General features: G+C 37.6%; 1 protein-coding gene, 1 long non-coding RNA gene and 1 pseudogene across 5 annotated transcripts; 1 reads left to right on the top strand and 2 right to left on the bottom strand.

The window, feature by feature from the left end:
- The first annotated feature begins 5,923 nt into the window (after nucleotides 1-5,923).
- Nucleotides 5,924-15,304, top strand: LOC308643693. Of its 2 annotated transcripts, XR_014020777.1 has the most exons (5): nucleotides 5,934-6,058; nucleotides 6,500-6,558; nucleotides 9,237-9,373; nucleotides 10,207-10,437; nucleotides 13,761-15,304. It is a non-coding gene; the product is annotated as an uncharacterized lncRNA (long non-coding RNA). The 2 variants fall into 2 exon arrangements; XR_014020776.1 differs by lacking the exon at nucleotides 6,500-6,558 and having other exon boundaries at nucleotides 5,924-6,058.
- A 42,524-nt stretch (nucleotides 15,305-57,828) lies between these two features.
- AMPH (amphiphysin) lies at nucleotides 57,829-275,704 on the bottom strand. 2 transcript variants are annotated; one of them, XM_081287269.1, is made up of 22 exons: nucleotides 275,596-275,704; nucleotides 180,245-180,325; nucleotides 156,326-156,380; nucleotides 150,837-150,931; nucleotides 148,041-148,136; nucleotides 137,852-137,959; nucleotides 136,308-136,393; nucleotides 127,265-127,340; nucleotides 126,609-126,691; nucleotides 123,505-123,643; nucleotides 122,172-122,300; nucleotides 103,859-103,975; nucleotides 99,447-99,470; nucleotides 97,096-97,119; nucleotides 96,343-96,840; nucleotides 94,311-94,343; nucleotides 89,949-90,005; nucleotides 85,454-85,579; nucleotides 69,089-69,292; nucleotides 66,634-66,900; nucleotides 64,013-64,114; nucleotides 57,829-59,011 (listed from the first exon to the last, which is right to left on the bottom strand). In XM_081287269.1, the coding sequence occupies exons 1-22, from the start codon at nucleotides 275,662-275,664 to the stop codon at nucleotides 58,904-58,906; spliced, it is 2,577 nt and encodes an 858-aa protein (XP_081143395.1). In that variant the 5' UTR covers nucleotides 275,665-275,704; the 3' UTR covers nucleotides 57,829-58,903. The 2 variants fall into 2 exon arrangements, with proteins under 2 accessions (XP_081143395.1, XP_081143394.1); XM_081287268.1 differs by lacking the exon at nucleotides 96,343-96,840.
- Nucleotides 182,895-185,590, bottom strand: LOC308645251 (dehydrogenase/reductase SDR family member 7B-like; annotated as a pseudogene). Its single transcript has 2 exons — nucleotides 185,498-185,590; nucleotides 182,895-183,675 (listed from the first exon to the last, which is right to left on the bottom strand). The product of its transcript is annotated as a dehydrogenase/reductase SDR family member 7B-like (transcript).
- Nucleotides 275,705-288,358: the final 12,654 nt, after the last annotated feature.

The raw sequence follows: 288,358 nt of genomic DNA, 5'->3' as shown, positions 1-288,358 counted from the left end.
AAACCTCATCCCTTTCTTAACAGTGTGGTGGTCACATACTTAGTCTATATCAGAGCTGGTTGAGGTCTGGGTCTTCACCTGGGAAGATAAGGCATAGTTGCTACACCTCCATTTTGAAGAATGATATGCAATGTTGCTAAAAGAAGCTTAGCACTGACCACAGGATAGGCTGGAAGAAGGACCGAACTGAGACTCTGAAGATAGGAGTGTAGCCCATCCTCTGTGAATCACTAGCTTGGGGCAAGCCAGTGGCCTTCTCTGGGTCTCAGCCTCCTTATTTAAACAGTGAGAAAAAGGCTTGCTATGGTTTAGATATTAGGTGCCCCCTAAAATCTCATGTGTGAGACAATGCAAGAAGGCTTAGAGGTAAGAATCTTAAGCCAATCAGTGAATTAGTCCCCTAGTGGGATTAACTGAGTGGTAACTGAAGACAGGTAGCATGTGGCTAGAGGAGATGGGTCATTGGGGGCATGGCTTTGGGGTATATATTTTTTATCTAGCAAGTGGAGTTTCTCTCTCTCTCTCTTCCTTCTGATCATCACGTGAGCCACTTCCCTCCACCACACTCTTCTACCATGATGTTCTGCCTCACCTTGAGCCCCAAGGAATGAAACCAGCTGTCTACCAACAGAGACCTCTGACCATGAGCCCCAAACAAACTTTTCTCCTCTAAAATTGTTCTGGTCAGTCTGTTAGTCACAGCAGTGAAAAAGCTAACTGAAACAGAGCTAAATGTGTCCCAAGGACCCTCCCTTTTCCAACACTTGTGAACCTGTGAATGACAGCATTGGGGAGACTGTGTGGTTGCTCAAGTATGAATGCCGCTGAGGGGTCATAATAAGAAGGTTCTCATTCAGGCCCCTTGTGAATATGACATTGTGAGGTCCCAGCAGGCTTGCTGGCAGCATTATTGATTATCAATTAAAAGAGATCATTTTCTCTTTTAACTGTCCCCATGCAGGGGTTGGGCTTATCTTAATTATGTTTTAGCTGAGCCATAAAAGATCTGCTTCAGGGGCTACCCTTCTGTCAGTTAATGCCAGTGCACAATGGCATTCTTGAATGGATGCCAGACAGCTTGCCCCCAGCCCTCATACTGAAGAGAAGGGAAAGGCTTGTTTCTGAGCCAATGAAAGTCCTGCACAGTGAGATGTGCCACAGCATTATTTTATTATGTTCCTGATGGGACGGTACTATCAAATCTGGGAGGAGCTCACAGGAAACAGCTGTGTTACCATGTGTGTTACCTTCCCTTGAAAGGAATTCCTTCCCTGTTGTCCTATTAGTACCGCTTCAAAACCACTTATCCATGACCTCTTTTCCACTCCCTGAGTTTTATATAATTTCCCATATCATACAAGTTGTAGATAGCTGTGCCTATGTCTGTCATGAGCAAGGAAATAAAGTGTCATTATTATAGAGAAACAAGTGAAATAACCTTCCACAATTCCAATCGTATGCACATTTTATAGACCAGAAGTTTGCCCAAAGTTTGCAGCCTGAATAATAGTTAATAACTATTAACCATTAGTGTAGTTATAGACACTTTAATGTGACTATATTCAGTTATGAATGAATATAGTAAAAGTCAAAATGATGAAATAAAAAGAATCTTGTTTCATGACCCTCCATTCTTGTCCTAATCATAATTTTCAGTTTTTCAGAGTTGAAGCTGCATATTAGCATTGTTGGGAGGACTTCACAGATATGATTTTCTCAGAGTTTCCAAGTGTTCCCTTTGAGCAGAGATAGCTCAGTGAAGCGATTGACGAATCATGGGAGAGACACTGAGATTTATTAATGATGATGCTTAGAACTTTCAGAGACACCACGGTGCAGTCCTCAGCAACCCCATGTGGTAGTTAACACTGTGACCATTTAAATTGGGAAAACAGAATGAAAGGCTTTAATGACTTTCCTGGGCCACACTGCCAGTGAGTGACCCATCAGGAATGCAAAACTCAGGCCTACTCATTCAAAAGGCCTTGTGTTTTCCACTATTCATTCGTTCTTTCATTAATTCACTCTGTCAAAGTCAATAAACCATCATGATCCAGGGATAATGTTCTCCTTCTCAGGCAACTTCCAATAAATGGAGAAGCAGAGATCATTTAGGACACTTACAGAGCTAGCCCAGGGCCAGAGGGTGAGGAAGACCATGCAGCTCCTAATGAGGAATCGTCACAGCCTGGCCTCTTGGGCTTCTGCTGAGACCTTGCCCAGGACATATGAGCAGGAGGAAGATATTCTGTGGACAGTGGTCAGGCCTCTCTGGAAGCTGGAAAGAATGAGGTGTGTACATGTGGGACCACCTGGGAGGGATTTTGCTAAGTGATGGGGCAGCATTTTGACAGAGTGCATCCCAACAGGCACAGTAGTATATTCCCTCATCCTCCTGAGCTACTCGGTGTATTCTGAGGCTGAAGATCAAGTCATTCTGCCGTTTCTTTGCTTCATATCTGTCCCCGTTAAAACCTTGCTCATGAATAACATTTTCATTTGATGAAATATACAGAATTCGTTTCAGAGGCTGGTCTGGCTTCTGTCGGTACCAGTGCATGTATGCATTATTATTTCTGGTGTTTGTTTTCATTTGGCATTCAAGAAATGCTGTATTTCCTCTTTTCTTGATGATGTTTGCTGCAAATTGTGAGATGAGAATGTCTCCACTTGTATCTAAAGAAAATCAGAAAGAAAGAACGTTGAAAGTTTTCAAAATTGTGAAATATTTAAGCTTATTGAATATTATGTGTTTTTTCTCAATTTATGCATAGTCTAGGATTGATGTTTTCTTTCTGAAGAATTAACTCATGGTCATGGTGAGTGTCATTTGAATGACCATGTAGCTGCCCTCCCCCTGAATGTGCTGTCACCTGACAGTCCATGCTTTCTGTTTCACTGCTTCCAATGTGGGAGAGGATATCCCATCACCAATGAGACTCACAAATCTGGAGGAAGGCTGCTATGATAATCTGCAGCAGGAGCAGCATTCTGTCAGCACCAGTCCCAAAAGGTGTCTGAATAATGTGGCAATTGTTGAACAAATCTGAGGTCTGATGCAGGAAGAGGAAGTGGTACTCTGAACACACTACTAAGCCATGCAGTCTGCAGGAAAGGGGCCCAGGGCATTTCACCAACACATCCTGTGGAAAATTGGATATCTAGCTGAGTGTATGAAGAGATTTCTATAATTATTTTCACCATCTGAAAAAATTAGTGTAAAGAACTTTATGTGTATAATTTGAGTTATTCCTATCAAATTTCATTTAACTAAAAATTATTGTTTCCCATTTCAAATGAGAAAAAAATGAATCAAAATGAGTGAAGTAATTTCCCAAAAGTTACAGTTAATAAGGGATTGTATGTATAACATAGTGTCCTGAAGGAAACACTTAGAAATCAGGAAGCATAAACTTATATGTCACTCATAGGAAAGTCACTGACAAACATTTCCTGCAAAGAACCAAATAGCAAATATTCTGGGCTTTTGTGGGTCTCTCTTGCAAGTAGCCAACTATGCTACTCTTGTTCACAGCTGTAGGAAACATATCAACAAAGTGGCAAGGTTATGTTTCAATATAATCTTTATTTAAAAAACTGGGGCTTTGGATATGTACATAATTTGCTGACCATGTGCTTCACATTAACCACTGTTACCTTCAAGTATAATGTAGTTTTTTTTGTTTGTTTGTTTGTTTGTTTTGTTTTGTTTTGTTTTTTATGGAGAACTACAGAATAGTAACATGATAAGGGGCGAAAATACAGATATACAGCAATTTTCAGTGTATCATATATACACATTTAAATAGATAATTTTGTTATTAAATGATTAATTAATCAAATGTTCTATTATGCATACATATCTTTATATTCAGTAGAAGATTTTTGTTAAAATGCACAAATTCTACTAAATTTTCAAGAAGTTAAAATGACCCATCCTTTCACAGATGATCACTCCTTAAATTTTTTAAAACTCATTTCTAAATTTTCTTTCATCAATGTCTGTTGAGATTTAGGTGCTCTGGTCCATCCCACTGGGACCCCAGGGTCAGGAATTGCCAGAAACAGGGTGTGGGACCTGAGGTCCTAAGTCTACCCCTCAAAACATGCCCTGGAGCCCCCTGGTGTTCCCTCATTGGGCTTCAACAGCATCTCTGCTCTTAATAGCACAACCTGATCTTTAGAAGAGAGAAATGGAGCAAGACCACATTGCAGTAATTTCAGATAAACTATATGCATGGATACTATGTGGTAAGAAATCTATAAAAGGTATCAATATGAGAAAAGTATCCAATGTAAGAATTTTTCACATTAATTTCCGCCTTGTTTGAAAGTAGATTATAACAAAGGTAGGAGTGGAGTTTTCATATTTTGCACTTAACATTTTGTCCCACTACTTCTTGAATGTTCTCAAACATCCAGCTTGTATTAACAGAATAGTTGTAAAATAATTGTCAATAATTACTTTTTCCTTTACTGATTGTGGGAAATACTAGCTTTTCATTCTCTGTAGATGCAGGAAGCAGGTATTATCTCGTTTTGACTGTCCATTCCTCTTATTTGGGATTTTTTGCTTTCTTTGCAGAATGCTGACATATAAAGTTTTCAGGGCATATGCTGAGCTTGTTTTGTCCCAGCCAGGAGTCCTGAGTGTAGAGAGAGCTGCCTCCTCTTCCCTCATATATAAGATTTGTACAATGATCTCTCATTGACCCCTAATAGCTGATTGTTTCCTTATTTATTTAAATATCACTAGATTTCGTCAGATCGTATCAGGATACCAATAGAAGGCATACAATTATCATGTCTGACAGATCATCCTATCTCTGAAAACTTCCAGTTCTCAGGTATAAAATGGGAAAATAACAGTAACAGAAAATATCCATAAAATAGTTGCACATCTCTTCAGGCATCAAACTCTCTCCTGCCTTCATTTTGAGCCATTCAATTGCTGGAAATCTGTACAGTCAAGTAAAAAATTACTATACTATTGTTCAGCCATCCACCCTGTATTTTCAGAGTAAAATTGTTAATAACATGCAGGGATTAATGGGAGAGTAGAATCCAGGAGAACCCTGGGAAAATCTAGAAGTGCAATAGAGACTTAGGCTGAGTGCCCAGCTTAGCAGTCACTGTGGCTGCCCATATGTGAAGGAGGTGTGGGCACAGGCCTAGTGGTGTTCCTTATAAGGATTATTCTGGCAACTATAATATTGTGCCCTCTCCACAGGCATAGTAATATGTTGCCACATCTTCTGTCTCTAAGAAAAATATTGTCAAGATTGTAATGGAAGTGTTTTGTATTTTTACTGACCTCAAATTTGTTCTCCCCACCTAAATCCCTTTGAGCAGTTATCCAGACATATAACAGATGCTCTAAACCTTGATTTGGTTTCTGTCGGTACAATTATAAGCTTAATTTGAGACTATCTTGGAGCCACACTTTACAAGGTATGTCAGCATTCTCATCTTTTGAAATTGATATTTCAGGTTGCTCCAATTGCCCAAGTCCAACTGCAAACAAAAAAGAAAAATTCCCATAAACAAATGATACATGAAGAAGCTATAAATAAGAATGACTTCATTTTCTCCTGGAGACTAAAGTGGTGAGGGGCAACTCACAATCCCAGAGGGAAGATAGGGTGACTGTTTTCAGGAGTGGCATCCTCTCTGCTAGGATGGCTTTCTGGGGAGAAGGTGAGAAAGTGAGGGTCCTGAGAGCTTAGGCCTCAGGTCAGTGCAGGAGGGTATGGCTGTTCTAGTGTCTTAAAAAAGTGGAGGGTCAGGTGATTTCCTGGGTTCTTCAAGATCTGCTGCTATTATGAGCAGTTCTGGGGTTTCCTGCACCACATGAGCTGAGCAGATTGGATATGTGTGTTGACTCTGTGGAAAGACTCCCTGACATACACTGTTCTTATTTTGGGGGAGGGATGGTTCTGTTCTCTTTTGCTCTGCAATTTCACACTGTGAAATATTGCTTTGGAGCTATGAAGATATGGCTTCTTCATCCTGTCATCATGTCTGTCTGTCTGTGATTTGCTCTTGAGTCAGAATTCAGGTAAGAATCCTGACCTTAATTTTTCAATATCACAACCAAGAGAATCAGAGGCTTTTATTAACTTATTCAATATGCCATGAATACAAGCACTAGAGTATATTTCTGTTTCTTTTTAAAGCAATTGGGATATCCCCAAGCAGATTATCACTTAGAGGAGTCACATTTCATCCATAATCTGGGTACCTCTAGAAAGAACTAGACTGTAATTGCTGGCAGGTTCGATACAGAAAAATCTCTAGAAATCAGCTTCTACTCTCCCTTATCCATTGAATTCTCAAGAATGTTTGTATTGTGTAAGACTGATTTCAAATTAATGTTGTATTTAATACTCAATGATGGCTTTAAGATTAATATAGCATCTAATAGCCGCTGAGGACTTGCTACTTGTCAGACAAAGTGCAAGAGGTTTCCTTCTGTTGTTTCATTTAACTCTTTCCACAGTCCTGTGAAGTGGGTATTACAATCATCTCCATCTGGAAAAGAAAGACAGTGGAAAAAGGGTAAAATGATTCATTCAAAACTCTGAGTTTTTCTACATAGTAATGAATAAGTATATGATTGCTTGGTATTACTCACATATATAGATAGATTTAGTGGGATTTGCATAATTGCCTTTATATTCTTTTATTATGGTTAAATTACTAGGAACAATAATACAGGTCTTTAGATAATCTATAGAACATTATTTCTTAGGACAAGAGACAATTAACGCTCTGCTTTATCACTTAGCTCTTTAGAACATTAACTAAGGTATTTAAGATTTGGGGCCTCAGTTTCCCTAAGAGTATGGTGCTTACATATGTATTTTTAGAGGTCATAAAGTGTTTAAATTACCATATTACACAAGGATAATACATAAAATGCCCATATATTAGTACCCAACACATCATGATTTTTCAATGATATTATTTTTTCTTAGTATTTATCAAGATAAAATTACTTTAAAAAAATTTTAGTTTCAGATAGACACCATACCTTTTATTTATTTTTATGTGGTGTTGAGGATCGAACCCAGTGCCTCACATGTGCAAGGTGCACACTCTACCACTGAGCCACAACCCCAGTCCCAAGATAAAATTACTTTAAAAAATTTTTTTCAACAAAACCATAGTTTCTCCTTAAACAAAACATGCAAAATTAAGAACACTGTGTGGCACAATGCATAGTAACATATTTCCTTGGGAATGATCATTCTTAAAATTTTGAAAAACTATATTTCCTTTTAAAAAAAATCTTCATATTCAAACAAATATACATTTTTCAGAAGTTATTATATACTTCATAAATGTTTCTTTATACTGTACTGTGAATATTTTCTACTTTTGCTGCTAAACCCATAATACTCTCATTTCAGAGGCTGTGTGATTCCATCCCCTAGAATGTGCTGGAGCTCTGTGTCTCTTTCCCCATTATTCACCCAATATTCTGAGTCCTGCAAGTCTGCCAGGGAGTTCTCTGAAATCTAGCACAGGTGTCTCACTGCAGATACCTCTCCACTGCTCTCTGGGGCTCTCTGGTACACTAGATAAAACAACTTTGGTTACACATCCACATTTTTACATAATACCACATTAATGACTGTTGTATTCTGCTACCTTTCCTATCCCCTACTATCCCCCCTCCCCTTCCCTCTCATTTTCCCTCTCTACCCCATCTGCTGTTGTTTAATTCTCTCCCTTGTTTTTTTCCCCCTTTCCCCTCACAAACTCTTATATGTAATTTTGTGTAACAATGAGGGTCTCCTTCCATTTCCATACATTTTCCCTTCTCTCTCCCTTTCTCCCACCCCACTCGTCTCTGTTAAATGTTAATCTTTTCCTCATGATCTTCTTCCCTGTTCTGATCTTAGTTGCTCTCTTTATATCAAAGAAGACATTTGGCATTTGTTTTTTTAAGGATTGGCTAGCTTTAACCGATGTGATTCTGCAACTTGTATTTGGGGTAAAAAATGGGAGTTCATAACCCACTTGAATCAAATGTATGGAAGATGATATGTCATGAGCTTTGTAATGTTTTGAACAACCAATAAAAAAAATTATAACCCTATATTACCCCACAGTTTTGAATACTAATAAGTCATTACTACCTGCTTCACTAGCTCAAGTGCTTATCTATGCACATCAAGTTTTTAATAAACTCACAGTAAATTTAATACTGTCTTTTAATTTCAACTGTAAAGAGGTCAATAAACTTTGCATTCTAAAATAAAAAAAAAACAACTTTGGAGCTTTCTCACATATACTGTCAAAGAGAGGGTTATTTTTAAGTATTGTTCACTATTACTTGTAGTAATAAGGTTTTACAATTAATAACACAGCCAACATGTACTGAGGACTGGCTAATAGTGTGTCATTTTCAGTGTCATCAATCCTGAGAAGTGGTGTTATAGTGACCTCCCTGTGATAGGTGAGAAGAACAGGACAAAGATGACTTAACTCCAGTTATAACTCTGGTAACCATGTGAGCTTGCATAAGTAACACATGTTCACTGAAGAAATATGAGTAAATGTGCTATGAAATGATGATAATAAAAGCACTCATCATTTACTTTTAAGCATTTTCACAATACTTGTATTATAATATGTCTGGATCATTGCACATATTTTACTTTAGATGGCCTTTACAGGTAGTTTCATGGTCTCTTCTCTGAGTAAGCCTTATGTTTAAAAACATATCAGGTCCTTAAAAGAATTAGGTAAGTATCATAATTAATGACCTATGATAATAAGCACCCCTGTTAACTACTAACCCTCTCTGATGTAAGCTAAATTATACAAAATTTTTGTTTCTCAGTTTCTACATCTGTAATTGCCTAAATATCTTTCAGATGTATATAATAGGGTAAAGTATAAAGAAGAAATAACCCATTCACCCTGTTAGAAAATAAACCCTATCTTTAGACTTTAATACTTTTTTAAAAAAATTGATTTCTTCCATCAATACAGACATTTCCATATTTGAGAGTTAATATACACATATTCATACTTTGTGTCTTATCTTATGTTGGATTATAAACATTTTCACTTTTATTAGAAATACTCAAAATCTCATTTTTAAGTTCCCATGTTTCTATCATTTGAATGCAACACAAATTACTTGCCTCTTTCATTCATCACTGAACTGTGTCACTATTTTTTATAGGGATCATATTAAAATGTGCTATAAATTTTTTTCATAGGGCCAGCTCCTCTGGAGTTACTACATTAATTACCAAGGCGCACTGATCTTCTGTACCTTTTATGAGGATATCCATGCAGAAACTTTATCAAAGGTCTTTGGAAAAAATTGCTTCACAATTTTCATCCATTTCTCTTGGTAAATACCCATCTTCCTACATTTAATGTGTTTCTCCCAGATGCTTATTTTTATTTGACATGCTTAAAAATATAGGGAACTAAGAAAGTTAAAGGTCTACCCTTTAAAATTGGTCATGGTCAGAAACAGCCTAGATAAGGATGTGAGTTGAAGAAATATGAGTGGACCAATGAGGGATGCATTGCACAGGGGTTGTCTTGATTGTGTGTGTGACAACAATGGCACACCATGAATAACCTTCTACCTGCACCTTGCACTTAGCAAACATCTCTGAATGCTGGCATGATGAACATTGGCAAAGCCTATACCTCTCAGTCCACAGACAGGGATAGAATTGGTTGGGAAACAGAGTCAAGTGAAGATTTGGAAGCACAGTGCCTGGGTCCAGCTGTGAACTCAAGTGTAGGCATGGCCCATGATAGCTTCTGGACAGCCCAGGAGAGCTCAGAGAAGGAAGCCTGAGACTGGGAGCCTGGCTGTGGAGCTGGTTGTGGTTGCCTGTTTAGGGAGGGATGTGGGACTGCTCAGGCACAAGGAGGGGATCCTCCACTGCACAGTAGTACATGGCTGCATCTTCTTTTTCTATGGAATGTGTGGTAAGGACTGAAGACAGAGTTCAAAAATAGATTTGCACCTCAACAGTTCGAGAATACTTTTTCACCTTAACTTCCCATTCAAGGGATCTCGAGCTGGGGAGTTTGTTTAGGTAACTTAAATCAGATGCTCCAAGGTCTGATTTGGTTTCTGCCAGTACCAATAAATGGCTTCATTTTCAGAATATGTGTTGAATATATATTTGAAATTTATATTAACACTTTTCTTTATTTCTGCAGAAACAGATACATCAGACTGTTCCATTTCTGACCATCCAAGTCCAACTGTGAGGTAAAAAGGAGAATATGAGAAGTAAACATGAAAGGATTACTACAGTCACTCATCTAGAAAAAATGAATTGGGCAGAGTGACTCACCAGCCCAGAAGGAGAAGTGACAGCTTGCAGTAGTGACATGTTGACTGCCAGCTGTGTCCTCAAGAAGTGGAGACCTGGTGTCTGGATGTCTCAGGTCAGTGACAGGAGGGCGTGGCCTGAACTGGGGTGAGGGAAGGGATTAGTGGGTTGAGTGATTCTTGGGCCCTTCAGTACTGGCTTCAGACTGAACATTATGCCCAGCAGGCTTGCCCTGTACATATTGAAATAGGGCTGATGGTCACCATAGGACTCTGCATGAATGTGAGAACAGAAAGGTGCCCTAGCTTCAGGGGAAGTGCCCAGGAGATATTTTATGAACTCCTTTTCTCTACATCCCATTTTTACATTTTAAATATTTAATAAAGATTAATTTTAATTGTAGCAAATATTTAATAAACATTTGTTTAGCTTTAAAAAAATGTTCTCCACCTTTGTAGCCACCACAATAATCAGATAGTATAGATACTTGTAGTTGCATTATATAGATGATGATACTCAGGTAGAGACTGCTGAATGGACTCCACAAATTCACATAGTTGAAAAGTAGAGCATGCTGGCAAAGATACTCATGAAGAAATCAGAGAAACAGGATGAAGATAAAAATGACGACATCCATGATCACATCATGAAGGCCAACAGCTATAATCATTATGGTTTTTTTAATTTCCAGATTTTTTTTTGCAGATACATTGATAGGAATATGTGTCCATGAACTACAAATATATTTATATGTACAGAATTTTGATTTCTTTAGTCAGTTCATCATGTATTCTGAGAAACTTCCCACAGCACTGAGGCATTTTTTAATGTCTACAGCTATTAATGGTCCATGTTTATCATTTAGAACCTGTCTGTCCTGTGAAAATTTCCTCATCTCTTTAAGCCTCACATACCTCTTCTGAAAATGGCTACAATAATTATTCATATATCAAATTTTTATGCAAATTTAATAAAGCATATTGATGGTTTCTGAGATATAGTAAATTATAAACATGGACCATTAATAATTCTCTTTATTCTGTTCTTTCCTCAACCAAGCTTCATCACTTCCATTGCGTGATTTCCATATGGTTTCCTCCATAATCTAAGTGTATCAGGGCTCCTGTAGCCCCAGACAGTGATCATAAGTGACACTGTGTCACCCCTGTCAGGTCCCACATTCAGCAGGTATGAATACAGGCCCCAGAGTGCCTACAGAGGAGAAAGGTGAGCCCTCTGGCTCAGGTAGCTGCATCTTCCTTCTGAGGCCCTGTATTCCCTCTTTTCCAATAAATATCATTTCTGAGGTGCTCGACACTGGAAGCCCTAGGCCAGAAGTCCCATGGGCTACCAATAGAAGGGCTGGCTGTACATTCACACAGGTGTTTGTCTCCGGTAGAGAAAGTAGAAAAGAAGTGGAGGCTGTTGCCTGAGTCAGTCTGTGGGCCCTGGGTGCTGCTAACACTTGGACTGCCCTTGTTACCCTGGAACCCAGTAGGAGTCGGGTATCATCTTTTCAGTCATCTTTCTGCTACTCACTGTCCTCAGCAGCATCCAGCACTTTGCTCTGTGTCATCTGGGATTTGGACTCCCCCTCTGAATCTGCTGGTGCACTAACAGACCTGAACTCATCACTGTTGACCCCACACCAAGCCCTTGGTGTGCAAAGCTTCCCCCTGCATCCAAATCTTATGCAATATGTTCCCTGACACTCTCAGCATCTCTGTACCCTATTAGAGACCCTGAGAGGCATTTAGATCTCCTCTATAAACACTTGTGCAGAAAATAGTGCTGGGTTGGGTTCATATTTGTTTATACCTGCCTCTGTTGGTGAAGTTCTACCCTGGCAGATTTGGAGGAGCTCAACATCACCTGATGCTCTCAGATTCTCCCCAGATCTATCTTGAGTTATGTTAGTGTTGCTACCTCTTCTGGGCTAGGACACTCAGGTTATGGGGAACAGGAATGGCCTTCACTCAATTCTTTGCCTCTCTTAACTCTTCCCATAATCTCACAGAAATTCCCTGCAGGATATGCCACCCTTTCCTCTGGATGAATGCCGATTTCATACCCTGAGTTTTCCTTATATAATATCTCTTATAAAATTCTCATCTTAGTTTCCAAGCTTATAAATGCAAATTCATCATTAGAAAATAGCATTTTGCTTTGGGCTGAGGATGTGGCTCAAGCGGTAGTGCGCTTGCCTGGCATGCTTGGGGCGCTGGGTTTGATCCTCAGCACCACATAAAAATAAAATAAAGATGTTGTGTCCACCGAAAACTAAAATATAAATATTAAAAAATTCTCTCTCTCTCTCTGTCTCTCAAAAAAGAAAGAAAGAAAGAAAGAAAGAAAGAAAGAAAGAAAGAAAGAAAGAAAGATAGCATTTGCTTTAAACTTAACTGGTCTTGAAGCCCACTCTCTTACAATAAACTCAAAAGTAAGTTTGTTTTAGTCACATCTACAATCTCCTTCCATGGGTTTTAAATCTCAGGGTTTAGCTGGGGATGTGGCTCAGTGATGGAGCATATTTGCCTGGAATATGTGAGGCCCCGGGTTCATTCTCCAGCACAATCAATCAATCAATCAATATCTCATTGTTCAGTTTTAATAAAGAAAGTGCAATAGGAGACAATATGTAAAGGAGAGAATGAAAATATGGTCAGTATGTATTTCTGAGACATGATCCTCATTGCTCATTTTGATCACTTGCTTGAGTCCAGGCTTTGTGGTTTTAATATTTCTCCATGTAGCCCACCCATGACATTTTCTGCTAAACCAAGTTCATGAACTTAACTGATAAGAGGCTTTCATAGTCTTTTCCTCTCTGGCATGGAAAAGGGTCTTGGGGCAGAATATTCAGGAGTGGATCTCGTCCTGATGCGTTCCCAAAGTGAAACTTAGCCATGACTTCCAGGGCAACTACTCCATCTGTCCTAGCTGGGCTGGGCTTGGGTAGGCAGTAAATCTGGACAAGTCACATTTACTCTTAAACTCCACAGTATGTTCTTGTGATGTTAGTAACCTATGAAGATATTTGAAATGGCCCAATTGTGCAAATTGAAACATAGTGACCACTTGTAATTATTAGTTCTTTTTTCTAGGAATAGTTCTATTTTCAGGGGATTTATAATGATTCCCTGAGATTTGGAACACATTTAAAACATCTAACACACACTACAAGGCACCAGTGGGAGCGCTTTTCCTTCCCAGCACTTTTATCCTGAGTTTTTCATCATTACTAGAAATCTCAGGGAAATGGATTAGTGGAGTTTGCCTGCTCTCTGAGATGGTCAGGCAGTTCCAACATACTCATTGTCTACATATGAACCCAACTCAGCAGGAAATTATGCAAAACCAGACATTGGGAGCACAGTTACCAGCATCTGAGGGTGCAGTTGATAGCCATCAGACTCTCTTTTCCTGTTTCCTCTATAGGAAGGCCTCAACCTAAGGAGGACAGGAAGTGCTGCAGGCTGGGGCTGAGACCTAGCAGGGCACAGGGCTGAAGGAGGCAGCTCCATGTTGGTGAGTATGTAGTCACAGACATATTGAGGGGTGGGTATGCTCATTATTTTAGCTCTAATGACATAGTTTCAGAGGCTATTATATTAGGTCATAATGTCTTACTTTTCTGTGAATTTTATATTAAATACCAAAAAGGAGGCAGACAGAATTTACATACTTCATGAGTGGAATAATTTACTTATAACCGACCTTAAATAAAAATTTCTTTTCTCCCCAAGTAAATATCAAATCCTCAAAAACACTGTTTGGAGTTTGTCAGTACCAAATTGTGTATGAAAAATTGTGCCTGGATAATAGGCAGTGAAATATATGCTTCCTTTCTGTTACTAAAATAATATTTTCACTTGTTTTCATTGTATTTATTCAATTTCAATAATAGTATTTCCAACAAAACAAAAATTATCAAGAGAAAAGCATTCATTTTCTGAATATCCATTAATGGATCTGAGAAATAGGGAAAAAAATTCATATTTCTGGAGCGACAAGCAGATGAATGTTGTAGCTATAGCATCCTGCCTTTTACACTGTGTGCCAAAGGATAAGACTGAGGAGGTGGGATACTGAAGCAAAGTAGTCGACATACCAGGATGTAGGGGAAGGAGTCCTAGAGTGTAAGAAGAGAAAATAGGCATCTCAGACCCCTCCGCCCAGATCCATTCTTTCTATAAGACTTTTCTATAGGACACCAAAATAATCAGTCCATTTACATTCTAGGTTTTACAGTACTTTCTTTTTATAACTGATGTTTTATCAACATTATTTAATGGATATCAGGGAAAAGTTGGATTAAGTTAAAAAGTCTGCCATGACCTGAAGGCACCTGTGGACTTCTCCAGATGAGGCCATCACTGGTCATTGTGTACACCAAACCCTCACAACAAAGGTCAAACCCACCCATGACTCTCACATAGGGTTCTGCTCTGTACTTACATTACTCCAGCATCTGGTGAATCCTTTTTGGTGTGAATGTGGGAGGCACTTATTCCCTCCTTCCTCCCTGGGAGGGGAGGACATTGCCATGGCACTCCCAATAGGGCTTTGTAGAGAAAGTTTACACAGACATTGTCCCCCAAAATACTCTAAGCTCCTCTTACATTCAGTCTTGACATAGCTCATGAGCCAATGGTTGGGGTGAACAATTTTTTTCCATCACTTAGCATGTCCTTGGGAAATACATCTAATTCAGGTTTTCTCAACCTCTGCATTGTTGACATTTAAGGCTATATAGTCTTTGGTCATGGTAGAAGAGAAGGAGGCAGTCTTATGAACTGTAGGATATTTAGCCTCATTTGTGGCCTCTACCAGCCACATACCAGTAGTGTTCCCCCCATGCTTCTGTGACTACCAAAAATATCCTCAGACATTGCCAATGTACCCTGGAGAGGGGATTGCCCTCAGGTGAAAATTAGTAGTTTAGCTGCTGTTTTAAGAAACACATAAAACTGATTATTATTTTCTTTGATTCAGCTCTCAGCCAAGATGGGAGCAAAATGAAATTTCCACTAAATTCCAATATGAAAAAAAAAATTCTCATGTTATTAGCTCATGAGCAAAATCATTTACTCTTATTTGTACAATATCTTTTCTTGAGGAATAGGAGTGGACATAATGATAATTCTATCACTTAGCAGATAGCACTGCTGCCTTTCTTCACCAATTGTTGCCTGCTACTTTCATATACTTGATGCTAAATTCCTTTTTTTTACATCAGCCTATGAGTTTTGGTGATTATTAAATCTTTTTCATAAGTAAACCACAATACCTTCCATATAGTGAGAGCTCCATAAATATTATCTATCATTTAGAGATAATTTTTCTAGAGATCTAATTGGAATGAATGAAAAATGTAAAAATAAAACCACAATTCTTTACTTTTATGTGGTGGTTAAAATTTCCAAAAGATGTCTATGGACATTGGCTTATTCTACCCAATCAATGATATTTTAAATCCAGAGGGAGTCCCAGAGGGAATAAGCTAGTAAATGGTAGAGCTGGAAACTCTATTCCATTTCTTCACACCAAGTCAACTTGGTGGGCCACAAAAGGGAGCATGAAACTATCCACTCCAGCTTCTCTTTCCAATTCTGCCTGTTATTAGCTTAACTTGGTTCTGTCTGACACTCAGTGACCTCAACTATGAAAGTGAAATAAGCACACCTGCCCCTCAGCATCATTTTAAGAAAGGAACTGGGCACAGAACAAAGCATAACACTGAAGCTCAGTGGATTCTGTATCCTTTCCATTCTTCCTCCTCCCTCTTCTGCCTCCTTGTTGAAGCAGGATCAGCACAGAGCTACTGTTGTGACTACCATTTTGGATTGGGACCCTTCTCTTTATATGATCTTAGTTCCTTGACTTAAATCACATCAATAGCTCCTCCAGAGGGAAGAGGCACTGTGAGGTCCTCAGCTTTGCTCTCCTGGTAGATGCCCTGGGGGATGGAGCCTCATGGTCAAGATCCTGAGCAGCCACCTCCCCTTCTTCTTCCAGAGACACCCCTATAGCCCACCTCATTCCAGAGATGGTCAAGGATGAGAATGACTGTAATGTCCTATTTGTTCTGTACCCAAGGAGGTTGAGAAAAAATAATTAATACAAAGACATGATTAAAAAATAATAAAGATCTACAATATTTGAAATTTGAGGAAGTCATTTTTCCCAAGACAGGTTCTTTCATCATGTGAAAGAATTTGATGGCAAAACCACTTAATGCATCCTTCTTACTATTTCTACTGGGTTGTGTGATAAAGGTGGATGTTTACTTCTTTTATTTGGCAGTATCTTTATCGGAATCTCTGGCACCATGAAGCCTACCCTATGACCCATTCATTTCTTCCTTCTCAGGAAACTTGGATCATAATGAAATCAAGGAATCATTAATTTAATTCTTTTTCTCCTTTGAGGTACAGAGTGATAACAGAGTGCTGTTCCTGATATTACTCACTCAAACATTCAAGCCATTTGATTGCTTAATTATATGTGAGTAGTAAATCTCTCAACTTCAACACTTTTCATTAACCAGCCAAATTTCCTACTTGGGTACATTTTTGTAGGAATGCAGTCTGCAGTCTGACCTTCACAAACAGAAAAGCCTAATCTTAGTTCTCTTCTTTGCACTGGATTCCACGTCTTGCTGATTCAGTGTGGTGTGATGGGAATGGCAAGTTTTAATGATGGTTATACATGGCTTTAAATCCCTTCCCTGCTGCTGGCAATATCTGCAGGATCTTGGATGCTGCAAACTCTATGTGTTCACCACACCCCTCATTTATTAGAGGTGGACAATAATATCTAAGTCAGAAAAACTATGTAAAGCTCAGGATCTGACACCTGCTTGGTCTCAGCCCCTGCCAGTCCCTCCCTGGACAGTTGTACAGGAAGCACAGCAGAATGTGGCCTTCTCCGCGAAGACTGTGGTTTTTGTCTAGTTCGAACTTTATTTCCCATCCACGTTGGAAAATATTTCTGTGCTCCCTAGCAGGTTAACTGTGGGAATTGCAGTGTCAAAGCTTATAAAGGGTCATATCTTTGTTCCATCTTGACAACTTTCTGCTGCTCAATAAACAGGTTTTTTTGTTGTTGTTGTTGTTGTTGTGCACTTTTTCCATGTTTAAATATAGATCATTAGAACTTTAATATGAGGAAAAAATGATCACATAATAAATTTATCTGCAGATGGTTTCTAAGTAAACATTGTATTTAAACAGTTTAAATGCTTTCATGTAGCCCTGGAGAATGGAGCTTAAGCACACAGGTCAAGAAACAAATCATAATATGAGTGGAAAAATTCTTTAATTCCTCCCAAAATGTCTCCACTCAAAAGTACTTCTTTTGCAAATCACTCTGCAATCCATGCAGTAGAGTGTGAATCAGACAGAACTGGGCTTAAATACCAGCTATCAAGTCACTTACTTGATCAAAGTCCCAAATTTATAACTGTAAGATATCAATAATATTGAGATAATAACAATAGAAAGCTTTTATTTTTATAAAACATTTTTATTTGTGTTAATTAGTTATGCATGACAGTAGTGTTGTGGGGTAGGTCACTCAGAAAACACACCAAGTCCCAGTTTTGTCCAAATCAAAGAGCTGGCCGGCCAGCTGTTGCTGAGCATTTTAGGATATTTAAAGGCAGAAAACCGCACCTGGGTTGACATAACTGCAAACAAGCAGGTACAGAAGCTGAATTGGGCAGTTAGCAAGACAATGCAATGGGGACATTGGTGTTTCCCATGGGACTTTTCAGGGTAGCATAGCAGCAAGTAAGCAGAAGGGGTCAAAATGACCCCAGTTCAGTACAAGTTAGAGAATGGTTACTAATATCTAGACAATCAATCTCTGACAAGGTACATTGCCCAAGAAAAATGGAAATCAAAGGGAACAATTTTACATTGTGTAAGAATTGCTGTTTTCTGTTGCCCAGTATGTTATGCTAGGTAACTATTAATGGGTACAGAGGTGGGGCTTTCCTGTGGGAGAAGCGTTTCTTACATAATATGAAGTTTCAGGGTAAAATGGAGTCTGTTTGGTCATTGTCCATATAGCCTGGCCCATAACAGTTGAGTGTGTTTATGCACTTTGATATGTCATACATAGATGGGATATAATTTCTCATTTTTGAGTGTACATATTGTAGAATTATATTGTTCATGCAGTCTCATATATACATAAAGAAATAATGTCTGTTTCATTCTACGATCCTTCCTATCCCCATATGCCCTGCCCTCCCCTCCCTTCACCTCTCTCCATCTATCTAACGCTATTCTTCTCTACTGCCTCCCACCTTATTGTGAATTAGCATCCGCATATTAGAGAAAACATTCAGCCTTGTTTTTTTGGGATTGGCTTATTTTGTTTAGCATGATATTCTCCAACTCTATCCATTTACTGACAAATGCCATAATTTCATTCTTCTTTAGAGCTGAGTCATAGTCCATTGAAAATATATATATCACATTTTCTTTATCCATTCATCTATTGAAGGACACCTAGGTTGGTTCCATAGTTTTCCTATTGTCAATTGAGCTGCTATAAACATTAGAATTAAGTATATAAATTGCTTCCTATTGTGCCTAGCACATAAGTGCTATTATTGTTATAATTTTATCCGAACTTTTATTAAAATTTTCATTTTCCTATAGAACTGAGGTCCTTGAGAAAATACTCTGTATATTCAATCCTGTGCCCATAAACTGACTAACTTATAGGTGTTCTTTGTTATTGTTGTTTTGTTATGCCGTTGTCTTTTTAGTTTAGTTGATTTGTTTTTAGGATTTTTTTTTACTAAGCAAAGAAAATAAGAGCCCAATGTACCAACTCAGACTGCAAATTTTCTGTTCATAAGTATAAATAATGGTAATTATTCTTCAATTTTATGTGAACAAAATAAAGGCAACAGGACCACAGTAGAATACTAATGATCAGCGTTTAATTAAAATACTGAAAATGTGACTTAGAAGTGCCCAAGAAAGTGGATTAAACCCCAGAAGAGACAGATACATTTTAGCAATAGTGGGATTGGATTTTAGATGAATGCAGCAGGCACTCCTCTCCCTCAACAGGTAAGTAAGAGTTGGGATTGTTTTGCCACCCTGCTCTTATCTATGGTTTTAAAGAACATCAAGCTCAGTGATAGAGCACTCGCCCAACATTGGTGATGCCCTGAATTTAATCCCAAGCACTGCAAACAAATAAACACAATATATTAAGTGCATGGAATTGGATTTATCATAATATTGGTCCACAAAGCACAGTAAGCATCATCTAAATATAGATCTCTTGTATGTTATTGACCTTATTCTACCTTATGTGTCAGAGATTTACTTAACAAGTCCACAAATATCTGAGATAAGAATCCATCACATAACACAAGAATAATCGCATTACAAGTGTTCTATATGATCCTCTCTATTTAAAGTAATCAAAAGAAGAGAATTTAATGATACTCCCTCAAGACTTGCGGAGGTTCCTGTGTGTCACTCAAGGAATGGCCACACATCCTGTTACATTAGAGATGAGATCTTGGTGGCTTTGTGGAAAGTGAAATGAACACTACTGGATAAATCTGTCTTCTTGCTCTCAGGGTGCTGTGCTCACTAGGGGATAAGCCTCACCTACTTCTTTGGCACCTGCTTTGTGTCTTCTCTGCTCCTCCAGATCCACTCTCCACCTATCTCCGCCCTCCCCACTCCTTAAGGGTCAGACCCATGGGCTGAATTAATAGTTCCTTGTTGTCTGGGTGATCTTAGGGACCAGCCAAGGGAAGCACCAGTAGAGGGCTAGGAAGAGGGAGAGGAGTGAGTCCAGGGTTCCCTCCCTGACAAGTGGCCTTGAGTTGATCTCATCTTCCCCAGTAGCCAAGATGTAGTGGCATCCACCCCATGGCCAGAAGCTTCATGTCCAGGATCCAAGAGGTGGAGATAGGAAAGCCCACTCTCTTCCATACCAGTTAACCAACTTGAGGAATCTGTGTATTTTTCCACTAGCCCCTGAACCCACAGGCTTGAAATCCCAGATCCCAAGGAGATGCACAAGCCCACTAAGCTACTCTGAGCACCCAAAGCATCAGCATTGTCTCTAACTTGTCAGATTCTATCAGTAGGAAAGAGAAGAAAAGGCATGGTTTATTTATTAAAAGAAGTCTCTGTTTTAAAAAAAAAGAAGAAAAATTAGTGGCCAAGCAGAGCCCATCCCAGGCTTTTAGGTGTTCTCTAAGTGCTAAATAATATGCAGAGATAGTTTCATCATGACGCATATGAATTCTTTTAAAAAGTAAATTTTAAAATAATATTTTAAAAGATAAATGTGGATGTTAATTCACAATAGGGGAGAGCTAGGGAAGAATAGAGTTACTTTAGATTAGGTAGAGGGGAGTGAAGGGAGTCCAGGGGGTATGGAGGTAGGAAGGATAGTAGAATGAATTAGACATTATCACCCTATGTACATATATAACTGTATGACCAGTGTGATTCTACATAATGTGCAATCAAAAGAATGAGAAATTGTACTTCATTATATATGATGTATCAAAGTGCATTCTACTGTCATGTATAGCTAATTAAAACAAATAAAAAATTTAAAAAATAAAAAAAAATAAATGTTTGCTGTTAGACAGTTTAGAGACTACAAAAATTAAAGAAAAAATAATCATGAGTACATCAGGTTAGCATCTAGAGATGTCCACTCCCAAGTCTCTGCCAGTTTCTGTACCCCAGGTTGCCTCTAGGGAGCCCATTCACAGGACTACAAAAAGAGCACTCAAGACAAGTATCAAACATGGTTTTCTAAGGGCGTCTAGCAATTTCTATAATGATGACTTTCATAAGAAGATTCCTAAGTAATAAATATCACTTTTCCCACATGACTAGTTTATATGGGTAGTTTTCTGATGAAAAATAAAAGGTAATTACAAGACCTTTGTTTACTGATCAGTCTGAAGTGGCTCAATAGCCTATGCATCACCACACAGCCCAAAATGAGGTAGCCCAAATGAGCCCTGAGCTTCTCTGTGAGAGGCCTAAAACCTGACCACTTTGTCTTCCATATTTATGGGAAGATCAGTATAAAGGCTATTGGAGAAAATAAGACTCAGAATCATTCTTACCTCAACCCTTTTATAAGCAAAAATATAGGGGGTTTTTTTCTGTTTATATATTTAAGACCATATTTCAAGAAAGTGTTTTATAAACACATTCAAACAATCATGAACTGACCTAGATGTAACCACAATTTATGGAGATTTACAACCATGAGATGCCTTTTAATTTGAGCTCTGTCATTGCAGTGGCAAACTGCAACCTGGAAGCAGAAAGTGACTTAACAAGCACAACCTCCACCCTTGACAGAGCAAATAAGACTTGTAATTTCTGCTGTGCTTAAAGCCTGGCTCAGAGTAGTCTATTAAAAATGATTGTCAGTAATAGTCCATTGTGCATATATACCACAGTTTCTTTATCCATTCATCTATTGAAGGGCATCTAGGTTGCTTCCACAGTTTAGCTATTGTGAATTGAGGCACTATAAACTTTGATGTGGCTTTGTCCCTATAGTATGCTGATTTTAAGTCCTTTGGGTATAGGCTAAGGAGTGGGATAGCTGGGTCAAATGGTGGTTCCATTCCAAGTTTTCTAAGGAATCTCCATACTGCTTTCCAGATTGGTTGCACCAATTTGCAGTCCCACCAGTAATGTATGAATGTGCCTTTTCCCCTACATCCTCGTCAACACTTGTTGTTGTTTGTATTCTTAATAACTACCATTCTGACTGGTGTGAAAGTATTAAAAGAGAATAAACTTATGGCATTTGCAGGTAAATGAATGGAGTTGGAGAATATCATGCTAACAAAGTAAGCCAATCCCCCAAAACCAAAGGCCCAATGTTCTCTCTGATAAGTGGATGCTGATCCATAATTGTGGGGGGGGGAGGATAGGAAAAATGGAGGAATTTTGATTGGGTAAAGGGTAGGGAGGAGTGACGAGGGAGTATGGGAGCAGGAAAGATGGTGGAATGAGATGGACATCATTACCCTAGGTACATATATGACTGCACACATGGTGTGATGCTACATCGTGTACAACCAGATAAATGAAAAGTTGTGCTGCAATTCTGTACAATGAATCAAGATACATTCTGCTGTCATACATACTTAACTAAAATAAGTTAATTAATTAATAGTAAAAAATAAATAAAAACAAAAAAGTAAAGCATTTCACTAAGTATCTCTGATGTTAGCGGTTGGTTGTTTGGCTTACTTGGGAGTAGAGGTGGCAATAAAGTTTTCCTTAATATCTTTTTGCCCTGTTTGAATTTCATGCTAAGCACATATACTGTATTTTTTAATACAAACATTTAAAAGAATTATTGTCATATTAATGGAATCAGGCCAAAAATTGAACTACACCACAAACCCCAATTCAGAGTAGATCTTGGGCTTGGACTCTATTAGTAGGAGGGTTTCCAAGTTTTGTGCAGAATCAAACATCACCCATTGCAAGGCATTAATGAGATGTACATGTCATTGCAATCTTCCCTGGGTATGGTTAGATCCTGCGTGTGTCTTATACTCTACCCTCTAGGAAAAATGAAAACTAATATATTTTTTGTCCTAATTGAGGGGGATACATGGATCTGAGAAAACACTGTAATGCAAATTGACTAGGACAGAAGAAGTTTTGAAAAATTATTATAACCTCTTGGCATAAAAGAATAAGGAGTGGGGAGGTTGTCCCAGATGAATAAACATGGGAGACCTATAAAAATACTTGGAGAAAGAAAATGTCTGAAAAAGATGGGGCTGAGCATTGGTTCATTGAGCATTGGTTCATTCTCGTGTAAAGTCTCTCGGTCCAGAAAATGCAGAATTTAGCAACTACAGGTAAAATCACCACTGAACAATTAACTAGGAGACTGTGAAAAGCATGCTGGTGGTGACTATGGTTTCCCAATTTATAATAATGAATGAAGCATCAAAGATCATTTATTGATTGAGATGGCTCTGATTGTCTACTACTGTGCAATTCCCAGAAGGCACAATAGTAGGTAGCTGAGTCTTCTTTCTCTAGATTGTGAATGGTGAGGGTAGACGTAGATGTCTCAGGTATCTTGTCCACCTCAAATTTGCCCACTGTGATGCCTGGTTCCAGGTTGACAGTGTCATCATCTGAAATGAACAGTAGGTGCTTCAGGGGATGGCCAGGTCTTTCCTGATACCAGTATATGGACATGGCATTAATAGTTACTCCGGACACCACACACTCCAGGCGTGCTGTTTTAGAGAGGGTTTTAATAATGGAAGGATGAGGTTGCTCCAGGTGACGTGCACCAAACACACACACTGAAAAGAAAGAAGTTGCAGTAAATAGAACAAACTCTTGGGATTTTATAAAAATACAACATTAGAGATCATCAGTCAAAAGTAATTAAACAAAACTTACAAACTCCAAGGATGGCCAGAGCCACTGCTGGCTTCGGTGACAGCATGACTGAGGACTGTGCTCTTCTTTGGGGCACCCAGTTTTCACTGAGAAGAGGCTCAGACTCCTGTGGTTTAGTGGCGTGGCTGAGTCAAGGAGCTGAACTTCCCACTGAGCAGGTGAAATGGTCCTCCCCATGCAGCTCTCCTGCCTCTTCCTGAAGGAGGTCCCCAACACCTATTAGCACTTCCACTCTGTGAAGACAGGAATACAAGGTCCACACCTTATGTCAGATCATGGAGCACAGATGGCAATTCTGAATGGTGAGATGACCCACTTACACAGTTGGTATTCATGCAGCTCCCACTGTGGGCAAGGGATGGGGTTTAGGAAAAGAGATGCAGTGGTATGACCCCTGACCACAGAGAGCTGCCTAACAGAGAGACGGCATGAGTCACAGCCATGAGAAGTGGTGTGTTCTTTTTGTCTTTCTTTCTTTTTTTTTTTTTTTTTGGTGGTGGGAGGGGATTGAACTCAGGGGCACTCAACCACTGAGCCACATCTGCAGCCCTATTTTGCTATTTTGTATTTTATTCAGAGACAGGGTCTCACTGAGTGCTTAGCACCTCGCTTTTGCTGAGGCTGGCTTTGAACTCTCAATCCTCCTGTCTCAGCCTCCTGAGCCACTGGGATTACAGGCATGCACTATTGTGCCCAGCTTTTTCTTTCTTTTAATGGACTCAGTATCTTTCACAAAGTAGATCTTCAATAACCCCACCTGTCAGGCCATGGTGGCAGGTGGTCAGGCTGTGCTGTGTATCATTTGGCCCACAAAGAGTGTCTTCACTCAGCTGGAGACACTGGTTCATCAGTCCACTGACCCCTGTTCAGATACTCCCATATCCTTCAGTATAGGGTCACCTCACTCCACAGATCTTCATATTCCATTCCTGGTGGCTGACTTCTGTTGAAGTGTGAAGGTTATGTCCTCTCCCAGCTATTGAGCTATACATTTCTACTAAACCCTAGCTTTCCCTCTAGGAAGCCATATTCCCTCTTTATGGATTACTGAGCTTGCTTTCTCTGTGTCTCTTCCCAACCCAACATATTTTGTGAGGGCTGGAGTATTTATACAAAATGCTTAAAGGTGGTGGTTGTGTAGATTTCTGTTCTTACTTTATCTACTCTGCCTGAGTGATCACTCCCCATTGGAGAGAAGGGATGATGGGGACATTACTCCTCCATCGCCAGCCCACTCTTGTTTCCTGGGCTCCATGTGCACATCTCCAGCTCAGGCAACTACAGGTTGGTTTACACAGGACCTCAAAGTGAAAGTTAAGAAAGATAGTGTGAACTCTTCCTCTAATGAAAAACATTTCCCTAAATTAGGGAACACGGTTGCCCAAGCCAGGGACCTGAGCGCCAGCCTGAATTCTCTCCTCTAACTAATTTTTCACACTTCAATTGCTGTAGATTCTTATATTCAAACATTTCCTGGCTCACCCTGCCTCCAACCCCTCTTTGCCTTGCCACTAACATGGTCCCTTCTTCCCAATTTACCCATCACCTGGGGACTGAACTGACCTAGTCACTTCCTTGCTTAGGATTCTCCATCTTGCTCTACTCTGCTTATGAGGATCAAGTCAGAGCTGTTAGGACCTGAGGTCCCTAAGAGGTAACCACCCGTTCCCTTCCCTTCAGTCTTCAGCCACTCTCTTCCCAGAATCACATGATCTAAATCTATAGATTGATTGGCAGTTTTCTTCTCTGGACCACTGTAGATCCCACACTTCTTGCTGAACTCCTATTCATGTTTGTGCTCAGTTTAGCACTGAATCCTCCAGAAAGCTTCTCACCCAGGAGGAAGTCAGGGGTGGATGTGCCTCCAATTGCTTTCTGGTGGCGCCACCTAGTGTCTCCGTCTCTCATAGCCATTCCTGCCTAAATCTTGGCCTGCTTATTCATTGTTCTCTCTCCTAGACTCACCAGGCAACCACTAGCAGGGGAGTGAGACCATATCTTGTATTTCTTGTATTCCCAGGTGTTTGTAGAATAGGAGAAAGAATGAAATAATGAGTGGAAGAGTGAACACTGAAGTATTTCTCCTCTTGCTGATATCAGTGAAAGATCACCATTTAAAGTATAATTTGTAAAGAAGAGTTACCAAGTACTTAAAGCCTTTAAAGTACTTTGTAGTCACTATCATATTGAAATCCAAAATTTTAATGTAATTCCATGGGGCTTGATGGGAATCAAATACAGAAAAGGCTCAAGGTTTAATACCTTGTCCCTGACAGATTTGAGATTGGTTCTATCTGGCTATAAAGCCTGTGCCATTTGAATTCCTCCCTCTCCTTTTTCTCATTTATCTATTGAGAATAAAATCAGGACTCACTTTATTAGATATTTTTGAAGCATAAATAAGTTAGCCCAGGTGGAGTGTTTGCAACAGTGCCTAATACACAGTGAGCCCTCAGAAACTGTTTCCTGGCAGACTCTGCCATGCTGCCTTCAATGAACATGCCCAGGTGAGCATCAGAAGCACACCATTCCTGCTCCTGTCACACTGACTCCCTCCTGTAGAGACAGGCCAGCAGCAAGGCTCCCAGAAACAAGTGACAGTGAGAGTGAAAGAATTGGGGACCCCTTCTTAGAAATAAAATTTTGAAACGTTGCCATGATTATCCTAATGGTGAGAATCTTGTTCAGTCAGGAAGTGAGTGAGGAGTTTGTCCCTCCTAATGTCCAGGTCCCCCATCACTGACAGTTCTCAGGATTCATTCCTGTCTGGATCCAGGTTCTGGGAGAGGTGCAGGGCCCCTCCTCCTGTGCCCATTCACTTTCATCAGCACAGAGGAGAACAAGAAATGAAGAGAAAAAGCTGAGAACACAAGGAAAGTAGGACTCGACCCCTCTTTACCCATCCCCTCTCCCACCTGGACTTGGGGGTTCACTAAAGGGGACTAATATGTGGCCTTTGCAGAAGCCAGGCATATTTTTAACTATAAATCTCCAGCAGCAAAAATCTGAAGTTGAGAGAGAAACTATGAATCAAGGAATCTGAGGAATCAGTTTCTTTCAGAATCATTTGTACTCTCCAACCATTAACGTTTTTTATGTTATTGATTTAATGAGGAAGTCATATATACATGTTGACTCTTCCATTGAAAAGGCATTTATATTCAGCTTAGAATTTAAAGAGCCTTTTGCTATTTTTTTTCCACACATAGAGCAGCACAGGGATTTTCTATTTGGTGCTGGATCATTGGAACACAGGTTTTCTTCCTTTTATTCATTTATTTTTCTTTTATGGAAGTTGGCTGTTTTATAGGAAGATAGTGGGCATAGGAATATCTTATTGAAATGACTTGAATTTAAGGCAGAAGTAATATTTACATTTAGTCAAACTCCTGTATATTTCAAATGAGTAAATAAAATTCAGAGAAGCTGGGGTGCTTCCACATCCCACATATGAGTGATGTTCAAGGACAGGGAGCAATGAAAGGGTCCAAGGTGTCTTCCCGGGTTTACCTCATCCCCCACATGATGATCATCTTCTAACATCAGTTCTGGTGCAAGCCCTGGGTGAGGGTGCTGAGCATGGGCAATGTTGTTTTCCAAACTTCCATTTATTGACTCTACTGCCACATAAGATCAGTCAGTGGGGACAAAATGTGGAAGCTAGAAATCAAAGTAGGTGTCTACTCTCAGCTTTGGATCATTGAGTGGCAAATCTACCTAGAGTCCCTCACCCTTGAAATATTTTGCAAATATTTTATTTGTGCCTTCTTCAGGGGAGATGGGCCGATTCTGAAATTATTAGTTTCTAATAATTGATCTCTATCTGATAGAAATTGATGGGAATTAGTAAGGTCTGCCACAAAAGTAAAATTGTTATGGGGTTTATTGAAAAAGTAAAAGTAAACAGGTAAAGTTAGGTATAGGGCAATTGTCATTGAATCCAAGATATCCTAAATATAATCATTTTAACATTCAAGAAGCTAACAAGTTATTGATGTGTAATTTCACTTTCCTCCAGTACCTCATCAATGTACAGTGTGTATTTTAGAACTAGTGTCCAACCCAACTTGAATTATTGCAGTACCTACTTTCAAATACTCAATAACTGCATCAAGCCAGGGACACCTGGATTGATCAGCACTTTAGCCCATGACCAGCACCTGCTTCATGAATGAAGGTTCGAAATGTGAGAAATCTCTAGGGAGTTTTGAATTAAAGAGACAAGACCCTAATTACCTTTAAACCAGCTCCAGGATGGCTCCTCCTAGCTCCAGCCTCCAGCCACCTATTATTGTAGCATGGTTTACTGAAGAGGAGAGAGAGAGAGAGAGAGAGAGAGAGAGAGAGAGAGAGAGAGAGAACACGTCAGGGAGTAGATTTTTATTGGGGAACAAAAAATTCTGGGGAAAATCCCATCCAATGAAGATTAAGGAGGGGCAGCATCCCAAGGTCAGGAGCAAAAATTGGGTCTTTGGGGTAGTGGCCAGACACGCCTCCACACGGACAAGCCATTGGACCTAAGAAGGGTGGGGAAAGCTCTGGACACATAATGTTCCTAAGTGCCTCTCACCCAGCCAGGGAGGAAACTCGAATCACATGTGAGGATGCCTCCCACACAGCACAGCTTCTCTTTCCAGTACAGTAGAAATGCTGAACGAAGAACCTTTGAAAGGCCCCTTTTGACTGGATTGTTTCCCAAGTCTGCATCAGGCTAAGAGCTCACTTCTCTTTAGTCATATCACTTTACCTGAATTGAAAGAACAAAGAGGACATCTCAGAAAACCCAGGAGGTAGAGGAACAGAGGACAAATTTTGTTTTTACTTGCATGAGACAGGGAAACCCAAGGGACCAAGAGTCAGTGAACATGGCCAGGCAGGATCAGGGAGTAAGAGACCTTTTTGTGCAGGGCTATGCTGGTCCCAGGCTGCACAATAGTACATGCCCTCGTCACTCTTCCCCAGGTTCAGCACCAAAAGGGAACAGCTATTGCCATTGTTGTTGTTCAAGCCTGTGATTTTATCTGCTTTCAGAACTGAATCCCAATGCACATCCTTCCTGGACACGCCCATCCTGAGAAGGCTCTGGGGGGCCTGGTCCTCCTGCTGACCCTCACTGCAGAAAGACCCAGCTTCCCTTGTGTCCCAGGACCTGGGCTGGCTGCTCCAGTTGGATGAGTGAATGACCAGCTGCAAGGGAGAGAGCAGTGAGGGATGGGCAGCCCGAGTCAGGCAGTCTCTGAAGACTTCACCCCGAAAAAGGTGGGAGACTTACCTGGAAACAGAAGAGCCCACAGGAGGGTGAGGTAGCCCAGCATGACTCTATGTTGTGACTAGGGTGACAGTGACTAGGGAGAATGCTTGTGTCAAACTGTTGCCAAGAGCCACAGCTTGGTGGTGGTGGTGGTGGTGGTGGTGGGGAGCGGGGTAGAGCAGGAAACAATAGCTCAGGCCCTAATTGGTAATTGGTGAAAGAAATGGGGAAGAGGGGAAGGGCCCAGAGGACAGACAGAAAACTAATCACAAGGTGAAGGGAGGGAGGCTGAGTGGTTGGATTTCTGAGAAACACTTAGAGAACATTGGCAGAATAATAAAAGCAACAACACAACGGTGATTGCTGGGGACACCTGCATTCTAGCACCTTATGCATTGATTTATGGCCATTGTTTATTAAATCCTGAAAATAACCCAGTGTTACCCAAATTATTAGCTTCAAATTAGAAGTGTGGAAAGTGAGGCTGTTATTTTTAGGAACTTGTCAAAAGCTGGACACCTTCAGGGAATGAGGATGGAACATGAAGACAGGTCAGGCTGCAGACCAAGTAGGCACTTTACCCTCATAGAACCATGAGTGTGCTGCTTACTTTGGAGGAAGAGACAAACACTGAAAGGCAAACTCTGCCGAATACACATGCTTCCCTTCAGTGTTGTCACTGGAGCTTGTCACCCAGAGGTCCTGTGGAAGAATTTCAGTCCCTTAAAGAGCACAACAGCTCTGTTATCTGAAGCAAGTTGTTTCTCTTCCTTTTCTTCCTCCATGGGGAGGGACATCATGGGTTGCCAGAGGACTGACTAAAAGGGATCATGAGAGCAATGCATTTGCCACAGTCTCAGATGCATAGAAAATACTCAAGAATATGAGGATGGAGTTCAGTAGATGTTCTCCGTTCTCTGGAGACTTGGTGTGAAATAGAAATGATGGTTTTAGAGGGGTGTGTGTGTGTGTGTGTGTGTGTGTGTGTGTGTGTGTGTGTGAGAGAGAGAGAGAGAGAGAGAGAGAGAGAGAGAGAGAGAAAGGAAAAAGCCTACATTGGATCAAGGACCAGAACCTAGAAGCAGGACCAGGTCAGTCCAGGACCATGAGATTCCTAGATGTTGGGAAGAACATTGAAGGGGTCACACATCTGCAGTGAAGCTTGGAGAAATAGACCTGGCTTTGACTCCAAGGGAAATGGAAGTCTATTTTCAGTTATGCTAATTGCAGCTAAGGACCTTCTAAGTAATCAGGCAGATGGCCAGGAGGGAAGGCGGTGGGCATGGCAGGAAAGGGGGCTTGGCCCTAAGGGAAGTTATGGGTCTTTGGGGTTCCACCACCAGATCCAGCTCCTGAACTTCTCTTCTGTGGTAGAGCCAGGCTTGCTCGGTGCAACCAAAGTTTCCAGTGTCCCCAGAACCAGGATTCAGGTTGTACGGAGTTGGTGACCTGCTGGTCAAACATAAAGGTAATAGAAAATTTTGAAGAATGATATTTTGGCACCCTCATGTACACTCTCTCTGGACATCTAGTACTACTATGGTTAAGAGTTAGGACTTGACAGCTATGCCATCTCCACATGAAAAACAGTTAGAAAGAGTCACAGTGGAGACCATGAGCAAAGTGGTGGTAGGAAAATGGCCAAATCACTTGCTTTCTATTTTTATTTTTTTCCAGCTTTTCAACAATAAGATGACATTATTGGGGGATTGTGTTTGTAACCACTATTTTATGAAAATAAATTTTATTTTGTGTTGTCAGCACTCAAAATTTTGTCTCTCCATTGTTATTGTGACCGTTTTAACCAGCTACTGCTAATTAAACTTTGAAAATCATTTGTAATTGACAAAAATAAATTTTAATAAAATCACTCATAAATCTGCAGCCACTTACTCTTCTGGGTTAAAAGGCCACTTACATTTTGGGTGACATTTGTTTTCTTTTGGTGCACTTTTCTTCCTAGTACAGTGCATCTATGATCCTCTTCCAATGGACCAACAGATTATAGTCATTTAAATTACAAGTTGAAACAAATAGTATGGAGAAATTCTTTGGGCAGGACACAGTCAAAAGGAGACAGAGGTGGCACTAGAAATTTGGCTCAGTTGGCAGAGTGCTTGCCTGGTACACACAAAGCCATGAGTTTAATTGTCATTCTGGGGGGGGGGGGCAGGAAATAGGAGAGAAATAAGTCAAAAGTGTGCTCTTTCAGCCCTCAGTAAGGATTTGGAATTTCAAATCTAAACTGTCCTGGTCTTCGGGAAAAGAGGAATAAGAGGTTGTGTGAGAGAACAGTATACCCTGCCATCTAGTGTCCTCCGACAGCTTCCTCCAGAGGAAAACACTCTGATGGACCAGACTCAGCCAGCCTGGGGTGGCCAATTAGAGGGTGGTGAGAGTGAGTCCAGACTTATCAGATTCTGAATGAAGATCCACCTGCTGCTGCTGTGGGTGGGGCCTTGTGACCTGAGTCCTGAATCTCCTGCCTGCTGTATCTGACCCAGGATGTCAGGCTTCTGGCCATTCTAGGATCTGAGAATGAACCTAATTTGACTTCATCTTTCAGCCCGATAGAATAAATTGGATGTGCATGTGATGACAATTACTAATGAAATGGCCAAGTCTGGGAAACCCCAGAGGAAAGCCACTGATATATGCAGATGAGTAGAACATAAAGATAAAATTTTACTTTAATTTCAGTTGATATTTTTATAGCACTTTGTTGAATAAAAATGTTTCTAAAAGAACAATTTGTGTCATATTGAAATTATAGAGTTCCGTCTCAGCTTTATTGAGGTATAAAACAAATAAAAACTGTGCACATTCAATGTATGAAATGAGACATTTTGATGTATGTATGCATGGTGAAATGAGAGCCTTCCTGGGTGGTGCTGGAGGATTGATAGCACAATGTTATTTGAATGGCATTGATTTATTGCAGGAATAATAATCAGAACTTATCAATCATTTGGTTTAATCCTTTCATTTGTCAGATGAGAGAATAAAAATCCAGAGAAGTTGAGTGCATCCACATCTCATGCTGGGTGATGCTCAAGGAGAAGTAGAAGGTGAAGTGCCCATTGGCTCTAGGGTTCATCCCTGCCACAATATAACACTTAACATCGTTCCTGTGCCAGCCCTCCAATAGATTTAGGTGCTAAGTATTGACAATGCTGTTTCCCATCAATTGCTCACTCTACTGCCACATGAGATTAATCCCTGGGGCAAGAACTGAAAAGCTGGACACCAGAGTAATCTTCTCAATTTAGCTTTTCGATCATTGTGTGGAAAAATCTCCAGAATCTTTCACCTTTGAAATCTTTTGCCAAATAATTTGTGCATTCTTCAGTGGAGATAGTCAGATTCCTAAACTTCCCATCTCTAATGATATTGTCTTTTTAGAAACAATTGTAAATAACTCATGTGAGCCACAAATTCAATGTTTTCTAGTTGCTACATTAAAAACTAAAAAGAAATGGGAAAATTAATATTATTGCTGTTTAGTCCAAGATAGCCACAATATAATTCTTTAAGAAGTCAACCCATACAAATTTATCAATGAATTATTTCACTTTTTTTCCCATGAGATCTTCAAAGATTTTAGACCTACAGCCCATCTCAAATGGACTCTTGCAGCACTTAACTTTCAAGTGCTCAATAACCACATGGGCCCAGTGGCATCTGTACAGATCAACACTGCTCATCCTCCAAATATTTCAGAAATGCTGGACAGGAGGCCCTCCATGGATTGCTCACGGAGTCTGTGCCAGCCTGAACACTCACCTCTCTTTAGCTTTATACTCTTATCTGTAGTGGGAATACTGAGGGACATCTGGGAAAGAACAGGAGATGGAAACACAGGGAATGGAGTTTTTCTCTCATGCAACAGCAAATCCAAAGGACCAACAGTCAATGAACATGTCCAAGGCCTGGAAGGACTGGGGAGCGAGAGATATTTTTAGCTGGTCATGGTAGTGCACACCTGTAATCCCAGTGGCTTGGGAGGTTGAGCAGGAGGATCGTGAGTTCAAAACTAGCCTCAGCAACTCAGTAAGGCCCTAGGTGTTTTGGCAAAACCCTGTCTCAAAGTAAACAATAAAAATGCTGAAGGTGTAGCTCAGTAGCTAAGTGCCGCTGAGTTTAATCCCTGCCACCAAACAGTTCAAACAGAGAGACATTCTTGTACAGGGTCTGAGTTGGCACACAGGGCTGCACTTGTCCCCAGAGCCCACAATAGTACATGTCCTCATCATCCTTCTCCACCTCCAATGCTGACAGGTAACAACTACTGCCATCCTTGGTATTCAGGGCTATGATTTTATCTTTTTTGGGGTGTGCACATTCTTCCTGAACACGGTCAGCCAGAGGAGCCTCTGGAGAACCTTCTTCTCCTGCTACAGGTACCAGTAGATGTAGCTGATCCTGGTGTGGACCGCTGAAGAAAGACCGAGTTTCCACTGTGTCCCAGGACCATGTTGGCTGCTCCAGGATGATGAGGGACTGGCCAGCTGCAAGGGAAAGAGTGATGCAGCAGGGACAGACCCAAGCCTGGCAGTCTTTGTAGACTCTACCCTTGCAAGAGGTGGGGGACTTACCTGGAATGGGCAGTTCCAGAAGGCAACACAATCTGTCATGGCTCTGCATCCTGAACAGGAGAAGAGGACCCCATGGTGAACACTGATCTCAAACTATTGGCATGAGACACATCCTGGTGGTTGGTACAGGCCACATTAGGGTGTGAGCTGCTGCTTTCCTGGAAGAAGGAGGTAATTGGAGAGAGAAACAGGGAAGGCAAGAAGAGGCACAGACAGTGGAAAGACAGATCTGACCACAAGGTGAAGGAAGGGAGGCTGAATAGTTACAGGGTCTCAGAAATGCTTAGAAACTGCTGCTGGAATGATAATATCAATAATGGAAAGCACTGGTGGGCTGCCTCCTCCACAGTAACACCCAACAAGTTGTGCAGGGGCTCAGGCAGCACTATGATTGGCTCATGGGTTTTGTTTTATTAGATCTTGAAAATAACCCAGTGGCATAAATAGTATTATCCTCAATTTAGAAAAGTGGAAAGTGATGCTGTCATTTTAAGTAATGTATCAAAATCTGAACACATAAATAGCATGAGGGTTGGGATTTGAAGTCAGGTTGACTGTACCCAAATCCCCTTCTTCTTTTGGACAGTCTGTACTAATAAGGCCACCAGCATGCTGGTTACAAAGGAGGAAGGGATTAGCATAGGAAAGCAATCCCTGCCAAGAAAAGCACACTCCTTATCTAAACATGTCACCCAGAGTTCCTGATCAAGATTTTCACTCCTCTGACCTATAAAAATTATTTTGCCCCCTTTTCTTCTCCTAAAAGGGACCTCAAGGTGTTGCATGAAATAATTAGGATCCTGTGACCAAACCACATAGAACAGTAGCAGCAGATGGCATGGAAAATGCTCAAGAAATGTGAGGTTTTATTGTCTCATCTCAAAACAGGACAGGTTGAAATAGATAATCTCTTAAAACCAGATGAAGTAAAAATTATAGAGATGACAGTTTGAAAGAACTGTGTGTGTGTGTGTGTGTGTGTGTGTGTGTGTGTGTGTGTGAAGGAAGAAACCTCCGTTAGACCAAGGGACAGCAAGGATATGGAAATAGGATCAGGTCACACTGTGCCAGTTCTGGGGAATTCAGAAATGGAGAAGACAGCTAAGGGACACATTTCAATAGAGTCCTGTAGATCTCACTGGTCTCTACCCTTTGTCATTTGGAAGTGTCAGGGTACTGAGTTCTTGTCAATCCTTGCGAACTGATGGAAAGATTTTATGAGAGTGAAGCCTGAGTTGACTCTGCATCAATCTGAATGTTACAAACAACCCTTCCCAAGCTCTTCCCCAGGGGAAGCCAGGGGAAACAGGTGGCCTACCTTTATTTTACCTCTCTTACTTTATTCTATGTGCCTGAGGAGATTGGATTCTCCTACTTATTCTTCCCACCTTAAGGGATTTTTCTGAGGTTAATTTTCATTATTTGTCCATCTACATGGATCACTATACTCCCAATAATCCTCTCCTCCCCCACAGATTCAATGGTTTTCAAGAGGCTCATGGATATTTGTTTTAAACAAAACTTATTTTTTAGGAAATTTGTAGGAAATGTGTTTAAAAGGTAAAGTTCAAAACATTGGTATATTATTTTCTAAATGTCATATATGAAGTTTATGTGTGATGCTTTGTGTTTCAGATGCCATCATCTTAGGGATATAGTTGTATTCCTTTTAAAGTGAAAAATAAAATGCCAATTGGCATCATTATCAATTAATAGTTTGCAAGTAGTTTAAAGTAATACAACTGGAGAAGATAATACAATAGATAAAAGTATTGGAAAGAAAAAATATATCATCTTAAAATGATAATTAGAAAATCTGAGACTCTATCAAAAACATTAGAGATATAAAGATAATGGTAACTTACATAAGCACTAATAACTTTCTTATATATTAAAAATAGACATTTAGAAAATGCAAAGACCAAATACTTCATTTACTACAACAAAAGCAATAATAAACCAGAAGCAATATTAGAAGAATATATATAGCATCTACTGAAGGGTAAAAAAGAATATCTATGTTTGTGTGTTTGTGTGCGTTGCATGTGTAAAAATAAAATACACATGCTGCATACACACAAATTGTTCATGAATTATATAGAGGACATCAATGACTTTTGTTTTGATTTTTTAAACAATTTTTAAACCACAATTTTTAAATCAGTATCTTTCTTCTCTGGGAAACTCTTCGGTCCTCACCCTCTATGGTTCTGATGAAGATCCCTATCCACCAGAGGGGCACTCCACCAGTTGGAGCCCATAATAGTCCCTTGACCTCCTGGTCACCCTAATGATCCCAGGGCCCATCAAACATCCAAGTCTGATGATTACAGTACATTTTTTTTCCACATGGGAGACTAAGGGAAGTCGTCTCAATTGGCCTGGGTGAGCCATCATCTGTATGTTGGGTCTCTAAACATGACTGTAGGCACATTTCTTGACACATGGAGCAGCCTTACAGAATGACGGTGTCACACAGGCAAAAGCTGAGATAGGACAGAAAAAATGGGGAAGGAAGTGATATGACACTTTCAAGTGCCAGGATTTTTTCAAGCACCAGGCTTTTTTTTAAATAAAATTTTGAGTAAAAATTTTATGATATTTTTACACTGGGTATACCATGTACTCATTAATATAAGTAAACTAAAGTCTTATACATTTACACGAGTAAATAAAGCATTTGACAGAGAAAAATTTTAAAGGCTATACATATGTAAATCCTATTTTATAAAATTTTAAAGTATGATGCATAATATATAATTATTTTTGGATACATATATTTGCAGCATATATGAGATACATGACACCAAATTCAGGTGTAATTGTTACCCCTGGGGAAAGATGGGAAAAGAACAGTGTTTTAGTCAACTTTTTCACTGCCGTGATAAAAGGATCTGACCAGACAATTTAGGGGAAGAAAAGTTTATTTCAGGGCTCATGGTTTCAGAGATCTCAATCCATAGACAGTAGGCTGCATTCCACGGGGCTCTCTGGGAGGCAGGACTTCATGGTGGAAGAGTATAGCAGAGGGAAGCAGCTCACATCATGATCAGAAAGCAGAGAAAGAAAAATTCCACTCTCCTGATACAAATATATACCCAAAGCCACACCCCAATTCCCACCTCCTCCAACCACACCCTACCACTTCAATTACCATTCAATTAATCCCTGTCAGGTGATTACTTCACTGATTTGGTTAAAACGCTTACAACTCAATCATTTCTTCTCTGAACCTTCTTGCATTGTCTCACACATGAGCTTTTGGAGGACATTTCATATCCAAACCATAACAAATGGACTGAGAGCATATACCCCAGGCATTCAATTACTTGTATAATACTTTATTCCCTAAAATGAAAACATCTGAGGCAAATGTGACAAAATGTTAAGAGTAAGCAAAACTGAATGATGATTACCTTGATGTTATTATTTTATTTTCTTTCTATATGCTTGAGATCTTTCATTATTTTAAAAGATAAATGTGCAAATAAAATAATTATTCTGAAAAGTAAAGCATAAGAAGGAACGCACAAAATATAAATTATGTGTTCACTGTATTGTGATAAAAAATAAGGTTCAAGCAAGGGAATAGGGATAGCTGTTTTAAAAATTATATAAAATAGGACCAAATGGAAATTAAGAATCTAACAACATAAAATAAAGTTATATGATGCAATAATTCTCAAACTTTATAGAGAAATTCATAAATATGCCATTTGAGTGAGAAAGTTATAGAAGATCTAACATCATACAGAAGATTTAACATCAGTTAATATAGTTAGTAATTTGATAGAATGAATAGAAATAGAAACCTACTCCCCCAAAATAGAGATTTTTATACTTATTAATAGCAGTTACTATATTGAAAATATTCTTACCAGAAAAATAGGAAGGAAGAAAGAAAGGAAAAGCAAATATAAAAGAAAATCTCCAAAGTGAAAAATATACTCTGATTCAACAGAGTATATAACCAAGCTTGTACCATAATACCTGTATTTGGAAACCAAGACCACAGTTAAGTGAATTTTTTGCAATAAAGCAGGATCTATAATAACAATTATATAAGGAAAAAAATTTATTTTAAAACAAGTTCTTTGGAGTTGAAAAGATTCTTAGAATGATATGCATATTATATATAAACATATGTATCTTAAACAGAAGAAAAAATGTCTAAAAATTATTTTTCCAAATCTAACCCAAAAAATTTAAAAAGAAAATAGCATAACCAAGGAAAATAAAAGGAATAAAACAATAAGAAAAAAATGAAATAGAAATTAAATATATAAATAAAATAAAATGCTGGTTCTTTGGAAAAATAACAAAATGGTCTCATTGCTGGCAAAGTAGTGAAAGAAAAATTAAGCAATATACAAATGGAACTAATAGCAGAAAAAAAGAACTGGCAATATAAATTCAGAAATTTAAATTCAAGATAACTTGAATTAATAACTTTATGCCAATTGTAAGGGAAGAAAAAAATTCACCTTCACCTTCTTAGGTTCATGACTGAATCCAAAAATTAAATCTAAGACAATTTAGCCGGATAAAAGCATGAGAATTAATTACTAGAAGTTTCACAGGATACAGAAGCCCTCATAAGGAAATGAAGACAGAGAGGCAGTTAGAGCCTGTCACCTCTGTGCTGTGTTTGATGAAGATTAGAGTCTTGACATGTGATGAGGAGAAAGGAGGGGTCTGGGAGGGTTAACTGGGTGGAGAAGTAAGGAGGAGGATCCAGGTGAGTTTAACAAGGTTTGTACAGATTCCATAAGCTTTAAACTTCAACTTACCATCTCCGATAGCAAGAATGTTGCCTGTTCTCCAGGGCACCCTTCACTTAGGAATTTCATCTTCAGCTCCTGAGAAGCAGCACACAGATCAGAGTGGACTTCTTGCACTTGCTTTATTGAATGTCTTTAACCTGGCACAATCTATAACAAAACCTCTGTGACTAGCTGTTATTCTAAAAGCAGGCAAAGACAATAAGGAAAAAGAAAAAGCATGGCCTATCTCACTTAATCATAGATGCAACACTTAATTAGCAGCATCGTTCAGGATAGCATGAACAGGTTTGGGCCATCTTACAAATGTAAGTGTTGCCCAGCACTAGAAAATCTACATTTTCAAAAGGAAAAGACAAACTAAAAGCAGAATGTATGACACGATTCAACACTGATTCATGATTAGAAAACATTCTAGCAAGTCCAAAATAGAACTAAATATGCAAATTTAAGAAAGGGCATCTTACAAAAGCTTCCAGTAAACATGATGAAATATTATAAGCATTTTCATTAAATTTAGGAATAAAAATGAGATGAGCATCATCATGACTGACATTAACATAGTCTGGGGAATCTGAATAGCCCAGACAATGTACAATTTGAGAGGAAATCAGTACTCAAAAAGTGAATTTTAGGGAAAACTTTAAACTTTGCTAAGAACCATAAATTGAAATCTGAATAAGTAGCAAGGGACATATACACATGGAGGTTCCAGCTGAGATCAGGACTAAGAGAAGGATGCTAGTCAACTTCACTTTTACTAAATATTGTACCAGAAGTCTCAACCAGGGCATTAAAGTCACAGATTGGATACTATTTAAAGGAATTGTAAGGAAGAAATGAAATTGCCTTCATTTTCAAATGAAGTAAATTTATAACAAAGACCCCCCCCCAAAAAAAAGGATAAATTAAATTAGGATCCATGAGATCCTATACACACACACACACACACACACACACACACACACACGTATATATCCTACATATGTGCCCTCACATAATTGACTGCAGTTCTTTATACCAGTAACAAGTGGGGAGGGGGAAGGCATGGGATAAGTGTAGGAACTTTGATTGGGGAAAAGGGATGGAGGGTTGTGAGGGTGCACCAGGGCAAGAAAGATAGTGAAATGAGATGGACATCATCACCCTAGGTACATATATGACTGCACATATGGTGTGATGCTACATTGTGTGCAACCAGAGAAATGAAAAGTTGTGCTGCAATTGTGTACAATGACTCAAAATGCATTCTGCTGTCATATACGCCTAATTAAAATAAATTAATAAATAGAAAAGTGAAATTTTAGAACATGAATTTTAAAATTGCTACAAACCAATATCTTCTGATAATCATAGTGAGGCCTTCAAACAACAGTATCTTTCTATTCTTTCTCCTCTTATCTCAATTAGTTGTACATCCTTAAAAGAGATCTAGCAGAGTAGCTATCATCATTTCCCTGAATAAAATTTTTAAGTTAAATATATGCTATTCATAATGTGATTATTATCTCAAAGAGTTCTTTAGCTTCAATCATTGAGCAAAAATAATAGTTGTAGAAGTAAATAATTGTACTCCCAGTTAATGAGTTCATGTGTTTATGCAGGAGGATAATAGTGGAAAGGAGTTTTAGCTTGATTCACTTAAAAGAGAGCAGATCTGGCTTTGGGATGCACTTCAACAGACAGTGTATCAAGTAAGACTTATGAAAGGGAATTGATTGATACAGAGCTCTTGTTTTAGGAGCCCAATCAAATAACCCAAAATGGAGTCACTCGGGCTAATATTTAGATGCCACCAAACTAAACCAAGACTCTTTACTCGTTTGATAGGATCATCTAATAAATCAGGAGAGAGGTAATAGCCAGAGACCTAAACAAGCCAGTTTGCAAACATAACAAAAGAAACAAGCAGGAAATCATAGCCACCAATCACCCAGGGCCCAGTCAACCCTAGGTAGCATGGTAAGGAAGTCCCTCCATTTTAATCCATACCAGGAATATGTGAGTGAGAAAGATGTCACTAATATCCTCTTTGCACTATTGCTCTCTCATTGTTATTGCTCAGGCTTTCCTGAAATCACCAACAGTGGTCACAATTCAGTGGAGCTCCCACCTGTTTTGCAGACTAGATGCTATCTGGTTCATGAATCATTAACAAATGACACATTTTTGGATTTCTTGAAGTTATGTTTTTTCATTGGGTAAGTAGATAAAATGTTTTCACTTGTTTCCTACATTATCATTCATACCAATAATACCATAGTTGATTATGGGGAGGGAAATGTCAGTTTTTTCAAAGGATAATAAATATGACCATCAGCATGAAGTATTCATGAAACCCAAATTTATCATCACCTTATTACTCATAAACTTAAGTAAGGTTATGAGCAACATTCCCAGCCATTATCCAGTGTTCATGATTGGATAAATGATTAAATACAAATATAATGGTCCCCTAAACCTAAACTATGATAGTCTCCTAAATGTCTCCCATAATCTATCAACCCTCGGTGACCTTGTCTATCCTAGACAGCAAATTGAATGGGACGTCATCAGTCCCTGGAAGAGCTGAAAGAAATGATGCTGTCAACCAGACTACTTGGCAAACTTTTGGTGATAGTAGAATGTCCGGTGGATGTGATTTCTATCAGGATAAAGCTAATGAGAGGGGAGTAGCACATACATTTTGGGGTTAGATTTTGGTCTCAGAGTTTCACTTTGTTCAGCAAACAGTGAGGCCGGCAGCAGGAAGTGAGATGGGGGCTGGTCTTTTTTGTGTCTCACGTGCAGCCACAAGTAACATTTTGTGTACTGTACAGAGCAGATTTGAATCACTGTGACAGGCACTCCAGTAGGCACAGTAATACTCGGCAGCATCACTCTCTTCCAGATTTCGCACTATGAATTTATATCTCTGGCCTGTGCCTTCATACACATGGTATTTCACTGGATCCAGTCCTGAGTCCATCACAATCTTGGAATTGTAAAAGTCATGGTAGAGAAGTTGTTGTGGGGCCTTCCCCTCCTTGAGTTGGTACCAGTGGATGAAATTTCTTTCTTCAGCAAAATCACAAGTAATTACTGCAGTGGACCCAATTGTTCTCTTGAGTGACATCATTCTCCCTTCCAAACTGGAAGATGTTTGACTGTCTGAAATGGTAACAATAAAAATTAATGGTTTGTTGTGGTTTCTTTGGGGGAAAACTACACCCCATGATCATCTGTGCCACATACTTACCAGGAGGCAGGGTGGCTAGAAGTAGGGCTAGAGCCCACAGCATGCCTTCTTCCCTGGGGCTTGCAAGGAAAAGGACCAGGTGATAAGAGGAGAAGAAATACCTTTCAAAACTCAAATCCTACTCACAATGGAAGTGACCCTTCCAACAGGGACCTGGAGCTGATCCTCCTGACTGAGTCACAGGCAGGGAGAAGTAATGGAGGAGCTGCCTGAGAAGACAACCCAGCTGTTTACCCAGAAGGGGTGGTTCTGGGAGGAGCCCTTGCCTCTCTGCTTCTGCCCACTTCTCTAGCACCACTCTGTGTTCACTAAAGGCAGGCCCTCTGCAGAGATTTGGGGGCAACCACCAAATGCAAATCTAGGAGCCTGGATTGCTTAGAGATAAACAGATTGGGTGCAAATGTGGTGGGAGGCAGAGCCCTGGATGAAACTTCTCTGTTCGCCTATGGAAACAAGAACATGTCCCTGAAATTCAGTTTCAATGTTAATGCTGCTGCCTTCATCTTGTCCTGAGATGAAACTTTTTTCATCATGGCCCTGACTACTTCCACTTAATATTTGTAAAGTAGATTTGGGGGCAACCACCAAATGCAAATCTGATGAGCCTTGAATCTACCTTATTAAAAGAGACTGGGATCAACAATGTCAGCTGCAAATGACACTCCTCAAAAAATGATGATGATTGTGTCTTTGTATACAATAATCTATTTATTTCAATTTGCTGGTAATCCTCAAGTATTATCAAAAGTCTCCTCAGAGATCAGGTGGGTAATTCAGTTTAAATTAAATCAGTGTGTGTGTGTGTGTGTGTGTGTGTGTGTGTGTAAATATATATTTCACAAAATATTTGGAGTTAAACTAAAAATCATTTTTATTCGAAATTCAAACATATCTGGGTATCCTATATTTTATTTGGAAAATCTACTCTCAGAAAGTGTAGTGATATCTGCAATTGATTTCGATTGATTGATGGATAGATGATCAAACATAAGAAAATAAGGATAGAATTTAAGTTGTGCATACACAGATGTTGACCCACCAATATATCTGTATATGTGTTTAAATTGTAGGACAATGTCACTATCAGTCATTGTTCTAGCCTCTCTCAGGTAATTTGTTTTCCATGACTGTGACATCTGAGAATCTAAAAAGATAGGAGACTCTGGTTGGTCTCCCTTTGACCTGAAGGACCAAAAATACAGAGAAATGAGCCTGCAGACGAGCAGCCCAGAAATCAGAGGGTCCAGGTCACATGAAGGACAACCTTGCAGGCCCTGGTAAGCTCTAGAGCCTCAGAGCCTAGAAAGTCCTTGCTGGGATAGAAGACTCATGGTTTGTAGATGAGAAAGGAGAATACTATCAACACACCAGAGTGGAAAGAAGAGTCTTAAAACAAAAAAAGTCATAAATGAAATTAACTCAGTCTGGTATGGTGTTACACATCTGTAATACCAGTTACTCAGAAGGTGGAGGCAGAGAAGAGCAAGTTCAAGACTGGCTTGGGCAACTTGGTAAGTCCTTGCCTCAAAATAAATAAAAAATAGCCAAGAACTGGGGATATAGCTCAGAGGTACAGCACCCTGAGTTCAATCCTCAATACTATAAATAAACAAGAAGGAGGAGAAGGAGGGGAAGGAGAGAAGGAGAAGGAGAAGGAGGAGAAAAAAAATTATAAGAGAACTATATAAGTTAAAATGTAGAAAGAGGTCCACATATGTAACATTTTAACCTATGATAAAGTTGTACATTCAGTTCATCAGGGAAGAATAAATTCTTTTTCTAAATTGGCTCACTATATGGAAACGAGTACTATTGAATTGCTACCTTACAAATAGAGATTTAGGTATAATAAAACTGAAAGCACATAATGCATTAAAATTTAATATTGGTAAATTTACATATAAATCACATGTGAGACAAGGCTTCCCTAAACCTTACACCAAAAGCAAAATCTGTAAGGAAAAAATTGTAGATTTTTTTTACAAGTATCATTTAAATTTATAGTCACCAAAAGTTACCAAAAATACATTATCAAGTTTTTTCAACACATTTGTTAGGAAAAATCTTAATATATCTAAAATGTTTACGAAACCTCTTACAAACAGTAAGAATAATACTTCAGTAGAAAAATATGGACAAGGGGTATAAAATGGCAATTCATTAAAGAATAAATGGAAATGGCCATTAAACTTGTGAAGTAATGCTAGCTCCCATTGTAGATGAAAAGCAAAAAGAATTTTCCAATCTCTCTTTTTTTGAAACAATGTGATGGATTTCAAACACTGATTCCAATCCCCTACCACTTCAGATTTTATAACTAGAAAAGCCAATAAACCCCTCAAATTCTCAGCTGTTAAGTCCAGCAACACTTGAACCCTCAACAGGCTTTTGGTAAAGATTAAATGAGATTATATATGCAGAGTGCTTAGCACAGGGACTTCCAGAGGAAAAGGGTCCATAATTAGCATTTACTAAAACTAATACTACTAACACCATTACTAGTACTGCTACTACTACTACTTCTGTATAATTGTTATTTAAAAATTGCAGGAGGATCAATGATACAAATACTAAATAATGAGTGAATAAAAACATTAGAAGAATAGTACGGGTTTCGTTCTGCATAACCTTAAAGTGGGGGCTGCTTTTCAAGTGAAAGCGTGAAACCCAAATGCTATCAAATAAAAGAATGATTAAAATGTTTAAAAACTGAATACACCAGAACCAAAATATAAATACCAAATTCAAATAGAAGTAATATACCCTACACATATGGTGAATAAAAGATTTGCTTCTTGTAAGGAGACAGGTATTGTTTGACTACATTAGAAAAAGTTAAAATATTCAATAAAACTAATAAGAATATTCTTACTATAATGTGAGGAAAGAGAACAGAAATCAAGGAGGGACATAAAAACTCAAAATGGATCTTGTCTTCTAAGTTGACTTTAGATTCATGTAACTGTCTTACCTATATAAAACAAATATATTAAAAAGAAAAACAAATTGAATTTTAAGACTTTAAAAATATAAACAGAAAGAAATGGAATTACCTTTACAGTAAAGATGCAATAAACATAGACAGTAGAATTATTTAAAATTGAATTTTACTTGAATATCCTAAACAAAAGAAGGAATGCAAGTAAGCAAGAAGTTTAAACGATGTCTTCTAGACTGAGCATTGTCAGTAATCATAGTATTGTTTATATTTATATTTTTATTTGTATTTTTATGTGCTTTGGTTGGCACTGTTATAAATCAACATTTCATTGCAAGAGAAAAGTACAAATGTGAAAAATAAAAATCTAAGTAAAAACCTTACTATCTATAATTTAAATCAATCTTCTCTAAGAAATAACTTCTTTTTAATGATCCACTATAAAATATTTGAAAGCAAAGCAATCCCAGAAGCAATGAGCACTTCTAGCATTTTTATTGATGTATCTAGAAATTAACTCTCACTCAAAGCATTAGGGCTAAGTTGAGAAATGGTGAGACTAAGACTGGGGCTTGATTATACAAAATAAAGCCAGGAGGTCTTGTCTATCTGAAAGCACAGATGCAATTAAAGACAACTGAGGTCAAGACCAAGGATAATGAAGCCAACTGCAGTGCTCCTGATTGGACATAAATAAGATACTGTAAGGACTAAAGATGCCTACACAAAAATTTTAAAGAATACAAATATTTAAAAACACAAGAATTCACCAATAAAACTATCAGAATTGAAAAATGATAGGCATCTCCAGAGGCATCATTATTCTGAACATAGAAATGCAAAGAAAAAGTAATCACTGTACTTCTTGGGGACTGAACTCAGGGGTACTCGAAGACTGAGCCACATCCCCAGCCCTCTTTTGTATTTTATTTAGAGACAGGGTCTCACTGAGTTGCTTAGCACCTCACCGTTGCTGAGGCTGGCTTTGAACTCTCAATCCTCCTGACTCAGCCTCCAAAGCCACTGGGATTACAGGCATGCGCTACCATGCCCGGCTTCAACATACTTCTTTATGGAAGTATTAGGACCAATAAGTGTAGAGAAAGATACTAAAATTAGAAAACTACCATGACACAACCCCAAAGGATGGAGTCATGAATTGTTCTCCAGCTTGACCACACATACTGATCCTATTTCTCTCTCTACACTTCTGGTTCTCTGTCTTCCCATTGATCTCTCTTACCCTTTATATCAGTCTTCCATCTCTAGGTTCACATACTTTTTCTTTTTTTATATTTCCCATTACTGACCATCCTTTTATATTTTTCTATCTCCCTTCCAGGTCTTATTCTCTATCTCTTCAGTTTCTTACTGTCATTTTTATCTGTTCTACATTTCCATTTCTACACATCTGTTTCTTATTTTTGTCTCTTCCTACCTGTTTCTATGATCTTTCTCTATTTCTCCCTTTATCTCTTGCATTTATTTTACTTCCTATTTTATCTCACTTCCTGGTTTTCCATTTCTTTCATGGTCATGGGTCATGATGGCTGTCTTAAACTACTTATTCTTCCAACCCATGTGTCCTCTCAGAATTGGCATCTGTGTGTTGACTTTTCCAGGGTGAGACACAGAGAGATTTCTGGTTCACTGTGTGCTGAGTAATTGTGCTTTATATCTTGCATATTTTGAATACTATGTTGCAAGGCACTACACCTTATTTACATATATGCAGAATATTAAGGTTTTTGGCTAGCAGGCAACTGATCCAACATGGTATTGCAAGTTCCTACAAGCTTCAGATGGGTGGTTCCATTCGGTTCCCTTTACAAGCCTTTACAGTGCTACTCAGATGTGTCCTGTGTGTGTGCTACCCAGAGACCACTCTGGAAACCGAGCAGGGCTCTAATCCTGCAAAGTCTTTGGTAGGCTATTGAGGGTCAGACTTAGGCATGCACAGCTTGGGGGAAACTCAGGACCCTGAATACCATTGCATGGGATTTCTTTCTTAATCTCCCTCTTCTCTGCCATCTCTACAGCACTTGCTGATCTGTGGGGGTCTTCGATCCATGGCCACATAGGTGGGGTTCTATAAACTGCTGCACTGTGCCTCTCCTACAGAGGGTTGGCATCCCGGGCCAAGCAGTGAGAGGATGAAGAAAGAGCAAAAGCCACCAGGATTCTCTCTCAGGATCACAAGATCCCTGGTCAGAGAAGGTCACTGACCTAGATCTTAAGGTCCATTGTAGCCCCCATTTAGTCACTGGCATTCCCCAGAAACTGGGAGAGAATGAGTACAAACTCAAAGCAGAAAGCAGGATGCTTCTGCCCACCAAGAACCTCTTGCTCTTTCCTCACTCTCTCCTGTGTTTCTCGTTGTCTCTTAAAAAAAATAAAATAAATGAGAAACTCTGGTTGAGTGGTGCATTCCTCTCCACTTTCCTCTCCAACTGACCTCCTACCATTTATTGTCCAGAATTCTAAGATTCAAGATTTAGAGTTGTGTCCAGTGAAGAACAGATTGGGCTCTCTGCAAATTTTCCAGAACTGGAACTCTTGACAATTTGAGTTTACAGCTCCTTTTATCAAGAGATACAGTTTTATTTCCCCATTAAAAAAAATCACTCACCAGTTCTATTTACAAAGGATGTGGTCTTCAAATTGGTTATATCATGTATGCATCAGATTCTGCTTCATCTAAGGCATATTAGAGTGCTCTTTGACCAAATGCTTGAATGACAGTTTTGGGGAATCAATATATACCTGGTTTCTTTTTTAATATTTATTTTGTAGTTGTAGTTGTACACAATATCTTTATTTTATTTTTATGTGGTGCTGAGGATTGAACCCAGGGCCTTGCATGTGCTAGGCGAACACTCTACTGCTGAGCCACAATCCCAGCCCCACCTGGTCTCTTTTTTATCTTTAATGCTTGTTCAACTCGTGTGATGACCATCTTAAAATGTTTTTTCTCTAATAAACTCCTTTATCATCAGGCTAATTCTATGTGTAAATTTAAGGGTTATTTACTTATTTCCATATTTAAAAAATATGTTTACTAGTTATTGATGAAACTTTACTTATTTATTTGTTTATATATTGTGTTGAGAATTGAACCCAGTGCCTCACATGTGCTAGGCAAGCGCTCTACCACTGAGCCACAACCCCAGTCCCTATTTTCCCATTTTTTAATGTGTGCAGAAGTTGTGGGTTCTAGTTCTAAAGCTAGCATTCAAGAGACCTAATGTGCTCCTGCTAGTTCTTGTATTCCCATCATTGTCATGAGAACAAGCCTGGGCTAGTCTGCTGGAAATGAAACATCCCGTGTAGCAAAGCTGCCTCATTCCAGCCCAGCATCCTTGATCAGCCAGCCCCCCAGCAGCAGACCCAGCAGCTGACCAAAACTTGCCCAAGTCCACCCAAGATTAGCTGAGCCTGGCCCAGATAGAAACACAGCCTAGCATACCCATGGGCTTGTGAGAACTAATAAATGAATGATGTTTGGGGGCACTGTTTTGGGGCATTACACTACATTATTGTGGTAAAAGAGTCAATGATAGATAGATAGATAGATAGATAGATAGATAGATAGATAGATGATAGAATCTCTATAAAGAGGGAAAAAAACTAGAAATAAGTATTATATAATTATAATTCATATGTATAAATAAATATCTGTATGATTTGCAACAATACATACAGTTGCAATATGATGATTCAGCTTATGATTTTTCAACTTCACAGTGGTGTGAAGGGGAGAAACATTCAGTAGAAACCATACATTGAATTCATTTAATCACTATTAAGCCATGCATGGTGGTACATGCCTGTAATCCCAGTAGCTCAGGAAGCTGAGGAAGGAGGATCACATATAAAGAGATCAGAATTACTATTATGATAGAATTGTACAAAAATTTACTGCTTTGGAGAGAATAACCTACAGACTATTGGTTATCTTTATTATTCAGCCTGCTATGAGATGTTACCTAGCAATAATGTGGGAGTCAATTTACCTTGAATTATTATAATTATTAAGTTCCCTAAGAGCTTATTACGTCTAAGAGGATGTGTATTCCTTCTATATTATTTTGAGACCACAGTGAACCAGGTCACTAGTATTTATAATGAGCTTCTTCACAGGGACACACCTCAGTATCAAGAGCTCTCATCTAATCCCTATGGATCATAGGGATTACATATATATTCATGGATAAATTATTATGCATATAGTTTGTAAGTTTATCATAAATGTGTCCATAAAGCTAAATTATATAAAATGCGTTATATCCATAAGAGATTTTTTAAAAGTTTTCAAAACTAGAATCTTCATCCTGTCAGCCTGGTCTGAGACATAATGAGAACCAGTGACTCAAGAAAATTATTACTGATTATAGTGGACTGAAATAGGAGTTGACACTGGAGGGAGAGGAAGCCAGAGGAGGTGGGCAGATGCGACACACTTCATGTCCCTATGCCATGAGACTCACAATGCCCTTCAGGTCCTCGGAAAGCAGTGAAGTTTCTTGTCAGCATATGGATGGGCTGGGCTGGCACCATGTTCAGGGAAACTGAGTGGGTCCCACCAAAGCTTTCCTTCCCACCTGCATTTCCCACAGGATCTGTGGGCTGCTAGGTGCATGAGGACATCAAGACACTGCCAGGTTTGACCAGCCTCTGCCCACTCCACGTGGCTGCCATGCTACAGACTTCCCTTCCCTGCAGATAGTCAGCTGGTGAACCCACCCTTCACCTCCCTGGAATGAGCAGCCAACAGTGAGAGCTCATAAGCAGTGCACTCATGGGATGGAGGTGCCAGAAAGGGCCTCTTTTCAGAGCTTGACTTGAGAACTTGCAATTCTGTGAGAATATATTGTTTTGGAAATGGCAGAAATGATAGCTCAAGTTGCAGGTTGTGTGTCCTTTGTGAAAGTCACTGTAAATGAGGATCAGAGCACATGCCCGGGGACATCATCTATGATGTACCAGGATTAAGTCAATTTATGCTTTAAAATAAACAATAAGTTATCTTTTAGTACCATTTAATCCTTACAACAATTAAATTTTTTTAGTACTTCAAAGGAGATATAATCAATCACATTTAACAGATGAAAGAATTAGAATCTTAAAAATGTTAACTTGCTCAAGGTCAGTTAAGAAGCAGGTAATAGGGTATGGATTTAAACTCAAGTTTAATAAACTCCACAGCAAAAGCCATGATTCATTTTATATATAGATAATATAGATAGATAGATAGATTTTTTCTGAACATACAGAGAATTTTTTTCCTTAATCTAAAAGTGTAAGGACCATAAAAAAAATTTTAGGAAGATTTCAGAAACTCTTCTTACTTCTTTATACTTCAGTTTCAGCAACTTAGCAAGATCCTTGACAACTTATAGAGGCCCTGTCTCAAAATTAATTTTTAAAAAAAAGTAACAAGGACTGGGTAATGTAGCTCAGTGGTAAAGGCCTCTGGGTTCAAATCTCAGTACCAAAAACAAAAACAAAAAAAAAAAATTCCAAAACTAAAAACAACTCTCAGAAGCCAGTAAGCAAACAGCACAAGATATTCTTGAATAGTATTAGTATTCATTCAGTTAATAATGATGGGCCTCAAAAAGTAGTAGAAATTTCTTCTAGCACTATTTGTTGTTGTTGTTGTTTCGTGTTTGGTTCCCAGGAGCATCAGCCCCTGAGCCACATCCCCAGCCCTTTTTTAAAAAATATTTTATTTTGAGACAGGGTCTAACTAAGTTGCTTAGAGACATGCTAAGTTGCTGAGGCTGGCCCTGAACTTATGATATTCTTGCCTCAACCTCCTGAATCACTGGCATTACAGGTGTGTGCCACCAAACCAAGCTCTCCTCGAATTTTTAGGTTAATCATTAGTGCCCTTTTGTATAAGACTAGTCCTTGATTTATTAAATGATAGCAAATATCCTTTACTGAGTGACAGACATTGATACTTTAAAGTGGTTTAAATGCTAGTATATAACAGGTGATACATGTCTCCATTTTGCAGATGAAACTGAAGCTTTCAAAGATTAAATAACTTTGAAAACTAAATAAAGTCACCAAACTAATAAAGAGCACACCAAGAATTTGAACAAGGCAGCCAATCTCCAGAGCCTGTCCCCTGACTAATTACTGGGCTGTTTATGACTTAGGGACTAATTTTTTGTCTTCACTGAGATATGTGATGTTGCACCTGCTACTTGTTTTCAACTCTGTGCTTCTGGCTTAAAAACTGACCGCTTAGTTACTTATGCTGACTTTTAGCACCCCCTTCTGGCCACTGGAGGAATATTATCCAAGCTATGTTTTTCTGTTTTGGAACCCCAGTAAGTGACGTCTACTAAAAGCAAAGAGGGTAGAAAAATGACTGGAAAGGGCTCTGAAATGCAAGGCAGGTTTCAATTACATACCCCGTGTACTTGACAGTTTTAGGCAAAAGAATCCTTCTTGCACAGTTTCTATTTTCCCAGCCTCAAAATGAGAGAAGTGATTTTTGGTTTCTTCCAGGTTTAATAATTTGTGATTCTAGCTTTGATGGATGCTCCAGATATTAAAATAACAGGTGTAGTAGAACAAAAAAATGGATTTTTTTTTCATTTTAATCCAACAATAATGTATATTGTTTGCTTCCTCTTGATGCTGCTCTAGGAAAATTCTATTCTGAGTAGGTCCTTTAAGAAAAACATTGATTCCTCCTCATCTTCTGAGTGTTTGGAAAGGCAATGGTCGCCTGCACTACCACAGAGTGGGTGACTTCAGCCCACCTAGTTCAGACCAATGAGAAAAAAAATGCTCAAAAATTCCACCTAAGAAGAATGGGGACACTGAGGCTTGAGGAGGCAAAGTTCACATGTGTACACACACAGGCACACACGTGTATGTAGACACAACAGTGATATCTATGAAAAGCTTCCTTATATTGACTCCTATGGGCACTTGTTTTTGGCATTATCTAGAAACTAAAAGAGAAGACTCTCAGTAAATACAAACATGCACACAAAAGTAGAATTATCTTGTGATATTTAGAATTTGATATCTGTACCATCTTTCTATGCTTCAAATTTATTTTTAAATGTTTCAATGTTTCGTTAGCTTAAAAAGTCACAAGGGTTATGAACAACATACTCAACATGCCTTGTCTCTCTGAAGGTAATTGTCTTCGGTTTGGAAAATGTCTTGGCTGAAATACCAGTTCTCATGCTCTGTCATATGACTGGGCCTGGGAAAATGGGAGAATCCAGTGCTCCTAAATAGAGCTTCATCAGTATTAAGAATCTGAAGATCCTTGTTCCAGATCGCTTCATTCATCTTGGACAATAAGGTTTCCTGGAGGCGGACAAATCCCCAAGACTAGTGCATAGTGGCCAGGTCCAGCCAGTTTGCGGTTAACAGCCAACAGACACAGATTTTCTCTAAGAAAGGAAAAGGTCATGTTTCCCACATGAAACATGATATTTGAAGAAAATGAACAAATTCCCTTTGGGTTACCCTGAATTCAATTTACTAGTTGAAACCATTCTGAGCAATTGATAGAATATGGGTTGTGTAAAATTAGGTCTCATAGATTAAATATGAGGTTGTGATGGTTTATCCTAAAATTGGTGCCTGATTTATTTTAGGTAGTTTTTTTTTTTGTTTTAACTTCAGATTTCATATTTTTCTGTCAGAGTTATAAGTACGTGACATACTATCATCATTAATCAGTGCCAGCCATGTTGTATAGTTTTATATAATGATTATTTTATGCTATTTTGCTACTTTGTTCGCCTTGCCCCATGGGTGTCCTATCTAATTGATATATACCTTTAGTGTCTCTGTATCTGTGAAAATGATACAGTGCTGTTTGTGAATGATGTATTTACAAGTAGTGTACCATTCCTCCCTTTTCATGTCTGGAGGACATCTAGTCCTCCTTATTGCTCTCCTCTGCTGCTGCTTGCTCCACAGCCAGCAACCATTGCATCCTACCCAACCATTTTCCCAGGCTTGGGCACTTGGCTTTCACCAGAAATACTGTCATTGAATCCTTGCAGAGAACCCTTACACCCTGAGGAAGCATTGCCCTGAGAATGTAATCCCAGGATTGCTGGTCAGGGAGAACACGCGCACACACACACACATGCACATACTGCCACTGTTATGGTGTTATCTGAAATTTTAATTTTTGCCAACCTGATATCCTCAAGCAGGATCTTGTTGCTTTAATAGGTACTGATCTGAGTATTAAGAATCTGAAGATCCTTTTTAATACCTGGTCTACATTGCAGCATCTCCTTCCGGCTCCTGTCTATGCATGGCTTTTATGTACAGCAGAAAGGAGCCATATAGCAAAGGGTAGAGTTACATCCAGTCTTCCCGGGTAATATGGAGCCTGGCACTGCCATTTGTTGACTATGTGACCTTAAACAAGTTTCCTCCTTTCACTGTCCCTGAACTCCCTCATCTGTAATAAATAAGAGCAACTACCTTATAGGGTTATGAATATTAAATGAATTAAATCACAGAATCCTGATCTAGCATTCCGGGAAAATAATAAACATGCAGCAAATATTATTATTATATTTACTATCCATAACAATTTATTAATATTAAAATATAAGTTAATATAAATAAAATACTATACATATAAATCATTATAATAGTAATTATTGAAATCATTTCTTCTTAACCTGAAGGAGTGTCTTGTATATTCTAGGTATTTTTCCTTTATGTATTAAGTTTTACAAAAATATTAAGCAATGGGGGCTGGGGTTGTGGCTCAGTGGTAGAGCACTCACCTAGCATGTGCGAGACCCTGGGTTCGATCCTCAGCACCACATACAAATAAATAAATTAATTAAATATAGGTATTGTATCCAACTACAACTAAAACATAAATATTAAAAAATATATTAAGCTAGTCTCTGTCATCTACTAACTATCTGAAGTTTTATTTTCCTTAAATATAAATGCTTAATTTTGTAGTCAAACTTTTATTTTTTAAAATTTTATTTTGGCCATATGCTTTGTGTACTTTGGAGATTTATTTAAGAAAATTTTTCTTCAGTTTTCAGTATCACAAAGGTATTTTATATTTCTTTTTATATTTAATTTCATATTTCCTTTTAATCCTGGGATTCACTTCTGGACTTTCCTGAGTTAATTGGTCCACCTGTCTCCTATTTACTTATTCAGCACACTTGTATGTAAGAACCTAGAGGGATACAAAATATAAATATTCATATACAGTTATCCATGTAGTGGGGAAAATAGAGAGCTGTATAAAAGATTTCACATTCACTCTACACGCGTTTAGAAGGTCTAGCAGATGAGGGCACAGGAGTGAGCCTGGGGTTGAGGAGATGCCCTTGTGCTGTGCCCTGGAGTGATGGGGATTGGAGGCAAATATGAGAAGGGGTCACATTCCAGGAGAGGGTGTTCTCCACAGGGTGAGCATCTGTATAGCCTTCTGGAAGCAGAAGATAAATACTGGCAAAGATATGGAGGGTTTCAAGGCCAAGTAGTGGTGCTGGGATTCAATATGACATATTGCATCCACCATGTGTATGAGAGGGAAAGACCAGGAGGGTAGTAGTGACATCCCCACTTCAGTGTTAGGTACTAAAAATGGGTGGAGTGGGACAAACCAGGAAGACAGAAAGTAGGGAGATGAAGGTGACAAGAAGTACTCAAATCATCTTCTCTAGCAGTGGGAAGGAAATTTATCAGATCAGATCATAGAAGTTAAAGTGCACGGTGGCATGATGTGTTGAGGGAAGAAACAATGGCAGGGGTTTGACCTTTGGCAAATGAGGCACAAGAGAGCTCCCCAGTCTGCAGGCCTAGGTTTCTGGAGAATGGGGAGCCCCTCAGTGGTGCATTGGGCACAAGGTTTTTGTCTTATAAATTGTGTCCCAGGTACAGTGAACTGACACTTAGCAAAACTTGACAAACATTTAATGAGCAAATTAAGATGTGGAGTTGGAGGCAATCACTGATCCCTCTAAAGGAACATGCCTTACACAACTGGAATACAAACAGAAGGGTAGAGGTTGATATTGTCCCATCCCATACCCCACTCCCAGCACCCACAGAAAACAGGAAGAAAAACAAGCAAACATGACAGAGAGGAACAATGAAAAAAGTAAGAAAACAAGTAAAATTAGTATCTTGGAATCTTGGGAAGAGTTTGGAGAAGTTTGATATCATTGCCTAATGCTGCAGAAATCACTTGCTGGTCACTGGTAGGTTTGTGCAGAGCAGAGGAAAACAACACATGGTTAATATTTATTGATGGGGAGAGGGTATAAGAATATCATCAATGTGGCAATATCCTCCCACATTGGGCTGGATTCACAGAGCACAGATTCTCTAGGACTAATTGCAGACATCACCCTGAGTTAACAGCTATAGGGAAGGAGAGATAAGCATGCAACCCCAGCCCGAGCTTCAAGAACCAGACAACCCAAGTGTTTGACCTGAGATCCTAAGGGACTGGAAATTAATTAAATCTTAGACAATGAAGAAAAAGTTTAGATTTCCTTGGAAAAAGCTTCAAGGGACCCACCTGGCCTTTCTCTTAATTTGCATAGATTTAAAAGCTGTGTCACAATTAACTTTTACACCAAAAAAGCAGTATGGGTTACCATTAAGCAATCTTTCAAAAGTATAGCTAGTGAGTCATGAAATATTGGGGTGGACTATTCAGCTTATTCAAGCGTAGTTTATTTGGCTTTTGTGAACAATTGATCAAACCTTTGCCATGCACCTTGAAGAATAGTGCTAGGGAACAGTCAGGTTGGCTCCATCCTGGTGCTCCAGAACAGGAGTCTTAAGTCAGGTCTAAGACAGGGTCAAGTGCTATGTTAAGGGTGAACAGAAATATGTGGCCCTTGATTTTCAAATTTTTACCAAGAGAATATTAGTTGTTGTCTTCTCCATGCAGCTACCAAATGTCTGATTCCATTTCTTTGAGTCCTGGGAAGAGGCCACAATGGTGGGAAGACGGTAGCTACAGCATCACATGGAGGAAGGCTGCCAGCAGATTGCCAGTGGCTCTTCTCCCAAGTCCCCCACAGAATGTCTGCAAGGTTTCTCACTGGGTTCCAAGTCAAGAACGGAAGGCAAGCTTTTAGTTAGGCTCCTTTGAAAAACTAGTGGAGTTCTAGCAAGGCCAATCTGTTGACCAGTCTATTTCTAAGGCTTCAAGGTGTTCAGCCATGCAATTTGTGTATTATAAAGCACTGAGCCTCAATCACTTTTAAATTCATGGTTTCTCATAATTTATGTTTGTAGTTTCCCAAAAGTGCTTCTAGTAATGTGCCACCTGACTGGGACATGGGTCGTGCTGGGATTTTTCTAATGGCCTGAGTAAAGGCTTCTTAGTGAGCATTCAGAATTCTGAACCTGCACACTCTGTCTTGCAGCTCCAGATATGATGGGTGTGGTCTCCTGGCTGATTCCAAAGCTGTCCCAGCTTTGTCAGGAAGAGCAGGCTCTGATAGAAGACACAACAATACGGCACATGACCTCTTCCTGTTGCAGGGGCTGTGGTTACCCTGAGATATCAATAAAAGTTCAAACTGCCAGAGGACTTTGTTTTGCAGTTATTCACATCACACAGGTTTAAAAGCAATAGGTGGTGTTGGTAGGAATGCCTGGTAGGTACATTTTTCTTAAGAAGTACAGGCTTTCTTTATCTGACTAAGAACTATTCGGATGTTTGCATGCCATTAGGCTTGTAAGAGGAATCTTAAAATATAGAGAACAGGCTCAGATCGGGCTTCCTGCGTCCAGCCCATTTGGTATAAAACATAGCTACAGGGCTGGGGATATAGTTCAGTTGGTAGAGTACTTGTGTCACATGCACAAGGCCCTAAGTTCAATCCCCAGCACCACCAAAGAAAAGAAAATATAGGTACAAACTTGCCAATATATGGACAATGTGTCTAGAATGTGTTGGTGGCTTGTGGACTCACACATCCCTTTGAAAATCCACTTCTATGGAAAAGAGCATTCACTCTACATCAGAAGCCATTTCTGCAGAATAACACTAAACCACCTGCTTCTCCTGCATTTTCAGTATAGTGGGAATTCTTGGATGTTGGCAATTCCTGAGACAAAGAATCTGATTATTTAGTGTTTAAAAACTCCGAAGGTATTTAAAAAGAATCAGGAACATGTCATCTTGGACAAACATGTTAGATTCACCTAGGTAGGTTAGGAAGTTCAGGACAAAACTTATCTGGGTCATGTTCTATCAAACTGTGCATTGGCAGGGACACTGTGGGCAGAAGTACAACAGGAATTTCAGCATAACTGCTCCAGGAGATGTGGCAATTATCTTCGTAGAACATGAGGTGCATATTATTATTAGAACACATTTTTCAGTCTTGACTTTTAGCATCCCTTGTGCAGTATCCATATTACAGGCGTTCTATTATGAACCTCATACTGCTGCATTTCTCTTGCTAAATCATCAGCCGTGCTTCTGGACCGTGGCATGCTATTTTCTTGCAACTAAACCAGCATTCATGATGACCCATCTCCCCTGAAAATTAGCCCTTTGAAAAACCATGGGTCAATAATAACAATTTCCCTATTAATACTTAAAGCATCAAATTCAGTAATCTACCAGGAGAATTTGAACCATGAATCAGAAATAATTACCACACTTAAAAGTCTAAGAATGCACATTCTTGATTAGCCTGGACTATGTACAGAATTATGGTAGAGGAGAAGTGTCTAAATAAAAATGAAATGTTTTTGTAAGAATCCTCTTCTGGTAACAATGGCCCCGTGAATTGACTTTTCTATTCCACTGGATTAAATATTTTATGTACCTACAAACATAAACATGCCAGAAAGAAAAGTGACCAAAAAAATGAGGCTGGCATGGAAAGAAATTGCTGATTATGAAAGTTGTAAGATTGTCAGTGATTCACAGACTGGGGGTCCACAGCCAGCACCTTTAAGGTGTCTCCCTCCTTAGCTGTTATTTGTGCTCTAGTAATTGCTGGTTATCAGGGAACACTGAATGACCAGCAATGACTGGAATGAAGGGGGAGGGGAAGAGACAAGGGGCTATGGAGCACAACCCAAGAGGAACAAGCATATTTCTGCACAAATAACAACTCCAATATAAATTGTTTCAAGTAGCTTGTCCAACTGGAAAAAGGGTTTTGGGGTTTTTGTTTGTTTGTTTTAAAAAAAGACTCATAAAAATGAATTCGGGTAATTGTTAGAGATTACCAAAGGTTTATTTGGAATGACAGAGCACGGAAAACATAATTATTACAGATGATTTGTGGATACAGCATACATCACCTATTTTAGGACAATCTGTGAAGATGAATTGCATAAATATAAAGACGTGGGAATATATAGGAGCTATTTTAAATAGGTTCTTTGGGGAGGGATGGATTAATATGCCCCATCGTCTAGCCATTCTGGTAAAGGCAGAAGTGAAGACCACTTAGCTGCTCGTCCTGGACTAACCTTGCTCTAGCCACAGCAGCTGGACAGCTGTGTAATCGGGCCCTGCTTTCTCCAGAGGGGCAGCAGCTTGGACGTGCTATTTGTCATTTCATCTTGAAAACTGCACATGACAAACACAGATACTGTTGACTGTTTTGGCAATGGGATGGCTGGTTTTGCCCTGAGGCAAAACTGCAACTGTAATGCCAGACAGAATAAGAGCAATGCATGTATCAATGACACTCGAAAGGCAAAGAGCTACAATGGAAAGGAAAGAAAGCAACTATGCATATGTAGCCTTCTGCATACACATAGATCCAGCAGTCATGGGAACTAGCTCGTGTGACTGTGTGTCTGTATATATATGTATATGTAGGTGTGCTGAAAAAGACCATTGAGAACATTTGCAGCAGTTTAGTTTTAAACACAGTAAACTTGAAAGGGAGAGAATAAGATAATCTTGTACTACAGGACAATTCATCACATCTTCTGCAGGGCAGCCACTGGATACCGAACACTTGGTGCAGAGAAATTAAGGTCTGGTCTGGAGAAAGCTACTTTAGAATTGGTGGGAGGGGAATCAAGTACAACAGTGTCCACAGTTGGGACAAAGCACAAACAAACCTGTAATCGACCACATGGGAACTGAGTGAGGGTTTTTTCCTTAATTCGCATTTGTTTTCCTCTTACACCTTTTGCACACATGCTCTACCAAAGGTCTTGCCCAGCTTTGTCTGGCGTCAGTCTGGAAATTGTTAAGAGTGTAATAGCAAAAGTGAACTCCTTGGGATTTTGCGAAGGTTTAAAAACCCAGTCATTGAGCTCTTTCAGCAATACTCGCAGCCTTACTCCAGGCGTCGAGTGAAGTTCTCTGGAAAGAGGCCTTTGTAGGTGGCCAGGTCTCTGTACTGCAGCCAGTCTGACTCCTTCACTCCCACCAGCCAGCCTGCATCCTGCAAGACAAGGACAGCCTTTCAGTGTTTCATTAACTACCAGAAGCATGTGTACTTCCAAGAACTAATATGTGATTTGTTGAATTAGTGTTGTGGTTCTGCCCTGATGTCATAGTACATGTGAAGTGGTGGGAAATGACCAGTGGGAAAGCAAATAATTTAGGAATAAAAGAAAAAGTAAAGAATGAACATTTGAAATTATTTATTTACTCTATAGGGTTAATTGAATTAACATGCTAGTTTTGTATGATGGCATAGTGAATTGACCTCATCTAGATCATAGCATGAGAACAAAGAATACATGGTGTTCAAAGAATATTTGGGTCCCAGTGTACTGAGACTTAAAAGGACTCCTGGGGAAGACTACAAAAAGTTTGTATTTCACCCTGAGCCACTTGTTTTCAGGAAGAGTCTCTGCTCCATATAAGCCCATATAAACATCATATAAGCCCAATAAACACCCTATCCAGGTCATAACAAAGACCAAAAGTTACATATGTACTGACTGATTTTGTTGTTGCTGCTGCTGCTGCTGCCGCTGCTATTAATGCCTGATATTTCAAGTTTATATAAACTACAAAGCACTTTAATATTGGGACATTCATATTGGAGATATTCATGTATTCTTTATAAATTAACATTTTTCTGTCATATGGGAGGAAAACCATTATCAAAATAAAGACTTTAAACCATAGAAAGGTTCAAGAACCCATCCATGATTGGCTTACAAAATGGGAGAGGATACTTAAAACCCAGAAGCAAAGGCCACTGTCTGCCTTTGGCCTTCAGCAGGTAAGCAGAGCCCCGCTGGACACAGTGGAGTTGGAAGCATGCAGACTGAGACTAAATGAAGTGAGACTAGTGGGAAATGACTGTCTTTATTATGTTAACCAGCACAGGAAAAGATCCCACTTAGGATGAAAGATGGCCAGATTTAATCTGAACCAATCCCCAGCACAGTTCAAGTACATCAGATAAAATGAGGTCTCAAAAATTAAATAAAGAAGCTGAATACATTCCCTTTTGATATCATCTGAGACTATAAATTGATGCTGCCATATAGACAAGAAATATAAACACTTAGACAGGCCAATTTTTGAAGGCAGAAAAAAAGAAAAAATACTGAGAAAAAATGACCCAATAAAATAACTGATAATATTCTCGCTGATGAGGAAAAGTGCCTCTTTAAAATTATGATGGCGTATATGTGAAGGACAAAGTCCTCCTTAAAGTAAAAGATGGTAACTAAATATTTTCTAAACCTCTAGTATGCAGTATAAAAGGTCATTTTCCCCCACACAATTGTCTATATTTGCCTTTATTTATAGTGAGTAAAAAATCTAATGGGGGCCAAATAGAGTCAAGCATTTTAAAATTGGTTCAATAAAGAAAAAAAAAAGCCAAACACTTCCAAAAACCCATAATGAAGATATATTCCAACATATATATTCTGAAATAAGACTTAAATCTCAAACTGAAGAATATTAGCTAATCCCAAATCTTAGTTAAGAAAAATTAGATTTTTCCTTATTAATTAGATTTTCCTTATTAATTTCCTTAATTGCTTAAAATATGTGGTAGACAGGGATTTCCCATTCTGACAATGGCAGAATAATTTCTATTAGATAAATGATTCTGCAAAGAATAATTAGAAATATTAGAATAATTCTCTCTACATGCACATGTAATATGTGTGTATCTATATATAAATCTATCTATATATTTGTTATAAAATATGTAACATAAAATACAAGTCTACATAGGTGGGCATAGTGCTGCACATCTGTAATCCCAGTGGCTCAGGAGGCTGGGGTGGTATGATCGAAAGTTCAAAGCCAACCTCAGCAAAAGTGAGGCACTAAGCAACTCAGTGAGACCCTGTTTCTAAATACAATACAAAATAGGTCTGGGGATGTGGTTCAGTGGTTTAATGTCCATAGTTCAATCCCTGGTACCCCCCCCCCCAAAAAAAAAAAAACAGTACAAGTGTACATATAATGAGGTAGGCATTAATCATGAACACAAGTCTTTAAGGAGTGTAGCAGGTGAGACCTAAGCTGATCCTGTCCTCAGTCCATGTGACATAGAGCATTCGGAAGAAAGAGTTTAGGGCTGCTGGAGAAACTGTACATTTATAGGCGGATAGATTGAAAAGGAGGGAGCCATGGTGGGGTCCCCAATTATGCAGAGGCACTTCTTGAAATCCTTGGCTGACCCCTAAGCTTGCATGCATAAGGCGTACTCCAAGAACCACGGTGGAAAACAATAGCAGAACTCGGTTGAAAAATCGAGTAGAGATTTAGGCATTGCAAATGGGGAGTGAGTACATGGGGTTTGGAGTTTGCATTCTAGCAAATTAAAAGTATTAATAAGGTCTGTGGATATTCTATTGAAATCCCAGGAATCCATGACTTAGACGTAAAAAGTCCCAGGACTAAGAATCAATGGTAACTAAAGGCACCCAACCTTAAGAGTATAAAACCAACTCCCACAAATTAAAGGTAATAATGCTAGAACAAAAATAAACAGAATATAGTCATTGGAGATTATCTACCTCTATGTTCAGTATTAATATAAATATTATTACACAGAAGGAAAAAAAAAACAAAAAAGATGACTCTAAAGATAAAAGGCAATCAATGTAAAATATGCCCTGACGTGGTAGGTATTAATCATTTGAAATTATCAGTAAGCAATTTAAAGCAGTTATTATAAATATTGTCAAGAACCTAAATTGAAAGACAGTGATAACAAGAAAACAGATGGGAAATCTTGGCAAAGAAATGGAAATTATAGAAAAGAACAACAAAGAAATGTTAGAACTGTATAACGCATAATATCTGAAACAGAAAAGTCACTGGGTTAGCTTAACAACAAATTCAAAGCAGCAAAGAAAGAGTCATGGTACTAGAAGACAGATAACAGAAATCATGTAACGTGACTACCATAGAAAATATATATCAATCCCTCCCCACTGCAAAAAACCAACAACAAAACCAGAATCTTAGACATGAAGAACATGGACATAGAATAATTGGAAATCCAGAAATAAAAAAAGAATGAGACTGAAAAAAAATTAAAAGAAATAATAGCTGAAAGTTTTCCAAATATAATGGAAAATATCAGATTGCAAGTCTAAAGAGCTCAGTGAGCCCCACGTATGAAATCATACACAAAAACACCACCTAACCACAGCATAGTCAAACCAGTGTAAATCAACACACAGAGAAATGTGTCATGGAAGTTACATTGTACATTGAAAAATAATATTAAACAAATCACAACTGATTTCTAATTATAATTAGGAAAGACTGTAAAACAATGAAACAACAATTAGAAGACTTAAAAGAAAAAAAGTCAATTCAGACTTCTTCCCCTTATGAAACTATCTTTAAAAATGAACATTTTTAATTGTCTTAATGAAGACAATTCCAGATAAACAGAAGCTGACAAGATTTGTTGCCAGCAGATCAGTACTTTGAGAATTGGGAAAGGAAATTTTTCAACCAGAAAGGAAATGAAAATAAGTAAAAACTCAATTTATCAGAAGGAATGAAGAACACTAGAACTAGAAAACATGTTGGTAAATATAAAAGATGGTTTTTTAAAAATTTTATTTCTTTAAAAATTAATTTATAGGGCTGGAATGTAGTTCAATGGTAGAGTGCTTGCCTAGCATGCATGAGGCTCTGGGTTCAATTCCTAGTGTGGAAATAAATAAATAAATACATAAAATTTAAAAAGATTAATTTATGGTGAATGTAAAACAAATATAAATCTATATTATGGAATCTTTAATGTTTTTGCAATGTTGATGTTTTTGCCTATATTAATAATTATGCTTTGTCACATTTTATGGAAAAGTCTTTTTAAGATTTTAATAATACTAGTGTTAATCCTTTCAAGGAGCCAACTTTTGGCTAAATGAACTGTTTTATGTTTTGTTTTATTGCATTCATTTATGAATTCATTTTTATTTTTTTCCTTTCTTCTATATGCTTTCTGTTCAACTTGACCCTCTTTCATATTTTTAGGATTAAAACTAAAAATCAATGATAATAATTATTTTTTTTAATTTACACTATTATTTCTTTGACCAATGAAATATTTAGAAGTGCATTTAAAATTTTTTAAGCACTGGGGCTTTCATCATTTTTGTTAATTTCTAATCTTATTGTGGCAGAGACTCTGGGTGCTTGACCAGCCCCTGATTTATGTTGGAGGCAGGTACCATCACCAAAAAAAAGAACAAAAGGTTGGAGCTGTATAAATCTTAATCTCAAAACCTGTGGTGGTCAACTTTACTTTTTTTGTGGCAAGGACTCTCATATCTCTTTAGAAGTAGAATGGAAGTCATAGATCTTTGCTCCAGAAAAACATGTTCAGAGACCCATGGATATTCCTCTTTCAAGAGTCCACAAATCATGAACAGGAATAAAATGGGAATTCCCAGCAACTTAGAATCAGACCACTCTCCTAGGAAGGTTTTGGAGGTTGCTGTTTGTTCTGTAATGGGATTTCTTTTAAGGTGGGGTATAATTTAAATATTACAATAATGAAGAGTTGTGAGGTTACCGTTCAACTAATTTTGACAAACATACCCACACCCCATCACAATACCTAGCATTTCCATCTCCCCAGAGAGTTCTCCCCTGTTCTTTCCCAGTTAACCTTCAGCCCTCGGGGTTAAAGGGGATTTTGAAGAGGATTTACAAGCAAATTCTGTATTTCTTGAAGAATGGTATCATGACATCCCTAGGAATGGTCATAGAATAAGAAAAGGTCATTTAATTGCATACAAATGAAATCATGCAAAACAGCCTGGAAGGGCAGGGTGTCTTTAAAAAGAAGCTAATGGTGTGCTGGGGTCCAAAGCCCTTAAGCCCTTTTCAGAATTGGACTGCAGCATCTTAGAGAACAGAAGTGGTTTTAGGAAGTCATTGTGTCCTACTATCCCTCGAGAAAAACCAAGGTGGCCGGAAGCATCTTCCAACCTTTTACCTGGTCAGCTTCTGAATCCGAGGGGACCACCAGCACCACGTCACCCCTTTGTAGGGTAAGTTCATCTGAATTTGCTGCCTCAAAATCATGTAGTGTTTCCACCTGCAAAAGATTTAAAGAACTTATTAATTTTAGAAAGAAGAGATGTAAAAGCATGGTTTCTTACATGATAAGCAGGCATGCTTAGAAGCATTCTTCAAGTGGGATAAAAAGATGAGGATACAGACAGGGTTTGATGTGAGGTGTCCCCCAAAGGTTCAAGTGCTGGAGGGTTGGTCCCCATTGTGGTGGTATGGGAGGGAAGGGAACTTTTAAGAGGTAGAGTCTAGCAGGAGGTCATTAGGGCAACTCCTTCAAAAGGGATTAATGTAATTCTCATAGGACTCTTGTTAGTTTTGTAAGAGGGTTATTATAAAAGAATAAGACTAGCCCTTTCCCATGCTCTGGTTTCCTGTCTCATCATGTGATTTCCTCCTACTTCCCACAATACCATCTGCCATGTGATACAGCTGAGGGCACCCTTCCCAGAGCAAGAGTCATGCTCTTGAACCTCCAGAACTGTGAGCTACATAAACCTCTTTTCTTCATAAAGTATTCAGTCCTGGGTATTTCATGATAGTAATAGAAAAGAGACTAACACACACTCCAAGGAAAAAGAAGACCTCTAAAGACAAAAAGGAAATACTATTGTTGTTTACTTAATACCCTTGATTCTTACTGACTTATATGAACTTCTATGAGGCCATTTGCAATGTATATTTAGTAATGTAATGCCCCCTGCAATAGCTGAGAATATTCTATTATTTACTTTTTAACTCATCATCTCTTTTTTAAAGACTTTCATATTATAATGACTGATGCTTTATTATTATTTGTTGTTTAACTTGAACTAAAAATGCCCTGCTGAAAGTTCCTCTAACTCTGGCTTCTGTCAAATAACTAAAAACTATCACTTGCATATTATATAGGAATTTTTATTTAATTAAACACTGTGATCAATTTCTTTTTAAATAATATTGATCCTTTTCCTGCCCTACCATGACAACCTGTTTTCCTTTATCCCTTCAAAAAATATCTCTTTAAAATCATATTATTGTAATGCAAAATAAATAAATGAAATAATTAAAAAATAAAAATAAAATAAAATGAAAGCCAAAAAATAAATAAGATAAAATCATATTATAGGAAAAAAAAAGCAAAAAAGCTGGGCATTGTGGTGCATGCCTATAATCCCAGCAGTTTGGGAGACAGAAGCAGGAGGATCACAAGTTCAAAGCCAGCCTCAGCAACTTACTAAAACCCCAGAATAAAAAAATTTAAAAAGTGGGACTGGGAATGTGGCTCAGTGGTTAAGTGTCCTTGAGTTCAATCCTCAGTACCAAAAAAAAAAAAAAAAAAAAAAGAAAAAGAAAAAGAAAGAAAGAAAGCAGAAAGAACAACGTAATGAACATTCATTACCCCATCTCCCAGCTTGAATGACCAGACAGTCCTGGCAATTTAATTTCTCTCATGTCCCTCTCCTAAAACTTATCCATGAGATTAAACAACATGCTTTTAAGACATATATTTTAAAGAATAATAAAATAAAAGAGCTAGAAATACTATACTACAAAATTAACTCCTCTGATCACAAAACTGATGCCTAGAGAGGGGTTAAATAAAGTGTCTATGTTATACCAGTCAGCAAGGAAGCCAAGAATGGCTCTGCCTGCCTTGGCCTTGCCTGGCACATGGTTTTCTTGCCTTCTTGTGCTCTAGTTAAAACACAACACAGCTGGACACAGCCCCCTAACCTGCAGAATTCTCCATATTCATATATTTATAAATATAGAATACCCATACCACACCCCCTTGAGGTAGCAAGGCAGCCATCACTTTCTAAAACAAAACATTCCACTATTTAATGCTACCCCATGAATACATGCAAATTTAACACTCTTTAAAGGCAAAAAAAAGCTGTATTTTGAAATATAAAACCAACTTACAGAATTAAAAATTCCTAACCAGGTTCTATTAGAGAGCCTTATCTGCTTTAACACTTGGCTTATGCCAGGGTTTTTAAGCAACTGCTCATTTTGCAGGCTGAGGACCATTGAGTTTATGAAGACTATAAGTAGCCTCTCTGGGAAGAACCTTCTTCCCATTAATGAAGGGTCCCATTTCTTCCTTTTCACAGAAACCTATTATATCTTTATTCATTTGAGAATATTTATTGGCTTCCTACTGTTATGCACTATGCTTCTTGCTTCCTGCCCTGATGATCCCTTTGGGAAGCACCTTGGTAAACAGGTGAATTGGAGGAATTGGTCTGAGCCACACTGGACAGTCAGGCTGGGGAAATTAACCCTTTATCATCCAGGGGGAGTGCCCTGTAGTGAACTTCTCATTTATTATTCTTTGCTAAAACATGGAAAGCATTACTGTAGTTTTTGCTTGTCCTACAGCATAGAACTCCTGCCATTTTCCAAGATAAGTTGAGGTGAAGGAAAGCAGTTCTGAGAAAAAAACAATATTATTGAAAAAAGTACAGGTAACATATCAAAAAACCAAAAGTTTTTTGGGACTGAAGAAGGGTTGAGGCAAAGAAAGGACAAATGACCATGAGGTTACAACAGGAAGACCTTATAGAGGAAGCCAGGAGGCACTTCCGGACAGGCCTCCCCTGCAGATGCAAATTGATCAGCAGCACCAGCTGGTGCAGGAGGCACAGCTTGAGAGTCCTCCGGGGGCTTCTGTTCTGTGGCCAGCTCTGGCGTTTCACTGGTAGGGCCCAGAGGAGCCACATCCTCAGTAGCCTCCTTAGTCTCTGCACCCAGGGTCATTTCATGTTCTCCTTCCCCTTCGTTGTTGGAGGCGGGCTCAATGACAACAGAAGGGATGACCTTCTCCTGGGGGAAGAAGAAGGCAGTGATGTCAAGAAGAGCCTGAATAACAATAAATATCTTCCTCAGCCACTTATACTTCCCTGCCCCACTATCCACCTACTGTTCCCTCAGCTGGGAAGGCATTTGAACTTTGGGTCTCTGTCTTGTACCTTGGCTTCCTTTCTGTCTCTTCTAAGTACTAAACCCTTAGTGGGATTCATGCTTGGATCCTTGAGCAGTCACACAGCTTGTTAAGTCTGTGGAAATTGGGAGGAGGGATGGAGACTGAAGGGGAAGAAGGTGTATCATGTGGGGTCAGGGAGTAATCCTGAGCAGGATATGCCAGGAAGGATTCCATGCAGGCTGATTTCACTTTTGCAGCAGTCCATTGCTGTCCCAATCGCAAGAGCTGTGCTGTGTTGACTTTGTGTGCTGCTCTGTAGCACTGATGGATTGGGGCTAGCTCCAAATCCATGTGTGTATTTAACAGCCCACATTTGATCATGGAACCTATTGATAGGCCCTTGGTAAAAGAAGCCTGCTGGTGATTCTGAGGCACTCTTCATAAGCACAAAAGAGTAACAATACTAATATAATTTTGTAACAGTTGGCTTCCCAGTGTAACAGCTGCTCCCTTAAAGCTGAAAAAGAAGGAGTCTAGCCATTATCCTGCTAACCTGTTAATTGTTTCACCATTACTTAGCTTCTTACAGGTAATCATCAAATGAAAAAGGAAGTGGAACAGAAACTGTCCCCTAAAGCCTTGGTCCCTAGCACCAGGAGGTTGTCAATAGGACCCAAAGAACCAGAACGATAACACGCCTCTGGTCCAGGAGCCTGACTAAATATACAAATGCCTGTCTTTGCCCTTCCTGCTTTGTTCTTCCCTATTTAATCCCAATGCTTCTGGGAAGCAGCAGGCAAGACAGAATAGCTATCTTCCCAGCTTGACCAAATTGCAATGAATTAATTTTTATTTTTATATTATTCCTGATGAGAGTGAGGAACCAAGTCCAGCCTGTTGGGACCCCCAGAGGCAAACCCCTGACCTGGGACTCCAATGACAATTTCACTAGTAATATTGATTTTTCACTATGTGCGTGACACTGGACTAAGCCATTTATGGGCAACAGACTGTTGTTCTATTCTATTCTCTGGTCTTCCCACCATTTTCATTTTCTTTCCTTCCTTCCTTTCTCTCTCTCTCTCTCTCTCTCTCTCTCTCTCTCTCTCTCTCTCTCTCTCTTTCTCTTTCCAGGGATTGAACTCAGGAGCACTCAACCACTGAGCCACATCCCAAGCCCTATTTTGTATTTTATTTAGAGATAGGGTCTCACTGAGTTGCTTAGCACCACACTTTTGCTGATCCTCCTGCCTCAGGCTCCTGAGCTGCTGGGATTACAGGCATGCGCCACAATACCAGGCCGCCATTTTCATTTTCTTCATTATCTATGCTTCATTCCTTTGCTCCATCACTTTTTTACAGTTTTTTTCTCCTTTCTTTTTTTCTCATATTTTCCCCATATAGTGCATTTTAGGTGTGCATACTGATGGGATTTGTTGTTACATGTTCATATATGCACACAACATAACAATATAATTTGGCCAATATCATTCCCCAGCACTAACCTCCTTCTTCCCTGCCTCTCACCCCATGGTTCCTTTGATTTTCCTGAGATCACTGCCCTCCCCTACCTTTCTTTTCCTTTTTCCTCTCTAGCTTCCCATACGGGAGAAAACATAAGACCCTTGACCTTCTGAGTTTGGCTTATTTCATTTAACATGATAGTCTCTAGTTCCATCCATTTTCCTGTAAGTGCATAATTTTATTTCTTTTGGGGCTGAATAAAACTCCATTGTGTATAAATACCACATTTTCTTTATCCATTCATCCACTGATGGATATCTAGCCTGGCTTCATAGTTTGGCTATTGTGAATTGTGCTACTGTACACGTATGGGTATGCATGTATCATTTCTTTTTCATCATCCTATGGTTAGGCTCCATCAGCGATAGGCACTGGGGACCTGTGTGGAACCGGCAGATATCAAGTGGATGCTAGAACCATTCTTTCTGAGAATTAAAGGATATGTAATTTTTTGATGGAATGGGAACTTACAAGATGGCTACAAACCCATTCCATGTGCAAAACATTATCACCATTAACCCCCAGATGGAGCTCTCCAGCCAGCACTGTCTCGAGGATACTGACCTGAGGCACTGCTGCTTCTGTCTCTGTTGGTTGAGGTCTGTCCTTGTCTGTAACCTCTGTGGTTTCAGTATCAGTTTGGGCCTCCTCTAGACTTCCTCCCTCTTCAGCAGGGAGAGCTACCTTCTCTGCCTCTGCTTCCTCTACCAGGGTCCCCTCTGCTGGTAAGATGGTTCCTGCAGCCACATCCACGTCAGTTCCAGGGATCTGTAAGGCAGAAACAAAATAGGGCACGTCTGAGTCTTCTTGGGCTTCCCACTAGGCCTCAAACTTTCCCTACCTCTTTTCTCCCCACTGTTGAAGCTCATGAGATTTCAAAGCTTGCTGTGTGTAATGTACAAATCCCAGGACTTGGGTGCAGCAGAGTCTGATATCTGATCATCAAAGCTCTCTTCTTCCTGAGCCCCCATCAATTTGACATTGTTCAGCTTTCCCTGCAGTAAGGTATAGCAAATGGAGTTTAAATGGAAGTGACATGTCATTCCTGAGACACTGCTTTTAAGGTGTGCGTGTGCGTGGCCTCCCCTTCACAAGCTATTTCCATTTTTCTGAAAGCAGAGGTTACTGAATGAAGGGGGTCATCCAAGTCACAAGTCCCAATATCTGGCTCATAGAAGAAAGTCACATAGCAAAGCAGCCTCATCATGCAACATTAGAATTTTTTTTTAATTGTGTTTCAGTACAGATTTTCAAATTTTTGTGGGGAAAGTTTCCAAATAAATCATTCTCGGGAAAAAAAAAGGAGGGTTTCTCAAATAGATCTCCTGACTATGATGGAAAAATAATTTTTGTAATCAAATATGTGTTAAAATAATCCAAACCTCTGTAGAGTTGTATGTGGGTCAGAAAAACATCAAAATCATATTTGGGGTCTTTACAGGAAGAATCAAAATAGAAAAAAGTTTTAAGAAGTATTAAAAACTTGCAATAATAAAATAAAGGAAGTGTAATCAAAAGTTTTAATTTTGAACAAATTTGTTTGGAGTATAACTCTTTAGTAAGATTCTGATAACATCCACTTGGCAGACCTGATTTGAGGGGTTCAAATCAGAAATACTGTGGAAGGATATTAGATTGATCTCATATAATATACCCAGGATACAGATTTCAAAAATTGATCTTTTTCGGAGATGTGATTAGCACCAGCTATTCCTTGCCTTTACTGAATAAGTTCTACCCAGTTCATTTGATCAAGTCAGAAAGCCCTAATCTTGGAAACCTCTGAACACTGGAATGGCAAGAAGCATACTCTGTGTGGGTATCAGATGGAAAATGAGGGACATGAGCCACACAGCCAACCTTGGTATAATGCACTTTCCAAAAGCATCCTCATCAGGCAATATCAGAGTTTTAGAAAAACTTCATTTCAGTACAAATTTTCAAATCTTTGTAGGGAAGCTTCCAGAAGTTAAATTACTTCCAGGGGGGAAAATAAAAACCTTTCTTCTGCCTCAAACTTACAATAAATTTAATAATAAAAATAACTTGTTACCGAGTACCTTTACTACAACATAGTTCTACCTTTATGAAAAAAATGTAAATAGCTGTGCTATTTGTTACACTCATATTCTCAGAAATTTACTTTTCTCTCTCATATAAAATTCTCCTATTATGAGAATTTGGCTTTCCTACAAAGTGAGCAATGACCCAAAATGTAGTTACTTGCCAGAGCATAGCCTTCATTTCTTTATTTTCTACCCTGTTATTAAAATGCATGAGTTCCTAAAAGTAATTATTTTATGTGAATTGTAAGAGATAATTATTTAAATTGAATCATTAATGCTGATAATTACTAGAGTACGTTAATAACTACTTGAGGATTCATATTTTGGTGAATGACTGAAAATTCACATTTAAAAATTTAAGAGAATTATATCTCTTGTTTTACAGAACCATCCATCTTTTTATGGATGTTATTGTTGTTGTCAAAAGAGTAATAATCAGATCATAAATTAGGAGTGCATCCTAATTTCCCCAAAAACAATGAACAATTGCTTGTGTATGTGTGGTACTGGGGTTGGAACCTAGGTGCACTCTACCACTGAGTTACACCCCAAAATCCTTTAATTTTTTTTTCTTAAGACAGGGTCTCACTAAATTGAGCGGGCTGGCCTCAAACCTTCCTCCTGAGTTGTTGGGATTATAGGCATGTGCCATTGTGCCCAATTTCTCATAGCTTTATTTTGAGAGAAATCAGCAGACTTTCACCAGAACATTAAAGACCTAGCAAAGTTTCTTCCACATTGGAAACCGTTCAAAAAGGCAATGTGTAGACAATAAACTTAAAGTCTCAAATGTAGAAGGTTAAGTAGTATGTTCACACTTCTGAGTTATTTATGTTTTCCATCTGTCACCTATGAGAATCCCAGTGGTTTCAATAGCTTTGAACTAGATGGACTCTAAATATATACAAACTGTATGGATAAGCAGAGTGTATGTACCACTACACACATGTACACACATCAACACATAAAGACACATTACTGTAGATCAAAAAGCAGACATTATGTTATTTCATAGGACACCCCCAACTATACATAAATGCCAAGCACATATTATTAGTAATTAGATTTCTCTGTCCCCTGAATTGACCATACCTCTTTTTAAGTGGATATTTTTCTGTGACTTGATGTGCTGCCAAGAAGGTAAATTTTTTTAACTCATTTCATATAATGCTAATCCCTAGTTCATAATTGATCTCTATTCTTTATATATCTAGCAATTTGTATCAGATTTTATGTTGCAAGATATACATGTTATCATCCTTCTTTTGCTGAATAATTTAAACAGGGCTTGTTGGCTAGACATACTTTAGTCCTAATGGCATAGTTGCTTTGACACCAACCACCAGCAGATGGAGGTCAAGGGCTCTGTCTGACTGCTCAGTGTTCTCAAAGCTAGAAGAAGCAAGTATCCCAGACTCAGCACTTCAGCAATTGACTTTGTAATAGATAGATGATAGATAGATAGATAGATAGATAGATAGATAGATAGATAGATAGATAAAATTTATATACAGAATTGTGTATAAGAATAGTAACAAATGAAAATTACTAAAATATTGAAATAAATGCTGTCAAATACAAGGTGCTAAGGAAACCGGCACTTTGACTCTAGAGAGGAATAGCCAAATAAATTGAAAAACCTATTTGAAAAAGGAAAAGAGAAATTAACCCTCCCACATTCCCTTCTGAGTCCATTAGTAATGAATTTCCATTTGTCTAGATGCTGTTCAGTATTGCTTTGATTTTACAGGGTTTAAAAACATTACATAAACAGAAGGATTTTTCACTTTCTGTACTTCCCCATAGCTTTCTATTTCTGAGATTGGGCTGAAAATCTTCCCTTTCTGTCTGGAATCTGTTCCACAGTTTTTTCTCTCCTCTCAATATTTCCAATGTATATTTACTGACAACAACATTAAAACAAAGCAAAGTAGGACCCCTCCCCATCCTTGCTAAAATTAGGTGTTAGCTCCAGATAAATTAAGTAAAGAATGGAAGGGTTTTCGGTCCCACAGTTAACCTTCTTTTATTCTTTTTATTCATCTCACATTTTGACTATTTTTAGATCTAGAAAAGAAAAACATTTTCTACACCCTGCTTGCCACAGTAGATGTTACATCTGCTAGGAAACCTCAGAGATAAATGACTGCTATTTTCTCTTCTAAAAAAATATTACCTAGGAAAACCAGAGGACTGAAACTACTCTAAGTATCTCAAGACTCTGGCAGTCAATACTATCCAATTTTTCTCTTCACTTCAAATCTTAAAACACCATCATCCTATCTTCTGCTAACACTGTACTATCTATTGGCTAACTATATTTATGGTTGAAATATCTAATGCAAAGAGAGACTGAAAAAGTTCTCCCTGACCTTGGATACATGTGGTTTACCATATCCATGAGGTCTATGAGGCACAGGCATCAGGACTACTGCTGACTTGGATATGCATCCCACAGAAGTCACATGTACCAGCACAGAATTCTTCTTGGGGAAGGTGAGCTGTGGTTTTCCCTATACTATACCATATGGACCTCCCTGCTTTCTTATCTTCTGCCTTGGAGGAAAGCAATATGACTATGCCATTCATGCCAAGGTCCTTTCAATACCAATAACTGTGTTAGCAAAATATTCTGGAAGTGGAATGAAGGATACAGTACAACAACAGCCTAGGTGTCAAACCTGCAAAGTAGGCAATCCGAATAGGATGACAGAAACTCTCAGCCCTTCCATGAGATGGCACTTTGAAAGCTAGACCACAAGGACTGAGACCCCAAAACATGTAAGAGTAGTCACAGGCTGTAGGAGAATTTGTGATTGCCAAGGTTGATGTCATCTATTCATTCATTCATTGTTTAGTTGGCAGCATTATCTCTGAACAATGCCTAAAAAGCAGCTTGCCAATGTTACTGTTCTAGATGAGGACAACTGAAGATATTCCCTCAACTAAGTATGAAATTACACATTTATTTATAAGGTAGATTATTTTAACTGAGAATAGGCATATTTCCCATTTTTAAAAAAATGGATATCAGGGATTTAAACATAATAAAAAGAAATAACTCATGATATATTCTATGTATTTTTATTCATGTTGTAATTGTACAGGGGCTAAATTCCTTTATTAGGTAACACAGACCATTTTTTTATATATTTATTTTTTAGTTTTAGGTGGACACAATGTCTTTATTTTACATTTATGTGGTGCTGAGGATTGAACCTAGTGCCTTGTGCATGCTAGGCAAGTGCTCTACCACTGAGCCACAACCTCAGCACCCACAGATCGTGTTTCTTAGAAAAATTATACCAATGGCTATACAGTCCTTTTATTAATTTTTTATTTAACATTTGTTTAAGAGTTCTTCTACCATTAAACACCAGTTGACTGCCAGTTTTTAAGTATTATAAATGACAAACTGAGAAAGAGCTCTTCAGTTTGTAAACAAATAATTGTACAGCCTACACATTTAAGTGATTTAAATACACTGCCATCTTTATTTATTTCTGTGTCTCCATGGAAATAGTTTTTAGGTTTATCCAAATATTTCATTTTGAAAATTTCAAACATAAGAAATCAAAAGAATCGTATAGCAAACCTTCAAGTACTCACCATCAAGGATCTTCATTTGACAGGTTGCTACATTTCTTTTACCATGTCTTCAACTTATCCATAAAATTGATTGGATTCATCTTTCAGTCAATTGCAATATATCTTCATAAAATGTTTTTGAAAAATTTAAGGAGCATCCACAGACCCTTAATAGCTGTCTTTCTGATGTTTTCATACATGACCCACTACTCACTTGGAGTAGATTACTACAATGTGATTTTTTCTTAACTCAAAACCTATACGTTGCTACAACAACTTCTGATTGTGTGTTGAGAAGTGTGAATATGAGGTCTATCTCATTGTGGGGGTTTTTTTGTAGCACTTTTTTTTATTTCCAATCAAGATGTTTGTGTAACTTTGTTTTTTAGCTTTCAATTAAATAAAAAACAGTATTCTCTCCTCATTTTGCCTTTTGATGGTGATTTTGTATCATCTACATGCAATAATTCCTTCAACTAGGAAAACTTCAGCTCAAATACTGAAGATCAGGAACTGGAGAGAGATTTATTAAGTCTTTATATATAACCACCTGATTTGAATCTTCCAAATATAAGTGCCAAAGGATGCATGGGAATAAGAGCAGGCCCCAAGGCCTTGATGCTTTAGAAGGGCAGTTGCATAATCTGGGGGTAGGGGAGGTAGTTTCCAGTTACCTTGTACCTAGGGTGGGGATGGACGACACTGCCACATATTTCTCTATTTCAGGCTCATTATTATAATTAAAGGAGCCAAATGTTTTGCATTAAAGTGTGTGTGTGTGTGGAGAGAGGTCCTGATAAAAGTTAATTTAATTTTTTGTACTCTTTTTAGTGTTTTCAGTTTTCTCATAGTATCCTCAATTTACTCCCTCCTACAATGTATTTCATGTTCTTGAAAATATTCCTGAGTAAATTACATCAATGATAAGTAAGGAAAATAAGATGTGTATATTTCAATTTTTATTTCAAATAATATACTCTTTGATGGCTACAAGACAATTAAGTCAATGTATAGCATCTTCCTGACATTTCTCTTTGTGAGATCCCTGGCTGAAAAAAAAACCCACTAAATTCCAGGCTTACCAATTTGCCCCAAGTATAAAGAATAATAATTCTGATGCACAGAGAGCTTCTGCTTGTCAGTTTCTAGATGTGCATTCCCTGTGGGGAAAACTGACATTTACTGTGAATCTATAGTTTTCCAGGTGCCAACTCAGAGGGTTCACATTCATTGCATATTGTTCTCTAACACTTCATTAAAGGTAATTCCCATTTTCTAGACAAGTTAACTAACAGAGTTTAAGTAATTCACCTAGTCAGTAAGGCAGGATTAGAACAGTCTATGTTCTGTGTTTTTCCACACTAGTCTACATCAAGAAGACAACACGCTCCTAAAATTCAGAAGCTGTACCGTAATCCTGAGATCTGGAGCACCTCCTTATACCCTCTGGTTCCTACTGATATCTCCAAACAAGCTGCATTTGATGAAGAATATGAGTGCATCCTTACACACAGCTGATGCAATCACCCACATTCTTGAAATGCCACTCTTTAAAATAAGATGCATTTTTAAAAACTTCATGTACTATTGGGAAACCTAAGAAACTATGTCATCAAATCCCTTTATCAACATGGCAAATTACACAATAAAAAATACCCGGATATTAGTTGTATAGAACTTCTTTATCTTGTTTTGGCCAACTGTCCTAAAGATTTCACTATTTAGAAAGCACAAGAAATGGTGTGTGGGGGGGTGTGTATCAGCTGCTCATTGGCTGGATTCATCCATTTTTGTGCAACTGAGAAGAGGTAGAAATTGAACACTTAGATAGTTATAATATGTTCATGAGTTAGAGATTAGCAGTAACCCAAGCTAGAAGGTCCAGATGGCTGAATGTTCTCATATGCAAATAAGGAACTATGATGGAGTAGAAGTAACATCAGAGAAGAAGCTGGTGTCTTAGTTCTGTCTCTTTCGCTACGTGCAGTAGAACTGGAGAAAGTCCCTTTGGACCTGACTGTGTAAACTCAAGAAGATAGCAAAAAGAGATAAACATGGTGAGAATCCCAGCCACAGGCTACTATTGCCTTTCACTGCCTACTCCTAACTCTAGATCTAACTCAAGCTCTTGACTTGTCTAAAGATCCTGGTATTTTTATTAAAAGACAAAATTTTCTTCAGGATCCATTTTAAAGAAATGCTCAAGAGGTAGCTATAGTCCCAGAGAAAAGAATCCTATAAAAAGACACAGGCTGGTGGCTAGTACCCCTCTTCACACAAATTATGTAGAAAACACACTAAGTCAAAATTTTGCCCCAGTCAGACGATAAAGGCAAATTCTCGCTTGCAATGACAGCCCCAATGGCATTCCTTTCAAAGGCAGTATCTGGTACTGTACGTTTTACTTGACACATTTATGCACTTTTTATTAAAGGAATTTAGTAAGAGTTACCCTCCCTAACTTTCATCTCAATCATCGTTTTCATCTGCTTTCCTAGACTTGCCTGCAGCCCTATCACAAAGTCTTAGCTGTTGGGTCCTGGTGCAACCAAATGGCTGGCAGCAGGTTGCCAAGGCAACATCTGTTGGAATCAGCTATACAACTTCCTTGAAAAATTAAGGTCTTCTGCAGAGGTACCAAAGATAATTATTGCATTGTTGTTAATTTGGCCTTTGAAGACATGGCAGAATATCCAATAATTACTCATATCAGTATTTAGTATTCATGATTTATCTACAAAGCAAACAGGAGTGGTTGAGTCTTTTGAAACAAAGGTAAATATTATGCTTGCTCAGAGATGGGGAGATGTGAAAATAGTGGTTTCTGGAGCAGCCACAATGGACAGTTTCTATGGAACTTTCCAATAGTTTGCTGAGAGATTGTTTAACTTGACTTAAAAATTTTTTTTGTAGTGTTGAATATCAAAGCCAGGGTCTCATGCATACCATTAAGCAAATGGTGTACCACTGAGCTATGCCTCTATCCTTGGAGTTGTTTTTTTAAATGCCTTTGCTTCAAAATAAACATTTTACCCTGCCTAGCTATATCATCTTTGCACGATATGTAAAGCATTGGCTGTCATTGATCAAACTGCCTCTCCTAGGTTTTTACTAAAACTTAACCTCTCTTGGTAGTTTGGTCATACTATCTCTCACTTCAATAATTATAATTATAATTCAAGGAGCCATTCACAAGACTTCTCAAAGTAGCCATACACAAGACTTCTCAAAGGTAGCATTTGAGCTGCTTCACACTGAATGTTGGAACAGAAGGCAATTTGCCAGGGAAAAGCAAGAGATATCTGATTTAAAATCAAGCACTTTTTCTTGATTATGCTTATGGTTCCTGCTCATGTCCATGGAAGACTAAATAAAGAGTGGCCCAAGCAGGAAAGGGCCTTTGACTCTAGAGGTTTTGAGGGGATGAACAGAATAAGAAAGGGAAAGAAGGGTATCAGCACACATTGATCTGGGGGTTACATTCATGTTATCTATGAACTCAAGAAATCTCTGCACTGTCACCCATAGAATGAGAGCTGAACCAGTAGAACACAGCAGTGTGATTCTTCCAGGTCTAAATTCTGACCCCACATATGGGGTGGAACTGGGGTTTAGGGTTTTAGTATTTAAACAAGTTGTCTTTCTTAGCATTTGAATGGTAGTCTACACACTACCTAGTGGTACTGATAGCCAGGAATGGTTTCAGTGGGGTGTTATGAAATGAGGCCAATATGAACTAAGAAAGAGATTATGAGTTTTTTATCCTGCGGTCAATTACAACTGAAGTCATATTAAAGACATTGAGCTAAAGCACTAGATTTAGTATGTGAAAAAAAGGATATGTCAAAGAAGACATATGATCAATCATATATTATTGTATGAGTCCATTTATATGAAAAATCCAAAATAGATAAATCCATAGAGCTAGAAGGGCTACTGGCAGGTACCAAGGACTGAGGGAGGAAAGAATGGGAGTAACTGCTAAATAGGTGCTAGGCTGTGGATCTGGAATGTGCCCCAAAAGTTCATGTGTTGAAAACTTTGTCCCCAAAGCAGCAATATCCAGAGGTGGGGCTTTGGGGAAGTTATTAGATAATGAGGGCTCATTAGTGGATTGATCCATTTGACAGATGCATAATGGGAATGGACTACTGGGAGGAGGTGGAAACTGTAGGCAGGCAGGGCATGGTTAGAGGAAGTGGGTTACTAGCCCCTTTCTCTCTCTCTCTCCCTCTCTTTCTCTCTCTGATTCTCAGATGCCATGAGGAGAGCAGCCTTCCCCTGCCATGCTCTCCCACCCTGATGTCCTGCCTCACCTCAGACCCAAAGCAATGGAGCCAGCGGACCATGAACTGAAACTTCTGAAACTGTGAGGTACAATAAATCTTTCCTCATTTAAGTTGCTCATGTCAGGTAGTGTTGTCATTGCAATGAAAAGCTGATTAACACAATGGGTATGGGATTTTAATCTGGGGTCATGAAAATGTTTGGAACTAGATAGTGGTGATAGTTATAGAACATTATGAATGTACCAAATGCCACTAAACCGTTCACTTTTAAGTGATTTATTTTATGTTATATGGATTTTACATCAATAAAAAGTACATGCTAAATGTAACAATTAAAAATCACTAGGCAGCCAGGCATGGTAGTGCATACCTGTAATCTCAATGACTAGGAAATTTCAGGCAGGAAGATCACAAGTTCGAGTCTATCCTTGTCTCAAAATAAAAAATAAAAAAGCTCAGTGACTCAGTGGTAACATGCCCCTGGTTTCAATTCTCAGAAACACACACACACACACACACACACACACACACACACACACGGCTCCCCCATTGTGCAAGAACAATCTGAATCTTGATGTTCCTGTTCACAAATAATTATGATAACATTGAACAAATAACATTAGAGAATTCTCACTTGGGCCTGTTCAAGAAGACCTTTGGAATATCACATCTCAGAAGGCAGAGAAGATGGATGTCTGTGTGTGCTACTCAGCTGCTGTAGGTGGTTAAAAACAGTACCAGCCACGTATCCAATAACAATAGCTCCTTATTCTGAAGATGGAATAAATAACAAACCCAGGCCAACCTGCTCTGAGATGTGTGATGTTGGCCCCAGTCTCATTACCTTCATTTTATTCTTGGATACCTTCATCTCTTCCTAGAAAAGATCAAGGCCCAGACACTTGAAATTGGATGTACCTGGAGGTCATCTGCCTTTTGTCCTCCATCTAAAACCACCTCAAAGGAGGGCACAGCTGAGGCGGCATCCCAGTTCTCTGAATTCTGGCAAAGAAGGCTGGGAAATCCCCTACCAAAGGACTCAGAGTGAAGGACTCCAGAAGAGACAGAGTCCTCTTAAAAAGAACAATGTTGTTGGGACACAGATTCTTTAGGAACCAAAAGGAAATCAGGAGACAGAGATATAAGGTTCCTTATCATATGTGAAAAGAGGCAAGACTGGAAAAGCATTGTCATTGTCCCAAGGCTGCCATCTCCTTCCCAAGCATGTGTTTTGCCTGCTTTTGTTGATTTGCTTCTCATCAACTTTCCACGAGGATGATCATGATAATATCATCAAAATGTAATTGATGGAGGTACTTGGTGTGCCAGATGCTAAAACTAATGAGACATATTATTTCTAAGCTCTCATAGGAAAATTTTAAGTTTTGTAGCTTAATTGCAAAAAAACAATTATTACTAACTCCATTTTTACATCTGAGACAATTGGGGTTTAGATGCCACAAATATACTGTGAAGCAGAAAAAGAAAATTAGCACTGCTTTTGATGACAAGTGCCTTTCTTTTCTAAATAGAAAAACCAAAGTATCTGAATGGGGAAGGAAGAAAGGAAGGGAGGGAGGGAGGGAGGAAAGAAAGAGAGAGTGGGGAGAGGAAGAGAAAGAGAAGGAGGAAGGGAGGAAGAGAGAAGGAGGGAGGGAGGGAGAGAAAAAAGAAAGAGAGAGGAGGGAGAGAGAGGGAGGGAGAGAGGGAGGGAGAGAGGGAGGGAGGAAGAGAGAGAAAGAAGGAGGGAGGGAGGGAGGAAGGAAAGAGGGAAAGAAAGAGAAAATGAACATATATTTTCATTTAAAGAGACCAAACTATAGAACTTTTCAAGACTTCTAAACAACAGTGTTAACCAAACAGCAGATCAGCGATTGAGAATTGGCTTGGCATGTGTCACACACCCTGCTCTGTGCTGGGTACTATGGAAGAAGACAAAAATAGAGCCTCCAGTTTGGCCTGAGGAATGCTGAAAATGTAATTAGATGCTAATGAAAATATAGTCAAACTCAGAAACTAACCATTTCTATAATTCTTTTCTGAGAAAGGTAAAAAGCTATGTCTATCTCCAAGGCTCTTTTTAAAAAGTAAAAGACACACATACACATACATGTGTATATCATAAAATTTTAATTTAAAGCATGCAAACTTTAATTTGAGCAATTAGAGTTTAGAGTTGAGTGATTCTGTGTCAACAAAGGACAGACAGTAAATCAAGTTCCCTGGCTTCATCTAGTCTTTGGTATCTTCTCTGACATATTGGGAGACCACATCTTGAGGTACAGTGGAAACCCCAGCTCTCATGCTTACTCTGCACATGGAGAAAACCCAAATACTGTTCCGCATTTATATGACTGCTGCAGAAGGAGTCCCTGAGCTCTGTGTAATGTCAATTTCCACCCCAAGTTTGGAAAGCAGGATGCAGGATCCATGTCTGTTTCCTGCATCACTGTGTTCCCCAGGGCTAGAACTGAGCCTATAACTAGGAAGATTCAAATATCCCTCTCAACTGAGAGAAAGAGAAATGAACACAGGCATTCTATTCAAGCAAACAGAAATATTCCTAGCAAGGGAGTTCAGAGGACATATACTCTGGCAACTCTGGTATATTCATTATTGGAGTAATTGGTCTTGATGAGTCAACGTACATATGTTAAAATTTTTAAAAAACAAATCACAGCAAAACCAAAAGTAGGTACTCAAATAATTGGGTCAATAACGTTTCATCATCCCCATGATTCTCCAACTATTCTAAAAACATCTTTACTTCAATTTTTCTTCTTTTACATGTTAAGTTGTGCTAACCTTAAATTTAATTACAGCACATTATTTCTTTTACAATAATAGGCAAAAAAAAGAGTCTACTTCACATCAGCTGACAGGAATTTAGAGAAAAATAGAAGGGGCCTCCCTTAAAGAAAATGCAATTAAAATTTTATTCCTTGAAAAGAAATTACACACATGGTAAATGGTCAACTATGACTAAATTATATATTATGAATTGATTCTATACATTTATTTATCTGCATTTTAACTTAATTCTGTGATGTACATACTGAAATAAATACTGAAATCCATTGTTTTCTGAAGTTTGTTTTCATTACTCACATAACATAGAAACGTCTAGAAGAAGTAAAATAAGAGTGTTGATTTTAAAATGTATCCTGTAGACATACTGGTAAAATTTGATTTTCTAAGAAAAAAACAAAGACAATATGTGGGAAATAAAACAACAAAACAAAACAGAAATATAGTAATTAAACTTTTCTTAAAAACCTCAGGTTTCTTTGGGAACCACTACTAAAATTTCCTGTTCTATAAATTACACTTGATATTAGATTTGATTCTTTTTTCTTTTCCTCCCCCTCCCTCCCTCCCTCCCTCCCTCCCTCCCTCCCTCCCTCTCTCTCTCTCTCTCTCTCTCTCTCTCTCTCTCTCTCTCTCTGTCTCTCTCTCTCTTTTAACAAAGCCACCACAAACTTCACCTCAGATGAAATGCATTCTGTCAAAAGCTGAACTAATAACTGTGTTGTGACATTTCAGCAGCAAAAAGGATTACCTCCAAAGGTCACATCAACCCAGTCCTGACGGATGACAACCACAGCCGCCTATTAATTAATGCTAGGGACGAGGTGTGGGTTTTTGTTTTTACAACTAAATACCACACATCTAACAAAAGAAGAAGTCTTTCTTTATATATATATAAAAGAACCCAAATAAAATGACCAGAAGAAAGAAGATATAAATCTACTCTAAAAATCAAAACTATATTCTATGTGGTACAATTCTCCTATGTAGAAGGGAAGAAGCGCTTCATCCAAGTCTATTTAGGAAACATGCAAAGCGGGAACTTTAGGTGAGTATATTATTTAATACTATTACTACTATTTCTCAGCCCATATAGAGAAATGAACTTGATGTTTATTTTTCTTTTTGGAAAGAATGGTTCACACTATGAACTCTGCATTTATTGTTCTTATATCACCTCTGGGTCTCAGGACATGCCTGAATCCTTCCAAAGACACTCTAATTGCCTTATATTTCACAAGGAATTGACATTTTTGATCGCCTAAAGTTTACCTATAAGGCGGAAAAGTATTTTTAGAATAAAAATTCACCCAAATAGCTTCTTACACAGCATTAGGATTTTAGTAATGGTTGATGCTTGTACCATATTGGCTAAATATTTTTTTAAATCACCCTCAGTTAAAAAGATTATAAGTCATGTGCAGGTTCAGCATCCCCAGTTAGAAAATCCAAAATCTGGGCTGGGGATGTGGCTCAAGTGGTAGCGCGCTAGCCTGGCATGCATGCGGCCCGGGTTTGATCCTCAGCACCACATACAAAGATGTTGTGTCCGCCGATAACTAAAAAATAAATATTAAAAAAATTTCTCTCTCTCTCTCTCTCTCTTAAAAAAAAAGAAAATCCAAAATCTGAAATGCTCCAAAATTCAAAACATTTTGGGATCTGACAAAATAGTGCTGGAATTAAAAAATTCCACACTTGGCCTCATGTGAGGAACACTAAAATATATTACATAAAATTACATTCAGATTATATGTATAAAAAATTTATGAAACATAAATGAATTTCTTGTTTAGACTAGGGTACCATCTATAATATATTTCAATAAGTATATATAAGTATTCTAAAATTAAAAAAAATCTGAAATTCAAAATATTTCAGGTCTCAGCATTTCAGATAAGGGATACTTAATCTGTAATATATTAGGTACTACTTAGTAGGTATTTGATAATGGGTAGCTGTGAATATTAGTAATTAGAAAACCAATGAACTTGGATTTCATTAAAAAGTTACTTATAGAACTTTAGAATGGGGATAAGTGTGAGGTGGTAGGTGATCATGGCAGTCTGAGAAGGTATCAGAGAGAATCCATGTAGGTGCCTGTAGGTTAGCTGTCTACTCACATCTCCCACCTACTGCACATCAGATGCTGTCCCAGCTCAAAGCCATGGGCATTATGCATTAGGCCTAACACTGAATAGCCTGGGGCACAAGCATCAGTGTAGTTCAAAAGCACTGGTGAAGATGAAGACTGTGCTGCCATTCAAAAGAGAAATGTGATGAGAACTTTTGGAATCAATTTCCTTCAAATCCTAACCAGTATCTGTTATTGTTTGGATATCTGGTATCTCTCAGAAGTTCATGTATAAGACAGCACAAGAGGTTTCAGAGGTAATAAATGATGAGAGTTGTAACTGAATCAGTAGATTAATCCATGACATGCATTAACTGGGTGGTGACTGTAGGCAGGTAGGATGTGGCTAGAGTAGATAGGACATGGGGACATGCCTTTGGGGTTAATATTTTGTCCCTGGTGATAAGAGCTCTCATTCTCCTTCTTTGTTGCCATTTCCTGATCTGCTTCTCTCTACCCTACCTTTCAGCCATGATGTTCTGCCTCATCTTGGCTCCAGAGCTATGGAGTTGGTCATCTATTAACTGAGACCTCTGAAACAGAGCCCAAATAAGCTTTTTCTCCTCTAATTGTCCTTGTCAGGTCTTGTTGTCACTACAATCAAAAAGCTGACTAAAGCAGTGTCTTTATAACTCCCTGTCACTGGGCATATTCATTTTAAAATCAACTATCTCCTTAATTATAGCAGTGATTAAAAAGACAAATGTGGGCTGGGATTGTGGCTCAGCGATAGAGTGCTCGCCTAGCATGGGCTGGACCCAGGTTTGATTTTCAGTACCACATAAAATAATAATAATAATAAAGGTGTTGTGTTATGTCCATCTACAAAAAAGATTCTCTCTCTCTCTCTCTCTCTCTCTCTCTCTCTCTCTCTCTCTCTCTCTCTCCTTAAAAAAAAAAAAAGACAAATGTGTGGGATGACTTTCCCCAGATGAACACATTTCATATTTTCCTTACAAGACTAGATCCAACTTTATGTCTTTAAATAGAAAATACAATAATCGAGTCATTATTAATTAGTATGTCCAAGCACTATCTATCCCTATTATTTATTTCTCTACTTATAAACTGTTGATTTGATAAATGAACTACCCTTTTCCCAGTGAAGTGACCTAATGCAGTAACATGAAATATAGCTTTCCTCTTTCTAGGCATCTAACCTAGGCAATCCTACTTTCAGTAATAGGGAAATTGTTTTTCTTATTTCTGTATATTCTGTGAAGGCTTAATAAATAGCACCCTAATTGACATTATTGAGACACATTTTACTGCATTTCATAAATATATACCTTTCACTCAACACTGGCATTTTCAACTTTATATTTCATGAACTTGGTGCATATTAGATCTCATGCCAGTTTGCAATGAGAATTTTTTTTATAGTAGCATGAATCAGGGTAAAAGCAGGTTTCCAGACAGACATATGGATCGCCATACATCCTCAAGGTCCCCATTATCCTCAGAGACAGAACAAAGTTGAGTTCCACTACTCCTAGCTGTAAACATAGAAATCCTAATATATTCATGGGTTTGGAATATGAAATTTCAGACCCTCACTGTGCCTTTACCAACATACAAAACTAACATTATACACAGTTAGTGTGATCACACAATCTGTGAAGTTATTACTCTTATTTTTATCACATGTAAGTTGGTCCCTAGTTAAGGATGGGTCTCCAGCCATCATAGGTGGAGCACTGAATTGACAAGTTTGATTCCCTGAAAGTAATATCCCAAAAGGGAGAGTATCGGAAAGAATCAAGGTGCCCTTCTTAAAGAGTCATGCCTGTGGCAACACTGCAGTTTTCTGCTTCTCTCCGCCCTGCCTTTCAGCTCTCTGGGTATCTTCCTGTTTTTAATAAAATGAAAAGGCATGTAGTTTCATTGTCAAAGTAACAAAGGCTACTTGAACTGGGGGAACCATGACAGATAGGAAACTTGTTTGGACAAAGTGAGGCATGGATGGGAAGCGATACACAGGGTCAGGAGATGAGCAAGGTGATGGCAGCAAGGTGGATGCATGGGGAAGGAAGGATGCTCTCACCACTGCCTCTTCCACTGGCTCCTCAGCCCTAGTTTCCAGTCCAAGGTCCAGCCCGACAGCAGGTACAGCAGCAGCAGGAGGTTCCTCTGCTTTTGGCTCTGAGGGTGGAACCTGTTCAGATTCAGCCTTGGATTGTTTGTTTTGGGGTTAGAGGAAAAAGATTCAACATGTCAATAGGTAACATTATGGAATATTAGATAATAAAGTTTTTTTGTCATCCTATAGGTAGCTACTATATTAAATCCATGCTGGAAACAGATAAAAATCCCTCCCATTTGGCATAATGCACCATTACAGAAACGAATCTTGTTAAGCTTCTCTGTTTTCATCACCAAGAACTACATGCATTTCATTAAAGTCAGGCAAACACCACAATTTTGGCTACTCATTTCTTTTTGACAGCTATAAAAGTTCTTAAAATGGTACTTTCTGCTATTTAAAGGAGAGACAGAGAAACCCTAGGAGGACCCATATTTGCTTGTTGAGAGGAGTGAGGAAGAAATTTCAGGGAACACAATTCTGGGATCTTTTAATCCTGTTAACATGTATTGTACAAAAAAAAAAAAAAAGTGAGGGGCCATCCCCATATTTAGATTAAAATGCATTCATTCGATTCTATAGGTCACTATAAAGTTAGGATGCCATCTCCAAAGCTAGGGGACAGCAGGCCTAGCCACATGGCTGCTTGAAATACAACTATAAATATTTTGTTTGTCTGTTGTAAATTTCTAAAATAATCCCTCTTTCCCTTCTCTCTCCAACAAAATCCTTCACAATCCATTTAATTCATACAATAAACTAATTCTTCAAAAACCACAGAGCAGTACTTTCCATGGTATCAATTAGATCCTTTTAATTGTGTGGGCAAGGTGAGGTCTTTTCATTCCCCATGGGACTTCTATAAATACGTATCATCTTAATTCTAATTATATACTGAATCAGATCTCTGGCATCTCTTAGCTCAAGACTTTTTGTTTTAAAATTAACACTATAAAATAACAAGAGACCATTAAAAACACCACAGCTAATGTATACCACCACAACTATTGCCAATATTCTCTCTTTGTCATTAATGTAATAAACATATTTATCTAGCATGACCTATTCACTAAATAAATGAACATTAGAGGGGTAATTAAGATCTTTTTCCATCAGAAATTTTCCATTTAAACTGCAAAAAAATTTTTAAATTATGTTCCAACAATAGTAATAAGACTCCAATTAATACTTCGGAGAAATCAGTTAAGTTCTAAGAGATTCTCACCTTAAGTAACCAAAAGCTACATCTATTTCTCCTGTATGTTTACCTAAGTCAGTCCACATGACAAGTTTCATGGAGAAGTTACAAGAAAACTTATGCTGAGGTTATATAAAATAAATAATGAATTGCCTAGTGTTGGATAAATATATAAATTACATTTTTTATGCCCTCCACCAAACCATTTATTGTGATGCATGCCTTGACCACACCACTGATCTTTTCAAAGGACAGTAAAATTAAAAGACACATTGGTAGACAAGTATGCAGAGATTTGATATTTTATAGGCTTTTATAACCTTTAAGAGATGGTCTGACACAATTTTTAAGAAAGAGTGAGATAGAATTTACTCTAATATGATCTCAGGTGTTCTTTATGGGAAAAGACTTCACTTTTATTGTTCAAAAAGAATTATCTTCATAATGGAACAAGTTTTCATAGCAGATGCTATAAAAGCTCAGGATATGATATTTCCACCTGGGAAGTCAAGGTAATTTTCTCCAGAGGATGGTATCAAATGACCTACACAATGGAGGACATAAAGGGCTATTTGACAAAGCACATAGAATTCCCTGGGCAGGTGCTATTCCCTGGCAGGTGAGTCTATGCTGTGGAGGAAGTCTGAAGGCAGATTTGGAGCCAAGAGAAGTTTCAAAGTATGAGTCAAATACATTTATCATTCTATATTTAAAGAAATGCAAGGATAATTTAAAATGCAAAACAGTTGTTTACATCAGAGTCTGGGTTTCTAGAAGTCTGAGAAAATTCTGAAATTGTATGCTGTAGCAAGAATAACTAAGGTGACTTTATAAATAAATAAGTCTAATTGCATTTGCTTGCTGAAATTGAACAATGTAATGGCTGTACAGAGGATATAGGTCTGGCAATGTCCTCTTAAGCCACAACACATTTTACCATCTTATCATATCACACCAAACATTATGACATTGCAACTTAAATTAAAAGGAGATAAATGTGGCTCACTGAATGATAGGTAAGAATGAAGCATGATTGCACATAAAATCTGCTATTCTAATTTAGAAATAGAAGTGTCTTCTATTTCTTTTAAGGTAGCATAAAATCTGTAGATATTCTATCAGGATAGAGAGAAAAACAAATATAAATTGTAAGCAACATCTTGTGGAAAGATCTAAATACTTCTACAGGAATTGTGCCCTGCCTCAACCCCACCCTCCTCTTTTTTTTTTTTTTTTTTCCTACAGGATATCTCTCTTGACAGATGCTGCTAATAACTTAATATCATGGTAAACTATTTGGGAGTGCTGGTAATGATTTCCTATTAGCTGAAGTAGCAGTCACTATACATTCAGAGAAGAGAGAGACCATTTAAATATATTGGTGGCCGCAGAATGCTATAATGGTTTTGTTTGGGGTTCAAAAATGGAATGCTTCCCTAAGAATAAAATTGACAGTGTGGCCTTGTTGTGCATGTTCTGGAGTCCTCTGTGATAAGATGAAGCCAAGTCAATGCAGAGGGAGAGAAGATGGCATGGAAGAATGAATTAAGAGTCTATTCACAATTCAATATGGTGCCTGCCTTCTCAGATCTTGGGAGAGCTATTTTAGAGAGAATTGCAAAGGGCCTTGGAGGAAACTCTGAGCCCTGAGCAAGGTTTTCAGGTTCAAAAGGGTTTCATCTTGTACTTTAGGGATTATCTGTGGGGCCATGAGTTGCAGGCTGGGAGATGCATAGCTGAGTACTAATTTTCAAGCCTACCTTCTCAGAACAGTCAATGAAACATTATTTTTAGGGAGTTTTCCCTGCTCCTAAAAAGATCCTGTATAATCACAATACACTGAGAAACATAGGATTACTGTGATTTCATAGTGTTAGCAGCACCTCTATTGCTGGGAACGAGAAGCTAAGTTCCCAAGGGAAAGAAGAGGCATGGTGTCTGTTTCAGAGAAGATATATGGAGAAGGGCAGGCATGAAAGCTCCTACAACTAACTGAGGACAGAGGGAGATGTTCAAAGAAATTTAAAAGCCATAGGATTCTGGGCCTGGATCTTCTTCATCAAAGTCATAGTGTCACTTTAATTCTAACCAATTGTCTTTGGTTTTTATGCTAGGATTTCTCAATTTTTCTTAAACAATTCACAATTGATAATTAAAAATCTCATCCTTCATCTCCATTACCCTGGCTGAGATTCATCAATGAACATGAAGAATGAGTCTCTGACTCCAAAACTGACACCATATAATTTCTTTTGGAAGCATCCAAATATTTATTTGCAGGCCATAGAGATTTAACTTGGTCGTAGCAGGAGAAAAAAAAAAGTATAACAATCTTCTAGCAAGGTAGTAGAGACACACTTGTCTTGCAAAACTCTCAAATTAACCTTTAAGACAAATGTTCTAGAACAGAATTCCCATCTTAAAATTGAAATAGTCTAAAATGAAAAATTCATTCTACTTAAACTTAATTCCAAGTTTCCAGAGAAAAAGTTGGAAGCTGGGATAATCATACATTACGTACATGGGAAACTCATAGTGTTGCAAATAATCCTCATGAACTAACCCTCATAGAGACAAAGTCTTCTGTAATGCAGCAGTGTCAAGCTCACAAATCACATGTCTCAAAGTCTCTTCATTCAGCTTTCTGGTAAGATGCTGCTGAAAAGGCTTCCCATGGTAACTGCAACACCAATCTTAGAGAAGAATCTCCTTTAATGCCAAGTCTAACTCTTTCTGCCTCCTGCTCATTCCCTAAGATTTCTCTACTCTTATTTTTCATTGAATTAGGAACCACAACTCCACACTCTACATTCCTGCTTTCTATAACTCACAAGATGAAGGGATGAGATGAGAAGTGGGGTGCTCTTATTTCCAAAATAAAAAAAACAATAATAAGAAGAATTTTGAAGCATAAATTCTTAAAGCAAATTCATGTTCAATCCTGTAGCTGAAGTTCCAATTACATGGAAATATTCACATCCTTGATGGATCCACTGTTCTCCACTGAGGCCTATAACTAAAAGACTTCGGTTTTTGCTAGAAACACTGTGCCTTTTATAAATATGAGTAAACAAACTCAAAATCACAGTAAAATTTTATAGATGTGTTCCGTCCTGATTTCTACAAAAGAGGGAGCTGCAGAAATCACGTTTTAGATATTCAAACTCTAGACAAACCAGAATGATCAGTTTATATTAGCATTACCACATCTAGTGGTATCTGACAACTTCCCAAAGATACAGACCCACATCAACTTACCAAGCCGCCAATCACACTCTGATCTGTCTGTATTGTAAATAATGAAGTATCCTGGGGCTGAAAATGAGGAGAAAACAATACTTTAAAAGATATTTAAATTAGCTCTTGTCAATTGTGTTGATAAATACGTTTCTAAGTTTTAAAGGTCCCTTTTTAAAATCACTGAAACAAAAATGAAAATTAAACATTAACAGGAGTTATTCTAAATATAAATCTTGGTTAACAGTACATTGTGAGAGTCATAAAAGCAAAGGGCACTGGCTTTGGGGGCATCTTTCTTGCATAGATTCTCTTCTGGATGTTGACACCAAATTAGAAGTTAATAGGTTTGCACCTGAAATTAACCTTCAAACTTTTTAAAATGATAGCAATGCACTCTCACTATATCACTTAACTGGAAGGGTTATTTATGTGTTATAATTTAAAACATTTTAAAAAGATTTTCATTGATCTGAAACTTCAAGCTGGAAGAAATCCTAAGGAATAATGGTCTCTGAAACAAGGCTCATCTCCCATTGTACTGGTAGCCAAGTTCTGTACCTTCTGGATGGGAGACCAAAGAGTCTTTCCCAGACAATCTCACCATCTCAAGGGAAAAAATATGCCTGAAGAATCTGACATCAGGGGCTCCCCACAGAAAAGAGGAGTCAAAGACTTTGGTTAAAGATGGTCATTTGAACGTGTGTAATATAATTTTGTTACCTACAGAATCTAAACTAAACTACTATAAAGGGATATTTTTTAAAGGCATTACACCACAAGGATGAGAAGAATGGGAAGAAAGATAATTAACAAAATTTGATTTGGAAAGCCATTGAATAAGCACTAAGTAACTTGGTGGATCCAAAACGATTTGTGTTGAAAGATGATGGCAGAAATGTCACAAATCAACCCAATTCATTGCTCCCAAAGGATCAAGGATTCAAAGTGTAGATAACCAAGGGAAATAGGAGGCAGAGGGGCTGCTCAAGACAGGGGAACTGGTTGAATGTCTATCAAAAAGTAACCAAAGACTGGGGCTGTAGCTCAGTGGTAGAATGCTTCCTAGCATATATGAGGCATTGGGTTTGATCCACAGCACCACACAAAAATAGATAAATGAAGTAAAAGTATTGTGTTCATCTACAACTAAAAAAAAAAATTAAGTGACTAAGTCTCAAAATACTCTTATCTATTCTGAAAACACAGCATGAGCCTTCCTATCCAGAACATTGGGGTTCTGGGCTGGGAGACACAGGGGTATATTAGGAAAGCAGAAAGAATAAGTGAGCATTTATATAATAAGTATTGAGAACATGTGTCTTCTGTTACAGTACAGCCTGGCTTGTACTCCTCAAAACAGGAGACCATAGGAGTCTTGCCTAAGGAGTCTGACCAGCTTAAAAGAAAAATTCTAAAAAATCTGACATTAGGAGCTCTCAACAGAAAATGTGAGCTAGAACGTCCTACAACAATGCCCATAGTCAATGAGGCCTACCAACCTATACAATTTTCTACTCAGTTTCTTATCATCCATTAAATATGCATATTCAGTCAAGATTCCAGAGATTTGAGAAAAGCCTCAAAAATGAAAAGGAAAAACTGAATTTTAAAAAAATGCAAGTGGAAGAAACAAAGACTTCATGCAAAAAAAAATATATAGCTACAAAAATGGTTACTGATATCCTCAGAAATAAAATGGAAGATGTGACATTCATAATACAAGAAGAGGATGCTATTGAAGAACGAATATCCAAGAACAAATAGAGCCCTTGGAAAATGACAAACGTACAGGATGAAAGATCTGTTGGAAGAGGTGGAAAGCAGAGAAAGAGGAGAAAAGTAAATGAGAAGAAAAGGGTAATTGGACTGGTTCAGGAAGATATCATATGAAAAAGAGAAGCACTGTAGAATGAAAGAAAAAGAAAACCAAAAGAGAAACATCAGTGAAAAAAAATTAACTTCAGAATTCCCCTAAACCCAAAGATACAAATTTTTGGATTAAAAGGATCTAGAACAATGAATGAAAAGAGACTCAGATCATAACCCATCCTTGTAAAATTGAAGAAACACTGAGCTTAAAAGAAAATTCTACTGCTAGAGAGAGAGAGAGAGAGAGAGAGAGAGAGAGAGAGAGAGAGAGAGAGAGAGAGAGAGAGAGAGAAGAGAGAGAAAGAAGGTGTGCAGAAGGAAAGAGAGAGAAAGTTTCTTACAAAATTTCAAGAATCATAATATGCTTTTCAAAGGCAACATTTAAGAGTTAGAACTGAGTGGAGGAATAGCTTTAAAATTCTAAAGGAAAATCAATTTCCAGCGTTTCATATAATATCAAAACTAACAGTTCATTAGGTATATGAAGACATTTTCAGATGTGTAGAGTCATGATTATACCTCCTACAGACATTTCCCTCAAGAAGTTACTGGAGGATGTGCTGTATGCAATTGAGGGATTAAACCACAAATAAGGGTGATTTGCATCCAGAAAGCAGGAAATGGACAGCCCAGAGGGATGAAGGTAATCCTGGGATAAACATCATGGGAGAACAGCAGGTTATAGGCTCAGAGTACACAGCTCCAACTACAGGGAGCCCCAGAAGGAGAGTGATTTCTTCAAGAAGATGATACTGCTTCCATATCCAATATTTCAACAAAATGAGAAAAGGTTTATATAGTTCTAGAGTAGGGGGCTCCCCTGGCACCTAGAAACCTAAGCAAACCAATCAACATGCAAACTTACAAGATTCACAATTATCCTCTAAAGCAAAACAAAACAAAACAAAAATTGTCATAAAATGGAAATGTAAACTTCATGTCTTGGCTGTTAGCACTTATGTCACTAAAATATTGCCACAAAATGACTGTATGACTATGAAGGAACTCCATCAGAGGAAGATGCAGAAGAGAACTTGGAGGTAGGAGTAGAACACACTGTAATTTCTTACCTTCTAGAGATTGAGTCAATAGATACTGCTTTAGAAATAAGGATGTAGCATTAAGAACATCACATGCACTGATAACAGGGTAAAACTATAGAATGTGTTAAAAAAGAGATGAAAATATATATATACTTCTATGAAACAAGAAATGGATGCATGATAGTCGGAAGTTTTAAAATGGAAACCTGTGTAAAACTTCATTACTATTAAAATTATGTGCATTAATAACTGTTATAAATATAAACTTGAAACAATAAGGAAAGAATAATGATCCCTGAGATGAAACCTTTCAAAAGAGGTTTCTGAAGATGAAAGAGATGGATTGTGTCACCTGTCTTTGTGATTATGTGTATCTCTATTTGGATACAGGAGTGGGTCTAATCTTTTTATAAGTAACATGGGGAACAATAATGAAAAACTTAAAAGGAGAATTAAATTTATGAATATATTATGAATGTGTCAGATAATTCTAAATGCTAAAATTATTAGAAAATGTGCATGTCTTACATTTTGACATGAAGCATTCATCACAGACAAGCCTATTTGAGGTCATACTTCAATAGGTTGTCAGAGTCAAAACCAGGAGCTTGATGGCCACAAGGCCTGCCTTTTATATGGATTACACCTGGCTATCCCCTGGGACCTATAAAGAGGATGGGACAGTCCATCTTGTGGCTCCTCCTTCTCAGACTCCCAAGGAAAATGCTGCCTTGTTGGACAAAGTCAATACGTGGTTTCTGATCTTCCAATGGCGTTTTGCTGAAGAAGCATGAAGAGGGAAGGCTCTATGTATGAATTTTTTTTATTATTTTTTTAAAGAGAGAGTGAGAGAGGGAGAGAGAGAAAGAGAGAGAGAGAATTTTAATATTTATTTTTTAGTTATTGGCGGACACAACATCTTTGTTTGTATGTGGTGCTGAGAATCGAACCCGGGCCGCACGCATGCCAGGCGAGAGCGCTACCGCTTGAGCCACATCCCCAGCCCTCTATGTATGAATTTTGTGTGGCTCCTCTATGAAATCTTAGAAGAAGGCTCCTAAAATAGTCTGATATTTTCTAAAGACCCATCTCCTTAGTTCAAAACAATCCCCTTTACTCTTTTCCAGCAGCTGAATTCAGGGGATCTCTCAGATCAAGACAAATTCTAATTACTAATAGATCAATCAGCAAAAAGTAAAAGTTCACACTATAACTAAAAACACAAGGATTAGCTAGCTGAAGTCATGGAGAACTTAGCGTATGCCGGGCTAGTGCCCTGTATTCATATCTCATCATAATACTCCTACAGTGTTGCTAATTATTATGTCTCCATTACTCCATCTGTAAATAGTGGGGTCAAATTTTGTTCTGATGCTCTTCATTATATTCAACCAGTGGCATAGAGTCACACTGAAAAACCTGGCAGCATTCTCAACAGATAGATCTTGTTAGAAAACAGATTCCTTACCTGGGTAAATCCATTAAATGAACCACCGGAAGCCTAGACAGAAATGGAAATCAGAGTGTGTTATTTTTTTTTCCCATCACTTTGATAAGATTAGTAAATGACCATTTAGACAAGTCAGAGAATAATAACTACCACACATTTTAAAATAATACAAAAGGTTGCTGTGCATGAAAGTGCTGAGGAAATGTAAAAGACCATGCTGTATTATTTTAAATAGGCTGACAAAAAATGAAAGATTAATTTTACAATTATTGTTGGGATGTGGCTCAGTGCTAAGGAAAACTGACTTTCTTAATAATAATGAGAAGATGATTACAGATAAGAACCATGAGGGGTTAAATAGCTCTCTTTCTAGGACGTACCTAAAATCCAGAAGGAGCTTTTCAATTATTTCTATAATCCATCATTTTAATGAACAGCAATTATGGGACAGTTTCAATGGGCTTGGGTAGAAACATTTCCTGTGTTCTTATTAGAGTAGAACCACTTCAGAAATAGTAAGCAAATTTGTACTACTTGTGACTTAGCTCATTTTTACTACTAAGTAAAAATGAAAGTAGAAATAATGGACTCAGAGAATGGAATGGTAAGAAAAGATTCTTATCAATTTTCAATAGTAGTTATTCTGCTTTGGGAGATTTTTTTTTTTTTGGTCAACCTATTTGTGATTGGTTTGCACAGATTTGAAGAGGTACATGACAATCTGTCCAAGAGATCAATTAGACCTCCAAGCAGATAGTGATGGATAATGAAGTAGGTAAGAGACATTAGGAAAAACGGATCCTACAGAAGTCTTTGGCTAGTCTATGCTACATACTGGGGTAAGTACCTCGTCTTTATCAGCCTCTATTTCTTGGTACAACAGTCCATATCTCTGGTTAGCAATTTCATCTTCAGATAAATCTGAGTTGTTGATGTCATTGTCTTGGGAACCATCAGAACTCTCAGTGCTAGCGTTCCAGGAGGTTCCCAGAACCAAAGGTCTAGCTATCTCCTGACTCTGTTCTGGGCAGCTAGCAATGGCTTGTTCCCCACTTACATCTGTTTTATTCTCAACCACATTTAAATGTTCCCAGCAATTATCTATGGCTCTCATATCTCTTAGAGGCTGGTGGTTATTAGAATCCAGACAATTGGTAAATCCACTTGCTTGGCTATCTGGTATCCCAGGGAATTCTGGTACATCCATATTATTCACTGATGAATTTAAGGTTGGCTGACAGATTTGACCTGGATCTGTGTTTGCTATTCTTGGCAAGTTAATGGAACAACTATATCTCTCAGTTGTTGTGCTTTTCGACCCTTCTATTAATGAATCTTTTCCCTCAGATGAATACTGATCTCTTTTGTTTGCATCAGTTTTCAGGGAATAATTAAGGCTCATCCCAGACTGAACTGACACTTTTGTTGATAAAACAACATCCTGATTGCTATCTCTGTCATACCCAGGAGTATTTAACATATTCTCACACTGAATTTCTTTAACATCTGCCCTGTCCTGTGCTGGGTAATATATCATCGCATGGTTGGAAGGGTTTATTGAATTATTCTGTATGTCTTTTCTAGTTAAATCCCATCCCTCTGGACCAGCATCTTCAATATTAGATACAGAGTTGGTCCGGAGGAGAGGTAGAGTCAAGTTATCTGCATGATTGGCAGGTTTAGCTTCAGAACCTTCTGTATTTTCACAATTATTGATTATTACTTGAAACCCATCATGTGGCCCTTGGTCTCTGTTACCAAATTTGTCTTCCATATCTACTTCTTTCATGTCATTTTCTAATAGGTCAGTTTTCTCAAAATAATTTTCATAGGTCTTTACACTTTCCTTACAACTCACTCTTAGATCTTTCATAGTTTCCATTTCACTAATTTTGAAGGCCTCCTGCTCCTGCTCTGCTATTGTTTGGGGATAATCTACTGCTTTGTTTCCTGTACTTTCCTGTTCTTTCTCTTCAAATTCCTCTGTATCATTTACTGCCTTGTTATCAACAGTTCCAGTGTCTACCTGCTGACATGTCTCCACACCTGCCCAAACAGAATCTTGTATCTTCTGTTTCTCTTTTTCTTCATCTGACTTTTTAACATCTTCATAACCTTCTTTGAGCAGGCCAGCTATTTCCATGGCTGGCATCTCTGCATCAAGTAATTCACACGGCTGTTCCATCTCCATAGTAGCAGCAATGGTAATTCCAGCCCTGTTCACGGGCTTTGGGGACAGCGGTTCATTTCCACCTGGAGGGGCTGGCCCCAGGACATGCTCAGCCTGTTTGGCTACAGTGAACCAGTCAGCAGAAGAAAGTGTTATGGTGGATAATCCCATGTCTTTCTCTGCTTCAGAGAGACATGCAAAGTCTTCTTGAGTCATAGGTGGGTTAATTTCCTGGCTGACACTGTCTGTACTAGCATCAGGGCCCCAAGTAAATGCAACTATGTCATTTTGACATCTTTGAATTTCTTCAGCCAACCCACTGTCTGGAGTTTCCTCCATGATCTGGTTACACAGGGAAAGACTTTTTGAAGAGTCAGTCTTTAAAATATGCAGAAAAGCAAAGAAAAAGAAAACATAAGATGAAATAGACCATGGTAAGATTTGATGAGAAACACAAAGCTCTTCATTAGGGTAGCACCAGTTAAACAACTAGAAAGTGTTTAAATTAGTTGACTTAAGGTTAAACCTATGACTAGAAATTCCATGGGGGAAAAAAGTTCATTCTAAAATTCACCTCGTATATAAACAATGTTAAATATTTTAAATTCCAGAATTTTCTGGATATTTACTTACCGGCTGTACCAGATCAGTGCTTGTCTGTATGCATTAAAAAGAAGAAGAAGAAGAAGGGGAAAAATTCACTGGCAAATTAAAATCTCATGCTATTTAGAAACTATATTCTGCTGAAGGCTATTGCTTTTTTTGGTTTGGGATTCAATTTGACAACTGATTTCGCAGTAGAAAAGATTTGTTCTAAAGTTAAGACTGCTGTGGAAAAAGTATAATTGAAACACAAAGTCTCTGTGATTTTTTAGCATTAGCAAGGATGTTTTACAGCCGGTCCATTACTTCAGCTTTAGCAGACTCTGAAATGCAAAATTTCAAATAAACAAGCAAGTCTGAGAACACTAGAATAAAGATCAAGCACTAGAGGTCAAGAAATTACAGAGTATCATATACTCTGACACAGTTATCTGAAGAAAATCTTCCCCAAACTCATCTTTCACTTGGTTTCACCTTTTGAGGTAGGTCTATGGATGGAGAATGATCTGATATTAACCACTGTGACTCCCTGAGGGACTCTCCTGATGTTCTTCCCTGGACCCAGAAGTCATTTTCTGCACACAAGGAAAAATCCCTGGGATGTTGAAAAGATTAAGAACTATGAGCAATTATGTTCATCGTGCATTCTTACTATTCCTAAGAAGTTTGTCCTCTGAAACAGTCAGAAGCTCCTTTTATATAATACCTTCCTCCTCACCATACCCCTCCCAGCTAGGGAAGAAAACGTCTTTACAGCTTCAACTAAAGGTATGAAATATGGGAATAAAAAAAAGGACTAAAGACTCTGCATTGTTCCCTTAATCTCCAAGAAAATTAATATAGAGTTGAGGCTAGAATTCAAACACCCTGAATGTCAACCCATCCATCACTTTTTGTGAATACACAAGTAAAACCAACTCACTACAAAAAAAAAATATAACTTAGTCACAGGTGGTTTCAACCTTTCAACTGATAGCTTTAGCTCTTCTCTTGAGAGCTTTCCCTGATGCTCCAAAAATCCTAAAGAATGCAGTATAAACCTGCTGCTCCAGAAAGGAAGAGGATGGCCATCATTCTTTGAAGGGGAAAAAGTAACAATGTCATTTCAGAACACAAGACCCACTAAGGAAAAAAAAAAAAAGAAAGAAAACATGAAACTCAAGTTGGGTTCTTAAGACCACATAAGCAGAGTTTTTCGAGACAAAGGCCCTTCCCTAAGAGATTCCAGGCTTGATACAGGTGCCACTGGTCTCCTAAATTCATGGTACTAATGTAGCACCACAAAACTCTGTTCTAATCTCTTCCTCAACTCTAAATTATGGAAATACTCATCCTTGAACATCAGATTAATGGAGTAAACACCATCAGGAATAATATCTACTTTTATTGATACAAACCACCGAAAGGGCTAAACACTCTACAAATATATTATTATTTAATTCTCTCACAAACCTCTCAGGTTGGTGTCATTATCCTTATTTTACAGATGAGAAAACCAGAGGCTTGGAGAGTTTTAGAAATTGCTCAGAGTCACAAGATTGTAAGTACAGGGTTAGGAGTCAAATCCAGAGTAGTGTGGATCTAGAGCTTAAAATGTTATTAACCAAGCTTCATGAAATATAACAATGGAAAAAAATGTTTCCCGTCACCTTGCATTTTCCCATCCACACTTGACCTATATTCTATTTGAAAGCAACCACATGTGTGCATGCCTTTCATTACACTTGCTCCTCTGGCCAGCAAGGTCCACAGGAAAAGCAAATGGATACAACATCACATTCTTGACCCCTAGTGATCCAGCAGCTGGGACCACTGAAACACTTTTGGCTCCCAGGATCTCTAGGTTCCTGATATACACAGAAGTGTTGAGAGCTAAAGATTATCCTAGGGGAATATGCTATCAATATATAAGGATCTTCTTTCCATCACAAGTGAAATAAAATGTAATAAGATTTCCAAATTTTTATACATCATCATGGCATTTGCCAGTAAATGGATGGAGTTGTAGAATATCATGCTAAGTTAAATAAGCCAATCCCAAAAAATCAAAGGCTGAATGTTTTCTCTAATATGTGGATGCTAATTCACAATGAGGCAGGGGGCACTAGAGAAGAAAAGCATTATCTTAAATTAGGTAGAAGGAAGTGAAGAGAGGAGAGGGGATGGGATGTGGGGATAGGAAGGATAGTAGAATGAAACAGACATTATTACTTTATGTATATATGTGTCTGCATGACCAATAAGATTCTACAATATGTACACTCAGAAAAATGAGGCATTATATCCCATCTATGTATGATAAATCAAAGTGTATAAATGCATTCCACTGTCTAATTAAAAACTTAAATTTAAAAAAGATACAGAGTTATTAAAGGTCTTACCGTCCATAAGTCCCAGGGTAATGTCTGAAAGGAAGCATACAAAAATATTATTAGTATATAAATTATAAGCATCTGAAAAAAATACATATGTAAAGACAAATACAGAAAGGTGATCAAAGTTCTTGAAATTGCACACTTTTTTTTTAAGCATATGGTAAAGCACTGTTCACAGAACTTCTTTTATAATGGAACTGCTCCATATCTTTGCTATCCAATATGTTTTCCACTAATCACATGTGACTCTTGGGCACTTGAAATATGCTGATGTACATAAACAAGTTTGAAATTTTACATAGTTTTACTTAAGTTTAACTCATCACATGTGGCCAGTAGATACCATATTGGATAACAAAATTCTAACCAATCTGCCTTTTGCTATGTAAGTAGAAAACTATAGGTGAAATATGATGAATGGGGTTACTTTAACACACACACACACACACACACACACACGCACACGCACACTCACACCATTAAAATAAACAAGGTGTCCAGATATTAGAGACTAATTATCACATCATTAAAGAAATAGAGATCTTGGGCTGGGGATGTGGCTCAAGCGGTAGCTCGATTGCCTGCCCGGGTTCGATCCTCAGCACCACATACAAACAAAGATGTTGTGTCCGCTGAAAACTAAAAAATAAATATTAAAAAAATTCTCTCTCTCTCTCTCTCTCTCTCTCTCTCTCTCTCTCTCTCTCTCTCTTTAAAAAATGAAAAAGAAATAGAGATCTTAATCACTGCTAATGCTATTCCTCCATCACATTCAATAGGATATATTATGATCATTTTGATGGCAAATAAATCCCAGAAAAGTAGTTCTTCAATTTGCTAAATTAGATAACACACAGCTAAAATAATTGGTAATCATGTAAATTACCAGGGTGCCCACGAGGACATAGGAGCAGATTACACTTATTAGTGAAATTTCAATTATAAAGTCTATTGATCCTGAGGATTGAATCCAGATAGTTTAAGTGACTTCCACTGTGGGTGGGAAGACTAGGGAAGATCTTTCTTTCTTATTTCCTTTGTGATTGAGAATCACTGCTGAAGCCACATTCCTTCATATCTGTGTTTTTGAGGCCAGATTCATGTTCACCCTCTTGTTTGAGATCACTAAATGTGAACAGAAATCTAGAAAGCCTGGCACTCCCACTTTAACTCATGGTTTCCAGAGGAGATTACAGATGTTTCATTTGGATTCTGTACAATAGAGAGTAGATCCTGTGTTTCTAACTGATTCCCCCATACCATGCACATAACACACTCGGCCTGGGCTCAGTTTAACTGCACTGAGCTGCCTTCCCTCTATCTCTATGCAGCTTCATTTTTCTCCGGCTTAAAACTGTCTCATAGAAAAAGAGACAGCAGAGTAGAATTGCTCCATTCGAAGGCACACTCTTTTTGTACATGGAATCCTGTTTTATCTAATATGCATTTTCTGATTGTACAGATGGTTCCTGCTCCCTTGCTTCACAGGTCCTGAAGAAGTATAAACCATGTAAGACAGTACACATCTCTGCATATTGCAGACAGCACCAGTGTTTTCTGCAAAAGAAGGCAGCAATAGGAAACACCATGCTTATCACTCCTCAGGATCATGAAAGGATGTGTTAGCTCACATGGACACTGCAGAGATCACAAAATGAGGTGTTCTGCTAGCAGCAAGAACATCAGTTGAAAACAAGAGGTCAGCAATGGGTAAAGAAGATAACGTTGAGTAAGGTAGAAGGAAGGCCCGCAGAGTCTAACTGCCTTGGGCTTACTGTCACTCAGCCTAAGCATTTCTTCTTTAGAGAAAGAGAAGAGATGTGATTGGAGCTGGACAAGGAGACTACTCTGCAGTGATATGACTCAATTTCAGCCCCCAGGAGACCAGAGAAATTTATTACCAGGCCCCAAGGAAAGACTCCAGGGACACACACAGAGTTTGCCCTGCCCACAGAGTGTTTCCTTTAGAACAAAGACTTTTGAACATATAATCAAAGTGGGGATTTTTGTTTGTTTCATTCTGAGAGAACCCTTTAAGCAGAGAATGGTAGTGTACATCTGTAGTCCCAGAACTTGGGAGGCAGAGGGAGGAGAATCACTTGAGCCTAGGAGTTCTAGGCCAGCGTGGGCAAGATAGTGAGATCCTTAAAAAAAAATCTGTCTTAAATTCACACAAAGCTGCATAATTTGTGGGTTAATTTAAGTTGACATAAAAGATGTTTCTCCCTTGATTTAAATTAACAGACAGAAATACTATGGAATCTCACCCACTATTTATAGCATCCACTGCAGAAACTTTTGCTTCTTCCATAAAAATAAGGAATTTTGCAAGGTGGAGGAAGCCCCCAAGAATTCTGTTATCTGCATACAACAGCAAAACTTTGAGAAGGATGTGTACGTGATTACCTGGACATACATTTTCTACTTTTCTTGACTACCAGGTAGAACCCTCAAACTTGCTAAGGTCTACTGCTCCAACTGTTCCCAAAATATATTTTAGAGAGTATTCCAATGAATGTTAAGAAAATTTTGATTAAAGCAGTTCTACTATCAACCAAATTAGGGAAACTCTAAGTTAAACAAATAGTTCTGTAAGTGTGTGTTTATAGTTGCATGACTTCTAAGTGCCCTTCATATTCTAATGCATATTGTTATTAATTTCCTATGAGAGGTTCAGCTTCCCAAAATATTTATCCAAGAGACCCATTATTTTGCAAGACATATTTAAGGTTAGTGTCTGGCCTAGTTAATTGGCTACCTATTATAATATTAGAATTTTACTGGTATTATTTTACAATAGGGAGGCCTTTAGGTACCCAATCATATTCTAGAACAAAGAGCATGGATTAGAGAAAAGCCTTATTTATCTAGGTCCATATTGAACAATTTGTTTCCCAATGGTTTACTGTAAAGTACCAATAAAGCTTCATGACCAGTAAATTGAGCTAAGTCTTAATTTCACAATAAACTTTCATTAATTATTTTATAGTATATTCTAGCATCTTTGGAATTGTGCAAATTCAAATGTGAGGCTCCAATAATATCTGAAATATTGATATATGAGCTAGGAGCATAGATCAGGGATATAGCATGTGTTGAACACACGAGACTCTAGGTTTCATCCTCAGCATCAAAAACAAACAATAAACACAAAATTTTGAGTCCATTTCCTTCAACTAACATAGACAATTGTAAACCAACCATATTCCAGAGAAATCATATGCAAGTCATCAAAGCACCTGCTATCAATATCTCTGACAGAGAATCTTTTTACAAAAACTATTGGAATTTAGAGCAAAGAAATCATCAGCAAGAATACATTTGGATAAGGAAGGCTAGTTCAGATCAAACTGTAATCAGGATTACAAAAGGGGATTTCTGCAAGGTGGAAGATGAGCACAACACTATTAAGTCCAGACTCTCAAGACTTTAAAACTTTTCTATTGGGTCATAATCTCATGGTTATTTCAAATATGCTTTAACTTGCAAAATGCAATGAATAAAGTAGAGAAAAAAGAAAGAAGCATAATAAGCCCAAATCCAAAATGAAAATTTTATTGAGAGAACTCATACAACATTATCATGGAAGCTTGGACACTTTTGAGAGCAAATGTTCATTACTCTGTGAGAAATAATTCCTGGGAAAACAGGAATGTATGGTTATGCTAGCCCTGTGGGAAGAGAAAACTAATGGTAGGGGGAGGTAGGGAGAATAATTGATGTTGAGGGCCAAGGATATAGCTCAGTGGTACAGCACTTACCTAGCTTGTGCAAGGCCCTGGGGTCAATCAATAGTACCAAATAAATAAATAAATAGAATAATTGATATTGATAAGATCCTCTTTATACCCTCCCTTCCTATCAGGAAATATATATTAATTGCTATGGTTTAGATTGGTGTCCCCAAAAAGCTCACATGTGAGACAATGCAAGAAGGTTTGGAGGATAAATGGTTGGGTTATAGCTTTAAACTAATCAGTGAATTAATCCCTAATGGGTTAACTAAGTGGTAACTGGAGGCATGTGGAGTGTGGCTGAAGCTATGGTTCATTGGGGATGTGTTTATGAGATAAATATTTTGTATCTGGAGAGTGGAGTCTTTCTCTGCTTCCTGATCATCATCTGAGCCACTTCCCTCTGCCATACTCTTCCTCCATGATGTTCAACCTCACCTTGAGCTCTGAGGAATGGATTCTGCTGTCTATGGATTGAAATCTCTGAAATCATGAGCCCCTAAATAAATTTTCCTCTCCTAAAATTGTTCTGGTCAAATCTTTTAGTTGCAGCAGCGAAAAAGCTGACTAAAACACTGATCAAAGATAATAGTCAATTTGAAAAAGACAGCTGTCATTGTTTTTTATTGAGCTTATGAAGGTTTATGAAATATCATTCTCAAACATCTATAAATCACTTGATACCTGAGACATGGGTGAGTGGGTCACTCCAGCAGAACCTGCAGATACCACCTCAGGCTTGAAAGGGTCAAAGTCCAGATCCAGTAAAGTCTCCTCTTTCTTCACCTCAGGGACTTCATTCTGTTAAAACCAAGCCAATAATGAATCATCTTAACCTGATTCAACTTCATGATATATCCCATGGAGATATCCTCTAAGATAATTATTCATCTCCCCCAAACATACTCTGATAGTTTACCATTTTGAGGCTCATCCATACACTTCTAAATTCACTCATGTGGTGAGAGAGGAAATAACTAACTGTTCCCGACTAATCTAGATCACAACGGGGCATGTTTCAGGCTCCAGTTCCTGTTCTTTGTCTAGTATAAAGTCCAGTCAACAAATAATGTCTTTGAGAGGTGTTCTAATGCTTCTCAGACCCAGGGATCTCTTTCACTGTTAGCTCAGAGAACTCAGGTCAAACAGTTAAAGATGAAGAAAGACATAAAATAGGTCAAGACTTATACCATATTATAGTGACCCTCTGTTGTGATGTTCCTAGATGAAGCCAAGGAAAGAGACCAATGTGTACTGCTGACCCCATCTCACCTGCCTCATCCCCTCAGAGTGCCCTATCCCTTAATTTAGTTGATCCATTCTTCATGCATATTATTGTTTCCACTGTTTGTACATGAGAGGGAAAGTGAGAGAGAAAAGAAAGAGAACTCTCTGGGAGAGAGCCATGCCCCCTAACATTCTCTGCAAAATGATCCCCGCAATAAGACACAGGATGAAAGTCCTGCTATGATAGTAACAAAAACCTAAAATATTAAGCACTAACACTTGTTCATTTACTTGTGGTATCATCACATAGGCAAAAGACATGAGCTTGAAGTTTGTCTAACCCAGGCTCAAGTTACACTGTACAGGGTAGAACTGAGCCATAATACCCATGAACTATGCAACAATGAAGAGAATTGCAGTTAGTGTCACACAAATTCAAATTAAATGTTTTTCATATTGGATTAGTTTCACTTTTGAACATTTTGTCATCTTGAAATTAACAGGTCACACCAATGGGTAAATTATTACATGAACATAGAAATGTTTGGTGCAAGATATTTAAAGCATAGATTTATTTCCATTATTATTGGTCATGAGCATTAACTTTTCAAAACTTAAAAATGGATGAAAAGCTGGGGGGAAGGTGCAATAGATGATAGTTCGTTTAGCATATCCACACTCACTGTGAAAGGAAAGCTCTGCTTATATATCAGGTTATTAGCCTTTTCCATTTTACGGCATGATTGCTCATCATATACTTTTTAAAGTTTTGTAAGGACAAATAATTATAATAATTACAATAATTATAATCACAAATAATTATAATAATTATAATCACAAAGCCAATTCTATTGTCCTGTATTCAAATTATGCATTACTTTTGTTTTTCACCAATTTTTGTATTTGTATTAAAATTATATATTTTAACTTACACTTAAGAATGTTCAAGACATTGCTCTAAGAACTTGATGTATCTGAACATCACCCATGTCAATGAACTTTGGTGCAATCTAGTGATGTCAATATTATTGCCTTTAAAATGGTGATTTTACCATATACTCCAAACTGCATTTTATCTGCATTGTCCAATATAATCCCTACACAAAATCAAGTGGGAAATGATAACAGTCCCCACTTGCAGGAACCAGAAGAGGTTGAACAAGGCCATCTATTGCCCTATTCCTATGCTGCAGTGCCGGACCGCATCAAGTCGCCAATGACTCCAGTGCCTTCTGGGCCACTGCTGATCTCACATCTCTCAAACAGGGACCCCAAGGATCTGCAAGTTCACCATATAAATTATGACACACAAATATGTCCTTTATTCCTTCATGAGCCTAAATAATATACTTAAGGAAGCATGAATGAAAATTCAGAGATCATGTATGAAAAGAGGATTGCACTACAGTGGGCTATGCTCAGACTTTGGTTGAGATAATCTGTACTTACACCTCAATTTTGCAACCTGCTATGTGCATCTCCCTGAGCTTCATTGAGACTTATTTTCTCCATGCATAAAACAGTGGTAACAATACCTAGTAGAATTACCATGAGTAATAGACAATAAATGCACTCTACATAATATAGAGAGGATACTTAGATGAATGTTAATATTATTAATGACTATTAACAACATAGCTCTATAACAACATAATGACTATAAAGCCATAGCTCTGTATAATTACTGTCATCAAATATTCATAGTGTTTCTTTGACTGCCTTCAAAATGTGCATCTGTTTTCTTAAAGCTCAATTTCTACTAGGTTTACCATTTAATTATGAGAATTATCTCTTAAAACATATATATCAAAGAATATTTTCATAGAGCTCAAAAAAGGACAAAAAGGGATTGCCTGTTTACAAAATATTATGATTTAAAGGGGCAAAGAAGTACTACAACTTCATCATTGTCTCTTGAAACATAGTGAGATGTAATTTCCCTTAACACAGCAAGAGAAAACTAATCCTTTCCCAGGCATTTCACCTTCCTCATCGTTACAGTCTATCTAGTGTGGTCCTGGTCCCAACATTCTAAGTTCTTGGTGAACTTGATCTTTAGTACTCTTTTTTCCAAAAAGAGACTGGAAGAAGTGACCTGGAATGTGCTTCTATGAAGGGAATTAGATATGGAAACCACAGTGGGGGAAAGCCATCCAACGGGAATGTATTAGAAGTCACACTAATCTTCTATGCTATGTTTCATAAGGCTTCTTCTCACAGGGACATCTAAGTTTATCTGTATAGCACTGGACCTCTTCTGACATGCATATACAATGTGAGCATGAACCTTATGACTAGAAGTTGCTCATTATAGATGGATTTTATTTCCCTGTGCTTTAACATAGGGCTGACCGTGTGTCATGCTTTGGCCATTGGGTAGTACTCAATATAGAGTAAGCAAAGTAATGAAATACGCTTGCATGGTCAATTTACATTTTTGTATTGTTTTGTTGTCCTGCTATTCACTTTGAAATGTGCAGCCATGGATAACCACTGGTCCAAGGAGGATGAGATACATGGAGCACACTTGGAACCATCTAATTAAATTTCCCAAAACCAGTGAACTGGTGTAATGCTTAAAAGGAGCTAGAGAAAAATAGACACATCATATAGAGAGGAGTCACAAAAAGATCACAAAATTTCTCAACAGAATTAATGGAAGCAAAGAGACATGGGAGCACATCTTTAAAGTTCTAGAGAAAGACACTGCCAACTTAAAATTTTATGCTCCTTGAAAATGCTTTTTAAACCCCTTTCTTTGACGCTCAGGAGACTCAACTCAAAGTGGATCAAAGACCTAGTCATTAGGTCAAAGACCCTGTGTCTAATAGAAGAAAAAGCAGGCCCAAATCTTCACCGTGTCAGTTTAGAAACTGACTTCCTTAAAAAGACTCCTAAAGTGCAAAAAATAAAATCAACAATCAATAAATGGGATGGACTCAAACTAATAAAGCTTCTTCTCAGCATAGGAAACAATAACATGAACAGAGAGCCTACAGAATGGGAGAAAATCTTTATTACATGCACCTGAGATAGAGCACTCATCTCCAGGATATATAAAGAACTCAAAAGACTGAACACCAAAAAAAATAAATAACCCAATCAACAAATGAGCTAAGGAACTAAACAGATACTTCTCAGAAGGAGATATACAATTAATCAAATATATGAAAAAAATTTTGACATCTCTAGCAATTAGATAAATGCAAATCAAAATTACTCATCCCACTCCAGTCAGAATGGCTATTATAAAGAATACAAGCAACAATAAATGATGGCGAGAATCCACATTGGTGGTGGAACTGCAAATTGGTGCAACCAATCTGGAAAGCAGTATGGAGATTCCTCAGAAAACTTGTAATGGAATCACCATTTGACCCAGGTATCCCACTTCTTCTTTAATACACAAAGGACTTAAATTCAGCATACTACAGTGAAATAGCCATGTAGCAGCTCAATTCAGAATAGCTAAACTATTGAACTAACCTAGGTGCCCTTCAACAGATAAATGGATAAAGAAATTGTGCTATCTATTCACAATGGAATATTACTCAGCCTTAAATAAGAATGAAATTGTGGCATTTGCAGGTAAACAGATGGAACTGGAGAACATCATGGTAGGTGAAATAAGCCAATCCCCCAAATCCAAAGGCCAAATGTTTTCTCTGATATCAGGATGCTAATTCACAATAAGGTGTGAGGGGCTAGAGAAAAATAGAGGTACTTTGGGCTAGGCAGAGGGGAGTAAAGTGAGGGGAGGGGATATGGGAGTAGGAAAGATAGTAGAATGAATTGGACATTAATACATTATGTTCCTCAAAAAAAGAAAAAAAAAACAATAAATAAATGAGCTCATACTTCATCTCAAAGCCCTAGAAAAGGAAGAGCAAAACAACAACAAATGTAGCAGAAGGCAAGAAATAATTAAAATTAGAGTGGAAATCAGCGAAATTGAAACAAAAGAAACTACAGAAAAAATTGACAAAACTAAAAGTTGTTTCTTCGAAAAAATAAATAAGATCGAAAGACCCTTAGCCATGCTAACGAAGAGAAGAAGAGAGAGAACTCAAATTACTAACATACGGGATGAAAAAGGCAATATCACAATAGATGCTACAGAAATACAGAAGACAATTAGAAATTATTTTGAAACCCTATATTCCAATAAAATAGAAGATAGTGAAGACATCGATAAATTTCTTAAGTCATATGATTTGCTCAGACTGAGTCAGGAGGATACACACAATTTGAACAGACCATTATCAATGGATGAAATAGAAGAAGCAATCAAAAGACTACCAACCAAGAAAAGCCCAAGACCAGATGGGTATACAGCAGAGTTTTACAAAACCTTTAAAGAAGAATTAATACCAATACTTTTCAAGTTATTTCAGGAAATAGAAAAAGAGGGAGCTCTTCCAAATTCATTCTATGAGACCAACATCACCTTGATTCCAAAACCAGACAAAGACACCTCAAAGAAAGAAAACTACAGACCAATATCTCTAATGAACCTAGATGCAAAAATCCTCAATAAAATTCTGGTGAATCGGATACAAAAACACATCAAAAAAATTGTGCACCATGATCAAGTAGGATTCATCCCTGGGATGCAGGGATGGTTCAATATATGGAAATCAATAAATGTTATTCACCACATCAATAGACTTAAAGATAAGAACCATATGATCATCTAGATAGACACAGAAAAAGCATTCGACAAAGTACAATATCCCTTTATGTTCAAAACACTAGAAAAACTAGGGACAACAGGAACTTACCTCAACATTGTAAAAGCTATCTATGCTAAGCCTCAGGCTAGCATCATTCTGAATGGAGAAAAATTGAAGGCATTCCCTCTAAAATCTGGAACAAGACAGGGATGCCCTCTATCACCACTTCTATTCAATATAGTTCTTGAAACACTGGCCAGAGAAATTAGACAGAGGAAAGAAATTAAAGGCATAAAAATAGGAAAAGAAGAACTTAAACTATCACTACTTGCAGATGACATGATTCTATACCTAGAAGACCCAAAAGGGTCTACAAAGAAACTACTAGAACTAATAAATGAATTCAGCAAAGTGGCAGGAAATAAAATCAACACGCATAAATCAAAGGCATTTCTGTATATAGTGACAAAACTTCTGAAATGGAAATGAGAAATAACACCCCATTCACAATATCCTCAAAGAAATAAAATACTTGGGAATCAACCTAACAAAAAGAGGTGAAAGATTTATACAATGAAAACTACAGAACCTAAAGAGAAAAGTAGAAGAAGATCTTAGAAAATGGAAAAATATACCCTGTTCATGGATAGGCAGAACTGACATCATCAAAATGGCGATATTGCCAAAAGTTCTCTATAGGTTTAATGCAATGCCAACCAAAATACCAATGGCATTTCTTGTAAAAATAGATAAAGCAATCATGAAATTCATATGGAAAAATAAAAGACCCAGAATAGCAAAAGCAACTCTAAGCAGGAAGTGTGAATCAGGCGGTATAGAGATACCAGATTTCAAACTATACTACAGACCAATAGTAATAAAAACAGCATGGTACTGGTACCAAAACAGGCGTGTGGACCAATGGTACAGAATAGAGGACACAGTAACCAATCCACAAAACTACAACTATCTTATATTTGATAAAGGGGCTAAAAGCATGCAATGGAGGAAGGATAGCATCTTCAACAAATGGTGCTGGGAAAACTGGAAATCCATATGCAACAAAATGAAACTGAATCCCCTTCTCTCGCCATGCACAAAAGTTAACTCAAAATGGATCAAGGAGCTTGATATCAAATCAGAGACTCTGCATCTGATAGAAGAAAAAGTTGGCTCTGATCTACATATTGTGGGGTCGGGCTCCAGATTCCTTAATAGGACACCCATAGCACAAGAGTTAAAAACAAGAATCAACAAATGGGACTTACTTAAACTAAAAAGTTTTTTTCTCAGCAAGAGAAACAATAAGAGAGGTAAATAGGGAGCCTACATCCTGGGAACAAATTTTTACTCCTCACACTTCAGATAGAGCCCTAATATCCAGAGTATACAAAGAACTCAAAAAATTAAACGATAAGATAACAAATAACCCAATCAACAAATGGGCCAAGGACCTGAACAGACACTTCTCAGAGGAGGATATACAATCAATCAACAAGTATATGAAAAAATGCTCACCATCTCTAGCAGTCAGAGAAATGCAAATCAAAACCACTCTAAGATACCATCTCACTCCAGTAAGATTTGCAGCCATTATGAAGTCAAACAACAACAAGTGCTGGCGAGGATGTGGGGAAAAGGGTACACTTGTACATTGCTGGTGGGGCTGCAAATTGGTGCAGCCAATTTGGAAAGCAGTATGGAGATTCCTTGGAAAGCTGGGAATGGAACCACCATTTGACCCAGCTATTCCCCTTCTTGGACTACTTCCTAAAGACCTTAAAAGAGCATACTACAGGGATACTGCTACAAAGATGTTCATAGCAGCACAATTCACAATAGCTAGACTGTGGAACCAACCTAGATGACCTTCAATAGATTAATGGATTAAAAAAATGTGGCATTTATACACAATGGAGTATTACTATGCACTAAAAAATGACAAAATCGTGGAATTTGCAGGGAAATGGATGGCATTAGAGCAGATTATGCTAAGTGAAGCTAGCCAATCCCTAAAAAACAAATGCCAAATGTCATCTTTGATATAAGGAGAGCAACTAAGAACAGAATAGGGAGGAAGAGCATGAGAAGAAGATCACCATTAAACAGGGAAGAGATGGGGGAGGGAAAGAGAGAGAGAAGAGAAATTGCATGGTAAAGGAAGGAGACCCTCATTGTTATACAAAATTACATATAAGAGGAAGTGAGGGGGAAGGGGAAAAAAAACAAGAGAGAGAAATGAGTTACAGTAGATGGGGTAGAGAGAGAAGATGGGAGGGGAGGGGAGGGGAGGAGGGATAGTAGTGGATAGGAAGGGCAGCAGAATACAACAGACACTAGTATGGCAGTATGTAAAAAAGTGGATGTGTAACTGATATGAATCTGCAATATGTATACAGGGTAAAAATGGGAGTTCATAATCTGCTTGAATCAAATATATGAAATATGATATGTCAAGAGCTTTGTAATGTTTTGAACAACTAATAATAAAATAAATAAATAGAGTCAAAGTGAGGAAGGTGGTAAAAAAATAAATAAAAATAAAATAAAATAAAATTTCCTTTCTTGGGCTGGGGCTGTAGCTCAGTGGCAGAGCACTTGCCTAGCATATGTGAGGCACTGGGTTCAATCCTCAGCATCACATAAAAAATAAATAAAATAAAGGCATACTTTCCAGCTATAACTACAAAAAAATTAAATAAATAACTAAAATAAAAAAATACATTATGTATATGACAGTGTGATCCTATGTCATGTACAACCAGAAGAATAAGAAGTTATAGTTTATCTATGTGTGGTATGTCAGTATGCATTCAACTGTCAGGTATAACTAATTAGAAAAATAAATAAATAAATAAATAAATATGTCTTTTAAAAAACAAAAATTAAATTAATACTTTTCCAGATGCACAACAGAAAGAATAAATCACCATTAGAACCACATTAAAATTAATGTGGAAGGACATCTCTCAGGTAGAAAATGATAAAAAATGGAAATACAAACCTACAGAAGGTATGAAAAACACCAGAACTGGTAATGGAATAGGTAAATAGAGATGATATTTTGTATAGTTTTATATCTTTAAAAGATAATTGAGGGTTTAAAGAAAAATAATAACAAAGTAAAGTGAATTTTATAAAATAGGTAAAACTAAAAACCATGAAAACAGCATAAAAATAAGAAGTAGAGAATTAGAAGTATACCACTGTGAGATTCTTCTCTTTGTATTATATCTGAAATGGTGTCACATCATTTGAAGGTACACAATGATAGTTAGGATGCATACTATAAGTCTTAAAGCAACAACTAACAACACAACAAATTATGGATAATAAACAAAGAAAATAATAAAAATGTTCAAAGAACCCCCCTCAAAAAATAGAGAAAAATAGGTAGAAGGGCTAAATGAACAGAGGAGACAGCAGAGAAAAAAATATCAAGGTATTAGATTTAAAACTCACCATATAAATAATCACCTTGAATGAAAAGTGGTCTAAACAATGTGATCAATAGGGGGAGATAATCGAACTGGATAAAAAAAAAATAGATCCACTTAAATACTCTCTAGAAGGAACTAACTTCAAATGCAGAAATATAAATAGGTTCAAAGCCAAATGATGGTAAAAGATATAGGTTTGGAAGAAGTTACATGAACATCAAACAAAATAATTTAAAATCAAAGAAGATGACCATGGATAAAGACATTTCCTAAAATAAAAAGCAGTCAATTCCTATATACTTACAAATTAAAGAGCTTCAAAATATCCAAAATTTTTAAAAAAAAGTTGCAAAGACAAATATAAAATCACGTAATTTTATAAGAAAAAAATAGTACCCCTCTTTCAGTAATTTAAAGAAAAAGCACAGAGAAAATCAAGGTTAAAAAAAATTAGACAACACCATGACCTATGCATGACCTAATTATACTTTTAAAATCCTCTATCCAACAAGAGAAGAATAGACTTTATTTTCAAGTGCACATGGAAATGTAACATGATAAGCAATAGTGAGGAACACAAAAGAGGTCTTAATAAATTTTAAAATATTCAAGTTATACAAAGTATGTTCTCTAATGCCACTGTAATTAAATTAATTTAGAAAACAGAAGGACCTCTGGAAAATCCAAATATTTAGACCATCCAAGATGATTTCTAAAACATCCACAAATAATAAACTTTCAAATAACTAATGAATAAAAGACCAAAGTGGGAATTAGAAAATATTTTAAATTTGATTAAAACACAAACAATATATCAAAATTTGTGGGATTCTGCTAACACAGAACTTAGGAAAAATTTTACAGAACGAGGCCTCTCTATATGATAAAAAAATCAGCAGCCTCATCTTCTTTCTTCCTCACAAACTAAGGGGAAAAATGAAAAAAAGTAAGCCTGGGAGAGAAAACATCGATAAAACCAAATGCTAGTTCTTTGAGAAGACCAATGAAATAAATAATTCTTTGCAATAAAATTATTAGCCAGACTGATCAGGAAAAAAAAAAGAAAGAAGACACAGATTGTCAGTTTCAGGAATGAGAAAAGGGGCATCATCCCAGATACTACAGATTTTTAAAATAATATGAAAATATTATGAACTACTTTATTCCAAATACATTTGACATTGTAGATGAAAAGGGCAAATTTAGTGAAAAATACAAAGTACCAAAGTTCACTCAAAACACAGATAATCTAAATTGCTCTATATGTATTCAAGAAATTGTATTTATAATTTAAAACATTTATCAAAAACAAAATAAGTAAACAACAACAATAACAACAACAACAACAACACAAAAAACAGGCCCAGATGGGTTTCCTGGAAAATTTTACTATATGAGGAAGAAACAGTAACAGTCCTACATGAAGTCTCCAGAAAACTGAAAACCAACAAAGATTTCCAAATTTATCCTATGAGGTAAGCATTATTTGGTATTAAAATTGGGAAAAAAAGATATTATTGAAGAAAAATAATAAAATACTCTAGACTAACATTCCTCATGAACAGACATGGAAACTGTAGACAAAGAATTGACAAGCTGTTGTCTGTCTCTCTATCTCCCACCCCTTTCTACCCCCAAATATATGTATAAGATAGCACATTATGGTCATATAAGGTTTATTTGAGAAATAAATGGTTTGAAAATCAATCAGTGTAATTCACCAAACTAACAAACTAAAACAGAATACTTGTCTGATCCCCCTAATAGATTCAGAAATAACATCCACTACCCTTCAAAAGCCTCAACTAAGTAGAAATAAAAGACTACTTACTCAACCTGATAAAGTCATCTTATAAAACCTACAACTAATACTATGTTTAACAGTAAACTACTAGATGCTTTTATCCTAAGATCAAGACAAGGATGACTGCTTTACCATTTCTATTCAACATTATACTGGCTGTAGAAGACAATGAAATAAGACAAGAAAACAAATACACAGCCAGGCATGGTGGCGCACACCTGTAATCCCAGCAGCTCTGAGGCTGAAGCTAGAGGATCATGAGTTCAAAGCCAGCCTCTGCAAAACTGGGGTGCTAAGCAAGTCAGTAAGATCCTGTCTCTAAATTAAATACAAAATAGGGCTGGGAATGTGGCTTAGAGGTCAAGTGCCCTGGGTTCAAGCCCCAGTGCCCCCCACAAAAAAAAAAAAAAAAAAAAAAACAGCATCTATATTAGAAAGAAAAAGGAAAAACTGTCTTAATTGCCAAAATAATATGATGACCTATATAGAAAATCCAATGAAATGTACAAAATACAGAGTTTGGCGAAGCTGCAAATTACAGTATCAATATAGGAAAATCAGTTTTATTTGTAATAATTGTGTGAACAACCAGTGCTACAATAGCACTAAAAATATAAAATATTTAAAAATAAAGCGAATAAAGAATGTGGAACAGTTGTACACTGTAAACTACTATAAAACATAACAAACAGAAATCAGAGAAGACCTTAATAAAGGGAGAGATACACTCTGTCTATGGGTCAGGCAACTCAATATTGTTGAGGTGTCGTTGCCCTACAGATTCAGTGCAACGCCGATTAATAGTATATAGGGTTGAATAGTGTCCTTCAATATTTATGCCCAACTGGAGCCTATGAATGTGACTTTATGTGGCAATAAGGTTGTTATAGGTATATTCATTAACTTCATACTGGTGATGGTTTTATGGGTGTATACATGTGTCAAAATTTATCAAATAATACACTTTATGTGCAGTTTACAGAATGTCAATCACATCAAGCTGATTAATAAAAGACAAAAAGAAAAGAACCAAATGATGGAAGTGGTTAAGCCTAGGATAACACATTCTTTCACTGCAGTGTTCTTCTGCTACCTAAAAATGATAAGATAAAGAACAAACTGCCATAAGAATATTTTGCTACATTAGTAGTAAAAAAAATAACAAATTGCAGAACTAATTTTAAAGAATTTTTTCAAAGCTATACATGGCCTTAACTATGTAAAAGGGGAAATTGCGACATTGTACAAAAAGAAATTATCAAAAAAATGGATTTTTTCTGGAAATTTATACTTTCTAATTTTTGCTTTTTTGTCCTTTTACTATTTTTTTCACATTGACCATATATCTTTTGGGGCATCATTTTTAAAAGTTATGAAATAACAGACATTGCAACTTATAGTTACAGCTACAAGACATTCAAGAATAAAACATATAGCTCCAAATCAGCCCCACAGATGCTCACATAGTAATTTCTTAAGTCATAATAAGTAGTATTACAGTGAGCCAGATTATCAGGAGGCCATAGGTACTATGTACAGAAATTCTTGATCTCATATTATTTCATTAAACATATTTTAAGATATATGTTTCATTAAACACTATTTCTCAGGTATTGTGTTAGACATTTGAAGTCCTCAAAGAGGTCAAATAGGCAGCTTAAAGTGGAAAGGACAAAGGGCCTTTTAGGAGCAAGGCCTATTAGGAGTTATTTTTCATGTAATATAAATTATTTTCATTTAAGAGTAACAAAATAATTTATAATTTCTAACAATGAATCAAGTTTTAGCATTTTGTGAATGAGTATGATGAAGCAGCAGCCAGGGGAATTTCAACTTCATGGTTGGAAGCCTATGACAAGATTGCTGTAGATGGAGAATTACAGTTCACATGAATAATAATATTAACTATAGTATATTGACAGGGTTCAAGCATTTTATATTTGCAATCTTAGAATGGAACATCTTTCAATAATTTAAAATAATGTTGTCACGTATTAGCTCCCTGTTTGCCATACATGGAATGAAAAGAATAGTACAGTGCAGATCTTTCTATTCACGATCTAAACGTACCAGTTGCTCTCCCGTCACATTTGCTTTTAGTGCCTACGCCCATTTAAAGAATCCTGCAATGCCCTAATGATTGGACACACAATAATCTCAACTTTCTAGGCAAGTGCTTTTCTAGTTTTTTGTTATTTTGTTATTTTTATGGAACAAGTTAGTCAACTTCAAAGTCATTCTTAGTGCAGTATGTCATGGGTTTTATATACACTATGACTAAGAGTATAAAAGTTGACAATATTGAGAATAAAGGCAGTAGAAAGGTGGAGTGAGCCTATACTTACAATGAGTTTCTGAAATGACCAGTGGATTAAACTGGTTCCATGAAGATCCTCCTACCACTACCTCTTAGTATTTACCAATATCACTGATGCATAACCACCTGAAGAATTTACAAATACTGAAACCCAAACAAGTTTTGGAATGCATGCATCCCAGACACTAATGAAAGAGGCAATTAAATAAATTTGATCATTTACTGGATGCCTTATATCTGCTATTATTCAGGTGCTTAAAATGCTGGCACCCTGTGACATTTTCCTTCCCATGACTGCCCTCAGAGCACCATGGTATGGCAGAAAAATCATATGGGTTCGCTCATCTGATAAGCAGGAATAATGACATAAATCCCAGAATCAATGTCAATGTTAAATTATGTAGACCTTACATATAGTATATTCAAGGAACACAGGTATTTTATTAGAATCTCTGGAGTCTGAGAAGCTTAGAAGATTATAAAGCTAAATAATCATTTAAAAACATTTTCATAATATTATATGATAAATAAACTGCACTGCTTAGTTATGTCTGTTCAAGGAATGGAGTAATGATATTGATGATCTACCAGGGTGATAAACTGACTAAATTTGGGCTTGATGCACACTGCAATTTTTCTCCCTTACAAATTCCATCTTAATAATTCTTTGTGTCTTAAAATAATGTTAACATGTTTATTTTGAAAAACAGCAAGTAAAAGAAGAAGCAACTGGTCCAAAAGTATCCTACATTGAAAAGAGAAGCCAATGTACTACTTAAAACAAGGTTGCAGACACCCAGCAAGTGAGTGATGTGTATGTCCATAATTACAAGCAGGCTTCATCAGGATTGCAGAGAAAAAGGAGGCCATTTCATGCACTGATTTTGCAAGTTGAAAACCTATTTCAATTTAATTGGCTAGGAAAAATTGGATGATTTTATAAACTTAAAAGGAAAGATGCAGTACTGGGCTGCAAAACAGAGATACGTGTGGAAAATGAATGGTAATAAATTGGTCTCAACACTCACAGGGCTGAAAGACTATGCTCATGTCTTGTCTGACAGTATAACAGACATCTCCACAGGAGCCATGAGCAGGCTTGGAAGAATAAGCTTGAATGCTCAAAGGATAATCCATCTGGATTTGTAAAAGGGAAAACCATATCAAAGAGAAAAGATATGCAACATTATTACTGGGGAAAAAATAGGAAAAATTTCTGGGGTTTTCTGCTATGGAAAAAAATATTCTAAAACAGACATTTCTTCTTCCTCTCTGCCACTGTACAGGAAAAGGTACTCCTAGACTTGGAGAGACCCACCTGCATCTGAGAGGACCAATGCTTTTAAGCATATTTCTTAAAATTTTCTAAGTCCTTCTCTGGTATTTGAGACCAGTTGTGGCTGTCAATCCTGTCTGGTCAGGACCACACAAGTCTGCATCAAGACCTGCATTGGACAGGATCTACATATCTCCTCTTGGAGTACTGTCCAAACCTATTCCATATATAGATTTGATCATATGCCCCAGGAATTCTGGGCTCATATTTTTGGGCTTGTCCTAGAGCATGGGGGCCAGGTCTGTTTTCAGGAGGATGATTGGTGAGTAGACTGCTCCCCCAGGATGGATAGCATTTTACTTATGGAATCTCATTAGACTAGGTATGAAAATGTTAATGATATGCTCATTTCAAATGACTCAATTATTAATATGGAAAAAATACTTGCTCAGGACCACAATCCTTTAGAAAGACCTTGGAGAGAGGGGAGAACAGAAAGTCAAGTCATCAAGCTGGAATAAAATGTAGTTCAAACATTTTTTGAAGAAAAAAGAGAAAATCTTGCATTTTGTGTACATGATTGCTTTATTTTTTACAAATATCCTGTTAAAAAATCTTGTTTGTATCCATAGATTTGGTTTCCAGGGACATAAGATCTTTTAAATTTTCATTTCCTAAAATATTTCACCAAACATTTATTTCTCAGGAGCAAGGTATTTTGGATGGGGGGGCAGGGAGATTGTTTGAGAAACTCTGACTTAAATGAAGTTAAATGGAGCTTCTTTTGTTGCAGAACTTCCCAGAGTCTTGAACATGCTGACATGCACTACGAAAAAGCAAACATGGATGCAGCCCCTCCCTTTCAGCACCTCCTTTTCACAGCATCCAATGAGATCAGTGTTCCTCAAGAACACATTTTTTAAAAGTGTTATTTTAGAAGAATAATGCTGGAACCACATATAGAAGACTTTTTCTATTTATGTTCCTGGGAGGGAAAAAGAGGGCAGGATAAGTTGGTTCTCTGAAAGGTCTATTTTTGTAAACAATGAACCAGAAATGCAAGATAAGCTTTTTGGTCTGACAACTGGGCATCTCCTTATGAGTCAGTAAAGACTTTTCCTAGAGAAAAATCCCATGATATAGTTAAGTTGTGGGCCATTAGAGGGCTCTGTAGGCGTGATAGATCTCTATTTTCAATACCAGGACACACTGAGAGAATCACTATGTGATGACACTGGGTGGTGTGAAGATGACACTCTGACACTTAGAGTGAGCTATACCCAGACTGGGTGCACTTCAACCATTACATTTGGAGCAAACAGCAGGATTAACACAAATACTTTTTTTTCTCCATTAAGTTCTTGATAAAAATAGCAAACTGGAGATATAAACTCATCTTCTAAATGTAGGGCAATTCAATTAGAAAAAATTAATATTAAAACTTAAAGGGATCATTGAATATGAATGTTCTCTGGGTAAACCCTTTTCAGATACCTCTCAGCTTTCTAGTTCTTGGTACTTCTTTGTGGTTAGCAACTCATGTTCTCCACACATTGATTGCTATTTATTCCCTTTTACCCATTCATCAGTATACTGCCAGACACATTATATCAAGATAATGCAATCCATTCACTTATAACATGTAGCTTGGCATATAGTATGATCAACACATCTAATAGTGTAAGCACATTAATGTATCCAACAGTCCTAAATAAGGAACATTTTTAGTCATACTATGTTTTAATATTATAGATATAAATGGACAATCAAATGTACCCTTGGCTTAGTTGGAAGAAATCTGTTAATTCACTGTGATAGTTTGTGAATGAGGAAATTTTACCACAGATTTGTACCATGAGAAATCCTGATTACCTGAAACCACTGTGGTTCCCACAGTGGGGTCCCAAGACCAGCGGCATCAGCACCAATAGAAAGCTTGTTAAAAATGTAAGCTCCTGTCCCCACTCCAGACCTGATGAATCAGGAAGTCTGCTGGATTGGCTTAAACAAAACAAAATGGCTATTTATAGCTGTAGATGAACAAGCCAACTAAGGAGATTGTTAAAACATTTCAGGAAAAGACAGGGTCAGCATATTCTTAAATAAAGCTAGATTATCTCACTAAATAAGCCAGAAAGGAGACTGAAATACAAATCCTGCTTCGCTTCCTCTCTTTACATCTTGACATGAGATGAGTGTCATTTAGTCAATGGAAACACTTCACGTTGTAGTCTGGGGTCCAACTGCTGGAGCTAAGTTCCTTTGCAGATTCAGAAAAAACTACAGAAAACCCTTTCTGTCTCCTTATATCTCCTTCTCATATTTAAAGAAAATGTATCAACATTCAAATGTAGAATCCTCAAATGCAACCCCATAACAATGTCTCTGGATGTTGTTTTTTTTTGTTGTTGTTGTTGTTGTTTTTTTTCCAAATTTGGTCAGCAACCAGCAACCAGTGCTGGTAGAGAGGTGTCCTGGGGTGTGTCACAAAGTGCTAGCAAAGCTCAGAGGGGGCGGTTTCACCAGTGATTTGTGTCCTGATAGGAGAAGTAGCTGGAGAATGGATGTTTCCATTTGGAAAGATACTTCCTCTCCCTTCCCCAACTCTTTAACTTCTTCTGTCACTGTCATGCAGCAATAAAAGCAAAAGTTAATGTTCCCAGAAGTACTTAGGAACCTCTCTAGGCATTTGTAATTTTCAAAAGTGCTTTGTTTCTTTTTCTCCCACCATCAAGGGTCCTTATCTAGGTGCCTGTAAACCTCAAATAAAAAACATTTAAAAAGAAAGAACACTCTGAACCTCATTGTCACTTCAGAACTAGTCTATGTGTCATGTTCTTGCCACTTCAGTTGCCTCATCTTCTAAATGCAGATGTCATTACTGAGTACACAGGCTTCAAGAGGACCACCATCTCTACTAGTGATGGAATTGAGAGGATGCTCCTGGAGGGTCCAAGTAAAAGTACCTGGGTAAGAGCATAATTCCCCTAAAGCATTCTCAATGTGAAAATCATGTAGCAAAAGAGAATAGTAGCAAAGAAAAGGGGACAGTGCAACTTAGAAATCATTGCTGCTAAAGATTGATGTCAGAGCAAATGGCAAGAGCTGGGTAAGATCATGTGCCCTAGCATAGTCATCCCTGGAGACATCTGTGTATCTACAGATAGAATTTGCCCATGCATCAGTCAACATACAATTCCCCCTCTCAAAGGAGCTGCTAAACCACACTGCAAACTCTAGTTAGCTCATCAAATTCAGCATCCTGTAAAAACAACCTAAGAAGGAAACCACATCTCAGAAACCAATGCACCCATTGACAAATGCCTCAAAAGGGATAATAAATAATGATTTTTCTACTGCATCACTCCTGAGTTCAACTTTCTGACCTTCTTGTTATTGCTACTATACCTGAGAGGTGACTAAAACTGGGATATTAAACATAACGTTATTATTGATGTACTTGACAATTACAGTATTATTGTTAGCACCTCTAACAAAATGTAAATATAGTAGGGACAGGTCTTCAGATAGCTATACTTGGGACATGTGTACCCAGGCATCTTTCCAAACAGTGTGAACCCTAATATTCCCATTTGCTGAGTCATAGAAATGATAGAAGTTGAATGGCAGAAGACTTAAAATTATTCAGTCTTCTAATTTTATTTTCCTATTCTCTACTAGGAGTCATTATAAAAGAAATAATAGAAGACGCAAATATAAATTAGTTTATATACAGATATTCACTGAAATGCTGGGGAAGTAATAGAAAAATTGGAAGCCACCTGTGGCCAACAATTAGGGGTTGGTATATCCAATGATAGAATAGTAGGCTTAAATAAATTTCTGCAAAGACATTATTGTGACATAAAATCATGCTCAATATATATAAGTAGCAATCAAGATTACATAACAATACAATACTCAGGGTGGAGGAAAGACTAAAATGGTCCAAAGTACATTAGTGGGTATATCACAGTGACATGATTTTAGTGATTATGAAAATTCTTCCTGTTTTTTCAATATTTTTCTAATTTTCTATAATAAGTACAATGTTCTTAGTATAAAAAACGAGAACATTCATATACTGTACATTTCCCTTATAAGAAAGCTTTAGACATACAAAGTAATTAAAACAAACCAACATGACAAGTAAATTCATATTGCTGATTATATTGTCTGCCACTTGTTCTACAGCTGACCTCCGAGAGTCCCTCCACCATGATACTTTCATGGGCATGCCAGTTCTGTATAGGCACTCACCTGGGAAGGTGTTGTCACATTGATTTCTGGAACAAAGTTGTCCTCAAAGAAGTTGATGATGTTCTCCTGCTGCAGATCCTTTGTTGGGGTGACTTTAGGCAGAGGTGGGACAGGAGGTCCTTTTCTTGTCTAGAAACATTGAATATAAACATTAAAGCAGCTAAATAGGACAAGCAAGACGGGCAGATATGTCACACGAACAGAACTCGATGGACAAACTGATCTCAAATGGAAACTTGGACCTGGATATAGATATAAGCCTAACTAATTGAAGAAAAGAATGCAAGATGTCTCTGATGGCTCTTTGGGCACTGACACACTATGGTCCAGTAAGAAAAACCCAGGCTGTGAGAGTCTGTTCATCTCAACACAAACACTCCATGCAGAGATACAGGGCCCGCAAGGTTTAAACTAAGCCAACATCTTCTGTGATCTAAACTGAAAATTATTTCTCATTTCAGCGATAACTTAGAGTTTCAAAACTAAAACCAAGCAAGCTTTTTATTAGAATCACTGAGATCAACTATAGGCAGTTTCCATTTCACTTTCTGCTCCAGGATTTTGAAATAAGAACTGAAGATTGGTTGTATATATCTTCTTATGACTTTCCTTGGTTTTAACCATATTCATGAATACTTGAACTGGGCTGGGAATTCAAATTTTCCTACAGGCCTTTTATTTTCACCCAAAGTAGAAAAAATAAAGATGGGAATTGTCCTGTTTGGTTACTTTCACCTAGCCCTTACTGTTTCTTTCAATCATTTGATACACACAGTTTTATTGAGTGGCTACTTATGCACAATAAACTGTGAGTAATACAAAAATGTGAAATGATACATAAACTTAACTGCTTTTCTTGGCAGTACTTGCTCCAAGTACAACCTAAAGCATTAAAAAGAAGGCGGAATGTGAGATTAAATGAACCTTTGGGAAAAAATAATAATAATTCTTATTTTTTTTTCTTTTCTTTTTTGCAGTGCTTGGTCTCAACCTCAAGTCCTCATGCATGCTGGGCAAGTGTTCTACCACTAAGCCACATCCCTAGCCCATGAGTGGTAGGCTTCTGAGAGCAAGATAGGATAGAAGAAAAGCACAAGCTAGCCTGAGGAAGATGAGAATGTGGCAAGAAGTCTCAGAGGTTCAAACAAAAAGCATGGGAAGAAATATAAAAGTCAAATAAGAGAACTGGATTTCTCAGCGGTAATTACAATGCCTACTGCCTCACAGCTCAGTTTTCCTAGTTGGAAACATCTCTTAATGGCCCAGCACCAGAGAATGGGCCATGAAGTCACCTCACATGAGTTTTATTCCCCCAGTGTGTGTGATCTCCTACCTGTGAAGGCGACCTGGGCCGTGCTGGTGCAGGGGACGCAGGCGCTAGTGTATGATTGGGACTGGCTGTGGGGCTTGGCAAGGGTGAAGCCTCCTCCGGTGGTGAAGGTGTCTTTGCAATGCGGAGAGGACCTGAATCACTGGATGAACATAGGGGATTAAGCAAGGGGCCTTCTGAGAAACAGGTCTCATTTGATCAGAGATTCTCCATGCCAGGGAACTCCTGAAACTTAACAGGTACTGGTACCCTACTCCCTACTTCCAGGGTTATTCTGGTTATTAGTAACAGAATGGTGATAACTGGTACCATTAACTGTCCACTCTTAGCCAGACCCAATGCATATATTATTTATTATCTTCAAAACAGCTATGTGCTATTGTCCCCACTTTATAGATATGGAAAGTGGGGTGCAGAAGGTTCGGAAAAAATAACCTAAAAGCTCTCAGCAATATAGTGATTCTGAATTTAGGTCTTAGTAATGTAAATCTCTTGTTCTTCTCACTATACTAAACAGACTAAAGATTCTTCCAAACATCAGCTGAGTTAATTTAACCAGTTTCACTTTATACCTCCAAAAGAATTTTGGCATATCAAAATCTATAAAAATAACTACTCATAAAATGATAAATTTCATATTCAAAGGCACCTTAGGAGAATATTAATAAATCTTTTGTAGAAGTGTGCTTTCTGATAATATTTGGAAATAAATTCAGTAATTATTTTTCTCTATACCTTATAAAACAGTGACTCAACTCAGACCCCTTGAAATGTGCAAACAAACCATGTGATGGGCAAGATTCAGTGATGTTTGTTGAGAACCCACCATGTTTGTGGAACTAAGCCAGATGCTTAGAAACAGCTAAATGCAATGAAGAAGATGACATTTGGGACACATCTTACTCTAAGAATTTCTAAAGTCTACAGCTAGAAGGAACAGAATCTGTACCCTAAAATTAACAAGCACAAACACAACAGCATGGTCTACATGTTTAAGGGCCTTTAGAGAATAGACATGCCACATGATTGGGGCCACCTGCCAACAATCATGGCTTCTGATGGGAAACACAGCCCCAGTCTAGGCTCCAAAGAGATTCCACCGAGTTCACTCACCACCTCATTCTGTAGAGGAATGTTGGAAAAAAATGAAAGGAACATTTGTTAAGTGGTCATGACCCCACTTTCTCCTTACTTTATCTGATTCAGCAACACTGAAATTTTCCATGAATTGTTTTTCTCATTTCCATTTAAGGAAGCAAGCCTTAATTATTTTTTAATATACTTCATTTTAAAATATCCAAAAATCATTTTGATATTCCTGTTCTAATCCTTCCTTTGTTTCTAATCCAATATTGTAATCACCATATTGAAACATGAACTCTGCCCTTTTCAAGGCAATGTTCTTTCCCTTAGAGAACTTGGGATAGCAGCTTTAGCAGGCACCAAAATTTTGAATTCAAGAATAGAAAATGAGAAAACTAGTTATCTCCAGAGGAATCCAGACACTGGCATATGTAGATGTTTGTGTATGACTATGTGTATTTCCAAAAATGCAACTATATGATTGTTTGCATTGATTGATACTAAAATTGCAAACATAGAATGTCAGGACTGCATTTTACCTTAGAAACTATTGCAGTCAGTGGTATCATATTTTGTCTAATGATTTTAAAATAAATGAAATATTTAGGCTGAGAGTTTACTAGATTTACTCAAAGAAAGCAAAGCAAGATAACAGCAGAATCATAAAACTAAAAGCAGGATCTTCAGACTTCTAGTCTAAGACTTGCTAATCTGCATTCTCTGAGTAGCCAGTGCCTGAGAAGGATGAAAAAAAGGAACTCTCATACATTGCTGGTGGGACTGCAAATTGGTGCAGCCAATATGGAAAGCAGTATGGAGATTCCTTGGAAATCTTGGAATAGAGCCCCCATTTAACCCAGCTATCCCTCTCCTCAGACTATACCCAAAGGACTTAAAAACAGCATATTACTGGGACACAGCCACATCAATGCTTATAGCAGCACAATTCACAGTAGCTAAACTGTGGAGCCAACCTAGATGCCCTTCAGTGGATGAATGGATAAAAAAAAGTGTGGTATATATACACAATGGAATTTTACTCAGCAATAAAAGAGAATAAAATCATGGCATTTGCATGTCAATGGATGGCACTGAAGAAGATAATGCTAAGTGAAGTTAGCCAATCCCCCCAAAACAAATGTGAATGCTTTCTCTGATATAAGGAGGCTGACTCATAGTGGGGTAGGGAGGGGGAGCATGGGAGGAATAGATGAATTCTAGATAGAGCAGAGGGGTGAGAGGGAAAGGAGGAGGCAGGGGATTAGCAAGGATGGTGGAATGTGATGGACATCATTATCCACAGTACATGTTTAAAGACACAAATCGGGTGTCAACAAACTTTATATACAAACAGAGATATGAAAAATTGTGGTATATAAGTGTAATAAGAATTGTAATGCAAAAAAACAAAGTACATGTATAAATACATGAATTAGTGTGAACATACTTTATATACAAAGACATGAAAAGTTATGCTTTATATGTGTAATAAGAATTGTAGTGCATTCCGCTGTTGTGTATTTAAAAAAATAAAATCACAGGAGAGAGTTAGTGTGAGGCCAAACCTGGCATACAAACAATAACTATATGCAATGAGATAACAGAACAGTGTTTGCCAGATCAGTCACAGCAGAGTATGAAAAGGTGAGGCCTCACCTACTTCTTTCTTTGCCCAAAATGCATTCATCATAGATGTCAGCGCCAATGATAAGAATCATCAGTAGGTGTCAGGAGTTTGGACAATTCCCTTCTCTTCCAGAGAAAGTAATGAGTGGGCAAGTAGATTATTTATTTATTTCAACTGCTCTCAGGGCCTATATTAAGTAGAGAGGCAGCTAGTGATTGTCTTCTGTGACAATAAGAACCCTCATGGGGCAGCCAAAGACCAGAAGTAAGTGTAAAAGCACAGAAATGAGGTGAGTATTAGCCTCTTCATGGCAAGGCTAACATGCTGGTCTACAGACGGCAGAAATTTCAACAAGTAGCATGATGAACGTACATACAAGAACTCAGCTCTGGCCTACCTGGGAGCTCCTTGGATGGTGAAGGCCTTGTCAGCGTGCTGGTCACCCAATTTTGTCATCACTTCATACAGTTTGTGGCAGAGCTAAGGGGACAGAGGCCACTTGTCTATTAGCTGAACATTATCCTCATGCAAACCCAGGATATTTTCCCAGGGGAAAAACATTATCTATTGAGAAACTAAGAATCTTATGAGAGTTAGGGTAGTCTCAGGACCACTGAAATTCTGCCTATAGCTCCACTTTAAAATCCACATCAAAACTCAAACGAACTAAACATAAATAGATTTAAAATATCAAAACATATTTTCTCATCATTTTACAGAGCAGATAACAAAAGCTTACTATTTAAACTTATTCTACTAGAAATAATCACATCTACCCTTTGAGCTACGGAAATATCAATCAAGAACAGAACTGCTCTCTGAATATTTTGAGACCCATTTTTCATCATCTTAAAGTAGCACTTGACATTCCAACTTCATAAGCTGACCGAAAAGGAAAAAGAGATTGTGAGGCTGTAACAAATCTTTCAAAAGTGTAAAGAACTATGTGGTCACTACAAACAACTGCAAACATTACAGAGTAATAACACACTGCCACAGGAAACCCTCCCTTTACTTTGCATTCCATTTGTAAAAATAATTATCATTACTCACCACTGCAATTTCCTTGTGAAACTTGGCCTCAAGGCTGGAGACATTTTTGAAAGTATTAACATAAAATCCAACTCGTCTACCATGTGGAAATACAAAGAGAGATAAGAGAAGGAGAGAGTAGTTAGCAAAATCAGATTTACAATGGCAATGAAACATATGAAAACCAGGTGTTCTTATTTTGAGTAACATTGGATGAAATGAAAATACTTAAAGTATACCCAACTTTACCTCATCTGTTAATAAACAAAAAAAAAACCTTTTTGGTACCTAGCATGGCCTCCTCTGAAGTTCAGTTACAACCATAGGACAGTGGCTTTCAAACTTCAATGTGCATCAGAACCACTTGGAGCACTTGCTTCTGATTCAGCAGGGGGTGGAGACTGAGAATGTACACTTCCAACAAGTTTCTAGGAGATGCTCATGTCTCTGATACAGAGACAACACTTTTGGACCACCATCCTGATAATTTGTTTGTATTTTAGGTATAAATATTTAAAGGTTTCAAGATCGAGGTTATTCTTCATTTTTATAAAACAAATGGTTTTGGAATGCATTGTACTCCATGTATGTATAATATGTCAAAATATACTCTATTAGTAGGGCACAGTGGTGCACACCTTTAATCCCAGTGGCTCAGGAGGCTGAGACAGGAGGATCACACGTTCAATGGTAAGGTACTAAGCAACTGAGTGAAACCCTATCTCTAAATAAAACACAAAATAGGGCTGGAGATGTGGCTCAGTGGTCGAGTGCCCCTGAGTTCAATCCCTGGTACCAAAAACAAAACAAAACACTCTATTGTCATGTATATCTAAAAACAATAAATTAAAAAGATAGAAATGGTCTAGTATCAGTATTATATATTTGTACTCCCAACTCTGTGTAATGGGAAATAACAAAACCCATAAATTAATCCTAATTGTTCAGTAAAAGTAAGAGCATACTATTATTGAGCAAATAAAAACACAAGCTGCATATCAGCAATGTTTCAAATATGTTTGTGAAGGGAAGCCATTGGGGGAATATCTGAGTCCCCCAGTTCTCATTTTTAAGACCCTAACAGTAAGTGTATCAGCCAGATGTGGATTCAGCCCCATTCCCCCATGATACCTCTGTCTCTAAGGTATCTCTGGACCCTATATTAATAAACTCAATCCTACTGAATACATCTGACAAAATTATTACATTTTTGTTTCAATGACATTCTTAAAATGAACCCCAGTATCCTGACTATTTAATTAGATTCTAAATCTCAATTCTGAATCAAGTAAGGACTTTGGTACAGAAACTATAGATAGATCTAATAGTGGACCAAGTTATATTCAAAGATTTTATAATGTGGCTGGGTAATAAAATGTGCCTATATACAGTAGGCACCCATCTTATATAGAAAATTAGATAAAAGGACAGAAAATAATGAAACTCTTGTGATTGAGTCACACCTTGCTTGAGTAGGATATCCATAAGCTGAGGAGGATGAAGGCTCCCTCCTGATCAGAGACAACAGAAACCGTTGCCACCTAGGTAATTTTATATACTGCCTAACTTAATTTTCCTAAGCATGTCCCAAGGCAGTGATCACCATCGACCAGGAAAACTAAGCTTAGCAAAGAAAGAATAACTGGTCAAAGTTATGTCATTAGTATGTGGGGAATCAGTATTTGAAAACAAAAGGAAGAAAATGCAATAGAAAAAAAAACATGAACTGCTTGACAAGAAAAATATGATATGTCAAGAGCTTTATAATGTTTTGAACAACCAATAAAAAAAAACTGAAAAAAAGAAGTGCTGTTTAGCATGGATTTTGATATTCCATCAAACCCTGTGCTTAAATTACATGGTTTAGAATAAAAGCTTAAAGTTCAATTTAGATATTCAGAAACTAAATAATAATTGGGTAGTAAATCCATCCCACCAGAAGAATTTCTTCTTTTGTGACTAATACTGTACCTTAAATTCCTACTTAATCTTAGTTTCTTATACCCACAATCATTGTGTGACCCTCATTTCATATTTTTCTTTTAACTTATTTCAAATCACAGACGTATTCATATATGTAAGTATATACAGTTGGCTCTCTAATTCCATGGATTCTGCAACCTCTGATTGAACCACAGATAAAAAATATTACCAAAAAAAAAACCCATTTGCACTGAATATATACAGATGTTTCTTTGTTCCCTAAAAAATATAGCATATATATATATATATATATATATATATATATATATATATATATATATAATTGTAATTGTATTAGGAATCATACATAATCTAGAGATGAATTAACATATATGGGAGGAAATATGTAGGTAATATACAAACAATGCCATTTTATATAACATACTTGAGTATACATGGATTTTCATATCTGCAGAGGGTCCTGGAACCTGTTCCCCACAGATACCAAGCACAACTATAGATATTTACATATGTGCATATACAAATGCATATAGGCATACATTAATAAGGAAAATACTGGCACAGTGTGTTCAGGAAATAGTTAAGTACTCAGAAGTGTCAGACCAGAGGTGGAGAATGACAGTCTAGTAAGATAGAAGGTTCTTAGGTTGGCCCTTGCCAACCCATAAAACATGTTTATTTACAGGCATGGGCAGTGCTTAGACATGTTTCAGACATTTTTTTTTTTGTTGTTGTTGTTACTGGGAGTGAATCAAGGAGTGCTTAACCACTAAGCTACAAGACACAAGACACACCCCCAGATCCTTTTTTTTTTTTTTTTTTAAGAGACAGAGTCTTATTAAGTTACTTAGAGCCTTGCTAAGTTGCTGAGGCTAGCTTTGAATTTGCAATCTTCCTGCCTCAGCCTCTCAAGATGCTGGGATTACAGACATGTGCCACCACTTCTGGCCAACATGTTTCAGATAGAGGAAAGAAGAGGGATTGTACCTGGATTTGAGGACCAACATGGCAGTTTGGTGGGAAACTGAGCAAAGGTAACCCCTTTAATCCTTATAACTCGTTGTATTCTTGCAAAGAAATCTTCCTGGGGCACTTTGAGTTGGCAATCCATGACCCAGCCTGGAACTCTAATCAACCAAGACTGTTCTTAACACCTTTCCCGCTTCAATCCCTCATCAAAGGACTTATCCAGTTCTGGGAGCATGTACAGTGGTAGGCTCAGGAGGCTTCATGAACTTACAATACAGTTGGTGAAGCACCCAGAGGGGCTTATTAATGGACATACACTCTATTCACACAATGGAATTATATTGAAAGAGAAAGACAGAAATTACAAAACCATACATGAAAGTTAAGTACCACAAAAATCCAACTATATGTCAAAAAATAGGTAGATATGGCAAACAGCTAAAAGCACCAAGAGGAGAGGGAGTAACAGGCTCTGTGCAAGCTGAAAACATCTGCTGGAGAGGTCAAACAGGCTGCCCAAAAGGATGGGTCAGAATTAAGTAAAGGTTAAGTACAAATGGGAGAGAGAATATTGTTGAAGTTGACTAGAAAACACAGGTTTTTTTTTTCCATTGTGATAAACAAAGCCCTGATATATACCCATGATTAAAACTTTGTGCACAATTTTATAATTTTCTTGGAATATGTTTCTTGCATGTATATGCTGGTGAAAGGAATGGACAACAGAATTTTGATCTGACAAACTATTCCCGCCAGGCTGGGCCATTTACACCCTTGACTTTGAATATGACCTTATATATAAGGTATACAATGGTATGCAACATTTATAAATTTGTTACCTAAAAGTTGACATCTCACCAACTTTTGCACTTATATTCCTATAACTAAGGATAACACTTTTTTATCTATTGACCATTTGTATTTCTCCTTTTTGTGAATCCCCTATTCATATTTCTAGCTTTTTAATCATTGATTCGCAAGGACTTTTCTATTAAGTGTTGGAATGTGGATACGTTTAGCAAAATATAAATCCCTACTCCTCTATGTTTAAATTTTGTTTCCTAATATACAGTATAACTTATTATATCAATTATTATTTAGAGAAATAATTGGTACAACAACAGAAATGCTTTATTCAGAATAACTAAACAAGTATCTATGTTTTTGTAATACAATATTTCCTTGTAGAATTTAGAAATTAACTAGTATGATTTACTTATATTTATATTCAATATTTGTGAAGTAGTTTATCATATAGTGATTTTCTCTAATTTATGAAATCAGAGACTCTTTCAAAATAGGGATTGTTTTTGACTAGGTCACTAACATAGCCCCAGCACCTAATAGAGCACCTGTTATATAGCAGTGAATAATCCACAGATGAATGGGTGGATGGATGGATGAATGAATGAATGAATGAATGAATGGATAAATGAATGAAAAATCCAAGAAATAATAAACTTGGCACCTGTTTCACTGAAACTTCTGGCCTATAAAAGACTAGTGTCACCAGCAGTGAAATATACATACACAAAGTGTACCAGACTCTGGATTTTGATATTACCTGCTTGGAAGACTTATTTCATAAGTTCTTCATCAACAAGGGACTGTGAGACACTACCAGGTCACCAAAGAACTTCTCTGTAGCATCACTAGACCCCTTATGATTAGCTGTCAAAATTGACTTAATTTATTTATTAGATATTTCCTTTTCCTTGGATCCAGTGGGAAGAATTGACAGCTGAGCTTATCACAGCCTCAGTTTTCAAGCCAGAACACTCTCCCTCTACGATGCCCAAAGAGAAACCATCCTTTCCCAGAGGTGGATATCTGGGCTTCCTTGGAACCCCCTCAATGGAAGGAGCCTTCCCTGCTCTCCCATTTACCATGGAGATGGAGTGGGAGGAAGAGGCATTTTCTCCAAACTCTCCTCAAATTCCTGCTGCTGAAGTTTATGATCTATGTACTAAACCTCTTCACAGCTCACTGACTTCCTTCCAACTCGCCCTTCCAATCCACTCACTGAGCACAAGGGTGGGTGTCATGGATTCCTACTTTCTCCTTCACCCAATCCTAACACTAACACAGCAGATCTCAAAATCCAGGTGACTGCTCACCCCAAACACAAGGCCCCAGCTCATGACCTCAACACCCCAAGTACCCATCCTGCCACAACCATGGCACATCCTAGCTCTGGCCATCATTCCCAACTGCTCCACCTCTGAAATGGGGCAATCCAGTGACACACTTACTAACCTAATTTTCTAGCCCATGGGATTTCTCATGCCTTCATTTCCATCCACCTGCTGACCTTTCTGTTAACATTGGTGAAATCAATGTTCATTTCCTTCCAGCTCTAGCCCCTGCTCAGGTCCAACTCCTGCTTTATCAAGCTTTGCCCTACGGCATAGACCCCAGTGCTCTCAGGCTAGTTCTATCAACACCCTCACTTCTTATCCTTACCCCCCATGTGTCCCACATATATTCAGTACCATCCCACTTCTGCCACTTCCACTGCCATCTTCTCAAAATGATAAGAGCTATTTTTCACAGGTTTCCCTTGCCCCATCCAATTCTCGATATCTGCCATCACTAATCCTCCTGTCCATTGTAGTCAAGATTCATTGTCACTGCTTCCTCACTTCACAAAGTCTCCAATGCCTGTAATTTAGCTCCTGAAACTACACTAGAAATTCACCAGAGGTGACACTGAAACATCTCTACAAGTTCACCAGAGGTGATACATCTGCTTAATCTCTCTACATATGATATTCTTGGCACTTATTTTAAATATTCTCTCCTTTCTTACCTTTTTATGGTACCACTCTTCAGAACTCCTGGTGCTTCTCTGATTATTTCTTGTTAGGTTTTTCTGCAATCTCCTCTTCTGCACATCCCTTACACATTGGTACTCTCAAAGTTTCTGTCTTTGACACTCACCTTGACACCTTGCCGTATGATCTGTCTTACTATCTATCTGATCAACTCTCAGAGCATCATTACCATCTGGACTCCCAATCCTCTTTTTGAGCTCCAGATTTACCTTAATAAATATATCCTTTGGACTTCCTAATGATTATTCAAACTCAGCATTTTTTTAAAGCTTCCTTTTCTTTATATATTGCTTTTGTCTTGGAGAGATGCCCTCCTTACCCAATCAAACTACATACTATGTCACTCTGTATTAAATTAACTTGTTTTATTTTCTGCATTGAACTTATTGCCTGATATATATTGTTTTTTATTTCTTTTCTTGGTAATTGCCTTTCTCCATCCTTCAAATTAAGCTTTAAGAAAAAAAAACTTCCAGGGTAGAAACTGTGGTATTTAAAAGAGAACTTGGTACATATTGGATGGTCAATAAATATCTGAGGAATGAAAGACAACTGAATCTGGCCTCTGCCTCTCTCCTGCTTTCTCACCACAAGCCCCTCCTGAATAGTCTCACTCTGATTTCATGCTATATTAAACTAATTAAAGTTCCATGAACCCACAGATATGCTTAAATCCCATGCCTTTGTTAATGTTCCTCTTCAATCTAGAATACCCTTTCCACCAAACAATGGCTTTATTCATTTAAAAGAAAATGTAGCTCAATAATTACTTTTGGAGTCCTTTCTTTGTAATACTTCTCTTTCATCCCCTATGAATTATAAACTCCTTTGAAACATATGAATCTACTCTAGTATTTTTTTTCTTTTGAAACTGAACCCATATTGCCCTCCAACTCATAGTTCATTTCTCTTCTCCTTTACATGACAAAAATTTTGAAACAGTTTTTCCTGCATGGCAATAATGGAGGAGTAAAAGAACAAAAAAGACATAAGACATCCAGAAAGCAGTTATCAAAATGGAAGACATAAATGCTACTTTATCTGTATCTACATTAATGGTAAATGGACTAAGTACACCAATCAAAAGGCAGAGGTTGGGAAAATGGGACACACACACACACACACACACACACACACACACACCCCAATGATCCAACTGTTCACAAGAGGCATATTTTATATTCAAAGATGCAAATAGGCTGAAAGTAAAAGACTGGAAAAGATAGACCATGCAAAGAGCAAGCAAAGAGCTATAAAAGGATAGTAGCACTTCACTCCTACCACAACACCATAACAAAAAATGTTCTGTCCTCTCAGATACCACAAGGCTATAGTAATATCTGCCAAAATAGATTAAATGTATTACTAGAGAAAAAATAGACATATAGATAAAACAATTAAGAAAACGCACCAATTATAAATACATATACAGTTAAGAATATAGCCACAAAATACATGAAGCAAAAATAGATAGAATTAAACAGAGAAATAGGCCAAATAATAGTTGGAGAGCTTAATGCCTCAGTTTTAGTAATGAATAGAACAACTAAGCAGACTATAAATAAGGAAATGTAGGACTTGAACAATACTGTATCTCAACTGAACCTAGCAGATACATACTGAACATTCCACCCAACATTCTAAAGGGTATGAACAGCTTGATGCAAGATTTCAAACATGTTCATTACTGTGTGTCCTATGCATTTCACCATGGAGGCGCATAAGATTTGAAGTGCTAACTTCAATTTTACAGTTGAACAATATGGTTAGGAAAAAAATAAGTACAATGAAAAATGATAGATTGATTCTTTGGTTGCCATTTAATTTTCCAAAGTTAACAGCTTCAAAGATTGGAGGCTGGGGAACCCAGGAATGGCAGTTCCAAAAAGAGAAATGATGTTAAAAGAATGAGTAAATTCAGATGAGCAATGAGATAATTGCATATGCTTAACTTTGAGTAATGGCTGAATATTGAGGGAGACATTTCCTACAGGCTAGGTTTACAGTAAAGTAGATATAATTTAATTTAGCTATTTCAGTAGTTCAAAAGCTAATACTGTCTTTTATCAGCCAAAATTTGAGAACATTAAGGATGACCCTGGAAATAGACAAAGTTCAACCAAGATCATCAAAATAACTATGGTTTTGGAGGTTAGGTAGAAAGCTCTACCTAAATAGAATTTTGTCTATAGGAAGATGTTATGGTTGGATAAGAGGTATCCCAATAAAAGTCCCTGTGTTAATGAGAAATGTTTGGAGGTGAAATGATTGAATTATGAGAGCAGTAACCTAATCAATCCATTGTAGTTTGATTGAACTGATTGTGTGGTAACTGTAGGAAGGTGGGGCACCGCTGGAGGAGGGGGATATGCCCTGGAAGGGTTCATCTTCCCTGTGGCCCTTCCCCAAACTCCTCTCTGCTTCCTAGCTGCCCTGAATGGAGCAGTGTACTTCTGTCCCACATTTGTGCCATGATGTTCTGCCTCACTTGGGCCCAGAGCAAGGGACTCAGCTGAGAATGGACTAAACCTCTGGAACAATATGCCAAAATAAACTTTTCCTCCTCTAAGTCTTTCTTGTTGGATATTTTGATTACAGCGATGCAAAAAGTGACTAGCGCATTTTCTTTATGGCAACCATGTGGGGGAAAGCTAGAGGATTTGACTTAAATCAATATGTCATACAAGCACAATTCTGTTTATTAGGGATGGTATCATGAGGGTACTGATGGAAACTGAGAAACATGAGACCTCAATTCACCCAGCAAATTGTTGGTTCTACTAAAGAGTAGGAAAAATAGAACAAACTATGGAAAAGGCACTTTATGTCATGATAAATGAAGAGCACCAGTAAATAAGAAGAATATTTAGTGCCTGAAACAGAAATAGAATCCATGTTAACAGGTCAGGGCTGAAAGTACAGAGGTTAGCATCAAGCCAGAAGATTAGACAAGCTCTTAGAACAAGGAAGTTCCCTGAATAGCTAAAAGGGAAACATTTAAGCTCCCCTAATACCTCTAATGGAGAAATACATCAAGGTCTAAAACAGTGTCATGCAATATATCAGCATCTAAACACATCTGGTTATTCAAATTTTTAAGCAAATTAAAATAAATTTGAGTTGAAATTCAGTTCCTCATTCATACTAGCCATATTCCAAGGGCTCAGTAGCCACATGTCTATACTAGACTATGCACGTATAGAACACTTCACTGGATAGTACTGAAGCAGCACAGACAATAAGGGCAACATAAGGGATATTTACTGTTCTTGATTTTCTAATAGGGGCAGGTATAGCATGTTCAGAAACATTTTTACCTTGACCATAATGATGGTAACTCTTCTTGTAAGTCAACATTAAACTCCTCAAACACTTTCTGTGCTTTTTGAAATTCCTCTTCTGCCTAGAAATTATACATAACATGGTTTACATTTAAAAAGAAAAACAAGCCATTTCTATACAGAACAGAATCATTTAGTATAAACTAGGAACAGCCTTATGGCATCCTGGAAAGATCTTGGAAAAAAAGGAGACATTTGGCTAAATTCTACACCATTTTTTTAATGAAACATGGAATATCAAGACTCATTAAACAGGAAACTGGATTGATTACAATGGCTACTCCTGAAATTTCTTTGAAATTTTTCAATTTTTTTTAAAATTGTAGTTTTATTTTTCTACAAAAACTTTTTAACTAAACTACATGTCTAGTAAACAGCTTTGCTCCAGATAGTGGGCATGGATACTCCCCCAAGATAGTCCCAGTCCAGTGAGAAGCCTTAACAATGCAGTGTATTTCCAAGAGGGATTTATTATCCATTATGGGGCATTCTATAGGAAAGGTGGTACAGGGAAGAGAAAACATTACATAGAGAGAAGGTGATATTTTAACTGAATATTAAGAATCAGAATCTGGTAAAGAAGTGGGTCAGGTACACATCACAATACATAAAGGTGGTGGTCCTTTGAATAGTAATCTAGCTTAATGAACATGAGAATTTGTCAGACTCCTTTACCTTTCTGCACCTTAATGTCTGTGGTTGGTATGAAGGAAAGATGAAGCAGGTGAAGTGTTGAACAGGGCGTGTGGTATCTGTGAAGCCTCTGTAAAGGCAACTGAAATTATGGCTGCCAAAGAACTGACATGTAGGTTGCACATGCTCTGCTGAGGGTGTGTGCATGAAAGGAGAAGAGGATGGGGCAAGACTTGAAAGTCAATAAGGACAGGAAGGTAATTTATGACCAATTTGTAAAAGTCTTGCATGCCATGCTAAGGGATTTAGAATTTTTCCTACAGGTAATGAGAATCATTAAAAGATATAAGCAGTAGAGAAACATATATAATCATGTACAAAGACCATTCAGGAAGCTGTCTGTAGGCAGATGAGAAAAGGCAAGACTGGAATCAAAGGCAGTGGTCTATAATGTCACCTATAGGTGACATCAATAGCTGCCATCTGTAAATTATAGACATACATGATAAAAGCTACTGAAATTGATTTCTAAAAGAAAAGTAATGTCGTGGAAATTTAGCATATGTCTGCACTCTCAATCATGAGCTACATCTGAATATTTCATGCTTGGTTTCCCATCTGAATCTACATTTCAGCAAGGATCATAGATCATACCATAGAAAGAAGTGTAGACACACTGTCTTTGATCTTGCGATACTTGCAAGGGGACAAAGTTTATTGGGATCAGAATGTGGGAGTCTGTCTTACCCATATGAACTCTACAATAACATAAAAACTTATTAAACAATAACAAAAAGAAACCTGTAGCACCATGTTTAAGTTTAAAGCAAGACTACTACAAGTCATAAGACATGGATAGTAATATTAACCATGGAATTCATCCCTACCTTAGAGATCCGGCCCTCATCCTTCCTTTTGGAGCTCTGCAGTGCTTCCAGGTGGTGGCGGGCACTGTCATAGTCCACCAGTTTTCTGCTGCGCTTGGCAATGCGATTCTGCCAACAAGGAAATATATGCACTGAGAAAAGATACATGGTCATAGTCTCCCTTTGCCAAACACCACAATACTTTCCTTGTCCAGAGCAGCTGAGGACTCTGAATGGAAATCAAGGTGAGGGGTAATTTCAGTAGATAAAGAACCCTGGAAATCAGGCTACAGCCTCCCATCCTTTGTGTGGAGACCATTAGGTAAATTTCTCCCCTTCTGATAATAACTAGGGTAATAACTAGGGTAATATAGTATAAACATATAAGGAAAACTTGACTCCAATAGGGAACAGAACAAAAGCACTGAAAAAAAACCCTCCACACCCAAGGACCCAACATATTTGGGTCAGAGAATAAGTAAAAATCAGATTTTGACTCAAGAGTGAAAATGCCATAAATCTTGAATATAAATAAGCACACAGCATTAGCAGTCAACTTTTAGAAAAGTCTGCAAGCCATAATGTATTGAAAATAACAACAGCAACAACAAGAACCAAGTCCAATTCAGGTCCTGATTAGATCGATTCCATGCCACACACAAATAGACTGACAAAAGGACTTGCCTGTTTCTAGGCATAAATATTACTTCAGTCTTTACTATCCTAAACATAATGTCTATACAATTGAAAACTATAAAACAAAAGAAAACATATAAAACAGTAAACAATTAGACTCATAAGTTACCTAGATGTTGACAGTAACAAGCAGGAATTTTATTTTATTTTATTTATTTATTTATTTATTTTTTATTGTTGGTCGTTCAAAACATTACATAGTTCTTAATATATCATATTTCACAATTTGATTCAAGTGGGTTATGAACTCCCATTTTTACCCCATATACAAATTGCTGTATCACATCAGTTACACTTCCATTGATTTACATATTGCCATTCTAGTGTCTGATGTATTCTGCTGTCTATCCTATTTTCTACTATCCCCCTTCCCCTCCCCTCCCCTCCCCTCCCCTCCCCTTTTCTCTCTCTACCCCCTCTACTGTAAATCATTTCTTCCACTTGTATTATTCTTCTCTTACCCCTCATTTCCTCTTATATGTAATTTTGTATAACCTTGAGGATCACCTTCCATTTCCATGCAAATTCCCTTCTCTCTCCCTTTCCCTCCCACCTCCCATCCCTGTTTAATGTTAATCATCTTCTCAAGCTCTTCCTCCCTACCCTGTCCTTGGTTACTCCCCTTATATCAAAGAAGTCATTTGGCATTTGTTTTTTAAGGATTGGCTAGCTTCACTTAGCATAATCTGCTCTAATGCCATCCATTTCCCTCCAAATTCTATGGTTTTGTCATTTCTTAATGCAGAGTAATACTCCATTGTGTATAAATGCCACATTTTTTATCCATTCATCTATTGAAGGGCATCTAGGTTGGTTCCACAATCTTGCTATCGTGAATTGTGCTGCTATGAACATCGATGTAGCAGTGCCCCTGTAGCAAGCTCTTATTAGGTCTTTAGGGAATAGATCGAGAAGGGGAATAGCTGGGTCAAATGGTGGTTCCATTCCCAGCTTTCCAAGAAATCTCCATACTGCTTTCCAAATTGGCTGCACCAATTTGCAGTCCCACCAACAATGAACAAGTGTACCCTTTTCCCCGCATCCTCGCCAGCACTTGTTGTTGTTGGACTTCACAATGGCTGCCAATCTTACTGGAGTGAGATGGTATCTTAGGGTGGTTTTGATTTGCATTTCTCTGACTGCTAGCGATGGTGAGCATTTTTTCATGTACTTATTGATTGATTGTATGTCCTCCTCTGAGAAGTGTCTGTTCAGGTCCTTGGCCCATTTGTTGATTGGGTTATTCGTTATCTTATTGTCTAATTTTTTGAGTTCTTTGTATGCTCTGGATATTAGGGCTCTATCTGAAGTGTGAGGAGTAAAGATTTGTTCCCAGGATGTAGGCTCCCTGTTTACCTCTCTTATTGTTTCTTTTGCTGAGAAAAAAACTTTTTAGTTTGAGTAAGTCCCATTTGTTGATTCTAGTTGTTAATTCTTGCACTATGGGTGTCCTATTGAGGAATTTGGAGCCCAACCCCACAGTATGTAGATCATAGCCAACTTTTTCTTCTATCAGACGCCGTGTCTCTGATTTAATATCAAGCTCCTTGATCCATTTTGAGTAAACTTTTGTGCATGGCGAGAGAAAGGGATTCAGTTTCATTTTGATGCAAATGGATTTCCAATTTTCCCAGCACCATTTGTTGAAGATGCTATCCTTCCTCCATTGCATGCTTTTAGCCCCTTTATAAAATATAAGATAGTTGTAGTTTTGTGGATTGGTTACTGTGTCCTCTATTCTGTACCATTGGTCCACCCGCCTGTTTTGGTACCAGTACCATGCTGTTTTTGTTACTATTGCTCTGTAGTATAGTTTGAAGTCTGGTATCGCTATACCGCCTGATTCACACTTCCTGCTTAGCATTGTTTTTGCTATTCTGGGTCTTTTATTATTCCATATAAATTTCATGATTGTTTTATCTATTTCTACAAGAAATGCTGTTGGGATTTTGATTGGCATTGCATTGAACTTATAGAGGACTTTTGGCAATATCGTCATTTTGATGATGTTAGTTCTGCCTATCCATGAACAGGGTATATTTTTCCATCTTCTAAGGTCTTCTTCTATATCTCTCTTTAGGGTTCTGTAGTTTTCATTGTATAAGTCTTTCACCTCTTTTGTTAGGTTGATTCCCAAGTATTTTATTTTTTGGGGGGATATTGTGAATGGAGTAGTTGTTCTCATTTCCGTTTCAGAGGATTTGTTGCTGATATACAGGAATGCATTTGATTTATGCATGTTGATTTTATATCCTGCCACTTACAAGCAGGAATTTTAAAATAACTGTGACTGATATGTTAAAATATCTAATTGGAAAAAGTAGACAACATACATAAACAGATTTTCAGCCCAGACATGGAAACTTTAACAGGCAAATGTAAATGCTTGAAAAATGTTAAAATGATATCAGGAAAATTTCTTCAATGAATCCATAGCTAGACTCAAAATAGCTGAACAAAGAAATGATGCAACTATGAAGATAAATTATTCCCATTAAACACACACAAAAAATAAAGTTGAAAGGGAAAAGCCCACAGGGAACTGAGCACACAGGATCAATAATACAATATAAGTAATCCAACATAATGTGATTGAAGAGATGAGAGGAAGAGTCAGAAGAAATATTTGAAGAGATACTGGCTAAGAATTTTATAAAATAATGACATCAAAGTACTGGTCTAAGAAACTCAGATAATCCCCCAAAAGGGATCATAAACAAACAAAAAACAAAGTTCAAAGGTAAAAATTACAGCAGGCTAATCTTCGGGAACTATGAAAGGTAGAACACAATGGAACATCTTTAAAATACTGAAAAATAAAAAAAATAAAATTATATCTACCAACACAGAATTCAATACCCAATAAAAATATCAAAGATGAAAGTAAAATAAATAATATTTTCAGATGAACAAAAATGGAGAGAATCCATTGCCATGTGGTAGAGTGTTTGCCTAGCACATGTTAGGCACTGGGTTCAATCCTCAGCACCACATCTAAAAAAAAAAAAAAACAGAATAAAGGTATTTTGTTTAAAAAAAATTGTATCATCTTAAGAAAGAGAATTTTAGTTCTTTGTATACTCTGGATATTAGGGCTCTATCTGAAGTGTGAGGAGTAAAGATTTGTTCCCAGGATGTAGGCTCCCTATTTACCTCTCTTATTGTTTCTCTTGCTGAGAAAAAACTTTTAAGTTTAATTAAGTCCCATTTGTTGATTCTTGTTGTTAACTCTTGTGCTATGGGTGTCCTATTAAGGAATTTGGAGCCCGACCTCACAATCTGTAGATCGGAGCCAACTTTTTCTTCTATCAGATGCAGAGTCTCTGGTTTGATATCAAGTTCCTTGATCCATTTTGAGTTAACTTTTGTGCATGGCGAGAGAAAGGGATTCAGTTTCATTTTGTTGCATATGGATTTCCAGTTTTCCCAACACCATTTGTTGAAGATGCTATCCTTCCTCCATTGCATGCTTTTAGCCCCTTTATCAAATATAAGATAGTTGTAGTTTTGTGGGTTGGTTTCTGTGTCCTCTATTCTGTACCATTGGTCCACCCGCCTGTTTTGGTAGCAGTACCATGCTGGTTTTGTCACTATTGCTTTGTAATATAGTTTGAAATCTGGTATCGCTATACCACATGATTCACACTTCCTGTTTAGAATTGCTTTTGCTATTCTGGGTCTTTTATTTTTCCATATGAATTTCATGATTACTTTGTCAATTTCTACAAGATATGCCGTTGGGATTTTGATTGGCATTGCATTAAACCTATAGAGAACTTTTGGTAATATCGCCATTTTGATGATGTTAGTTCTGCCTATCCATGAACAGGGTATGTTTTTCCATCTTCTAAGATCTTCATCAACTTCTCTCTTTAGGGTTCTGTAGTTTTCATTATATAAATCTTTCACCTCTTTTGTTAGGTTAATTCCCAAGTATTTTATTTTGCTATTGCCCTTCTTGGACTATTCCCTGAAGACCTTAAAAGAGCATGCTACAGGGATACTGCCACATCGATGTTCATAGCAGCACAATTCACAATTGCTAGACTGTGGAACCAACCCAGATGCCCCTCAGTAGATGAATGGATAAAAAAAATGTGGCATCTATACACAATGGAGTACTATGCAGCAATAAAAAATGACAAAATCATAGAATTTGCAGGGAAATGGACGGCACTAGAGCAGATTATGCTTAGTGAAGCTAGCCAATCCCTAAAAAACAAATGTCAAATGTCTTCTTTGATATAATGAGAGCAAATATGAACAGAGCAGGGAGGAAGAGTAGGAAGAAAAGAGTAACATTAATCAGTGACATGAGATGGGAGGGAAAGGGAGAGATGAGGAAAATTGCATGGAAATGAAGGGAGACCCTCATTGCTATACAAAATTACATATAAGAGGTTGGGAGGGGAATGGGAAAATAAACAAGGTGAGAAATGAATTACAGTAGATGGGGTAGAGAGAGAAGAAGGGAGGGGAGGGGAGGGGGGATATTAGGGGATAGGAAAGGTAGCAGAATACAACAATTACTAATAGGGCATTATGTAAAATTGTGGATGTGTAACCGACATGATTCTGCAATCTGCATTTGGGGTAAAATTGGGGGTTCATAACCCACTTCAATCTAATGTATGAAGTATGATATGTCAAGAGCTATGTAAAGTTGTGAACAACCAATAAAAAAAAGAAAAATAAATAAATAAAATAAAATTAAAAAAAAAAGAAAGAGAATTTTAACCTAAGTGGAGATACACAATGAAATGGGTACCAGAAAGATTAAAAATCAAGATAAATACATGATATTATCTTCTTTTATAATTTTTTGAATAGGTCATTGGTCATTCATTGTAAAAAACAGAAAAAAATGCATTGTGGGGTTCATAACACATGTAAAACAAAATGTATTCAAATAATAGCACAAACAGGAATGTGGCCCATTCCTATAACCCCAGAGCCTTTGGAGGCTAAAGTAGGAGGATTGCAAGTTCAAGGCCAGCCTCTGCAACTTAGCAAGGCCCTAAAGCAATTTAGCAAGACCTTGTCTCAAAATAAAAAATAAAAATGACTATGGATGTAGCTCAGTAGTTAAGTGTCCCTGGGTTCAATTCCCAGGCAACAAAAAAGAAATTCAAGTAGTAGCACAAAGAGGCAGGTGAACTAGAAGTATGTATTGTAAGGTTCATAGATGTGGCATGAAGTGGTATAAAATATATAAAGTTAAACATGGCAAGGTAGAGTAACCACTAGAAAAATAAGTTACATAAACAGGTATAGTTAATGGACAATTAGTATAAAATATTCTGATTCCTGAGTCCCAGACTAAGAATCTATTTTAGTTAATCTGAGACCAGGCCTAGATAATTGTCCTTTTAAAAACTCTCCCCAGGGGTCCAGTTATGCCTGGCTAGTCTAGTAATAAGAACTATTAATGGAGAATACACATTTAAAACCATTAGAATTTTAGGAAAAATCAAAAACAATAATGCATATGTTTATGTTTCACATCCCATGGGTCCTCACAGCAGCCTATATATAGATGTGGCAGAGATTGTCCCCATTTTACTTAAAGAGAATTTGGACTTGCATCAGAGGATTCCCTAACTTGTCCAGAATTGTTCAACAAATCTGTGGAAAAGATGAATTAGATTAGAAATCAGACCTACAACTAGCACCAGAAGGTGAGTGAGACAAGTGAGACAAAACACAAATTTTAAGAAGGCCACTTACTCTCAGGGTTAAGTGTCTTCTATCTCTAGGACCATCACCCGCCTCACCTGACCCCACCCTGCTCGTGAGTGTGGTTAGTGCCCTTCTAATCACTCTTGCTATGTCTCTGACAGACTCGTTGAGTCAATGACCATCTGTCACTCTGCTATGCCTCTGCAGCCCCTTCATATCTGGTGATAGGTGGGTTGGGACATTTAATCTTGTTGAGCCACTTTCAATCACTTTTATTTTACCCACACCTACCACTTCCAACTGGTGTTGTCAGTGAAAAGCTTTGTGGCAGAGCCAGAGTTGCTTAAAGATGCATGATATAGCCCAGGCAGGGCACAGTGAAGTCCTTCATTAAGGTACAGAAGGCACTGAGTGCTGTTAAGCTGATAAAAATCATTATTTTGAACAAACATCTAATGGTCACCTTCAAAGGAGGCATGATCCTAGAGGCAATGGCCCGTGTGACTATAAGCAACTCCTACAAAGCCCTGCTTTATGGAACCTGCCTTCTGGCATGGGAACACCTTTAATGTCTTCCAAGTGGCAAATCCTGACTTTTGGAAGATGAATCTAAATTTTGAAAGGGATGGAATTCAATTACTTCTAAGTCTGGGAATCAGGAGGAAGAGTAATTTTATTTTTGTTCCAGAACAAGAAATGAAGTAAATAATGTGACTCATTTTCTCTTGTAACTGACAAGTCAATTACAGAGGATAACTTAGCAGGGTAGAAGTGACTATTTTAAAGGCCATCACTCATTGTGACACATAATGTTTTCATGGTAGAAAAATAGATCAATCCTATTTGTTTTCCTATATGATATTTGGGAAACTTGGGGGAAAAATACAAATCTCGCGAGGGTAGAATTTGTACACATTAGCTTTGAAACATGATACAATTCTTATGTACCCATCCAGTAATAAATTTAATTAAATAATAAGTAAATTTAATTAATATTAAACTTACTTTAAATAATAAATTTAAATAAAAGTTCTTGATATTTCCCATTGTGCATTGAATTTTGGCAGTGAAGAAAACAACTTATTATACATTTTTTTAAGATTCAATAATAATCCCAATTTAAAAATCATTTGGCACCCTGCATTAAATATCTGCTTAGGTGCTCATGCACAACTGCCAAGATGGAATCTAAACTACATTTTACGATAACTGCTCACAGCTGTAAGCCTGCCTGGGTTGGTGAAAAGCAGGGTCTTTTTATAACATTGACTTTAGATGTCAATGCTGCATAATGGAAACCATAACACAGGGTGCCCTGCCAATCACAGCTGGAAAAATCAAACATCATCCCCTCATGAATGGGTACTTCATAACACTCACTGATAGGTTGCAATAAATATTTGGAAATTTGCCTGAGGTTTCAACTGCACATGGACTGTTGATTTTAATGAGATCAAGGAAGTCAATTAAGTTCCATGCTTTGAAAATTCTCCACTCAGTATTTTTAACTGTTATGTTCCTGTTCATTAATAAGTCATTCATTACATAATCACTCGGGGCTCATTTTATAAAATGACGCAGTCTATACCTACTTCTTACTTCTATTCACCAACTAATGGTGTGCAGAATAATTTTGTCTATTCTCAGACAAGAAAAATCTTCCAAATATTAAATACAGCTATCTTTCCTCTCTCCAGTTCCATATTATCTCTTCCTAGATATACATTGCAATGTCTTAGATTGTTTGTTGGGTTACATGGTTTCCCAAATATCTATCTTGTTAATAGCCTCTGTGTAAATTTTACTCTTCTCAATGTAGCTTAAGAGAAAGGGAGAGATTAGAGGGAAATTGACTCCATCTCTTTCCATGATGCATGTAAAACCATGATGTATATTTACCCTCAGAGTATCTGGCAAAAGACCCAGGTGATATTATTTCTGATCCTCTAGATGAGTCAGCAACTGGAGGGTCATCTTTCTATGAATTCAACCATGGATTACAAGAAAAGAATTGCTTAAAGTAAAAGTTCTTCTGAGTTCTTTATCTTTTTTGACATGAAGTGAACTGAAAGATTGAATTGATATAATCTATTATGGCTTTTTTAAAATCTATGTTTCATCACAGATACTTCTATATGTATTTGTCTTCTGAAATTATAAGCTCCTACAGAGTAGGTCCAATTTTTAAATAACTATCTCTGGGTAGCACTGTAACAACTAAGATCTTTACAATTTGTTGATGATACCAAGTTTTTGTTCCTGAAACTCAAAAATCTTTCAAATGTCATCTTCTCCAGTCAATTACACATTCCTTTGCTAAGCTAGGTCATGCTATGAATGTATAAAATCTATTAAATAATAGCAAGCTGCTTTGGAGTTTTCTGGTAGGAGGATACAGTATTCCTTATCTTCTTATGATTTATTGGGTATTGATTTTTGTAGAGATTGTTATTTAATACAATTGCTACTAGAAGATGGAGGATATAACCTGGCTTCTCTTCCCTCATGGATACACCAATTTAACAGCATCAGATGAATCATTCCTTCTGTGAAACCCAGAAAATAGTTGAAAAGGTCCTGCGTTCTAAGATAGTGCAAATCAAAGCAGTGGTTGGAATGGTTTCAACTAGCATGCAGCCATTTGCAATAGTTGCTTCCTCTAGCTCAGCCCAGAGTAAGTGGGCAATAAACCTCAACTCCCAGCTTTTACCTGGGGATGGAAAGAGTTAACTTCTCAAATACCAATTTTTCCAGGAGCTTCTTAAAGGACCAGCTTCTGTCTTGGAATACTAACTATACTCTAGCCACCTGGGCACCAGAGAGTACTAAGATGGCAGTTTGATCTACTACACAACTAGTCACTGCAACTCATTCTTCAAGCTCAATGCAAGATCCCATTTTCTACCTGGAGAAAGAAAACATCAGCATCCAATGATCCAAATTTCAGGGGACTGTTGTGGAACTGGCTTCAGTCCCATTTGTGTCAGAACATTAATGGGGCCCAGCATTCTCTAGATGCCCAGATGTTGCTAAGAACAGAAATAGTGAGCTAGATTAGCACAAAATTCAAGAGGCCTCCCAAAATCTCTGAGTGAGCCCACTGGTGAGGGCCTTTTGTACAGGCCAGTCCGTGTTTTGTCTAATGCAGACACCAACACAGAGAGTCAAGGAAAATGAAGATTCTAGGAAAGCACTTTCTTTTTGTTGTTGTTGTTTTTGTTTAATACTGAGGTGTATTTTATTTTTTATTTTACACAAGTGTCAAATAAGATAAATGTATTAGATAAAATATTTTGAGGTACAGATGTAAATGTATTTAAAATAATTATACATTAATATTTCACTTTGAACCTGAACATTTCAAGGGGAAGAAAATTACCCAGCTGCACTATGGCCACATGCAAAATAATCAGCAAACAGGAAAGATAAGATTTTGCCATCTGGTTACAATAAAGTTTCTCCCTTCTGTGTTATTACTGTTTCATTTAATGGACATACTTATCCAATGCTACATAATAAAAAGTTTGAATATAAAGAAGATTGGAATTTTTTGTACCTCTGATTTAGGATATTTTTTTATCTACAGGCTTTAAAAGACTTCTGGAAAGAAAGAAAAGCTAAAGCAGTTCACTAAAGCAGACAATGTAATTTCTGTAACCAGATTTCATTTCAAAATCATAGGAATAGAATAAAAATCCCATACTTAAATAAATGAAAAGTTACCACCTGTCTTTGATGTCAGTTTGAGGACTTTTAATTCTCCTTATCTTGCCCATCTTTCAATAACTACATGAGACCATTCAATTCTTCCCTTTATATACACAAACTAAAATACCTTTATGTCAGGAAATTGGCCCAGGTAGGTATCCAGTGTCAGCAAGGATCCATCCACTAGTTTTTGATGGAAGTCTTCCCATAGCACATCACATTTCTAAAAGAAAAAGAAAAATAGATAACTGCTGAAATATTTTAATTGGATGCCTTTCCCTAAACTAAAATTCTAAAACATCTGAAACTGTAAAATTATATATATAATAGTCTCCCAGACATTAGATACTAAAAATAGTGTTGATAACTTAAGAATATGAAAAAATAGGGCAATTTGTTAATTATGTGATTAACAATTCAGGCTAAGATCTCAGCTCATTTTTAAAAACTGTATTTCTGATTCTGAATGACTAAAGAATATAGAATCTTCAAAGGGCTCCCAAATCCCTATAGATGGACTTTGGAGCTAAAAGATTGAAAAATTCTACTGAGACACTTAAATTCTCTGAAGGAATTCAATAAATTAAAAAATCAACCCAGACAGAAAAAATTAACCATTGCTGAAGCTTTCAAAGACCTATCATAAAATTTACAGTCTACTGGGAAGAATCTTACCATTTATGGAGTATCAACTGTGATAATCACACAATGAATATTATTATTTTTATTACTACTACTATTGCTATGATTACCCTATGATTATGTGGGGATACACACTTAATTTTCATGATAGTTTTCTGAGGAAAGATGTGGCATTGCCAGTGTATAGAAGAGAATACTGAAAACCATAGAAGCTACCTAACTTGGCCAAGGTCATACAGTGGATAAAAGAAAGACCTAAGTGTTTACCCAGTTTTATCTCCTTGAATTCAAAGCTCATGACTATCAATTAATCCAGGCTACCTTACCAGAGCAGGATTCATATCCCAGCTGAGTAACTTCAAGAAACTGAACCTTCCTGAATTTCAATTTCCCCGGTTAAATGGGTAGGCAAGATAAAATACTTATTAGAATCCCAGGCACCTAGCAGGTGCACAACAATATTATCTCCACATTTTTCCTACTGCTACATTTGGGGTCCCCTGACATGGTCTGCTGCTTATTCTTCAGTCTATCCTTTTTTTCTTCTTAATAATTGAACCTCCAATTTCAGTTGTGCACACACCTGCCTAGGATAAAGATTCTAATTCCCAGATTCCTTTAGCTAAGGGTATCCATGTGATAAAGTGGCCAATTATGTACTGTAAGGAAGTGTCCCCAAAAGAAGGGTATGGGCTAGACCCATATTCCAGAGTTCATTCTTACTAAATAGAATGCAGAAATGAGAGATAATGTCCACTGCACAAAGGGTCCTCTTGAACCTGAAGGAGCAAAGTAAAGATAGCAAAGACAAGCCTCTGATTCTTTTGGGTCCGCTATGTCATCTGACCTCCAAATTCTTGTATGTGAGAGATGATTCTATTTTGTTAAAAAAAAAAACACTTTTTACAATTTGCTCTCGTATCATTTTCACACTTCAAACCCTAATCTTAATTGTTATAATCCTCAATTCAAGAATTTTATGCAATCAAGAAAATTTAACTCCACTGTAGAAAAGGTTTATTTTCATATGAGTAGATCCTCTGAATACAAAATACCCAGTTCCTTCATCATCAAAAGAGCCTATATTTTCATCTGCAGCTAAGGATTCAAGGATTCTGTCAGCCACAAGGACTGAGGTTAAGATAGAAGCCACTTTCTTAAGGAACCAACATTTTCCATATGTAGACTATAATGATACAGTGTTCTGAAAAGATATTTATACAAGTTTCTGTTCTTCCCTTAAAATTTTCTCTTTTGTGTTGAATTTTTAATAATACAGCATTAATCAGAAACTTACAGTGAATTAAGCATTTAGCAACAGAGTGTTGAAACAGTGTCTTTATACTGGGAAAAAATGTAAGAAGATACAATAACATAATAACTTCATTTGAAAATGATGTGTGGAAAATGTTTTGGCCAAATCCACATCCTGAAAGTCTTTGAAATATGTTATAGGACCAATGATAGCTTTTCTAATAAATAAATCTCTGTTTTTATCTCAGTCCCAATGAGACTATGAAGATCCATGTTGGGATATCAGCCTGGAGCTCCTCTGTTGATTCATGTTTTCTAAGGGTGCCTAGACTTTCCTGAGCTTTGACTGTGACATCTGGTTCAGGTTTTTTGTGCCTAAAGGAGCTGCAGTCATTCACCCAATATGGAGAACATGACTGACATCTGCTCTTTGTTTTAACAAAGGACTTAGAGACAAGAGAACCTGTGGCTGGCAGCTTTATCACTTCAGTGATCCAAACAAGCACTAAGCACTAACTGGGGACATAAACACAAAGGCTCAAAAGTTATGAGTAGGTACAATGATTATTCTCATTTTGTAGATGAGGAGAGTAAAGCTCAAGAACACTAAAGAACTGATTTTAATTATTTAATTGATGCTCTTCAGAGCTGCTGCCTGTTAATTCAGGGAGAGTTTGTCAGCAGAAATTTAGGAACTAACGGGTGACATTACTATCCAGTTTTGTGAGAAATGGGTTGCTAGTACCTGCAGTGTAAAATTAAAAATGGCTACTGTTATTTTGAAGAAAAATAATCTTTAACTCACAGCTCCCTACTCAAGTGGTTTTTATAATCATCTTTGCCTCTCATTTGAGTGTGGGATAACCAGATAGCAGAACTGCCTGTCACTTTCTGGGAACCTGTTCTCCCTTTAAGATTAAGACATGAAGGAAGGAGAGGGGGGCAGGGGCAGTTGGAATGAGCAGGATTCAGTGGGAATCTCATGGACACCACCCCACCTCCTGCACACTGCCACCCCAGATCTTACCTCGCCAACCATTTTCACATCCTCCCGCCCATACCAATCTGGCTCATAGACTTCATGCAGTGACTCAGTGAGCTTCATGGAGGCTTCTTGCATGCCTGATATTGGAGAAAAACAACTCCTGTTACTTCAAAATGGATGTGAAATCTCTTCTACCTCCCTCTCTAAGTGAGAAAAAAAATCTTAAAATATTGCTAAATATTTAAGAAAAAATCTTGAAGGCAACCTGCCACATACAGCCACAGTCACATCTTTCCTTGAGGGCCTCTAAGACATATCACATTGTACATTGTCTGTTATTTACATGATGATATGTACTGTATCTTTGAAAAAAATCAACACCCAGCCCTATTCTGAAAAATAAAATAGTAATAATAATGTGCCCTATTATCACTCAAAAAATGGCATCCAATCACAAATATGTAGATCAGTGAGAATCATATTGGTCTATGAAACTGCAGAGGTCTGAAAATAAAGTTAATCCTAAAAAAACTTTAAGTATGAGAAACAAAGCATGTTTAGAAGCAGATAAAAACAAAATAAACACTAATTTAGGACATAACAACTGAAGGTAATTCTGTGGTTTAAAATAATAAAATTTCTTGAAGTGGTTAAAAATGGCTCAGAATTTAAGTTGAAGAAGCTTAAAAGTTTTAAAACAAACAAATAAAAGAGATTGCATTTCTTCACTATTATTAAAACCATGAATACAGGTTTAATTTGTTTTTTGTGATCTTGGGGATCAAGCTCTTGGCCTTGTGCATACAGGCAATCACTTTACCACTGAGCTACATTGTCAGCCATTTTTATTTTATTTTAAGAGAGGGTCTCATTAACTTGCTGGGGCTAGCCTTGAATTTGCAATCCTCCTGTCCCAGACTCCTGAATACCTGGCATTGCAAGAATATGCCACTGCATATTCAAAACTCTCAGAAATCAAAACTCTCAGAAAGCTTAGTGTTCTTAAGCCTATAGGTCTAAATTTTCCTTCAAGGCAAATCTGGTATGTTGCAAAATCATGGCTATTAATAATAGTAAAGATACAAAATTTGAGGGTAACATGGTGATATAAAGCATCACCAAGTCTTTTCCAGTAACCTTAGTCCCACTGCAGAACACAGAGGTTAGTGCTGGGTCACCATGGAGATGACTTATGGCAGAGACCAGAACAAAGTACCAAGAACGGCCAGAGCTTGCAGCCTCTCAGAATCTATCTAGTAGCTAGAAGGTGGAAACTGCCCGGGTGGGTGTCTTGGCCTTTGTCTCTCATGAGTATGAAAAGGGGCTGGATAAAAGGAGAAGAAAGAAAACCAAACCTCAGTGAATTAAAGATGGAAACCACTGATTAAACTAAAAACCGAACTACATGCTGTTGGACAGTACTAAATTTGGGGCTCAGTTCTAAGATAAAAAGATGTCTGAAATGATGGTAGTATATCCTTGAAGAACATGGATAAAGTTGCTATGCAATTTGGTACTTTATCATACTATTTCATTCTCTAGACAGAGAATGACCCCCCTTTGGCTCCCCCTGATAACTATAGATAAATGTTTGGTCTTTAAACCCAGAGGTTTGAATGTGTTTCAGAGTCACATGAGGTACAACTGCTTGCATTTTCCTCTCCATGAAGAATATAAATCATTAAGCATCATCAAGGATGCCCTTGAAAATTAGGTATACAGCCCACACAGTCGAAGTGAGCTGGCCACCCCTTCCAGAGTGAAGGCAGGGAAAACCAGTGATGACTGAAGTGTTTGGGGACTCTGATGAAACTCATGTAGGTGTAGAGACAGCCAACAATGATGCAAAACCCTGCATCCATCCCTTTACACTGTGAATGTGAATAAGTGAGAATAATTTCCCTCATGACTAGGTTACCATTGACATGACAGCTACATTATCCCAAGTACCACAATCACCCCCACCAAGGTAAATCTATATCAAGAAATGTATCCCTTGAATTTATGCCAAAAGCTAATCATTAATTGTTCCCTCTCTACAATTCAGATGCCAAACAGCTTATGCAATTTCCTTCAAATCTTTGTCTTGAGTCTGATGGAAATTATAAATAGCTATATAGACAGATTCTTAATAATGTCTTAAGGGGAAAAATAAAAATGATAACATTGGAGGACAAATTACCTTTGTAGTGAAAAATGAAACTAACGTAAGCTCAAAATAAAATTATCCAAGATTTGAATCATAAAGACTGAAAGTAAGTACAATGTTGCAGTAAATAGGTCTGTTAGAAGTCAAAAATAACTACTCATCACTGTGTAAATAAGTAGTGATGGGTAATTTGGATAGAAGTCATTGTGACTTAGAAAATGGTTTCTGGGATATCTACTCCATGGAAAGTACTCTGATGGACACACAAGGGAGCAAGCTCAAGCCTCACTTCCAGGAGGACGCAGACAGCTGATATTTCAGCAACTGAGAAATGCTATGGTATTAATGTGTCCTCCAAAGCTCATATGCTGGGAAGTTGGTGCCCAATGCAACAGTGTTGAGAGGTGGCACATTTAAGAATTGAATGGGATGTGGAAGCTTTGCCCTCATGAATAGATTACTACTGTTATCAAAGAAATGGGTTTGTTATTATGAAAGTGGGATCCTTATAAAGAATGAATTTGTCCCCCTATCTTATTCTCTTTTGCTCATGGGATGCCTTCCACCATGCTGTGATGCAACAAGAAGGCCCCCACCAGATGGTGCCCCTTGATCTGGACCTCCCAGTCTCCAATGAGCCAAATACATTTCTATCCTTTGTACTTTACCCAGAAGCATGAGACAGACTAAGACAAGAACTTACTCTGCTGATGCAAAATAATAGAGAAATAAATATCTAAAAACTAAAAGTCAAGTTCCTTCAAAGCAACTCAATAACTTAAAACAGAATACATGCTAAATACTAATACCAAATATTTTCTTAAAAGATCAGTGATTTCTTGCAAACCCCTGCCCAACATCCTAAGTAGAAGAACTAATATTTTACTATTGGATGGAACTTTTCCCTCTATTCAAACATTTGGACCTTGTCCAAAGGCATCTAATGTAACATCTTCTATTTTCATTTGCAGCCAAATTTGTGAGTTTCTATTTTCATCCTCTCAGATTGGTTGCATATATTGCAGTGCTACATGAGTATTCTTTGCTTGCACAGCCTGAGGGTATATGTTCTAGTTAAAAATAACTCAGTTTAAATATATTATGACATTAACCACAAGCAATGATGAACCATTAAAAGAATGTCTGAAAGATGGCAAATATCTAGCAGCTTTGCCTCTTGTTTAGAAGATAGCTATTTAGGAAGATAGCAGCTGCCTCAGAGGAAAGTAGGAAGGGAAGTTTTTCTCTTAAAACTGCAAAGAGAAAAGCAAGTATAAGAGAAAAAGAAGAGAAAAAAAGCAGATGGTGGGGTAGCTCAAGAACCGTCAACCCTATCCCCTGTGTCATGCCTGCAAAGTCACATGCAACCAATACATATTAATTATGACATCTGGGCCATGCTCCATTTAAAGAAAGGTTTTCTGTGTTCTTCTCCATGTGTTTGGTCTCCAATGCTGCCACATATGCTAATTCAAAATCCCTACTGGACATCACCATGTGAATGTCTCACCAGTATCCCAAACCTCACTATTCAAAAACATACTCCTAACTTTCCTATCTACATCTGTTCCTCTTCCTTTTCCCATCTTCATGAATGGCATCCAATTTTCCCAGTTAGAGTACTAGAAGTCATCCTAGGTCATCCTCACAAAATGAATGTGTCACCAAGACATACCAATCATGTCTGTGGCTAAAATCCATCCCCTTCCTTCCCTGCTCACTGTATCTGCCCTGTATTATGTACTCATTGTCTATTATTTATATTAGGTGAAATCTAACCCATGAAAAGGGTTTAGCAAAGTACTTGGCACACAGTAAATATTCAAATGTCAGTCACCATTATAAAAAATATTTTTGGAGCCAATATGGCATAAGAATCAAGACTATTATTTGCAATCAAGCAGCCTTTGTTAAAATCTTGGTTCTACCACATGCCATCTGTGTGATTTTGAGCAAACTATTAATCATCCTGAATCTCAGTTTTCCAAAGTATAAAAATGCCAATAGATAATAGTACCTTCCATAATGTTATGGTAAGAATTATATGAAATGAGGCATTTAAAAAGTACATCTTGGTGTCTGGCACAAGAGTACTAAGGAAATATTAGCTATTATCATGTTGATTAAACTATTGGACTAGACCTCTAATACATCTCCTGTAGTTTCACTCCCTCTAAACTGAATTCCATACAATCTCAAGAACTATTTTTCTGAAGTTCTAATTTGATCATGTGACTTATTCCCTTGCCTACAATTATTAATGACTTCCCTCCACACTGACAGAATAAAAGCCCAAGATGATATGATACATAAAGCACTTCTTTATATAAATACTGCCACCTTTACGCATCTCAACCAGCTCAGTCTTCTGCTTTCACTACTAATCTATTGGTTCTCAAAGAGTCCATGCTTTCTTTTGCCTTCTGATCCTTTGGCTCCTTCTGCTATTTGGAATGTTCCTCCAACATCCACCTCTTTGTCTATCATACTTCATCACTTGATGATCACCTCTTCCCTATTCCTGAGTCCACTGAAGAATATGTTCCTTGGCAGGCCACTCCTGACCCTGTCTCCTGCTTTTCAGATAGTAAAAAATAGCATTAGCTAACTAATAACTCCAGCTAAACAATTGTACTAAATCAGAGGTGAATGTTATCCGGAGACCAATAATAATAAAAGAAAGAGTAGAAGCCATTTAACTCAGTTCCATAGAATCCCAGTTTTAGAGCTTTGGAGGGCTGAGAAGAGAAATGGAGTACTACATGAATGAGAAACCCAAGGCACAGGTTAAATATATCTCCCCAGTGCTCTCTTCTTCCTCCTCCATTGGTCTCATTTCTTTGTCTTGCTTGGAAAAAGGCTAGAAACCAATGCCAGTCCCTCTCTGTTCCCCATGTTGCACACTGGCAGGGCTGCACCTGCATCTGCTTTGTGCAAGCCACAGACACACGAGGGCCATGTTTCCTGCTAACCCTCCCCCACCTCTATTGCCATTCTGTGTACTTTCCATCAAGAGGGCTTGGGAGTGAGTCTGTGAGTGTTCATTCTTGCAACCTGCCCTCCCTTAGAATGTAAGCCAGCTGCAGTCATTCTTATATAAGGGCTCAAGATCACTGTCTAACAAATCTTCCTAGAAATCTATGGCATGTGGGTGGCATTTATTCTTAGTTTTCAGCATAAGGACAGATATGTTTTGTCCTTGTATATTCTGATTATTGTTTCAATGGGAATTTGGAAGTAGGTGGAATGAAACACCTGTGCTCAAGTACTGTACTTGCCAGAAAGCCAAATGGTCTTGTAATTAACACTCCATCCGGTTTCTTACACATTCCAAGAACAACCTGTGCTTGGTAACATGCCGTAAACAACACATACACATTACCTTTGATTGCTGCTAAATATCCTCGGAGTTCTCGCTGAAGTCTGGTACCCTCTGCCTGAAAAGCACACAAGCACAGAGATGCTAAACATTTTGGCTATATTTTGCATGCAAACATGTAAGAAGCAGTAATACTCAAAGTGACTATAGCCAGAGCTCATTCTTAAAACATCATAAATATGTGGACACAGACAAAACAAGGTAATAATGCCCATCATTCTAGATATTTATAGAGATTGTATTCAGTTTGAAAGAAGAAAAGAAGGCAAAGGAGATTTTTTTTTAACAGTAGAAAATATGACTCACCATACAGCCTCCTATATATTCAAGAGCTATGGTACACAACTGATCACCTGTTTCCAACACAGTAGCCACTAGTGACACGAGCACTACAATGTGACTAGTCCAAGCTGATTTGTTCTATAAGTGTATTACCCTGTGAGGATATTGTATACAATGGAGTTCAGAGGCTGAGTAAAAAAATATTTCATTAATATATGCTATATATATTAAAATGACAATATTTTACATGAGTTGAATAAACTGTTATTACTGAATCAATTTCACTTATTTCTTTATACTTTTTTCATGTGGCCCCTAGGACACTTGAATTTATATGTATGATTTGCATTGTATTTCTATTGGACTGCACCAAAATTGACAAATCAATAAATCATAAATTTTGACATAAGAATGCTTGTTTTGGTTTGGATTCCCCTTAGAAAGTACAAGACTCTAAGACATAGACTATACTAAAAGACATTTAATTTCTTAATAATCCAGGAAATTATGATAGCAGAGAAGAAGAGTGAGGCGAGGCAAAGAATAGAACCAATGTGGGTGCATGACTGTGAGGCATTGGATCCTAGTCCCACTGGGGAACTCAGGCAAACCAAACAAACATCCTATAGATACTCTAAACAAAGAGCAAGGGAACAGAGGCATTTATCCATCAACTTTTGTCATTCATTGCCCCTGGGGGACATTAATCCCCAGTATGTCCAGTCAGGAGCAGAGAGTTCTCCAGTAGCTAGGGAAAGCTCTCAGACAAAGAGCCATCAATGCTGGAAGTTACAGGTCAGTCTGCTGGCCTTGAAAAGTGGGTGCTAGGAGCAAATGGATGGGCACCATAGCGTCCACTTAGACACTGCTACTGAAAATATAAAATCTACATGCAATTTAATTTTCCAATATCTCTCCTTTCCCTCTCTTCCTTTCCTGTACTCTACTGAACCCCCTTCTACTTTTTTTAATTGATGTATTACAATTATACATAATTGTAAGATTAATTGTGATGTATTCTCACGTGCACATAGCTTAATTCTGTCAATTTTACTCCCCAGTAACTTCCCTTTCCTTTCTCTCCTCCCTCTCATTTGCTCCCCTTCCTCTATTTTACTGATCTCCCTTCTATTCTCCTGAGATTCCTTTTTAAATTTTTTTCTCTCTGGGTTCTGAATATGAAAGAAAACATGTTGCCCTTGACTTACTGAATCTGGCTTATTTTGCTTAGTGTGATTTTCTTCAGTTCCATCCATTTACAAGCAAATGACATAATTTCATTTTTTCCTTATGGATGAGTAAAGCTTTATTGTGTATATATACCACATTTCTTTAATATATTTATCTATTTTTTTCTTTTTATAAATTGATTTTTAAAAAATAAATGACAGCGGAATGCATTACAATCCCTATTACATGTATACAGCACAATTTTTCATATCTCTGGTTGTATATAAAGTATGTTGACACCAATTCGTGTTTTCATACATGTACTTTGGATGATGATATCTATTACATTGCACCATCCTTGCTAATCCTCTGTCCCCTCTCTTTGGATTCCTTGGAAATCTGGGAATGGAACCACCATTTGACCCAGCTATCCCTCTCCTAGGTTTATACCCAAAAGACTTAAAAAATAGCATATTACAGGGACACAGCCACATCAATGTTTATAGCAGCACAATTCACAACAGCTAAACTGTGGAGCCAACCTAGATGCCCTTCAGTGGATAAATGGATAAAAAAATGTGGCATATACACACAATGCAATTTTACTCAGAAATAAAAGAGAATAAAATCATGGCATTTACAGGTAAATGGATAGTGTTGGAGATGATAATGCTAAGTGAAGTTAGCAAATCTGCCCCCCACAAAAATGCCAAATGTTTTCTATTTTTTTATTTTTATTTGTTCTTTTTGGTTATATGTGACAGTAGAATCTATTTTGGTATGTTTATACAAGCATAGAATATATCCTAGGATTCCAGTCTTGTGGATATACAGGATGCTGAGATTCACTGTGGTATATTCACACATGTACATAGGAATGTTTTAATCCATTCATCTATTGATGGATACCTAGGTTGATTCCATAATTTGGCTAATTTAAATCGTGCTGCTATAAACATGGGTATGTTTTCATTGCTATAGTATGCTGATTTTAGTACATTTTGTTAAATATCAGGATGTGAGATAGCTGAGTCATATGGTGGTTCCATTCCTAGGTTTTTGAGGAACTCCCATAATTATTTCCATACTGGTTTTACTAATTTGCAGCTCTACCAACAAGGTGAAAGTGTTCCTTTCCCCCTGTCTCCTCACCAGCATTAATTATTTGTTGTTGATGACTGCCATTCTAACTTGAGTGAAATGCAATTTCAGTGTAGAAAAACTACATACATCTGAACTGCATAATCATTTAACAAAATTACAGAGAATGACTCCATCCTGAGTTCAATAATAAGATGAACTAAAATAATTATATTCAATTTAACAAATAGTTGTTAATGTTTTCACAAAATGTGTGTTGTAGTAGTATCCTGCTTCCCCGATAAATTATAATCTAGTAGGAGAACTAAAATAGCTTAGAATAAAAAAATATTTTTTAAAAAAAGCATTGGAAAACAGATGACATTTAGCTCTGTGACAGCCAAAGTGTTTTGGGGTACAAAGCAATGGCAAAATGTCCTTCATGCTTAATAATAGATGTTGACTAATACAAAGAAACTGAAGGGAAGTATTTGCCTTAAGACTATGCTTGACTCCAAGCACATTCAATAGAGCACTTGCAGAGTTCAAGCATAGTGACATTATTTTTATGAAATCTGTGTAAAGTTCAGGTAGGGTTGTCTGTATTTGAGTAAAGCTCCTGCTATTTTTGCAGATCTGTAAACTCAGTATAGCAGAGAAAAGCTTAGGGTTAATTCATTTGGTGGCACACATGAATTTCAACCAAAATAGTTCTATTTAAAATATAAAAACAGAAATCACCAAATTTCTACACAACAAACTCACTTTCTAGTAGCCCAATGTGGTTTAATATCAAAACTCTAAGTGTCCCTCAACTTGCTAAGCATTTAGAAATCTAGTGTGAAAGCAAACTGCCATAATTTAGAGGAAAAAAGAAACAAATCATGGTGGATTTCTAAAAGAGCAAATTATGGTAGAAAACTTACTAGTCTAGGATGAGAACACACTACTGATAAACACAGATAAAACATAAAAGATGGATGAAGATAAATAAAGAGAAATTCTTATTGAAAACCATTGATAAAATGAAAAAGATGAAAAAGATACAGAGAACTAACACTTGGAATCCTCAGTACAACCAAGAAAAAATTTTAGAAAGAAAGAGGTGTCTTTCCCCTACTGAGTATCCAAGATATGACAGGTATGGTGTCAGGTTCTGATTACACCCCCTCCCCACTTATCTGAAGTTTTACTTTCTCCAGGTTCAATTACCAGTAGTACCATGGTCCAATAATTAGAAATTCAAAAAAAAATTTTCACAAATTTTAAATTATGTGCCTTTCTCAATAGTATGATAAAATCTCATGCTATCCTTTCTGTCTTGCCCAGGCACACAAATCATCCCATTGTCCAGTGTATCTGCTCTGTACATACTACCCACCCATTCGTCACTTAGTAAGTATCTCATATATTGTATCAATTGTCACTGTTTTGCAGCCCTTTCGTTCAAGTAACCCCTATTTTGTTTATAAATGGCCTCAAAGCACAAGCAAAGTAATGTAACTGGGATATGCCAAAGAGAAACCAAAAAATGCTTCAAGAGGAAAGTAAAAGTTATCTTCTTAAGGAAAGAGGGAAATCATATGCTGAGGTTGTAGGCTATTGTTGTCAATTTCCTGCTGTACCTAATTTATAAAATTAAACTTACCCTAAGTGTGTATACATTTAAGAAAAAAACAGAACTCATTGGGTTCAGTACTATCTGTGGTTTCAGGCATCCATTGGGGGTTTTGAAATGCATCCCAGATTATTGTATGTGAAATACTGAAAGCAAATCAGATTTGGAAGATTTTACTATTGTCAATCTATACTACATCTCCCTACCAGATCTGTTTTGGGAAGAAGATTATACTTCCTATCTCAGAAACATCAGACTAGGTTGTAGGGATTCCCATGACCCAAGACATAAGGGTAAAAATGACATGTTCTATTTCCAAGCTGAAGCCATAAGATTCATCACATGGTCTTGCCATTTCTTTTCCCTCTACCATGAATCCTGTAATGTTTCAGACAGGGACTGCTTCTCTGACCTCAATTCCCAAGAAAGGGATTAATGCAGCACAGCTGCTGTTCACATTTTCATATGTGAGAATAAGCACCTATGAGGAAAGCCACTGAGATGTTTTGACCACAGCATAAGTTAGCCTCAACTGCTTGATGAAATGAGTCACTACCAGTAGCAGAAATGCCAACATGTTAGGCTGAAATCTAACAACAATGAAAAGTCCCAGTAGATTTGATGAGCAGAAAAAAAAATAAAGGCACTTACAGAAAGAAACATGACAGAAAAGAAACCAAGCTAGAAAGATTCAGAACCAAGAGAATGGTTCGACAATGAAATCCCAAAAGATGCAAAGAGAAGAAATGGTACTCAGAGAGAGAAGCCAAGGTTCAGAATCACCTTTCTCATCAGATAGCACATAATTTAGACAGAATCCTATCTGAAATTACACATGTGATTTCCCCAGACAAATCCAGACCCAAACCAATCTGAAGCCTAAAATCCTAAAAGGTAAAATCAGGAAAGTGTAAATCACTCAAGGCCACATTTCTCAAACTGGGTAAGTGTACAACCTGGGGAAGCTCTATGGTTTTTCTGGAATACATAGAGCCACAAAATAAACTTACATCTCTCTGTCACATGAAGGTAGTGAGGTGGAGACAAGCAAACTGGAATAGAAACCCTGATTTTGCAGCCATTGAGACACCTGTTATGAAGAAGAATAAAAAAAAAAACTGTACACATGAGAGGCAGAACTTCCCAGACATCTCCAGCTTTCTGTCTGCTCTGCTCTTCAAGAGTCCTAGCATGGAAAAATTTAAGAGGCACTAAAGTAAAATAAAGCTCACTTCCCACCCAGAAGGATGCTTTTATCCTCAAAAAGGCACACAAGACCCGCCATGAAAACATGACTATGAGTCACCAGGCTTCTTCAGAGTATCAGGAAACAGCAAAAGAGTAGCAAGGAATGACATTCATTTCCCAAATATTCAAGGAACAAAGTATGTCAAACCAAGCCCACAATTAAATCGCTGCCTTTTCTCTCAAAACAAGAAAGAAAACAAAATAATTCAGACTCCAATACACATACTGAATTTACCTCACCAAAGAGAAACAATACTGTTTTGGAAAGTGTAAAAAAATAGATTTACATATATATTCTAAGTGGAAGAAAAAGCTCAAGTACATAATAATGACTTAAATAGATGGGTTCAATTTAAGCAGATAAACTAGAGGCTAATTTGAATGACTTGCTTCTTTTGCACTTTTTACATTAAAATCTTTAATTTTCCCCATGAGCATTAACGCCTCATAACCATGTTGAATTTCACCTAAAATTCTACCTGAATCAAAAAGGCAAAAAGCTCTGGAGAGAAAGTCTCCACCTATAATATATTACAGCCTCATTTCTTCTGCACAAAACCTGAGGCACAACAAAATTTCCCTAACTTCATGTGAACCACAGATGTCATAAATTAACCAATTTCTTATATGTGTGTCTACATCATTTGATACTCATCAATAGCATATGCCAGAATGTGTAGCATGAATTGGCTATGTGATCTAAGGAGAATTGTAGAATATCTCTAAATCTTAATTGTTTCTTTTGTAATCTGAAACAAATCAATACCTTCACAGCCCCCTCTGCCATCACCTAACAGTTCTATAAAATTCTGTCCTATGGCTTTTGTTCCCTTCCTTCTCTTTGTCCTTCAATCATGTTCTCTGCATTTCAGCTACATTTGACATATTGACATCCCATTCTTTTTGGAAATTGTTCTTCCTTGGCTTATTTCCATAACACCACCCACTCCTGATGTTTGTTTTCTCCATCCTTTTCTAATGATTCCTCTGTTTCCTTTAATGCTTCCTCTGTGTCGTCACAGATCCCAGCACTCAACACTGGTTCTCTTTGTTTTAAATTAACAAATTTTTATCATCTTGCTCATATTTCACTGAATTTGCAATTCATTCCAAATTCCTCAGAAAATTACCATTTCGATAATTCAGCCATGAATTACGTATTCTGTGTGTGTCTGTGCATGCGTGCATGGAAAACAGACTCAAAGTTCTACACCCTTGGGGCTACATGCCTGTTATTTTCTCCTTTATTGCTTGATGTCATTCCCTACAAGGTAAGATTAAAGTTGTTATGCTATTTCCTGATCACACTCTCTGAGGGCTCATGGCAACAGGAGGGGAAGAGAGTGTATTCTAATTAAGTTGTCTGAATTGCCTAGCAAATATTCCTCTTTGGACAAGATCCAAGAAGGATCTGCCGCCTACGAAATTCCTCGCCCTGCCATATACTGCAGTAGAATAACATGGCTTCAGTGTTGGTCAGAGGTTCTTTATTTTGCCAATTGAATCATTTATCAGTGTCAGGAGCTGCTGCTTCCAAAGCCCAGCTGGTCCTGCAGGCTTCACATTCTTCCCACACAGTCTGAGGGAGTTGGAGTGTTTTCCTTCCTCATTAAAGCTTCTCTTACCCACTCCCTCCCTCAGGGTCTTGTATTTCCACAGGGTGGGGAGAAGGATGCAGCCTTTTTAAGCTGCCTGCTCTTCAGCTCTCCTAGTAAACTTGAATATATCAAGGTCTCATCTTGAATATATCAAAAATAAATAGGCATGCACAAAGTAAACATGGTTTAAATCTCCACAAAGTTCTGAATGCCACTGCCTCTAGTTTTTTATTTATTTTTTTATTTAATTTAATTATTTTAATTATTTAATTAATTTAATTATTTATTCCCATGCTGAGTTGTACTTTTACACTGCTGTTTTTTCTTCCCCTATCCCTGTGTTTATTTCTTTCATCATATTTGTCTATAAGTATTAGAATAGAGGTAAAAGTCAAACTAAATAGAGAAACAGTAAGGTAGGCAAATCAGCAAAGGATGTTTCAGAGATCTTTATTACTTAATACAAAGGAATCATATCCCATGCCTAATTCAATGTGTTTCCATGTTGTTTTGCAACAGGTTGGTTCTCAGTAACAAAGCTTCCTTAATTCTTTGCATATATGCCAGGGGTTGGAACACAAAGGTGGAGGGAGCTGTTCCCAGACAGTGTGGGCTCAGGGGCAGCACCTTGGACAAGGGCTGTTCAGCACCTTGGACAGCCCCAAGACACCTATGTGGTTTTCAAACATTGAAAGGCATAATCTGTGTAGTACCAAACAAACAGCATTAATGCTATTGAGCCAAAATTTTCTAGCACACTCTGGTAAGAGCACATAAGGGTGACACACAACTTTCTCTAAAATAAGCCATGTCCCTGATAAGAAGAGCTACCAGAGACTTTGAAAGTCTCTTGAGCAGGACTGCCATAAGGTATGATAAATTGCATAAGAAAAATAATGAGTTTTGTGTTTATTGTTTAGATACACTGAATTCTGAAGCATTAAAATATATTAGTGCTACTAAATGCTTATGCTGAAGACTTCAAGCACTGCACAGTTGGGGTCAGTGGGAACACACGCCACCATGTGCATAAGGGTATGTATTACTTCCGCCCTGATGGTACTTGCAAAAAAAAAAAAAAATAAGGCAATAAATACTTGATACCTGTTCAACAGGCAATAGCTTTGTGAATTCCTTATTAAAATATGGTAAATGTAATAATTACAGACATCTTTATAAGTAACTTTTGCCATAAAAGGGGAAAGAAAGAGGAGGAACAAAATCTCATACATAGAAAACTTTTTCATTGAACTACCTCTCTAATTCAGAAACTAACTGTGAGCTAGCATTTAGAAAAATGCTCAGGTGGAAAGCCAGCAGTATGAACAGATGCATGAAACCTGGATCTGAGAAGACAGTCACAAAGGTGTGACTTCACAAAGCTGAATCCTGTCATCTCATCTGTAACTCTAAACCCATAGATGTTCCCATCATTACATTATAATTTTTGGCCTTTGCTGACATTTTTCTCTTGAAAATAGCTTAAATAACACATAAAAATTAAAATTGGCTCATTTTTTCAGTTCAGACAAGTTAACTCAGTCATGAAATTAATGTTAATCAATGTACTTATCATTTCTGTAGCTTAGAAGAAAATTAGATTATCAAGGAGATGAGATTTAATGAGGACATAATCAGCACCTTGACTAACAGATGACTAATTAGACAGAACATCCCAAAACACTTATGATCAAAGACGAAAGGTTTCTGAGCACTGCAGACACTCTTGGTGTGCTAGAAAATGGTGCCCTCCGAGTGACAAGTTCATGTGCTGCTGAATTGGAAGAAGATGCAGGAATTTCAAAGGAAAAAACACTAAAAGTGTCTGAAATTTACTTTTCCATTTCCTCACTTTAAGCTCTTTGTAGTAACAAGAGCTGTCATTAGGAACACAGCACTGATTTCATAAAACAATTTCTATGACTTTTTCAGATGCCTTTTCATAGATATTAATACAGAAGATGTGAGACAGAATAAATAGGAATGGATATTTGAAATCTTGGCATTGGACCTGGGGGATAGACACCACAGAGAACATCTCAGCATCCACAGTTGTATCCAAAATTTGTGGCCCAATTTCCAGCTGTTCTTGTCATCAATTCCATGAATACCCATAATCTGAAGACCAAAGTAAACATATGTTCTATCTTTCAACAAAACAAAATCAGAAAGCTAGCTAATAATCACTAGTACAATTTCTCCATTCGTTTCCTACAGGCAAACTAACTTGTATACCAATCTGTACTCGGATGTTTTGGAAAAGTTAATCCATAGTGTGTGCAATATGATAGAACTGTCTAGTTAGCATTATCACAGCAGGCAGGCTGAATATATCTGAAAAACATGCTCTACTGCAACTTAGTCTATGACCCTTGAGAAGCCAGCTTTTCTCCTGTGTGTGTGTACATGTGTGTGTGTGTGTACGTGTGTGTGTGTGTGTGTGTATACATGCGTGGGTGGGTGGGTGGGTAGGTGTGTATAGCAATGACTTATAAGGTGCACTGAAGCATTATTTAAATATCTTTTGACCTTTACCTTAATGCCTAAAACAAAGAATTGAATTTATCAGGGGAGAGGTGGCTGATTCAGAAATCAAAGGAAATCACCCAACCACAACTCTACAAATTGTTCAGCATGTTCTGTATGTTCCTTTCTATGGGTCTGGATGCCAGCTATATCTATAGTATTCTCTCATTAGCAAATTGGGCAGGATGTGAAAACACTAGAAAAACAATTGGTGTTTTCAATTTAGAGGGATACATGAATGAGAGAGAAGGAAGTGCTTATCAGTCATATTCTAGTCACTTAAACACCTAAAATGTTCCTGAAGCTGCCATTCACAATGCCTGCATTAGCTTGTTAGGGCTGCTATAACAAAATACCACGCACTGGGGAGTTTAAATAGCAGAAAACTACTGTCTCACAGGTCTGGATGCTGAAAGTACAAAAGCAAGGTTTGGTATGGTTGGGTTCTTGAAGCCCTCTCCCCTTTGCTTGCAGATGTCCACCTTCTTGCTATGTCCTCACAGAGCTGTGAGTGTGTGTGTGTGTGTGTGTGTGTGTGTGTGTGTGTGTGTGTTTTCCAGGTGTCTCTGCCTCTTCTTATAGGAACACCAGTCTTATCAGATTAGGGCTCACCCATATGACATCATTTAATCCTAATCATTTCTTTAAAGACCCTATCTCAAAATATAGTCCCATTTCAAGGTACTGGGGGTTGCACTTCAACATATGAATTGTGGGAAACACTAATAAGTCCATGACTGACCAATGTCCTCAATGGAACCCTTTAACATGGAAACATACTCACAAAGCATAACACTCAGTGAGTAGTCACTTTGTTCCAGGGACCATCTCAAGAGTCACAATTCAAATGTTTCATAATAACTTGATGAGGTTGGTGCCATTTTGCAAATAAGAAAACTGAAGTGCCAAGGCTGAGAACTTGCTCAAAGTTACACAACTACTAGATGGAAAATCAGCATTTGATTCCAAGTATTCTGACTTATTTAAGCCTTATTTCTGCCTCAAGAATACATAAGGTCAGCCTTGGCTCACCACTTCAGTGCTCTAGGCTGTGAAGACATGGGTGTTGATGATGATAAGGGATGAGGCTGTGCAAGAAGAGTCAACTGTTGACATGAGGACAGTTTAACTAAAGGTATCATTCTCCATGTTCTCACATACAGTCCTCATCTATAAATAAATATACCAAAATTGTTCACTTGTTTTTATCAAAAGCTCACGATTCCACAGAATTTATTGCATAGTGATAAAGTCTGTGGGTGCTAGAATCACACACTGCCTGGCTTTAAAATATGAGCTGCCTCTCTGACTGTGCAATCGTGGGGAAGTTACTTAGCCTCTGTAATTCTCATCTGTAAATAAGGGTGGCCACAGGACTCACTTCCTTGCGCCAACATGAAGATTGAGGGAGACGCTCCAGGTAAAGTGATCAACAGAACACTTGGCACCCTGCAAAACTACCCTGCAGTCCATACATGTTATATGTCGCTGTTGTTGCTCTACACAGTACTTTTTAAATGATCAGCTGTGCTATCAGTAGATGTTTCATAAATGTTTGATTGAACAAAGTTTTGCTACATTTCATAATACAAGAATATCAGGAATATCTTCATGAGAAATATAAAAAAAAACCTCCCCAAAACAAGATCCTTGGGAGTTTGTAATGATTCCTTATTTTTTCATTTGTACTTCTAGGTATCAAACACACAGTCAAGTTTCTCAGAGAGTTTTTTATAGTCTTCAATATTACAGTAATAGAGGATCCCAGAGTACATAGAAACAATTATACAGATGTATAATAACCACTTAACAAACGATATGGAGAAAAATCATGTTAATATGATAAATTGCTGCCTAAGGAAATTCAAACACATGATTCCAGTAGTCAAAAGAATAATCAAGCTTATTTCCAAAATGACAGTTTTTATGACATATACTCAGTTTTCTCATATGTAAAAAAGAATTATAATTATGGATCACTGTGAGAATCAAGCAAATAGTACCCCAAACACACTATAAATACCAAAGTACTACTTGAGGAAAGAAATTATAATAAATATGCTTTATCACTACTTTTGTCTAAGGCAGTGTGGTGGGGCTTTGATATTTGAAAAAATTTAAAGCTCCTTGGAAGATTCTTATAAATAATCAGGTGTGTGACATGCAATTAAGGAAACCATTATGTTTACTGTGTCTTTATAACCTCAGGCTCATATCTAGGTTCCTAACATCACAAGTGATTCTTTACAGACCCAAGTCAAATAAAGAACTCAAGAATATGTACTTTTAAAAGGCCTCCAGGTGATGGTTATTGGAAATCCCTAGTAAATTTTTTCACTGAGTCCAGCTCTTAATGAACACTTAGTGTATTGATGGAAACTCTAGTACATAGCTCTAGAATAAGATTGTTTAAAAAAGATACTTGTCTGGCTCCAGGTTTCATTCAGCCACCATAAGACATTACTGCCAATGAGCTTACTTCATTGAGATTTCTACTCCAGTGACAAAGTCAACCACAGGTTTTACAGCATGGCTTACAAAAGAGAATCACAGTAGATGCAAACCAATAAAACAAATGCAAATCTTAGAACCAACTGCAGCTCATTTATTCAGATGTTCACAGTCATTTCAGATAGTCTCCCCAGGCCTAAATAATAGATATGCCTAATTCTCTGTATCCCATTACCAGAATGGTACAGCCAGTCTGAGGATTGTTTAGAAGGAGCCTCAAAACTTGAAAATGAGCTTTCCTCACAAGAGTAGTGGGAGATACTTGGAATTGATCTCTAAATGAATGCTGAGGAATGGGAATCTAAGCCTTCTGAGTCTGCACCATTAATTAATATTGTAAAGTGAAAAACAACTAAAAGTAGGTTAAAAAAAATAGGATGGAAACCTTCAGAGAAATACCATGAAGAGCCTCCTTTAGAAGTGATTTTTTTTTAAATTGGGAACAGACTCTATAGGAAACAGCATAGTGATGTTTGAAACATCTGTAGTTTGGGTCAATTTTTTAGTTTGGCTTAAAGCTTTTGATTTATATAGGCCAAAACTGAAGAGAGAATCTTGCTGATGAATAGAACAAATAAAAGTAGTTAATAGATAGACATGTTCTCTAACAAATGTGTCAAGTTTTTGCTTTCTTTCTTCCATCTGGCACCATGGACAGCATCCCTAACATTTATAAGAAGTAGGCAGACTCATTTTACATGAGCAAAGACAAGAGATTTAATAAATGTGTTGGCTATTAAATAAAGAGACCATAGAGGAATGCAGAAAAGGTTCACAAGCAAGGACCAACAAACACATGTTTTTGACACCTAATCTGCTTGCTTCCAAAGAAGTCAATTGCATTAACAATCATAGTGGGTTTTAATTAGAAAAAAAAAAAACATTAAATCAAGATTATAAAGAAAAAATACATGTTTCCTATAAAACAATATTTAAAAAAGAGAGTTACCATCTTAACTCATGTTCCATGGACAGATTCATTGTAATTTTTGCCATATAGTGACTATTTATACAAATAAATTAAACTAAGACACTCATAATGACTAACTACTAAATTAACTACTTTATATGATGAGGCCTTTTGGAGTAACATCTAGTAAACACCCATTTAGCCTGGGAGTGTATCTGAAAATGGGATTATGAGACGGTATAGAAATAATATTTTTTTCTAAGAATACTAATTTGGATGAGGGTATACTCAAGCATGAAAGTTAGATGAAGAAATTAGGACATCAAATTATATCATAATGTTAATAGTACTGTGATATCATGTAAAGTCTATTTCTTTTGTCTACCATTTTAATTGCTGCAAAAGAAAATGGATTTCTGTACACTCACAACACAAAATTGCATTTGAATTGTTCATTACTTCTATCCAATGCCCTGTACAATTCCGTGCCTGATAGGCACTCAATAATTAGGTGATGGGTCAGTCAAAAAGGCTTTTGAAAGACACTTATCCATAGAGAAGTTATCCCTGCCTTTTAGCTGCTAGCTAGTAGCAGCATTGTGCTCCTCCAGCTGTGTACTATACCCAAACTCCACCTGTCTACTCAAGAATACAGATCACCTGTTCTCCCCTTTCCCTGATGAATCATCACATTTTCTTCTTGGACTAATGAGTCCCATTTGTATGTAATTGACATCTTTAAAATATGTACTCTGGACCCTACTTCCTCTGCCAGCTGAAATCTTATTTCTTTGTTCTCCTCTGAAGCAAAACTTGAAAACCAATGTCCTCTAGCCTCCTGATATCATATATCTTGCTCTATTTCCCATTTTCTTGTTTTTCCACATTCTTGCCATATTCTACAAGACAATATAATCTACTTATTTACTGTATACTTATTTTCTTAGAATACAAGATCCAAAATGACAGTGATCTTTGTCTGTCTTGAACACTGATGATTCTCAGTGGCCTATATCAGTTCCTGGCATATAGAAGACAGTCATTGTGTGGCAAGTGTATACCTTGAATAATTGTATTAGTTTGTTCTACATTGGTTCTACATTGGCCTCCATGTAATATCACCTATTAAACAACCTCAAAAATCATTTTGAAAGTTGATTTTAAAATAAAACACTTTAAGTGTTATGAAACATTTGTATGCTGTCGGTTTTTCAGTATTATAAAACTCCCACATAAATAAGAATAAAGAGCTCCCCTAGGTGAAATTTACTTCCAGATACAGCTGTTTACTGATTTTTCTCTGTGATTTTTGAGCTTAAACTTTAATAGGAACCCTTTATGAATTCAGACAAAAAATTACAAATTTCTCTCAAAAACAATTATCAGATATTAATTAAATATAGTAATGCTTTTGGTAAAAGGCTCTTTCAGAGAATATAAAACTTTCTCTAGAATATAATACATAAAGAAAAAAATTAAAGATTCTACAAAATAGAGAGCTTAACTGGGATTCAAGGATAAGAAAAAATTATTTTACATAATTAAAATTACTTACTATATTGTTTGTAAAAACATGAAAAACTGTGAAGATTAAAAATACTATATGTGCCAGCAGATCTTTATAGAGCATCATGACTATCAGGGCAGCTTCAGAACCTAGGGTAGAATAAAGCCCAGCCATGTCAGAAATACCTCCTTGGATATCCTACTGTGAAAAAAACTTATAATAAAATAAGTAAAATAAGCTACAACAAAGAGGGGCTTCAATATTGAACAAGTAAGGAGGCATATAGCATGCAAATTAGAGGGTAAATCTGGAACATATTTGTGACAAGGAGGCAACTCAAAATTAGCTATATTAAGCATCTTACGGGTGCTAACGTTCATGAAGATTTCCTAAAATGATTAAAACAGGATGTCTTTCTTTATGTTATAATCTTATGAGGACACAGTACAAATCAAATAACTGTCACATATGAAAACTGGACTACAAATAATGAACTAGTGAAATAAATAGGAGAGACTCCTGACTAAGGGGGCTAGAAAACCAAAAGGTGGATTGTATCTTGAGTCGACCTTAAAGAAGGGGCACTTGGACATGAACATGGCAGATGAGATAAGGGCAATCATAAGGGAGCAGGTGCAGAGATCCAAGTGGAAAAGAGCTTAGAAGCAAGCAGTCTAGTCTTAAATGACTCCACCAGACACTGACCACCAACTATTCACTGCATCAACTTCCTTTCTGCCTTTAATTACAACAGAGCATCTTGATTCAGATGAGTCTCCTTAATGTGATCCCTCAAGAGAAAAGACATTTGCTTGGCTGGTCGGCTGCTGAGCTCTGCCAAGTACTAAAAGAGGAATTATGATCACATCCCTGGGTATGGACAAAGAAAGGTTTAATGCCCTTAATGTGAAAGGAAGCCCAAAGCAAATTGCACCTAGAAATAATTTCATTTTTTTTAAATAGAGCAGGGGAGTAAATAAAGAAAAAGAGCAAGCAAGTAGAATTTGTCCCATGTCATATAAATAAATATTTTTTTCTTAATTGATTTTATTCCTTAAATAGATGACAGCAGAATGCATTACAATTCTTATTACACATATAGAGCACAATTTTTCATATCTCTGGTTGTATATAAAGTATGCTCACACCAATTCATGTATTCATATATGTACTTTGGATAATGATGTCCATCACATTCCACCATCATTGCTAACCTTCAGTATTTGTTATTTTGGAATTGGCTAACACCACTTATTATCCTCTCCAACTTCATCCATTTACCTGCAAATGCCAAGATTTTATTCTCTTTTATTGCTGAGTAATCTTCCATTGTATATATATGCCACATTTTTAATCCATTCATCTACTGAAGGGCATCTAGGTTGGCTCCACAGTTTAGCTATTGTGAATTGTGCTGCTATAAACATTGATGAAGTACAGATTTAGTAGAACATGTATCAGCTCTTGCTTTAATATACTTCAATAAAGGAAAAGAAATTCTATCACCCACCCTGTTTCATGCTGCTCTCTGGGTCCACAGACTACTCATTATTTGTGGTATATTTCACATGAGGCCATGGCTTTCCATAGAAAGATTTCCTTACACATTCTTTGCTAAAATGTCACCAGAATACTGTTCCCTGTATTCCATGTCCATCAACAACCTTCATGGGTCTTCCTCCTGCATCCAAACATTTTCTTTTCCCTTCCTTTAACACCTTTCCCATTACATAAATAACATAAAGGTAAACCTTATCTAATTTATACTCATAGTGTTCTCTTGAGTATGCCTACCAACAGGCAATAAACTGAACATGAGGGCCACTTCACCCATTACACACTTAACAGCATTCCGTTCATTGAATGTGATGGCTGCTGGTAAGTAGCATTGTAAATATTTTGATCACTGTGATTTTAAAGAGCCTTGTTATATCTGTATAAACATTATTTAAACTTATTATTTTTTCACCCTCCTCAGCCCTGAACAAATTATATTTCTTTTATTAAATATATGACCTGGAACAATGTCCATTTTAGTTAAAAGTACTAAAAATAAGACAATAGAAAGATGCTCTATAATAACAAACCTGTAATTTGTACCAGAGCTGCTCTGGCAGGAATGAATCCTCTTCCTAGTACTGAGAATACTACTGATTTCCCTCAGTGGCCACAGTAGAACAGGGATAATTGGAGTCCAAGCTGTGAAATTAACTGCTATACTTCTAATAAGAATTTCCCAATAAAGCAGAGGGGAAACTGGTTACAAAAGATCTGCTTGGGATCTCTAGGATAACTGCACAAGGTAGAGAAAATACAAACCTCAGATGAGATCTCATACTTCAAAAACACAAGAACAATGTTTAATCCTTCAAAGGCAAATGCAAACACACCATACATCTTTAACTGATAGCTGTCATGCCAGCAAAGTCTAAAAGGCAGATTGCCCCCTAAGTTCACCAACTATATTAACTACTACCTTTATTTTAAGACACTAATAATGCTTATCAATTGTTATAAGTATATATGTAATAATGCTTACAAGTTTCATATAGAACAGCCCATGGATCAATTTCATCCCACAGACATGGATTGTTTTTTATAATCCTCATTATAAAATTGAATTAGGTAACAATATTTAATAATGATATTTCCACTGACACAGAGCCAGATTTATTGGAAGTAGGGGGAGGAAAGCTCTCTGAGGCACAGAAGTGAGGGCAGACCAGTAGGCAAAGGGGACTGTCAGCTGGGGCACAGAGTGAATGTGGATTCTTGGCCAGCAGTCCTCAGGAGTGAAGAGAGGAGACAGCTCACTGGGTATGAGTCAGTCACAGCTAGAAGCAGGGGAAACTCTCCACTGGAGTAACACAGCAGATGGGGAGATGGCTTACATAGTCAGAAGACTGGTTACATAAACTGGTAAACACACCATTAAATACAAATATCAAAAGCAATGGAAACCAACTTTCTTACTCTGAAAGAAGGAGGTGTGAATATAGGAAGGGGGTCAATTAAAATAAAGCAGGAGATACTGAATGGCAACTAGAGGTGTCATGGTTTCAGACAGAATTAGGAAGTATTCCCTCCTCTTTCCCAAAATAGTATGTGTAAAATTGGTATTAATTTTTAAATGTGAGCATTTTCCAGTGAAACCAACTAAGTCTGGAGAACTCTTTTTCAGGTTTTAGATTACAAATCACTTATAGGACTATTATAGGACTATTCAGATTGTCTATTTCATCTTTCAAGTTTTTTTACTTGGTGGTTGTAGAGATATTGGTCTATTGTGGTTGTAAAGAGTGTAAAGTACAAGTTGATGGTATTATTTCATTATTAACCTTTAAATGGCTGAGGATCTAAAGTGATACCTTTGTATTACTTCTAATACTGGTAATTTGTATCCTTTAGTTATTGTCAGTCTTGCTTACAAGTTTCTCAATTTTTGTTGCTGTTGTTGTTGCATTTTTCTCTCTCATTTTCCTGTTTTTAGATCTATTGATTTTTGCCCTTATATTTTTATTTCATTCATTTTTCCTGTTTGGTTAAGTTTATTTTGCACTTCTTTTTATGTTTCTTGAGGCCAAGACCACATAATTGGTATAAGACCTTCCCTGTTTCTGATGCACATATTTAATGCAACAAAATTTTTCTCTGTTCTGGCTTAAACCGCTTGTAAAAAATATGTTTTCATTTTCAAGGCCATGTATTTGGTGCACTTACCTAGTTCCCCAAATAAACAGGATCCTACTTCTGGATTTCTAATATTTTCTATATTCTCTCCCTATTAAACCATAGGATGTAGAAAGAGTCTCATTAAACCCAGTGAGGTGTCATTGGGTCATTCGAATTGTAACAAGGCTTCCAGCTTCCAGCATGACAACCAGGGAAGGAAGAGAACTCTGATACTATACCCCAAATCACACCCATTAAAGATCAGATCCTCTTAGTTGATTTGATCTATACAGATTGTGAATAATCCACAGCATGACCACCAACCAAATCCTTATGCATATTTTGTCTTAAAGGTACTAAAAATAGATGTCAAGCATAGAATTTTCAAGGACCAATCAGAGAAAAAAACTTGAAAAATTTGTATGAGTTAGTGCAATGAATGCACTGGGTCCTTGATGTATTTTCCCACGACCAGTATCTTGGGCATCATGTGGGAACTTGTCAGACACACAGATTCTCAGGCCTCAGCCCAGACCTACTAAATTAGAAACTCTGGGAGAGGAGCAGGAAAGTGTGCTGTACCGGATGTGCTTTCAGGATGATTCTGAGCCAATTCCAGTCTGATAAACACTGCTCCGGTGGACACAAAATCCAATCTCTGAGCTTGAAACTTAGAACCCAAGTTTAGTAACCTGACAGGAAGATCTGCAGGCTGAGTGAGGTTCTCCATGCTGTCATTTAAAATTAGACCATTATTCAAAACAGACCTGATGGAGCCACATAAAAGGTGAATATATCAACCTATTCACATCCTGGTTATCTGTCATTTTAAAAACATGTTTGAAGGTATTTGCTAAGTATTTGCAAATTGCAAACATATGCACAGAATACATATAATTTACCATAAATTTTAAAATTATCATAAGTTAATGTACTAAGGTAGTATACTATTTATTTACATGCTCTTAAAAATCTTTTATTCTGAAGGTTTTAAAAATTTTAATCATAAATATATGGTTCTAAATAAACTCTCATAAAACTCTCTCCAAAAATAACACAGTATGCATCTCTTTGATCCCAGATATAAAAATATACTCTAGGAATGCACTCAAAATTATAATTATTGCTGTTAGTCAATTTTAGAAAGGATTTGTTAAACTTCCATGAAAAGCCCTGGGTCCTATGAAGATAAAAAAATGAAAACAACAAGACAAGCTGCCTGTCCCAGGAGGATCAACTCAGAGTAAGGAGAAGACCTGACCCAGCCTTCAATCACTGTAGCAGCCTAATAACTTTAGTCACTGGTCCTGAATTCTCACAGGTTGAGAGGATGCCAAGGTCACAATATTTCCTAGTTTGTATAGGTTAAGCATTCCTATTCCAAACATCTGAAATCTGAAATGCTCTGAAATCTGAAACTTTTTGAGTAATGATATAATACTCAAAATTTTTTAGGTGCATTTTGGATATTAAATTTTCAGATTGATGATGCTCAAATGGTAATGTCTAATTAATACCACAAAATCCAAAAATCTCTGAAAGATGGTCCCAAACATTTTGGATAAGGAACACTCAACTTGGAAGAAACCAAAGTCAGGCCATTGCTTAGGAGGGGGCACAGAGAGAAACAGCAGGACAATACTAATCTATTGTTTCAAAAATGAAATGGAAAGCTACTGATACAGGAAAAGCAGAATCAAGTCCTGATCTTAGGCCCAGTCTGAATTAGGGTGCTCACATCCACACCGACTATGATGCGATCCAATATTTGGTTATCTGAGCCCAGGCAGTCATGATGTATTTTGTTATTATAATTAGCACAACTGCCAAAACTGTGGAGTCTTCCTGGGCAAGTTCATTGACAGGAAGGAAAGAGAAGCCAACAGCCTTCCTTTCCTTGTAAAACCTTTTCCCTGTTCACTAACAGATCATTGGCAGGCAGCAAGATGCACTGATAGTAGCTGGTGTTCACACAAATCAAATTTGCTACTTATCAGCAGCTCTGATAAGAGGTAAAATGGAATAAAAATGCCTCTGGGGAGGAAGCACTAAAATCAGATTTGTTTTCTTCCTTGTGGATTTTTATAATCCCTGCTTTCCATAGCTCTCATCATGGAAAATTTTGAGTTCTTTATAGAGGAGTTCACTCTGCTTTCCTTTGTTAAACCCTCCCTTTCCCCCTGCCTCACTCTCCTAATTAATTGTTTACAATATCTGGGCCACAAAATCTATGATAATGCAAGTCCAATGGACCACCAAGGTGGTCTGTGCAGACTCTTCACCCACCTCTCACTCTCACACAAACCATCTTTTAGAAAAACAGGTCTGGGATCAGAAAGAAAGTTTGAGGTTAGAATAAAAAAAAAAAAAAGAGTAAGCTCATCACCAGAGTTGAAATATAGGACATTCTGCCACCTTCATTTCCAACATAAGCATGCAAGGAATATACCAGCAATTGCAAGGACCCTTATGATTTTATAAAAGGGAATTTAGAAGCAAGATCACCAAGTCCCAAAATGTTTGAATACTTTCTAAAACATTCTGGAATGGTTTACTTTTAATTAAACACTGGTGGACTGTGGTCAGATGACTATAATATAATGCACAAACTCAAATATGCTTCAATTCATACTGTTAATAGTATCTTTTGAGGTTTAGAAAAAATAAATATTCATCAAATGTGGAATCTAAATTTCCTGCATTAGCTAATACCTTTAAAGTATGGATCCATATTAACATTTATGAATGGCATTAACACTAAGAATAATAGATGTTGTAGAGGTAATTACAATCTTGAAAGATCTTTCTTCCTAAGTCATGTTATACATAAGCACCACACTTTTTCAGCATAGGCAACAGATGTAAATTGGTCACGAAAACATATTGCAGGTAAATTTTTTTCTCTCCATAAAAAATAAAAAAATTTCAGCCTTCAGCTATATTTCTCAACATTTGTTTCCACTGAAAATTAATAAATCCCTCTCCTCTCCTTCAACTGTCTTCCTTTACTTTCTCCTTCTCTTCTTCTAACTCCTCTACAATGACTACAAACTTACCCTCTGATTAGCAACAACAACAACAATTAAAAATCACCAAAATCATATATAGAAATGGAAGACATTTTTTATGCAAAAATATCTTCCAAGTGAACCAAAGGGGGCCATGAGTCTTCTTGATAAATAACACTTTTCACATTTCCAGTTTATTTCCTTCACTCTTATAAAATAGATTGCTTTTTTAAATTTCCCCAAATTTTGAGGTTTTACCCAGGTTTTAAAATCTGCTAAAATTCTTGAGAGAACTAAGGTATAGCTTCCTAGAGTGATTATATGCTATTTGCCCCATAACATTTGAAAAATGTATATAGTGATAGGAACAGATGGCAGAATGGCACTATAAAGCCACCCATGGTGCTCTCCTGGTGGCACAGATCATTTAACCAATATAACTGATGGTTTAATCAACCTAACTTTTCTCTAGTACTTGAGACAAAAACAATCCTTATCTGGTTCAGTCAGGAAAGTCAAAAAATAGCAATAAAAGTCCATTGAAATCAGAAAATTCAAACTGCTTCCTAGACATGAATGTATTACTGAACTGATATTTCCCAAGTTAGCCTTCTGGGATGTCAACTGCCTCAAAATGTCATTAAAGTGACAAAGAAAAAAATGCTAGGGCAAAGAACTAATTAGCTCCACAGGGATACATCAGTCATGAAGTCTAGGTTTCAAAGAGTAGATTATCAATTGTTAAGCAGGGAAAACTATAAACAGGAGTCACTTCTTCAATATAAACCCAATCTTTTAAAGCAGACATTTGGGATTGCCCTGCAAAGCAGTGGGGTATTGATTGACAGGTTTTCCTGCAGTCTAAGACAAAGATCTGTATGAGTGATACCTATGTACAGGAGAAGATGTGTGAGGGATAACCAGAAAATGGCAGAAATTGATGCACAGATGGTTCTCCTTGGAAAGACTAGGAGACAACTAATTCTATGGGCCTACATCTAACATACCTCTAAGAATTCTCTTTTCCACCTCCATCAGTCCATAGGAGTCTATAATATTCAGTAATTTGGATGTGATCAATTGTTCCCTGATCCTCTTTTTTTCCAACTTTCCCCCTTTCTTTTCTCATTTTTAGATAGAATAAGATCCATACTCTTCATGGTAAGTTGAGTACTTATCTGCTGAGACATTCAGAAATGTGTTCTAGCAGATCTACATGGTCTACATGGTCCTACTGATCTACATGGTCCTACACCTGCTGGATTTTATAACACCTCTCAGTGAGGAAAAGAAATAGCATGTGTCCAGTGAGAAAAACAACAGAAACACTGATACATATAGGGAAGAAAGGAACCTCCAAGATCAGGGATTTTTATGCAGGAACAAAGGAGGCAAAATACAAATTGATGATTTTTTCCATTACTGCTGTCATCCAGTCATCCAGTGTTCTTTGTGAACACTGGTAGCTCCAATAATAGCAGGAAATTAGTTCATGTTCTTACAGTGGCCCTCTGTCCCCATTTTCCAGAATCTATGGGCCTTGCCTTCTTCCTACCCTGCTTCTAGTATGAAACCTAAACCCCAGAAAGTTTCAAACATCAATCCAGATCATACATCCCTCTAAAGAGTGATATGTTAGCCAATTCTCAATTGACCAAGTCTTGTCAATAAAAACAGGTCATTTGAAAAGTAGTTTGTAGTTTTCCATATATGTTAAACACACACCTGTCCATAAAAGGAGCAAATATCACACACACACACACACACACACACACACACATACACACTCAGTCTGAACCTTTATTTTTTATATCACCTCATCTAAGGAATCTTCTTAGACATTTTTCTTAGTTATACACCCCATGAAATCTTAATAACATAGATGTACTATGCATTTATGTATCTAATGTATGTTTATCTATTTTAAGCATTAAAAGAGTGAGACCTTTCTTGGGCCCACCAAGAACCAAGTTCCATCCATTGTGAGAAGTGTAATCCCTCACAATAATGCATGATGTTGAAGCATGCAACAATTGAAATCATTTTGCCAGAAATATTTACTGCCTCTCTAATATTGCGTGGAATAGAAATGATCAAAACAACATCTTTCCTTTAGGTCAGTCACTTGGGACAGAAGAGGTCCAGAACAGCAAAATCTTTGTCTCCTGCTATTCCAAGTCCCAAAACTCCCTGCAGTGCTTACTCCCTTTTCTTCTACAAAAGAGTCTCCACAATGAAAAAGTCAATTCCAACCCCATTGTTCTTTCTCCATTTCAATTTTTTAAAAATTTTAAATTGTATTAGTCCATCTTCCACTATCAATAAAACAAGACAACAGACTGATGAGTTATAAAGAAGTTTATTTTGGCTCATGGTTCTGAAGGCACATGGTTGAGGGGCTACATCTAGAGATGGCCTCTTTGCTGGCAGTCCTGAGGCAGAGCAAGGCTTCGCACGGCAAAAGACATGGAGTGTGTGTGTGTGTGTGTGTGTGTGTGTGTGTGTGTGTCTTCTGGTCTCTGCCTCCTCTTCTTATAAAGGCCCTATGATGCAGACTTGGGACTCCACCCTGATGACCTTATCTAATCCTAATCACCTCCCAGAGATCCAGAGACCCCCCCCCCAACACTATAGTAAGGCTGTTTCCACCCCCTAAACACCTCACTATGGAAATTAAATCTCAACACATGAACCTTGGTGGGCCCCAAGTCTTATCCAAACCATAGTATGTACTAAAATACATACACTGTTAAAACCATCTCCCACTCCAGAAATGAGATTAACAGACTCACCTCTTGCCGTTTGAAGTTCTGGACATACTCTTCAAACTGTTCGTCTTTTGTCTCATCAGCTTTCCCCAGCTTCTGGAGGACCTATTGTGAATAAAGCAAAATGTTTTGGTACAGTGATATTTTCAGAGGAAGCTGTGTTTTCAGTGAACAGGCTGAACAAAGCTGCTGCTTTGCTGTAAGGAGTCTGAGGGGAATCCTCCCTCAGCACTGTTAGTTTTCCTGTTCTGAAAGCATCTTAGCTTGGTGACTTTGTAGTTGAACAGACATGGTTTTTAATCACAGATCCACCACCCACAAGCTGTGTGATTTTGTACAATGGTCATGCTACATTGCATTTTTTTAATTATATATCTGTTTCCTCCAGGAGGCTGTGCATGACTTAAAGAGAGAAGCAATGCCTTTCTTGTTTATTGGCCCAAAGCATCTGACACAAAGCTTAATACATAATATGTATTCAATTATTTGTTAATCAATGAAGCAAAGCTGTTTGACTGAAGTATTCTTCTATTTCCTAGGGATAGTGTGAAGTTCTCCCCAGGTATATTCTGATGCTCCCCTCAATTCAATAAATACTCAAAGAGGTCATGGAACACACAGGCCTCATGCTAAACACTGATCAGTGAGAAATACAAAGACAAATAAGAAAAGCCCCAGCACTGAACCCTAAAAAAAATGTGTATACAGACAAGGCACATCCATAAATAAGAGATGAAAGATGATGTGTTAATACCAATATAAGCAGTTGCATAAGTGTTATTAGCAATCAATAGTCCTTGGAGTTGATGTCTTTAGGGAATGCTTTCTAGAAGTTATTTACATTGTGCTGAGAAATTTGACAGAGTTCTTTCCAGCCAAGGAAGTGGCCCAAGGGAAAATCACAGCAAAAAACATTACATATCATGATACTGGTCATGAATAGTCCTGCTTGCCTAAAGCACAAGACAGGGTACCCGGAAAAGCAGAAAGTCTCCTGAGGACAGAGCAGAAGGATCCAGACGGTCATGATTGGGTTCACTGTTCAATCCTGAATATTCCCTCATCTTTTACCCAAAACATCAACTAACTCAAGAAAATAAAACTGTAAACATTGCCTTCTAGAAATATATCCCCCATGGCATTAACAAACATCCTTTTAAAAAAATAAACAAATGAGCATTAAAATATATACATGATATAAACCATATCCTTGACTAGGTTTTGCAACATTATGCTACTATTTCCCAAAATTGAACCTAGAGCCTTATGCAAACTGAGAAATATTGAAGTGGCCCTTTAAAGCAAGGACAGAGTGAGAAAGTCATCTAAAACTCGGAAAGAGGCAACAGTGAACTCAGGGCTATGCTTACACGTAGTTTGCACTTTCAATTGGCTTCCACTGGACCATGCTGTTTCACAACTCCACAAGGATGGAAGTTGACTTGAAGAATTTGATCCAGCAGAAAGGCAAATATTTTCTATCCAAGGGACAAGATTCCAAAGGTGATGGTTTATGTCATTGACTAGTTTTGTATCTAACCTGGCAATCATATTCTAAAATTCCTTTATTAAATAGCCTGTAAGTACCTAGCTCCTTGGTATGCTCTGAACAAGTTTAATTATCTTACTGGATACTGCATTAATTAATGAACTGAATAAAATTTTCAATCTAGTTTATATGTTTTTTTCATACGCTAGTAGATTTTTATTCCAACTTGGGGAAGTCTATATTGGACCTACCATTTCAACTTCACTCTCATTAATAGGAAAAAGTTCTCCCTAAATGAAGTGACTCGTTCAAGAACTTCAACTGTGTACTTTTAATAAATCAAAGGTGGATCCTGGCTTTCTTTCTGGCTATAATCCCTCCACCTGGAAACCAGCTGCTGCTTCAATTCTATGCTCACCAGGCCAGTCTCTTTTCCTAGAGGATGTCTAGGGCCATGCAAGGGGCTCCCTCTGCTTGCTGTCTCTTTAGAAAATTCATCTGCTTTGAATTGTGCCTGGCATCCTCCAAGACTGTAGTTAGAGTCAGCTGGAACACAAGGAATACCTTTTGGTGCTAAAGCCAAGATCACTTGGATGTGCCAAATAACCCATCACTCACTAGCCTACCATTTTCTATGTTGAATGGGCTATCACAGGATCCTGGAAAGGGATATGAATAATGATTTCCTAAAAATACAACCTTCTCTCCCAAGTGCTGGAGGTTTTCTCTGCCAAAGCAAATGGGTTAGGTAGTCTTGGATACATCAACCATGAGAACAACTGGGTCAAGTAATGTTACGACATCTGATTCCAAGGCAGACACTTTCTAGGAGTCATCAAGGCTGGAATTCAAAGGACTCAGTGTTCTTCTAGTCACTGAGGTTTATGACTCTTACTGTTCCTATCATTTATTTCATATTTTTAGAGTTGAAACACATCTCCATATTTATTCCTTAAGTGCTTATCCCTCACCCCTAGCTCATTGCCTGTTTGGTTCCTATTCTCCATCTGCAGGGGCTGCACCATGGGCCTGCAGGAGAAATGTTTCTTCAGTCTTTTCCACCTGGAGGGCAAATTGCCACTAAAGTCTCAAGCACAGCTGTCCCTTGTAGAACAGTCAAGCCTGGGGAGGTGTTGATTCTCAATCTAACTCAAACTGGTTGGAGCTACTAGCTCTGGGCCAGGATTAGGAATTCTTAGATTTTCTCTCCTTTCTGGCCATGATGCTGAACAAGATCTCAGGAGCCAGAGTTCGAAGATAAATGGCCAAAAGGAAGGTAGCAAAATCTTCTTCCCCACAGCAGCAAGAACATCGTGGGCCACCTCTACAGGGCTTAGGCCCTGGGCTGTGTTCTTGTCAATAGCTCCGATTCTGGACCCATCCGTGGTAATGGTATTTGCAGAGAGGTTAGTATAGATGTAGCCAGGGCTGACTGCAGTCTCCTGAATCTCATCCTGTTCCATCTCAGTACGAAGACAGTCAAAGAAGGCTTGGGTTGCATGCTTGGAAGCTGCATATGCTGATTGAAAAGAAATGCTTATTTTGCCCTAATGGTAATGATGTGGCCTTGCCTCCTCTTGATCATGGAGGGCAGGAGTGCTTTTGTTAGAGAGCAATAGGGCCAAAGTAATTTGTCTCCATGACTCTCTTCAACATCCACTGTGGTGTCTGTGATGGTCCCTCGGTAGCTGATCCCAGCATTGTTGATGAGTATGTCTACATAGCCAAAGCACTGCAGGATCTTAGCTGCCACAGCAACTATAGTCCCAGTGTCTGCAAGGTCGAAGGTCACTGTGTAAGGCTTGTACATCTGCCCCTGGGAGGTATGAGAAGCAGTGAGCTCTCTGGTGAGTTCTTTGAGGGCCTCTACATTCTGGCCACAGAGCATCAGCTTAGCTCCATGGAAGGCTCTGGCACATTCTGGTTGCTGGAGAGCCCATAGTCTTTTGATTTCATGTTCTGGCCTCTGAAGGGACATAAACTCAGAGATCTAGTTTATATTAATTTTGTCTTTAATGATACTTTAAAAACAGATTCAAGAGGCTGGGATCATGGCTCAGTGGTAGAGTGCTTGCCTCACATGTGTCCTCACACTGGGTTCAATCTCAGCATAAATAAATGAATAAAATAAAGGTCCATCAACAACCACCAAAAAAAAGATTAAAAAAACAAGTTCAACTTAGAAGTGTTACATGAAAAAAATCAAGAGGCAAAAGTTTAAAGCCTTTAATAGGTTACAATTAAATAAACAAAATGGTGATTTGTTGGGAAATAAAAATTGAAGTAGAATCTCAGGCTCTCTCCATACCAGCTTTAGCTCTCATTTTCTGCCTTTTTGGTGAGCACCTTGGACAATGAGACCTCAGCACCCTAGAGGCCTCTCTGTCTTTCAGGTCAGGCATGCAGGCCACTGCTCAGAGCACCTTACCTTAAGAGGAGTCCCCAGTTTGATTTTTGGCCCCTTCCCACACCTCCAGCTAAGGAGCTGCCCTCTTAGGAGCCTTGACATTGGCCACTATCTTCTTTTTGTTTGGTGAAGCAGCACCATTCTTGTCCTCGATGACCGTTGGTTTTGAACTCTTTTTTCTTTTATTTTTAGTAACAGGGATTGAACTCAGGGGCACTTAACCTCTGAGCCACATCCCCAGTCTCGCTGAGTTGCTTAGGGCCTCATTAAGTTGCTGAGATTGGCTTTGAACTTGTGATCCTCCTGCCTCAGCCTCCTGAGCCAATGGGATTACAGGTGCTCACCACTGCATCCAGCTCAATTTTTTAAATTTGTTTTTAGATATACATGACAGTCGAGTATACACTGACATATTCCACATACATTGAATATAACTTATTCTACTTAGGATTCCATTCTTGATGTTGTACATGCTGTGGAGTTCTACTAGTGGTGTTTTCATATATGAACATAGAAGAGCTATGACTGATTTATTGAACTTCTACTATTATTTTGTTACTATTATTGTGACAAAGATAGGCAAAAAAAATTTCATAGTCCACACTTGCAAGAGAAGTAAAAATCAATTATTAGGTATTCTTGGCCTCCAATAAACCTCCATATTTTCATTCTAAGTATTATAACTCTAAGAAAGAAGAATCTGGCTTTATTGTTCCATTGTTCTATCTTCCTTTCTTTAAAAAAAAATGCTTTATTTTAAACCTATGTCTACCAAAGGACCTTCTACCATCCCCCCACACACACCCCCACACACAAAACTAAAGGTAATAGGAGAAAGGCACCTACATTTAACACGTGGTTTTTACCCCTAGTTCTCAAAGTCCACTAATTCATACATGTTAGGATACTCAAGATGGTGCAAGTCACTGAGAAGCAGCAATTCCTCATCTGACAGCAGCAGTTCAAGGCCAAGGAAGATTGCAAACCTCTTCTGAGCAAGAAGTAGCAATCAAAATCTCAGTTCTACAAATTCATAGAGAGTGAATGGGTGCTGCAATCTCAGGGAGTGGGAGCACAAAGTTACAGATGTTTACTGAAATGCAGAAGGTGGGTGATTTACACACTCTTTGGTCCTCAAAAACTTTCTATATGGTACCTATTTTATCCGTATGACAGCAGAGGAAATAGGTTCACCCAGTTGGTTAGTGATCTCTTAGAGACCCCCAGGAAATTTCCCGTTCTGAGGCCCGATGCCTCTGTCACCACTATGAATAGACTTTACCCTCTCATGGGAAGCACAGATAGACACATCATAAACATATTCTCATCTTCTCATTAAAGGACTTGAAGCCCACTGTACCCTGAGAAAAGCATAGCTTACAGGCTGCATAACTACAATAGTGGATGGATCATTCACAGATCCCAACTTAAAGTCCTCCATTTGGATCTCAAATCGTGGTCCCTCACTTTTCATGTTTCTAAAAATTGTACAGTATAAATAAAATAGCCAAACAACCACAAACACTGATCTTAGGTGTAAAGAGAGATAAAAGAATGATAACCAGATGATGTCATTGGCCCACATTTTCTCCTCTAAGGAAAATAATAAGGTATTCAGAACTCTTGAGTTAAAGCATACTGCAAATTTTTGTTGTTGTTGTTCCTTTTAGATACACATGACAGTATGTTTTGACATATTTATACAAACATGGAGTATATCTTATACTAATTAGGATCCCAGTCTTGTGGTTGTACATGATGTGGAGATTCACTGTGGCGTATTCATATATGTACACAGGAAAGTTATGTTTGATCCATTCCACAGTCTTCCCTATTCCTATCCTCCTCTCTTCCTTTTATTCTCCTTAGTCTAAGCACACTGCATCTTGAGGCCAGTTGCCTCTGACAGCAGAAGCCACAGAGGAGACGGGAAAGTCATGGGACAGAGGGAAGAAGGGATCTGGCCTTTACTAGGAACTTTTTAAATGCCAGTAGTTACATCACCGAATTTGTGGACTTCATTTCAGCTGATTCTCACAACAGCTTGTCATCCCTAAGTTAGAGTTGAAGGAACTCAGACTCAGAGGAGGGACAACCTGCTCAGAACCGTTCACTTTGCTATTATCAAAATCCAGATTTAATCACATTCTTCCACCCATTCCCCATAGCATCCTCTCCACAGAGAGCAAATCCTCCTAACACAATCCTGAAATATCCTGGCTCATATGTTTTTCCCACCTAGATTCGAGTTATAATGTTATTAATAAGCCTAAGTATGAATTTATTTAACCAGTGTCCACATAGATCACTCTAAAAAGCACACTTTTTTAGGAAAAGAATTACACTAATATGTAGAAAATGATAGTTTTACTCCATTCTAAAAATAATTGTTCATAAAATATACTATTTCTTTTTTCCCAATCAATAATAAGTGAAGATATAGTTTAAAATAAAATTGTATAGACTCACACATACATTAAAAAGTAATCAGAATTACTCAATTTCATTGCACAAACCAATATCATATATAGATAACAGGAGAGGTATCTTATTCTTCAGTGCAAATTTATTTTACAAAAGCTAGAGGTATCTACTAATATAAATATAAAAAGGGAATATAATCATTATACCAAATAATAATCTCCTGTTACCTGTATAAGAGTCCCTTTAAAAGATGGAAAAAATACACTGCATTTTTAAAAGAATTGGGCATTGCCACTAGGAAAGAATTGAGAGGCATAAGAAAAATAAAATTATATATATATATATATATATATATATATATATATATATAGACAGATTTATAACATATACATATATGTGTTAATACAATAGGTTAAAAAGTTAATACTGATTATTTCTGCATAGTAAGATGATGATAAAGCTGATGATAATTCCTTCTTTGTAATATTATGTGCTTTACACACTTTATTCAATGGTTATACATTGCTAAGGTGCTAAGAAAAAAATCATAAAGATAAACAGGAGTTTTTAACACTCTCTTGTATATAAAATAATTATTTATTAGATTCTAGTATAATCAAAGGAATTTGTTAATAACTGATTAAACAACTCTCCTCAAAACATATTGATGAGTGAATCAATGTCAATTGAATGTAAGACTTCCAGAAGCAGCCATCAGGGGCTCACATTCAATTTAGCAGCTCATGTATGAGGAAAAGGTATCAATAGTGTCTACTTTGTAATATTGGGTATAACTACCAAGGATATGTATGGAAATGCTGAGCTTTAATGCCCAGCATATATTTAATGCTCAATGAAGTGTACCTATTATTTTTATAGATATTATTATCTAACCTTATTGAATAATTTCCTCTATGGTGTAAGCTTATGTAGACAGAAAAATGAGGAAGAATACTGAAAATGTTATATGATAAGAATCAAGATCCACAAAGGATCTTATCTAACAAGATGAAATTCAACAGGGAGAAAAAGTAAGACAAAAATAAAATTGCATAAGTACCAAATTTATATATTTGACTTTCAACTAAAATGCAATGGGATGGATATTAGAAATGCAAGATTTCTGCCCTTAAGTAGGAAGAAGGAATGACTTTAGCAGATAATCAATATGAGTCAACAAGTTGATGTTGCTGCCAAGGCATCTAATATAATCTTGGGCTGCACTATTAAAGCTTAATAGCTGCCAGGGAAACAGTCCAGAAAGCTCTCTGAGGTGGACACATTGATTGGTAAACACATAAATTCACAGACATATGGAGCCAAGTAAAAGAGAACCCCACAATGCAAAGAGAGTTGACATCATGTGATAAGAGGAATATTTAATATAATTTGGTATCTTATAGGGAGAAGAAAAGATCCAGGAGTACAGATAGATCCAGACATTTGAAGGACCATCATAAGCAAGAAGGATCAGACTTTTTCTGCCCAAAACCAAGATCAAGAACTAGCATCAGCAAGTAACAGCTACATAAATAAATAAATTAATTAATTTAGTTTATAATAAAATTGTCATCATTTTCTAGAAACTTAACAGTTGTTGACAGAGGTAATGAGTTTTTTCTAGAAGTTATTTGAGGCTAACAATAGTTAGGGTGCTAGAGAAGAAATTTATTCATCACATAGGTGATAGACTACATCATACTTCAAATGCATTCTTTTTCATGGCAGGGAGGGTTACCAGGGATTGAACTCAGGGGCGCTTAACTGTTGAGCCACATCCCTAGATCTATTTGTATTTTATTTAGGAACAGGGTCTCACTGATTTGCCTAGCACCTATTTCAAATGCACTGTAATCCCAGAACTTCATTTATCATATTAGACATTTTCCCTAGAGATGAAGACAAATCACAATGAGTAGCAGGCAGGGAAGAAAGCCTTTTCATACTTAGAAAAGACTGTGTGCCAGACATTGTGCAAAAGATTCCAGAAGAAGGTAAGATGCATTATCTAGGGCTACAATAGTGCGATGGTGTTGAGCACAGGGTGTGAGATGTGCAGCTGGAATAGAGGAGGTTGGAGCAACAGGCAGAGGGCAGACTACAGAAACCTTAGCCGAAAGACTACGGACTTTAGATGTCTTGTGTAGACCATGGAGAGTCAATGAAATATTTCCCTAGAGGAAGTCCCACCATTAGATCTGTGCTCCTTGTTAAAGATGCCAAGGACAAATTAGAAGAGAACAAGACTGAAATATTGAGACCAGTTAAAGAATTACTTAAATAACCCAGGCAATAAACAACAGAGCATGAGCTAAGAAACAAATAAGAGAAATATTTAAGAAATAAGATGTATAGTACTTCATATCTTATGATAGAAAATGATAAAGGTCAGAAAAGAGCCAAGGTGACCTCAGATTTTTGCTGAGGTCATTGGTGGTTCCTTCAAACAAAACAGACATCATTTTGTACATCAAAGTTTCATATACCACTGTGGCATCCAGGTAGAGATATGGCAAACAGCTTAAAAGACCAAGGTTCTGAGAAAATATTCTCACCTATAGATATTCTTGGAAATCCCCAGAAAAGAGCAGTGGTAAAGCTACTAGAGTATGTGAGAATATTCAGAGGAAATAGGTGTGAAAAAAAGAAGTGGACCAAAGAGTCCAAGAGAAACGTTATTTGATAATGGGCAGAACAAGAGAATCCTTGAGAGGAGATTAGAGAGCAAGAAATATGTTGGAACAGAATTAAATTCACAGAAACCAAAGAAGGACACAATTTCAATGGCTACAGAGAAGTCATGCAAGATAAAGGCCAACAGAACTAAAAGTGTCTGTGAATTTAGGAATCAGGAAGACGCTGGGGACTGTGCTAAGAGCTATTTAATAGGACGGTAAAGTAAGAAAACAGATCACTGTAGACTAACTAGGAGGTGAAAAATCAGAGCAAGTACTCTTCAGAATTTAAGGGCATGCAGAGTCCATGGAGAACTTTCTGAACTGAGTAAAGCTCAACCCCATTTCTAGGGAAGGAGGAACCAACCACAGAAAGAAGTAAGATACAGGATTGCACAATAAGAAAAACCTCAAAAGGAGATGACAGTGCTGGGTGGGTTGTATGTCAGGGATAGAAGGATTTGTCTTGCTTAGGAAGAGGTACAACTATTTCTCAGAAATGCAAGGAAGAATGAATGGGAAGGCAGAGAAGTTCACCTGTATAGAGGAAGGAATCTGAAGGAAGGAATACAAAGTAGATCCATCTTCCTTATGAGGTTAAAAAAATAATAATCCACCAAGAAACAAGGGGTATCAGGTCATACAGCAAAGATTCCAGGGAGATGGGAATGGTTCATATTTAGAACTGACAAAGGTCAGGACCAGAAACACACAACAAGGCTTCTGAACAGAACTGAAGGCCCACCAGAGGCAGAAATCAGGGACGGTACAGATGCTCACATTTGAAGAGTTTTATGATTTTTCAATATAGGTGATAAGATACATCTGCTACATACCTTAAGACATCAAAGACACTGAAACTTAGAATTAAGATGATTGAAAACCTATCTTTTGCCTTGTTTAAGGTCACTAATATTTTGACAGTGTGTCAAAGGCTCAGATGACCTCTCCCATTCCTCCACTGGCTCTGATGAAAACATCAACTCAGCCTGAATAGGAGGATGGCTATAAATTCCCATATCCAATATGCAGATTTTCACATTATAATACATCTTCCTCCTACAAGATAAAGCAAGAGAGTTCTGTGACTCCTGTCTTTTGGTTTAGGACCTGGATCTTTTATTTCAAAGATAATTTTCATCTGCATTGACACCTCCCTATTGTGGAACAATAAGATTTTTGTTGTTTCTTTTGAGGCTACTGTTTGTATATGCCAAACAATATACTAAGATGAAAATGCTTCTCAAACTGTACTCGCTTTCAATAACATTCTGAAATATTCTCCTAGGACTGTGCACTCATCCATCCTCTCATCCTCACTCCAGGCTCAGAAGTCCCAGTCCTAAAAGACATCATGACACAGGCAAATAAAACATTAAATAGGAAGGAAAAGCAAGAAGATAGCAACTTGGAATATTTTATCTTAAGCCCTGTTTTAGTGTCTCCTAAAGCAGTTAGTTTCTTGGCTTCAATTGCAAAAGACTGTCCCAATAATATGGATCTCACATTCTTTTCTATAGCAATTGCTCCTATATAAAGTGCCCCCCAAAAGTCGCTAAAACCTTGGAATTCTTTTATTTGGGCAGTTTTCCCATCCTGTATGGCTAAAATTTTGATCAAGTTTTAACTCTCCTAGATCAATGAGAATCAACTTTTGACTAAGTACTGAGAGAATAAATGCCTTCTCCTAACATTTTGTACTAGTAATGGAATAATGTTTTGGCAGCTTTTAAAAAAGTAGTTCCATTATAAGTCAGGGGGAAAATTTATCATCTTCCATTGCACATGGAAATACCTTCTGTTAAAAGAAAGGATCAAAGCAAGGTCAAGTTATGGTAAAGTGTGACCCCGAGCAAGAAAATCAGTCCTATGATCAGATATGGAGAAGTTGATATGGGCATAGGATGCAGATTACAGAGAAGTTCAAGATGAAGGCCATGAGGAGCTTCAAAGGCAAACTTTTATGCATGACTTGATACTGTGACAAGAACAATGGTTAAAAGAACTTGGCAGGAGGGGCCCCTGGGATTCCTTTAATAGACTGGTGCAATGAGACGAAGACGAAGATTAGACAAGCATCCAACTCTGGGTGACTCATGCTTCTCTAAGACTCTAAAAGTTAAGAAGGGAATCATACAATTTAACTAGTCTTCCCTGAACAGAGAGGCATTCCTTTCTCCACACTTTCTGTCTTAAAAAAAAAGGAAGAGAACATATCATTATGTTTACATTACCCACTGAATCCAGTAAACTATATAGGATGGCCCAGCTACCTTCCGGACAGGACATGGAGGCCCTCCATCCTGCCCACAGCTGAATGACTCACTCATTTCTTTGTCCACAAGTTCAACTATTCACCTGCTCGTCCAGAGAGCATTTACCTAGTGCTTGCTCTGACAGTCCCAGGTCCCATAACCTAGAACTGGAGGAAAAACCGTTAGAGGAAGTCGCTGCAGTGTAGCTACTCATCCTAACACATCCTACTGGGCAAGTACCACACTGTTTCTCAAACTTCAGATTACAGGTAGTTTGACCCCTTTCTGGGTGGATTGTATGACTTAAAGAAATGACTTTAAATTGCCCTAACTAGAGAGAAATAAGATGAATCACTAGAAAGTCATCTTTTCATGAGGTCCATGAGCTTTCAAGGTCTTCACATTATCCTCTGGCTTATCTTTTGGGGGATAGATATTTAAACCACTTTGGCATCCACTCCTTATTCTGTCAGATTTCAGTACTATATTAGCCATCCTGGCATCAAAGCTTCTCAGGTTGATATGAGTCTTACTACTAATTCTGGGGAATAATTTTGAGAAGGTGAGCATGAATAGATAAAGCAGGGAATGTCCTGTTCCTGCTGAGTAGCTTTTAGACTGTAAAAATGTTTTTTCTGTCTCCTTTCAGCAGTTTCTAGACTATAAAAATCAGAGAACAATTATACAAAAGAGAGAATCTGCATTTTTCAAAAATGAGTAGACTCAACCTAAGTAAGACGAGTGCAAGTGAGAATTAGAAAGTTATGCAGGAAAGTATGCAGGCTCTAAAGAAGACAGAGGTTAAGTGTGAAGGTCCTTTATTGTCACTGTATTGACAGTAAATACCGGACAGTGCTGCTTTCCAAGCACATATCTCCCTGATAAGGTATCATGTTCCAGAATTCTGCTCTTCTATCCTTCCTACTGCTTTAAAGTGAAGGACATCAGGTCCTCTGACTTAAAAAAAAAAGGGGGAGAGGGGGTGGACATCTTGGTACAAATGAAAAGACAGCATGATATTGATCTAGCAAAGATGAAGGGATTATGAGCCCTGGCTTCTGAGGCCCTCTTCTCTCTAGGTTGGGTCACCATATCTCATAACTACTTTTCTATGAAACCTGATACCTCCAGTATCCAAGCCAGTGTACAGCAGGTACATCAAAATTCAGTGGAAGTTGCTATAGCATGTGGGTCATTCCTTGAAGTTCTAGGAAGAACCATGTCTTCCTTTGCAAGTGGCTCCCCTTCAAGGACACAGTGCTATCTTGTGTCAAGATTACATAGGATAGGATAATACAAGGATCCTCCAGCCTTATTAGATTATTTAAATTAATCCACTTGTTTCTTAGCTAGGGCAAGAGATTCCTCCACCAATCACTGGAGCAATCTTTGAGAGAAAACTCATGACTGCTGAAACAGCATCAAACTACTTTGTACAGAAGTTTCTCTAAACATATATGGACATTGTCTTAGTCAGCCCTTTCACTGCTGTGACTGAAAGATCTGACCAGAACAATTTTAAAGGAGGAAAAGATTACTTGAGGGTTCATGTTTTGGAGGTCTTAGTCCATAGAAAGTTGGCTCCACTTCTTAGGGCTCAAGGTGAGACTGAATATCATGGCAGTAGAGTGCTGCCGAGGTAAGCAGCTCACATGATGATCAGAAAAGCAGATAGAGCTTCACTTTCCAGATACAAAATATATACCCCATAGCCACGCCCCCAATGAACCAATTTCTCCAGAAACACACCACCTGCCTCTAGTTCCCACTCAGTTAATCCCATCAAGGATCAGTTCGCTGATTAGTTTAAAAATATGACTTGCTCCTTTCTCCTCCAAACCTTCTTGCATTGTCTCAAAACGTGAGCTTTTGACTGACACCACATCTAAACTACAACAGCCATGGAAGCCAGGGAGGTTCCAGCAATTCACCATGAAGCAGCCCCATTCCTGGTAGCTTTATACAGATTCTTCAGGACAGTTTTATGATGATTGTTACTCACTGTACCAAGAGAAGATGAATCAGCAATTTGAAAACAGACCTGCAGCACAAATATCAATGTTGGTTTCAGATAGGACCTAAGTCCACAAACCCTCTCCAGTCTACCCATTGGAAGCTACAGTTTGCCTAAGGCAAAAGAGGTCTTCATGCTAGTGAGTAGGAAACTGAAGAAAAGGGGAGTCCTCCAGGGAATAAAGAATGTTCTTGGTTTTCTTATTCTTGGGAAAATGTCTTACTATAACTCCATTGATTTCTAACTTATTAACTATCACCTATGAAAATATAAAATGTTTCAAGTGCAGTTCTAAATACCTTATATTTAAAAAAAATATTTAATGCTAAATTTTGTGATTTAGGTTACTATGTTTATCCTCCTTTGATGAACAAGACCACTGAGGCAAGGTGAATGTAGTGTAGCTATGTGAAAATTAGAGGGATTAAGTAATTGACCACCACCATGCACGAGTGTATAACTGAGCCCAGATTTAAAGCAAAAACTCTGAAGCCAGAGTCAGTATCTAACCGCTAGGCTATGAAGTCCTAAAGATTGAAGCAAGGAAGGGAACACAGTCTGGCACCTAGACTGTTCACTCAACAACTGAGTGTTTCTCCTCTACTTAGTATTTCACCCTAAGTAATCATATCAGATTTTCAAGAATACTAATATAACTACAGCTTGACCCTACTCTTGTCAAATGAAATCCATATAACATTATTTCCATCCAAAATAGGTTACTACCCTCACTTATGGAAACCTTCCAAAGAGTCTTCAACTAGCAAAAGGCCAAGGACATCACCTTCTTGTAGAAATCTTATAGAACAGGTCACCATGGTTGACTCATTGGAGCAGCAGGAAATAGTGCTGGAAAGAAACTAAACATCCTCACTTGATTCCAGAGACATCAAGACAAGTTCACTCCATTAGTACAGGTGGTAAATTCCCAGGGAGTGCAACACAGAGCTCAGGCTTGCCACCACTCTCCCATCCTTGGCTGTACCTGGGAATTAATATTGTCAAATGGCCATACTACCAAAAGTGTTTTATAGATTTAACGCAATTCCTATTAAAATCCCAATGACATTATTCATAGAACTAGAAAAAGCAGTCATGAAATTCATTTGGAAAAGTAAGAGATCCAGAATAGCCAATGCAATCCTTAGCAAGAAGAGTGAAGCAGGAGGCATCACAATACCAGATGTTAAAGTATACTACAGAGCAATAGTAACAAAAACAGCATGGTATTGGCATCAATTTAGACATGTAGGGGCTGGGGTCATAGCTCAGTGGTAGAGTGTTTGCCTGGCATGTTTGAAGCACAGGGTTTGATTCTCAGAACCACATATAAATAAATAAAGATACATTTACAACTAAAAAACAATAGACATGTAGACCAATGGTATAGAATAGAAGGCAGAAACAAACCCAAGTAAATACAGTTATCTCATACTAGACAAAGGTGCCAAAAACATACATTGGAGAAAAGATAGCCCATTTAACAAATGGTGCTGGGAAAACTGGAAATCTATATGTAGGAAAATGAAATTACACCTCTCTCTCTCTCTCTCTCTCTCTCTCTCTCTCTCTCTCTCTCCCTGTACAAAAAATCAATTCAAAATGGATCAAAGACCTAGGCACTAGAACAAAGACCTTGTACCTAATAGAAGAAAAAGTAAACCCAAGTTTTGATCATGTCTGATTAGGACCTGATTTTCTTAACAAGATTCCTAAAGATCAAGAAGTAAAATCAAGAATTAATAAATGAGATGGATTCAAACTAAAAAGTTTCTTCTCAGCAAAGGATACAATCAATAATGTGAATAGAGAGCCTACAGAATGGGAGCAAATTTTTACCTTGCACAGATAGAGCACTAATCTCCAGGATATACAAAGAACTCAAAAATCTTAACGCAAAAAAAAAAAAATCAATAAATGGGCTAAGGAGCTGAACAGATGGTTCTTAGAAGAAGATATACAATTGATCAACAAATATATGAAAAAAGTACAACATCTCTAGTAATTAGAGAAATGCAAATCAAAATTAAGGTGTTTCATCTCACTCCAGTCAGAATGGCAATTATAGAGAATACAAGGAATAATAAGTGTTGGCAAGGATGTGGGGGGAAAGGCATACATTGACAGTGGGACTGCAAATTGGTGCACCCAATCTGGAAAGAAGTATAGAGATGCCTCAGAAAACTTGAAATGGAACCACATTTGACCCATCGATCCCACTCCTTGGTTTATACACAAAGGACTTAAAATCAAAATACTTAGAGTGACATAGCCACATTAATGTTTATAAACAGCTCAATTCACGATAGCTGAACTATGAAACCAACTTAGATGCCCTTCAGTAAATAAATGGATAAAGAAACTATGCTATATATACAGAATAGAATTTTTCTCAGCCTTAAAGAAGAATGAAATTATGGTATTTGCAGGTAAATGGATGGAGCTGGAGAATATCATGCTAATTGAGATAAACCAAACCCAAAAAAACCAAAGGCGGAACATATTCTCTGATAAGCAGATGCTGGTCCATAATGCAGGGGGGGGGGCAGTGAAGGCACTTTGGATTGGGCAGAGGTAAGTGAGAGGAGGGAAATGGCATGGGAATGGGAAGGACAGTGGAATGGGATAAGATTATTACCCTATATACATATATGATTGCACTACTGGTGTGACTATGTACAATGTACAGCCAGAAGAATGAGAAGTTGTGCTCCATTTGTGTATAATGTGTCAAAATGCATTCTACTCTCATGTATAAGTAATTAGAAGAAATTAAAAAATAAAAAGTCATATATTTTAAGAGAGGAATTAAGACTTCAACAGAGAAATAATTCTTGATTGATTTATCCCAAGTATAAGCTTTGATTTTGGAGAAGTTTTTAAAGAAAACTAGAAGTTTTAAAAGCTCCAAAATGACAAATATTCCCTATAGGAAGAAAAGAAGTAGTGACAAACAAGGCACTGGTTTTGAACAAATGAAGATTCACATTCCAGAACTGCCCCTCAGAGTCAGCTGGACAAGGTTTTTATATTTATCCAACAATTTCCTCATGTGTAAATAATAGCATGAATATTCACAGTGTGGATCTGAAGATCAAACGATAAAAGATATGTAAATGTTTTATCTCAATGCCTAGCAGTAAGTGATCAAAAGCATTAGTTATTAAAATTATTGATGCTCTAATATAATGGCAAGGAATCTTTAAGTACTTGAAAATAGGGGCTGCAGATGACTCCTAGAGCACCCATCTATTCTGAGATTCTGTGATCACAGAGCTACTCCCTAGAGGTAGAGGTATTCTCCCTTTAATGAAGACAGCCCTACAGGAACAATCACTATAATATGAACTTTCCTGAACTGAGAACTGCAGAGTGAGTAACTCAAAGACTGGCTACATTTTCCTTGAGAAAAAAAAAAAAAAACAGACCATGGCCTTCCTCTAGACAAGGCTCTGCATCTAGGATCCATGGTGAGATACCAAAGAATGGCCTGAAAGGAGATGGCTAATTCAATATGGATGTGCCTTTAATGAGGAAAGGGTCGCTGCTCTCAGTCTGGTGCAGAAACACTGCACTGATGACTTCATGGGTTCTGTGGAAAAAAAAAATAATTCTGAAAATCAAACTAATTAGTCCTCACTAGATCAGTTTGGAGATTTGGATAACTTTTGCAAAATTTTTAACTTCACTGAGCTTCAGGTTCCTCATTTTTAGAAAAAATCAGGAAAATACAAATTCTGAGATTACATAAGAACATAAGCAAAAGCACCCAGCCTGACTATGAACAGTGTTTAATGAGGGTGGATTCTTTTTCTTCTCATATATTTAATATATTCACTTAAATTTGTCATATAAATGGGCTACAGGGAGCTTAGATTTTATACTACACAGCTCATTGATCCAGCAGATGAAGCACTCAGGAAAGTTAGGTGTACTGCCAAGGTCACATCTTCAACTTTCTACGATATAGATGGACCTTTTAAGGCTAATGGAATACTGTAAGGACTGTGGAAGTATCTTTGTTTAGATCATACTTTTCAGGCAATTCTCTTCCTACAGCTCAATAAATATCTCTTGAGCCATTCTCTATCTAATTCCCAGACCCTTTTACATTTGAGCAATGCTGACAATGTCACCAGGAGGAACTAAGTGGCTGTTCAGGTTCCTAGAAATCATCTTTATAGGTGACTGCTTCACATCACATGAAGCATTTGAGGTGAGTTTTGTAGCTGCAGGGAATGGAATTATTCCACATGACTGACCCTCCTTCAAACCAGAGGATCCAAAGCCACCATCAGACCTGCTCCGACATCTCTTTCTGAATCAGAAAAACCTAGGCCTGGGGACTTAGGGTGGAACCTGACATTATCCTATAACAACTTTGTTTAGATTATATTTTCAAGACTAAAAGTCATTTAAAGAGGTAGCTTTGTTTTTGTTTTTTTGTTTGGTTGGTTTTTTTTTGTTTGTTTGGTTTGGTTTGTTTTTTTTTGTTTGTTTGTTTGTTTTGTGTGTGTGTGTGTGTGTAAAGAAGTGTGACCAGAATCTTTACACCAATGTATCCTTTGCATTCCTGCCTAGGGCTTCTAAGTGACAATGGGAAGCCCACCTTCTTAGAGTAAACCTTCCTCCTTTTTAATTAATTGATTCCCTGCAAACACATTGTGAATAAAAAAACTTTTTAAAAAGACAACTTACTTAGAGAACTTTTGAGAAAGGTTTTTCATAAATTAATACCAGGAGATATTCAGCATAATCTCAGGGTGGGATTACACAAAAATTCCACAGATTCTTGAGTGGTCCCACAGAATCCATGCAATACACCCCAAATGCCAGAGCTGCTGATTACCAAGTATTTTAGATGGATCCAACAGGTTGTGTGACCCCCAAAGCAACCTCATTAATGTTTTGTATCTTTAATATTTATTGAGCCAAAATAACAGTAAGTTGATTTAAAAAAAATTATACATGTTGCAGATTTGAGTAGAAAGTTTTTTAAAAAAGGATTTTGCTAATAAGACTGAAAAATGGTTCTTCTTCTGAAAATGACTTCCAGCACAGGCTAGACACAATATTTTCAGTTCAGTTGTTTGTCTTGTTGTCTAGAAAGCTGTGCTAAAGAAGGAAAGAACCCTGAGTACCTTCTCAACCTTCCGGGTACACGTAAGCAGAAAGGTGACACAAAGTGCCTGAGAGATGCTGCTCCTTGAGTCTGGCTGAGGGCCACCTGCACACAGCCCCTGGCTTCTGGGCACTCAGTACTCAAAACACTCTTCACAGAACAGGCATTTGCCACAAATGAACCAACAAAATAATGAATGGATGGATGGATAAATGAATAAGTAAATTATAAAGCACTATTTTTGCACACATTTCTGTACTTTGACCTATTCCTTGATTTTCAGTTTTCTGTAGCTATTTTTAAAATCTGAGCAGCACAAAGCAAATTACTACGGAAGAGAAGCTATCAAAAACATTCTGGAAGGAGGCCCACTCCAGATTTAATTTTGGATTCTGGTAGTGGGATTTCTATAATCCTGTGCTTAACATGGATATTTTAAAGCTGAACACAAAACCTACATGAATTTTTAAATAAAATTAGAATTTTATAGAAGTACTGTGCTAACACTATGCTGCTTTGGGACATATCACCAGACTCTTGTTTGCATTTGGGAATATTTTAGGGGGACGTTTTTAAGAAGCATGGTTCTGGTGCACAAGAAATACTGCATGATAGATGGGTAGGAAGAATATAATTGCATTCTGGAGACCCTGAGTGATACTTCCATAATTCTTGCATAAGTAAAAATGGGAGTTCATAACCCACTTAAATCAAATGTATGAAATATGATATGTCAAGAGCTTTGTAATGTTTTGAACAACCAATAAAAAAAATCAGTGAATGGAAATTTTAGAAAATCCTTCCACTCATTCTTCATGTCCTCTGTAAATACTAGCAAATGCTTCTGTGGTTCATTCTCTCTTTGCCTCTTTAAATTCATAGTGTACCCTTCTCCACCATGCTCAGCATTCCAGGAAGTTGACTATGAAGGGACTGCGTCCTGCATTGGCCCTCTGGCTACTGTCTGGAGTCAACCCATGAGAAGGGCCAGCAGGAAATAGAAGAGTGGGAGAAAGGAAAGATTGAGGCTGGGACCCCTTGCATCCAGCACCATACATGGGAGCCTCACTATATTCCCTTTAAAGTGTTCTTCCAACAAGAACATCCCTGCCCTCTATGCTTGGAGAATAGCTCCCTCCTCTTCTTCTTGATAGAGAGTCCCTGGCACCCTCCATAGCATTAGCTTCTCTATCACTTACTAGTTTCCCTTAACTCTCCCCACAGAGAATTCTGGATGAAAATATGGACCTCAAAATCCCTAACTAAAAATCTTCTAATACTTTGTATCTCCCAACTATAAGAAGTAATCAATTAAAACAAACCAACATACTTCTAAGACAAAAGAATACAATAGTGGTAACTAGAAACCAGAAAGGGCTGGAGGGGCTATAGAAAGAAGTTAATACCAAAATACCATTACACAGGAGAAATTAGTTCTGGTGTTTTACAGCACAGTAAGGTAACTTTAGGGGCATTTTTGAGAAGCACAGTTTTGGTGCATGAGATATGCTGCATGATAGATGGGCAGGAAGAGAGTCTGAGTGATACTCCAATAATCCTTGCATAGGTGCAATTCATTATATATTTCTAAATAACTACAAGAGATGACTTTTAAAAGTTCCCATCACATAGGGATGATAAATGTTTAAAGAGATGGAAAAGTTGATTACCCTGATTTGATCATTACACATTGTATACATGTTCTAAATTATTATACTGTACCCCAAAAATATATTTAAACATTATGTGTCAATTAAAAATGAAAATATATGTGTCAGCATGCAAAGATGATCTAAAGCAAACAAGAACAATTCATTCTACCAGAAACAATGTTCATGATAAGCAAATTTGATTATACTAATCCCACAACAATGGGTTTTGCAAGCTACAACACTTTTCAGGAACATAAGCCCTGCAGTTAGCAAAGGATAATTATTATTAAAAAGTGTTTAGTAGGATTTTTTCAGCCTTTGACTAAATGCATTTCAAAGGGCAGAAGCTGCTTTTCCATTTAAATGATTCCAAAACTTTTGTCATAGGAGATTACACACATAGTTTCATCAATATTGTGAAGAGATTGATTTTCTCTTGTTGCAATATCTAAACAATAACAACCAAAATCCAAGAAGACTCTTTCAAAGAAACTAATTCTAAAATTTTTAGAATTGCTTTATGTAAATTAAACTACCAACACTCAGAACCCACTTAGATTTGGGTAGAATAATGTTGTTGAATTTACTAAGTTTGCTAATGTTAACTGCCAAAATTTTTTTGAAAAACCAAAAAAGAATAAATAAAGGTTGCTACTGCCCACTCCCAGGTCCTTTAGAAGTCAACTTACACATTGGAAAACTAGAAAGTTGAAGACTTACTTCTGTCCTACTAGAAAGGTAGTTTCATCCAAAACGTGTAACTTTAACACCTTATAAATCTTAAGCCTAGTAAAAACAACCAACCACAAAACAATGGATTTCCTATCAGTTTTATTCCATATTCATGGAGAAATTGAATTCTATATGGGGTCTCGGTGCTAGGCACAGAGGACCTAAGACAGAAAACAACTGGGGCTGACCATGTTTCTAGGACAAAACCTCTCTCCACAGACTGCATCCTCCTGAGATGATTCCTTTACATTTACTGGATCCCACACCTAATGATACAAAATAATACAGAAGTACTTCTCTGCCTTCTGTTTGAAAAACACCCAGATACACCTGCTTTCTAAAATGTTAGCTCTTTTCTTCCCACTCCTATTTAACTCCTGTTAAAGCCATAATTTATAACACCTAATACTTGAGACAATATTGAAGTCTGATCAATATAATGTCCAGTTGAACTAAAAGAAGCAATTTCAAACCTTGTGATTGTATAGCTTCCATGAATGAATCAGTCAAATTGATGAGTGTGTTCAGTAGTAAGTGGAACCAATTCCTTGCTGGCTGGAGTCTTTTCATCCTGCTTACATTTCCTCCTCTAAAACCATGCTACTCAACATGAGTCTGGGCTGACCAGCAGTATCAGCCTCCCCTGGGTGCCTGCTAGACATGCAGAATCCCGGGCCACCCCAGAGTGGAATCTCCACTTTAACAACATCCACAGGCAATTCATCTTGCACTGAAGTTTGGAAAGCTAACTCTAAAATGACAAATTTCATATAGATACAGACAAAGGTCAGGATAATTAGTTTGAATCTGTAATGATCACAGAATAGCACCATGAATGCTATGAAAATGAATGCATGATCTCTGTTTAGTGTTTCTCACATTTTCTTAAAGCAGAGAATTGAACTTTTTTTTCCAAATGGTTAAGTGTTCTAGATGGTTGAGTGGGTTCTGAGTGTTGGTAGTTTAATTTACATTTTAATGAAGTCATCACGATTAGATTTTTGTAAAAGGATGATTCTGCAAACCACTCCATAGGAATGGAATTATTCTGATTAGTCACTTTCTTCCCCCAAAAAATGTGAACTTCTGGCTCAGTGATATTCAACAGCTTCATATAAATGAAACAGTAACATCCATGAAGTTTTTCCTGGCCATGACCCACAATGGTAAATAGTCGCTGGCCTTGCTCAAATCCCCTGATGAATGATCCTGCCCTTTCATGTGGAAATAACAACTGAAACCAGATGAGCTACATCTGGTTTAGGATTTCAGAACCAATGTTTCAAGCAACTCAAATTGCAGGCAGTGACTTTCAATATCAGGTAATCGTAGTTGAAACTAAAATTAAATCTATGTCAAATGTCCCATGAAGATGTTTGCATAAAATAAGGCTTTAATTCAATAGTTTGCATGCGATACCATCATTAACACTGCACCAATCTTTCCTTCTTCCTCTGAGACACAACAGCAGTCAAAAACCAAGCATCCTCTCAGCTCTTGGTTGTGAATGAATCACCACATTTGCCCCATGCTGGGCATCTACAAATTTTAAAAACAGCCTTTGCTACCTTCAAACTCATAATTGTGGAAAATGCAGGTTTCTCTCCCCATCATTGCTTTCTATCTTTCTTCCCTTATTTCCTCACCTTTTATTAGGACTCCCATAACTGACTTTGGTAGCATAAAATATTCTTAAATTATTCTGTGAAAGGGAGCCAGAATTAGCAAGAGAAAGTTTCATTTTGTAGAAGTGTCTCTCTAAAGTATGTGAAGGGCAAAAGCAACTTCCAGGAATGTGCAGAACCTCAAACCTCTCCCTGTATTACCCATGGACCTAAGACCCTGCGGGAAGAGTCAAAAAGACCATGGGAGAGGAGGAGAGGAGGAAAGGAGGAGAGGACAAGGCGAGAGGAGAGGCAGATAGATACTGGCTGCACATCCAAGGGAGGCTGCTTAGGAATGTTAAGAAACAAACTTTGAAGAAAAATGACATCTTCATCATGCTCAGGCTTCCATGTGTGTGCATGAGCAACTGTAATGTGCTTTCTTTCTGAATGTGGACTGTATCTCCACTCGGTGAGTGTTAAGGGCCAAACTAAAAGGTTACAAAACTAATTAGACAGTCCAAAGATAAACTGTATAAACATAAATAATTTGCTCTATAAAGTTATCTAGGAAATAAGATAACTTCATCTAGCCTCATTATTGCCAAGTACATTTCAAATTCCTAAGAGGAAAATGTAGAATGTTGTTTTCCAATTTCTTTTTATTAATGAGAAACTCTTTTACTTATTAATATGGGACATGCTAATTAGTTTTAATGTGATTTACTTTTTTTTCAATTTTCTTCTTAGTTGTAGATGGGCACAATGCCTTTATTTTATTTGTTTGTTTATTTATTTATTTATATGCAGTGTTGAGGATGGAACACAGTGCCTCACACATTCTAGGCAAGTGCTCTACCATTGAGCTACAAACCCAGCCCCTCCAATTTCTATTTTGACCAAAGAACTCTTTGGCAAGACAATCTCTACCAATCACACCTGGGTGAACCCCTGGATGTACCAGAGACATCCATGGGCCGCTTCAGGATCACCTGGCAGGCCTTTGATGCAGCAGGTCAGCAGCAGAGGTCATTCTGATGAGCAACAGAATTGCTCTCATTTGACTGATGTAAGCAAATCCTTAAACATATTCCAAATGAGTCATAATTTTAATATCCAACTTTTATGACTCTCAGAAGTGAGCCATGACTCAGCAACATAAGCTCATAATTGGATAACTCAATCTGACCAGGTACTAGCTCTCAGGTAAGTCACCAAAGCTCTCTGAGTTCTGTTACTCATCTGCTTACCAACCCACATCTCAAAGCCTTCTGAAAACCACTTGTTACCAGAGTCCTTATATTATAATACCTGCCAGGGACATTTAGGATACTGGGACACATGCATCAGCATCATAAATTTTCCTGTGTTAACAATTCAATATAAACTGACATCAAATAAGGGTCAGAAGAGCTTTGGGGAAGGTCCAAAGCCAGCTCTGCCCAGTATAAGCAAACATTTTGTAACCTTCTCCTCTTCTCCATCACCATTTCACCATATAGGTGACAAAATAAATGAAGTGCATAAGATCATCTGTGTAACACACATACATTGAGACCTTCTAAAGTCAAAGACCTACCTTTTATCTAACCCCAAATCCATTCTCTGCCACCCCTGTGCCCTGGGGACTGACCCAATGTACTGGTTCCCCCAACCTCCCTGGCCTCGACTGCCACAGGTAGACCAGGGGAGGTGAACAGAAAGTGAATGGCCAAGGCCCTGATCCATTTCTGCTCTGAGTTGTTGCTGGCAGCAATTAGGTTCCTTCACACCTATCTGGAGACACTTCCTTTATGACTGCAGCTGTCTCTCAATCCAGTTATACCATTTCCTTCCATATCTCTTCAGGCCTAGGAGTGGTTACAGCTTCTTGCTGCTGTTACTAGTCTCTGGAAAGCTTCACATCCACTGTTGGTACCCCTAACACTCCCACACTTCTACAAACTGTCCATTCAGCAAAGCCTCTTGAGTCATCTGAGCTGAACTCTGCTTCCTGCCTGCTAGGCCCAGCTGACAGAGTACTATTTCATTTCTGGTCCTGAGAATCACTGTGCTGGTGTGATCATCATGAACTCAAGAACAGTTCAGACCACCTAGTTGCAGTTTGAAAACAGACATGCAAATATACGTAGTCACAGAACAAAAATGGTCTCCCAGAATTGGTTGGAGGAGGTTCAAACATTGCCTTTTTAACGCACACCAAGTATGCAATTATGCATTATATTGAGTCAATTATGAATTATATTAAGTCAAATTTCTGGAGCTCCAATTACAAAAAAAGTCTGTGCTCTAGCAAGGGTAATAGACATTAACTCAGGTTAAGGCCCTTAAAAATGTCCTCCTGAGCTTTTGTTAAAGCTGATGGGGCCTTGGCTGAATTTGATTTTGGTAAAATAAGGTTCTTAAATGTTAACTGATAAATATTGGAGCCTGGTAGTTTTCATAGCAAGACCCTCTGGGAAGGGCCAGTGCTTCAGGCTTAATGTCTCATCCTTCAACTCCACAGGCTGGAAAAGAGCTTTGGCTTTTGCTACAGCAGAGGAAAGAGATTATTTATAAGTTTCTCCAGTGTTATTCAGAGTACTGAGCTTATTGGTGAAGTTACAATCAGAAAGCCTGGTTTCTTTAAACATCACTAGATTCTGCCTCAAAAAGGAGAACCTCTCTAAGAGCAGACCCAGGCTGGTTCCTTTCTGCTGCATCACATTCATTACCCACACTCTTCTACTTCACCCACCAGCTGGGACCAGCTACCTGACACAGGGAAGATGCACAGAGCCACATTCCAGGCATTTTCATCAAGCCCACAAAAGCCTTGTTCCCTTTGAGGTCCAAGAGGGAACTTGGATTTGCTTCAACAATAATTTTGATGGCCTCTCATGTTTAGTAAATAACAGAGTAAACCTGGGACTTCAGTAAATCCAAGGGCATTCTAGACCTTCCTGCCTGCCCCAAATAGAAGTCTCAGGAGAACTCACAGTCATGTTCTCTAGGAGGCCTTAAATTAATACATGAATGTTGTCAGGGCATAATCTAATTCAATCTTTCTGTAGTATGATTTGGTAGCATCTATCAAAATCCTTAAAAATATCCATACTTATTGTCACACCAATTTTACTTCTATAAATACTCTCAAGAATTAGAAGAAGGGCACAGATATCTTTACAAGAATGTTCATTATTATAACTTATTATGGGAGAAAAACTAGAGATAAATTATTTCAAAATAGATAAATCATTAAATACATTACTGGTGTTTCTATTTCTCATATTATGGTAAGCTAGAAATCTAGAACCAACCTCCCACCCAAATTTCCAGATAAAATGTAATTATCATCGTTTTCAATGTATTGCTGAGCTGGCAAGAAAGTCAAGAATTTCAGGAGGCCAATAAGAATGAATTGGGAAGCTTTACCCTTAGGGCATCTTTCACTGTTTTGACAGCTGCACTGGTTGTACTGATCAGAGATAAAACTTAGACTGGCTACCCCAGGGTGGGAAGTCTTCCAGGATACCTGCACCCTCTTCTCCCTGGTGCTGCCTAAAGCTGGACTCCAAAAAGCTACATTTTCAGAGTCAAGGTGAATTAGTACTCTACCTGTGCTAATTAGCCCTTTACCTTTGCTAATTCTTTACAGAAGGAAAGCATAAGAAAAATTGTCTGTTTTGCCCTTGCTCCTGGGAAAATGGAAAGAAATATATTCCTTGAAATAGTGAGCACAGTTTGGCTGCACATTGATAAAACGGCACAACCTGACCATCTGTAGGGTCAATGGAAGGAACCTCAAGCAGAGCAATTAATTTAAAGCAGTCCTGTGTGATGGTGCCTTCAGGGCCTGGCTTTGCCAAACACAAGTCCCCTCTGGATAAACTTAACTTGGGCCCCTTCCTCAAAGAATTTCCATGGGCAAGGTTCTAAGAAATATTATAATAAAGATTGTTAACCATAATAATAAACAAATATATGTCCAGGATCTTCTAAAATGGGGAAAGAGTCACAGTATTTTATTATGTGAAAAAGTTATAAGATAATAAGAAAATTATGAAGGTACAAACAGACAGATTTACAATGGATAAATTTGAAGGCTGTGCAGAAAATATGTGAAGGTCAACAGGGATAGAACCAAGGGTTTTCTTACTTTTTTTCTCACAATTTTTAGTGTTTCCTAAATGATCTGCTATACACATACACTTTGGAAATTAGAAAAAAAAATTCTGTGAAACAAAATTTAACCTTGGAAAAAAAAACAACCCAACCTTTAAGAAAACATTTGATCTAATTCCTGCCATCTTTTGGTTCCCTTAAAGAAAATTCTACCAGAAACATCAAGGTGAGCATTGTGTAACTTTTACTGTTATTAAACACCTTTTACATGCCAGACCCTGTAAGGCATAAGAGAAAGTTGAAAAACACCCAGTCCGCATCTTCAGGATCTCATGGCTAAGACAGGAATTCCAAAAGAAACAAGTGTGAAACCCAGTTATGCCTGATGGACTTACCAGGTATAGGGGGAAACTTGAGGGTAGAAGGGGGACTCTTCACACAGGTTAGGTCAATAGTCAAATAAGGCTTTCTGCAGGGAATGAGCCCTGACCTCCATTTGAAAGGAGGAACAGAAGTTACTTGGGCAGGAGGGAAGAGAAAACATGCCTCAAAGAAGACATATTGCCCCCACCTCCCGCCACCCCTTCATTCTGTCCCAGGCTCAGTTCTATTTTCTTCATAGCAAATTCCGGTTGCCAACCTACATTGTTTATGCAGTTGTTACCTTGTGTTCTATGTTTCCCTTTTTCCATCAGAAGTGTCATGGAGGAGAGGACTTTGTCTGGGATACTTCTTTATCCTCAGCAACTAGGACAGGGTCAAGCAGATATTGAGTGCTCACACCTTCATAGAATAAATGAAAAAGAGGCAAGAAACAGGAACACAGAAAAGTACAATTCTTCAGTTCATTCTTGTCAGAAGGTACAGCAGACTATGACACCAGTCAAGGCTGGAAGGAGTCACAGATCCATTATTCCAAGAGCAATGGGAATCCCTTGAGGAGGTATGAATCAGAGAATGATATAGTCTAGGACAGCAGCACAGAAAACAGTAAGGTACAAAAACCATGGGGCCACTGAGATGGCTATGGTCACAGTAGGCAAGAAAGAGAAAAATGGATGAATCAAGATGCAGTATTAGGCAAATCCTTTCATTCATTCCACAACAACTTAACCTACATGCTGTTGCCTGAAGGAGACACAACTGTAGGCAGTGTCATCGTAACTGTTGTTAGTGCCTAGGCTCGGCCTTAATCTCTGGTTTTACAGCTATGAACAGGACAATAGCCATTCTCTCATGAAATGAATACTGTGAGATATAAATCTTAAAAGAAAAAAAAACAAATAATTTCAAGTAGAATTTGGTGCTATGAAGAATAATAAAGGAAAGGAGAAAATAGATCCATGAGACGTTTAAGAGGTAAAAACTACATGAGATGTTGACCACAAGACTGACTAGGAGTTTTTAGAAAGCTAAATGTTGACTTCACTGCTAACATATAGAAAGTGTCTAGAAACTTTCTCAGTAGTCCCTCCAAAGCACAAACTCAAGCTGATAGGTGTGCACACTGATAGTGTGGAACTTCCATGATATCAAGGCCTTTCACAACCCAAACGTGTTAAGTCCAGGTGAGGTGCACCTGGCCAAAAACCACAGAGTGAGATTTCAAAGAGAGAGGCTGGCCTTTGATAATTTAGTTCTTCACAGTGAGGGGCCTAGTTTTAAATTGCATCTTGGCTTGTTCAGAGGACTGAAAATTTTCTACACCAAATGTCTCCAATGCCAAACTTTCCTCCGATTAAATCTGAGAACCATTTCAAACAGATTAATGCTCTTTTTAGTCAGCAGGGTAGTAGAAAGAGAGGAACACGGAGGGGAAGGAGGCAGGCAGGAGCACAAAGTTGAGGCAGTGTTTTCTTTTGAAGGAATGTTTGTAGGTTAAGGGATGCAAAATAGTATGTTATATAACAATTTTCACATCTCCAAGATAGTTTCCTTTTTTAAAAAGGTGCTGGGTGTGTTCAGTGTTAGTCCTGTGACAGACACCTGGACTCTGGTGACCCAGAGAGGTCAAGATGGGGGAAAGGGTAGCTCAAGTGGGAAAGATAACCACTGTTTCTGTACTCAGCACCTCTGCACAGAGCAGACCTGCATTTAGAACCTTGTTTACCCTTTTTCCAGTTGTAGCCACGCCCCTTGATTTATCCTTGTAATGACATACCATATGGGAAATAGTGAGATATATAGATCCTGAAACCAAGAACAGTTTTTGTTGAAAAACTCAAGTCACACAAGACATGCCCTTTTCATGTTCACTGTGTCAAAATATATAATGCATGTGTTTCCAGCCTTCTCAGAGTGCTAGCAAGCATGATATATGCAGCTTGTTGGCTGCCAGCATTTTGCAACCTGGCCTGTGGGCAAGCCCAGCAGGCACACTGTGGAAATTACCATCAGGTCCCCAAGCCACATTTCTTCAGCTCATCTCTTCATTATGGCAACAGCAAATGACAGAACAGTCAAAGGGTTGCCTAATTTACAGCTCACGAAAGGTGAATACAGATGAAGGACAAAGAGGGACAAATCTAATTTTTAGGCTGGGGAACAAGAGACTGGCTTCTACAGAATGTCCTGGAAGAAAGCCAGACTTGTGTTTCCGCCACACTGGGTTTCCAATGGAATGGGGAACCAGGTATCCCAGCAGTGTGCTCAGTCAGCCTTCCTTGACAATAGGCGCAGATGCCCAGCTGGAGCCCTGATTGTATTATGTAGAAACTAATGGAAGTCCCACCTTGTCTCACTGACAAATGGGGATGTCCAGTTTTAACAATATGAGTTATGGAATGCTTATACCAAGATCTGCTTTGTTACACTTAAACCTCAAAAATATTGTGTAAGATAGGTACCCTTATGAGTTTCATCTTCCAAATGAGAAAACTTGAGGCTCACAGGTGAGAGTAAATGATGCAATGTCACAAAACTAGTAAATGGCAGAGTTAGGATTAAAAATCTCCAGCCTGTGCTTTAAAACAACCTGTTGCTTCCTTCCTTGATGCTGAGCTTGTCAATTATTTCAAGTCAAGACACCTCATGTTCCTTGTGTTGATGGCACCTGTAGACATGAACTGTTGTTTGGGATCACTTAACCAGGTCTTGCCTGAGTTACTGTAGGTCCCCTTAAACACAAAAGTAACATAGTAAAGTGTGTGAGCCCAGACAGTTCTGTTTTGTGGGAAATTCTGCTAACTGAAATTCTGTGACTGCAAAACTTGACCTTTTCCTGTGTGCATGCTACTTTGCCCTGCAACCCTTGTGAAGTTCCTCCCATGAAGAAGTGGATGCTTTTTCTCCATCCCTGGAATTTGAACTTGGCCATGTAATTTGCTGTGGCCAATGAAAATTTGGTGAACTATAACCAGTTGAGGCTTGAATAGTTCCTACTCAAGAATGTATTTTCTTTCTTGGGAACCTGGGAACTACTTCTATGGACAAATTCAAGATAGCATGGTGGATGATGAGGCACATGCAGTGAAGTCACCCCACTGTCTCAGCCACTAACCAATCAACTATTGGTCAAGTGAGTGGGGCCATCATATACTATCAAGCCTCAGCTGAGACAGCGCAGACCATGAAAACTCCTCATCCGACCCACAGAATTAAGAAAAATGATTTGTATTGTTTTCAGTCAATATGTTTGGGGTGGCTTGTTAAATGATACAAGTTAGCTGGCACAAGTACTTAAGAAAGTTCTGACATTTTGCAGGGGAACTTAGGTAGTACAGTGTGACTCTGGCTACCTTTGCCTCAACCCAGCCACACTGATGAGTTATCCCTCTTCAAGAGACAAAAAGGTGTGTGTGTGTGTGTGTGTGTGTGTGTGTGTGTGTGTGTATATATATATATATATATATATATATATATATATATATATATATATATATGTTTTGTTTGTTAGCAGACTGCATCATTTCCCAAAGTTTTGAATTCAATGACTCCTCTTAGGGGGTTCCCAAGCCTGCAAAAGCAGAGTAAAATCACTTAGCATATTTCCCAAATATATTTATGCATTAACTTGTCCTCCAAATTCTGATTTCACTGGTCTAGGCTGCAGCAAGGCTATTTTGTTCTCTAGAATCAGACTGTGGTAGTGTAAATTCCAGCTCTCCAACTGGCTAACCAACATATTATTTTCACCACTAGTTCTCTCAAACTTTGGATGTCAGCAAACCTTATAAATTCATCCATTTATTAAAGAATGTTAACCCCTCTCCCTAGGAAAAGTTATTTTTGGTTAAGTATTTGACTTTTGGCTGTGTGTGTGTGTGTGTGTGTGTGTGTGTGTGTGTTTATGGTACTGGGGATCAAACCCATAGTCTCACTCATGTTAGAGAAATGTTCTACTGCTGAGCTACACCTCCAGCACTTCTGGCCTTTTCTGAAGCACACTCTGAATCTCAGTATTTGAAGGCTCTATACCCAATATCATTCGCGGACACATAGTTAACCTCATAGGTCAAGAGGACTGCTGTTGCTGTGTGAGGTCTACGGCATATCATCTAACTTCTCCTACATTCATCCTTCCCGTCTGGAAAGAGGTAGGTTTTGAATAATGAGCTATGAAGTCCCCTGCCAGCTCTGAAAGTATGATCCTACACTAGTTATTCAACAATCCTAGCTACATGATCAATACCTGGTTCCTCTTGTGAAGTCAGGCAGCAAACTCTTTCTTACCCTCTGAAAAGCATCATGATTACAGCCCAGAGAGGAACAAACAGGGGTCAAGAAATGCTGAGTGCCACCCATGTATCAAGCATTGTGCTAGGCACCTACCTGAGACAAAGAAAGCAAAATATGGAGATTCCTGAGCTATTCATACTTTGAAGTAGAGGAGAAAATAAATACTGGCAAGGCTATATGACTGCCACACAAGTAACCCCTGAAAAAGGGAAGAAGGCAGAACTATTTCAGACTCAGATGAAGGGAGGCACTAAGAACTAAATATTGGTATCCCTCCAGAATTTGCATGCTGGTACCCTAATCCCCAACACATATGGTGGTGGAGACTTTGAGAGGTAATTAAGTTTAGAGGAGGTCCTGAGGGTGAAGTCCCATGATGGGATTACATCTCTGTAAGAAGAGACTCAGAGCTTCCCCTAATCCCCTGTGAGGGCACAGAAAGAAGGCCGTTACCTGATGTTTTAGTCAGCTTTTTCACTGCTGTGACTAAAAGATCTGACCAGAGCAATTTTAGGCAAGAAAAGTTCATTAGAGGGCTCACAGCTTCAGAGGTCTTAGTCCACAAACATTAGATTCCATCCCTTAGGGTTGAGGTGAGACAGGAAAACATGGTAGAAGAGTATTGTGGAGGGAAGCAGCTCACAGGATAATCAGGAAGCAGAGAGACTCCACTCTCCAGATACAAAACACATACTCCCAAGTCACGCCCCCAATGAACCACTCAGCTAATCCCATTGGGGATTAATTCTCTGATTAGGTTCAGGCTCTAATACTATCATTTCTCCTCCAGACCTTCTTGTATTGTCTCACACATGAGGTTTTAGGGGACACCTCACATCCAAGCCATAACACCTGCAAACCAGGAAGACATTCTTTCAGACCCAGAATCTGCTGGTACCTTGATGTTGAACTTAAGAGAAATAAATGTCTATTGTTTAAGCCACCCAGGCTGTGGCATTCTGTTATAGCAGCCCAAGCTTTCATTCAACATACATGTTCTGAGTCCCACCTAAAAGGAAGACTGTAGAGCTTACTGCTGAAGAGATCAGGCTATGGGGGTCTTATTTGTAGATTTAAATCTCAACTATACTACTTTTCAGTTGTATGGATTTTAGAAAATCTCTTATCTCAGGACTTTCCTCTTGCAGAGCCCATAGCCTCCCAGGAGAAGGGTGGTATAGCTACTTACCAAATACCATAAAGTGAAATGATTTAATCATGATGTGTTTATTAGTGGTGCCTAACCTTGAAATAAATAAATGAAAAAGGATTGATTTAGAAAGGCTTCTCCCTTAGAGCAGAGATAGTTTGGCTTTGAACAGCATTTATGTGTGCAATTAACAAGCTGCCCAGGTTGAGAATTGCAGAATCTACAAATTTGTTCATTCACAGCTTAATGAGCATCTAATATATATAATGAGAGTTCTGAAAAGAAAATTTGTTTCTAATGTCTTTTCCTCAAAAAATACATTTTAATACAAATAGATAAACACAATATGCTTAATAATTGGTTTCCCAACTGGGTACAAATGTAGTTGACTTCTAGGTTCTGTTTATAAGAAAAGATGTTAATAGACTAAAAAAAACTCAAGGCAGACTTTATAAAATTACCTCTTTCTATTTAAAAATCTAAGACCAAAGGTCACAGGCCTCAAAAAGAAACAACAGTATCAACAGGGGCCACCTTTAGAGCAAATACATTTCTCAAAACTATCTTCCTTTATTTCTCCTTAACTCTCATTTTTCTCATTTTTTGTTTGTTTCATTTTATTCCAGGGACTTATCTGTTTTTCTAGCATTTTCTTCCTATTATCAGGTATAACTTCTTTTTATTATAACCAAAAACACACAAACAAACCCTAATGTTTGCAAAAAGCAACTTGAGGCAAAGAAAAATATTGTTCTAATGTTGCCAAGCTATGGAGGAGCTCAAACTCTCCTGAAGCTTCTTAGCTTGTTAACAACATGCAAGGGATAGAATTACTGACAATGCCCACTATCCCTAAGCTTTCAGATCAGATTCTGCAAGGGTAGCTGCCCATGCAGAAATATGCTTTCATCAAATAAATGTTAACTACCCTTGGCTTTCAACAGCAGCAAAACTGTACCATAAAGCAAAAACTTAAATTGAAAACACTGAGAATGTTTTGTATGTAAGAAAATGAAGTTTTTATTTACAGTATTCCTCTAATCCCAATAGTAATCATCATCATCATCATCATCATCATCATCATCATCAAACTATGGGATTATTATGACTCTCCTTTTGAATCTATGCCAAAAATTATATTTCTGTATAAATTTTCTATCACTATTTCAGGAACAATCAATGTTTCAACCTTAATTTTAGTTTTGATAGCATCTAAAGTTTATGTGGCAACTATAGCAATAAAATAGGCCTCAATGGGGATGTTTATACATTTTACAAGTTACATTTATAGTTTTCCATTGTATATTATTTTGATCTAGATTTCATTATCTCTAAAATTTTACATATTATACATTTTATATATTAAACATGGTTCCAAATTAGCTTTCCCTAGATTTTTAAGACTAACTTTAAAACAAACCTAGTTCTTATTAATGTTGAGGTTTTTTGTGCAAAGGCACACTAAATGAATTTAGGTAGACCATTGACATGATGTATAATTGCAGTTATGCAAATAATCCTTCCTTTGAAAGCCATGATTACTCCATAATGGATTAGAGCTAATATCTACCCACTCTCTTGTCACAGAAGGCTGCTTGAAGAATTAGAGGAGAACTACTGTTATGACTACTATAATTACTATGATTATTCTGATGCTGCACCTTGACTTAATAGGAAAACAACGCTCTTTGATTAGTGATGTCTGCTTCAGGCACAGGGACAAACACAATAACACATGCATGCCTATTTTCCATACTTGCCCCAGAACCTTGACAGATTTATTACACCTCTTGCCCAGTAGTAAGATATCTTGGTTTACATTGGGGCATGTATACAGCAGGACCCATGGAAGAGAATGGAATTAATGAAAATCAAACCCTAGCACTAACAGATCCATTAACATGTAAGAAATGCCTAAAGGAAACTGGATGATTTTGAAATAGGTAGACAAGGATTAAATGTCAAATGCACTCACGTATATATGCCTGCACACAGACACACATAGAGTAGCAACTGCTACTATACTATGCATGAGTATATTTTTGTTTCTTTGTAGTTCAGCTTCCAGTGACTCAGGAAGCAGAGAGCCTCCACAGCACAACGGGGCAGCAAGGAAAAGCCTCCTGGAGGAACCCAGGAGGATTTTAAATAGGAAACAACAAGGATGCAATTTCAGGGGTGTGGACCCTTTGTTGCAGCAAGAGATGAAAGTGGACTCATCTGTGTTCTGATCTCTCTTCCAGCTAGACTAAACCACCCTTAAAAAGTCAAAAAGATCTTTTCTCTCTTTAAAAACACTGGAGATGTTATTGTGAGCTCCCTCCTGGTTCACTGGGAAGGAAAAATTAATTTAAACTGATATTTGTTGTTTCTACATCTCAAACAAGCTCAGACAGCCATGGAATAAAGCCAGTAGTTGGCTACATTCACTGCTGTCAACTAGTATACCTCAGCATTTTAGTTGCCCCCTTTGGCCCCTGGGTTTTTCTGTCTACCCTCCTATATATCTTGGGGTGGATTTTCTCCTCTTCTCTATGTGCAAACCAGTCAGAGCGCTCAGCCATATCATCTGACTTCCAGACTGCTGAGCTTGCAACCACCAGGATCAGAGGTTGTTCACTTTCAATGCAAGAATTTATTCTACGGCATCCATAATTCCCTCCTCTGCTGGAATCCTTCTAAGCAGGGATAGCTCATTAGCTGGCTAGATAAATTGCTCCATTTCCAGTTCTAATTATTAGATTTTTTTTCCTCCTTCTACTAACAATAATGCAAACAAGAGTATTATTGAAACTTCTCCATGTGCCTGCTAGGTGCTACATTTAGTGGTTTACATGTATCATCTCATTTAATAATCTAAACTAGCACTGCTAGTGAGAACTATAAAATTTTCTAGTGGACACATGAAAAAAATTGAACTAAAATTAATCTTCATACTATATTTAATGCACTATTTCTAAAATATTATCATTTTAATGTTTGATCAATATAGAGATTATTGATGAGATATTTACATTCTTACTTGTATTCATTTTTCCAAGTCAAGTATAAATTTATACCTATAGCAAATCTTATTCCAAATAGTCATACTTTTTGTGTTCAATAGTCACACATGGCTAGCATCTACCATACAGGACAACCCAGCTCTAAACAATGGGGGTATAGATTAAGTTATGACAAAAACAATGTTTAGAAGAGCACAAGCTCACACCTCTGGGTCAGAATCAGATTTGAATTCAGGCCTAACAACAAAGTGAATGCTTTTAACTGGAAACTATACTACAATTAGGAGACATGCCTTTCACATTGCACTTTTTAAATGGTAATCCAATGTTATAATCCAACTTGCATCTACTTTGCTGATAATAGTCTGCATAATATGAACACTGAGAAACAATTTATTCTACCTAAGGCAACAGTCTAGCCCAGAAATGACACTATATAAAACTACTCTCATCATAGTATTTTATAAAAAGAAAAAGAAATGTACTATAACTGGCAAACAACTAATTATGACACAACATTATGCATTTTACAATCTCAAAAGTAGTTTTTTAAAAATTACTTTACACTTAAGCAATTTCAAGTGCTAGCTGACATTTTAATGTAAGTAGCTTAAGTTTGAATGTGTATTTATATTTATCTACTACAAAATACTGTATTCGAGTGATTACACATTTGTACCTAAAGGAAATAAGGACCTGCTCATATTATATGAAAAACAGAACTTCCTGGTAAAAGTACCTGCCATTAGCACAAATCACAGAAGTGGAAAATGGAGCTGTTGGGGAAGCAAAGGTAAGAAAATAGAATATAAAGAAAAATAAAGACCAGGATCAGACTGCTTCTCTTTTTAAATATATTGGTACAGTTTATATGTAAAAATATGGGAAAGTGTGTGTGTGTGTGTGTGTGTTTGTGTGTGTGTGTGTGTGTGTGTGTGTTTAAGAAATGTGTAAGGACATTAGAATTCTGGAAGTCTTCTTGGATAAAATGCAAATCCTGGCCCAGGGAATGGGATAGGTGGGGAGGTAATCACTGTGACAGCACCACTCTGAGCAGGCAGACCACAGCACAAAAGGCGATAGAAAAAGTGACATTAATGTGCCTTTTGAGGTATTATTTATATGTTCTTTTTTATTAATATGGAGATGGAAGCAATTTTCAGGAAACAAAAAACCAAAATGTTCCAATTATGTTACATTTGTCAGGTCATAAGTTTCTTGGAAATAAATTTCTGACACAAATGAGTTACATTCCTTCCATCTAAATGGTAATTCGCCACAACAGCACAAATTTTACATAATGCTGCTCAGTGCAAATGAGTATGTAAGACAGCCTGCCTGGAAACTGCCCTGATGAGTCCCAGAAATTAGAGGTCCAGGACTCCACATCTGTTGACAAGGCTCAGGCTCAACCCAAAAGCGGCCTTTTGAAGGAGAAAGCATGCTCAAAAAAGTAACACAAAAAGAGCAGCTTTAAAATGAGTAATGGATCCCATATTAGCAATCAAGACTCTGTGGTGATGTCGTCTTCAGGCTTCACCTTTGTTTTATTTTGTTGATTAGTGAAATAATCACCAACATTTCAGGAGTTTACAGGCAGCAGCTGGAAAAGTTGAGAAGCCAAAGGGAATTGTGAGGAATTATAAAATTAGCAAATCGAACAAAGGGTGCGGGTGCTCCCACACCTGAACTGAATAGACAAAGGAGGAGGTGATGCTATAATAAGCCCAGGGTCAAGGTCACCTGATAGAAGCAGGCACCATTGAATGTTAGCCCTGGAAACCTACTACTAGAATAAATCCACCCAAGGTGAAGTGAGTTTGGGAGAAGTCCCCTTTCTCCATATTGCCTGCTCTCCAGTCTCCCAATGCTACCTGTCAGCTAGAAGCCAACTGACATAGAGCCTGGGTTATGAAGCCATCTCCAACAAAGAGGGCAGAGGAAGGATAAGGAAGGCTTCTGAGGACAAGCAGGCCCAGCACCTGACAACATCTGAGCTGCATCACAGTACCACCATCTGACTCCAAGGACATGCTTTACTGTAATCTGCTTTGGTGTGGCGCCAACAGCCTATATCAAGAGAATGAAATGTGTCATTGTTCCCATTATTGACAAACGGTGTAAGGACCGCTACTCATTACACTGATTCATTTGAAGACTCCAAGGAGAAATTTTTCTGCTGCTCCCAGTACCAAAAATATTTGTCCTTCTCTTCAGTAATTAGGGACGTGGATTGTGGAACTGTTCTGACTTCTAGAGCCCCACTCTCAATCCCAGCTTAAGAGTGGCCAACTCAGTCCTTCCCTGCTCCATTTCCACTTTTTCTTTTCTCTTATTTTTAATACTTGTCATTTTTTACTGTTTATATTATTACAAGCTGACTTGGTTTTGAAATAAGTAGGAAAGAAATACAAGAAATCCCCAAAGGGGTGTGCATGTATCATTTTGAACATGTGCTAATGACAACCATAAAATAATATAATAAATTGAAGGCATGAGTTTTGCTATCACACTAAACTGATTTTAAAGTCTAACTTAACTCTGTACCTTGTCAGATGTCCTGCTGCAACTGTTTATTCTGTTTTTAATTTACTGTTTAATAGTATAAACACTTATGCTTTGCTTTATTGACCTATACACAATAGGCTTTTGTTTCTGTAACTTAATCTATCAATCCTTAATGGTTTTCTGCACTGGCTACAAATACAGGGAGCTCTTCCTGATCTAATAAGATCCAATAGATATTAATTTGTTTTCTCCTGATTGTTTTATGGGTTCTTTAAATTAAAAAAAATAATAATGCTTTAAAACATAATAACAGCAAACAATTGTATAAAACCTACTTTATGCCAAATCCTGTCCTAAATTATAATTTTAAATAATAACTAACACAGTGACCCATTTAATTTTCACAACCACCCTAATGTTGCAGTTACCATTGTCATCCCCATTTTACAGATGAGCAAAGTAGAGGCACGCAGAGGTGAAGTAACTTGAGCAAAGTCACACAGCCAATAAGTGGTAGAGCCAAGATCTGAATCCAGGTTCTAGAGTCTCAGTGCTCAAGCACAGTTCTATGCCACCCCCGAACTGGCTTTTTGATGGCAAGTATAAGGTGAAGAGCTAAAGTGTTCTTTCCCCACTAGTCTGCAAACAGCCCCACCAAAGTTAGTGGAACTATCCTCATTTTCCACAATTAGTGATGTTGACATTATCACATATATTCTCATTTTCTTTGGCATCACATATGTGCCAGACCACAGAGATGAAGCACAGCTTTGTTATTCTCACCATGCACTACAGACTAACTAGGACAACTGGGAAGGTAATTTATCAAAATCACACCTCAGAGACTTCTGTCCCCATGCCATCTGGCCAGCAGTCCATGAATCAGCCTTTCCTGTGTCCCCACTCAAGCAGCAGGGCCCTCAAGACACCTATGAACCCTCTATAACAACACCAAAAATTGGAATTTCAGCCAAACTATTGCCCTCTCATCAGCATTTCTTTAATTACAAGATTAGAAAGCTGAAATGAGATTCATCACTGCAGCTGATGTTCGCATAGCCATGGATTGCCACTTAGGACAGAAAAAAAAAATGACTGGTCTGACAATGGTCACAAATAAACCAAAAACCCCACTACTCAGTATTTATGGGATAAATACAAGAATTGAGAGAAGTGGTCACTAATGTTACCTTCATGTGCTAGGACTATGTGTGAGGTTTTGTATTGTATTTTTCGAGGCTTTCAAAATTTATCATTTGCTACTATTACCTGAGTAAAAGCCATTATTAAGGCATTTCACAATAACAAATAGTGCAAATAATCCCAAATTCCAGGTTTCCTGTTGTATACTTCCCCTGTAGGCAAATGTGCTTTTAGCCCCACTCTGGGTAGACCCTCCACTGGGCACTGGGGATATAGAACCAAAAACATTTAGTCTTATACATCAAATTTGGCTTCTTAACCTAAAGATATAGTCATAGATATTTGTGTAGTTAAATATTAATCTTTAAAATGGTTAAGAATGGACAAAATGAAGAGTGAATTCTACGAGTCAATGCTAGGATTCTAAGGGAGTCTTCAAGCCCAGCTTGATGCTCTTGCCATCTTGCCTGACCTACCTCCCACCCACTGCCCTGTAGACTGTGTTCTCCTGGGGGACTCACTGGGATCAGAGCCAAACAGAGGAGATGGCTGCCCTACCTGTTCTCACCTAATCTGGTAGGGACATGATGGGAGAGGCTTTCTAAATGGACAAATATTTTATAAGCCTCTGGGCTGGACTGCTGCTAAAGTTTCCAAACACCTGTTGAGATGTGATACCATGTAAGATCAAGTGTAAGAAGCCAGGCATGGGGCACACACCTGTAATCCCAGTGGCTCGGGAGGCTGAGGCAGGAAGATCTCAAGATCAAAGCCAATGTCAGCAACTTAGTGAGGCCCTAAACAACTCAGTAAGGCCCAGTCTCTAAATAATATAAAAAAGGGCTGGGGATGTAAGAGAAACAACTGAAAGCCCTTCACAGCATGCCTTTGAAGTGACCAGCTAATGCCAGAGAATAATAAATCTTTCTAAGGAACCCATTCCACTTTGGAATAGTCTAATTTAAAAAAAAAGAAAAAAAAAACAACAAAACGAAAACTTTCTAATATTGAGTTCTGCAACTCATTGTCCATAACTTATTTTTATTGGTTCCTAGTCCATTTCCCCAGAGCAAAACTAATCCCTTCTCCACATGACGGCCCTTCAAATGTTTGATTTAATATCCTCAGATATTAAATTATGGCAATTTCCCTTTTAATGTGCTGCTGTTATGTTATTGTTATTTTTTCTTGTTTTCATACTTACCCACCTGAGAATACCTAGAATGAACCATATGGGACATACAGGAAATCATTTGAAGTCTGGATTAGATGCCCAGACAATCATGTAATCTCTGCCTTATTTATCAGCTCAAAATATATAAGACAAAAGAAGGGGACATGGGTGGTTGCTTACTGCTCCTTTCCATTTTTATATCTAAAGGAAATGCTAAGGAAGTGGGACAGAGACCCGCCTGAGCCTGAGAAATTACTGCTTAACTCTCTATTGTGTCTAACACAAGGAAAAGGTGTTGGGCATATGGTTACAAATCTGGACTCTGCCACACATTGTTTTTTTGACATTGGGCTAAAACTTTCTTAGACTTTCAGGAATTAGTTTTCTCATGTATAAAATAGAATGATAATATCTACTTGACAGGGTTGCTTTCAGAAAACAAAAGAAATAATCCATCTGAGGCCCATGATATGCTCTCAGTGAGATGTAATGATTATTATTATTTCTTAAAGAAGACCCAGTTGGGGTTCTGGCCATCCACCTGATTCTCTTGTGTTCTACCTTTAAACCAACTATATAGAATGTGAGGAAATCTGAAAATGGATTATGGAGAAGAAATAAAGGATTGCTGTTTTCAACATAAAACGTTATTAGAGCTTATAAGTGCTACTAAACAAATAACATCCAAATATTAATTTTAACAGCTCAAAAGAAAGAAAAATAAGCGACAAGAAGCATACAGGTTTCAAAATGCATACAGGGGAGGTAAATCACCTCACTCCTGGGGTTTCCCTCTTTGGCCCAGCCCTAGCGCTATCAGTTCCAGGTTTTCATATCAGTCTTCTGTTCTCCGTATGCAGATGCTAAGAAATGGAATCCACTGGAAAGATTAACTTCTTCCCTGTAAAGTAACAGGTTTACACTCTGGTTTATATGTTTCACTCTCTTCTAAGTTTGATTTGCATAAGTCACCTGCAAAGAATTCTGGGATACCAACAAAGTTTCCTAAAGGCAAGAGCACCATCTTTTAAATTTTCTTCTGAAAACACAGTGCAGAATGCAAAAAGAACAGGTGTTGAACGAGTGAAAGGTGGGGGAGGGAAGAAAAGAAAGGAAGGAGGGAAAAAGCAGCGGAGAGAATTAAGAAGAACTGAAGGGGGCTGGGGATGTGGCTCAAGCGGTAGCGCGCTCGTCTGGCATGCGTGCGGCCCGGGTTCGATCCTCAGCACCACATACAAACAAAGATGTTGTGTCCGCCGATAACTAAAAAATAAATATTGAAAAATTCTCTCTGTCTCTCTCTCTCCCTCTATCACTCTCTCTTTAAAAAAAAAAAAAAAGAAGAAGAACTGAAGGAAGGTATGAAAGGAGGGAATAAGGAGAAGGAAGGAAGGAAGGAAGGAAGGGAGGGAGGGAGGGAGGGAGGGAGGGAGGGAGGGAGGGAGGGAGGAAATGCAAGAGAAGCCTCTTGGGAGCCAGCACTACAGCCATCTTCTGGCAAATACCACAGAATTAAGATTGGCATCAAACACAACTCTGCCACTTAAGTAGCCCCTGCTATGAGTGGCAAGAGACCTAGCCACACTGTATTCAGTAATAAACGACAGAGATTGGACTGAGATCACTTGCTCACTTCACCATATGGAACCATTTAGGCTCTATGTCCCTGTAGATGGTACCCTCCAAGTAACCTTCAATTCCCAGGGGAAAAAAATCACTCCCAACTGCTGCAAAGTCAGAAAGACTTCAAGAATAACCCAATATTCCCTTAGTGCCCAATGTGCCTGCTGAGCTAACTATCAATAAATAAGCAAGAAGAGCTTCAGTTTCTCCAACATCTTCCACAAAGGTAGGTGCTAAAAGATGCTCTCTCTGCAAATATAAGGAATGAGTATGTAGGATTGCCAGATTTAGCAAATAAAAATGCATGCTATATTTGGGACATATTTCTACTAAAACAAATCCCAGAACTTTAATTCATATAAGTAATATCAGTATTTATCATATTTAATTCAAAGTGAAATATATTTAAATATTTGAGACATTTAAAATACCCAAAAAATATTGCATGTCAATATAAATAACACTGCATGATATTTTTATGGCCTTATGCTTTACATTTTTTAAATATCTTTACTGCCTGGCTTAATAGAAGATTGATGGATTCTCATATCTAATTCTGATTTCAAGCTCTTGAGACACCACATATCCTATAGCCTCTGGAAAAACTACACTGTACACTTGTAAGAGAATGAGATTCACAGAAGCAAATAACATCTTACTGTTATTGATGTTGGCTTTACAAAGCCTCTATAAGGGTCTTGGGCTCCCCCATATGTTCCTGGACCATTTTCAAGAACAAAGATTCTATATCAACTAGGGATAAATGAAAAGACTAGGAAAAAAACCAACAAAGGTGTCCAATCTCACTGTGGTGGTACCCATTGCTGGCTCCAGCTGTTCTAGAGAGTACAGCATCTACATCAGTGGGAGAGACAGAAACACACTCTTGGCCCCAGCCCAGGATTGTCTCAGTGTCCCTCTCCACTAGGACACTGGTTTGACAAACATGGCCAGGCTCTCTTCACCACCCATTGGTTCCAATTTTCCTTCCAGCATTATTTTTCAGAAAATATACAATATATACCAAATACAGGCTGTCTTCTCCTGATTGGTGGCTATAATAGTTGGAGCATAGTGACTTATGAGCAATGATTAGTTATGATGGATAACTTAATGTCCTAATATGTAAAAAATGTCTGGTCCAGAACTCTTCTTACAAAAGAAGCAATAATTGTGTCAGGAACAAAATGATATTTGTACCAATGGCTGCACTCTCAGAATAATTCTTTAGGGGAGAAAGGAATAATAAAAATGGATAATGGGAATACAGCTTTTACATCTGCAGCCAAATCTGAACTAATGATGTTGTCCCTCTACCTAAATTTAATGTTGAGTTTCTCTGTAACCAAACTCTTTTTATATAAATCACATCTCAGTGAAAGACAAGCACAAAGTTCTGAGAAAATGCCCACAGTGTGGAAAAGGTACATCATACAATGTTGGTGGGACAACTGCAAATCAGCACAACCACTCTGGAAAACAGTATGGAGATTACTCAAAAGCTTAGGCTTGAAACCACAATATGATCAAGGCATCCCATTCCTCAATGTTTAGCCAAAGGATAAATTAAAATCAGCATATTACACTGATACACATATACCAATGTTCATAGCAGTGCAATCCACAATAGTCAAGTTTATGGAACCAGCCCTGGTGCCCATCAACAGATGAAGGGATAAAGAAAACATAGTATATACACACCATGGAGATTTATTCAACATAAAGAAGAATAAAATTATGTCATTTGCTGGTAAATGGATGGAACTGAAGAACATCTTGCTAAGTGAAATAAGCCAGACTCAGTAAATGAAGGATCAAATGCTTTCATCTGAGGAAGCTAAAAAGAGAGAAGGAAAAAAAAGAATTTTATCCCTCTCCACAGTCTATACCCAAAGGACTTAAAAACAGCATACTACAGGGACACAGCCACATCAATGTTTATAGCAGCACAATTCATAATAGCTAAACTGTGGAACCAACCTAGATGCCCTTCAGTAGTTGAATGGATAAAAAAATGTGGCATATATACACAATGGAATATTGCTCAGCAATAAAAGAGAATAAAATCATAGCATTTGCAGGTAAATAGATGGAGTTAGAGAAGATGATGCTAAGTAAAGTTAGCCATCCCCAAAAAAACAAATGCTGAATGTTATATATATATATATATATATATATATATATATATATATATATATATATATATATGGAGGTTGATTCCTAGTGGAATAGGGAGAGGGAGCATGGGAGGAATAGAGGAACTCTAGATAGGGCAGAGGGGTTGGAGGGGAAGGGATGGGGCATGGGGTTATTAATGATAGTGGAATGTGATGATCATTATTATACAAAGTACAGGTATGAAGACACAAATTGGTGTGAATATACTATGTATACAACCAGAAATATGAAAAATTGTGCTCCATATGTGTAATAAGAATTGTAATGCATTTTGCTGTCATAAATAAATAAATAGAAAAAAGAAAAAGGGATCACAGGAAAATAGAAGGGAGACCAATAATTGAGAGGGGAGAAGGAAGGTAGGTGTGGAGAAGTACGGGGAATGAAATATAAGATTATGTTATGTGCAAGCTGGAATATTTGGCAATGAATCCAACTTTTATATATATATATATATATATATATATATATATATATATATATATATATATAATTATAATGCACTAATTAAAATTTAATAACAATAGAAGGGAGGTCAGTAGATTAGAGCAAGAGGATGTAGGAGTGAGAAGAAAAGGGAATGGAAAGGTCTTGGGGTAGGAGAATGATCAAATTACATTATACAACTGTACAAATATGGCATAATGAATCCATCATTATGTATATTATAATGCACAAATAGGATATCAGTAGAGCAAGTGGATTCAAGAGAAGGAGAAGGGGAGGGAAAGGAAAGGTTCTGGTGAAGGAGACTGATCAAATTATGTTATATGAATTATGAATATGGCACAATGAATTATAATTATGTATAATTATAATATATCAATAAAAGTCAAAGAAAGAGTTACATAAAAAGCTCAACTCATGTGAATCTCCACAATGTTCAGCCGACTTTTGATGTTCACACACATTTATAGATTCTCATCAGAGCACTGCTCCAATTCTATGAACATAAAACACCCTCCAGAATTTGCTCCTATTCTGGAAAAAAGAATGTTTGATTACAAGACCTTTCCACTTAATTGATATGCCTTTCTTTCTCTTCCTAGTGTTGAAGACCAGAAAAAATATACACTAAAAATATTTAGCATATATAAATAGTAAAGGCTCATTACTCTGTTCCTGAATTCCCCCAGTGAGATAGTACAAGAACAAAAGCCCTGTATTTCACTAATTGTGTGAAACCCTGTATTCTATATCTCCTCCTTCCAGGATCACAATGCACAATAGTGAAATAAAAGCTCTGGGAAAGGAAGAACTTTAACTGATTATTTCCCAAATTGTTTTCTCTTGAACCTCAACCCTTTTTAGAAACACCTATTAATATTGCCATGTCTCATAGCCTGTGCTCTGGGTTATAGCCTCCAACACCAAAACTGAGGTCACCTGACCCCATAGACATGATATCCTGGGTGAATGAACCCCTTCTGTAGCTGGGGTTATTTTCCCTCAGCCTATATCCTGAGGATCCTGGGATATTCTCCCTCATATCAGGGCTGTTACCTGAGTATGAGAGGTTATAAGAGAGATGAAAGGATGATGATGATGACAATGGCAATGATGATGATGGTGGTGATGATGGTGATGATGATGATGATGAAGAAGAAGGTTCTGAGGAGGCTGAAATAATTGCACTTATTCTAAATGCAGAATCCACCCCAAAAGTTCCTCTACTACCAAATCAATTCAAGCCCAGGGCAACTAACAACATGAAATTAGACTCTTCTTATGATCAAAATCACACCTTATCCTAAAATAAATTTTAAAATTATGCATTATTTTAATTGTTGAAAATCTGGAAGTGTAGAATCAGCTGATTCCATTATATTTCTTTGATATGTTTAATAAATTTTCACCCGAAAAGACAAAATAGTTCACTTTCCACTCATTCATTCATGAATATTTCCTAAAAGTCTAGGAGTTCTGGTAACACTCTAGGCACTGAACAGCTACTGAAGGAACACGCATAAGAAACCCCTGCTTAATGGGTTCATTAAGCAACCTGTTGCTGGAGAACAGATGAAGTCAATTTTTTAATAATAAGTAATATATATATGCCTATTAAATGGTTTTAAAATAATGATGTGGAGGATTGTAAAGCAGGAAAGGAGTCAGGGAGAGTTGGGGGATGGTAATCTTCATAGGGGACAGAGGGAAGACCTCACTTGACAAGGTGATATTTGGTAATGGCCTACAGTTGAAAACAGAGTAAACCCTACAGCAGAGGAAGATGGTTCTCCAGGAAGATGAGACTCCAAGTGAAAAGCCCAGAGGCACCACAAGGAATCAGCCTGGGTGGAGGGGAAGTTGCCAGAACACAAGTTATGAAAGATAATGGAAGCAGGGGATAGTTCAGGTAGAATTTTACAGGCCTTTTGAAAGCCCTGGTTTTCTTTCTGAATGAGAGGAAAACTTGTTGGACTGTTTGAAATACAAGAGAGATTAACCCACCTTTCAACAGGAAGACATCCAGTGGGGTAGGAGAGGGACAGAGGACTATTAGTAACTCTGTAAGACATTATGGTGGTGGCAATAGCTGAGGTAGTGAAAAGTAGTAGGAGTCTAAGTCTAGATTAGAGTGTGAGCTATGGGTGATGGACTGGATGAGAAAAGTGAAATAAGAGTTTAAAATGACTCTAAGCATCTTGGAAGATGGGTATTTGATGAACTGAAGAAGACTATGGGAAGGAAAGTTTTGCAGAAGAAGAAGATGGAGAGCTTAGCTCAGCACATGTTAAATCTGAGATGCTATTAGACACCTAATGAGGGAATGTCAAGTGGACAGTTGGACACGAAAATATGGAGTTCAGGGAAAAGGTCAAAGCTGGAAATATGTGCTAAGAGTATTTGTGTACAAATGGTATTTTCAAAATTGAGACTGTGTGATGTCCACACCAAATAAATAGTGTAGATAAAATTAAGGAAAACATCAAAGACTGAGCTATGGGGACCTCCAACACTAAAAGGTCAAGGAGATAAGGGGGAACATAATGAGTCTTGTACCATGGAAGACAAATGAAGAAAATATTTTAAGAATAAATGAATTATATACTGTGTCAAAAGGTTTTGGTATATTGAATGAGGCAGGGAGTGAGAACTGACTACTGAACTAGACCATGTTGAGATCACTAATTACCATGACAAGAGCATCTTAAAAGTAGCATGGTCAAGTAGAAAGCCTAAGTGCAGTGGGTTCAGGAGAGAAGAGGACAAGTTAAATATAGATATACATATACATAGATAGATATAGATATAGATACAGAGAGAGAGAGAGAGAGAGAGAGAGAGAGAGACATGAGCAGTGTAGCCCAGGCAACCCTGGAGGGTGCCCATGACCTTTCCATTGGGTCCACAGCATCAAAACTATTTTCACTCTTATTCTCTCATGAGTATACAGTGGACTTTTCCAGAGGCTCCATGATGTGTAATGACATCTTGTGCTGACAGCTAATGAAATATATGCCTGATTTTTATTTCTGTTTTAATCTCTAATGTGGGAAATATCCAGGAATATAATTCAAAATTCTCTGGAATCATCAATTGTTTCTAAGAGTTTAAAAGGGTCCTGAAATCAGAGGTTTTGAGAACTGATTGATTGATTGATAGATAGATAGATAGACAGATAGATAGATAGATAGACTGACCCTAAAGTAGGAATGAATGCCATGCTCCTCCACGTTTTCTCCATGCTGCATTTTCTCCCAGGTTTACTGCCTAAGATTCTAAGTCATTCACAATTTCTTAAACTACTAATCAATCATGAGCTTGAGATGACATAGTGGCCTTGAGAGTTGGCATATGGCAAAACTTCAGCCCCCAAAGACACGTAGAGGACAAACAAGGCCCTTAGTCAAAAGCTGACTCTATTCAGCAATCTGTGAGTCTAAAAGGCTCTACTCCGAAACAATCTCATTAATTCAGGGCTGGATTTTAAAATGACATGACCACCCATACTCAAGCATAATCTGGTCCATAGATTCAAATTCTCTTTGTCTACATTAGATTTTTGTCTAAGGGGAAATTTAGTTTAGGATGGTTCACCATACATAATAGTAGACAATGTATTGACAATCTTATGGTTTATTAGTGATGGGAATAGGGAATTCTCTTAATAAAAATGTCAAAGTTAGAAGAATCACCACAACTCTGTTTACTTATTCTCAAGAATAATAGTCATCAAAGCTCTATTTTACCCAAAACAACTAATGAGACTAAGTCTGCATTCCTGTATTCCAATGTAGTAAAAAGAATCTAGACCTTGAAACTTGGCAGACCTGGGCATGACCATTTTCTAGCTGAGTGATGGTCAAAGTTTCTTAACATCTCTAAGACTTAATTCTCTAATCTGTAAAACATGAATTTCATAGGCTTGTGAAGATCAAATAAAGCAAGTCATACAAAGATCCTAATAAGGAACCTAGCAAATGGTAGAATTTTTAATTCATCATTTCAGTAATTGAGCATAGGCTACCCACCTTTTAATAGTTAGTGGTGAAATAATATTAAGATACACTCATGAGAAGCCACAGACATACAATAAAGGATTTATGGGGACAAAACTTGCATATAGAGATTCACAGTGAAGCTTCCCACGTTCATTTGAGGATAACACCCTCCTTTTAGAATAGACACATTCTTATTCATCCAATACATATTTATTAAGTGCTATAAAATGCCAGACACAGTGACAGACAATGGAAATGCTAAAGAGAACAAATCAGGGCCCTTGCATCCTGGGAAGCTCACAGAGTAACAAACCCTGAACAAACGTAGTACAGAGGGATAAAGCTTTGAGGACCACTCACTGGGTACGACATAGGCATTGTGAGGTGGGCCAGGAGCCAGTGCATATCTTGCTATCCACCACGTCCTGTTCTGTCCTTTCAAATGAGTAAAAACTCTTGAAAGCTTTTCCTAAAGAACCCTTTTACACCATCACCACTGACACATGCTGGTTTAACTGAGTTCTGCTCTAAAATGAAAGAGGAAGAGGGTATTGTCATTGTATTTGGGATATTTAGATTTTGATCTCCATCTGAATAAATCCATGAAAAATATTTTGTTACAGCCAGTTTATTTTTATATGTGCATTTCTCTTTTTTTAATATTTATTTTTTAGTTGTAGTTTATTTAATACCTTTACTTATTTATTTTTATGAGGATCTAACCCAGGGCACGTGCTAGGCAAGCATTCTACCTCTGAGCATAACCCCAGCCCTACGTTTCTCTTTTTTTTTTTAATGTTTAGGATCATTAAGAGTCCATTGTTTTTTATATATTTAATGTGTTCCAATCCATCTTAGTCATTGTCTTCTTGATGCTCCTATTGTGACCTCTTGGGCCACTGGGAGTGCCTTAGAGTTGACATCTGTGTCCTTTTAAAGTGACCTAGGTAGTGTTCAGTAAGCTTCCTTGCTTTAAAAGATGATAAGACATTCCAGACTCATCTTGTACATTTCCTGCCCTCACATGGAGTCAGCTATTTCTCCAAGGAGCCCTTTGGAGTGGACATTTGAGCAGGAAATGATTACTTTTCATGGGAAATGGGGCACTGTTGCATGACTGTTATTGCTTCTGGGTTTCTTTCACAGACATCTGAATCATTCCAGATGCGGCCATCCTCATAGGGTGTCTCTGTACATAGCTTAGTCTTGTACCACCACCAAGAATCTTTCTTTTCCAACAATGACATCGATGAAGAAATGTCTCCTAGAGGCAATTATACTGCAAAAATTACAGCTTCCCTCAGGGATATGTTTTTTCTTCTCTGATGGGTCATTCTTGCATTTAAACTTGAATTGCAGCATGTGGTATGTGGTAGAAAATGGAAAGGACCTTCTAGAGATTTGGAAAGCCAGTTTCTGATGAAAGAACTAGGAAATTGACATTCACAGGCAGCAGGTTTCCTGGAAATTTTCCCTCTGTACGCTTCTGGGCATATGTCCTGATTCCATCACTACTGCAACAGAGACCTGAGCAGATGGAGTCGTGTCCTCACGATTTCTACCTAAATAAAACAGCCATTATGTAAAGACTGGGGATTACATTACGCCCAATGTACAAGGATATATATATATATTTTTTTTTAACCAAATAGTCATCAGGACTACATTTTCTTCAGGTGCTTTGGGTTTCGGCTGAAATTTCTGGTTCAAGTAAGTATTGCAGAGCAGTCATCTCTGAATTCTCCATGACAACCAGGAAAAATGGCAATTTTCAAATTTGGGAAGCAACAAGCTACACATTCAAATACTTAAGTGTCTGAGTCAGTGATTTAGAATCTCAATAATTCACACAATTATTATTTTATTGGTGCCAGTTAAGTGAATAGAGTATTACATTTTCCCTTACAACAACCTTATGAGTAGATGCCACTATTATTTCCATTTTACAGAAAGGATTCTGAGAATCCTTGAGGCTAGGTGTCATGCAGCTATTAAGACACCATGTCAGGCCAGGATTGTCTGACTTCAAAGCTCTTGAACTAAACCATTACTTTCAAGAAAGAAGTGCTGTTTTCCAGATGGCATGAGAGAGGGGAGGGGGTTTAATCCGGACACTAATTTTCAACAGGATTGTTAACTATGGCAGGACACCCTTGACACTTATCACAAGCACTGAAATGATTTGTCTACCAGATCCTGAGGACATACTCCCAGCTTAAGAAAAGTACGTTCTTTTTTACACACATGGATCTTTTAGGAAACAATGCAGCAAAAGGGCTTTATACTAGTTCTGCTATTATTTTACACACCACAGATCCAAATTTAGAATAAGCTTTTGATACATGGTTCTGTTAAATAGCCTCACAGACAATTGTGCCAGTGGAATTTTCCCATCTACTCTAATAGGCTATTTAAATGCAGCAAAGTCTATTTTTGAAATATCTTTCATCATTTAAGTGCAATATATGGTAGAATTTCTAAATCTCAATAATGCTTCAATGCTGGTTGCTTCTCCTGATGGGATCATTAAATATAAATGTATGCATAGCTAGGAATACACAGAGGATTTAGCTTATATAATTCCTAAACCAGAGGACAGTGGGGTTGCAGCTATCCTGAGAGATTTCTTTTCTAAGCTGTGCTTCTTTGCACTGAGTTAACTTCTTCACACTTCTTTTGAATTTAGCTTTTACCTCTTTTGCCATTTTAAATAACCTCATCCTGTAAATAGTGACATGATACATTGAACAACAAGACAGCTAGCTGCATGAAGTACAGACAGGAAAGTAAAACAATGCTTATTACTTCCAGATTTTTCTGCAGGAAGGCAATCATTCCAAAATTTGTTTAAATGTGAAAAAAATTAATACTGAAGTTTTCTAACATACACATAAGTAGAGAAAATGCACCCAGCCTTCTGCCATTCTTGTATCATATGTTCATTCCATTATCATTAGTTGTTGTTTTTTTAAAAGGCATTCTCTGAGCAAAACAATTTTTTTTATAAAACCAGGGATTGAACTCAGAAACACTTAAACACTGAGACACATCTCCAGCCTGTTTTTTATATTTTATTTAGAGACAGGGTCTCACTGAGTTGCTTAGGGCCTTGCTGAGTTGCTGAGACTAGCTTTGAATCCCTGGTTGTCCTGCCTCAGCCTCCCGAGTTGCTAGGATTACAGGTGTGTACCACCATGCTCAGTCCAAAACAAATCTTACATTAGAATCCTAGTGATGTATGAAATCTTATCTTTTTAACTGCAGAATATGAAGCAGCAGACTCTTCTATCTTGTGGTATCTATCATAGAGCATATCAAAACAAGAGCATCTGCTCAATTTTAAAACTACTCTAGATAGTAACTCATACTTGCAACCAACCAAGATATGAAAGTGCTGATTGCTATTGAGTCTGCTCTAAACAACACAAATTAATCTTTTCTCTTACATATATTATATTCTCATGAAAACATAAGGTCAATATGGAAGTAACAATCTTGAACTAATACAGTGTACAAGATGATAGCAGATGGCTCCAGCTAGCACCACAAAGGGACACATACAATCTTCATTCTGCCACATCAAGGACTAGAGGGCACAGGTTTAAGTTTTGCTTCTTGTCATCATTATATCTGTCATTACCATTTTCTGATGACAGACACAATCCTGTACTCCATGCTAAGCACTTTACATATATCTTTAATGTGCCACAGGATTTATCTTTTTATCCTCAATTTGCATTTGAAGAAATAGAAGTTTAGAGACATTAGTGACTTGTTGAGCAGAATCTAGAAACCAGGTTCTACTGACTTCAAAGTCTGCACTCTTTTCCCTGGGACACACTTTGGTCCCAAGTAATACTGACCCAGACATAAACATACACACACACACACACACACACACACACATACACACACACACATAATTAATAAGCCCACACTTATTCTAAAATATCAGTGCTAATGAATGGAATGATCAGCACCTGTATAATGTCTGGTGAAAATCTGGTACCCTTACCAAGTGTTGTACAACTTTTTTTTAACTCAATAAAAGAATACAGGAATCTAGAAGCAGACTGTGTGCCTGCCTGCATGCTGAGCTCCACAACCTTTCTTGCAGTTAAGAAATCACGTTTGACATTAGGAAAGAGCTCTGGATGCCAATGTTTCCTAGGGCAGGTGGGACAAAAGGTTTGGCCACTGTGACTGGTACCATCAAAGACCAATCTTGACATTTAACTGAAAGTGCTTAAGGAGAAGTATTTCTAATGGAAATTGTCAGCCTACACTCCCTGAGATATCAGTGATATTTAAGTCCAGGTATTAAAAAATCTTCTAATATTTAAATAACACTTTGAAGTAGCAGGGGATTCGGGGAGATTTTGAGAATTAACTAATGAAAGTTAAGTAAAAAGAAAGCACTACCCTTATAACCTAAGCTATTCCTTAGGGGCTGGAAAATGCAAATCGAAGTCCTCTGAACTTAATTCTTTGAAGAAAATATTTAATTAGCAAATTTCTTAAATAATGAAAGGAACCTTCAAATAGTGCAAAAAACAAAAAAGTGCCTCAGAGGTGACCCTACTTTGATATACTAAAACATCATGCCATATATATACCAAGACCTTGGCCCATCCCAAAAGAAAATCTTCATAATTTTTGCGACTACCTACTGTGCTCATTCTCTAAGCTATAAATTGTAATGTTCATCCTGATATTAAGCCTGTCTATAGTCTTAGATAGTCACATAGGCTTCTCAGCTTCAAAATTCTGAACTTCAAAATAGCTTGTGAATTACTATTACCTGTCTTTTTCTATAATACTGTCCATCTTATCCCAAATAGACCTTTGTTCCTTAGCTTTAGTTCTGCATCAGACTCTCAAATACCCATACCTAATAGTGGGATTCCTTATTATCATGAATCTTCTCTACTGAATTTGGGTTTCACGTATACCAAAAAAAAAAAAAATCCAAGCATATATTCATTCATTATTTGCTTTTTTCTCTCTGGATGAACCTCTCTGGATTAGCAAAAGGCATAATGTTTCCTAAATGTCACTCTCTGTACTAGACACATTAATGGTCCATCAAAATGAACCTATCAAGCCTGTTGCAGTGGTACATGCCTGTAATCCCAGTGACTCAGGAAAACAAGTTTAAACATCATAAATGGATTAGGTTCTTTATATACTACTTGGTATTTTTTTTAATAATAGAACATTTAATGACTTTTTCTCTAGACTACGTCAACCTCCCCCTACAGTATCAAAACAGCTGCATCCAAATCACAATGGTCATGTCAAATGTCATGTCTTCTCACCATTTATTAGAGTTATTGTAAGATAACAGTCTTGTAGAATACTGTTTCTTCCCAACCTGAAGATTAGATTTGATAAACTAAATTATGGATTTAGTACTTTATATTAAATAGCTCTCAATTACCAATTGAAAATGAAAATCTTCACGTTAGGGTAGACACACCAACCTGCTACAATCAATGCTAGACAATAGTTAAGGCCCAGAGAGGGCACCCATGAACGTACAGCTCCTTTGTCACAGGCAACACTTAAAATAATTCAGTGGGTAGAAATCACAAAAGAACACAGTCAGGATGAAGAAAATAACAAACTTTCCTAAGAGATGCTTTTTCTTTGGGACAAAATTTCCAGGGACAGCATCAGACAGGACTTGAGAGAGTGCTTTACCTCAACATGCACAGAGTGACAGAGTGCCAGGAAAACTACCTGAATAAGTCAAAAATAATAATAATACCAAGAACAAAGATGCAAGTGAAAAGCCATAAAAAAGTGTTTCATAAAGTCTGAGAATAAAAAACTATATTTCGAATATATATCTTTAATCCCCCTGACACACCCTCTCGATAGTTCCTGTGAATCTGAGTTCCATCCTCCACTAGACTGCAAGTTTATATGCTATATAGTTTATATGCTAATAAACTAATATATGAATATTATAAGTAAATATTCAAATATTTAATTGAAGGCTTAAAATTCATATATGCATGGGAGCAGTTGAGAAGGAATCGCACCAGTTGCTTATATTCAGAATATGTAAATAGCATTCTTATCACTTTAGAAAATTCAAAAGATCCCACAAAGCTATTTATAGAGAGGTACTGGTACCCAGATTTATCTGTGACCAAAACCTATGGTGGTTCCTCCCCTAGTCCACAGAATCTTCCAAAACACATCCCACTATTCAGTCTAGGACTAAATGGAGGGCCTACTGAGCCTAGGCGTAAGTTAGCAGGTCTCCTCTGATTCCCACAGCAAGCTCTCCACTTCCCTAAAGATAAGGCAATTTCCAGGTAAAAATTATCCCAATTCTTATCAACCAAGAGAGAATAATTTATAAGACCACCTTTCTGTAAGTCCTACTCTCTTTCATCTAAAAGGGACCCCAAAGTGGGGAGATTCTGCAAGAGTCCCCAAAATCTCATCATCCCCTGCCACTAATACAATAAGCTCACAACCAGACTTGTGATGATCACCCAGTTGTACTCAGTGTGCTGCTTTCCCCACCCCCATTCTTCTATTCACTGCCCTGACACTTGGTCCTGGGAACCAGCTATCAATCCCTTCAGGTCTTCGAAAGTCAGTCCTTTTATTCAATTTTGTCTGGGGTCACTTACAACAAAGGTTATCTTTCCCTACTCAAGACTATCTTGACACCTCTTTAGCCAGTTGAGTGGAAAGAGAAATGACCTTGGGTCAAATAGATTTGAGGTCTAAGGACCTTTAGGTGTAATGACCTTAATGTTCTGATAATCTAATGATCTCAACTCAAAGTCATTTTTTCCTACATGCAATTATACCTATGTGACATTGAAACAGTTACTTAATGTCTCTGCATCTCAGTTCATGGATCAATAAAGGGGGCAAAAGCAATACCTACTTTACTGCTGATTAAATAAGGTCATGAACTTTGTTAAGCTGAGGATGGTGTAGCATATTCTAAATTCCTAAAGACTGCTGAAGCTGGGTCTCTTTAATCCCCCTGACACACCCTCTCCCTAGTTCCTGTGAATCTCTGAGTTCCATCCTCCACTAGACTGCAAGTTACTTGCAAGTGCAGACATTGTTTGAGTCCTTCTCTTTACATCTTATAAAGCAACTGTCACACAGTAGTGGCATAATAAATATGTTTGCTAAATGATACAAATGAAAATCTTTCTAAAGGAATGAAACCATAAAGCCTCTTAATTATAGGTCAAACATTTAATTATGTATGTAAAAGGGTCTACTTAAGCTCTGGTGAAACAGAACCTGTTATTTCAGTGAATGAAGTGCGCTTTGATATTCAAAAGGAAGAAAGGAAGAGGCAAGAAAGGGAGGGGGGAAAGAAGAGAAAGAAAAATATTGAGGAACTCATAGTGCACTTAACTGTGTTTTCTAAGGGAGCAAGTGCTAATGAATTTACAAAGGTTATATTCACAGAACCAAAGGATAACAAGCAGTGTTCCTGGGGGGCTCTTATATTTAATCAAATAAAAATATTAAAGGACTTGTAATTTTCCCTTTATTGCTCTCAGTTCTATCACAGGAGCTGGATGCCTCTTATAAAAATAGTAAGTGTTAATTTGCTGCATTATTCCATAGCTTTGATTTAAAAGGAGGAATGCCACATTAGGTCTTGCTTGGTGACATTCTTTGATTAGCTTTCATTTTTTCATCAACAAACATTTACAGAGCATCCACTGAAGTACCACATACTGTTCCAAGCTCTGGAGCTACAGTAGAGAACATAGAATCAAAAATCCTTGCCGGAGCTTGTAGTCAATAAGGGAAAGTAATACTGATGAGACAAAAAAAAGTAAATATGTAAGATGTTAGATGGTAGTAAAGCTCAAGGTTCAATACAGAAGTCAAACAGAGAGAAATGGAGCCTGGGAGAGAGATGGGTGCAGGAGATGAGGTCCAAGAGGGAAGGCTGCGCCAGATGATAAGGCTTCTGGGACATAGTGAGAAGGGTGGCTTTGCTCAGTTACATGGGGAGCCACCTGAGTGTTCTGAGAAGACACCTGACATCCTCCAGCCATATAAGCTGGTGGATGTGTGGAGGGGGTCCAGGGCAGAAGCAGGAAGCCACACTGGGAGACTGGTTCCATAACCAAGTGAGAGAGACTGATGTCCTGGATCTGCAGAGCGGTGAACAGTGATAGAATTCCAGGTATGTTCTGAAAATAGAGCCACCATGATTTATTGATGGACTGGATGTGGGGCAAGAAAGAGAAGAGTCTAGGGTGACAAGGTTTGTGCCAGGATGGCATGCCATATACATGGATGATCCTCGTGGATCCCAAGTTCCTTCCAAATATCTCTTCAATGTCCGCAAAACATACCAGTTTTTCACTTTGAACATTGGTTATTTGGGGGACAGCAGCCTACATTTACTCCCTGCCAATTTTGCATCAGACTTGTGCAAGGTAGTTCGAAGGGACACGATCTACACTAAAAACCTGTGAGAGAGTAATTATTATACTGTTTTATGGTAAAGAGGGCTGAGACTCAGCAGAGGTTGGTAATCCACCAAGAGGGAAAGCCAAGCCAGTATGGCCACATCTTCACATTTCTATAGAGAAACTGGAAATCCAGATAATTACATGCATTCTTGATATTTAAAAATATAGTTAAAAATTTTGACAGTTTAAAAAACACACACACACAATATGAGACAAACATACAAACCTGCATCCCGAACATCCCTTAAGGGAGGCCCACTGGGGCAAGATAGAGACTCCAGTGCTTGTAATTCTAAATATATTATAAAATGATATGTTTTTTCAAGTGATCATTCTAGGTGATGCAGAAGCAAGAAATCTAAAAAAAAAACCCTTTAAATAAATATAAGACAAGATTAGATGTATGTCAAAAAAGAAGTACAGATTTTAAGACTGATGTCTGTACCACTATGGTTCTACATGTCACAGAAAGAAAAACCACAAATGGCCTCTGCCCTTTAGGAGAGAAACTCCTAGCCGTCAGTGCTCTGAGCTCCAGGACTACTGAGGGGTAGAGAGATGGTTCTCCCTTTACACCTCTGACATGTGGACAATGGTCCATACCTCATGTATGAAAGCAAACTGTTCCTAGGGCTCTGACCCTATGTGTCTGCCTTCACCTCCTACACACACTACCTTGCTTTTCTGCTTTCCCCTCAATAGTAAACAGAGTGGTGGGTATAAGCATATGTTCTGAGGCTGGTGTTCAAAGCAAGACATGTTAGGATCTTGCTAAGTTGCTGAGTCTGGTCTTGAATTTGCAATTCTCCTGCTTCAAACTCCCAAGCCACTGGAATTACAGGCATGTGCCACTGCTCCCAGCTCATCCGATTTTTTTTAACTTATTCTGATTAGTTACACATGACAGTAGAATGCACTTTGATACATTATATATAGATGGAGTATAATTTCTCATTCTTCTGGTTGTGCATGATGTAGAATCCCACTGGTTGTTATAGTTATACATAGGGTAATATATATAAAATATATATATAATATTATATATGTAATATACATAGAGTAATAATGTCTGATTCATTCTACTATCCTTCCTACTCCCATACCACCTCTGCTCTCTTTACTCCCCTCTACCTAATCTATAGTGACTGTATTCTTCCATAGCCCCATCCCCTTATGGTGAATTAGCGTCTGCATATCAAAGAAAACATTTGGTCTTTGGTTTGGAGGAATTGGCTTATTTCTCTTAGCATAATATTCATTTTTATGAATAATATCCATCCATTCTTTGGAAAATGCCATAATTTCATTCTCCTTTAAGGCTGAGTAATATTACATTTCGTGTGTATAGAGATAGAGAGAGAGAGAGAGAGAGAGAGAGAGAGAGAGATACCACATTTTCTTTATCCATTCATCTGTTAAAGGGCACATAGGTTGGTTCCATAATTAAGCTATTAATAGTGAGTTAAGCTGCTATAAACATTGATGTGGCTGCATCACTATTATACCCATAGGACTTAAAATCAGCATATTATAATTGATGCAGCCACATCATCCTATGGTTTTGATACAATAAACAATAAATGTTTCATCCCTTTTGCTTGTTTGTGAAACTAAATGGTCATGACATACACAACTGCAGAAATTCATGCAGCTTTATAAATGCTATTGCATTTCCATTTAATAAGAGTTGATCATCATGAAAATTTTATGTTAACTAATTAATGTCTACTGAATATTTCCCCTGTAGAGGAATAGGAAAAGGGCTGTACTGAAGTACTAACATCAGCAGGCCATGCACTTCACCTAGATGGCTCTGAGTCAGCTATGTAACCTAAAAGTTCAATGTAAAACTCATAGATATATTTTATACAACCAATTGTGAATGTGATTTGATACAACTCTTTGTCTGGAATTTTAAATAGAATTGATTATATATTTCCAATGCTTAAGTGAATGATCTAACTTTTTTCCATGATAAAAATAGATTGTTATCATCTTTTGCAAGCAGAGAAAGAAATTACTCTTACCAAATACTAAGAATACTCAACAGAGAGCAACATTAACACCTGATAACCGATGTCATTTTTCCCAAATGATGAGTTCTTAAGATTTATTATTATATTTCTCCTAATAACTAGTTCATATGTGTCTTTGATTTTGTATTTCAGCTTTCTATGATTTTCCACTGATTCATCCATTTATGTTGGTAATATTTCCAAAGAAGAGGCTCACATTTTTTCACTGAAATTTTGATAATTTAAGTCATTCATTGTGTTTGCAGTGTTTCAACATCTGACAAGGTTGACTTCCACCCTCCAAAATTTTAATTTACAGAGCTTGTATTTTATATTTGTAGTCAGCCCCTTTCTTATTCCTTGTTTTCTTGATGGATATTCCAGGTTCATTTTTCATTTATTATCATGAAGTCAAGTTGATTTTCTGCTTTTAACTTTACTATTTCTTTCTCCTTTGTCTTTAGATTGTACTTTCCAAGCTTTTTGAAAAGCAGCTTTTTACTTCATTTTATCCTTTCTTGGGTAATCTAAAAGCACTTAAAGCAACTTCTTTTTCTCTCTGCATGGCCTGGCACTTATCCCCTGGCTTTTAGTATGTGATGTGCTCACTGCTACTCATTTCTACACAGTGTCCAAATATACTTAATATACTTTTGATTTCCCCTTCTTGATGTAGGTTATTTAACAGTACTCTGTAATTTTTCAAGGAGGTGAATTGTGATAAACCTTTTCAGTTATTTTCTAATTCTTTGAGTTGTAGAGAGATGTGGGATGTGTGATTTCCACACTTAGTAATGTAGTGGAAAGATCTTTGTAGTTTAATATGTACTATACATGTAAATATTCTTGAAACCCTGGAAAAGAGCATATATTCTCAGTTTATAAACAAAATAAAGCACATGTGTTCTCTAGTTTACATGAAAACACTTACCTCTATATTATATCCTTGGTTCAGAGGTCACGATAAATCACTTATGGGGACTGGGGTTGTGGCTCAGTGGTAGAGGGCTTACCTAACATGTGCAAGGCACTGGGTTTGATTCTCAGCACCAGATATAAATAAATGAATAAAATAAATGTCCATCAACACCTAAAAAAATAGTTTTAAAAAAAATCACTATGTCCTCCGTTTTATATATGGTCATATATTTATGTAACTATGTAAGTTGACATGTCCATACACATAAAATTATAGCAAGTACTTGTATTAATAGTTTATCATTTATATTAAATGAACTTGAAATATCCTAAATATTTATTTAAACTTTAAACTTATAAATATTATTTTATAGTAGTATAATAATCAATGGGATTAATAAAAATGAAAGCTCTTATTTTCAAAAGTATTTATTCTAGCATTCTACCATTATAAATTTCCCCCTGCAAAGCATCATGATATAAAATATTCTTATTATTATTTTATTTTCTTGCAATATATTCCTTGCAGTGAAATAATTTTACCACCATTTTTAAGGACTGCACCTTTTGATTGGCCCTCATCAAGAAGTAATAGTTGTTTTTATCTTTGATAGTTTAATGAGGCAAAAGATAAAATCACAATTTAAATATACATCTTTTATTATGAATTAATGTGAATTGTTTCATATTTTTATAAATTACTTTTACTGCTTCTTTTATGGGCTATATAGGCCAATAATTGGTCCATTTCCCTGCTAAAATAATAATATTTTAAATTAATTAATTCTAAATTAGTTGATTTTTTAAATCAATTAAAAACATTTTGATATAACACGGAAACAACTCATTTGTTACAAGAAATGCATTTTAGCTTCTTTTTAATATCAATACATTTCTAACAAACCTATGTTTCAAAATATTCTATGACAATAACTACATTATTGCTGTTATTTTTATCCTTAGAAAACTCACCCTCATCGAAAATTCAATAAGACATTCAACTTAAATTTTGGCATTTTATTTGATTTCTTTCTTTTTTTCCCCAGTACTACTGGGAACTGAACCCAGAGCCTCACTTTAAGGGTTTAGATACGAGGTGTTCTCCAAAAGCTCATGTGTGAGAAAATGCGAGTACTTTCAGAGGTGAACTGTCTGGGTTATGAGAGTCTTAATCTAATCAGTAGATTAATCCACTGACAGGGATTAACCGGGTGGCAACTGAAAGCAGGTAGGGTGGGCTGGAGGAAGGGATCACTGGGGTGTGGCTTTGGGATTTGTATTTTGTCCCTGGTGAGCTGAGCTCTCTGCTCCCTGGTGCCATGTCCTGAGCTGCCTTCCTCCTCCACACCCTTCCGCCATGATGTTCTGCCTCATCTCAGGCCCAGTGCGGAGTCAGTCATCTGTGGACTGAGCCCTCTGAAACTCAGCACCACATAATTTTTCTTCCTCTAAAATTTTCATGTTGGGTCTTTTGGTTACAGCAGCAAAAAAGCTGACTGAAACAATCACACATGCTAAGCAAGCACTGTACACTGAACTGTACCCACAGCCCACCATATTTCTTTTTTATATTTAATTCATCTGAAAAGTATTTTTGTTTATAGTGTAAGGTAAATACATAAATAATCCATGATCTCTCCAGTTAACTGCTTTTCCTATGACCAACTAATGATGATTATTCCTTCCACATATTTTGCCACTTCCCTTTGTAGTAGCAATACTTTGGGATGAGTCTGCCTTTTCCTAGAGTTTATAATCAAATATAACTGTGGATTTTTGAACAATCACCTCACTGTTACAGTTAACCTTTATAGTATATTAAATGTAAAGAGTGTCAGTTCTCTAAAACAACAAAGGAATCCAAAATATTACTATGTACTTTCATCTTCTGCTAAGATATGTTTTAATTGAGATTACACTGAGAAGTGCTTTAACATATTCAATCTTTCTGAAGGAACACAGTACATCTCTTTACACATTCATACACACACACACACACACACACACATATAATTTTTTTAAACAGGAACTGGTTATGTTGCCTGGGATGGTCTCAAATTCCTGATCTCAAGTGATCCTCGTCCCTCAGCTTCCCCAGTAATTGAATACCAGGCGCATACCACTGCACCCAGTCAGATAGTTTTGTAATATCATTTAGTTTATAGCTGTAGCTCTCAGAACATAATTTTCTTTATATAAGTCCCATGCATTGCTCAGGAGGGCTGACCAGGGTCTATATTTTGTTGTTTTTGTTGTTATTGTTACAGATGGAATAATTTTTCCTTACCATCTTGTAAATACTATTTGTATATAAAGAAGCAGGAATTTTGTTTCTTTGTCTCCTGTGCACTAATGCACTGAATTTCCAATTAAATGATTCAGATACTTGAGTTTTCACTGAACATCACTTTTTCCTTTGCATTTGTTTATCATATTGCATTCATAATATTACTGTTTCATGCCTCTTTTAAACTTCCGAAATTCCAGAACCACACTAAGTAACAGTGTTAACTAGGAGGTCTTCTTCATATTCCTGATTTTTAACTGAATGACTTAAATGGTGCCATGTTATGATGCTCACTGTAAGATTATTATTAATATTTTTTTGCCCTGTAAGGAAAGGTTTTATTTTAAATCAGGAATGGGTAGTGAATTGTATCACACACTTGCACACACTATTTGAAAAGCAACACTTTAGTTTGAACTGTAGCCTAGTGCCAATCTTCAACCATTTTTTAATCCAGAAAATATGGTAATTTTCTATTCTCCAAGCTAACATTTAAATGATATGCTAAATATTAAACCATCCTTGCATTAAAGAAACAAATCCTAAATGGCTATGGAGGATAATTTCCTCAATGACCTTCTAAATTCAGTTTGCCGATCTCTTTGATGGTGCTTTTATATCTACATATATTAGTTAGTTTGGTATGAACATTCTTTGTTCAGTTTTCATAAAACATGATGACTGTTACAAAGTGAGCAGGACTCTCATAAACATTACCCATTGCTGGCATGGAGCCAAAGGTTCAGCATGTCCTCTGCCAAACAGGAACCCTATTCACAAGATCACTACAAACGATTGCTCATTATGCCAATACTCATGTTTTCCTTGAAGCTCATTAGCACCAAGATTCCAAACTCTCTTGAGACTCCTTGTCATCCTGTGGCTGTTCTCTTTCTCTCCAAAGCAGGCTTTACCACTGTCAGTGTGCAGTGCCACCTTACCTGTCACACCCATCAACACCTGCCCTGCTGTCATGGAGATCAAGAGAGAACACCCAGTCATCCAAATTCCAGGGCTTCACTCACAGCCACCATCACGGGCCACTTCACTCATGAATGCAACAGGAGTAGCCCCAATGTACTCTGACACCAACTGGAAGCATCTGTTCCCAAAGAGCAGATGTCTAACTGCACTCCACTCACTGATCTGTTAAAATAAAACACTATTAAAAAGGAAGCTCCCTTGAGGGCTGAAGCAAAGTCTGTTTTATTCCACAACTATATTTATTTTTTCTTTCTTCAATCCAACTTAAATCCATTTTGTTTTGGGCTCTTTAAAATCAAATAGTTACCTTTTCAATGCCTAGGACACTAAAAGGTACATTCTAGTCACAACATTTATAAAATATTTAAAAATCCAAGTTACACATGATTCATCTTCTTATTCCTTCAAGCATCATTCTGAATCTGAAATGTTTGCAGGCTTAAAAATATTAACACAATCCTCTTTCTCACATAAGATAATATAATGGAAAGCCTAGGACCTAAGAACCCTATAGAACTGCTTGGAAATTCCAGCTTCCTGTGTGACTTTGTATGAGTGCCTTAAGATCCCTGAGTCTCTACTGTTTCCACTTTTGCAAGATGGGATAATCATAGCTACCTCTTCAGATGGACGGCAGGTATGAGGAAGAAAGTAAACATAAATCACTATGCCAAACAGCAAGACTTCTCACCATCTCAATTCACCATCACTTTGTAATATCCAATAAAGAACCCCCAAACCTACTGAGGATCTGTGTATTGCTCAGATTCCAAAAACAAAACTGTAATTACTTAGTATTAATGTAGTGTCAGTGTAAAACCTCTGGCATGTTTTTTATATATACCTAAAAGAAATTCCAATGGAAGGCAGCAAACAAAGATCTTGAAGCCCACAGGCCATCCCACGGCTGCCTTTGTTATTCATAATGGATGATGATAAGAATAAGCCATGCTTGGGTGGCCAGGATCACTGAACTGGCCAACAGCAAACTGTACCACAGAGGCCAACAATGAGAATGGAATGCCCCATCCTCAGAGCTGCAGAGGTCCATCCTGATGACTGAGTGGCCTTCTCTCTCGGAGCCATTCTTCCTGTCACATCAGTAGCCCAGCTTTCTAAATCCACCTCTGTTCCAGGTTCCTATTGCTGCTATTAACAAATTACCACAAACTTTTTGGCTTAAGACACAAGCTTATTATTAGTTCTGGAGGTCAGAAGTATGAACTGAGTTTACCAGGCTAATGTCAAGCTAACAGCAGGTCTTTTCTGGAAGCTCTGGAGAACTCATTTTACTGCCTTTTGGTTTATGGAGACAACACACAATCTCTGCACACATTGGCCCTGCATTGTTCCAGCCTCTGCCCCTGTGGTCACCTCTCTTTCTCTGATTCTCCCACCTCTCACTTGCCTTTATAAGAACCCTTGCAATTATGTTGAGCCCACCCAGATAATCCAGGATAATCTCCCCATCTCCAAATCCTTAACTTAATCACACCAGCAGTGTCACTTTTACCAGGTAGCATTATATACTGACAGCTTCCAGGTATCAGGATGTAGCTATCTCAAAGGGTGCACTTTTCTTCCACCCACAATCTCCAACTCCTTGACAGGATGCACTGAGAACACATATCACTTCTTTGGTATTCCCATCAAAATCACACATCCTGAATCACGGAATCATGAGGAAACTGGCATGCCAAACTGAGGGAGGCTCTACCAAATCACTAGCCTATGGCCATAAAAAAATGTCAATATCCTGAGCCAGTGAAAAGCTGAAAACTGAAATCAAAGGAAACTAGCAATGTTGTGGCTAAAAGGGGCACAACTATTGAATCCTGAATCAAGTGAAGAGATTTGATTATAGTACCTGATCAACTTTCTTGATGTGAATATTGATTTTGAATATTGAACTACTCTACAACTTTTTCTATAAATTTGAAATCACAACAATATTAAAAGTAGAATGGGAAAAAAATCACATTTAAAAAAACATAGTTGTCCATCTTGGAATTCCAAAGCAAAGAAAAAAAGGTGCTTGAAACACGTTTGAAACTTTTTTTTTGGTGGGGGTTACCAGGGATTGAACTCAGGGGCACTCAATCACTGGGCCACATTCCCAGCCCTGTTTTGTATTTTGAGACAGAGTCTCATTGAGTTGCTTAGCACCTTGCTGTTGCTGAAACTGGCTTTGAACTCGCAATCCTCCTGTTTCAGCCTCCCTATCCGCTAGGTTTAAAGATGTCCAATTTTGAAATTCTTTTCCATCCTCTCAACCTCTTTTGGACTTCCTAGGAGCCAGATTCTTCATACCACCTAAATCATTTTTGGTCGCAAGCCAGGCACAAGTTACAGCTACAAATGCATACACTTTCATGGTAACCTAAAATGAGGATGGCGGTTGGTTTCCAAACAATGCATGTGGAATGACTGAAGTCACCAGGGAGCTAGGCCTTCGTAACTATTTACCACACAGGCTCTGAAACCCAACATGCCAAAAGGCTCATCAAATACAGAGTGACAGCTCTTTGCTAGACCAAAGCACAACAGAGTGCTGACTTTCCTGGCTCATATGTCTGGGTGTGTATGTGACACATCCTTGAGGCTGAAACTATTCTGGCTGCCAGAGAGGAGAGTGCTAGCTACCAAATCCACCTGAATTGAATTCAGGACCTGCTCTCACCCTGGAAGCAAAAAATAAGAAAAGAGATAGGGGTTTTGACAAAGTGTGTGTGTGTGTGAGTGTGTGTGTGTGTGTGTGTGTGTGTGTGTGTGTGTGTGTGTGTAGTGCATGAGAGGCTATGTCTTTCTGCTCTTCCAGAACAGAGCAGAAAGGCTTTAGGTTAACTGGCAGAAATAATCAGCTCAGCAGGAGAATTATATTCCATACTGATTAAACTATTGAGCAAATTTCTAGAAAGTTTAAAAAATAGGCAGATTGTTGGGAACGACCTGATGTGGTCATATGTAAACACTACAGCATGGAAAGATGATTGAGCCTCATTCACTCATACACAAAGACCTTTCTAAATAAAAGGGAGACATTTGAACTGTCCCCAATGAAGCACACATAGAAAAGAAAATGGGTGATTAACAAATTTACAAAACAAAGAATAATCACATGAGGCAGCCAGATTTTAACTATTAAATGATGGCAAGACAGAGATTGCAAGAAATGTTAAGGACTTGATAACAAGTCCTCCAACTCCCCAGATCTGAGCCTCTGCAACTTCAGCTCACCCACTGCATCCATGGATGGGGTTACGGTTGTGAACTGGGCACGGAATTGAGAAAGGAAACACATAGGAATGAGGATGAACATGCTTTGCCCAAACCCAGCAATAATTTGCTCATAATCCAATCACTTTGCCAGTAAGCTTTCTTGCATTTTCTCACGAACATGAGCTTTTGGGAGACACCTATTATCTAAACCATAACACAGTACCAGTTACCCTGAACAGCATCCCGAAAGCTCTCAGACTTAAGTAAAGGTGATTGTAACAATTAGAGCAAAGGAGAGCATAGGTTAGATTTGGGCTGGAATCCCAGCTCTGCCACATTTGACTCTTGAGTTGAACAGATGACTTCACATCCTAGAGCCTCAGTTTCCTCAGTAATCTCCTCCTGAGGTTTGTCAGCACTGAAATTCAGTACTTATTATTATTACTGAGAATCCTGCCTGTAATAAAATATCTGACTTTGTAAACTAAAGCAAATGAGAACCATTCAAATTTCTTCCTTCTCTTTTCTTTTTATGCTGTCTGTAACAAGCATCTTTTTTCTTTTTTTTTTTTTTCAAATAGCTATCTTTATTTGGAAGTACAATGTGATTCATCAAAATAGCTTATCATTTGTATTTCCTGTCCCTCATAAAAGTGACAAAGAATTAACAGCAATTCATTTTGAAGCTAGGGAAGATTAATAAAGAATGTGTACGACATAAGCACAAATTTCTTATGACAGAGAAAACACAATTAGCTTTACTTCACTTAAGTCTAAAAGCTTTTGGGGTGCTGTTCAGAGTGACAGGTACTGTGTTATGGTTTAGATAATAGGTATCTCCCAAAAGCTCATGTGTGAGACAATGCAAGATAGTTTAGAGGTGAAATGATTGGGTTATGAGAGCCTTCATTCAATCAGTGAATTAATCCCCTGATAGGGATTAACTGAGTGGTAACTGAAGGCAGGTAGGATGTAACTGGAGAAGATGGATTATTGGGGGCTAGCGTTTGGAGTACATATTTTATCTCTGTTAAGTGGACTCTCTCCCCCACTCCTTCTGGTGCAATGTCCTCTGCCATACCCTTCTGCCCTGAAGTTCTTTCTGACCTCTGACCCAGAGCAATGGAGTTGACCATCTACAGACTGAGACCTCTGAAACTGTGAGCCCTAAATAAACGTTTCCTTTCTATGTTATTCTTGTTAGGTCTTTTGGTCACAGCAACAAAAAAGCTGACTACAACATACTGCTTTGGAAGTGGATAGGCCTAGACCTAAGTCAAATCGATGTGTGGTAAGAAGCAGGAAGCTGCTCAGTGCAGAAAAGTAGCAATAGGAGCAAGGGAGGAACGTGAAGTCTGGGTGTTGAGAAAGAGAGCCAGAGGAAGAGGAAGAGAAAGCACTTTCAGAAGGACAGACTGCCTCAATAAATGGAGAATAAACAGAGATGAGCTGAAAAGTACCTCGAGAGAATTCTGCTGTGTATTCTGCAAAGGACTTGCCCCTTTAATCCTCTTTTCAGAAGCCTTTCTGAGGCCTTTTTAAAGGATCACACTTTGCTCCCCATGAAAACCTAAAAGGAAGCGTCTACTTAGTATTTCTACTTATTTTAGAATTTTGATCCAATATTCGTTTTGAACTTATAATGTAATTTTGAATAACTGCAGCCTAAACTTGCTAAAACAGGAATCCCATCACCACTCCTTCAAAATAGGCTGTCAATTCTCACAACTGTATACTATAGGAAATGTCATTGTCCTTATATGACAAAAGAAGACACTGAAGCTCAGGGAGATCAAGAAACACAAGCGAGCTAGTGAAGTAAGTGAATGGAAAAGCAGTCCATTGGTCCACACTAGCCCCTATGCTTTTGGGTTCAGGAGGGGTTTATGCTTTTAATTTGTTCTGTTTCTCCTTTTTTTTTTTAATTACGATGAACTTCAACATAAAATTCATCATTTCTGTCATTTTTAAATGTACAGTTCAGTGAAATTTAGTTATTTACATTGTTGTGCAACTATCACCACTGTCTAAATCCAGAAATCTTCATCATTCCAAAAGGGAACCCTATAACCATTAAGCAGTTGCCCCTGTTCTTATTTTGCACCAGAGCCTGGCAATCCCTAATCTGCCTTCTGTTTCCATGGATTTGCCTATTCCATATATTTCACATACATGGAATCATTCAGTACACAGTCTTTTATGTCTAGCTCTTTAACATAATTTCCCCCAGTTTATCCATGTTGTAGTATGTGTCAAAACATTATTTCTTTTTAAGGCTGAATAATATGCTATTGTATAATCAACCACATTTTGTTATTTATTCTTCAGTGTCTGAACATTTAGCTATTTCCACCTTTGGAAATTATGAATAATACTTTATACATGGGAGATTGGTTATAGGCCCCACATACCAAATCCTGCAGATACTCAAGTGCCTTAAATAAAACTGCATAGTATTCGCATATAACTTGTGAATATCCTCCCAAGTACTTTAAATCTACTGTAGATTACTGATAATACCTAAAACAAGGTCAGTGCTGTGTGAGTAGTTATGTTGTATAATTTAGAGAATAGAGACACAAAAAAGAGTGTGTATAAGTTTTGTAAAGATGCAGCCTGAAATTGGTTGAATCTGTGTATGTTGAACCTACAAATACAGAGGGCCAACTGTACAAGTTTTTGTTTGAATACCTGTTTTCAGTTCCTTTAGGAAACCCCATACTTGTAATCACCACACTGCCCAACTTTTCAAAATGTAACCAAGTCCCATGACAACTACTAAGCTTCTAGGTATCCAGAGGCTCACAAAATGTTTGTTCATGGGGACAATAACTGAGAAATGACCGAAATTATACCAAGTGAAGTCTTTTCAATTTCATTACTAATTTCTGAAAGTCCCAAATAATTATATCATACCCAATACCAAAGCATCTATCCAGAACTTAACGTTACCTCATTTTCTTAATTAAAAACTGTCCTTTAACTAAACTTCCAAAGCAGAACATGAAAAACAATAAAATAGCTAAAGGTATATTTGGTTAAACATTAACAGTATATTCCAATTTGGGGATGTGCCAAACTACCATCAAAGAGGCCATAGTCAAAATCAGGAGTTTGAGAGGCCCTTCAGAAGACTGTAGGGCCACAAAAAGTAAAGCAAGGTAGAGCCACCGAAAGATAGAGGGAGGGAGGTGATGGAAGGAAAGTAAGAGGATTTCTTTATTGGAGAATAGTCTCATGTCTGCTAAGTCATCCATTTCCATGACCGCACAATCAAATAAGTGAAGGGGTCTCAATGCTACAAGGATGAACACCAGGAAGCTTGCCTAACTTTCCTGGCAATGGGTTTGATTTAAATTGCAGAGACCACTGGAAGTACTGGGAATAGAATCTGAGATCTCCAATACTCAGGCTTTTGTGAAACTAATGTTGACATTATAAACATTAAGCATATCAATAATTCCATTTATCAAGCTTTATGAAAATTACTTATGAGACAAAACCTTCTTTTACTTTCTCCCTTTGTGAAAAGATGAATATAAATCAATGATTTTTAATGGCTCTTCATAAAGTCATGTGTGGGTGTCCCTGGGCACAAGGCTGGAGCCTTGTACACAGGCACATAGGAGGGGTGCAGAATCGTGGGCATCAAATCACGACTACCTGGGCAGCTTTCAGGTGCTGTCTCACCATCACATCACTGCCCACAATTCTGACAGTCTGCGCTTCACCTTCCTGCACCTGGGTGTCTGTCCTCTTGTATAAAAATAAGAGCAAAGCTTTTCCCCAATACTATTATGAAGATTAATTTAGACAAAAATAATTAACTCCCTGGCAAAGGCACCTTTCCTTTCTTACCCCTTCCTTCTGCCTTCTCTTCTGAGTAAACTCCCTATCCTTCAAATTTGTCACTTTGCTATCTACGACTTCAGAGTCTATAGAGTACAGATTATCCTAACTAGCCCCTCCAAAGACCCCAGATTTGAAAGAAGAACTGATAATGTTGCCTGTTGTATATGTCCCCAACCCCCAATACACGGATACCACCAATTGTCACTACCAGCACCAATGATCATCACGACATCCAACGAGAAATAGAATCGAGGGCTCTTACAGATAAATGAGGGGGGAAGCCTGTATGTGTTGTCTGTGACATAGAGCATTCTGGAAATGTCTTCTGCTTGCCTCTCTCCCATGCACAATAAAAATGCCTCAGCAGCACATTGTTTTAACCCATGATGTGCAGCCTGCATCACCAACCAAAATCAACAATAACCATTTTCTTTCAACTTGTCCATTTCCCCTCTCAAGCCCTCATTTGGAATGTCTATACAGAAGACAGGTGATGGAGAAGAGATGTCTTCTGAACAACACAGCCAGTGGTTTAAATGAGTTCTTAATCTTTTTGTTACTTCATTAACTGTGCCTTATGTTGATGATAAATCATCAGGCAGCATAGAGCATGACTTTCAGCCAAAGCAAAGCTTAAAGAACAATGGGTTTTGGACCTGATTCCATTCTCAGGAAAGGTAGGATGACAGGTGAGAAGAGGTAGATCATCAAATTACAAGGCTGAGAGAGGGGCAGGATGCTGCAATCAGCTCTCTGCTTGCAGATTTGGCTCATATAAACAGGAATTATTTTCAGTGACAATGAATAGTATCAAAGGCAGAAAGAAGCCTGTACAGCACACACAAAGGCACAGGCACAACAATCTGGTGATGCACAAAGGCTCTCATCTTCAATGAAGGCTTTCTTTTATTTCTATTTGACTAGGTTGCCAATAAAACCCCTCAAAGTCAACTTGAGAGGCATCTGCCCCACCTCCTCTGATGCTCCATCAGACCTAGAAATCCTCCTGCCCAAACTCAGCCACAGTGGCTGCTGACTCAGAAGGCATCCAGACATTTATCAGAACAGTAGGCACACTACACAGTGCTGAGGCCACCCCCCAAATGTCCAAGAGGACAGTCAGTGAGTAATCTGTTTCAAACTACAGTCCATCCTCAGTGCAGCCACAGAAAGTCACATCCTCCAAATGACCTGAAGCAAGAATTTGATACAAAGTCAAAAGATCTGGGTCTAAAGCTATGTTCTATACTCTCGATTTTAAATACCTGTGCCTTTTTTGAAAAGTTTGTGGTTTTATTATATAAAGTGTACATACACTTATGGAGAAACTACCCCCAGAGATAGACTGCAGATGCTTTTTTATAAATGATCATGTGTTACATGCATCATCCTAAAATATCTATTTGTAAAAGTTAAAATCTAGTTTCAGAACATATTGAAAAAAACTCATTAATCACTAATACATCCACCCCATAACTATTTTCTAAAAACTATTCTGCTCAAAATTCAGTGAAAAGAGGAAATAACATAATATACAAGAAACCCAGTAACAGAAAAAAAAAAATCCATAGATGGCAACATATAAGCAAAAAGACACTTTTTGAGCCATGTATTAAGAACTTATTATAACTTAACAGCACTGTGCTAGACATTTTACTTGCTTTATCTACTAATTTTTCAGTAGTCCTTTAAGTGTTTTACAAATTTTACAAATGAACAAAGTCACTCAAGAAAGATGGATGAATTCTCCATGGCCAAAAAATAAGTAATTTAAAGACATATTTGAAACACAGGTCTTTACAACTGTTCCTGCCTTATAAATAAGTGAACAGGAATGCAAAACATTCAGTAATATAGCACATTAAAAGATCATTTAATTTTATATTATGATCTAAAATAAAAAAGAATCACAAAGTACAAGAACAGAGCAGTAATAGAGCACAGAAAGAAAGAAAAACAAAAGTGGGGTGGGGAGTACTCAGATATTAAGTCAAATATGATGTCCAATGATCCAGCAATCCTACTTCTGGGTATTTATTTAAAAATTGAAAACAGTATCTTGAAAAGATGCTAGCACTTCCAGGATTCCTGCAGCACTGTTTACAATTGCCAAAGTGAAGAAACAACCTAAAAGTCCATTAATGGGTGAATGGATAAGAAAAATGTGGTACATAACATAATGGAATGTGACTCAGCCTTCAAAAAGGAAGGAAATTTATGTTTTGCCGTTTCAGCTTGTATGGTCATTTTTATGGTCTTGCATAACTGTGCAAAGACTATTTATGTATGTGTAAGTGTACATGTATATATACATATAGAGCCAGCTTTATAAAACAAAAGATAAAATATGCAAAAGAAAGAAGAAAATTCAGCAATATGCAAGAAAAAAACATGGATAAACCTTAAAGATACCATGTGAAATGAAATAAGCTAGTCACAGAAGGACAAATATATAGCATGATTCTACTCATATGAGGTATATAAAATAGCCAAATTCAAAGAGCCAAAGAGTCAAAAGTGGTTGTTGAGAGTAAGAGAAGGCAAATGGAGAGTTGCTAAGCAATGGGTCTATGGTTTTAGTTAAACAAGATGAATTAATTCTAGAGTCGGCCATACAACTTCATACTTATAGTCAGTAATACCACATCATGCATTTAAATTTTTTAGAGGGTAAATCTCATGTTAATTGTTCTCACCACAATTAAAAAAAAAAGAGGTGGGGGAGGTAAATTTCTCTTATCTGGGAAATGGAATCCCATTTTTTTCTATAAAATTATGCTTATCTGACCAGCCCTGTATATAGTTCTGATTCCTAAACTTGAGGTTTCTACTATGGCATAGAAGAAAATATCCTTTTGAATTCTGTACTCTGGATGGAATGATAACTTCACATCTGTTATTTGCAGCAATCCAGAAGAAATTAAAACAAGAGCTAAATTCTACGCACCAGCCACAGGTTATCTCACCTAAGTTTGCCTGCCGGGATTAGTTCACCCTGTCTGCAGATATTTTTCCCATGCACTGGACTCAGATATAGAGTTCAATTAATTCTCTGGTTCATAGGTGTTAGTAATAAGAGTTAATAATGAAAACCATGATTTTACTAACAAGATAGTCAAATTACAGGGAAAAGGATGAACCCAGTTATAGTAAATGAAACATTCCAAACAGAGACTGTCCATACAACTTAATAAAGCAAGCTAAGCAAACAACCCAGGCCTAAGGAGACACCTCTGATTTATTATTTCCCTTCAGCTCCAAAATTCTGGGCCTGAATTTAATACACATTCGAATAAAATTGATTTTTTTCTTTTTCTTTTTTTTTTTTTTTACTGCTATCAGTGTGAAAATGCCACTAGAGTTTGAAGGGGTCTTTGGAGCTTGAATAGAGGGAAAAGCTGATGCCTTTTAAATCTTACAGAACCAGCTCCTTTCCTATAGTCTAAACTGTTTTCTGTAGGATTTATATGACGGATTGATATGCACAGAGCTTTGAGGAAAAGAGAATAAAGACTTGTCTTTCTATCTTGGTCTTACCTAAAGCAGGTTCTCGGCATGAAGGGGAATCAAGATTTTCCAAAGGTTCCCTGAGTCTTGCCCTATGGCTGGGGACCAGAGCCACAGGAGAAAAGGACCACAGGACCCACCTGGGAGGTACCTGAGAGTAGGCAGATGATGTCCAAAAGTGTGTCTCCACCTCTGGGTCTAGGGCTCCTCACAAATATACTTGAGTGTGACCAAAGGAAATATGTTTTTTTCAGTTTAAACAAGGTGCTTCTCTTTTGGGCCCAAATAGATATGTGGAATATATCTATTTTCACCATCTATTCTAAAGGAAGAATTAAAACATATAAATATAGCACAAATTTGCCACCTTGAGAAATACTCTGAAATCCAAAGAAAATTAAAATAGCTACCATTTAAATTCTATGGAAATAATACATAGTGTGTCAATACTTGCATATTAGCTTTGATTCAAATTGCAGGGTGAAAAAAAATAGCATCATGTTATGCATTTAATATGGAAAATGCAGACGTTCACAGAGACCATCCCTAGCTGGGAACTGAGAAGGTCCATCACCGGCAGTTCCAAACATTCTGACCATCCCGAACTGCTTCCAAACTATAGCAATATCTTCTTTTCAGTCTGGCGCCACAGCTTACAGCTTACCAAAGACACCCTTTCTAAAGTGTCATGTTCAACTCCAAATAGTCCCCTGATAGCAGTATCAGTTTCTTCCATTGGCATATGATTCATACCATAGTTCAAGGGGAATGACTGCCCAGGGGTCAAACCCCAAGGTCATCCACTGATACACCCTACTGCCCAGGTATCTGCCTTCCAATTAATTTGCATAAAAATATCTCCCCATGCTCCAAGGAGGTCTTAACTAAAGAGAGAAATCTCTTCAACCCACAATTTGGATAACTTCCAAGTAATCAAACATCTGCTCATTATCTCCTGTTTGAATATTTCTCCATGCCTGAGTCATTTTTGCATCTTCCATAAAATCCCCTCTGCTTCTACTGTATGCAAGCTCATATAGTAGACTGCAAAAGTCAATGAAAATGCAAAAAAGTAGAAAAATAAATGCACATTTTTAAGCTGAGCTGTATAAAATTGCCGATACTTTTTTTTCTTTTTTGTGGTGCTGGAGATTAGAACCTTGTGCATGCAAGGCAAGCACCCTACCAAGTGAGCTATATCTCCAGCCCTAATACTTAAATTTTTTTGATTCACTAAATAATGCCAATTTAAAATTATTCAAACTAAATCTTAAGTTAAGCTTCAGGAATAAAGGTCAAAAAAATAAATAGGAGCTTTTGCTCCTTCATGCAATTATCCTAGTTTAAGTAGCTCAGGATGCCATGGTGGCTTCTTCACAGTGCAGGGAACTCAAGTTCCTCCATCTCTTTTTCCTGTTTTACTTAATACATGGGATGGCTCCAGCTCCATCACCCTTCAGGAGACCCACATTAAAACAGTGCAGGAAGGAGAGGATCAAGACTTAAAAGTTATTGTGCCTCTGTGTTTACTTTCCACTGGTCAGAGCTTAGTCACATGGCCACAGCTAGCTGCAAATGAAGCTGGAAATGTCTTTAACAGCAAAATCCAGCATTGTGCCATTAAAGGAAAAGGGAAGAATCAATATTTTGGGGCAACCTGTAATCTCTGCCATATATCAAGGGAAAGAACTAGAACTGTCATACAACAGTACAGTTTCTATGATGGATCACGTAGAAAATCCTGAATTGAAGAGAAAATGTAAAACATCTGGCAAGATGAAAATAGAGTTATTGAAATAAGTGAAAATCAGAATGCTTAGCATATGCAAGTTGCTGAGAAGCAGCTACAGAACACGCACAAGGCTTCTGAGGGCTTAGGAAACACCTGCCCTTTGTAAAAGTCTGCCCGTTGCCAATCTGGTAGCACAAACACACCCTTGCTTTGCTCTCTTTCTTCCCAGGTTGTAAGGTCATGTTTTGGTGGCATATGTTCCTCTTATTTCTCCTAGTGCTCAATTTAGGATAAGCTGTAAAGGTTTTGTAAGATGTTTATCTTGTAAAAAGTGACATGAACTCATATACTCAAGAATTCTTCGTGACTTTTCCCAACCATCAGTGCCTCCTTCCCGGGTTCCATGAAACTTTGAACACAATATTTCTTAAAGTAGTGTAAGTTGCTGGAATAAAACTGTCATACTATCGAAAACATATGATTGTCATACTGGTTTGTCACCACTTTTTAAAAAATCATTAATAAAAAAACTGTCCTTAGATAGGAAGAGGATAACTGAGAGTTTCCAGGAATATAAAAATAAACACACATAAAACAATGAAGGAAATGTAAAGGAATGAAACCAGAGAATGATACCACCAAAATATAGCAAAATGGAAGCAACAAGCCTTAATTCTCTCCCACAGAAAACCAAATACAAATTCAGTGGTGAAATTACTACCCAAGGGATTGGACAGTATAACTCAGGTACAGTACTTGCCCAGTACCCAAGAGGCCCTGAGTTCAATCCCTAGCACTAAAAAAGAAAAAGGAAAAAAAAGAAGAACATTTTCAGGTATCAGAAGTTCTTACCTATCCTTGGCTACTACAGGAAACCCAACATTTTCTCAATATTGCAAATAAATATCACTAGAGGATAATGATATTGAATGGCAATGTCTTCAGTCTTTTCAGAAAATATGGACTCTAGAACTAGAGAGTCCCAAGGTCAAATCCCTACTGATACTTAACTAGCTAAGGAGTCTCAAACCAATCAAGTAAGTTTTTCCTTTATATGTGTTACACTCTTCATCTATGAGATAGAGATAATAATGGCACCTACTATGAGGATTAAATAAGTTAATATATGCTTGAAATAGTGCCTAAGAGATAGAAAATACCCAATTCTTAATGCAAACAAGTCTGGGTACAAGAATTAAGATGACTTAAGTGCTAATTTTTCATAATCCCTCATTTTTCTTTTTTTGTGTATCTAAAGCCACAGAGGGCTTCCTCCTATGGTGGTAGGAAGTTGCCCCTGTACCCATGATGGCCTGGAATGTTCTGTGGCAAGAGGATATAGAGAATGAAGAAGAAAGCATTTTCCTCCATGGAGAAGAGGGAAAGATAGAAGAAAAAGCATTCAAATTCCTTCCCCTTTCCCCTTCAAAGCAAGAATAACATCAAGGTCAGAGGTAAGGTATGGCCCTTATCCCCCACTGATTGCCTGGAAAGATTACTCCTTGGGCTGCCTCACTCACCAACCTAGGGCACAGCTACATCACTATGGCTGCACAGTGACAAGACAAAGGAGACCAGAAGTTTAGATTCCCCAAGTGGTTCACGATACTCATGTGGTGAAGACACAGGGATTTGGAAAACTGACTGGGAAACTTGGCAGATTTGGGGGGCTAGGGGCCAGTTGCTGTAGCAGTGGTCATGTGGCTATGCAGCATGGCCTGAGAATCAGAGCCCAACGTCACTCCAGCCAGATGAAAGGAGGATGTGCAGTTCCAGGAAGAACCAGGGTGAAGCGGAGCTGGTCAGAGCAGGCCATGTCAATGGGCCTCACCTAAGCCCAGAGGCGCCAATGATGAGTTAGTGTACCACAGACACCTGAAGGGAAAGTCATTTATGTGGGAGCAAGACACTGTTCAGGAGACAGAAGGAGGATTAGGGCACACAAGAACCCTGGTATCATTGTGACAGCAAGCACCCCATGCTCCCAATCCTTACCCACCAATCTGCATAGACACCCTCTGTACAGTTTCTCTAAACAGGTGAGCTGCAGTGTAAGTTAAAGGTAGTGACCATGCCCCGACCACCGAACTCAAACGCAAAATGTTGACAGGTTCCTCCAAGAGAAGAGTTTCTATGATTAGGCATAAATATATAAAGATAAAATCATTCCATAATTAAATGAGTTCTGTGATGATATCAACAGTGGACAGGCACAACTTGGTTTTCGATATCAAATTTATAACTAAAAGATATAAGCTTCTATGCTCTCACAACTTGAATGGAATGTAAATTTGGAGCACTACTTTGGAAAACTGGCATTATCTTCAAAAGCTAACAATTTTCACCTTCCTGGATCAGTAATTCCATTCTGCTATGATATGGAAATGATTTGAGTGTGTACCCCCCAAAAATCCATGTGGTGATGCTGAGATGGTAGAACTTTTAAGAGGTGAGCCTAGTGCAAGCTAATTAGGTCAATGAGGGCACAACCCTTACAAAGGATTCATGTAGTTTTCATGTAACCCTGATGAGTTACCAAGAGATTCAGCTGTTACAAAAGAGCAAGTATGACCTTGAATATTTCTTGCTTTCTATCTTATCATATAACTGCTCTCTCTATATATAATACTTCCACCATAATGCCATCTGCCATGTTGCATTGCAGCCAAAAGGCCCTCACAGAGCTGAACAGTTGAAACCACCTCATCTTGAACTTTCAGCTTCCAAAAAATATGAGCCAAATAAACTTCTTTTCTTTATAAAGTACCCATACTCAGGTATTCAGTTAAAGTAACAGAACACAGACTAATACATCTTTCTAGGTATTAATCTAAGAGAAATAAGTGGTCTGGGCAGCCAAAAGACATGTAGAGCAGCTTTTATTCATAATGGCCAAATACTGGAAGCAACCAAATCCTTTCAGCTGGAGAATGGATAAATAAATTGTGAGACTTTGTACAGTATAGAATTATTCATTGATTTAAAAAAAGAATGAACTACTCTTTTATGCAGCAACTTGAATGAATTCCATATACATTACAATAAGCTAAAGATCTAAAAGAGTATATGCCATACGATTCCATTTATTCTCAGTTCAAGAAGGCATGAAACTAACATATCAAGTTAGAATAGTGGGTAACTGGGATAAAAAGTGATCAGAGGAAGGTAGTATTAGCTGAAATGAGGTATAAAGGAGCCTAACTTTATTCAGGAAATGCCTTATGACCTTAGCATCTAAATTGCAGCAGGCTAATACACATATACCAAGTTGATAAGATTGTCACTAATTAGTACATCATGTCATATCTCATTCTAAAATTTCTAAGAAATATGTATGCATGTGTGGGCAGTCTTTCAATTTCAATTTGAGAAAGCAACCCTTAGCATTGAGAGGAGGTTTATCAATGCTACTACACTACCCAAAAAGAGGCTGCTCTATAACGAAATTGTACAGGGTCTCATCTAATGCCCTCTGTAAATAAATGCTTCTGATAGAGGTTTCCTCCTCGCTTACCTGGGCCACCTCTACCTGAAGACCTCTAGCTGCCATAAGATGAACAACTGTAGAAAAAGGCAGGCTAGAGTAACTTAAAGACTGAATTAACTTAAGAAGTTTTACTATCCCTTAAATAACAGATCAAAATAATTATATTAAAGTGCATGATGGCTGGGCATGGTAGCGCATGCTTGGGAGGCTGAAGCAGTAGGATTGTGAATTCAAAACCTACCTCAGCAATGGCGAGGCACTAAGCAACTCAGTAAGACCCTGTCTCTAATAGGGCTGGAGATGTGGCTCAGTGGTTGAGTGCCCCTGAGTATAATCCTCAGTACCCCCGCAAAAAAAAAAAAAAAAATGTGTGATGATAAACTGGAGTGGAGGAAAGCATCCCCCATCTATATTCAGGTTCAAAACAATCACAACCTGACTGGATCAAATCTTGAAGTACTCACATATTCTTCTTTGTCAAGGAGCAAGGAGCATGACCACAACCAGAACAAACCATCTTGGGTGCCTGAGTGCAAGGAGTTCTACCATCTACCAGTGACTTTATTCTTCCTCCTCTTCAGAATTTTGTGATCTTCAAAAAGTTCAATGGAACTGTTTAAGCCAAAAAACATTCCTTAATACTTTACGTTTCACAGAATTTTTGTTTTGTTTTGGTTTGGTTTTTTGTTATGAGAATCTGATTTTAAAAACTATGAGGATCCAGAAAAAAAATGCATAAAATGTTGCATGTATTTTGAGGTGTTATAAATAATATTGAATAGCTTGTAACAAGGAAACTGTAAGACTATTAAGAAAACTATGAAACGTTTTCTCAATAATATAAATAATTTAGTAGAATGTAACTGTAGTTTGAGTTACAAAATGGCTAAAACCACTAAGTCTTTATACTTTTTTTAGTTGGAGTTATATTTAATAAATCTGAAAATACAGGTATCTCCTACTATCATCCTACTATCAGGTTTTTGCTCTATCATTTTAAATGTGTGAATCAGCTAATTATTACTTAGTAGAGCCAATTTCATAAGAAAAATTATTTTTGAAAGATGTACTAACTTACAAAGGCTAATGTAAAAAAATGGAAATGCATTTTTTACTTTAATTCATTTTTATCTCATCTGATGCATAGGACAATTAGATGAACTAATAGTTGCAAATCTTAATGATGCACATACAATATGTAAAGACATAATTTGTCTGACAATTCCAGCACAATGGATGAGGAAAGAGATAAGTTACAGAACAGTCAAGTTTTGCACACTATTTAAATTGTTAGCATTAATCTGAACTAGATTGCTATAAATTAATCATAACCCTGAGCAATCACAATGAAAAGAACTACAAAAGATAGTAAAAGAAACAAGGGAATTAAAATGCCATGCTGAAATATCTTTTTAATGCAAACAAGAAAGGAATGAGAAATAAAGGAACAAAAAGGAAAAAGACATAAATGACAGAGACAAATTCTATCTTTTCAATAATTATATTAAATGTAATCAGATTCAATACTCCAATTAAAAGATAAAAATTGGAAAGACAGATTTTTAAAATCCAACTAAATATTGTTTACAAAAGATATAACTTAGAGTCAAAGACACATAGAGGTTAAAAGTATAAGGATAGAAAAGATGCATCACACAAACAGTAACCAAAAGAGACCTGGAGAGGCTATAATAATAATCAGGCAAAATAGACTTTAAGACAAAAATTGTTACTGGATACAAAGACATCTTACAATTACAAAAGAGCAATTTATGAAGCAGATATAATAAATCTAAACATTTATGTACCTAGTAAAAGTACCATACACAAAGCAAAAACTGACAGAAAGAACGAAACATGAAATTCAACAAGACAATTCCAATACCTTACTTCTGATAATAGAACAAGACAAAAGACTGACTAGAAAGATGTGAATACTATACACTAACTAGTCCTGGCACACATCTACAGAATGATCCAACCACTGACAGAAGAATGCAATTCTTCAAGTACACATAAAACGTTCTGCAGGATAGATTATATGTTAGACTATAAAACAAGCCTAGATAAATTTTAACAGATTGAAATCACAAGAAGTACATTCTCCAACTACAACTGCATGAAATTAGAAATTATGAAGAGAATTTGGAAAATTAACAAATTTATGGAAATGAAACATCAAATTCCTAAACAAGGGACCAAAGAGTAAATCACAAAAGAAATGAGAACATGCTTTGGCATAAATAAAAATGAATATACAACATACCAACACTTACAGGATATAGCCAAAGTTGTGCTTAACAAGAAATTTACAGCTATAAGCACCTATAATGACAGAAGAAAGCTGTCAAATAATCTAACCTTCCATGTTAAACTAAATACAAATTTATTCCAAAATGAACAGAAGTATGGAAATAATAAAGATGATACTGGAAATAAATGGAATAGATAATACAAAAGCAATACATAAAATCAATGAAACCAAAAGTTGGCTCGTTGAGGAAATTAACAAAGTAACAAATGTTTAGATACACTGACCAAGAACTGAAAAAAAGATGACTGAAATTATTAAAATTTGGAATGGTACAGCAGACCTTACAGAATAAAAAGAAATATCATGAATAATTATATGCCAAAAAATGGATAAATAGACTAGGTGAAATGGAAAACACACAAACTACCAAATCTGACTGAAAAAGAATTAGAAAATTGAAATAGACTTAAAACAAGTAACAAAACTTTTTTAACAATTAAATTTTTTACCCACAAATAAAAACCTTGACTAGATTGCTTCACTGGTAAATTCTCTCAACATTTAAAGAATTAACATCAAACTGTTCCAAAAACTAGAAGAAGAGGAATCACTTTCCCCATTCAGTCTATGAGGCCACCGTTACCTTGATTAAAAAACCAACAAAGACATCATAAAAAAACTACAAGCAAATATCTGTTGTAAATATAGACACATAAACCATTAATTAATAGAATACTAAAGAGAAAAAAAGAAAATCTGAGTTCCTAGAAAATAGTATTCCTTCACAGTGGACCCGAATTTCTCCTCTGAGTTTTGACCACTCTCCCTACCAGGAACTTTAAGCAGTCTAATTGTGCCTCGTCCCATAATAAAACATGTAAGGTCAATGTAATTATAAATAAGTCCCTCAAACTCACCCCATTTCCTCCTTTCTCTACCAAAAAACATGCAGCAGGTTTTTAAGCCTAGTTTTGTGGGGGTTTTTTTAGAATTTTTTTAAAGATGGACACAATATCTTTACTTTATTTATTTATTTTTATATGGTGCTGTGAGGCAAGCACTGTACCACTGAGCTACAACCTCAGCCCCTTAAGCCTAGTTTTCATCTTACTGCACCTTTTATAATTGTTGCATTAACCAGCATTGTTTTAAAAATATAATGGCTTTTACAGAATCCATCTTCCACAAGATTCAACTTTCCATGTTACATAGTAACATTCCTAATAAGAGAGCCATTTGGCTCTTGATGAAACATTTCCAATCCGACTTCCAGAAAATAGATTGATTTCTTTGAAATTATTGGTAGGCTCTTTTAAGCATAAAGGCATTTTTTAAACATCCTGTAGCATACTCCTTTTTATCATTCTCTCTCACTACTTCAGAGGTAAATTTACTCTTCATATCATAACACTGAAGTGGTCCTATAAGCTTATAACCACCACAAAATCTCAACTAAAGCCCCCTTCTCTAAAGCAGTGTCCCTTGCAAACTTCAGTGTATGTTAGAACCACCTAAAGAACTTAAAAATGTAGATGCTCAAATCTTTCACTAAAGAGATTATCATTTGCTAAATCAGTAACTCAACTCAGCCCAAGAATCTGCACTTTTAATTTGTCCCCTTCCCAAGTGTGTCTAACCACACTGCCCTAGAAGAACTTGCTTTCTAGATTCCTTCTCTATGCTTAACAGGAGTGATTATGAGCCAATGTAGATCCCCAGGGAAGCCCAACATTGAAGGACATATGTCCTAACCCATAATTCAAGAATGATAGTGGTCCCACAGACAGAAGCATTTTGTGAAGTGGTAGAAAGAAAAGTTCAGAAAACAATCTCCTAGAGATGTTTAGAAAAGATTCCCCTGAACAGAGAAAAAGTTGAACAGGCAAGAAGTAGACATTGTGCTATAGAAATCTGTAGGTTAAAGATGTGTACAGATGTCTCAAATACTGAGAAATCATAGATGGTGAAAGGCTCCAATCTCCTACATTGTGCTACCATGAATTGGAAGATCCTTCCAAGGCTTAGACCATCTACACTATTTAAGAGTTTGCAACCACTATTAGGTAGCAGAGAAAACTGTCTGCTACAAAGAATCTCTTCCCAAATTTAAGATTCCCTCCTAACAACCAGTAGAATAGAGAAAGGGGATCAGGAGAGGGACGGGGGGGGGGGGGGTGAAAGGGAAGGTATTGGGGAATGAAATCAATCAAATTATTTTATGTGAATATATGAATATGTCACAGTGAATCCCACATGCATAATTATAATGCACCAATAAAAACATTAAACAAATAAAAACTGAAAAAAGTGTCCTCTAAGCAAGCTGATTATTCCTAAGTCCAAGACCACTGCCTACAAAATAATCAATGAAATTCCCATAGTAAATCAGGTTGGCACCAGCCTTAATATCCCCCTTCTATTAGGTACATAACCATTAATTGTATGTGTGTGTGTACATTCTCTGCCAGCAAGGGTTCATAGAAATGTATATCTTTACATCTTTGTACCACTAGAAACTACATAGTTATTCATTAAAAATTACAATTAAATCCTATAAGAGGAAAATACAAGTTGGTATCTAACTAGGGAACAAACCTAGAGAGATGCATATTATATATTCATGTATAAATATAGACAGTTAATTAAATGTGAGGAATCCACATACAATCCAAATGCAATCAAATCTTTTGAAGGCAGAATAACCTTTCTAGAACTACGACATTAAATGACTTGATAAGTATTTCACTTTTGTTTTGGCCTTCTTTTGGTTTAAAAAAAAAGAGATCCTATTCTCAACAAATCCTTGAAAGCATGCTTGGTTGGACTTTACTGCTATTGTACAAAGTAGTCTTTGTATGACTAGCAATTCAGAGGGTGAGTCATTTTGAACTAGTGTCCTGGTTCTAAATCAAGGGGTATCTATGCCCCAGAAAGACCCTTTGGCATGTGAGGGTAAAATCGGATCACACTAAAAAAAGATTGCTACTACAGTGAGATTATACTGATTAGGGTCCCCTTTGCCTAGTTAAATGTCTGAGTGGTAGAAGATATTACTTATTAGGCAGATATTTACAGTCCATCTGTATTCTACACTACAGTTCTTGTTAATGCTCAATGAATATGAGCAAAGAGCCAAGGTATGGAGGGCTTTCTGACTCCCATATTCACCCCATCCTTACTCCACGTGTCTGATGGCTTCAGTTCATCCTTAGGATCTTAGTTTAAAAATCTACCTTATTCAAATGTAGGGTTAACAGTTCAGTATATAGACATAGGCAATGACTTTCTCAATAGGACCCCTAAAACTCAGGAAGTAATACCAAAAGTTAATAAATGGGATGGCATCAAATTTTAAAACTTCTGCACAGCAAAGGAAATAATTAAGAATGTTAATACAGAACCTACAGAATGAGAGAAAATCTTTGCTAGCTACCCTTCTGAGAGAGAATTAATACCTGGAATATATAAAGAGCTCAGAAAACTTTACACCAAAAAATCAAATAACCCAATTTTATAAATGGGCAAATGAACTAAACAGACACTTCTCAAAAGAAGAAATACAAATGGCCAACAAATAAAGAAAACTTGTTCAATATTATTAACAATTAGGGAAAGGCAAATCAAAAGTACACTGAAATATCACCTCACACCAGTCAGAATGACGGCCATTAGGGTAATAATAAATGCTGGAGTGGATGTGGAGAAAAGGGAACACTTTTATACTGTCTGTGGAATGGTAAATTAGTACAACCACTATGGAAATCAGTATGGAAACTCCTCAAAAGACTAAGCAAGGAACCATCGTATGACCTAGCTATACCACTCCTCAGTATTTTTCCTAATGAATTAAAGTCATCATACTATAGAAATACATGCATATCCATGGTTATAGCTGCACAATTCATAGTAACCCAACTATAAGAACAGGCTCAGTGTCCATCAATGGATGAATAGATTTTTTTAAATGTAGTATATATACACAAAGGAGTTTTATTCAGCTGCTAAAAACTATGAAATTAGTCATTTTCAGGAAAATGGATGAAACTTGAGACCTTTATGTTAAGCAAAATAAGCCAAACTTAGAAGGTCAAGGTCAGTGGTATGTTTTCTCTCACATGCAGAAGCAAAAGGGGGAAAATGGAAAAGAAAGGTGGAGAGGTGATCATATGAAAAGCAAAGGGAGATCAGTAGAATAAGAAAGGGAGAGGGGAGGGAGGAGAGGATGGGAGAGATATTGGTGAAATTATATTGTTATATCATGTGAATATACTAATATGCAACAACAAATCCTACCACTATGTACAAATATAATACACCAATAAAAAAAAATGTGGAGGGGGAAAAAATTCTACCTTCTTCAGGGAAGGCTATCTAATCCTCTCATTCTAGGTCAATTCCCTGGTTACATCCCAAACTGTAATCATAATTTTAGATTATGATTTTTAATGAATAACTATGTGGTTTCTAGTGTGTGCAAATATTTATCACTCTACCAACTCTTTCAGGTCTCTATGTGCATCTAGGACAGCTTTGTTGACTGCTATTTAATGATATATGCATAGTTTGGAGATAGTATAGGTTTGGCTCCAGACCTCCACAATAATATGAATATCACAATAAAGCAAGTGACATGAATTTTTTGTCTTCTGTGAATAGAATAATTGTGTTTACACTATGCTTTACTCAACTAAGTGTGTAGTAGCATTGTATATAAAAATTCAATGTACATGAGTGATTTCATTTAAAAATGCTTTGTTGATAAAAAATGCTAACAATCATCTGAGTTATTGGGGGAAAAATGGTGGTGATTGCTTAATATAGGGTTACCACAAACCTTCAATTTGTAAAAATCACAGTACCTGTGAAGTGCAATAAAATTAGGTATATCTGGATCTAGCGCGTGCATTTCACAAATTAGATTCTCAATAAATGTCTCTAAATGAATGAATTCATTCTATCACACAGACTTAACAATAGAATAGTTAAGATTAAGAGTATATAAATTTATCATCTGTTATTCAACAAGGTTTAAGTGCCATGACAAAAGTCCATTTATGCCTGGGTCCATGAATATGTTACTAAATCATTATAAGCACTTTAAGACAGGGGAAAAACACACATATGCTTATTAATATGTACAATTACTATATGTTCAAGTTCTTCCCAGTCATGAACTAAGCTTTCAACCAAATAACTGAATCAGAGTAAGATGAAAATACCAAAATAGTTGTTTACTGTGTTTTGTACATCTGCTCTAAATAGCTTCAGAATAATCAAAATCAATAATATGACCATGACATAACAACTACTTTAAAACTAAGACCCTATCCATAGCTTTATACGTCACTCCAAATAAAGGATCTGCTCAATGTGTTAAGGAAGTACAATCATAACCAAACAGAATACTTAAATTTAGAATATGAATCAATAAGAATGGCATCTCAGCATTCCCATGCTGAAAGCCACCGATGGTTGTAATCTTAGGAAATAATAACCATATATCACTTTAATAGCACATGATGCTGTATAGAGCCTTGTTATAGTCTTTAATGGGTAAGTCCTTTAAACTCTGTGATGATAGCATTTTCATTATGTATGTTAGCCATTTTGAGAACATCCAGATATTCTATCTGTAACACAAGGACTCTTTGCACCTTTCATATCTTTCACAGAAGCCCACCAGCCACATATTTCCTCAGGAGTTCTACAAGATAGCTCCTACTATAAAAGGCTAAAAAAAAAAAATTTAAAACTGTGTTTAAACAGAAAGATGCAAATTTCCAGACTTTAAAAAGTCAGAACAATATGTCATTTTTAAAAGCATTCTTTCCCTTTTCTACTCATTCCCTCCCAAGTTGTGTCACACCTTTAAAAATTTTTAAATTTTATTTAAAATTTAATATATGTGTAAAGGTAAATATATGCAGACCCCCCACACACACACACACCCTTTGATGGACTGAAGTAGCCCAAACAAAATCAAGTTATAAGAAAACATATCATAGGTCCTCTAGGGTAGTGTTTTCAAATCAAAGTCTTAAAATCAATTTTGTATATCCCAAAAGAATTTTCTTAAAAGTGGAAAAATAAAATGGAATGGAATGGAATAAATAATTCCAGGCCCAGTGAGTGTGCTGATTTTAAGTATTGTCTAATGAAGGAACCCTGGGACTATGGGCAAATCTCATAGGAGGGAGAAACTATATGTGTATATGTACAAGTGAAATGGAAAATAAGACCAGTCATTAATAGAATTCACACATTTGGAGCTCAGGCATACTGGAGTAGGGTATGACCCTGGTGAGAGAGGCTCCTGGCCCTACCAGCACCCTCAGATCCACCATTAAGGGCTCTTTGTCCCTGTTCACTGCAATGAATGAGGACAAGAATGACACCTAAGTCCTGGATTCCTTTATAGAACTGAAATTCATAAGGCTAGAGTAAAAATCACTGACTACTGCAAAGAGGAAAAATTCCCTGTATTTCTGGACTTATCACAAGAGATGGGAACCCTAGGAAGGTGTACAAGATTCATATAATAATAGGATGAGATGGAGAAATCATTTAATTTGAATATTTAAAAATGGGACCTAATTTTATACGCCAAGTGGGCCATATTGTTTATATAAGAATATCAGCTTTTGTAATTAGTTGTATTGGTCCATAGAAAAATTTATTTTTAAAATGTGACATGGAACCTACACACATATCAAATTTGTCATATAAAGGAAAATAGTGTCTTTTGCTAATATTAAAAGCTGAGTTCCTATAGTGCTGATTCCCTAGTGTACTCAGTTCAGAGAAAGAAGGATGCATTGGTATATGTCTGGTTATGTGAAGGAACAGTGGAAGAAGAAAACCTTACCCTGACATGAATGTCTTCCTAACAATTACTTTTAATTTTGGCAGTCTCTAAAAACAGAGAAAATTATTAAAAAGATGGTATCTTAGTCCAATTTGTGCAGCTACAATAACAGATTTACTTATTACAATTCTGGAGTCTGGGGAGTCTTCCATCAAGGTGCCATCATATGACCATAGCCTTTATGCGACATCATCCCATGGCAGAAGATGGAAAGGCAAGAGAAAGCAAAGAACTGGCAACCTCAAACCTTTTTATAATCAGCATTGATATATTCATGAGGGTAGAGCCCTGAGAACATAAACACCTCCTATTAGGCTCCACCTCCCAACACTGTTGCAAGGGAATTAAGTTTCCTAACTATGCTTTGGGAAACACATTCAGACCTCAGAAGAAGGTATATGTTTTATAAAATGAGAAGTAGACTACAAAAAAAAAAAAGCCTTCAGAAGATCTTAAAAGGGCTCAGTCTCCAAAGTGCCCTCAGATATAAATGAAGTCATATAAGCTACTCTTCTACAGACAGATTCACAGAGAAATCTTCTAGGCAGAAGAGGGCCATCTTCCTCCTACTGTATTTACATACAAACATACATACATACATGTGTGCACGCACACACATGCACCATCCACATGTTTCTCTTTGAGAATAAACCTAAACATGGGCATCAATAAAGCAACATCTCCCAAAAAAACTATAATGTCACATAAGTAAGCATGCAGAAGGAGACATTATTTTTCTTGCTATCTTACCAGATCAATATGGAGTTAAACAACATGATTCTGACAATATTTGATTCACTTACAAAAATGACAGTTCCACAGAGTAAAACCCTCATCATAACTTCACAAAAGTCAGAGAAAGAATAATGTGGAAGGATTCTTCAATACTGTGTTTGCAGGAGTGGGAAGTAAAGAAGCAGGAACATAGAAAATCAAATCACTAAATCATCAATGAGTACATAGGACTCACGCTGCATTTGGTTCCTGTCTTCAAGCAACTATGATTTAACTGGAAAGATGTATTGCATGGAAAAAAATGGTAACTAAGATGATTTTGTAATAATCATTTGGGACAGATAAAATGACACACAGCATATCAAACTGGACAGGTCCTTAAAATTTAAATAGTCTAACACCCTTACTGTAAAAAAAAAATAATAATGATACCAAAGAGGTTGGTATTATAACATATCTAAGTTATCCTGCTCACTCAAATCATGTTTAAAAATGTTTAAATGTAGTGCTTCACTGATTTAAATATTTCATCAAGGTCAAAGAGAGTTAAGACCAAATAAATGTCACTAGTTTTTCACAAATAGAGGAAAATGGTAGAAAAATGAATCCAGAAGGATCAAATATTTAAATAAAAAGGCTTCTGGTTAAACAGGACAACTAATTGTATGTGCTTATTTCCATCTCCTCCAAAAGCCTAACTAAAATGACAGAAAAAACAATTTAAAAATGTTTGAACATACAAGGACAAGAATAGGAGAAGCAGGGTTGGTGGATAAAAGTTCAATACATTTTACAGAAACAGAAAATAAAATAGAGAAATAGAAACAAATCAGTAGAATAGAGGAAAATACAAACAATAAAATAAAGGGGCTAGGGTTGTGGCTCAGTTGCAGAGCACTTGCCTAGCATGTGTGAGGCATTGGGTTCCATCCTCAGCACCTCATAAAAATAAATAAAGGTATAGGTATTGTGTTCATCTACAAATATGTAGGTGTTCATCTACAAATATATATATATATATATTTGTAGATGAACACAATACCAATACCTTTATTATATATATATATATATATATATATATATATATATATATAAATTTTAAAAAATAAAATTAAAATTAAAAATGAACTTGTACAGGAACAACCAATGAAAAGCATCTGAATCTCACGGCAGTCATACACACAGAGAGGCTTAAGACCAGGTTCCTTCAAGTATTATGGGTGAAATGAAGCACAATACTGACAACTGGGTATTGTTTGAATATAGATCAGTCGAGACTTCAGGTCCCTTCCTCAACCCCAACCCAGGCAAGGGAAAAACCAAGATGGCAGCTATTTAGGTTTAGTTAAAAAAAAATCATCCCAGACTACAATAAATGGGCAGAGCCTCCAAAAAGGGATGTCTCTAATGTGAGAAACGAGAAAAATTATGATATTTGGTTCCTTGAATAATAATGCTGATTGATATCTGACAGATCTGATGAAGCAAAAAGAAAAATTCTAAATAATCCATAGAAAAATAAGCAAATTTTAAAAACAAGGCAATTATTAACTTCAGGGAAAACAAAAAGCTGGGCCCCAGTCATGACGGCTCATGCCTGTTCTCCCAGCTACTCAGAAGGCTGGCAGGAAGATTACTTGAGCCCACAAGTTCAAGACCAGCCTGAACAACATAGCAAGACCCTGCCATAAAAATTTTATTTTAAAAAAGTGACATGAACTTAATTTTTAGGTAGGACTTCATAAATTTAAAACTGCCATTATTCAGTAGGTATAACTAAGAAAGTAAAAAAAAAAAAATTGATCACTGCCTGGGAGAAAATACAGAACATCTGGCGAGGACTCGCATCTCGACTATACAGAGAACCTCTACAAATCAACACAAAAGGCAAATGAAAAACATAATCAAAGATTTCAACAGACCCTTTGCTAAAAAAGATATCAAAATCACCAGTAAGTACAGGAAAATGTGCTTACTAGGGGAACATCAGCAAGGAATTAAAATGTTTAAACATAAAAAGACAAAGAATGGGACAGGCAAGAGGACTGATGGGTATCTGGAATCACAGAAATGTTCTGTAAGTCAATCTGGGCGATACCTATGCAGATATCCATATACATGGAAATTCACCAGCTGAACATAAGATTTGTACACTTTATTCAACAAAAATTATACTCCAACCTTAAAAAATGTAATCTTCAGCAATCAATGCTTGTAATTATGTATGATGGGAAGGGGAAATAGATAAAAGAGAACTCAATCTTTACTATCTTCATCAAACATTAAAGCATTGCTAGTTCAATAAAGTTATATAAGAAATCTTGTGGTTAGTAAGAGCTGTGTGTGGGAAGCAAAACTGGAGGTTGAGAGGGAAGGACAATGGGCTACTGTTTTACATAAGAAGTCTTTTACTAATATTTGATTTTTAAAACTGCATATATATCAATTTGATGAGAAATTCTTTAGCAAATAATAAATTATAAGCTATTAATATGTAATTGTTTACATAAACATGATATGGAGAAAGCCTTTTAGAGATGCCTCAGTGGCATCTTTTATTTTGCCAGCCAAGCATCCTCTCCTCCTTCTGTACTGATTTTCCTTCCTCTTCCTCTATGAGTTCAGGGGATCTGTCTATCCCATTTTAGCAGTGGCTTGTGACTCAGGCCCAATTCATTCATGGTGCTGGCCCTTGCCCTTGATCTTAGAGACTTTTTTTTTCTTCCAGGAATAGGCACAGGTTCAGTTTGGGCCAATAAGATTTATATCAAAGAGTTCTGTGGAAATGAAGAAGGAAAGAATGTTCTTGCCTGGAACAGCTAGCAGCCATCTTGCCATCAAGAGAGAACTTGACCAAAACTGGGGCTGAGTGAAGGCACAGAACAGAGAGGAGTTAGGGAGAAGACAATTGAGCCCTGATATCTGTGGTTGTGTCCCTGATTTCACACAGGCCAGAACTTTATCTATCCCTGCCCTTTTCATAATTATAAGAGGCACTATAGTGGAATGGGGAAGCACTGGACTGCTTAAGTCCAAATCCCAGCTTTGCTATCTACTAACTATGACATTGAGCATGTCACTAACCTCTCCCTTATCTATGTGAGTAGTAATAGTATACACCTCAAAGGATGAGTTAATATATATAATAAGCACATATATATGCATATATTTATTTATGTGTAAGGATAGGTACACAGTTTAATTCAGATATATATTAATACATTAAAAACATACTTAAATTTATATGTACAAGAACCTAATATAAGTTATTAGCTAACCTTATTATTCACAATTAAATTCCATTTTTCTCTAAGCCAGGTTGGGTTGACATTTCTAAGTGGCAGGATCCTGACTTATTCAACTACCAAACAAGGAACCATACAAAACCAATCAATACATTTAAGCAGATATACATAAAGCATAACCATTCTCTTTAGGAAAAAAATCATTAGAAAAATAGGAAAGGAAGAAAATGTGTTGTGTTTGCAACCTTTAGGATTCATATTTTTTTTTTTTTGCTCTTACAAATAACAAGATGGAGATGCTGATAGGGGCAAAATATGAACACACGATTCATGAATTAAAAACATAGGAATGCAAAATAAGTTTCAATTTCCAACTAGTAAATGAAATGAATGAGGAACTCATTTTTTTCCAATGACAAACCTAAACAGTTATTTTAAATTTTATTATCCAGAGTTGGCAAGTGTCTCATGGACTGCTGATGAGAATGGAAATTCGTACAACCTTTCTGGAAGGCAATCAGGCTGCAATAAAAATAAGCATAACTTTGACTCAAAAATTCTCCTTCTAGAAATTTATCTAAGGAGAAAATTACGGGTGTGTGCAGAAATTCTCCTTATGAGTTTGCTAACTGACTTACGTTTACATACAGAAACATTAGGAAATTGATATCCAAAAAATATAGGGTTTTCATTAAAATCCATACATTCCAATACTATTCAGTCATTTATAATGTTGATGTAAAAGATGTGCATTTATAGAAGACTATTCATGATTATTAAATGAAGTAAATAGGTTATCAAACCATATAGTATATGTATGTTTTAGTTGTATTAATATTTATATACACACATGGAAGATCTACTGGGATACACATTAAATGATAGTGAAGTCTCTGGGAGGTAGAATTAAGAGATTCTTTTCGGAGTGATTTCTTCTGGTTATATGCATATTCCATTCTTTCTCCAATGAGCCTTTTTGACTTCTGATAAGAAAAAAAAAATGCATTTTAAATTCACAAAAAGCTATAAGTCACCTCTACGGATAATTTCAGTAGTGCATTTGGATGTATGCAAACTGTTAGGTGGAGCAGAGGTGATAAGAAAGTCAAAGAAGTAGACATTTTAGGAAAATCTGCCTATAAAACTAAGGAGCACAAGGTCTCAAGAACATATGTGTCATATGGTTACTGAAACGAAGAGTTCATTGGAGAAGAGTCTGGAAAAGCAAAAAGAGGGGAGATGTCTCATGAAGCCCCAATAGCATCACACTGTACTGTCCATTCTCTAGCAACTTCCATCTCAGCTTTGCTGTGTTGCTCTTTTCCCTTTGTGCTAACCATGTCCCAGTGTTATACAGGACCAAAAGGGCATGAATTTACCCAGGGCAGACAGCCTCTTGGTGTCTTAACCCTCCCATCCTAGATGCAACAGGCACATTTCATCAATAACCATCCCCAGAAAAGAAAATGGATACTTCAGGCCCCACAAGAGGTTTGTTAAACCCTCACTCTCACAAGAGAATGAACACAATCCACAACTGCAATCTAATACACACAAGCTTCATCATGACAAAAAGGGAAAAAGTGAGTTTTCAACAATTCATACAGGCGTGAATGCTCTGTAAGAGAGATTACATTTCCTTTTCATTTATTTTGGGCATATTAACAGCTGGTGACCTAGATTAAGAAATAATTTAATATGTGAAAAGGCAAACCATATCACTAAATTCCTTCACAGATGAAAAGTGGATTCAGTGAAAAGCTTCAAACCAAAGATGCAAGTAATTACTTGGGGTGGGAGAGATAACTACAAGTAGATGAAATGAAGTATTGAAAATTGGTGAAGAAATCTGGCCCAAATCTCAAAACCTGCAGATAGATCTGTGGCTGTTTTCTGAACATGAAACCAGGAACTAGAAAGGGACAGGAAGTCTTGCTAATTCGGCTGCTGAGGGAGCAGCAGCAGGAGGATCCCGGAGTTCAGGATGAGCTAGGGTAGATATTAAAAGAAATACAATCCTCTTACTGCATTGAGAGTGTGCATGTGTGCAGAGAGGGAGGGACTAGCAACAGCCACCAAGCCTCTCTGCCTGTGCTGGCAAAGGGATCAGTGCCCCTTCTGCTCAGCTCCTTGGGGAAGGCTAGAACTGGGGAGCAGCCTGAGCGTGGGTCTGAAGAGAGAAATCCACTGTCCTAATGAGTAACACAGCATATCTGACTCCTAGGAAAATGCCAAACACCCTATATCCCAGGAACAGAAAACACTACCCCATGAAAGAGAATACAGTTCAACTTGATCCCAATCATGAGGTTTGTTAGCCAGTATTCATTTTCAAGTACAATGCTCAAGCTACAATTAAAAAAAAAAAAAAAATGTCCTTTGCTCAGGTCACCAATGAAGACCTTAGAGCTGTCAGATACAACAGTCAGCAGGAAAGCCAGGCAAGCTCAGTACCCGTCCAATAGCCCCCTCCCCCCAACTGCTCAGGGCTGCACTTGCTTGCTATGTACCTGAGTTTCACTTGTGTATGTATATCCTGGAGGGAGAAATAAATTACCATGGCCAATTTACTAAGGGGGTTTGCAAAAAAAAAAAAAAAAAAACACGGATCCCAACCCGTATAATCTATATACATATTTTTTAATGCAATAAAACATCCCGTTTGTGCAGAAATGCTCTGAGAAGAACTGTTTGGGTTCAGGTCGTATTTATTTTTGACCTTCCAGGGAAGGACATTGGCGTCAAAAAGAATACAAATATACATGAAAAGGGGGAAAGTAGGCTCTGTTTTGAACTCCAGGGTTCCCAGGAGAGCACTGTACAAAGGTGCTAGTTGTCTGCGATCCAGTCTTATTGGTCCAGAGATTTGGGGGGCGGGGGGGGGAGCTTCTCTGCTAGGTCGTTCGTTTCTACCGCACTCAAGTAGCCACGAAATCCCCCCAGAGGACGGAAGGCTGCCGCAATCTCCCGCCCCATCTGCGGCCCGCGTCCCAGCTAGCTGCCTGCGGGCGAGCTGGAAGCTGGCGCCAGGAGATGCTAGCTGAGGGAGATGCAAGCTCCTGGAGAGATACAAAGCTCGGGGAGATGCAAAGCTCTGGGAGATGTGCTCTTCCCGGGTGCAGAGAGCCACAGAACCTGCGACAGCTGGTCAGCGGCGCCGGGCCCAAGAAAGAAGGGAAGTGGCGACCCCGGGCGGGCTCCGGAGGCTGGGCACAACCTGGTGCCTCTGGGACCAGGGTCTGTGGGTCCCTGATGCTCCCGCTGCCGGGTCCAGTGTCCGTGTCGCCTGGCCCCAGCCCGGCTCCGAAACGCGCCGCATCCGGAGGATCTGGCCCCGCACAGCCGCAGCCAGTGACCCACAGTTCGCCCCCACCTCGCAACACCTGCCCGGGCCTCCCGCCGCCCTCTGCTGACCTTTTCCTGTGCGCGGTTGAGTCGCTTCTGGACGTTCTTGGCGAAGATGCCAGTCTTGATGTCGGCCATGGCTGCGGGTCCCGGGAGCTGAGAGCAGCTGAGCGCGCAGCACGGCTGGCGGCGGCGCGGAGGAGCGGGAGGAGGAGGAGCGGGAGGAGGAGGAGCAGAAGAGGCGGTGAGGAGCAGCCAAGGGAGAGCTGGATGAGGGAGGGGTGCAGCGGTGGGACAGGCTTAAAGCCACAGTGCGGAGGCGGGACGCACCGGGACTGGCGGTGACACCGCGCGGGGAGGGGCGGGACCCAGAGAAAGAAAGGGAAGAAGTCAAAATGTCCAGAGGATATCCACGATGATGGAAGAGGAGGTCAGGAGGTGAAAGGGATGCAAGCCACGCAGCATCTCCAGGGCCCTGAAGCAGCTCAAGGACCTGGCCAGAAGGCACCCACTTCATCCACCCTGGGAGTTTGAGAAGGACTGGATGCCTCTCTTCCCTCAGTAGGCTTACAACCCAGTGATGGGGGACTGACTGGAAAACCAACCAAGTCACTGCAGGGCGGTAATACTGCAGTTGACAGGAAAGGGGGAGTGACCATAAATGGCACTTGTTTAATTTTAAGACTTGATGGGTGAGGAGGTCAATGTTGAGAAGGGTCAGCTCCTACAGGCTGATTCTGTGCCTTGCCCATCTCTGAAATTTCTGTGCTGTGCAGAAAATCTGGCACACTCCCTCCCCAAGAAGGTGAGAGGAATAATCAAGTCCTTCATAGCCTCAGGCCAACCCAGGCTTCCTAACCTGTTGCTTCCTTACAAACCCTCTGGCAACTTTAACTTTGCAGTGCTCTGTATGTCTGTATGCCTGGCTGAAAGCAAAAAAAAAAAAAAAAAAAAAAAAAGATAGAGATAAACTTGTCCTAATGTACTTAGAGCTCTTGAAAGCTTTGACCAATATACCTCAGACTATAGGTTTATTTAGTTCTTGCTTTGAGTGTGAGGAGAGGAACACAGGTGGGCCCAGTAGAGACCAGAGGTGGTCAAGGGAAAGTGAATTCCAGTGAGGGTCCTGCTGCTTCTCTGAAGAACACTGTTATTTTGGTAGCTCCCAGTGAACTGCCCCCTAGTATTCACTATTGGGCAGTCTGTAGTCGCCTTCATTCTAGAAAGATGTTGTAGCCAGTTTTAACCAATAAGATGTGGTACAAGGGACTCTATGCCAATTCAAGGCTTGAGTCTTGAGAAGCCAGGCAAGTTATGCACTCTGGGGAACCCTGTGCCACCACATAGGAAATGCAGCTACCCTGCTATTTGCCAAGGGAGGGGGGAGAATCTATGGAGAGGCTACATGGGAAGGGAGAGGCAGAGGTTACTTTACTTGAAGAAAGGGAGAGACCTGAAGAAGGGGAGAGACCCAGATGTCCCAGCCTCCAGCCAACTCCCTGGATGAATGTGGCTACACAAACACTCAGAATGCAGAATGGTGAGCAAACCAAGTAGTAGTTGTTTTAAATCACTAACTGTCATAATAATTTGTCATAAAACAAATTATTACTTAACTGGAATACCTAGTCTATTTGCTTGGCTTTTATTTCTCTAAGATGGCTATTTGTTCCAGTTTGCCTAGGAATGAATGGATTCCCAGGACACAAAATTTTCATTGCTAAAATTGGGAAATCCTAGGGAAGCTCAGATGAGTTGATCACCCTACATCCAACATCCCAGTTAAACAGAAGTTTATGTCAGAGAGACATTAAGAGAAACTTGATTCCCCTCTTGGTCAACATGCAGTGGAAAGACTCTCAAAAACCAGAAGTTAAGTCAACTCCCTCCAGTATGGACCTCCAGAACTTTAGCTGTGCCTTAGGGTTTTGACCTTGAGGATCAAAGCATTAGAATTCTGGAAAAACCGAAATGTTCTGGAGCTTGTCAGTCCAAGGTCAATGTTATGATGTGGCCACAAAGCCACCTCTGCTTTGGCACTGAGCCAGCTATAGTTCCCTTTGTGAGTATCAAAGCCATCTCTCTAACAGGCAAGGGACAGGAGTTCCAACTGGAAGATATACTTTTTCTCTGCCTCTGAAGAGCCCAAGTCATCAGTTCCCAACAGGACTGTTCTTTGTCTCCAAAATGTGGTTATCCCCCTCACCCACATTTTTGGAACTCAACAATTATCTCTTGAAATAAGATTGCAAATGATTAACTTTTGTTATTCAGATGCTCAAATATAGTTCTATAGTGTGGATGGAAAAGGGCGTTTTGTCATTTCTTGATAATTATATTTGGAAGGCATACCAAGCATATTAAAAAGTTGTTAAGTGTGAACAGCTATCAAACCATTTCATTCCAACCAAGAGATAAATCAGTGGCCAATTTCAGGTGGCCATGTGGCTTATTCTATCTACTCTGGAATAATGACAGCACTTCAGCTGCACTTAGTAGGTGTTCTTTAAGTATTTGTTGAAAATGCATGATAGTAGCTTTTGAGCATTCATCATGCCAGACATGATGCTAATAATGAGAGGAACTCACTCCTTAAGAAGCCCAAACTGGGATTCATGAATTCTTCCCTAGTATCTCTTTAAAAACCAAATATGGCATGCTGGAGCTGCATAGATGCTAACGAAATAGATGAATCTAGCTTACCTGCATGGTAATGCAGGTAAAGAGACCCCTGAAACATGTGCCAAAGTATATCTTTATTTCTTCCCATAACTGCAATAATAGTACTGGGGGTCGGGGGGTGAAGGATTGGGAGAGGAGTGCAACTACAATGATCTTAACATTTTTATGACATATAGTGGAGTCTTTTTTATACAAAATCTCTTGTAGGGCTGAAATTTATTAATCATATGTGTGTCTGTGTTTGCAGAGAGTGTTGAGTGCCCAGAGCCCACCCATTAGGCCACTCCTTTATTCCTATGGCTATCTCTAAGGAACCACCTAAGAACCATAGAACTCCATTTTAAGAGTTGGAGGGTCACAGCTCAAGAGGATCTCAGTGGTCTTGTCCAGTTCCAGAGTGGTAGGATGGTGTCTGTACATATACTCTCTTCATTCCCAATAGCACTGGTCATGCCCACCATTTCTTAATTGCTTGTACCTCTTCCATATTGGCTATTTTTCTCCTCAGTCAGACGAGGAAAAACGTGACCCGTCCAATCCATCTACACTTTATTATTAATGAAAAGTAACCACAATTCTCTCCTATTTCTAGGACAAGCCTAGATATCAAATTGTATTTAATATTTATTCAGGTAGGTTTCACAAAAGCCATCACTACTCCAACCCCAGATGTTTCTCTGTGTGAGGCAGAATTCCTGAATCAATTTTTAGTTCTGATTCATCTTTCTTCCTTCCAAATTGCATTTCAAATTCGTTGATGAGTCAATATGTGATTTATGACAGGTTTTGATAATGGCTGAAATAGGCCCAGAATTACTATACTCTGTAATCACAGAACTCATCTCCTACATTTGATGGCACAGTTTAGCCTCTCCTATCTTCATGTCTCTTCAGTCCAACTTAGACCCTCAAGGAAGATGTCTAAGAGATCTTTTTAAAAATACATCTTGCTCTCTGTTAACACTTGGAAGTACTATAATACAAAACTATATATACAGTGATTTATGTGCTACAACATATTCTAATTAGTTACAACTTCTTTCTAATTATTCAGTTTTTCATATCATTTTATATAAAATGAGGGAGACATTACATTTAAACATTTGGTTGAGTTTAACTGAAATTTCTGTCTAAGCCAAATCATGATTACTTCTTTTTTTTTTATCCATGTGCTGCTGAGAAAAAAGTATATCCATTTGATGATGGGTGATATATTCTATATATGTCAGTTAAGTCTAGGTTATTGATTGTGATATTGAGTTCTATAGTTTCTTTATTCAACTTTTGTTTGGAGGATCTGTCCAATGGTGAGAGAGGTGTGTTGAAGTCACCCATAATTATTGTGTTGTGGTCTATTTGATTCTTGAACTTGAGGAAAATTTGTTTTATGAATGTCGCAGCACAATTATTTGGTGCATAAATATTGATAATTGTTATGTCTTGTTGGTGAATGGTTCCTTTTAACAGTATATAATGTCCTTCTTTATCCCTTTTGATTAACTTAGTCTTGAAATCGATTTTATTTGATATGAGGATGGCCACCCCTGCTTGCTTACGAGGACCGTGTGCATGGTATATTTTTTCCCATCCTTTCACCTTCAGCCTGTGTATGTCTTTTCCAATCAGATGTGTCTCCTGTAGGCAGCATATTGTTGGATTTGTTTTTTTAATCCATGATACCAGCCTATGTCGCTTTATTAGAGAGTTTAAGCCATTAACATTCAGAGTTACTATTGATATATGGTTTGTACTTCCATCCATGTTTGATTATTTATCCTTTTTTTAAAAAATTTAGTTTGTTTCTCCATGATTATCTTTCCCCTCGCCCTCTGTCTTTACCGAGGCACTTCCTACTGATGGTTTTGGTTATTGTTTTTCATTTCTTCCTCGTGTAGTGTTTTGCTCAAAATGCTTTGCAATGCTGGTTTTCTGGCTGCAAATTCTTTTAACTTTTGTTTATCATGAAAGATTTTTATTTCGTTGTCATACCTGAAGCTTAATTTTGCTGGATACAGAATTCTTGGTTGGCATCCATTGTCTTTCAGTGTTTGAAATACATTGTTCCATGACCTTCTTGCTTTCAGTGTCTATGATGAAAAATCCGTTGTTAACCTTATTGGTTTACCCCTGAATGTAATCTGTCTCCTTTCTCTTGTAGCTTTTAATATTTTCTCTTTGTTCTGTATATTGAATATCTTCATAACAATGTGTCTTGGCGTTGGTCTACTGTGATTGTGTGTGCTCGGTGTCCTGTATGCATCTTCAATTTGTATATCTGTTTCCTTTTTTATTTCTGGAAAGTTTTCTGTAATTATTTCATTCAGCAGGTTACTCATTCCCTTGGTTTGAATCTCTGTACCTTCTTCTATCCCGATGACTCATAAGTTTGTTTTTTTATGTTATCCCATAACTCTTGGATGTTTTTCTCATGATTTTTTACCAGCCTTTCTGAGTTGGCTAGACTCTTTTCAAGATGATATATTTTGTCTTCATTATCTGACGTTCTGACTTCTACTTGCTCCACTCTGTTAGTGATACTCTCAATTGAGTTTTTAATTTGGTTTATCGTTTCCTTCATTTCTAGAATTATTGTTTGATTATTTTTTATAATCTCTATCTCCTGACAAAGATGCTTAACTTCTTCTTTTATCTGTTTATGTAATTCATTCTCAATGTGTTCTTTCGCTGCTTAAATTTGCTGTCTTGTATCCTCTTTAAGGTTCCATTCCATCTCTCTAAGGTGTTCCTTGAGTTCTTTATATGACCATTTTTCTGATGACTCTAGGTCCTCCTGAATATTTAGGCTGTCCTGCATTGTTTGTACTCCTTTTCTTCCTTGCGTTTTGAAGCTGCTCATGTTACTTCTTGTTCTGTTTGACTGATGAGTTACTGTTTACTCCTATAAATTTATTAGATGCTTGGGAGGAAAGGTATTAGAAGGGAAGGGAAGAAGTCACTAAAGAGAATGAGAGTAAGCAGGTAGAATTCAAGGAAGGGGGGATAAGATAATTGAAAAGAAATGAAAAGACAAAAGAAGAAAAAATAGGAAATAAAAAAAGAAAAAAAAAATTTTTAAAATATATTTTTTTTAATTTATTTTTTAGTTCTCGGCGGACACAACATCTTTATTGGTATGTGGTGCTGAGGATCGAACCCGGGCCGCATGCATTCCAGGCAAGCACGCTACCACATGAGCCACATCCCCAGCCCCTCATGATTACTTCTTATACTTACCTCCTTAAAGCTCAAATGAAATTTTATTTTCTCCAGCAAATATTAAACAAAAATGGTAGTAAAATTAGGATGTTCTGTACAAAATTTTTTTGATTGATTATCTTCTACATTGCAGGCAAAAACAATCAAGCATAGACTCAGTCTACCTTTCACATTAGGCCAACCATCTACAATTTAATTGTTCATACACTTTTACTAAATTTTGCCTGCGTGGCTACCCTTTCCTTTCCTAATTTAACCAAGTCTAAACATAAGGACATCCTAGATTCATAAATAATGCATCACTGATGTATTCTGAAATGCTGAATAGGAGGCAAGAGCTTTGTTTTACACAGAGCTATTGGCCACTAAAGAAAACAATGTCATTGTATTAAATTGCCTAATAACTTTAATTAATTTCAATACCACATTTGGTGCTTTTATTCAAAACAAATTCTCCACCCCAAATTATTTCAACATGATTTAATAGCTTATAAACCAACTGAGAGGTCAGGGAGCAAAACAAAATAGAAATTCTAATGAGCCACAGCTCTTTCTGAAAAAAAAGAGACAAGTTTCTACAAATATTTTATGCTCTTTTTCATCCACAAATAATCTATTAAAATTATATGTATAACACAGGAATCAGCATTTTTATGCAACTGAGAGCACCTTCTTAATTGCTTTTATAGCTCATCTATTTTATCAGGAATAGTTTTTCAGCTTGGAAAAATCACAGCCTCGTAACAGTGATTTACTTCAATACCTTTAACAGCTACTTAATTTTATCATATATAGATGCTCCTTGGCTTTCAATGGGGCTATGTATCAATAAGCCCATTGTAAATAGCAAATATCATGAGTTGAAAAAGGATTGAATCCACCTAACCTACTAAACATCACAGCTTTGCAACACAGTGCATTGTAGTCTCCATTGTCTCCCCTGGTGATCAGGAGCCAACTAGAAGCTGCAATTTGCTGCCACTGTCCAGCATCTCAAAAGAGAATCATTTCACATTATCAGTATCCCAGAAAAAAGATCCAAATTCAAAGTACAGTTTCACTGGATACATATTGCTTTCACACTATTCTAATGTCAAAAATCCTAAATCAACCCCTCATAAGTCAGGGACTATTGGCAAAGACTTCTTTGGTTAAAGAAAAATATTTTGGATTAAATTTATCCAAATATATTTTTATAAGAATATAGCTATCCATATGTGTCTGCCTTTGATTAGAGGGCTGCATCTGTTTTCTCACATGTTGTCTTCTGCCTCTAACCCTCTTCTAACACAAGGATTGTTCCAGAACTGCTCCTGGATCTATGGCCACTGGCACAGTAAAGGCATTACCTTGTACAGTGGGATCCATCATCACAGTGCCTCTCCACTCAGAGCCCTCACTCAGCCAAAGCCCCTGAGTTATAAGCTCAGCTCACTGCTGAGCCTCATCAGAGTTATGCTATGGTTCTATGTGCATGGAGCCTGCAATAATTATTGTTTTTCTCTGTCCCAAATGTATGCCTACTCATCTGCAGTAGTTCCTCTTCTCTCTCCGGAGGCCACACAACCTTACACCTGTTCTCACGTCTCAACTTTCCTCAGTCCCTCGATGACTCTTCTCTGTAGTCCCTCAACCTGTTGCTTCTTGGAATCAACTCCATGGAAGTCAAATCAGTTGAGTGATGAGGGCAGGATCATTCCTGTTACTATGATACTCATTGACACTATTATAGGTCAGCATTAAAGTTCAGACTTTCAAGAGGTCTTGTCTAGGACAGAATCTATTTGGATAGAATCATATCCCTATAAAGGTGTGTTGAAGTTCTAGCCCTTGATGCATGGAAATGTGATCATATTTGAAAATAGGATCTTTAGAGACGTAAGATGTAAGTTAAGACGAGGTTATAATGGTGCAAGGTGGGTCCTTTGTCCAAATGGTTGATGTTCTTATAATAAGAGAAGTCATAGAGATAGACACACAGAGAGGAGAAGTTCATATGAAGACAGACATAGAAGAGTGATAGCCATGTGGCATCAGTCACAGAGACTGTGTAATTTTATAAGATGCTTTTTAAGGAACACACTATCACCAAAAAACACAGAAGCCAGGGGAGAGAGCCTGGTCCTGCCAATAGTTCAGTATTAGACTTCTAGCCCCCAGAGTGGTGGGAGAATAAATTTCTGTTGTTTTAAGCCACCTAATCTGCAGATTAGCCCTCACAAATTAATACAGAATCAAATCTCTTTCTTCTGAAAACAGTGCATCTCAGAAAATTTACCCCTCAGTGCAAAGAAGTGGCAAACAGATTGCCAAAGCAAGATTGTCATTAGCTGGAGCAGCCTGTGTTTATCTGTCACCTTCTTTTGAAACAATGTAGTTTTGTAAGTGTATGATTTGTCCTTATTTTCCTTCTTAATTAAGTGGGAAACTCAGTAGCTTTGGAGTGAGCCTGTGGCAAGTTGGGTTCTTAGGAAGCTGAGGCTGAGATGGAATTAGGGATATGGGTTAATTAGAAATCAATGACCCTGTCAAAATAAAGGGAAGGTTTGTCAAGGAAGTGTGCAAAGCCTTGGCCCATCTGTTGGGGACTCTGTCCTGAGCATTAATAGGGTGTCTAGTCTCTGACTAGAGCCTCTATATGCTGCCTACCAGTTACAAGTGGCAGAGGAGTGGGGTGAAGACAGTTCAGGCAGCTCTTGCTGTAGTAGCTAATCCTGAAGGGACTAGCAGGTGGGGACTGCTGAGACTGTTGAAGTGGCCCTTCTCAGTGATTCAGGTGTCGAACTCATATAACATGCAGTAGGCTTATGTTCCTGGTTCTGCTCTCCACAAATCATCTCCTCTCTCTTCCCCTGCCTTATTTTCATGGTTTCTCCTATACTGAGATGTTCCTGAAGTTATCCTAGTACTGACTTGACCATACTCTCAAATCCCAGGCCTTTACATTTGAACTTGGGCCATTTGCTCCTTCTAAACGAAGTTAATAATAGTCACCTATGTTATAAGATTTCTCAATTGTACAGTTACCATTTTCCAATTCTAATAAATAAGAAACTTGTAGAGAGATAATTAGAGGCTATGTAAATACCCTTGCCCCAATCAAGCATGCATAATTATTGGCCTAAATCTGTTTTTTTTTTACTATGAGAACTTTTAAATGGTGATTTTTAAAATTTTTTCAATGCTACTGTATTGAATAGTCAGAATTCTACTGCATAGAAGAGCTGTCTTCTTTTTTCCAATGAATTTATGAGTTTTTGATCTATTCTTTGTTGAGTGTGGAGTCATAGATTCTTATTTTATTGAAACTCCTATTGTTCTTATGTATCTTGATGCATAAATTATCCCAGATTTGGCGAGTGAAAGTCCTTTCAATTTTTATATGTATACTCATTTTGGGGATCTCTTTCCTGTTTTCTGGCACAATAAGATGTTCTAGGCTCATCTTCCACTTTTCCTACCAAGTCCTTGAATATGCTATTCCTCCATGGAACCCTTATTCCTTTTGGTAAAGAATAGTATTTAGTGGGCTGGGGCTATAGCTCATTGGTAGAGCACCTATCTCACACCACCTAAAAATAAATAAAGATATGTGTCCAATTACAACTAAAAATTTTTTTTAAAAAAAGATTAGTATTTAGAATCCAACATGTAGGCTCTAGATTTGCTCACTGCTACTGATTATCATTGTTTCTGGGTCTTCCAACTAACAGAAAAAAAACATATATATATATATATATATATATATATACACACACACACACACACACACATACATATATGTGTGTGTGTGTGTGTGTGTGTGTCTATCTCCACAATAAAGATTTAAACTTCCTCAGGGAAGTTATTTCACTCATTTAAAACAGATTTGTTAACTGTGTGATTAAGTTTGATGGTTTTCCCCATTTTCTTTTTTTTTATTTTATAGGCTGTGTAGAACATTAACATGAATCCTAAAATCAAAATTGTATGTAAAGATGTCCCCAGAGAAATGTCACTGCTTCTCTTGTGCTATCAACCCAGACTCTCATCTTCATCCCTTGTTGGGAGCCAATTTCATTAGTTTTTTTAAATTATTGTTCCTGTTTCTTTTGGGAAAAAGTCTAATTTTTCTTCTTTTCTCTTCTTTTTATTCACATAAATTTTTTTTCAGTTTTCCTTAAAAATATATTCTAGAACTTTCTCCCCTTAAGTTCATAGAGATTTTTCTTATTCTTTTTTTAAACTAGTCTGCAGTTCTTCATGGTGTGTATTTACCAGAGTTCATTCAACCAACTGTTATTTTTCTTATTTTTTCTTTGATGCTTAAATTATTCTAGACCAGTGAATAATTTGGCCAGTGAAAGCAGTCTCCTGCATTTGAGCATTTAGGTAATTTACAATATTTTACAATTACAAATAATTCTGCAATGAGTAACTTTTGTAAATGCATTTTCATATTGATCAAGCTGTATCTTCAAGGTAAATCCTTAGGAGTAAAATTCATAGATCAAAGAATATATGCCTAAGTACTTTTGATCAATATTGCTAAATTCTCTTTCACATAATAATACTATTTTATATCCCATCAGCAATATGTGAAAGTAGATCTTTTCCCATAAACTTGAAACTCTTGTCCAGATTTAAGGGTTTTTATCAACTTGATGAGCAAGAAAAACTTTATAGGAATTAAAAGCTTCAAAGAAATATGATTATTTCCTAAATCTCTCTCTAAGGTAAAGAAGAGATTATGGAAGTTCATGCTTCAAACTCCAAAATCAAAATTAACTACATCTGTAAGTCTATTTCTATCAATGTTTTTTAAACTAGATTATAAATAACATTCTCCTGTTTCTTCATGAGTCTTACACTTTTTAAATTTTATGTCATGTATAAAAGAGTAGAGACCACATCAAATAATATATGGTACAGTTTTTTCTGTCAGGAGGCTCAGAGGAGGTGATGATCTCTTTGATCTCACTAGGAGTTAAGCTGGGTTGGGGATATATATATATACCATCTGTATTAAACATGTACAGACTTATTCCCTCAAAGTACAATATAATAACTACTTAGGTAGTTTTACATTGAATTAGGTATTTATAAGTAATCTGGAGACGATTTAAAATACACAGGAAGACATATACAGGTTATGTGCCACTGTCACATCATCTAGGGACTTGAGCATTCTCCAGTTTTGGTGTCAGAGTAAGGGTCCTGGAACCAGTCCCCATGGTTACTGAGGGCCAATTATAACTACAAGGCTATGAGATTTCCCTCTGCTTCCCAGATTCTCTTGCTACTAAGGGAGTGCTCTCCTTGACCTTATGAAAGTTGAGCTGGGTGGCAGCTGGGTTTTTGAATTAAGTAATTTATCTTCTAGTTTGAAGAGTTTGGTAGGTGATGCCAGGTCCTTCCAGCTATCACTAATTCAGAAAAAGCAGGAGACTAGAGGGGCTCCTTTCCATTAAGGGGTTGTGTTACTTTTCTGAGGCTGTTGTAACAACTTATTATAAACTTGGTTGCTTAAAACAACACAAATTTAATTATCCTACATATCTGAAGATCAGAGGGTAGGCACAGATTTCCCTAGGCTAAGATCAAGGTGTCAGCAGGGTGCGTTCATTTCCAGAGGCTCTGGGGAGGATCCATTTTCTCTTTTTTCCCCAACTTTCAGAGCTGAATTTCTTGGCTCATGGCCCCTTCCTCCATCCTGAGAGCCAGAGGTGTCATTTGAGTCTCTCTCACTGTTGTCATTTTCTCTAATTCCTTCTTCTACTTTTAAGAACATTGATGGTTACACTGTATCAAATAGGAAAATATCCCCCATTTGAAGGTCAATGGATTAACTGCCCTAATTCCATGCATAGCCTTTGCCATGTAACCTAGCATTCACCAGGTTCATGGATTTGGACTTTGAGGGTCATTATTCTACCTACTATAGATCTTTCCAGATTCCATCCCATCTTGCCAGCCTAACTTTGAACATTCAGCAGGTTTCTTCTTGGGGTGGAAAATTTCCTTTGATATGGCAGGCCCACTTCCTTAGTCATGTCTCAGGTTGAGGTCTCTGGAAAGCAGGCTATGTTCAGAGATGGGACCCAGTAGTACCCTGGGGTCAGCACCTGTGGAAGAAGGTGTGTTAGTGAGTTGGGCTTCCCTATCAAAGTACCAGAGACCAGATGGCTTTAAACAACAGAAATCTATTCTCTCATGCATCTGGAGGCCAGAAGTCCAAAGTAAAATTGTGGGTACAGCTGAGCTCCCTCAAAGGCTCTAGGAGACTCTCTGGGCCTTGCCTCTTTCAGTTTCTAGCAAATGTGACATTCCTTAGCCTCCAGCTTCTCACTCCAGTCTCTGCCTCCATCTTTACATGTTTATCTTCTCCTTTTTTATTTTTATGTGTGTGTGTGTGTGTGTGTGTGTGTGTGTGTGTGTATTAGTAACTATAAGGCTACGAGATCTCCCTCTGCTTTCCAGCTTCTCAAACTATTAAGGGGCTGCTCTTCTTGACCTTATAAGAGTTGAGCTGGGTGGCAACCGGGTTTTTAAATTAATTTACAGATATACATGTAAATTAATTTAAAAACCCGGTTGCCACCTGCCGCAGCCCAGCTAGCTGGGCAAACTAACCCGGGGGGTGACGAGGAACTTGAGTACATTGATACAGCAGGAGTGGAAGCCGTTTATTGTAGGACAGGAGTGGTATATATACATTCCACACAGCTTATCTAATTAACATAAAATAGATACAGCAGTCAACCAATAAGGAATCTCCACACTTAATGGCTCTCGCTGGCATTACTTCACAAACCACTCCCTCTGGCAAAATGCCAGGCGCCATCCAGACTTGTTTACAGACCTTAACATTTCCCCCTTTTGTTTAATTTAAATAATGACCATAGTGGTTTTTACACAAAAACCATAAATAATCTGCTATAAGCAGAAGGGGAGG

The sequence above is a fragment of the Spermophilus citellus genome (assembly GCF_964194105.1).
Source record: "Spermophilus citellus genome assembly, chromosome: 3".
Classification (NCBI taxonomy): Eukaryota; Metazoa; Chordata; class Mammalia; order Rodentia; family Sciuridae; genus Spermophilus; species Spermophilus citellus.
This window is presented reverse-complemented; position numbering and strand designations above follow the sequence as displayed.

What these genes read in the sequence shown, in the direction of transcription:
- AMPH (XM_081287269.1), bottom strand. Translation starts at nt 275,664, where the DNA reads ATGGCCGACATCAAGACTGGCATCTTCGCCAAGAACGTCCAGAAGCGA. An exon ending in TCAACCGCGCACAGGAAAAG is followed by an intron (nt 180,326 to 275,595) that starts GTCAGCAGAGGG and finishes TATTCACAATAG; the next exon opens with GTCCTCCAGAAGCTGGGGAA. An exon ending in CCCACTCACCCATGTCTCAG is followed by an intron (nt 99,471 to 103,858) that starts GTATCAAGTGAT and finishes GCTTCCTTTCAG; the next exon opens with ACATTACCCTGGGACTTATG.